Source organism: Saccopteryx bilineata, chromosome 4 (assembly GCF_036850765.1).
Source record: "Saccopteryx bilineata isolate mSacBil1 chromosome 4, mSacBil1_pri_phased_curated, whole genome shotgun sequence".
Lineage (NCBI taxonomy): Eukaryota > Metazoa > Chordata > Mammalia > Chiroptera > Emballonuridae > Saccopteryx > Saccopteryx bilineata.
Genome location: NC_089493.1, coordinates 195,819,750 through 196,106,904, shown reverse-complemented (window position 1 = coordinate 196,106,904; position 287,155 = coordinate 195,819,750). Strand labels below are relative to the sequence as shown.

Genomic DNA, 287,155 nt, shown 5'->3' with positions numbered 1-287,155 from the left:
GACAGTGAACTGGCCCCCTGTGTAAAAAGTTTGGGGACCCCTGGTTTAGAGCCTGGGAGACAAAGCTTGGGAGACAATAGATCCCAGACCGATCTCTGCACCTGCGGGGAATTCCCCGGATGCAAGCTCGGCGCGCCTGTCCCCACGCTGCTGCACGGCAGCCTCGCACACGGTTACACGGACAGGGCGCACGCTCCTGTCCACTTGTATAACGGGAAGCACGTGGCGCCCCGGGTTGCTGTTTGCACCTGGACATCTTTACCAATTTAAGTGCCCCATCCTGGCGTCTGCAGGTCCCGCTCGCATCTGCACCCTGACACATCCCCGCTGGGGCTGAGGCCTTGGCAGTGGCCATGGGGAGGACGCGCAGGCTACAGGTGCCCGTGGGCAGTGCCAGGCAGAAGGCACGGCTAGTGTAAAGCCCTGAGGCGAGAGCTTGCGTGACCACGAGGTTGGCGGGGGAGGGGGGTGAACGGCAGGGGACGAGGTGAAGTCTGGACTCGGTGGCCCACCAGGAGGCCGTTAGACAAGACAGTGGCCAGGTTTCCCAGGCGACCGCTGGACCGCCGTTAGAGAACTGAATGACACATTTCTTACTTTGGTTGCAGCTGCAGCGTCGGAAGTGACTCAGCGGAATTCCTGGGAACTAGGGCTGACGGGGAAGGATGCTCCAAATGGGCGGGGGAAGGGGGCGTCGCCCTGGCGAGGCCCCACCCACAAGTTTTGTGGCCTGCGGGACACACCCACTCTCCAGTATTCCTCACCCCCTCCAGGCTTCTGTAGACACCAGCCTGGGATTTGGGGGGTGGCGGTAGGGGTGGCGTTGGCGATGGGGGTGCAGCCTGAGGATTTAGGGAGGGAGGAAGGAAGGAAACTGGAAACATGGCGGGGTGGGATGTGGTGGCGGGGATTTCTCCCTATCCTCTTGGAACCTCCATCTCTGAGCCTGGCCTTGGGTGGGGGGAGGAATACTGGAAGAATCTGGGGTGGGGTGGGGTCTGGTTCTGCTTTGCATGCCGGGGTCCAGGCATTTGGCATGGGGTCCAGGTGGCTTGGCCAGCGGAGTTGGCCCCGTCTGGACTTCCTGAATGACTCAGTTGGTGGTTCCAGCCCTCTTTGGGTCTAATTCCCTTCCTGTAAATAAAGTGGATCTTTCAGTAAGCAGGCCTCAAGGATGTTCACACATTTCCCGGTGGCAGACTGGGCATTTTTTTGGGGGGAAGGTCAGGGGAGGAAAGCTTGCTGGGGCAGGTTTGAGTGAAGATCTGAGCTCTGGATCAGGGTCGCAGCGCCCATATTCTAGTAAGTGAGCCTCAGTTTTTCAGAGCATAAAATGGGTCTAACGATTCCAAGAATGAGGCTTGCTGGAGTTAGCGGCAGGCCCCAGGCTGGCTGTTCAGGTTAAGGCCACGCTCTGGCGCCTGCACTCGGGGGGGTGTCTGGGCTGAGAAGGCGAATTGATTTGTCCTGAGTGGCTCAGCTCCAACTTGCCTCCCTAGGGAAGCTATCCACCACTACTACCAAGACAAAAGAGGCGGCTTATTTCCTCCTAAGGGGCGGAGGCAGGGAGGACACCGCCCAGGCCGCCGCAGCCCTGGAAGAACCCTGCGCAAACCTCCGCCAACCACCTCCCGACCAGGCTGCGGGTCACCTGGCGGCCACCAGGTGGTGCTGGAGACGCGCCTGCCAAGCTGGGAGAGGCTGAACTCGTCCTGGAGAAGTGTCCTTCCAGAAGTCCCCAGATTGATTTTGTAGCTTATTGGATTGAAAAGGTAAGAAAAGAAAAAAGTACTGCGTTCAAAAGATGAGCCTGACCTGTGGTGGCGCAGTGGATAAAACGTAGACCTGGAAATGCTGAGGTCGCCGGTTCGAAACCCTGGGCTTGCCTGGTCAAGGCACACATGGGAGTTGATGCTTCCAGCTCCTCCCCCCTTCTCTCTCTCTCTGTCTCTCTCCCTCTCTCTGTCCTCTCTAAAAATGAATAAATAAATTAAAAAAAAAAAAAAAGATGAGCCTGACTAGGCGGTGGCGCAGTGGATAGAGCCTCGGACTGGGATGCAGAGGACCCAGGTTCGAGACCCCGAGGTTGCCAGCTTGAGCGGGGGCTCATCTGGTTTGAGCAAAAGCTCACCAGCTTGAACCCAAGGTCGCTGGCTCCAGCAAGGGGCTACTCGGTCTGCTGAAGGCTCGCGGTCAAGGCACATATGACAACTAAGGTGTCGCAAAGCGTAATGAAAAACTAATAATTGATGCTTCTCATCTCTCTCCATTCCTGTCTGTCTGTCCTTGTCTATCTCTCTCTCTCTGACTCACTCTCTGTCTCTGTAAAAAATAAAATAAAAAATAAAAAAATTAAAAAGATGAAAAATAAGGGCCCTGGCCAGATAGCGCAGTTGGTTAGAGAATCATCCAGATACTCCAATGTTGTGGGTTCTATTCCAGGTCCAGGCACAAAGAAAAGCCAACCAAAGAAAGCATAAATATGAAGAACAGCAAATTTTTATTTATTTATTTATTTTATTAATTTTTTTTTTACAGAGACAAGGAGAGAGTCAGAGAGAGGGACAGACAGACGGGAATGGAGAGAGATGAAAAGCATCAATCACCAGCCCTTTGTTGCGACACCCTAGTTGTTCATTGACTGCCCTCTCACATGTGCCCTGACCGCGGGCCTTCAGCAGACCAAGCACCCCCCGCTCAAGCCAGCGATCTTGGGTCCAAGCTGGTGAGCTTTTGCTCAACCAGATGAGCCTGCCCTCAAACTGGCAACTTCGGGGTCTCAAACCTGGGTCCTCCGCATCCCAGTCTAACGCTCCATCCACTGCACCACTGCCTGGTCAGGCGGTTTTTTTTGTTTTTTGTTTTAATATTTTTTTACAGAGACAGAGAGTCAGAGAGAGGGATAGATAGGGACAGACAGACAGGAACGGAGAGAGATGAGAAGCATCAATCATCAGTTTTTCGTTGCAACACCTTAGTTGTTCATTGATTGCTTTCTCATATGTGCCTTGACCGCGGGCCTTCAGCAGACCAAGTAACCCCTTGCTGGAGCCAGTGACCTTGGGTCCAAGCTGGTGAGCTTTGCTCGAACCAGATGAGCCTGCGCTCAGGTTGGCAACCTCAGGGTCTCGAACCTGGGTCCTCTGCATCCCAGTCCAAAGCTCTATCCACTGCGCCACTGCCTGGTCAGGCGGAACAGCAAATTGATGTCTCTTCCTCTCCCTCCCCCTCCATCTCTCTCTTAAATCAATAAGTAGGCCCTGGCCGGTTGGCTCAGCGTAGAGCGTCGGCCTGGCGTGCGGGGGACCCGGGTTCAATTCCTGGCCAGGGCACATAGGAGAAGCGCCCATTTGCTTCTCCATCCCCCCTCCTTCCTCTCTGTCTCTCTCTTCCCCTCCCACAGCCAAGGCTCCATTGGAGCAAAGATGGCCCGGGCACTGGGGATGGCTCCTTGGCCTCTGCCCCAGGCGCTAGAGTGGCTCTGGTTGCGGCAGAGCGACGCCCTGGAGGGGCAGAGCATCACCCCCTGGTGGGCGTGCCGGGTGGATCCCGGTCGGGCGCATGCGGGAGTCTGTCTAACTGTCTCTCCCCGTTTCCAGCTTCAGAAAAATACAAAAAAAGAAATTAAAAAAAAATTAAAAATTAAATCAATAAGTAAAAAATACTTTGCTCAACCTGTGCTGGTATAGTGGACAGAGGCCACTGGTTGTAGGCTCTGGGCTTGACAGGTCAAGGCACAGACAAGAAGTAATCAATGAACAACTAACATGAAGCAACTATGATCTTGTTCCCTCCCTATCTCTCTCCCTCTAAATAAAAACACTACTTCGAAAAGATACGTGCACCACTATATTCGCTGCAGTTTTGTTTTTTGGTTTTTTTTAGAGACAGAGAGTCAGAGAAAGGGACAGACGGGAACGGAGAGAGATGAGAAGCATCAATCATTAGTTTTTCGTTGCGACACCTTAGTTGTTCATTGATTGCTTTCTCATATGTGCCTTGACTGTGGGCCTTCAGCAGACCGAGTGACCCCTTGCTCGAGCCAGCAACCTTGGGTCCGAGCTGGTGAGCTTTGCTCAAAGCAGATGAGCCTGCCCTCAAGCTGGCAACCTCGGGGTCTCGAACCTGGGTCCTCTGCATCCCAGTCCGAAGCTCTATCCACTGCGCCATCACCTGGTCAGGCTCACTGCAGCATTATTTATGATAGCCAAGAAGACATGGAAGCAACCTAGGTGTCTATCAATAGATGGATTGTGCCTGACCAGTGGTGGCACAGTGGATAGAGTGTTGACCTGCGACACCGAGGTCCCAGGTTTGAAACCCTGAGGTCGCTGCCTTGAGCGCGGGCTCATCCGGCTCGAGTGCTGGCTAGTCAGCTTGAGTGTGGTATCATCGACATGATCCCAAGTTTGCTGGCTTGAATAAGGGGTCACTGGCTCAGCTGAAGCCCCTTGGGTAAGGCACATATGAGAAGCAATCAATGAATAACTAAAGTGACACAGCTACAAATTGATGCTTATTTCTCTCCTTTCCTCTCTCTCTCTCTCTTAAAAAAAAAAAAAGAAGAAGATGTGCCTGAGCCTGACCTGTGGGGGCGCAGTGGATAAAGCATCGACGGAATGCTGAGGTCATCGGTTCAGGACCCTAGGTTTGCCTGGTCAAGGCACGTACTGGAGTTGATGCTTCCTACTCCTCCCCCCTTCTCTCCTCTTTAAAATGAATATAAAAAAAAAAAAATTAAAAAAAAAAAATTAAAAAAAAAAAAAAAAAAGATGTGCCTGACCTGTGGTGGCACAGTGGCTAAAGCGTTGACCTGAAATGCTGAGGTCGCTGGTCCGAAACCCCGGACTTGCGAGGTCAAGGCACATATGGGAGTTGATGCTTCCTGCTCCTCCCCCCTTTCTCTCTCCTCTCTCTCTAAAAAATGAATAGAATCTAAAAAAATTTATAAAATGAGTAAGGTCTTAAAAAATGTTTTATATATAAAAGAAACCTGACCAGGCGGTGGTGCAGTGGATAGAGAGTCGGACTGGGATGCGGAGGACCCAGGTTCGAGACCCCGAGGTCGCCAGCTTGAGCGGGGGCTCATCTGGTTTGAGGAAAGCTCACCAGCTTGGACCCAAGGTTGCTGGCTTGAGCAAGGGGTTACTTGGTCTGCTGAAGGCCCACGGTCAAGGCATATATGAGAAAGCAATCAATGAACAACTAAGGTGTCCCAACGAAACACTGATGATTGATGCTTCTCATCTCTCTCCATTCCTGTCTGTCTGTCCCTATCTGCCCCTCTCTCTGACTCTTTCTCTGTCTCTGTAAAAAAAAAAAAAAAAAAAAAGTATATATAAGGTCTACCGGAAAGTTCTGTCCGTTTTTGGAATAAAACAAAATACAAATTTTTCTTGCCGTCAATAAACTTTATTAAACAATATAATTGCCATTATTATTAATGATTTCTTGCCAGCATGAGGGGAATTTGTATATCCCATTTTTGAAAACTGTTTTATCTGTTGATGTGAAAAATTGAACCACTGCTTGTTTAATATCTTCTACATTTTTGAATTTTTTTGCCCTTCAAAAAATTTTGTAAGGACAAAAACAAGTGATAGTCGGAGGGTGCTAAGTCTGGGGAATATGGTGGATGCTACAGAATTTCCCAGCCTAGTTCTGCAATTTTTTTTTTATAATGGAATGTAGACTTTTTTAAAAAATTTTATTTATTTATTTATTTATTTTACAGAGACAGAGAGTGAGTCAGAGAGAGGGATAGACAGGGACAGAAAGAGATGAGAAGCATCAATCATCAATTTTTCGTTGCAACACCTTAGTTGTTCATTGATTGCTTTCTCATATGTGCCTTGACTGTGGGCCTTCAGCAGACCGGGTAACCCCTTGCTCGAGCCAGCAACCTTGGGTTCAAGCTGGTGAGCTTTTGCTCAAACCAGATGAGCCCACACTGAAGCTGGCGACCTCGGGGTCTCGAACCTGGGTCCTCTGCATCCCAGTCCGACGCTCTATCCCAGGGGTCTCAAACTCAACTCAGCATGTGGGCCGCAGAGCAAGATCACAGCCGTTCGGTGGGCCGCACTAGGTCTACAAAAGGCAACTGTTACGCAACACTTTTCTCACTGCAGTTAAAAACAAAAAAAAAACCAGTACAAGCACAATTGTACATGCAGTTTACTCAGTGTCACAAAACGACCAGAAACTGTAGTTCGCATCACAACTGCTGTTAACTAAGCTAATATCTAGCTAGGATGCTAGAGAAATGAAAAATACAAGTAGGCCCCTAGGCTTACTTAATTTTATCCAAAATATTTTGAACTTCATGGATTAGTCTGCGGGCCGCACAAAATTGTTCGGCAGGCCGCGAGTTTGAGACCCCTGCTCTATCCACTGCGCCACTGCCTGGTCAGGCGATTTTTAAAAAAATTTATTCATTATAGAGAGGAGAGAGAGAGAGAGAGAGAGAGAGAGAGAGAGAGAGGGAGGGAGAGGGGGGGAAGGGGAGAGGAGCAGGAAGCATCAACTCCTATATGTGCCTTGACCAGGGAAGCCCAGGGTTTTGAACCGGCAACCTCAGTGTTTCCAGGTTGACGCTTTATCCACTGTGCCACCACAGGTCAGGCTAGTTCTGCAAATTTTTTTTTTTTTTTTTGTATTTTTCTGAAGCTGGAAACGGGGAGAGACAGTCAGACAGAGTCCCGCATGTGCCCGACCGGGATCCACCCGGCACGCCCACCAGGGGCTATGCTCTGCCCACCAGGGGGTGATGCTCTGCCCCTCCGGGGTGTTGCTCTGCCGCAACCAGAGCCACTCTAGCGCCTGGGGCAGAGGCCAAGGAGCCATCCCCAGCGCCCGGGCCATCTTTGCTCCAATGGAGCCTTGGCTGCGGGAGGGGAAGAGAGAGACAGAGAGGAAGGAGTGGGGGGATGGAGAAGCAAATGGGCGCTTCTCCTATGTGCCCTGGCCGGGAATCAAACCCAGGTCCCCCATACGCCAGGCCGACCCTCTACCGCTGAGCCAACTGGCCAGGGCCAGTTCTGCAATTTTTTGATGAGTCCCCAAAGCAGCATGTGGCCTGGCATTATCATGATGCAGTATGATGTTCTTCCTATTGAACATTGCCAGCCTCATTTCTAAACTTTGTTTTAGTTAATTTGCTACGTCAGTATGTATACATTAAGGATAAAAATAGAGAGGCACACATGCACCAAATAAACATGTGCTTACGTGTCCAAACTTGTTGTGATAGAAACGGACAGAACTTTCCGGTAGACCATATATATATATATATAAAAGAAGATGTATTACATATATACAATGGGATATCACTCAGCAATAAAAAGGACTGAAATCTTTTTTTGTGTGTGTGACAGAAACAGAGTCAGAGAGAGGGACAGATAGGGACAGACAGGAAGGGAGAGAGACAAGAAACATCAATTCTTTGTTGCAGCTCCTTAGTTGTTCATTGATTGCTTTCTCATATGTGCCTTGACGGGGGGGGGGGGGGACTACAGGCAGGACTGAAATTTTTTTTTTATTATTTTTTATTTTTTTATTTTTTCATTTTTTTTTAGAGAGGAGAGAGAGAGGAAGGGAGAGAAAGGAGAGAGAGACAAGGGGGAGGAGCTGGAAACATCAACTCCCATATGTGCCTTGACCAGGCAAGCCCAGGGTTTTGAACCGGCGACCTCAGAATTTCCAGGTCGATGCTTTATCCACTGCGCCACCACAGGTCAGGCTGAAATCTTATAATTTGCAACAGCACGGATGGACCTCCATGGATGGACCTAGAAGATACTATGCTATGAAGTAAGTCAGACAGAGAAAGACAAATACCTAATAATTTCACTCACATGTGGACTCTAAAAAAACCCAAAATAAATAAACAAACAAAACAGAAACAAACTCACAGATACAGAGACAAACTGATGGTTACCAGATGAGAGGTGTGTTGAGCAGCTGCCCAGCTCGGTCTAGGAAACACCCACCCAACGGCATCAAGAAAGCCCAGATTCTGGTCCTGGCTTTGCCCTCCTGGGCATGGACCCCTCACTGTAATCGACTCCACTCCCCAAGCCTGGCACCCCGACTCCCGCACACCCCTGGCAGGAGCCCCCCCTACTCTCGTCTGGTCCGGCCCCACGGCTCCCCCACCCTGCTGTGCCTGGCTGTCCGCTGCCTTCTCCGGTCCATGGCTTTAGGATTCAGTTGTTCCGGAAGGGAAAGGAAAGAATGGCTCAAGGAAGAGGCAGGAAGAGGTCTTCTCTGTTGCTTTGCTTTATCTGGAAAAGCCATGCTGCGTGTGCATTTCACTCAGTGATTTATGCACTTCCTTTCGCTGGAACACAACGAAACACTGCGTTTCTCCTACGCACTCATCTGCAGGTGGAACTGGGCCCCGGGAGGGGTGACTGCTGTTTCCAGAGCCCACGTGTCCTGGCCTAGAGGCAGAGGCAGACACTAGGCTGGAGCGGGTGTGGGGAGGGCAGGGGGTGTCCTGGGGTGGGCTGAGCAGGGGGCGGGGGCGGCCCTCGGAAAGAGGCCTCCGGTCCCCTCGCCTTCCCTTCCTTCCCCAGACAATGGGCCTCCGGCTGTGGCCTGGAGATAAGGGGCTCCGTCTGGGTGGAGTCACACCCCCGCCATGCAGGAGACCACCCTGCAGCCTTGGTCCGGCCCTCTGCCGAGCCCAGCCCCAGCCCCAATCCCAACTCCGGTCACCAAAGGCCCTGCGCCAGCTCCCGCACTCACTCAGTCACTCGCAAGGAAAATGTTCTTTTTTTATTTTATTTTATTTATTTATTTATTTATTTATTTATTTATTCATTTTAGAGAGGAGAGGGAGAGACAAAGAAAGAGAGGAGAGGGAAGGAGCTGGAAGCACCAACTCCCATATGTGCCCTGACCAGGCAAGCCCAGGGTTCTGAACCAGCGACCTCAGCATTTCCAGGTCGACGCTTCATCCACTGCGCCACCATAGGTCAGGCTTTTTTTTTTTTAAATACACGCTTAACACACCCAAAGTGCGCAGAGCTTCGGCACAACTCTGCGTGTGTTGAAATGTGTGTCCCGGCCAGGATGTCAGCCCGCGTGATGGGGACCCCTCCAGCTAGGGCTCCCGTAGTTTGGGGTGGGTGGGGGGAGAACCTAAAATTTTTCAATAATGTTTATATTGATTACATGTTGAAATGATGATATGTTAGGCATATTCATGGGTTAAATACAATGTATTATCAAAATAAATTTTATGGGCCCTGGCTAGTTGGCTCAGTGGTAGAGCATTGGCCCGGAGTCTGGAAGTCCTGGGTTTGATTCCCGGCCAGGGCACACAGGAGAAGTGCCCATCTGCTTCTCCACCCTTCCCCCTCTCCTTTCTCTATATCTCTCTCTTACCTTCCCACAGCCAAGGCTCCATTGGAGCAAAGTTGGCCCCGACGCTGAGGATGGCTCCATGGCCTCTGCCTCAGGTGCTAGAATGGCCCTGGCTGCAAGGGAGCAACACCCCAGATGAGCAGAGCATCGCCCCCTGGTGGGCATGCTGGGTTGATCCAGGTTGGGCACATGCGGGAGTCCGTCTGTCTGCCTCCCTGCTTCTCACTTTGGAAAAATACAAAAAAAGTTGTTTATTTTTACTTTTTTTTTTTTTTTACAGAGACAGGGAGAGAGTCAGAGAGAGGGATAGACAGGGACAGACAGACAGGAACGGAGAGATGAGAAGCATCAATCATCAGTTTTTCTTAGCGACACCTTAGTTGTTCACTGATTGCTTTCTCATATGTGCCTTGACCGCGGGCCTTCAGCAGACCGAGTAACCCCTTGCTCAAGCCAGCGACCTTGGGTCCAAGCTGGTGAGCTTTGCTGAAACCAGATGAGACCTCGCTCAAGCTGGTGATCTCGGGGTCTCGAACCTGGGTCCTCCGCATCCCAGTCTGACGCTCTATCCACTGCACCACCGCCTGGTCAGGCTATTTTTACTTTTTTTGATTGTGGCTTCTGAACATCTCCAGGCCTCAAATCCCCCACAAACCCCAATCAGCCAGGACCTCCCCAGAGGTCTCCAGGCTGCTGTCACCCCAAACTAACCTAACTATTCTTGAACTTCCGGTACGGGGAGTCACAGAGCGGGTGCTCCTGCCTGTCTGTGGAGTGTGGTCTCTGGTGTTCACATCATGGCACACTCATGGGGAATTGAACACGGAGGCCCTGGATGGGACATGGGGACACAGGCCACGGCGACTGCCTGGTCCTGGCCTTGGAAAGCTCACAAACTGTGGGAATGATGGCAGGGGGTCTGAGGGGCAGCAGAGGGAAAGGCCACCGGCGCTGTGCAAGGCCCACATGTGGACAGTGGCTCCCCCCAAATGCGTGTCCCTCAGGAACCTCAGAATGGGACCTCTTTAGAAACAAGGTCTTTGCAGATGCTCCACTGGACACAGACAGCCATAAGAAGGAAGGTCATCTGAAGACAGAGGTGGAAATAGGGTGATGTGACCACAGCCAGGGGTGCTGGGAGCCTTCAGAGTCTGGAGGGGGCAGGAAGCATCTTCTCCCAGGGCCACAGCAGGGGGAGGGGGGCACAGCCCCACCAACACCCTGATTTCTGTCTCTGGCCTCCAGACTGTGAGAAATAAATTGCTCCATTCATATGTGGAGCTGGGGGGGGGGACCCTGGAGTAACACTAACCCCGGAACAGAAGGGAAACCAAGGCACTGGTTTGGGGCCCTGGCTCCTCCACTCTGGTCTACCCTGACTCGCTGGGCATCCCTGAGCAGGTCACTGCACCTCTCTGAGCCCCACCGTCGTCCTCACAGAGAATGCTGCTCAGGGTGGGTGGAGACCCAGGGCTAGATGCCGCCGCAGATGGCCAGGAGCGAGCAGCCGTGCCCATGGACCCCAGACGTGCTCATAGCTGATGCTTGGAGAACGAAAAGGGGAAATCTGGGCCCTGGCTGAGTGGCTCAGTGGATAAAGCGCTGATCCAGTGCACTGAGGCCGAGATCGGTTCCATCCCGGGTCGGGGCAGAGAAGAAGCAACCAACGAATGAGCGCTCAACTAAAGGGAACAACTAAGGGCAACAAGTTGATGCTTTTCTCTCTCTCTCCCCACACACTCTTTCTCTCTCCCTTTCTCTCAAAGAAAAGAAAGAGGCAGACTCTCCATCACCAGAGGACGGTGCTGTCAGCGCCTGGAACCTGGGTCGAGGGTGCGCGACAGCTTCTGAGAGGCCATTCTGTGAGGATTTTGCTTTGCATTGGTCTTACCGGAAAACCCCGAATTGGGCCACAGACCAGGCCGGGGACCCTGTAGCCCTCTGGCCTCTCTACGACCCTGTGCTGAGGCTGGCCCAGCCGCTGAGGAAAAGTAGCCGCTGTGGGCATTCTGGGCCTTGTACTCCTTCCCTCCCACTGTCCGCCTGTTTCAGCATGGCCTCATAGGGTGGAAGTTGGGGGACAGTGGGAGGCAAAGGCACCGTGGGGTCCAGCCCCGTGTGTTCTTGATCTCAGCGGACTGTGGCTCCCAAGGGGTATCTTGCCCCTGGCTCCGGCTCCCCGCTGCCAGGGCCTCATAAGGTGTCAAAGTTCTTCCCCCAAAACAGAAACTGCTTTCCAGGCACACCCCCTGGGCCCTACGCTGCCCTTGTGACCCTCAGAATCTGGGGCTCCTCCGCCCCCCACCATGCTGACTCACCCTCCCGCAAGCTCCTCCTCAATCTCAGCCCCAGGCCTGCTCCGCCCCGCCCCCTTCCCTTCCTCCAGGAGGGAACTGCGCGTGTAGCCCCGCCCCCTGCTCGAACCTTCCAGACTCCTGGTGACCTCGGGATAAACCCCCCCGGATAAATCCCGAGCTCAGCTCCGCAGGGTCTGCCCTCTCCAACACATCTTCAACCTGTTCTCCCCTCCCCTGCACCCAGGTCTGAGTTCAGCTAGTCTGGGACTCCTCCTCCTCTGCTAGCTCCAGGGGACGCATCACACTTTTAGAAACATTTCTTAACAACCTTGTGAGGGTGGCAGTACTGTACCCATTCCACAGATGACAACATCAAGGTGAGAGAGAGAAAGGAAGTTAGAGGAACCCTCTCGCTGACTATTTTCTTGTCCATGTGCAGACCTGTTTCTTTGGCACTTTTGTTGAAAACTGACCGCATACCGTATTTCCTCATGTATAAGACTTTTCTTTTTTTTGGAAAAATTTGGAGTCTAAAAACTGGATGCGTCTTATACAGTGGTTGTGACATTTCAAATGCCATAGACGGAACGGAGGACCAGGCAATATATGAAGACAGTGATTCCTCATCAGACACAGATGAGGACAAGCTAATGGATGGGAGTTTTGACAGTGATGAGGAGTTGTATGAATTTTATGATGAATAAAACTTGAGTTCAATACTTTATGTAATGCTTTTTTTTTTCCCTTCAAATTTTGGGCCCCCAGGCCTGGCCTGTGGTTGCGCAGTGGATAAAGCGTTAACCTGGAATGCTGAGGTCGCAGGTTCGAAACCCTGGGCTTGCCTGGTCAAGGCACATATGGGAGTTGATGGTTCCTGCTCCTCCCCCTTCTCTCTCTCTCTCTCTCTCTCCTGCCATCTCTCTAAAATGAATAAATAAATAAATAAAAATTAAACCCACAAATTTTGAGCCCCAAAATTAAGGTGCGTTTTATACCTAGGAGCGTCTTATACATGGGGGAAATACGGTATGTCAATCTGAGCTCTCCGTTCCAGTGGTCTGTGTGTCGATTCCATTCCAGATCTTCACTGTCGCCAAAGCTGTGGTTTCTTCCTAAGTGACTTAGGCCGGCCAGTTCACCAACATTGTTCAGTTCACTCCCCTCCCCCAGTCCCTAGCACCCACCCCTCTTATCTTCTGTCTCTATGAGGTGACTCTTCTAGGGACCTCATATATATGGAATCGCGTAGCATTTGTCCTTTTGTGACTGGCCTATTTCACTTTGGGGAATGTCCTCAAGTTTCATTGACCCTGTAACATATGTCAGAATGTTCTTCCCTCTTAAGACTGAATAATATTCTATTGCATGCATATGTCACATTTTGCTTATCCACTTAGCCAGCGATGAACACCTGGAGCTGCTTCCACCTTTGGGCTATTGTGGTTACTCGGCTAGAAACACACACTGGCCTGCGAGTATCTGCTGGAATCGGTGCTTTGGGGTATAAATCCAGATGCAGAATTGCTGGATCTTTGTGGTCCTCCTAGGAGTCATGGCTTTAGAGAGGGGCAGGTTTCAAGCGAGGAAACGCATGCCGGATGGCTTTGGGAAAAGCCTCTTTGATTTACCAAAAGAGTCTTCCACAAAGAACTGCGGGAATCGGGAAGTCTGCCACCTGTGGACGCGGATGAGGAAACACTCACATCCTGCTTGTCCTTAGCCCCGGGATTCAGCATTTCCCTCCTTTATGAACAGGAACAACACCAGCAGGGGCTGTGGCTTAGTCACCAACGACATCGACATCGCGGATGACTTCAGGACATACTGCATTCATTGCAGCAATGCAGATTCAAATCACGGTAGTTCTTAAATCCAACACTATATTATATATATATATATATATATATATATACATATATATATAAATATAATATAGTGTTTTTCTTTTTAAGATTTTATTTATTCATATTAGAGAGGAGAGAGAGAGAGAGAGAGAGAGAAATGGGGAGGAACAGGAAACCTCAACTCCCATACATACCTTCACCAGGAAAGCCCAGGGTTTCGAACCGGCAACCTCAGCGTTCCAGGTCAATGCTCTATCCACTGTGCCATCACAGGTCAGGCCATATATGTATTTTTAGTTTTCTTTTTCTTTTTTTTTTTTCTACAGAGACAGAGTCAGAGAGAGGGATAGATAGGGACAGACAGACAGGAACAGAGAGAGAGATGAGAAGCATCAATCATCAGTTTTTCGTTGCGACACCTTAGTTGTTCATTGATTGCTTTCTCATATGTGCCTTGACCTGGGCCTTCAGCAGACCAAGTAACCCCTTGCTCGAGCCAGCGACCTTGGGTCCAAGCTGGTGGGCTTTGCTTAAACCAGATGAGCCCGCGCTCAAGCTGGAGACCTCGGGGTCTCGAACCTGGGTCTTCCTCATCCCAGTCCGACGCTCTATCCACTGTGCCACCGCCTGGTCAGGCTGTATTTTTAGTTTTTATTTTATTGATTGGAGAGAGCAAGGAGAGAGAGAGAGAAACACCAATCTGTTGTTCCATTCATGCACTCGTTGTTTGATTTCTGCATGTGCCATGACCAAGGATCCAACCCACAAACCTGGCACATTGGGACGAAGCTCTAACCAACTGAGCTACCGGGCTAGGGCTATTATTTAATGTATTAATAAGAAGCACTTCTCTATCAGGATGTCCCAATAAAACAATATGTTGACAATACCAACGTAATTGATTTCCTTTGCAATTTGTATAATATATGTTTTGTCTTATGCACTGAAAAACATGATACTGAGAAGTGGTTCATAAGTTGTCAAGTCTAGTTTAGATCAAGTTGGGAAGCTCTGATGTCCGGAGCCCTGGTAGCCACCTTGTAACTCTGAGGAGCTCAGTCTGAGGGCAAAGCTGACGCAATCAGGATAGCAGAGTAGAGAGTAGGGGGAGTTCCAGGGTCCTTTCCCAGCTGATATCAGAATTAACCAACCCTGGAAACCCCCCTCTTCAGGACTTATGTCTTGCTATAATTGATGCCCTTGTTTAACAAGTTGAGTCAAAGTTTTCTATTTTTTGCATTGAAGACATCATGACTGAAAGAGGGTGTTTCCAAAGGTCGTCTGGGAATGGCACAGGCCAAGCTGGGTGTGGAAAAAATCCTGCTGGCTTCTTCTGGGTGCATAAAAAGTACCTTGTCAGCCTGACCAAGCGGTGGCGCAGTGGATAGAGCATCAGACTGGGATGCGGAGGACCCAGGTTCGAGACCCCGAGGTTGCCAGCTTGAGCGCAGGCTCATCTGGTTTGAGCCAAAGCTCACCAGCTTGGACCCAAGGTCGCTGACTCGAGCAAGGGGTTACTTGGTCTGCTGAAGGCCCAGGTCAAGGTACATATGAGAAAGCAATCAATGAACAACTAAGGTGTCGCAATGAAAAACTGATGATTGATGCTTCTTATCTCTCTCTGATACTGTCTGTCTGTCTCTATCTATCCCTCTCTCTGACTCTCTGACTCTCTCTTTGTCTCTGTAAAAAAAGAGAAAAAAAAGTGCCTTGTCAGCCCTGGCTAGGTAGCTCAGTTGGTTAGAGTGTTGTCAACCAAGGAATGCATAAATAAGCAGAACAACAAACTGATATTGTGGTGGCACAGTGGATAAAGCGTCGACCTGGAAACACTGAGGTCGCTGGTTCGAAACCCTGAGCTCACCTGGTCAAGGCACATATGGGAGTTGATGCTTCCTGCTCCTCCCCTCCTTCTCTCTCCTCTCTAAAATGAATGAATAAAATAATAAGAACAAACTGATATTTCTCTTTCTCTAAAATCAACATGTAAAATTAAAAAAAAAATTTTTTTTTTTAAAGTGTCCTGGCTGGGGCTATGACTTCTGGCAAAAAAAAAAAAAAAAAAAGCCCCTTTTCCTCCAAGCCCCCACGCTCCCGTGGTTGTTTGGAGGAGGGGTTGAACTGCCCACCCCCCGCAGCCTTTGTGTAGGAGCCATTCTGTGCAACCCCGAGGCAGAGGCGAGTAGTGGGCTTCATGGAGGGGCACGAGATGAGAGCAGGGCTGCAGGAGGTGGTCCTCATACACCGCATGCTGGCCCCACTTGAGGGAGCCCCTCAAAGGGCCTGCACTCTCAGCCTGTCACTCTTGTTCCCCTGCTGGTGAGGACCTTACTTCCTCCGGGACCGCCCTGCAGGTGGGCCTCTTGTTCGTGCCCCCAAAATGTCCTCATCTCCCCCCCCAAAGGGTCCTGTCAGTGCTGCGGACCCTTACAGTGTCCTGGACACGCACTGGGTGGGGCTAGGGAGGGGCTGACTGTGCCAGCTTGGGACCCGAGAGCCAGGCAGATAGTAAGAGGTTCCCTCTCCCTGGTGTAAGAATTTCAAATCTCCTGACCTGCGTCCCCCTTCAGCTGGCAGGTCCCGGAATGCCATGCTTGGTGGGCAGACCCCAGCTGCAGGCTCTCTCAGGGAAGCAGAGTGCTGGTCTGGGAGCCATACACCCGCTCAGAGAACTGTCAGGGTCTGGAGTCCAGGAGGTCCGAGGACCAAGGAGGATCGAGCCAAGAGAGGGCCAGGAGGTGGTGGGGGAAAGAAGGTCTGGTCCCTTCCTGCCTCTCTGTGCCCCTCTGTCTCCGTGGGCCTGCCGGGGGCGGGGCGGGGTGGGGGCTGCAGCCCAGCACAGGGAAACACACAGCCGCGCCCACTGGTGCTGCAGGAAAGCAGAGGAAGAAAGTCACCAGAAGTTGCTGGGGTGCTGACATCTGTTATCACATCTGTAACCCATGGGCCATCCCTCCAGTCCCTAAACTCTGCTCCGGCCTCCTGAAAGCTGCCCAGGTGTGCCCAGACCTGTGCTGCCTAAGACAGTAGGCCCTAGTCACACGTGGGTTTTCCCATCTAAATTAATTCCAGTGAAGTAAAGTGGAAAGTTCAGCTCCTTAGTCACAGGGACCACATTTCACATGTTCAGTACCCACATGTGGGACTGGTAACTCTGATATTGGACAGGGCAGATTCTAGAACCTCCCAACATGGCAAAAAGTTCTACTGCCCAGCACTGGGCCAGGTACTTACCCTGACCCTGGGACACCTACTCCTGGGTCAAAAGTGCCAAAGCTCCCGTCTGTGGGCACTCAGGGAAGGAGCTAGGAGCCTCTCCACAGGAGGCAGGTGAGGTTCAAACTGAGTCTTTAGGATGAGCAGGGCGTTGACAACGGGAGAAGGGGGAAAGGTGTAGTAGGAACAGCATGTGCAAAGGCACTGAGGTTAGGAGCAGCTGCCCCATGAGGATGAGGTATAGTAGGAATAGCATGTGCAAAGGCACTGAGGTTAGGAGCAGCTGCCCCATGAGGATGGGGCGTGAGTGAAGGGGAGGTAGGACAGATGAGCAGAGGCCAGACCACAGGGGTGGGGATCCGTCCCTGAGGCTCTGGGCTTAGGGCACTGGGGGTTCACGGGAGCTGAGGGACAGTTTCAGCTGAAAGAGGCGGGATCTGGCTGGCCATTTAGGAAGCCGCCCTGGTTGCCTCAGGGCTGGATTGGAGGTGATGAGAGGGGAGGTCGAGGCAGCTGTACCAGTGAGAGCTGCTGCTTGTTCATCAGAACAGTTCAGAACTCTCCGAACTGGGGAAGAGCAGGCCCCGTTTCCTGCAGCTGCCCCTGGACCTGTGGCAGAGAGCGGTCCGTGCAGGCTCAGGCAGGAACGGGTGACCACGCCATCTGACAGGTGGACAGAGGCCAGAGGCAGGCCTGTTCTGCTGAGGTTTCGGGGGCAATGACGCAGGGGCTGGGGGAGCCCCGAGGGCAGGTGCCGGCGTCTGGAATAGGAGTGGGGTGGCAGCCAGAGCAGGGCCCTGAGGCTGGCACCAGCCAGCGGCCTCTCTGTGGCCAGGCGATCTGGCCCTGCTCCTGGCACGGACGTCTTGGCAGGAGCCAGGCTCTGCCCAGGGTGCTAATGTCCTCTTAATTAGCCAGGCACTTGCCAGGCAGCCGCCCCCACAGCCTCACTTTGCAAACCACGCTTGGGCCTTGGAGTGGGACCAGCATCTGCCACGCTGTGCGTGGGCTGGACAGCCATGTGGAGCCTCTGAGCCGCCCGCGGAGGCCAGTCCAGGCCTCTCCTCAGGGCATCACAATCCAGGAAGGTGACAGAAAGAGAAACAATTTCTAGGGACACATTTTCAGTAACAGACACAGGGGCAGGCAGGCCAGATATGATATCCTTATTCCAGTGGAGTCCCACCCTGCTGACCTCCTATTCCTCGAGCATAGGCATCACCTCCCGCTGGAGGCCCTCCTGGAGTTCGTGGTCAACTCTGCGGTCCCCCCCTCCCCCCGCACCTTGCCCAAGACCACAGCTCATCATGTGGGTCACACGGTGGGTACTCACAGGTTTGGTTTCTGCCTTTGAGGGTTTATACTTTAGAGGTGGGCAGGGGCTGGAGGGGGTCACACTCTCTTGGCAAATCTGATGAAAGTCATGAGCCTGGGCCCCTGAAAACTGCACGTCCCTCCTTAAAGCTTGGCCAAAGCCTGCTCTATCCATGCCTCAGTTTCCCTATCTGTAACCTGAAGGCTCTGAAGCTGGATATTGGCAGGGACGTTGGCAGAGACAAGGCGATGGGGTGGTGGCCCCAACCTGCCCTGTGGGGCTCTGACCTGACAGTGCTGGGGTGCAGCCTGTGACCCCCAGATGGCACAGATGTCCTGCGCCCCGTGCTCAGCAGCAATGCCAGGCTGGCCAGGAGTCCAGCCCTGGGGTCGCCTCTTTTTTTTTTTTTTTTTTTTTTTTTTTTTTTTTTTTAATTTATTCATTTTTAGAGAGGAGAGAGAGAGGGAGAGAGAAGAGAGAGAGAGGGAGAGAGAAGGGGGAAGGAGCTGGAAGCATCAACTCCCACACGTGCCTTGACCAGGCAAGCCCAGGGTTTTGAACCGGCAACCTCAGCATTTCCAGGTCGATGCTCCATCCACTGCGCCACCACAGGTCAGGCTGGGGTCGCCTCTTGCTCTCGGAGAGGCTGCTGCGAGGGGCACAGGCCGTACCAGGCTGTGTTGAGGGCACTGCCGAGGCGGCAAGGCCACAAAGAGGCCATTCACAGGATCTGGGCCTTGAGGCCAGTGATTTATGGTGGACTGAACCGTGGACACCCGTGTGTCTGTAACATGGACAGTGCTGCTGGCCTCTTATGCAGATCTGGGCCGCACTTCCCTCCTGAGAAAAGGAAAACTGAGGCTCAGAGGATGAGGACGCGCCCCTAAGTGATGCTGGCACGAAGCTACCAGGACAATGTCACACTCCTGTCCTTTCAAAGACAGGAGCTGTGATTTGCCCAGGGCCACCCGGGAGGTTACAAACCCGGGTGTCTGGACAACCCACCAAGAAAACCAGGCGTGGCCTGGCCAGATAGCTCAGTTGGTTAGAGCATTGTCCCGGTTGCCGGTTCGATCCCTGCTCAGGGCACATACAGGGACAGATTGATGTTCCTGTCTCTCTCTCTCTCTCTCCCTTCCTCTGTCACTAAAATCAATCAATAAAAATGAAGAAAAGAAAAGAAAAGAAATCCAGGCAGAGCCCTGGGCAGGTGCAAGGTGAAGTGTCCAGCATGTCTGTCACTGGGACGCGGAGAGACAGAGGGAACATGTCAGACTGCAGGGCTGGTGTGAGGGGGGAGCCCCGGGAAGGATCAGGGGATGGGGCCACCCCAGCTGGGAGGCTCAGGAAGGTACCCGCAGGGAGGGGGGGTTCGCGGTTAGAGGAGCTGCCTGGAGCTTGCCGCCTTTTGTTGGGTTGTGAGCGCACACTTGACAGCTGAAGGCCTGGGTTCAAGTCCTGCTTCTGTCACCGCCCTGCTGGGTAACTTTACTCTATCCTTTTTTTTTTTTTTCCTTTTTTTTTTTTTTGTATTTTTCTGAAGCTGGAAACGGGGAGAGACAGTCAGACAGACTCCCGCATACGCCCGACCGGGATCCACCCGGCACACCCACCAGGGGCAATGCTCTGCCACTCCGGGGCGTCCCTCTGCAGCGACCAGAGCCACTCTAGCGCCTGGGGCAGAGGCCAAGGAGCCATCCCCAGCGCCCGGGCCATCTTTGCTCCAATGGAGCCTTGGCTGCGGGAGGGGAAGAAAGAGACAGAGAGGAAGGGGGGGGGGTGGAGAAGCAAATGGGTGCTTCTCCTATGTGCCCTGGCCGGGAATCGAACCCAGGTCCCCTGCACGCCAGGCCGACACTCTACCGCTGAGCCAACCGGCCAGGGCCCACTCTATTCTTTTTGTCCCCCAAGGCTGACTGTTATTTCTTTATATTGAGATAAAATTCACATAGCAGAAAATGAACTATTTTAGCCCTGGCCAGGTGGCTCAGTGGATAAAGTGTCCACCCAGCACACCATAGTTTGGAGTTTCGCTACCAGTCAGAACACATACAAGAAGCAATCCACAAGTGCACAGCTAAGTGGAAAAACTGGGTGAAACAATGAGTTGACGTTTCTCTCCTTCTCTCTCACCCTTCCTCCCCCCTTCCATCCACTCTCTCTCTCTCTCTCTCTCTCTCAAGTCAATGAAAAAAAAAATTAAATTAACTATTTCATTTATTTTTATTATTTTATTTTTTAAAATGTTATTCAGTTATTTTAGAAAGTAGAGGAGACATAGAGAGAGAAGAGGGAGGAGCAGAAAGCACCAACTCCCATATGTGCCTTGATCAGGCAAGCCCAGGGTTTTCGAACCAGCGACTTCGAAGTGTTCCAAGGTCAATGCTTTATCCACTGCGCCACCACAGGTCAGGCCTAAATTAACTATTTTATTTTTTAAAATTTTTTTTTAAATTTATTTATTTTTTTAGAGAGGAGAGGAAGAGACAGAGAGAGAGAGAGAGAAGACACAGAGAGAGAGAGAAGGGGGGAGGAGCTGGAAGCATCAACTCCCATATGTACCTTGACCAGGCAAGCCCAGGGTTTTGAACCAGCGACCTCAGCATTTCCAGGTCGACGCTTTATCCACTGCGCCACCACAGGTCAGGCCTAAATTAACTATTTTAAAGTGTTCAATTCTGCCTGACCAGGTAGTGGTGCAGTGGATAAAGTGTCAGACTGGGATGTGGACGGACCCAGGTTCGAGACCCCAAGGTCGCCAGTTTGAACGAGGGCTCATCTGGTTTGAGCAAAGCTCACCAGCTTGGACCCAAGGTCGCTGCCTCGAGCGAGGGGTTACTTGGTCTGCTGAAGGCCCACGGTCAAGGCACATATGAGAAAGCAATCAATGAACAACTAAGGTGTCACAACGAAAAACTGATGATTGATGCTTCTCATCTCTCTCCATTCCTGTCTGTCTGTCCCTGTCTATCCCTCTCTCTGACTCTCTCTCTGTCTCTCTAAAAAAATAAAATTAAAATAAATAAATAAAGTGTTCAATTCTGTAGCATTTAGTACATGCACAATGTTGGGCAATCACATCTACCTAGTTCTAAAACACTTTCTTTCTTCTTTAAGTTTACCTACTGGTTTTATTTATTTATTTACTTTTGAGATGTTATTGATTTAACAGAAAGAGGAGAGGGAGAGAGAAAAGAATCAACTCGTAGTTGCTTCACTTCAGTTGTTCATTGATAATTATTTGTCGCAATTGATAATTATTTGTCGCATGTGCCTTGACCCGGCAAGCCTAGGGCTTTGAACTGGTGACCACAGCATTCCAAGTCGACGCTTTATCCACTGCATCACCACAGGTCAGGCTATTTATTGATTTGAGAGAGAGAGAGAGAGATCAATCTGTTCCTGCGTGTGCCCTGAGTGGGATCAAACCAGCAATCTCTGCATATTGGGACGAGGCTCTAACCCAGTGGTGGTCAACCTGGTCCCTACCGCCCCCTAGTGGGTGTTCCAGCTTTCATGGTGGGCAGTAGTGGAGCAACCAAAGTATAAATAAAAAGATAGATTGAACTAGAGTAAGTTGTTTTATAAAGATTTATTCTGGCCTGACCTGTGGTGGCGCAGTGGATAAAGCGTCAACTTGGAAACACTGAGGTTGCTGGTTCAAAACCCTGGCTTGCCTGGTCAAGGCACATATGGGAGTTGATGCTTCCTGCTCCTCCCCCTTCTCTCTCTCTCTCTTTCTCTCTCTCTCCCCCCTCTCTAAAATGAATAAATAAATAGATTTATTCTGCCAAATTTAGCGAAAATTCGACACAAAGTACTTGGTAAGTAATTATTATTATATGCTTTAACTTGCTGTAACTCTGCTTTATAAATTTTATAAAGTTACTTCCTTACTTGATAAATCACCATGACTGTGGAACTGGTGGGCTGTTAGAAAATTTTACTACTGCCTGACCTGTGGTGGCGCAGTGGATAAAGCGTCGACCTGGAAATGCTGGGGTCGCCGGTTCAAAACCCTGGGCTTGCCTGGTCAAGGCACATATGGGAGTTGATGCTTTCAGCTCCTCCCCCCTGTCTCTCTCTCTCTCCTCTCTCTCTCCCCCTCCCTCTCTTCTCTCTAAAATGAATAAATAAAATAAATAAATAAATAATTTAAAAAAAAAAAAAAAAAGAAAATTTTACTACTAACAGAGATACAAAAGTGGGTGGTAGGTATAAAAAGGTTGACTACCCTGCTCTAACCCACCCAGCTGTCCAGCCAGGGCTAAAACATTTTCATTCCCCTCAGAGAAATCCCTCCCATGAAGGAGCTGTTCCCCAATCTCTAACCCCCCCCCCCAAATCCTAGGGGACATCAGTGTGCTTTCTGTTTCTTCCCCTTTGTCTCCTTATCTGTGAAATGGTGATAACAAAGTCTTGTTGGAAGTTGAAGCAGATAACGTCCTGGAATTTTTACAATTGTTAGTGATTTTCTGCCTGCCTCCCCTACCAGACAGACTCAATGCTGAAGGCAGAGTCTAGCAGGAGGGACCCCAGACTGCTGGGAGCAGGGGTGCCCTTCTCCGGACCCCAGTTCTCTGAGGATGGGAGGGTGGGGTTGGGGAGATTCCTGCAAGGAACTTCCAGGGGGCAGAGACCCTGTACAGTGCTGCTTAGCCTCACCCAGGAGACAGGGCCTCGCTCTGGGGCAGGTACAGGCAAGGGCCCAGCTGGTCTAGGCAGTGCTCGCAGGGGATCAAGTCAAAAGCACAGTAGGAATCCAATGACTATTAACATGTCATGAGAATGCAGTGGGAGTAGCCATGGTGACAGGAAGACTCACTGGGATGAGTCGCCAAGGCACGGAGAATGTAGAACAAAAAAAAAAACCCCGAAAGCCAAAACCAAATAAACAAAACAAACATCCTTAGAAATAGAGCTATGCCTTTCTGTATCTAAAGATCTGCCTATATTGCCTATCTAGCCACCTGTTTATCAATCAGTGAAAAAAACACCCTCTGCCCAATATGCCAAGGTTTTGGATTCCATCCCTGGGTCAGGGCACCTACGAGAACCAACCAACGAATACATAAACAAGTGAAACAACAGATCAGTGTCTCTTTCTCTCTCTCTCTCCCTTCCTCTCTCTCCAAAACCAATACATTAAAAAACAAAACAAACCCAAACTTACTCCCTGCCCTGCACCACGCTGGGCTCCCTCCTCTGGCCTTCCCTGAGTCTTGGTTACACCAGGCACCTCTGTGTCCTGCGAGGTCACACAGTCCTGTCTGCAGGCCCCGCCCTGGCTCTCTCTGGGGAAGGACAGAACACGAACACTATGTCCTTGGGCCCCACGGGGAATCCAGGCGCCACCTGAGCAGCACTGCAATGAGGGCACGGTTGGGGCAAGCTGGCCACCGGGCGCCCTACTGCCTGATCTGTGGAGGAAAACGAGGCCACCGGGAAGGGCTGCACAGCCAGCCACCCCTGAACCCAGTTTCCTGAGCCTTGGAGACCAAGACACCCCCCCCCCCCGCCTTCTCCCCAGCCCAGCAGCCTAGGAGAATTCCCTGCACTCACCACTGATGGCTAGGAGCTCTCTGAGGGTGCACCCTAGCACAGAAGCCAAGGATCCAACATCAGAGGCAGGCGGCCTTGACACATACTTGCCATGGACGAAGACTAGCGATCTCTGCATTACCAAAGGCATTCAAGATAAAACTGGACAGCCTTAATTTTTCACGTGGTGTGTGGGCCATGACTGGGCAGAGAGAAGCACAAAAACAGCATTGGTTTGTGGTGGAGGCCTTCGCTGTGGGGAGGGGGTTTTGGCCAAAGTAGGGCATCAACAGCAGCAACAAAAATGTCTGTCCACATGGTAGCAGTCAAATAAGCCTGGTATATCCAGTCAAAGGAATATTATGCAGCTATGAAAAAGATTGACAACCTTCTTTTTTTTATTTATTAATTTTTAGAGAGGGAGAGAAGGGGGAGGAGCTGGAAGCACCAACTCCCATATGTGCCTTGACCAGGCAAGCCCAGGGTTTCGAACCGGCGACCTCAGCATTTCCAGGTCGAAGCTTTATCCCCTGTGCCACCACAGGTCAGGCACAGCTATGAAAAAGAAAAGCCACTTATGTGCTGATGCAGAAACTGTGCTAAAATATATCAGGTAATAAAAAGCAAGGTTGGAAATACTTCAAAATGAAGAGAAGAGTAGAAGTAAAAAAGAGACCCGTGTTTGCTTGTCTTTGTGTAAAAAAACAAAAACAAAAAAAAGAATCAAATCTAACAGCAGTTGCCAAGGTAGTGGAGTAGGAAGGGGGTGGGGAGGAGGAAGGCTGTTGGGCAGATAAAATGTATTATGCTCACTTTGTTAAAGATGGCGCTGCCCACGTGGAGGCTCATTGTCCAGGTGATATTAATGTGTGTCTCTGAGGGCTGTGGGCAGGCAGGATCCTTGTAGCCTGGGGCTTGCTTTTAGAACTAAGCCTTTCCCACCCTTTTTGATGTGGGGTGGTACAATCCCATCATGCCTCAGATAAGTGACTTTGTATTAGAGACTTCCCTATTTTGTATATTAGATTAAAGGTTTTGATTTCTACACTATAAAATGGGGGCAGAACAGGAGCTTGCTCTCTTGGTTCCTGAGATTAGCTTTAGAGAGGAGAGAGCAGAGAGGAGAGGAGAGAGCAGAGAGGAGAGGAGAGAAAGGCCACGTGGAGGAGGCCAGGAGAAGCAACCAAGATGGCGGAGTGTTGAGTGAGAAGCCAGTTTGTGCAGAGTTTGTGCAGGGAGAAGGAAGGAGATGGGGAACAGAGGTGAATAAGTCTGGTGAGCTAGAAACCTTTGATTCTAGGAAACTCAGATAAGTCAGTAGCTTTGTGAGCACTGAATGTGAGTGGGTTTTGGAGCCCAGTGTGTGTTTTTACTTGCCCGCCGGGTGCAAGCTAGGATTAAAGATGATGGCCCACCAGTTTTTGGCTCCGTTGTTTCTTTACCGACTGTCCGAATCCAATGCGAACCTGCATGGGCCAGGCTGCTGTGATGGTAGCCGTGGCTTCTGGCTTTACAAAGGCCTTTTCACATTCTTAGATTTTTGAACTATGTGCATATATTGTCTATTTGGGAACATGTGTTTCTCAGCGTACTCCAGCCATGCCTGCCGCCAACACCCAGCCTGGCATCCCACAGCCTTCCCTAAATGCCCGCCCTTGTCACTCAGCCCCCTTGCCTCTGAGTCTAGGTAGTTGGCCAGAAGTCTGGGGTCTCCCTAACTAGACACAGGTCTTCCTGGGTCCTGAGGGTGGTCAAAAACAGAGTCTGAGAGTATCCCCAGGGACTCTCTGATCACCCTGAGTGGGGGATTTGTTGCTCCTCTACAAAAGGTAAAACTGAGGCTCAGGGAGGTTACGTAACTTACTTAAGTCACCCAGCCAGTGAGACCCTGAGTTTCCAGCCTGAGTTAGATGACCTCAAAGTAAGAAACGTGATTCCCGAGCTTTCCAGTGAGTGTGCTTCCTGGGAGGGGATGCTATGGGCGTGCCTGCTGGGGCTTATGCCTTGCTAGCAAATCCATTTGCACGTTAAGGTGAGGAGGTCAGATCTTGTTTTCCTGGAAATCCCTAGAGGGGGGTTGTCTGTGCGGCAGTATAGGTTCAGACTAACCAGCTAGGAAGCTGGGGAGCTAGTTCAAGTGCCCTCTGCTTTGGCCTGGAGACCTCGTGGGCAGTCTGTGGTCATGCTGACATTCCAGGGGCCTGCCTGGCATGTGGGGAATGTCCCAGCAAAAGTCTTGGCCTTCAGAGAGGCGCAGAAAAGGGAAGTGCTCCTAGACAGGGGTGAGGTGGTGTCCGTAGGGAATGTCCCCTTCGGTGGAGGATGGAGAGCTGGGGTCATGGAGGATGAGGGTGACACTCCTCCAGTGTGCTGGCTCAGTGTTCTATGAAGTTGGGATCTGGGGCATTAAGTGGAAGGCACACTTGCTCTAGAGGCGGGACCTGGGCTCAGACCTTCAGGGCTGTACTGTCCAGAGTTGTAGCACCTCTCTGAACTGCCCAGTAAAAGGCACACTGCTCACCGTATTGGCTCCTACACTACGACCCGGCGGCGGCTTTTGCGTCCCAACAGCGGGAACGCTGGTCATTTGTTGCAGTAACTGCCACGGAGACCTATTCGGGCCAGCCAGGCCAGGTACTTGGGCTACTGCGAGGGATCTGGGACTGTAAGGCCTGGGCTGAGTGAGTTGGGGTCTGCAGACCCCTCCCCAGCTCCCGGCCTGCCCACCCCTCACCCTATCGACCTACAGGCTCTTCCTTGCAGGGTCTTCCCTTAGCCCCTTCAAGGCTCTGCTCTAAGGTCACCTCCTCCAGGCAGCCTCCAGGCAGCCTCCGGACCGCCTCCACCCAGTTACAACGTCTCTGTCACAACCTCAAACCTGGCTCGTGCTTCCTCCCTCCTAGGCTTGGGGTCAGGAGGCCTCAGAGGGGTTCGGGACTCTGGGTGAGACCTCGGTTGTGGCGCTGCGAGGGCGGAGCCTTGCAATGGGGGAGGGGTGGCGGCCGAGGCAGAGAGCTATAGATGCCTGCGGTGCAGAAGGACGGGACACTGGAACCGAGCCGCCACCCGCGCCCCTCTAGGCCCCACAGCTGCGACGCTGACTCCCTCCGGCTGCGAGCCCCCTCCCACGCCGAGCCCCGCGGCGAGGCGGGGGCGGGGCCTTGCGGTGCTGACGTCACCCAGCCTATAAAGGGGCTGGGGCGCCCCAGCCGGCTTTGTGGAGCGCTACGGCGGGTGCGCGCCGGGCTGTGGTCGCCGAACAAAGGATCTGGGAGCTGCCTCGGGGACCCGCCACCGACCTCCCGGGTCGCGCCTGGGCCCGCCGCCACCATGACCGCCAACGGCACGACCGAGGCGGTGCAGATCCAGTTCGGCCTCATCAACTGCGGCAACAAGTACCTGACGGCCGAAGCGTTCGGGTTCAAGGTGAACGCATCGGCCAGCAGCCTGAAGAAGAAGCAGATCTGGACGCTGGAGCAGCCGCCTGACGAAGCAGGCAGCGCAGCCGTGTGCCTGCGTAGCCACCTGGGCCGTTACCTGGCGGCAGATAAGGATGGCAATGTGACCTGCGAGCGCGAAGTGCCCAGCGCCGACTGCCGCTTTCTGATCGTGGCGCACGACGACGGCCGCTGGTCGCTGCAGTCGGAGGCTCATCGGCGCTACTTCGGCGGCACCGAGGACCGCCTGTCGTGCTTCGCGCAGACCGTGTCGCCGGCCGAGAAGTGGAGCGTGCACATCGCCATGCACCCGCAGGTCAACATCTACAGCCTGACCCGCAAGCGCTACGCGCACCTAAGCGCGCGGCCGGCGGACGAGATCGCGGTGGACCGCGACGTGCCCTGGGGCGTCGACTCGCTCATCACGTTGGCCTTCCAGGACCAGCGCTACAGCGTGCAGACCTCCGACCACCGCTTCCTGCGCCACGACGGGCGCCTGGTGGCACGCCCCGAGCCCGCCACCGGCTACACGCTCGAATTCCGCTCCGGCAAGGTGGCCTTCCGCGACTGCGAAGGCCGCTACCTGGCGCCGTCGGGCCCCAGCGGCACGCTCAAGGCAGGCAAGGCCACCAAGGTGGGCAAGGACGAGCTCTTTGCCCTAGAGCAGAGCTGCGCCCAGGTCGTGCTGCAGGCCGCCAACGAGAGGAACGTGTCCACGCGCCAGGGTGAGTAGGGACGCCGCCCCCTCCCCTCCGGGTCTGTGCACAAAGCGCACCCCACCCCCGACCTTCTAGCCTCCCGCCCTTTCTCGCCCGCGGCGCCGCTGCATTCGGAGCGATGCCCGGTGCGCCCCCGCTAGGCGCGCAGGCCACCCTGTCCCGCTGCAGGATCCGCGCTCGCGCCCGCTGGTGGGGGCGAGGGGTGGGGCTTTGCCCAGCGTTGGGCGCTGCTGCATAGCCCCACCCCTCCTTGGGTTTGAGGCTCCCAGACCCCGCATATGTGCCATTCTCCTACCCCCTGCTCCATCTGGGTTGGTTCTCCCCACGCAACACTGATCCTTCGGATCAGCGGGCTCAGCCTTGGGGAGGGGACATCCCTCGCTTGTTTCCTCGAACCCCTCCCCCCGTTAGCGGGCCTTTAGCTCAAAGGTGGAGGCGAGGGTCCTAACACGGCCTGGGCGTCCCCCCAACCCTTACAGACCGCCTTTCGAGGATGGGAGGGGAGGCTTTGATCTCTGCAGGGTGCGCTCCACCTCCCCGCCCTCCGTGTCTTTCTTCACCTCTTGCTGTCGGGTGGGGTCGGCCTCTGCTGGGGTAGGCCTCCCCCCCCCCCCCCCGTGCCTGCCCTTCCCCCCCAGCTCCTCCTCCCTTGTCAGCCCTCGTTGGAGGCCGCGGCCTTTGTGAATAGGGGGGCGGGTTTTTCTACAGGGCCCTCCCTCGCCCCCTTTGTCCTGCTCGGTCTCTGCAGATGGGAAAACCAGATGCGGCAGGGCGGGGAAGGGGAATCGGCTTTCTGTGGGTACCCCCTACTGAAGACTACCCCGTACGCCATCCCAGGACCCCGTGTCCCGTTCCGGAGCCTTCCCGGGAGGTGGCCTCCTTCCTCGCGCCCCGGACCTGGGACGGCGTGGCGTGGATGGCGGCCTGCCAGACACCCCGCCCTGCGCCCGCCGCGCGTCCCTAGGCTAGTGCGAACTGTCCCGCAGGCGTCAGAGGGCGGCCTCAGCGCGAGCCCGGATCCTTCCGGAAGCCCCCTACCCTCGAGTGAACCCTACCCCGAGGCTCCGGTCTGGAACAATTGTCAGCAACTCGTGGCATTTTCTCCCGGGGCCTCCCGCTGGTCTGGTCATTTCCTAGCCAGAAGCGAGCCCTCCCTTTTTCCTCCCAGAGTGTCCCCCAGGAGGCTTCTTTTCCTTCTGGCCTCCTTGCCCCGAAGAAAGCAGTTGATTCCTGGCAGCAGGCGGCCCCATGGGAGAGACCTGTGGGTCGTCTTGCTCCCCTGGATGGGAAGTTGGACTCCAGCCTCTGGAGGTAGCTGGATGGGAGCCCAGTGAGTGGCCCCTCTCCTGTGGGGGGAGGCCTTCCTCCTATCCTATGGCCACTCTCCTGACTGGGTTCCTGTTGCAGCAGAGGAAAAGGCAGTTTTGTGCCCGAGTTTGCTGATGGACATGGGAAAGTAGGTCTTCCATCCTCAGGATGGGTGGGTTTAGGCCCAGAGAGGTGAAGCCATGTGCTCAAGGTCACACAGCTAGGAAGCGGCGTGCAGAACTGGGTCTTTTTTTTTTTTTTTTTTTTTTTCCATTTTTCTGAAGCTGGAAACAGGGAGAGACAGTCAGACAGACTCCCGCATGCGCCCGACCGGGATCCACCCGGCACGCCCACCAGGGGCGACGCTCCGCCCACCAGGGGGCGATGCTCTGCCCATCCTGGGCGTCGCCATGTTGCGACCAGAGCCACTCTAGCGCCTGGGGCAGAGGCCACAGAGCCATCCCCAGCGCCCGGGCCATCTTTGCTCCAATGGAGCCTCGGCTGCGGGAGGGGACGAGAGAGACAGAGAGGAAAGCGCGGCGGAGGGGTGGAGAAGCAAATGGGCGCTTCTCCTGTGTGCCCTGGCCGGGAATCGAACCCGGGTCCTCCGCACGCTAGGCCGATGCTCTACCGCTGAGCCAACCGGCCAGGGCAGAACTGGGTCTTTTTGACTTTGTAGTGGGTGCTGATCCAAACCCCCTGAAGCCTCCCAGGCCTCACCTTTCTTTTTTTTTTTTTCTTGTGGGAGAGACAGAGAGAGTCAGAGAGAGGGACAGATAGGGAGAGAGATGAAAAACATCAATTCTTCGTTGTGGTTCTTTAGTTATTGATTGCTTTCTCATATGTGCCTTGACCGTGGGCCTTCAGCAGACCGATTGACCCCTTGCTCGAGTCAGCGACCTTGGGTCCAAGCTGGTGAGCTTTGCTCAAAACAGATGAGACTGCTTTCAAGCTGGGGACCTCGGGGTCTCGAACCTGGGTCCTCCACATCCCAGTCCGACACTCTATCCACTGCACCACCGCCTGGTCAGGCCCAGGGCTCACCTTTAAAAAAAATAAATTTATTATTTATTTATTAATTTTACAGAGGGGAAGAGAGAGAGGGAAGGAGGGAGGGGGGGGGAAGAGCAGGAAGCATCAACTCCCATATGTGCCTTGACCACAGAGTGCAGGGTTTCGAACCAGCGACCTCAGGCTCCACGTTGACGCTTTATCCACTACGCCACCACAGGTCAGGCGGCGTCACCTTTCTGTTCTCAACTAGTTCTGGCTGGGGCAGGTGTTGCCACTCCATCAGCAGACATTGAGCCCCTGTGGAGAGAGACATGCTGAGGCAGGAGTGGTGAACAGGTGGGCCTGTCCTGGACCTGGACCCTTCCCTGGTGGGGCTGATATTCTCCTTGAGACGTGATCAACATCCCAGCGTGTCAAGCAAAGGTCTGGGATCCAGGAAGTACATCAGTTCTAGATTAGATGGTGGGGAGGGGACCCTTTCTGAGGTGGACCTTGAGTTGACCTGAAGAATGAGTAAGTTTGTGGAAAGGTGTTGCTGCATGACTTATGCAAAGGCCCTGAGGCAGGAAGGAATAGACAGCTCAGAGTAAGCTTGAGGATCTTTTTGGCAGCCACTGGTGAGAATGGAGAGATGCCTGCCAGCTCCTCTTTAGTAAAGCTTGCTGGGGGGTGTTATGATGTGATTCAGGCTGACAGAGGAGCTGGAAATTGGGCCAAGAGAGGTATATTAACTCCTCTATGAGTTTAGTGGGAAGTGGAACTGGGGGAGGGGAGCCTTAATCTCGCTCTCACAGTAGCTGGCCTTAGGTCTTCCTGGTGGGACAGGAAGACCATCTGGACCCAGAGGACCCAGAGCTGGCATCTGGTGTGTGTTGGGGGGTGGGCGGGGGTGTTACATCTGCGGAGGCCATTTTGGACCGGCATGCGTGGCAAGGAGGCAGCTTCAGGGAGCAACTTCTGACACAGCTGGGAAACACCAGCCAGGAAGGAGGAGGATCCTGGGCTTGGTGGCTGGGAGGGCGGGTGTGTGTGTGTGTGTGTGAATCATACTGGCAGGCCCGCACCGGTGGCCTGGTGGGGGTGAGGAGCTTCCTGCTGAGGCTGCAGCCTTGTCTCCTGCCTCAGTTTTCCCAGGCTGCCCTGGGCACATTTTCAGCCAGGCTGTATTTCTGGGAGGGGTCAGCACAGCCACCATTAGAGGCAGTGGCGTCCTGGTGCCCGAGAGCTGATGTGAGAGGCAGATGGCATGTGTCCATCCCAGGCCCCAGGGAGCAGTGTGACTGTGACCACAGGTGAGGACATGGCTGGGGCAGAGGTGGAGGATGCCAGGGCACTGAATGGCAGTACCTCCTGCTCCTTGGGGACCTCACCTGCCCTAGGCTCCAGCCAGACCCTGGGCAAGTGCCTCAGCACACTTTCCAGCTGGTCTCACAGCCTCCTTGTGACTGTCTGGCTAGCTGCACCCTGGGGACTCCACGCTGAGGAAACGCTGGCCAAGTTGGGCTTTGTGGGATGAATAAGAGTTCTCATGAGGGAAGGGCGTTTCAGGCCCAGGGAATGGCTTGTGTGAGGGTGGAGAGGGGAGAGGGGAGGAGGCCCCCGGTGCTTCCAGACCCCTCCCCTAAACTGAATGGGGGTGGGAGAGAATGACCTAGTGACTGGGAATTTGGGAAATGGCTAAAGCTGAGGGGAGAGGGGGAGGAGGAGGGGAGGTTGTTAGACAAGGAAGGGGTGCGCCCTCTGAGCCACAGTGGAGAATGGCTCAGAGGATGGAGACAGAAAGTCACGATGGAAGGGGATAGGTGGGTGTCCCAGCAGTCTCTAGGGTGCTCTGGAAGAAGGGGGGAGCTGTGCCCATGGGCTCCGTTGAGCCCCTGCCTCTCTTGCTTCCCCAGGGTTCCTGTGGGCCCGTGAGTGACTCAGGTTTTCTGTGCTGCTGTTGATGAAAAGAAAAATCCCAAAGAAAACCCCGTTTCCATAGTAACCCAGCTCTAATTAGAGACTCCAAGGCCAAGAGGGGCCTTTCTTGTCTGGGCCTGGCCTTGGAGCCAGGAGGAGCCTTGCCGGATGGTAGGGGGGATAGCTCCCCTCACCCCACCCCTTCCTGTTGGTGTTGGAAGACCTGGTCTTACGTGGCACCGGGCCCCTAAATCCTCTGCACCTCCTGGCAGAATAGAGAGACTGGGCCCTTTTGACTGGCAGAGAGAAGGAGAGGCTGAGTGAGAGCAGGGTACCCGCCCAAGGGTGCCCGCCTGGCCCCCACTTTGGGGTCCCTCACGGGCTAGCCTGGGCCTTTTGGTCACGCTGGTTCCGGGACTGGACACAGCCAGGCTAAGTGAGCTGATGGTGGCGGTTGTGGCCCTGGGCATGTAACCGCCCAGGTGGGGCCTCCCTTTGTTCCTCTGAGGAAGGAGGGTGTTAGTGATGATTCCGTGGTTCCAAGCCCATGGACGCCCGCAGGTGGCACTGGGCTGTTCCTGGCCCCAGAACCGCAGATCCCATTGAGCTTCTGATGGACTTGGGAGGCTGACGGCTTGGGCAGGCTGGTGAGCGCCTTTACTTGTCAGGTGGGCCACACTGAGCCCTGTGAACCCCCCCAAGATGAGGCTCTTAGAGATTTGCCTTCTGTTTCAGGTCTTTTCCCTGCGCTCTCTGCTCCTCTTTTTGGGGAGCCTCCTCTGTCTTTTCTGCTGCTGGGGTGTCCTCAGAGGGACTTTTCTACCTGTCTGTTCCCTTCCCAGTGGCTAGCCCACCACGCACTGGGCAGGTTGTGTCATGCGGTGGATCTGCTGAGGCTCAGAGGGTGGGTTTCTATAGAGCAGGGGTGTGGCAACTGCAGCCCAGGGGGGTGGGGCAGGTTGGCTAGTTGGCTGGGTGAGGTCTGAGCAAGGAGGGGACCCCAGCCCCAAGCTGTGCTCCTAGGTGTGGCTTTAGGATGGTCGGTTCTTGCTGGTGGCTCAGTTCTCCGCAGGCCCAGCCCCTGCTGACACCCGTCCTGGGTCAGTGCTTCCCCGGGGGTGTGATCGTGGATCCTCAGGTTGTCAGTGGATCGACATTGGGGCCAGGGGTGCCCAGGGACCTGGAGGGCTGAGCCCATGCAGTTCCAAGAGGGTTTGGTTCAGGGGCCTGAAGAGTGCCCACCTTTCCTCCTGAGAGCTCTCAGGACCCCTCCCTTTCTCTCTGGGTGACCTTGGGCAAGGACACCACTTCTCTGCATCAGTCTCCCTCTTTGTGAAGTGGGGATGAAGGCCCCTACCCCTTGGTGCTGATGTGGGGACATGTCAGTGGGTTAAGGAAGGGGCTGACACCTTTCAGACTCTTGGAGTGGTGGTTAGAGAACTAAGGATGGGTCCTGGGGAGGGGCGCTCAGACCTGGGCTCTCCAGCTCATCGGAAGGGACATTTTTTTTTTTTTTTTACAGAGACAGAGAGAGAGTCAGAGAGAGGGATAGATAGGGACAGATAGACAGGAACGGAGAGAGATAAGAAGCATCAATCATTAGTTTTTCCTAGCGACACCTTAGTTTGTTCATTGATTGCTTTCTCATATGTGACTTGACCGTGGGCCTTCAGCAGATCGAGTATCCCCTTGCTCGAGCCAGCGGCCTTGGGTCCAGGCTGGTGAGCTTTACTCAAACCAGATGAGCCTGTGCTCAAGCTGGCGACCGCAGGGTCTCGAACCTGGGTCCTCCGCATCCCAGTCCGACGCTCTCTCCACTGCGCCACCGCCTGGTCAGGCCAGAAGGGACACGACACACCCACCATTATGGTCTCAACCTCATAAAGGCATCAAGGCCCCGATGGTGAGATGCTGGCAAGCCCTGAGCCCGGGGCAGACGTCCTGTGGTTGTGGGTTTTTAGAACCCAGGGCACATGGGGATGTGAATTAATTGGTCCTGTTGGACAACAGGCTTTCGCTGGAGGAGTCCACCCTGGTATGCAAAACGAGCAGATCATGTGTAAATGGAGATGTGTAGGGGCTGACGTGTCCGCCGAGGAAGGCCACCTGTCCTGTGCTGTGCTGTTCTGTCCTGGGTGTGTGGCTTCATGTTAATACTTTATGGGTTTCCTAAATTTCCTGAGAGACCGTGTGCGCTCTTGGGTCACTGTCACTCTTACAACTCTGCAGGAGCGAGAAGGATATTATGACCCCGATCCACCGACTCTCCCAGAAGCGATGCTCTGCCCAATTGTCCATCTGCCCCTGTCGCCATTGTTTTTGTATTTAAAGCAAATCCCTGCTATCAGGGCATATCCTCTCTAAAAAAATGAGGCTATTTTCTTACAGGATCACAACATGATTAAGAATAATTGATCCTTAATATCGTATCCTGGGCCATGTGAGGATTGGGTTCTCCTGATCGGCTCTAGTGTGTGTTTTTGCAGCTGGGTTTGTTGGAAGGTGTCAGTTCTGTTATCAGAGAAAGTGATGTGGACATGGATGCAGCCGGCCTTGCTCCTGGGGTTGGCCCTGCCAGGTCCTGGGGTCTGTCCCCTGCTCTGCAGGCCGTGGGGTCTTGGCAGCCCTGTGTGTGTGGGTGTGTGAGGAGGGCAGGGCCGTGGGTACCAGCTGGAGGCTCTCCCCCCAGGTATGGACCTGTCGGCTAATCAGGACGAAGAGACTGACCAGGAGACGTTCCAGCTAGAGATTGACCGTGACACCAAAAAGTGCGCCTTCCGTACCCACACAGGCAAGTACTGGACGCTGACGGCCACTGGGGGCGTGCAGTCCACCGCCTCCACCAAGTAAGTGTCCTGTGCCTGCCTGTCCCTGCCCTTCCTGTGGGACCAGGGCCTGGGTGGCTCCCTCCTGACCCTGTCCCTTCACACCCAGGAACGCCAGCTGCTACTTTGACATCGAGTGGCGTGATCGGCGGATCACACTGCGTGCGTCCAATGGCAAGTTTGTGACAGCCAAGAAGAACGGGCAGCTGGCCGCCTCGGTGGAGACAGCAGGTAGCCAGCCGCCTGTGAGCTCCCCACGAGACCCGCCCCGCAGGAGGGCTAACCGTGCTGTCACTCACCAGTGCCCTCTGAGGCTGGCCCTTTTGCTGGCTGTCCCTCCATCCAGGCTGTCATTGCCTGGTCTCACCCCAGGCTGGCATGCTGTGACCCCAGGCTCCTCTCTCTCTTTCTCTCTCTCTCTGAGCCATATCTGGGCATCCCAGTCATATCCTCATGAGGCTCATGGCCCCTCCTCTTTCTGGGGCAGGGGACACGGAGCTCTTCCTCATGAAGCTGATCAACCGGCCCATCATTGTGTTTCGCGGGGAGCACGGCTTCATCGGCTGCCGCAAGGTCACGGGCACCCTGGACGCCAACCGCTCCAGCTATGACGTCTTCCAGCTGGAGTTCAATGATGGCGCTTACAACATCAAAGGCAGGTTCTCCTGTGAGGGTGATGGGGGTGGGGTGGGAGTGGGCAAAGTGTCTGGACCAGGCCAGGGAAGTCCTGGCTTGGGGGCTCACTCTGGCCTGTGACTTGGCTTGAGCCATTCTAAGCCCCAGGCAGGGGGACAGATGTCCTAAGGCCACCAGAGGCTCTGGATTTGGGAACAGTCCCTGCACTTCTTGTCTGTGTCGGAGGGAGACTTCCCAGCCCACCCCAGACAGAGCTAGAGCAGAGAGGGGCCCAGGGTTCTGGAAGGGGGGTGGGTAGGGGAGGACAGGCACCCAAGTTACGGTATCAAAACCCTGGGGCAGGGGCATGGGCCATCTAGGATGGACAGATGGGTGGGTGGGCATAGTTGACCTCACCCCCGTTCTGGAAGCTGTGATTGCAAGGTGGGGCACAGGGCTTGACAGGGTCTTGCCCCTCCCCCCAGACTCTACAGGCAAGTACTGGACGTTGGGCAGTGACTCGTTGGTCACCAGCAGCAGTGACACCCCTGTCGACTTCTTTTTTGAGTTCTGTGACTACAACAAAGTGGCCATCAAGGTGGGCGGTCGCTATCTGAAGGGGGACCACGCGGGGGTCCTGAAGGCCTGCGCCGAGACCATCGACCCTGCCACGCTGTGGGAGTACTAGGCCCTGCCACCTGCATCCCTGTCCCTTCCCGTCCTGACCCCTCCCGCTAATTCTTCTCCAGGTGGCCGCCACCAAGGGTGGCGAGCCCCTTGCCTTTCAAACTGGAAACCCAGAGAAAATGGTGTCCCCACACCTCCTGCCTCCCTGGGCAAGTCCGCGGCCACAGCCTGTTTCTCGGAGGCATTGTGGACCCTCTGCCATTTTCTCTGCTGTGGGTGAGGCTGGCACCTCTTTCTTCTGACCTCAGACGACTCTGAGCCTTATTTCCCCAAAGTGGTTGAGGAGCAGTGTGGGCTGGGAGCCCCTGGGTGTGGTGGGGTCTACCTGGAATCTCTTGCCCACCTCAAGCCGAGATTTCCCCCTGCCACTCCCCAGAAGCTGGGCACTTGCCCCAGGCCCTCTGGTGGCCCCCTGGGTGCACCAGCCCTGCATCAGCTGGAAAGCTGTACGGGCCGGGGGCTGAAACTAGAGTGGCCAACACTTGTCCCCTCTGCATGGAGCAGGCCTGCCCCTTGCACATCCCTGTGGTCTGGGGGTTCTGCTCCTATTCCTTCACCCTGGCCCGACTGGAAGCAGAGAAATGACCAAATCAGTATTTTTTTTTTCTTTTTAAATGTTACTGTTGGAGATGGCTCAGGCAAGCCCAGTGATAGCCATGAGTGGTCCTCAAGAGGTATTGGGGGGTCTTGGGACAGCATCTCCAGGCCTCAGTGCCCTCTGCTCGCTAGTGGTGGGGCAGGTAGCGCACTTCTCTGAATCCAGAACCTGTCCCCACCTCCCCAGGGGCTCTCAATGGCCCCCTCCCACCTGCCTGCCCGCCCGGCCTGTGTCCCGACCTGGGGGTGCCGGGCCCCTCACTGCCTCAGCCAGAGCCTCCAGCCGGCACGATCGGTGCTCTTTGTCTGACCAGACCAGACTTTGGTTCTCGGGGTGGGATGAAGCTGGTGTCGCCCTCAGCTGGGAGCCTGTGCAGAGCCACCCGGCCTCTGACCCCTGGCTCTCAGCCCTGTCCCCGCCAGCTCCCCCCCACCATGGTTTGTCTCTGCCATGCATCTCACTCTGGGTGTCTTGGTCTTTTATTTTTTTTGTAAGTGTCATTTGTATAACTAAATGCCCATGATAGTAGCTTCAGACTGGAAAGAGCAAAATAAAATAACATGACCCCAACCCCGTGTGTGTCTCAGGGACAGAGATGGTGGGGGGCGGTGGGCCCAGGGCTCTGAGGGGAGGTCTCAGTGGCCAGGACACCTACAGGACGGAGGGCCTTGGAAGGGTGTGCACCCTGGTCGCGCCCCCCCCCCCCCCCGCGATGTCTGCCAGGGTCACTGGAGCTCCGTGGTGGGGAATTAGCTGATTGTGTGGCTCCCCAGTGTCTCCGGTGTTTGTGAGGGCTGGAGCGTGGGGGGGGGGCATTGGGGGGGCCTGCACCTGCATTTTTAGGAGGTGGAGATGGAGCTTCAGCAGACCAGGAGAGCACACCCTCTGGTGAGGCAGGTACTCCTTGTCTAGAACTGGGGGGTATGGGGCCCTGGGCAGCTGCCTTCCAAAGTGCAGGGGGCCCCCTCCAGTCGGAATGGTGGGTGAGCACAGGGCCTGGGCTGGATGGCTGAGCTTGCAGATCAGGGTAGGTCCCCACTTCAAAGCAGGATCCCTGGCCTAGCTCTGGGTGGGTGGGAAGGAGGGAGGCAGGGAGGCACTTTCCTATCTGCAAACAAGAAGTTGAGGAAGGCCTGACCTGTGCTGGCAAAGTGGATAGAGCATCAACCTGGAATGCTGAGGTCACCAGTCTGAAACCCTGAGCTTGTCCCGTCAAGGCACATAGAACAAGCAACCAATGAACAACTAACATGACACAACTACGAGTTGATGCTTTTCATCTCTCTCCCTCCTTGTCTCTCTCTCAAAAAGAACTATTAAAAAAAAAAAAGCTGGCCCTGGCCGGTTGGCTCAGCGGTGGAGCGTCGGCCTGGCGTGTGGGGGACCCGGGTTCGATTCCCGGCCAGGGCACATAGGAGAAGCGCCCATTTGCTTCTCCACCCCCCCTCCTTCCTCTCTGTCTCTTCCCCTCCCGCAGCCAAGGCTCCATGGGAGCAAAGATGGCCCGGGCGCTGGGGATGGCTCCTTGGCCTCTGCCCCAGGCGCTAGAGTGGCTCTGGTCGCAACAGAGCGATGCCCCCTGGTGGGCGTGCCGGGTGGATCCTGGTCAGGCGCATGCAGGAGTCTGACTGTCCCCGTTTCCAGCTTCAGGAAAAAAAGATTAAAAAAAATATTAAAGCCCTGGCCAGTTGGCTCAGCGGTAGAGCGTCGGCCTAGCGTGTGGAGGACCCGGGTTCGATTCCCGGCCAGGGCACACAGGAGAAGCGCCCATTTGCTTCTCCACCCCTCCGCCGCGCCTTCCTCTCTGTCTCTCTCTTCCCCTCTCTCAGCCAAGGCTCCATTGGAGCAAAGATGGCCCGGGCGCTGGGGATGGCTCTGTGGCCTCTGCCCCAGGCGCTAGAGTGGCTCTGGTCGCAACATGGCGACGCCCAGGATGGGCAGAGCATCGCCCCCTGGTGGGCAGAGCGTAGCCCCTGGTGGGCGTGCCGGGTGAATCCCGGTCGGGCGCATGTGGGAGTCTGTCTGACTGTCTCTCCCTGTTTCCAGCTTCAGAAAAATGCAAAAAAAAAAAAAAAAAAAAAAAAAAGATTAAAAGGAAGTTTCCAGCTTGGAGAAGGGACCTGGGTCCTGAGCCTGCAGTAGACCACCACGTACGTAGTCAGTGCCAAAGACTGCAAGCAGGCAGGTGGGATCTGGGCTGGTACTTCCGTGGTCCATCATCTAATCCAGGGCATCCCTGCATGGGGGGAGCTGGGTTCCCATCTTACAGAGGGTCAAAGCAGCAAGACAACTTTGCAGGTGGGACAGGGTGCCACATGTGAGTCCAATAAGGCAGTGGTTAAGGACGGTTAGGTGGGGTAGGGTAAGGCAGTGAAGTCAGTGGGAGCGCTGACTGGCTGCTGCTGATGGAAACAGGTGGCTGAGCTGTGATTGGTGGTCCCCAAGGGAGCCTTGAGATGGACAAGGGCAGATGGGGGCTACAAAGGGATGCTGGGCCTCCAGTGGCGTCCTGGCGGCCAACAACCCCCCCCCCCCCCCCCCCCCCCGTTACAGTGAGGCTGGAAGCCAGAAAAGGCTCAATGACGTGGAAGGAACAGCTGAACGTTTCAGAGTCAAACTCTCCCCAGACCCGGAGGTGGGGGACGCGCTGGAAGGGGTTCACTGGGGTGGAGTGTGGTAGTTCCCTGCAGGCCCGGGAGGGGGGACCAGGCTGCCCAGTCCTGCCACTGGGCAGGGATGACATACTCTGGGATACCCCCAGGGTACTTTCCTGCATCCTCTGGTCAGGCACTGATTCTGAATAACACTGATTCTGCAAAAATGGGTCCCTGCTGTAGGTTGGGGAGGCTGGTAGGGGAGGCATTTGCACCTACAAGAGGACCTAGCTCTGGACAGGGGACCGGAGGGGAGCCCTGGTGGAGAGAACCACACAAAGGCCAGGCACCGCACCTCCCACGGTCCAGCTCAGGCTTGTATTCCTCAGCAGCCCATGCACAGGTGTGTGGATGGATGTGTACTGTGTGTAGGGTGTGGGCATAGACTCGGTGCCCAAGATTCCTGTGGGGGTTGACGCAGCCTCAGATTCCCAGACAAGGCAGGGGTGATGCACACTTAGTCCTGCTGACCCATCCGCAGAGGGTGAGGGACAGAAGCCTGTGGGCGCACGAAGGCCGGAACCGGGGCCCCGGGAGATGACTTGAACCATCAGGGAGAAGGAAATCACACAACAGTCCTCCTTTACCCCATCCTCACTGACAGGCTATGGCCCAGCGCACAGCTGATGAAAAGATACTATGGTTCCCCCCACTTTACAGCTGGGATCGGCATGCCTGCAGAGCCCACAGGGAAGATTCTGAACACCACACCCCAGGACAGCCTCGGGGGGCCTCTCACCACCCCGCGTAGGGAAGAGGTGACCCTGATGACAGCCTCTGCTGCCTTCATGCCTCTCTATTGAGGGTTTTAAGTGGCATCTTCTACTACAAAACAGCGCACAGCCGGGGACCAGTTCTCTGGGCTGTCTATGCCGAAATGCACCGATGAAGGGAGAGGAATGGCTGGAGAGAATGGTTCTTTGACTTAGTCCTGAACAAGAGGGAGGACACAGACGGCCATTTCCCCATGGGTCATGACAACAGAGGGCCAGCAGGCAGGAGGGCAGGGGTAGCTTTTCACCAGCCTTGAGAAAAGTGATTCTGAGAAGTCCAAAGAGAAGGCTAACGGCCCGCAGCGAGAGGCTGTAACTGGGCCTAGGTAAATAACTCACAAGTGCATTGCTGAGGCTGGAGCAAGTGTGAAAACCTGCACACACCTGCTACCCGTTTTGTAGAACACGTTATAAAATCAAGAGGGAAAAAACCACACTGCAAGGAAAGGCATCAAAACATCAATTCCGCCTGACCAGGCGGTGGCACAGTGCATAGAGCGTCGGACTGGGATGCGAAGGATCCAGGTTCGAGACCCTGAGGTCGCCAGCTTGAGCGTGGGATCATCTGGCTTGAGCAAAAAGCTCACCAGCTTGGACCCAAGGTTGCTGGTTTGAACAAGGGGTTACTCGGTCTGCTGAAGGCCTGTGGTCAAGACACATATGAGAAAGCAATCAATGAATAATTAAGGTGTCACAATGTGCAACAAAAAACTAATGATTGATGCTTCTCATCTCTCCGTCCCTGTCTATCCCTCTCTCTGACTCTGTCTCTGTAAAAAAACAAAAAAACATTATCAATTGCTATCTTCGTGAAACAAAGCACTTCTTTTCCTTCATAGTTTCCTTTTTATTTTTTTGTGTGGCAGAGACAGAGTCAGAGAGAGGGACATAAAGGGACAGATAGGAAGGGAGAGAGATGAGAAACATCAGTTCTTCATTGCAGCTCCTTAGTTGTTCATTGACTGCTTTCTCATATGTGCCTTACCAGAGGGCTACAGCTGACCAAGTGACTCCTTGCTCAAGCCAACAACCTTGGGCTCAAGCTGGTGACCTCAGGGTCTCGAACCTAGGTCCTCCACATCCCAGTCCAACACTCTATCCACTGTGCCACCGCCTGGTCAGGCTAGTTTTCTGAGTTTTCAAGTTTTATTCTATTTTAAAACATTATTGGCCTGACCTGTGGTGGCGCAGTGGACAAAGCATTGATCTGGAACACGGAGGTCACTAGTTCAAAACCTTGAGCTTGCATGGTCAAGGCACATATGGGAGTTGATGCTTCTTGCTCCTCGCCCCTTCTCTCTCTCTCCCCTCTCTAAAATAAATAAATAAAATCTAAAAAAAGAAAAAGAAAAAAGCCTGACCAGGCGGTGGCGCAGTGGATAGAGCGTCAGACTGGGTTGCCGAGGACCCAGGTTCGAGACCCCGAGGTTGCCAGCTTGAGCGCAGGCTCATCTGGTTTGAGCAAAAGCTCACCAGCTTGGACCCAAGGTTGCTGGCTCGAGCAAGGGGTTACTCGGTCTGCGGAAGGCCCACAGTCAAGGCACATATGAGAAAGCAATCAATGAACAACTAGGGTGTTGCAATGCGCAACGAAAAACTAATGACTGATGCTTCTCATCTCTCCGTTCCTGTCTGTCTGTCCCTGTCTATCCCTCTCTGACTCTCTGTAAAAAAAAAAAAAAAGATAGTATTCAGTGTACTTCTGTTAAATTTTTTTATTATTATTCTTTTTAGAGAGGAGAGGGGGAGACTGAGAGAGAGGAGAGACAGAAGGGGGAGGAGCTGGAAGCATCAACTCCCATATGTGCCTTGACCAGGCAAGCCCAGGGTTGTGAACCGGCGACCTCAGCATTTCCAGGTCGACGCTTTATCCACTGCGCCACCACAGGTCAGGCCTTCTGTTAAATTTTAAAAAATATATAATTGGCAAATGTGTATATATAAAAAGAGATACTTTGAAGGCTGGAAAAGGAAAACTTTGGACATTACAATGACCAATGTTCCGGATCTGAAAGCAGCTCTATCTCAAGAATGGGGTATACCTTTGTGCAGAGGTACTCTAGTTGACAATGAGGTTTATCCGAGGTGCAATTATTGCTAAAAAAGAAAGAGAAAGGGGTGTCCGTCTAGGTCAGGGGTCCCCAAACTTTTTACACAGGGGGCCAGTTCACTGTCCCTCAGACCATTGGAGGGCCGGACTATAAAAAAAAACTATGAACAAATCCCTATGCACACTGCACACATCTTATTTTAAAGTAAAAATAAAAAAAAACAAAAAACAAAAACAGGAACAAATACAATATTTAAAATAAAGAACAAGTAAATTTAAATCAACAAACTGACCAGTATTTCAAAGGGAACAATGGACCTGCTTTTGGCTAATGAGATGGTCAATGTGCTCCTCTCACTGACCACCAATGAAAGAGGTGCCCCTTCGGGAAGTGCGGCGGGGGCCGGAAAAATGGCCTCAGGGGGCCGCAGGGGGCCTGCGGGCCGTATTTTGGGGACCCCTGGTCTAGGTGATACCTCCATGAGGTCAGATTCTGGAGGAAGAGCCTTACTTAGGACAGCAGACAGTCCAAGGGCAGAAGGGTGTGTCAGTGGGGGGGCAGAGCACAGCTCAGAGCTCTCACGGGGAGTGTGCATTCACACAGCTTCTGCAGAAGAGTCTGGCTGAGTCATAGAGACATCCCCTCCTTTGATTCCCAACCCCTCTACTGGAGATACACCTATTGTGACCCAGAAAGGGCATACGCTGAGGTGTGTGTGGTCACAACCTTCAGAAGTACCGAATTGCCCTGACCAGGGAATGGCTGAAGAACTTGGGACAAATCTCCATAATAAAGAAATCTCACTGAAGGCATAAAAAGGACAGATTAGGGGCTTTTACAGAGCCACACACCTGGGGAGCACTCCAGATTGTAAAGGAAGAGAGCAAGTTGCAGTGACAAGTATGAAATGGTTTTTAATTTTCAGCCAGCGGTCAGGTCGTCATATGGGATTTCTAGTTCGTTCTTTGGGACCCAATATACACCAGGCTCCGTCCAAAGGTTCTTCCGTTTAAAAATTCCAAAGATTTGAAGCCTAAGACAAGCAAGGTAGTTCCTCTGGGACGGCAGCTCTGGCTCCATTTGAGAGTGACTCTATTTGTGTTACTGTTGACCTTACTGAAACTGGAGGAAGTCTATGATATTGCTGCAGATGTGCAAAATATGCAACATGCAGAGCAGTGGTGGTCAATCTGGTCCCTACCACCCACTAGTGGGCATTCCAGCTTTCATGGTGGGCAGTAGCGGAGCAACCAAAGTATAAATAAAAAGATAGATTGGGCCTGACCTGTGGTGGCGCAGTGGATAAAGCGTCGACCTGTAAATGCTGAGGCCGCCGGTTCGAAACCCTGGGCTTGCCTGGTCAAGGCACATATGGGAGTTGATGCTTCCTGCTCCTCACCCTTCTCTCTCTCTGTTTCACTCTCTCTCTCCTCTCTAAAAATGAATAAATAAAAAATTAAAAAAAAAAAAAGATAGATTGGGCCCTGGCCGTTGGCTCAGTGGTAGAGCGTCGGCCTGGCGTGCAGAAGTCCCGGGTTCGATTCCCGGCCAGGGCACACAGGAGAAGCGCCCATCTGCTTCTCCACTCCTCCCCCTCTCCTTCCTCTCTTTCTCTCTACCCCTCCCGCAGCCAAGGCTCCATTGGAGCAAAGATGGCCCGGGCGCTGGGGATGGCTCCTTGGCCTCTGCCCCAGGCGCTAGAGTGGCTCTGGTTGCGACAGAGCGAGGCCCCGGAGGGGCAGAGCATCGCCCCCTGGTGGGCAGAGCATCGCCCCCTGGTGGGCGTGCCGGGTGGATCCTGGTCGGGTGCATGCGGGAGTCTGTCTATCTCTCCCTGTTTCCAGCTTCAGAAAAATACAAAAAAAAAAAAAAAAAGATAGATTGAACTAGAGTAAGTTGTTTTATAAAGATTTATTCTGCCAAACTTAGTGAAAATCTGACATAAAGTACTAGGTAAGTAATTATTATTATATGCTTTAACTTGCTGTAACTCTACTTTATAAAATTTATAAAGTAAAGTTACTTCCCTACTTTATAAATCACCATGACTGTGGAACCAGTGGGTGGTTAGAAAATTTTACTACTAACAGAGATACAAAAGTGGGCAGTAGGAATAAAAAGGTTGACTACCTCTGATGTAGAAGAACAAGGACGAGATGGCACAGGTAAATTAAAAACACACCTACCTGTTCAGAAGGTGGGAATGCAGGTCACTTTCGTCCTAGATTTATTTCGGCACATAGGTGACCCTCGGGTAACATGGGTTTGAACTGTGCGGGTCCACCCGTGAACGGATTTTGTTTTCAATTGACCGTCAGTTGGAACCTGCCTTGTTCCAGGTCAGCTGGTGGCTGGGAATGTGGGGTGACTAGAGTTATACTTGGATTTCCGACTGTGTGGGCAGTTGGTGCTCCCTTACCACGTGGTTGAAGGGTCAGCTGTGCTTTCTTCAGACACCCCCCCCCAAAAAAAATTCATTCAATAAAAAGTTGCCAATGGTAGGAGATGGTAACCCTGCGTTTCATGAAAATTTTGAGCTCAGTCTGAGCTGGCGTGTGCTGCGGTCCATGCATGCCCAGGATGCCTCCAGGGCTTAGGACCGATTCCTGCCGGTGGGAGCCTGGCACGCGGGGTCAGTGGGCACGGAAGAGGTTGTGCCTGAGGGACGAGGCCTTTCAGAGGTGGGGCAGGACCCTCCGCTGTGCTCCTCGGTCCAGGAGCTCTGTTCTCGGGCCTTTGTCTCCATGTCTCAGAGGGCGAAGTTCCTCCTGTTCGCACCCACTCTTGGGTAGGCAGGGCCGAGCTTCTGCAAGTTGCTCTCCAGGGCAAATATGCTGCAGGGCTGGAAGAGGGGCTGACCACAGTTTCTCAAAGGGGTATCTGTGCCAAAACAAAACATAAAAATTAAGCCATTTGTGCCCAATGTGGGCCTGCAAGCAGGGCTGGCATAATGGATCAGATCACCCATTTTCCTCCCTGGCAAGGGAGAGGTGGGAAAAACTTCCTTCCCCAGCAGGACTAATTGGCATCAAATCCCAACATGATCTCTCCATTGGATGTTTAGATCCAATCACTGTGAGAATCTGGGGACCCTGTCTGTGTAACCCAGTGGTAGTCAACCTGGTCCCCACCATCCACGAGTGGGTGTTCCAGCTTTCATGGTGGGCGGTAGCGGAGCAACCAAAGTATAAATAAAAAGATAGATTGAACTAGAATAAGTTATTTTATAAAGATTTATTCTGGCCTGACCTGTGGTGGCGCAGTGGATAAAGTGTCGACCTGGAAATGCTGAGGTCGCCGGTTTGAAACCCTGGGCTTGCCTGGTCAAGGCACATATGGGAGTTGATGCTTCCAGCTCCTCCCCACCTTCTCTCTCTCCTCTCTAAAATGAATAAAATTAAAAAAAAAGATTTATTCTGCCAAACTTAGCTAAAATCTGACATAAAGTACTTGGTAAGTAATTATTATTATATGCTTTAACTTGCTGTAACTCTGCTTTATAAATTTTATAAAGTAAAGTTACTTCCCTACATTATAAATCACCATTACTGTGGAACCGGTGGGCGGTTAGAAAATTTTACTAACAGAGATACAAAAGTGGGTGGTAGGTATAAAAAGGTTGACGACCCCTGGTGTAGCCCGTGATTTCGTGGAGGCAACAGGTGGGGACTGCCCGACTGCCGTGTGAAAAATGAAACCAGAGGGAGCAGAGTGCACAAACATTTATTTACAAAAAGTCCAAGGTACACATATGATACAGGCTTTTTACACACAGTAGTTAAGACAATTATTTTATGTATTTTTTACTACGAGAAAGAAAAAACAGTAATAATTTTTGCTGTTTTTATACAAAGTGGCAGGTCATGCATTTTAAAAATCTGTTGCTAAGTGCAAATACTAAATTCTTCTCTCCAGTTTTAAGGCAAATGGAACGGGACTGTCACTGGGCAGCCTCTCGCTCCAGGGAAGGTGCCAGGTGCCTCTGGGACTCCTGCTTTGTCCCTCAGACGGGCTGATCTCTGTAGGTTTCCTGTCATTTTCATCTTGCAGCCATTTGCTGGCTTGTCAGAGGATTATGCCCCATCTCTCCCAAACCCCACCACTAGTAATGACTTCCTGAAGAGCCTGGGACCCAGTCCTACCTCTGGGACACTGAACTCATGGCCGTGACTGTCCTGCCCCTCCAGCTGACTCCTCTTCCTGCACTCCCTTCCCTAGTCAGCAGTGCCCTTCCGCATCCTGCCAGGCTTCATGGAGCGTAACCTGTCCCATGTGGTAGCTGTGGCAGGTGGCATCAATGGAGCAGCTACCTTTGGCACGTTAGGAACCAGGTACCGACAGGAATGCTTCCTGAGCAGACTAGAAACAGCCAGAACTCTTCTCAAAGTACAGGTCCTCAGTTTGGCCTTGTGGGGGAACCATGATTCTGGTCCTTTGCATGCCAGCTCCTAGGGGACTTGCTGGGTAGATGGCAGGCAGTAACAGGGGCATGCCCTGGCCTGGGGTAGAGGTGGAATGAACCCACTCAGGCCTAGGAGACCAGGATGAGTGCTATCTCCAGTGGGGAGGACAGTGCCTACAGTCACCCTCTCTATCTGGTGGGACGTCTGTTGGTGGCTCACTGCCACTCAGGCTGGCAATGAGGTGCGGGCAGTTCCCCAGGGAGAAGCTTCCAGTAGTGGAGATTCAGCGCAGGTCTGTCCTTATGGACCCCGTCCCATGCCCAGATGACTGAATACCTGCAAAGCCCTCCACTGGAGGAAAGGCAGCAAGGGACAAGGTAGCAGACTTACTCCATTTTAGCTCTTGGAAAACATCTGAGAAACTGATGGCAGTGCAGGACCAAATGAAGCCATGCCCGGCTCTGGGTGGCACAGGCTGCTGGCTGCAGGACAGCAGGGTAGTGTCGGGAATGGGCCATCAGTCACCCTCCGCTCTCAGGTCTCTGGGTGCACTCTGAACTTCTGGGCACCCCACAGACGTCAGACACAGAGGCCAACACAGGGAGCCAGGCAGGCTTGGTCACAGCTGAGGCCTCAGCTCTGCACACAGATTGGGGTGTGACACACCACAAAGTAGGTGGCTAGTGCTGGACAGGAAAAGGGGGTGAGAACATGGCAGGGACCCCTTGCAGACCCAGAGCAAGACTCGCTTAACCTCAGAAAAGCGCATCTCTGAGTGGGTGCTGAGCAGTCTGGGTCATCTGTTCTCCTGGGGTCACCTACTGCTCCCACCAAACCTTAGGGGAGCTGTTGCCTCCCAGTAATTGGGCTGCCTGGCAGAGCTACCAGGCTGCTGACACAGCTCCCTCAAGAGGACCTTTTATTTGGCAAAAGTTTCAGGACCATTCCAACCGCATAGGCTGCCTGATTTGGGATAACATTTGACTTTACAGAGGCTGAGGAAGAAACAGAAAACTGGGTAAATGCAAAGTGAGTAAACAGCCAACATTTTAGATAAATTACAAAACAACCCACAACACAGAATGATCTCAACTGAGTGTGCCAAGGAGGAGGAGGACAGACCCCTCAACTGTCACCAAGGCGGCGCCCTGGGGTTCTGGATGTGAGGAGCATGGTTTGTAGCCTTCCCACCCTGAGTGGCACTCAGGCCTGTGGCCACTGTGCTGCCCTCTTCACTTGGGCCAGCTGGCTCGGAGCAGCAGGGCGCCTCATGCTGGGAGCCCCTCAGTGTGAGGGGGTGGCCTCAGGCCCCAGCCTTGGCAATTCGGCTCACACCTCTCAGCTGGCTCCAAATGGCACTATTTGTTTGCAGCTTTATTATGAATCAGACGGTGCTGTGATAAGGAAGGCCTATGTGGTTTTGAACTGAGACTTCTGTTGTCTAGTGGGGAGAGGAGTGGGAAACAAACATTCCCCTCGTCTTTCCGCAGGGATGTGGGTAACAGGAGAGATGACTACCTTGCAGCCAGTGCCAGTGCACTGGCTACTAGGATGGCAGAAGTCTTCAAAGGGGGCGTTGCTGCCCCCTTACTCTGGCCAGTGAGCACTAGCCTGCCGAGCACTCCTCGGTGAAGTGGTCCTTCCCAGGAAGGAGTGGGAAGACCAGCCTATCCGTTCAAGAGCCAAGCCCGTCATCCCTACCTAGAAAGCACAGCAGAGCCCCTGGACTGAGGGGCAAACGAGGGAATCCATCCAACCCCTGCCTGCACAGACTGCTCGGTGGGGCTCCTGGGCGGGGCGGGGTTCAGGTGTCAGAAGCGGTGGCGTGGCTGGGGACCAAAGTGCATGGGCAAGTTGTGCTCCAGGGGCAGGTGGACGGGGGCGAACTCATAGTTGACCCGGACGTTGGGCAGAGGCGGCACATACGGCGCCGGAATGGGCCCCATGTTGAGGGGGAAGTTGTTGAACACGGGCCGGACGGGCGGCAGGGGGAACGGCGGGTGCACAAAGGCGTAGGGGGGGATCGGCGGCTGGGGCAGGTTCTGCGGGACGGGTCTCGGCAGAGCTTCGATCCTTTGGACCTTCTCTGGAGGCTTCTCCAGGGGGGGCCCGATGCGTTTGAAGGTGCTCTCTGAAAGGAGACAGGGTTTAGTAGAGAAAGCAGTTCAAGGCTGGCTCGGGACTTGGCGCGCACATCCTGACCTGGGTCCCACCTGCCCCGGACTGGGGGTTGGAAGCCTTGAGGAGGAGGCAGGGCCAGGAACCTGTGATCCTCAGCACTCTTCCTACCTGGCCAGGCCACAAGGCGGCTGATTAAAAGTATAAAACGCAGCAGACACACAGCCCTCACACCCAGCTGTTACTAAGGACAAAAGCAGCCTTCCATCCGAGTGTTACACTCCACAGTGACCATACTGGACGGCGGTGCACTGATCCAGTTCAGAACAGGCTGTTTCTGAGACTCCCCTTCAGAGCCAGGGCCTGCATGGCCACTCAGAGAAATGCCACTTCATCCTTCTGTGACCTCAGGGTGGGCCTACTGACTTTTTCGTTGGTTTGGCTGCTACTTGCTTCCTAAGCTGAAACCTACCCTTTGGGACCTTGCCATCAAGGAGATGCTGACACTGCATCTGCTTGCACGGCCAGTTACCGCAGGGAGCAGGACGTGAAGCTGGAGTGTATTACAGCCACCTGAGGGACCACACTCCCTGGGTGGTCCCCGGCCGGCTGGAGTGTTGGAACCCCCAGGGAGGACCAGCAGCAGGGGCGCATGGGCCAGGCCTGTGCAGGGGGAGCACTTGCCTCCGTTTTTTCTTTTCTGTTCCTCTTCGGCCTCCTTCTGGATTTCCTCAATTAGCTTCTCGTCATCTTCCTAGAAGAACATAGAAGAACAACATGGTCAGCTGGTTCCCAACCAGCTGCATGCAGTGTTGAGGCCCCACAGGGACACCGGGGATGCCGGTGGGCTGCTGGTCAGCAGTGGCGTGAAACCAGAAATCTGCTGCTGACCAGCAGGGTCTTGGGCCAACATGCCACTCCTTCCAGGTTTCCTGAGAATCTCTCCTCCATTACTGGAGGGGGCTCCCAGGAGGAAGCCCCTCTGAAAGTCTGGGCCAGAGGAGTGGGCAGTGTGGGGGGGAGTCCATGCACGGCAGGTGGTCTTCTGGGGGTGGGCCAAGCCTGCTCTGTTCACTCAGTTGTAAGGTGAGCAGAGGGAGAACCTTTCGCACACAGCTCGGACAGGGAGACCAAGAACCCAAAGGTTTGGGAAGTGGGTGAGTCTAGGGTGGGCAGGGCCTGACAGACCTTGAGCTTAGAGACTGAACCCTACAGCCCATCTGTGCAGAGCCCAGCAGTCTTGCCGACTCCCTGAGGGGGGCTGGAGAAATGTCCACCCAGGCCCGTTGAGCCCTGCAGCTGGCCTTTAGCTCCTCAATGGCTGGTGGGCTGTTGGAGCATCACCCTGCCAGCAGAACAGTGGCCTGGCGCAAGTTTCGGGTATAGGATGAAGGGCACAGCAGTTTAAGAACAGACCTTTCCCTTCCCAAACTCAACATCTAGCAGGACTGCGCTATGCTAACTGGCTCTTCCAATCTGGATTAACCCAGCCTGAAGCCAGGAGTCAAAGAGGTCCCCCGGGCACCAGCAGATGTGTGAGGTACACCAGGGCAGCTCTAGGGGCCGTGCTGGGCAAGCAGAAAACCAGGTCTGTGCAGTTCCCACATCTCCCCCTGCCCTGGGCACCTTGGTGGAAGCAGTGGGCCGCTGGCTGGGATAGACCAATCCCAAGCATGCCTGCCTCATGTTATGTGCCAAGTTCACCTGTGCTCAGCAGCCTAGCAAAGAGGCTTTCTAGTTATCTGAAGCCTGAAAGGACGTGCCATGGACTGAAGAACCTAATGATGCGTGTCGCTGCTGGCCAATGGCCGGGCTGTTGCAGCACCAGTATGGATGTGGAGACCGTGGGAATAAGGTCTTACCCAGGCTCAGTGAAGAGCAGGGTAGGACACTGCAGCCAAAACCTGAATGCGCCTGACCTGTGGTGGCGCAGTGGATAAAGCATCAACCTGGAAATGCTGAGGTTGCTGGTTCGAAACCCTGGGCCTGCCCGGTCAAGGCACATATGGGAGTTGATGCTTCCAGCTCCTTCTCTCCTCTCTCTCTCTCTGTCTCTCCCTCTCCTCTCTAAAATAAATAAATAAATAAATAAATAAAATAAAAAAAAAAACAAACAAAAAAAAACCTGAATGCGTCAGCTGCCCTGATTCAAACTGAGTGACAGGCAGGCTCCCTCTGTTTTCTGGGGGTATTCCAGACGCTTCTCTAAGAGTTAAGAGCAGCCAAGCTAGAAGAAGTATGGGGAAGTGCAATGGTGCCCAACATGGGGGCAGGAGGGCACAAGCGAGTTTCAGTACTTGAAGAGCCTGCTGAAACCTGTTTCCCAGCCCAAGCCCAGAGCCTGCCTGCTACACGACTGGGTGTGTTCTGGGTAGAGCAGGATCAATGTTACGTCTGCCTGGTTATGACACCCACGGAACGTCTCAGATGTGAATGGAAGGACGGGGCGGGGGCACATGAGAGGAAAGGACCTCTGGAAATCCTCAGACTAGAGGAAAGTGGGCAACCCCATCGTGGAGCTGAGCAATGGACAGTTTGCGTATTCACTTAGAATGTTATTAATGTTACAGCCAGGAGAGAATTTGTGATTTCACCACACTTTTGAGCCCTCTATGATTCTGGACTTACGACTTCACTCAATCAGTTTGTGTCAGATACCTACTCTGACAGACACTGTTTTAAGTTAACTGGGTAAACTTCTGGTCAACAATGAAATTGATAACATCTATGTAGTATATTCCCTTTGTTTGGTAGATAAACATTTTAGGACAGAGTCCTTGGAGACCGGACTCTGTGGGCAACAGCGGGAGGCCCCATTCACTTTGCTTACATTCTCCGGGCCTCAGACGCCAAAGGGTGCTCTGGATTCAATGGTCTCAAGGGTTCATTCCAACTCTGACATTTGGGAATTCTTATCATATACCCAAGTCTTTTTCAGCCTCACCTGGCCAGGCATTCTGAGCAAGGCAAGGGAAGAGGAGAGGTGACAAAGGTTAAGATCCCATCATGTACTTCAGAAGCTGCCAAGTGCTTGCGCACATCAGAGAATCACATGTCCAGGAGGAATCCTGTGGGTATCATGCCCATCTCCCAGGTAAGGCATAAAAATGTAAAACAAAAAAACAAAAACAACAACAACCCCAACACACGGCCATCCACTATCTTTGCAAGCACTCCACACAGGAACTCAGGGTTTGGTGGACACGGTTGGAAGGTCTCCATGTGAAGGTAAGATAAATTCTACAAGTTATCTAGATTAGGACATGGTAAATCTCTTTATTTTGGTGCCAGCTGCCGGCCTAGGAGAAAAGATAAAACAAAACAAAACAAAACAAAAGGGAAAGTGATCAAGACAGAAAAGTGTCAGCGCAGGGACCAGAGCTCTCAACTAGACCCTGGGGCACGCTCCTGACCCTCTGAGCCTTAGCACCTCACCTGTCAAATATGGTGTTGTCAGGACCAACGAGCTTGTGTGTAAGGACTCAGCACACAGTAAGCACTCATTACAAAAGGTCGGAAAGTCTGACAACTGGCATAAGTGTTGAGAAAGATGAGAAGTTTCAAGAAGTGGTACAGATTGAGAGATGCCCCCAACATTTTTTTTCAGTGGCTTCTTTACATTCCAAGTGACGGGCTTCTTGACTGTGGTCACTTACTAATCATAACTACTAGTACATCATCACCTTCGCCATCACCATGACCTCGTCCCCATTTCTACCATGTCACCTAAATGTGCTTATGCTCATCAGGCCCCAGAGGGGGCTCAAGGCTTCTGGTGGCACAGAAGGTTTCTTGGAAATGATCCATTCCAACTTCCTTACAGCACAGACACTGAGGTCCCAGAGAAAGTAAGTTGTTCAAAATGATGACTAGTTCGTAGAGTACTAGGTACATGCTATATACCGTTCTCCAGTGTCACTCAAATGGCTTTGCTGGAGAGAATCCCCAGAGAAGTCTGTGAAGGTTTCCCTGCCCCCACGGTTGACTGGACTGGGAAATCTGGAGGGTGTAAGCATTCTTTCATTCCAGAGTCAGCCCTGAATGTCCAGGGCGCATCAGGCCCTATGCTGGGTGCACAGCAGAAACCAAGGCCAACCTGGTCCCTCCCCATCTGGAGCATCTATTTTTGTGCTGGGATCCTAGTTTTAGCTGGCATTCCACATACGTCTTTCAGGATAAATGAAGAATGAGGGATAAGAAAGGTTTCTGTTTGGGAGAAGATTTCAGTTCCCCTACTGTACTGTCGAGAGGGTGGCGAGCAGGGCACCTGCCTGTTGTTATCTACGCCAAGTTTGCTGCAGTAAACCCAAATGCTCCAGAGCATCGCCCCCTGGTAGGCAGAGTGTCGCCCCTGGTGGGCGTGCCGGGTGGATCCCGGTCGGGCGCATGCGGGAGTCTGTCTGACTGTCTCTCCCCGTTTCCAGCTTCAGAAAAATACAAAAAAAACAAACAAAAAAACCAACAAAAAAAAAACCCAAATGCTCCTGGCAGAAGTCCAGCACTGAACGAACGCAGTGTAAGAAGTCCCTTGGGTGGGCCCAATGCCCTGCAGAGCGAGTGTGAGCTGAGCTTCCTGAACGGACTCTGCCAGCTCCCGGAGGCCAGAGTGGCCAGGTGCGCCCGCTGGCAGAGGCAACGGGCACTCACTGGACCCTTCCCAGGGGTGGGAGAAGGAGCCTGCGCGCCTCAGCTCTGTTCTTCCCCTTTGAAGAGTCACCTGCAGCGTCTGCCCTTCCTTCCTTTGCTCTGTGCACTCCTGATCTGGAGAGTGGACTCAAGACCATTTGTCCTTCAGCCTTGTCCTTCCTGGGTAGGCAGTACCTTTAGAGTCTGAATTCAGTCTGTATTTCACCAGGAAATGTCAGCTTTCCATTATTTTGAGCAGTGAGTGTTACCATAAATAATGAGTAAATTGTCACTTACACCTAGAATATGGGTCAGCAGTTTTGGATACCAACTTTCTCCAACTGGCTGGAATCACAGGACACTGTTTAGAAACTAAGAACTAAAACACTGCCTAATACATTTTTTAAAATTACATTTTCAGCCAAATAGGCAAGACTCTAAAGGGAAGATTTCTTACCCCACCTGGGGTGCAAGTTTCTTCCACAAGCATTTAAAATTCCTCAAGTAGCCTGACCTGTGGTGGCGCAGTGGATAAAGCGTCGACCTGGAAATGCTGAGGTTGCTGGTTCGAAACCCTGGGCTTGCCCGGTCAAGGCACATATGGGACTTGATGCTTCCAGCTCCTTCTCTCCTCTCTCTTTCTCTCTCTGTCTCTCCCTCTCCTCTCTAAAATGAATAAATAAATTTAAAAAAATCCTTAAAAAAAAAAAAAATTCCTCAAGTAGCCCTGGCTGGATGGCTCGCTTGGCTGAAGCATTGTCCTGCGATGCAGAGGTGGCTGGTTCGGTCCTTGGCTGGGGCACATACAGAAACATGCTTCTGTCTCCCCCTTACCCCCCTTCCTCTCTCTGGATTCAATAAAAATAAAAGATTAAAAATTAGAAAATAAATAAATAAAATTCCTCAAGTAAAGAGTGGAAGCAGACTGACCTGTACACTTTAGATATGGCACACTTTATTATATATATATATTTACCACAATTTAAAAATTTATGTTAAAAGGAAAAGGCAAGTGTAGGGGTTGTTTTGAGATAAAGCATGAAGACTGACTCTGTACAAAACATTTCCTGGGTTTGGGGGTTTGGGGCCGAGTGACAGAATGAAGCCCTCCTGGAGGCAAGTTCCCCGGGGAAACATTTTGGGCACACGATTATCATCATCCACAGTGAATAAGGACACTTGTGAAAAAGGCTCGCCATTCTGCAGATCTGGGACACACCTAGGCTGCTAGCAATGGGGAACAATGGGAGGAAAGAGGAGGATGTGAGGGCCAGGTGCCGCTGAGCACAGAACTCACTGTCCTCCGGCTCTCCTGCCAGGGCTGCGACTCAGGAAATCCAGGTGTCCCGGAGGCCACGTGCCAGCTCTCCTCCTAAGCACCTCATACAGAAATCATCATCCTAACGACTCCACGAGTTAGGTATGGCATATGAATGAGTCCTCCTATCACAGACAAGGAAGTGAGGCACAGCGAAGCTTGAATTCAGGACGCCCGTCTCAAAGCCTGAGCTCACCATACAACCACAGGTCTCTGAATCGCAGCTTCCAGAGCAGTGAGGCTGGAGGGCAGGGGACCTTGCCTGCCTGGCCTGCCCTCATCACTGTCGGGGGTGACTATTTTTAGGCCCTGCTTTGTTCTAGAAAGAGTGTGTCTTACCTTCTTGAAATACAAGAGAGTTCTTCTCTCTGGGATGGGCAGAACTCTGAAATCTCCTTTCTCCGCTAAACACAGAATTAGGCAAAAACAAACCAAACACCTCCACTCAAGGACCTAAGTAGCCGGTACAGAAGAGAAGGGGCCATGCCCCTGGAAGGTTTGAAGGAACCCTTACTCCTCACCTAAAAGTACACGTGCCACCCTTAAAATGACCCATTTGGAAATGACTGGCCTCCTTGGCACGTGGCCTACCCTATGAAGCCAGAAGACTCCTCTGACCCAGTGGGCGCTGGGGGAGTCCGGAAAGCTCAGGTGCAGGCTGCGCTCCATCCCTGAGGCTGAAGGACTTGCTGGCTCACAGTAGGGTTCCCATTGGCCCTGACTGGGTGCTTGGCTCCCTCTGAGAGTGAAACGAACACTCCCAGATTTCCCTGCCTGACACGTTTGCTCATGAGGCCACCCAGTTACTGCCCAGTACTTGCATGCACACCATGATGTTCCATAAAACTTTCTCCTATCACAAAATACCCAGAGTTTGATTCTCTCACATTAAGCTCACCAGAGATCACTCTTGGGCATATTTTGACCTAATTCCCACTGGTTTTGTATTCACATCTCACTTTCAAAAAGCCTCCGAGGTCCCCTCCTGGATGGTTGTCCGGACACACATGTCCCCTTCCCTATGTGTGCCGTTCTGGGTCACACATGCCCACTCTCCAAATCCTCTCTGGGTCCCATGGGCCTGGGGGATACTCTGCCCGGGAGTAGCTGGCTCTAAGGAGGTAGTTACCTGCCGAAGGCCCCAGTGGTGAGGAGTGAGATCAGGGCCAGGGCAGGGCCTGTCACTCCTTTGGGCTTAAAGCCCCAGGGTGCCGGGCCAGTTCTGGGCTCTGGAGGCAGTCAGAGGTCACTAAGCCCGTGAGCTGTGTCAGTGAGCTGACAAGGCCCCTCCAACCACTCTGTCCTGAACTGGGTTGAAGGGTAAATCCAACCTGCTGGAGACCTGAGCTCCCCTTCACACCCTGCCTGCCCTGGTCAGTAGGAAACTGCAAAAGGGACAGCTCTGTCCCCACTCACTTCCTGGACACCCCAATAACCTAGCGAAAGGCCACCGAGGGTTAGACTCCCGCATCCTGCACCACTCTACCTGGCCTTCAGCGTGGGCTTTAAGAGACCCAACAGGTCTGCATGAGCCTATTCACTGCCCTCTTCCTGGCCCTTCCTAATCTCAGTGAGAACTTTGCAGCCGAACCACAGGATGTGCATACAAGCAAGGCTAGGCAGATGGGAAGGGGTGGATGCTGGTGAGCAGTCAGGTTGTCCCAAGATGTGTGGGTCTCAAAAGACTGAGTGTAACAAAACACCAGGTGGGGTAGAAGCGAGCCATCCATGCCACTCAGAGAATGCAAGAGCTGTGAGGGAGACAGGCGCAGCACCCACGGGGACCAGTACACAAAACAGAGAATTAAAGAAGAATGAGACACGGGTCTCATGGCCCAGCAGATCTGGAAGACACTTTAAATAAAGAACCAAGCAGACTGCAGCTTAACAGGGAGAAGGCTTTGTCTCCTTCCTTTCCTGATTTCCTGAGCTCAGCAGGATGCAGAAAGGGCAGGCCTGACAGGGAGACTGGCACATCCCTTCACGGGGAGGGGGGCACAAGGCTGGCGGAGCGTGAGGTGGACAGCAGGGCCTAGCCTTGCCAAACACCCGCTCAGTATGCGGGCGCCGGTAGGAAGTGAGGTGGAATTCACCAGAGGTTCTAATTAAGAAAAAACCGCCACAAAACCCAACTCAACTTGTCTCTCAACAAGGAAGCTTGCACTTCTGCCAGGGCAGTAAGGTCTGGACAGAACATGAAGGTAGAGAAATTGCAAGTGGTTCATGGGGGGAGAGAGAATGTTTCCCCCAGTTGGGAATTAACAATGACCACCAGTCACAGACTGGAGACATTTAGCACTTGGCACAGGGCTGTCTTGCCAAGGCCTTTAACAGTTCTTCTGAGCTGTTGTTTTCTTCAACATTTCGATCACCAGGACTGCCTGCCTGCCTACTTATTGTCCAGACTCCTGTGAGCAGGGAGGAAGGCTGGGTGACTTTTCTTCTTCATGTAACTATTTCTCCCCTTAAAAAGGTGACTGGGGATTGCAAGTCCACTGCTGCTTCCCTCCTGTGGCATGGGGGTGGGGTGGGGGTGGGATCCCGGTCATGTGTGGCCACAGCTGTTGTTAATAAACTTGCAATGATTTCATAAAAGGCTTCCAAAGAGCTGAGGATTTAGTTTCAAATTATTCCCAGATCGGCTGCAGATCGCGGAGCAACACCAGCCCCTACCCCCAGCCCCAGCTGTCCCCCTGCAACAGGAAATTGCGGGGAGGGGGAAGTGCAGCCCGGAGGGGCACATGCTGTGCAGCTGGTCAGGACAACACGCTGAGGGGAGCGGAGGACTGTAAGGCTCTTGCTGGCTTCTGCCGCTGTGCCTTCGGGGCGCAGAGGCCTGGCACCCGAACACCTGTCTGTCCGCAGCTCCCCACAGGGGCCTGCGGGGAGCCTGGAGTGCAGCCAGGCTTCGACGCTGGTAGGGTCAAGCGCTCAGTCCAGGGCCTATTGGCATTTGCTGAAGACACCACATCCTCACAGGCCGTGTTGACTGGCCTGAGCCATGCTGCCGCCCTCTTTGGTAAAGTCCTCTACTGACATCCAAACCTGACGAGGGACACTGTCGGTTTGGAGCTTCCAGGCCTCCTTTCCACTACCTGCAAGCTGCTCAATGAGGAAGGGGTTCCTTGAGCACTCCACCCCCGCAGGGGCCTGCTTGGTTCACTGGGCTCAGGGACCCTGCAGGCACCTGTAGGAGAGCATTTGTGTTTGGGACCTCTAGGGAGTGAACACTTTTAGAATGGAAGGAGGTGACACCTGGTCCAAGACTTGGACTTGCATCCTGGTTTTACTGAGGCCTGAATGTCATTTTTCTCATCTGCACAACAGGAAAGTGGCCCTGCCCCCATGTTGTAAAGGAAACAATGGTATTTGAAACAGTGACTATAAATAAAATGCTATGGCCAAGTGTTGGAGTTGGGGGGGGGCGGGTAAGGTAACATGGGGGCTCAATTATAATTTTTTTGTTTTAGAAGGTAAACTTAAACAGTTAAGGAAAAAAATGCTGAAGCCAAAAATTAGTTACCGACCTCAAGTCTAGACTATCTCTCCTCTGGGGTGGGTTTCCACCTTTTCCTCATCAGTCCTCCCTGAAAATTCCTCTTCCCTCTTCACTACTAGAACAGCTCCTTTCCCTGGCCTTCCCTGAAGCAACGGTCTCCAAGCTGCTCGGAGCCCTCCCCATGCGTGAGCACCAGGAAGACCTGCACACCCGTCTGGTCCCCAAGCGTGAGCACCAGGAAGACCTGCACACCCGTCTGGTCCCCACGCGGGAGCACCAGGAAGACCTGCACACCCGTCTGGTCCCCACGCGGGAGCACCAGGAAGACCTGCACACCCGTCTGGTCCCCACGCGGGAGCACCAGGAAGACCTGCACACCCGTCTGGTCCCCACGCGGGAGCACCAGGAAGACCTGCACACCCGTCTGGTCCCCACGCGGGAGCACCAGGAAGACCTGCACACCCGTCTGGTCCCCACGCGGGAGCACCAGGAAGACCTGCACACCCGTCTGGTCCCCACGCGTGAGCACCAGGAAGACCTGCACGCCCGTCTATTCCCCACACGTGAGCACCAGGAAGACCTGCACACCCGTCTGGTCTGGGTGGAGCTGGAGCCACTGAGGGGAGGAGGCAGGCAGCAGCCTTTTTAAGAAGCAGGGAACAAATGACCTGAAGGAAAGCCAGGCACCTGTGATTGGACCACAATCCTCAGCAAGTTTACTTGTTTGTAAAACTGGGATGACACAGGTAACTGTTACAGAATTAAATATACATACACATATGGCTGCCTGGTCTAATCTACTGCAGGCTTGGGAAATGGGTCTCCTCACCAATGGCCAGGAGATAATGGACCAAACTGTAAATTGGCTGTACGAACCTTGGGTTTTATTTGAACTTAACTTGCTTCAAACTCTTAATATTCAGCCCTGGCCGGTTGGCTCAGCGGTAGAGCGTCGGCCTAGCGTGCGGAGGACCCGGGTTCGATTCCCGGCCAGGGCACACAGGAGAAGTGCCTATTTGCTTCTCCACCCCTCCGCCGCGCTTTCCTCTCTGTTTCTCTCTTCCCCTCCCGCAGCCAAGGCTCCATTGGAGCAAAGATGGCCCGGGCGCTGGGGATGGCTCTGTGGCCTCTGCCTCAGGCGCTAGAGTGGCTCTGGTCGCAACATGGCGACGCCCAGGATGGGCAGAGCACCGCCCCCTGGTGGGCAGAGCATCGCCCCTGGTGGGCGTGCCGGGTGGATCCCGGTCGGGCGCATGCGGGAGTCTGTCTGACTGTCTCTCCCTGTTTCCAGCTTCAGAAAAATGAAAAAGAAAAAAAATAAATAAATAAAAAAAATAAAAAAAAAACAAAACAAAAAAAACCTCTTAATATTCCAAAAACAAAGTTACAGACATCAGTTCTGTGCAGTTTCTGGAAGGCAAAACCCATAATCAGTACCAAGTTTGTTTCTTACTTAAAAAATTTTGCCTCACTTGTAAAATCCAGGCTGCCAGGTAACTAACTGTTCTTCTGAACACAAATTCTAACAGTACGGTAGAAAGTGTGAGCCCCTATAGCTCCTGTGGCCACACATGGGCAAGAGTAGAGTCGGCATATTTGGATCTAGTTAAGTCCCAGGAGAACCCTTCCCCCACTGCAAAATGATGTTTGTTCATTTCTGTGTCATTTGGCTTTGCATTCTGCCCCTAAACCAGAAAACTGTGGTTTTCTATGACTGTTTGCTCCTCCGTTTTTTTCTTTCTAAAACATCTTGTTTTTGTAAGACTCTTGGTTGAATATTCTGGTTTACTTTTGATAACAGAAAAAGAAAAGTTACTATTCACCATTTTAGCTCTAACATGGAATCAGTTTTGGTTCCCAAGCAATCTCTTGTCATTAAGGATGAAATCTCCACTTCTCTCCAAACCATGAGGGGACAAGTCCCTGGCTGACAAGTGAGAGCTTCTTCCTGGCTCTGTTGGTTCATTAAGCGGAAAACAGGCTCTGTCGACAGGGCAGCCTTTGTTTCCCTGAACTTCTGAATGGCTTTGTGTTCTCAGAAGCCCCAACAGATGCTGGGTTGGAATTCAATTGGTCTCCTGGTGAGAATCAAGGAAACGGGGCTGATCCCAGTTTTGATGGGAACGGGACACATGGAACAAAATCTCTGGCTGCAGCTACCAGAGGAAATCGAAGGGGCTTGTGTTTGCCTGACCTTCCCATCCAGCTTTATTTTGAGCAAACCCAGAGTCTTTCCCAGGATGGAAGACAACTTAACATGAAAACAGGCAGCAGTTGCATGCTATAGCACCCAAACAAGGTGCCATAGGAGAAGCCTGTATAGTCAATTCCATGCGTGGGAAGAAAAGGAGAGGACAGGAGAGGAACAAGAACAGGGAGAACGGAGAAGAAAGGCCAGACTGCTAAGCATCCTCAAGTCAGGTGGCACCTCCCACTCTGCTATTTCTAGAGACGAAATGGAGCGGGTGGGAGGAATACTTCTGAGGAGCAGCAGCTGAAGAAGTTCCTAGAGATGCTCAGCCCCCAGGGAGCAGTCATGTTGTATTATGTAACATACCTGAGCACTCCTGACAGACTATTGACTAATTATTTTAATTTTTTATTTATTCATTTTAGAGAGGAGAGGGAGAGAGAGAGAGAGAGAGAGAGAGAGGAGAGACAGAGAGAGAGAAGGGGGGGAGGAGCTGGAAGCATCAACTCCCATATGTGCCTTGACCAGGCAAGCCCAGGGTTTCGAACCAGCGACCTCAGCATTTCCAGGTCGACGCTTTATCCACTGCGCCACCACAGCTCAGGCTATTTCAGGCTATTGACTAATTATTAATGGCAACTATTTACTGGTTGAAAATGGGAAGCAATAATATTCATCTGACCAGTTTTCTCTTAAAGCCATTTTCATGATGATGATGAGACTCAATTAGTTTTCATTTCAGTCACTCCTGATAAACCACAAAATTGAAGAAATAAAAATATCAGGAAAATATATCAGTTGGATGGGACAGAGGAGTGACTCAGCAGAAGTGCGATGTCCTGGGAAGGTCTGCCACAAGACCGTGGGGAGTACCTTGCTGAGCACCCCACTGCGGCCACGCTTCCTCCAACTCCATCAACAACAGAAGGGTGACTCATCTGTGTACCGAGTCTCCCCTTCCTTCCACGCTTTTCCCTCATGACTGGGGATGGAGTGCGTACTGAGGGCCTTACAGGGTCACAGAGCCGTGGGGCCTCAGTCCAGTTATGACCAGTGAGGAGGTTGTTCCTGATACGCAGACACCTGGTTTCCAGAGGACTCAGTGCTTTCAAAACTGGTGACTGAGGATTAGGGTTTGGCCACCAGGATGGCCGCTGCTCTCACGGGGGCCACCTGTTACTGTGACACCTTCTCCTGTTAGGAATGCTGAAGATGTTCTGCACCAGGGGAAAGACTGGTGCCTAACAAGACCTTTTCTCTGGATTATAAAATACTGGCTTGAACTGTGTTTTAAAGATACCTCAATTAATGACTGATCTTTAAAAATTGGGAGATTTCAAACTAAAATACACATTTCCAGCCTCTCTGGAAAACCTGAAGCCATGGTAACTGAATATTATTTCATTTGTCAACAACCTGTGGGAGCTGAGTAGCAGCCCCTTAGATGGGGTCCACACCTTTCCCTGTTTGCCGCAGACCCCACCACACTCTACTGTCTCCTAGACCTGGCCTACTTCATATTCATCAATCGTTTGTTATTACTTGCCCTGTGGTAACATGGGTGTGTGACCTAAGCTGCATGCTGTTTGTATTTTATGTATAAATTTTTCCTCTTTTTTTTTTTTTTTTTTACAGGGACAGAGAGAGTCAGAGAGAGGGATAGACAGGGACAGACAGACAAGAATGGAGAGGGATGAGAAGCATCAATCATCAGTTTTTTGTTGTGACACCTTAGTTGTTCATTGATTGCTTTCTCATATGTGCCTTGACCGCGGGCCTTCAGCAGACCGAGTAACCCCTTGCTCGAGCCAGCGACCTTGGGTCCAAGTTGGTGAGCTTTGCTCAAACCAGATGAGCCCGCGCCCAAGCTGGCAACCTCGGGGTCTCGAACCTGGGTCCTCCGCATCCCAGTCCAACGCTCTATCCACTGCACCATCGCCTGGTCAGGCAATTTTTCCATGTTTTTAAATATAGATACATAGGTACTGCTTTTTATAGCTGTGTACCATACAAATGTGGGCCATCGTACCCAGGCTGCCCATCACTATTACTAACACATGAGGGAGAGATAAACCTCTATCTTGTAGAAGGCACTGCTGTTTTTGGGCTTTCTGATATTCACAAACTGATCCTTATTAATATAGGAATTTTACTGATTTCTTGAGTCACATTACTCTTCACATATTTTTTTTTTTTTTTTTTCATTTTTCTGAAGCTGGAAACAGGGAGAGACAGTCAGACAGACTCCCGCATGCGCCCCACCGGGATCCACCCGGCACGCCCACCAGGGGCGGTGCTCTGCCCCCCAGGGGGCGATGCTCTGCCCATCCTGGGCGTCGCCATATTGCGACCAGAGCCACTCTAGCGCCTGAAGCAGAGGCCACAGAGCCATGCCCAGTGCCCGGGCCATCTTTGCTCCAATGGAGCCTTGGCTGCGGGAGGGGAAGAGAGAGACAGTGAGGAAAGCGCGGCGGAGGGGTGGAGAAGCAAATGGGCGCTTCTCCTATGTGCCCTGGCCGGGAATCGAACCCGGGTCCTCCGCAGGCTAGGCCGACGCTCTACCGCTGAGCCAACCGGCCAGGGCTACTCTTCACATATTAACAACACTTAGCTATGTGTTAACAACAATTTTCCTTTGTTTCTCAATCCACGTGGTAGCCAATGTGACCTTGAATCAGGCCAAGTCACTCTCCTATGTAAGCTCTGCAACAGTGCCCACTGCGCTCGGTGAGACCCACAGCCTGGTTCTGCGCCCACCTCTTATTTTCCTCCCCTAGCTCACCACTGGCAAGCCACGCTGGCCTCTTTTTGGTCTCCAAACAGGCTGAATTTGTTTTATTTCCTTGACTGGCCTTGTTGCTGCTGCTCTTATTATTTCTACAGAGCACCAGCTATGTGAAAAATTTTTGAATGAATCTATCATTTCTCTAGTGAACTGAAATGGTATTTTTTCCCCACACATTAAGTTCTTATGGGTCTGTTTCTGATCTCTATTTTAGTCCTTTGATTGGTCTATTTTTGTTTTAGTCTATATGGTTTTGATTAGTGTAGCTTCATAGTAAAAATTAGTCTCATTTTCAAAACCATAGTTAATTTTTCAAGGAAAAAAATCCTACTGAATTAAAATGGGTATTACAATAAACTTCTGAATTACTCTGGAGAGAACTAGTCTCTCTAAAATACCAAGTCTCGCCCTGGCTGGTTGGCTCAGTGGTAGAGCATCGGCCTGGCGTGCAGAAGTCCCGGGTTCGATTCCCGGCCAGGGCACACAGGAGAAGCACCCATCTGCTTCTCCACCCCTCCCCCTCTCCTTCCTCTCTGTCTCTCTCTTCTCTTCCCCTCCTGCAGCCGAGGCTCCAGTGGAGCAAAGATGGCCCGGGCGCTGGGGATGGCTCCTTGGTGGCTCTGGTCTCAACAGAGTGACGCCCTGGAGGGGCAGAGCATCACCCCCTGGTGGGCGTGCCGGGTGGACCCCAGTTGGGCGCACGCGGGAGTCTGTCTGACTGTCTCTCCCCGTTTCCAGCTTCAGAAAAAAAAAAAAGATAAAATACCAAGTCTCCCCTTTGAGGGACAAGATGCTTCTCCACTCTCCAGGTCCTCTACACCTCTCTCAAGCTGAGAAGGCACTGGCTGTCACTAGGCTCCCAGTAGGCTTCGGTGTACTTCCTCAAGGCCTGTCATTTGCTCCGTTAGCGAGGTACTCAATGTTAGGCTGAATCACTATTTTGTCTGTTCTCAGGTTTAACCTGGTGGATCTACTTTTCTTCTTCACATATCAAAGTGCTTAGAACAGCATCTGATACATGTGGTACCCAAGAAATACTAGCAATTATCTTTTTCAATGTCTGCACCTTCTATTTTATTCTGTTAGCTAATTGTATTGACTGTGTACCGAAATGGGACTGGCAGTTCCAGAAAAGTAACAGTGGTAATAGTCTTACACTTGACTTTTTGGGAATGCTTCTATGTATTTCACTATTAAATACATGCTAATAATGACTGTTTTTGAAATAGGACTTCAAAAATATATTAAGCCTGACCAGGCAGTAGTGCAGTGGATAGAGCGTCGGACTGGGATGCGGAGGACCCAGGTTCGAGACTCCGAGGTCGCCAGCTTGAGCGCAGGCTCATCTGATTTGAGCAAAAGCTCACCAGCTTGGACCCAAGGTGACTGGCTCGAGCAAGGGGTTACTCGGTTTGCTTAAGGCCCGCGGTCAAGGCACATATGTGAAAGCAATCAATGAACTAAGGTGTCGCAATGCACAACAAAAAACTAATGATTGATGCTTCTCATCTCTCTGTTCCTGTCTGTCTGTCCCTGTCTATCCCTCTCTTTGACTGTCTCTGAAAAAAATAAAGAATGGGTATCTGACTTTATGTTTAAATTGAATTTATTGTGGTGTGGGTATCTGATTTTTTTTTTTTTTTTTTTTTACAGAGACAGAGAGAGTGATAGATAGGGACAGACAGACAGGAACGGAGAGAGATAAGAAGCATCAATCATTAGTTTTTTGTTGTGACACCTTAGTTGTTCATTGATTGCTTTCTCATATGTGCCTTGACTGTGGGACTACAGCAGACCGAGTAACCCCTTGCTTGAGCCAGCGACCTTGGGCTCAAGCTGGTGAACTTTGCTCAAACTAGATGAGCCTGCGCTCAAGCTGGTGACCTCGGGGTCTCGAACCTGGGTCTTCTGCATCCCAGTCCGACACTCTATCCACTGCGCCACCGCCTGGTCAGGCTGAGGAGTAGCTTTTTGATTACTCTCAGTTTTTCCTCTGGCTATTGGCCTATGTATTTCCTATCTTGTCATGGGTCACAATGTGTTATGTATGCACAAAACCTCATTTCATTGTATTACCCTACTGATATTCCCCCCACAAAGCAACAGGCAGCCATGCATTCACTTACAGTGGGGTCAGTCCAGAGAGAACATCTTGAACACTCCTGGCAGGGGGCTCCTGGAGACCGAGGATGCTGGCAGAAGTGGTCGTACCCATTGATGGACACTCGACAGAGGTAGCACATTTGGGCCCCGCAGCGGCAAGACATGCGGTTGCAGCCTTCAGATTTGATGAGGCCGGTCCCACATTTGTGGCATTTTCTAATACGAGCAGCAGTCATTTTCTCTTCACTGAAAAAAGAACATATGATTGGAGACTGCAGGAAATATGAAGAAGAAAAATATATACAGCCATTAAGTATTTCTTTCCACAAATGACGGCCTAGCCCTTTCCGTGACATTCAAAGAGTAAAAAAAACCTGTTTCGGAGTCTGAGAACTGGGTTCAGTTTATCAGTTATTTCCTCAGGTAAATTACTCAACTGATTAGAGACTCAGTTTCCTCATTTTTAAAGTAGGAAAACCCAACTTTCTCATGGTGTTTTGAATATTACAGGTAAAATACAAAGTACCCTGGCATAGTGTCTAACATGTAGTACTTAGAAAAGGACTATTCCATTTGTTATAGGAGTCCTGTAGGTTTAAAATGGAGAGAAAAGTCAGGGTCTTTTGAAATAAAATGTTTTATATACGCAAAGCTGGATAATAAAGATCCAGTAAGCCTAAGTCTTAGATATATTCACAGCTTGCATTTTGAAATACAGTACTTGGCACTGAGGTGCAGTAGACATCGTTGGGGATAACCCAACAGTCAGTGGAACCCCACATTCATAGACTCCCTTGCAGGGAAGTGACGGGCACACATGATTCAATGGGAAGCTTGTAGGGAGGCTACTTGTTTCCAGAAGCACTTTAATTGATATAGAAGAGCAGATGACCAAGGTCAAAAGGACAGCTCTTGCCTGGCTGGTGGTGACACAGTGGGTAGAACATCGACCTGGGATGCCAAGGTCCCAAGTTTAAAATCTCGAGGTTGCCGGCTTGAGCACAAGCTCGCCAGCTTGAGTGTGGGGTCATTGACATGATCCCATGGTTGCTGGCTTGAGCAAGGGGTCACTGGCTTGGCTGGAGCCCCCTGGTCAAGGCATGCATGAGAAAGCAATCAATGAACAACTAAGATGCCATCACTACGAGTTAATGCTTCTCATCTCCCTTCCTGTCTCTCTCCCTAAAAAAAAAGGGGTTTTTGGCTCTGTGTCACTGCTGAACTAAGGTACTTCCATGGTGCTTTGTTCATAGCATTTGCTACCTGTAATTGTCTGTGTCTGTCTTCCTCTACTAAGTTGAGTTCCTTGAAGGTAGGGAGCAGAGGCTCTGATGGTATACACAGCTGACATGAAGAATGGTCTTTATTTTTCTTTTTAAAATAGATTCTTACATTTTTAACATTTACTTATGTATTTTTGTTTGTTTGTTGTCTTTTTTATAGGAATAGAGACAGAGTCAGAGAGAGGGATAGATAGGGACAGACATACAGGAAAGGAGAGATGAGAAGCATCAATCATCAGTTTTTCGTTGCCGTTGCAACACCATAGTTGTTCACTGATTGCTTTCTCGTATGTGCCTTGACCGTAGGCCTTCAGCAGATGGGAGTAACCCCTTGCTCAAGCCAGTGACCTTGAGTCCAAGCTGGTGAGCTTTTTGCTCAAGCCAGATGAGCCCGTGCTCAAGCTGGCGACCTCGGGGTCTCGAACCTGGGTCTTCCACATCCCAGTCCAACGCTCTATCCACTGCGCCACCGCCTGGTCAGGCCATTTATTTATTTTTTAAAAAGACTTTATTCTATTTTTAGAGAGGAGAGAGAGAGGCAGGGGGAGGGGAAGAGAAGGGGGGAGGAGCAGGAAATATCAACTTCCATATGTGCCTTGACCAGGCAAGCCCAGGGTTTCGAACTGGCATCCTTAGTGTTCCAGGTCGATACTTTATCCCATTGCGCCACCACAGGTCAGGCAGTATTTACTTATTGATTTTTAGAGAGAGGAGGGAGGGAGGAAGAGAAAGAGGGAGAAATAGAGAAAGAGAGAAGAGGGAAGCATCAACTCGTAGTAGTTGCTTCCTGTATGTTGCTTCCTTGACTGGGCAAGCCCAAGGTTTCGAACTGGCGACCTCTGTGTTGCAGGTCAACACTTTATTCACTGCACCACCACAGGCCAGGATGAAGAAATACGGTCTTGACAGGAAGGTGTCAAAGGTATGCCTACTGAGACTAGGGATAAAGATAAGCCCTGAAGTTGGGACTCATCCCCCTGCTTTAAGCACAGAAATGGCTGTACCAGTCTGGGGATGAGATCTGATCTGCAGATTCTCTCCTAAGGCTGAGGAAACACAGACTACTACCTCCCACTGCTCCAAGTTTTTCTGCTAAGGAAGAGTAGCCATGTAAGTAAGGGGCAGGCAAGTGTTTTTAATTACTTATATTTAGAAGACTGCTGTGGTAGTATGCTCCTTAGAAGCCAGACCATTCTTTAAAAATAGAAAAAAATGCATTAGGAAATTGGCTGCTATTCATTTAGGTCTGACTTTTAAATGACCCAAAGTGAAGGAAGACAGAACTCTGGCTTGAAAAGAATTTAAACCCAGTTCAAATTACATAGAAGAACAAATGAGTTCTAAGTTTTGCTGAATAGAAAACACTGTCAAGGAGACAAAGTTTAAATAAAGTGAATTTATTATTGTCAACTAAATAATATAATACACATGTTCATGATTTCCTTTACTCAACAACTGTGAAGATACTTGTCAATGCTCCATGTTCAGACTCACAAAGTTCTGATGAAAAAGTCTCCAATTTGAAAAGTTGTGACGAAAACACAATTGTAATTCTTTCTTTTCTTTTTCTTTCTTTCTTTTCTCTCTTTCTTTTTTAGCAAGAGAGAGAGATGAAAAGCATCAACTCATAGCTGCGGCCCCTTAGTTGTTCACTGATTACTTTCTTTTTTTTTTGCATTTTCTTTTGCATTTTTCTGAAGCTGGAAACAGGGAGAGACAGTCAGACAGACTCCCGCATGCGCCCGACCGGGATCCACCCGGCACGCCCACCAGGGGGCGACGCTCTGCCCACCAGGGGGCGATGCTCTGCCCATCCTGGGCGTCGCCATGTTGCGACCAGAGCCACTCTAGCGCCTGAGGCAGAGGCCACAGAGCCATCCCCAGCGCCCGGGCCATTTTTGCTCCAATGGAGCCTTGGCTGCGGGAGGGGGAGAGACAGAGAAGAAAGCGCGGCAGAGGGGTGGAGAAGCAAATGGGCGCTTCTCCTGTGTGCCCTGGCCGGGAATCGAACCCGCGTCCTCCGCATGCTAGGCCGACGCTCTACCGCTGAGCCAACCGGCCAGGGCCTGATTGCTTTCTTATATGTGCTTTGACCAAGGTAGGGGGAGTCCAGCCAAGCCAGTGACCCCTTGCTGTAGCCAGCAACCTTGGGCTTCAAGCCAGTGACCTTTGGGCTCAAGCCAGTGATATTTGGGGTCAAGTCAGCGACCATGGAGTCATGTCTATCAAGTCAGTGTCTGTGCTCAAGCTAGTGAGCCCTCGTTCAAGCCAGTGACCTCAGGGTTTTGAACCTGGGTCCTCAGTGTCACAGGTTGACACTCTATTCACTCTGTCGCCACCTGGTCAGGCTGCCATTTTCTATAGCACAAACTTTCTGTGTGTAAGAGCACCCTTGAGACTGAGGCATGGCTTTCATCCATCACACTTTGGTTGCCTGGGCAGCTTGTAGGCTATAAGTGTGGGAGAGAAGTAGCTGAAAAGAACCAAGGTTACATAGTCCTCCTGAAGGTTTGGAAAGAGGGTGCATTTGCTTGCTCTGTTCCACCACAATGTCAGTCACCAATGTGAAATAATAATGGGTGCGGTAAAGGAGAAAGGCACTCCTAGTTGGATGAGGAATATATACAGATTGCATGCAACTCAACATTGTATAATGTTCAAACATCTATTCAACACTGTGTGACTATCCATTCAAATCCTTTACTTTTGAAAAAGAACAGTACTAGGTAGGGCCAGAATGGTCTTGTACCAAAAAAGGACTGCTATTATGGAATGTGGTGACTACCCATCCAGTAATATAAAAATGCAAACTGGAATTGGGGGAAAAAAATCAGTTCTTTTGGGAGTAGGATGATTTGGCAACTAGAGTTTAAATTAGGCAGGAAACAGCCCCACAGGATGTGTTCCTGTTTAGAACAGGAAGAGAAGACTGAGCTGCAGCTGTGTCTGCTGACCTCATGTTCAAACAGGAAGGCTCACTGCCCTCTTTCACATAACCAATAGAGATCCTGTGATTCCATGATTATTTTTCTCACCACTACTGAAGTGTGTTGGGAACTCCACTTTGGGAGCTGTCTTCATTTTTTTTTTTTCTGCCTTCATTTCTTGTGGCATATACTATTAAAAATCTTAAATGGCTTTCCTTTGTCAGTGTGTGTACATATTTTTAAAAAGATTTTATTCATATTTTAGAGAGAAGAGAGGAGAAAGAGAGAGAGAGAGAGAGAGAGAGAGAGAGAGAGAGAGAGAGAGAGAGAAGAGAGAAAGAGAGAAGTGGGGAGGAGCAGGAAGATCATCCCCTATGTGCCTTGACCGGGCAAGCCTAGGGTTTTGAACCAGTGACCTCAGAGTTCCCTGTTGACACTTTATCCACTGCACCACCACAGGTTAGGTAAAATGTACATAAAATGTACTGTTTTAACCATTTTAAAGTGCACAATTCTGGAGCATTTAGTGTACTGCCAAAATTGTGTAGCCATCACCATTTAGTTCCAGAACATTTTCCTCATCTGAAAAGTAAACTCCAAACCTATTAAGCAGTCATTCCCCGTACCTCCTTTATCTGAAATGGCTAATCTGCTCTCTAATGGATCCATCTATCCAGTATGCAGGCAAGTACCCACATGCCTGCAGATATCTCATATAAACGGAATCATATCAGATGTGGCCATCAGTGACTGGCTTCCCTTACGCAGCACGTTTCCAGCTTCATCTGCGCTGCAGCATGTATCCTCATCTCCTTTCCTAACGGCCGAATAATACTCCATTCTAGGGATACAGGGCACTTTGTTTACGATTCATCAGCTGATGAACCCTTGGGTTATTTCTAGTTTGTTTGCTTTTTTTCAGAGAGAGACAGAAAGGGAGACAGAGGGTGGAGAGAGATGAGAAGCATTCACTCATTGCTGCTTCAGTTTAGTTGTTCACTGGATGCTTTTCATATGTGCCTTGACTGGGGGACTCAAGCCAAGTCAGTGACTCTTTGTTCAAGTCAGCAACCTTAGGGTCAAGCCAGTATCCTTTGGGCTCAAGCCCGTGACCCTGGGATCATGCTGTTGACCCTGTGCTCAAGCCAGTAACCCCATGCTCAAGCAGGCAAGCTGGCGACCTTGGGGTTTTGAATTGGGGACCTCAGCATTGCGGGTCAATGCTCTATCCACTGTGCCACTACCAGTCAGGCTGTCTGTACCTTTTGACTGTTTTAAGTAGTGCTGCTGTGATCATTCTTGGACAAGTTTTTGCTGGAACATCTGACTCATCTCATACTACTTACTATGTTGCATTTTATGACTCAGCAACAATAAACTGCTTATGATTTCCTGCGTGTACCCTGCTGTTTCTTCCTTTCAACACTTGGTAAATAGCAGGATTCCTTGACTCTCTGGTCCCAGGTGTAAGTGCTGTGGGGTGGGAACAGGACGTGGAACCCCATAAAGTATTCCCACCCTATAAAAAGTAATACCAGGTTCCAGTGGGCATCTTTGAGATTGGTACCATCACCAAGGCTTCAAAGATGCAGGGCTGCTGACTGCCATCACATCTTCTTTTACTCCCTGGCCTGTACAGAGAACGGGTCCTGGAGCCAGTGCATCCCTGGGAGCTTAATTAGGTGCTGACTCTAATTGTAGCTGCTGTTTCAAATGTCATTTCTCACCAGAGCAAGTAAACATAGCCTCTGGCAACTGGGATGCAGCTATTGATCTGGAAAAAGCTTTTATACTCTGTCCAGTAAGCAGAGAACACCAGAAGCAATTGGCAAGGACCTTTGTCATCTGTTGTTCAATAGGACAACAAACTGGTCTACTACTCAAGTGACATGTACACAGAACCTGATGAACAGGAAGTAGCAGGTACTCTAGGACAGTGGTTTCCAACCGCCAGTCCATGGACTGGTGCTGGTCCGCAAAAGAGTTAACCTGATGTAATATGAAGATTACAGACCCAATGATTATAGACTTCATACAACATCAGGGTGGTTAACACTTTCACAGACACAAATTTTATGGTGGACCAGCAGTTGAAAACCACTGCTCTAGGACACACCAATATGGTGCATACTTGCCAGACAGTGAGACATAAGTCCCTTGAAAATGCAGAGATCTGTGATATCTACGAAGTTGTGACGATCTGGGGGTTAGGTGTGCATATCAGGCTATTCCTTCCAAAGCTAAGCACATGTTGCTATCCTGTATCCCCTACCATAAGAAGAGAAGTCAGACACCTGGGCGGCCTTGCTGGATTTTAGAGTCAATCTGTATCACATTTGGATGTGCTACTCTGATCCATTTACCACTGATATAAAAGGCTGCCAAGTTTTAAGTAGGGCCCTGATCACAAGAGACCTTCCAGTTGCTACTTCCAAGGGTCTGCTGCAGACCAAGATACTGAGTGCAGCCAGTAGCAGGAACAGACAGGAGAACCAGAATGGAGGCTCTGCTTCAAAAAGTAATCAGCTCTTCTCCTTCTAAGAAACATCTCCTGGCCCATGACTGAGCCCTAAAGTAGCCCAGGTGCCTGGCCCTGGGGCATCAAGAACCCTTTAGGGCTGGGCAACCCTCCATCACAAACTCCAAGTAGAAACATGTGACCAGGCCCAAACAGGCCCCGATTTCAAGAAGTCATCTGTTTATGTGCCTGCGTCACATTTGTAAACCAAGGTCTTCTAATGGAAGCTTTAGCAAGTGGCAAAAACTGTTCCAGGCCGGCCTGACCAGTGGTGGTGCAGTAGATAAAGTGTCCACCTGGAACACTGACGTCGCTGGTTCAAAATCCCGGGCTTGTCTGGTCAAGGCACATAAGGGAAGCAATACAAATTGAGGCTCCCGCCCTTCTCTCTAAAATGAATAAATAGCCCTGGCCGGTTGGCTCAGCGGTAGAGCGTCGGCCTAGCGTGCGGAGGACCCGAGTTCGATTCCGGCCAGGGCACACAGGAGAAGCGCCCATTTGCTTCTCCACCCCTCCGCCGCGCTTTCCTCTCTGTCTCTCTCCTCCCCTCCCGCAGCCGAGGCTCCATTGGAGCAAAGATGGCCCGGGCGCTGGGGATGGCTCTGTGGCCTCTGCCTCAGGCGCTAGAGTGGCTCTGGTCGCAACATGGCGACGCCCAGGATGGGCAGAGCATCGCCCCCTGGTGGGCAGAGCGTCGCCCCTGGTGGGCGTGCTGGGTGGATCCCGGTCGGGCGCATGCGGGAGTCTGTCTGACTGTCTCTCCCTGTTTCCAGCTTCAGAAAAATGAAAAAAAAAAAAAAATAAATAAAAAAAAATAAAATGAATAAATAAAATCTTAAGAAAAAAACCATTCTGGGCACTTTAATGTTCATAGTAACTCTGCAAGTTGATATGTTTATGCTCTCTTCTTTATAAGTGAGAAAACTGAGGCACAGAAGAATTCGGACATCTGCTCAAGGTTCCTAACCATCACTATCTTATAGTGAGTACTCAGTAAACCTGTACTGACTACATGAATGAGCCATCCTTCTTTGGGGCAAAACTAAGGTCCAAACAGCAACAATATAACTCCTCCTTTCCTCCCAAATCAAACCAGAAATGACATGACCACAATAATGAGAATAGATTTTTTGGGAGTTGGATCATAAACTGGCTGAAAGACAAGTCCAAATGAGAAGCTTAAAGTGTCGTAGGTAATAGCATAACTGCTGAAATCAGCATATTGCACGACAAGATGACTATTTTGAAGAAAGAATAGTTTCTGACCTGTTATTCACTCCAAGGCCATGCCGCTGGTCAGGATAGTGGCCACTCTCAACTATAAAGGCTGGCTGACAGATGGGGTCAGCCTAGGTTTGAGGCAGCAACACTTGGCTTTTCTAGCTGGAGTGGTTTTGTGATTCTATGTATGTTGTATTACTTTTCTATTGTTGCCATAATTTAAATTTCCTCTGCAAAGTCCCTTTGCCACGGAAGGTAAAACTATTAAGAGGTGGTGGGAATTATGCCATGGACATTTCTGGAAGCCTTTCTTCTGTCTACCACAGCCTGTCCTCTAGCTTCTGGACATTCATGTCCATTCCACATGCAAATTAAGGTCACCTCATCTTAAGGATCATAAAGATCTCATCCATTACAGCATCAATTTCAAGTCCCAAATCTCATCTAAATCTGAGTAGTCCCAAATCTTAAGTGTAAACCGGGTAGATGAGACTCTGGATATGATCCACTTGGATACACTTCCTTTCCATTTGTGGGCCTGAGAAACTAAAGAAACACGTGATCACCTAAAATACAATGATGGGTCAGGCACAAGATAACAGTTACAGATATTCTGGTTCAAAATGGAAGAAAATGGAAGGAAAAAAAGTAACTGCTCCCAATCAATATGGAAATCCAGCCAGGCAACCTCCATATGTTTCAGACCTGAGAATAGTCGTATGTGCTTTGAGGCTCCGCCCTCTTGGCTCATGGCTCCACTTTTGAGTAATCCTCCTTTTTTCAAGAAAGGTAGCCTGTTTTCAGCTGAGCAGTTCCTATTCAGCCTGTTTCCTGCTTCTTCACTTTTGGGGGTCTGACAGACGTCTTTCATTTCATACTTCCTGTTCTTCCAGTTCAAGCTGGCAGTGTTTCTGCTGATATAGAATCCTCAAGAATCTTGTGGATCTTCCATTTATGTCACAGGGATGCATTCCATTAGACGTGAAGCTCATTCAGAGATGTCCTAGATACCCCACCTTTATTTCTGGCTCCTGCTGAAATGGCTGAGGAGTAATGGCCAAGTTTCCTAGAGGCTGCCCAGTTAGATTGCAAGAATCTGAGTCACTCCTCAATTTCTTCAAAGAGCCTTTGTATGACTGAATGCTCTTGACATTCTTAACATATCCTTTTTTTTTCTCTAGAGCATGCTTTTCCTGACAGAGAATCTATCAATTTTAGGGTCTTCTATCATCTGGATAGAATGAGAATTTCAGAAACAATCACATCCTGTTTCTTTCTGTTAATCGCTCTTCCCTCAGTTTATCTCTTGCGTTTTCTACTCTTCAATACTCTGCAGTATACAAATTAGCTAAGCTTTCTTCCCTTTCCTCCAGTTTTCAATAACGTTTCTATTTCCTTCTGAGTCCTCAATACAGCGGCTTTAATGTCCATATTTCTACTAACAGTCTATTGAGCCTGACCAGGTGGTGGCGCAGTGGATAGAGTGTTAGACTGCAATGCGGAGGACCCAGGTTTGAGACCCCGAGGTCGCCAGCTTGAGCACGGGCTCATCCGGTTTGAGTAAAGCTCACCAGCTTGGACCCAAGGTGACTGGCTCGAGCAAGGGGTTACTGGGACTGCTGAAGGCCCACAGTCAAGGCACATATGAGAAAGCAATCAATGAATAACTAAGGTGTCACAATGAAAAACTGATGATTGATGCTTCTCATCTCTCTCCGTTTCTGTCTGTCTATCCTTCTCTCTCTGTCTCTGTAAAAAACAAAAACAAAAACAGTCTATTGACGGTGATTTAAGTATTCTCTAAGCATTTTAGATTTTGCCCAGAATGTTCCTCATTTACTTCTGAGCCCTCAATTGTAGAGTTTCTAATACCCATATTTCTTTTTTTTTCTAATTTTTTAAAAAAAGATTTTATTTATTCATTATAGAGAGGGGAGAGAGAGAAGGGGGAAGAGCAAGAAGCATCAACTCCCATATGTGCCTTGACCAGGCAAGCCCAGGGTTTTGAACCGGCAACCTCAGTGTTTCCAGGTTGACGCTTTATCCACTGCGCCACCACAGGTCAGGCTAATACCCATATTTCTAATGGTCTGTTCAAGGCAATCTAGGTTTTTTCTTATCATGTTCCTCAAAATTCTTCAGGTTCTACCCACTGCTCAATTCCAAACCTACTTCTACATTTTCAGGTGTTTGTTAGAGCAGTGCTCCACTCCTGGTACCAAAATCCGTGTTAGTTTTCCATTGCTGCTGTAACACATTGCCATGAATTTATTAGCTTAAGATAATATAAAGTTATTATTTTATAGTTCTGTAGGCTAGAAGAAGTCCACCATGGGGCTCATCAGTCCAAAATCAAGGTGCTGGCAGGCTGCATTACCTGCTGGAGGCTCGAGAGAGAATCTGTTTGCTGCTCATTTGGCTGTCAGCAGAATTCAGTTCTTTGAAGTGTAGGACCAAGATCCTCGTTTTCCTGGTGGCTGGACACCGAGGGCTGTTCCCTGCTTCCAGAGGCTGATGCATCCCTTGGCCCATGGCCTTCTTCTGCTTTCTAAGTCAGTAATGAGAGGCTGAGTCCTTCCCATGTCTCTCTATCACTGAATCTCCATCTGACCAGAGAAAGGCCTTCTGTTTTTTTGGTTTAAATTTATTTATTTATTTATTTATTTATTTTTTCTTTCTTTCTTTTTTTTTTCTGAGACAGAGAGAGAGTCAGAGAGAGGGATAGACAGACAGGAATGGAGAGATGAGAAGCATCAATCACTAGTTTTTCGCTGCGCACTGCAACACCCTAGTTGTTCATTGACTGCTTTCTCACATGTGCCCTGACCGCGGGCCTTCAGCAGACCGAGTAACTCTTCACTTGAGCAAGGGACCTTCTCGCTTGAGCGTAGGACTTTGGGTCCAAGCTGGTGAGCTTTTTGCTCAAACCAGATGAGCCCAAGCTCAAGCTGGCGACCTCGGGGTCTCGAACCTGGGTCCTCGGCATCCCAGTCCGACGCTCTATCCACTGCGCCACTGCCTGGTCAGGCAATTTTTTTATTTATTGATTTTAGTGAGAAATGAAGGGGGGGAGAGAGAAAGAGAGAGACACAGGAACATCTATCTGTTCCTGTAGGTGCCCTGACCAGGTATGGAACCAGCAACCTCTAGCTTTGGGACAGTGCTCTAACCAAATGAGCTATAGGGCCATGGAAGGCCCTCTCCTTTTAAGGAGCAATGTGATTACAATGCGTTTACTTAGATAATAATGCAGAGTAATCTCCCCATCTCAGAGTTTATAACCTTTTTTTTGTGTATGTGTGGCAGAGACAGAGAGAGTCAGAGAGAGGGACAGACAGAAAGGGAGAGAGATGAGAAACATCAATTCTTCGTTGCGGCTCCTTAGTTGTTCATTGATTGATTTTTCATATGTGCCTTGACTGGGGGGCTACAGCAGACCGAGTGATCCCTTGCTCGAGCCAGTGACCTTGGGCGCAAGCTGGTGAGCCTTGCTCAAACCAGATAAGTCCGCGCTCAAGCTGGTGACATCATGGTCTCAAACCTGGGTCCTCCGTGTCCCAGTCCGATGCTCTATCCAGTGCACCACCGCCTGGTCAGGCTCAGAGTCCATAACCTTAATCACATCTGGAAAGTCTCTTGCCATAGAATAAGGTAACATATTCAGAGTTCACAGGTTCTGGAGATTAGGGCATGGACATTTTTGGAAGGTCATTTATTCTGTCTACCAAGCCTGTGCTAAAGAGCATAGTCAGGACACCATTTGCCTAGGTTTCAAATCCCCTACGTCACTTACTAACTGCGTGACCATGGGTAAGTAACCTGGGCTCTCTGTGTCTCAGCTGTGTCATTTGTGTAGATCTGGAGACTGTTAACTATCCCAAATAGGCATTTCTCACTTCATTTTCTCAGTAACAAAACCTGCTCCTAACCCTTAAAATTTAAGCTGGACATAAAATCACCCAGCTAGAGACAACATATAGTGTCTGCTTTGGAAGAAGTTGTGGCCATGTGACTCAGTCTAGACCAATAGGGTATAAGAGCATAAGTGATATATATATATATATATATACTTTCTGCATCACTTACAAAACAAAGAAAAGCAGCCTACCTAGCAACTTGCCTCTCTCTTTCTCCTTACCTATGAGTGACAGTGTAAATGTGGCTACAACCCAGTTCCAATCAGGCAGATGAGAACACCACCTTAGTTAATGATGAGCTAATGATATAAGGCAGCGAACCTGTGGGTCGCGACCCCGGCGGGGGTCGAACGACCAAAACACAGGGGTCTCCTAAAGTCATCGGAAATACATATTTTATTTAAAAATGTATTGTATAATAAATATGTATTTTCTGATGGCTTTAGGCGACCCACAGGTTGAGAACCGCTGATATAAGGGAACCTGTATTTCTGAATCACCTCATAGGACAGACCTGGCCCACCCATCTGGCAAGCCTAAACTATTATAAGAGAGAGAAATAGATTTAAGCATCATTTAAGTCAATGTATTTTTTTTTTTTTTGTATTTTTCTGAAGCTGGAAACGGGGAGAGACAGTCAGACAGACTCCCGCATGCGCCCGACTGGGATCCACCCGGCACGCCCACCAGGGCGATGCTCTGCCCACCAGGGGGTGATGCTCTGCTCCTCTGGGGCATTGCTCTGCCGCGACCAGAGCCACTCTAGCGCCTGGGGCAGAGGCCAAGGAGCCATCCCCAGCGCCCGGGCCATCTTTGCTCCAATGGAGCCTTGGCTGCGGGAGGGGAAGAGAGAGACAGAGAGGAAGGAGGGGTGGGTGGAGAAGCAAATGGGCGCTTCTCCTGTGTGCCCTGGCCGGAAATCGAACCCGGGTCCCCCGCACGCCAGGCCGACGCTCTACCGCTGAGCCAACCGGCCAGGGCCTAAGTCAATGTATTTAATAACTTAATATTTGGCCTGACCAGGCAGTGGCACAGTTGATAAGAGTGTTGGCCCAGAATGCTGAGGACCCAGGTTTGAAACCCCAAGGTTGCTGGCTTGAGTGCAGGCTTATCCAGTTTGAGTGCGGGCTCACTGGCTTGAGTGTGGGATCACAGACATGACCTCATGGTCACTGGCTTGAGCCCAAGGTCACTGGCTCAGCTGGAGCCCCTCTTCCCGGGTCAAAGCACATATGAGAAAGCAATCAATAAACAACTACGGTGCAGCAACTATGAGTTGATGCTTCTTATCTCTCTCCCTTCCTGTCTCCCTCTTTCTCTTACTAAAAAGAATAAATTAATTTTTGTAAAGTGTTCAACCACATAGGAAGTGCTATACAGTAATGACTGTTATTACTAATTGCATTAATTTGCCTTCTAGAGGCTCTGATTCTATTCAGGGTCTCAGGCCACCAGTACCCTATAGGAAATACTGATAAAAGAAACCTTAGTGCCAGTGCCACCTAACTTAATTAAAATGTGTTACTTGCTTATTTATTTTGATAAGAAGAGGAACCAACATATATTGAATTCATATATGCTAGGCATTTACTATGTTACATTTGATGCTGGGAATAGCTCTATGAGGCTGCAGAGGTGAGGAAACGAAAGCTCAGTGGTTACGTCACTTACTTGAGATCATTCTAGACTAGGGTAGCTTGAGAACTTATTCTCCCCACAATACTCAGTGCCCCCTCTGTCAAAGTGGCAGGTTAGTGTGTGTGTGTGTGTGTTGCAAATTAGTGAAGAAATCCCTCTGTGTTATGTTACTCACATAGACGTTCGGTACTTGATGTCATCTTTTTCAGCCAGCTCTTCACAGGTGAGTCCATTGTGTTCTTTCCAGAGTCCCTGACACTTCCGACAGGTTTCCTGGGGATAAAGCAGAGGCACACAGACAGTTCTTGGTTAGGAGAACCCATGCAAATATCTGTTCAACAACAGGGAATGCAAAATAAGCTTCACCTGGCCTGAGTCTTTTCAGCAGGCCTATTTCTACAGACATCTCAGTAGAACAGGATGAATGATTAGAAGAAAGCATGAGGAAATTTTCTCTCCTGAGATCTAAAGGATGCAATGCTTCCATCACCCAATATGTATAAGGCTTCCTAAAATGCCAGGAGCTACCTGGGAAAAAACTCACAAGACAAATTTATGAGATTTTGGGTTTTTAAAATAAAATACTGCGAGCTGCCTGAGGGCAGGGTCTGCTGGGGTCTTTTCAATTTCTACAATCTCTATGCTCAGTGTTCCAGTGTTGGTCTCGCCCTGAGCACTCTTGTTGGACTGAATTGAAGAATGGTCTAAATTAGGATTATTAGGGGTCCTGAAGGGAGGCATTCCCTCAGGCATTCCTCCTTCATAAACATGGAATCACTCTCCATAGCTTAACTTTATTTATCGATATAAACATAAACTTAAAAAGTTATTACTTTTTAGCCTGACCAGGCAGTGGTGCAGGGGACAGAGCATTGGCCTGGGATGCTGAGGACCCAGGTTTGAAACCCTGAGGTCATCAGCTTGAGCATAGGATCATAGACATGACCTCATGGTTGCTGGCTTGAGCAAGGGGTCACTGGCTCAGCTGGAGCCCCCCCCCCATCAAGGGATGAACGAGAAAGCAATCAATGAACAACTAAAGTGCTGTAACTATGAGTTGATGCTTCTCATCTCTCTCCCTTCCAGTCTGTCCCTGTGTGTCCTCTCCCCTCTGACTCTCACTTAAAAACAAAACAAAACAAAACAACATTATTACTTTTTAGCCCTGGCTGGTTGGCTTAGTGGACAGAGTGTGCACCTGACATACAGACGTTCTGGGTTCGGTCCCTGGTCAGGGCACACATGAGAAGCAGCCATCTGCTTCTCTTTTCTTCCCTCTCCCTCTTCTCTCTCTCTTCCCTTCTTGCAGCCAGTGGCTCGACTGGTTTGAGCGTCGGCTTCAGGCAATGAGGATAGCTTGGTTGCTTAGAGCACTGGCCCAAGACGGGGTTGCCGGGTGGATCCTGTTGGAGTGCATGCGGGAGTCTGTCTCTCTTCCTTTCACTTAAAAAAAAAAAGTTACTACTTTTATTTTAAGATCCCTTGTAATTTATAAACCATCTCACATCAAGAATTAAAAAAATAGCCTGACAAGGCGGTGGCACAGTGGATAGAGTGTCGGAGTGGGAGGCGGAGAACCCAGGTTCGAGACCCCATGGTCGCCAGCTTGAGCACAGGCTCATCTGGATCGAGCAAGGTGTCACTGGGTCTGCTGTAACCCCCCCCCCCCCCCCGGTCAAGGCACATATGAGAAAGCAATCAATGAACAACTAAGGTGCCACAAGGAAGAATTGATGCTTCTCATCTTTCTCCATTCCTGTCTGTCTGTCCCTATCTGTCTCTCTCTCTGACTCTCTCTGTCTCTGTCACAATAAAAATAAAAATAAAAAAATGAAAAAAAAGCAAAAAAAAAAAAGAATTAAAAAAATATTAATCGAATTTAATTTCTATAAGTGGAAATTACAACCCTAATAAGTACAGTAAAGGAGAAAATATTGCCAGCTTTAACTGGGGACCCAATCTAATCTGGGGGACAGTGAAGGCTTGAGGAAGTAGAGCCTGAGATCTGAAAGATGAGTCAAAGATAGCAAAAGGAGAACAGCCGTGCAGACAGAGAAGCAGTCAGGGAAGCTGGCAGGCGAAGCCAGGCAAACTTGGTTCCTGTGGCGGGACTGCAGACTGAAAGTAGGCCTGGTGAGGCCCTCAGGGGCCTTGTAGGGTGTGACGATCAGTTTGACTTTTATCCTAAGAGCTCTAGGAAGGCATCCAAAGGTATCAAGCATGGAAGTAACATGATCAGTTTTGAGATTTTACAAGATCATTCTTTGTGGAGAGCAGATTGGAAAGAGTGGAGGCATAAAAGACAGGAAGCTATTAAGGTCATCCAGGAGGCCCACCAGACTTAAGGAGATAGGTGAAGGCATAAAGGAAAATTGACTGATGCGAGAGAAATTTAGGAAGCAAACTGGCTGATGTGGTGGTGTCCCAGCTCTGGGAGGAAGGGAAGGTGTCAAGGATAACACCCTTGTTTCTAGTTTGTGCAACACAGATGGAGTTTGGGAACAGTGGGAAAGGCCTGTCTGGGAAGAGGGAGGGCAGGCTTTAAGATCTGGAATTTGTTGGCCCTGGCCAGTCGGCTCAGTGGTAGAGCGTTGGCCTGGCGTGCAGGAGCCCCGGGTTCGATTCCCGGCCAGGGCACACAGGAGAAGCGCCCATCTGCTTCTCCACCCCTCCCCCTCCCCTTCCTATCTGTCTCTCTCTTCCCCTCCCGCAGCCAAGGCTCCATTGGAGCAAAGTTGGCCCAGGTGCTGGGGATGGCTCTGTGGCTTCTGCCTCAGGCGCTAGAATGGCTCTGGTTGCGACAGAGCAACGCCCCAGATGGGCAGAGCATCGCCCCCTGGTGGGCATGCTGGGTAGATCCCAGTCGGGCGCATGCGGGAGTCTGTCTGCCTGCCTCCCCATTTCCAACTTCAGAAGAAAAAAAAAAAAAAAAAAAAAATATATATATATATGGTCTACCAGAAAGTTCTGTCTGTTTTTGGAATAAAACAAAATACAAATTTTTCTTACCATCAATTAACTTTATTAAATAATATATTTCCATACCAATCCTATCTTCCGAATATGGTCCGAAATGGTTTGCTGAGCTGAACTAAGCCTTTCTGCGATCTCCAATGTTGTCAGAAAAGGATTTTGCTCCAACATGGTTTTAACAACATCGTCATCGATCAAAGATGGTCACCCAGAACGTGGCTTATCAGAAAGGTCAAAATCACCTGTTTTAAATTTTTCGAACCATCTTCTGCATGTCCTATCAGAAACTGTACCTTCACCAAACACTTTTAATAAATTTCTACATGCTTCTGTAAAAAAAAAAAAAAAAAAAAAAAAAATCTGAAATTTGATCTGGGGGTGATGGCATAGGGTGCCTGTGGGACACCCAGCAGGGATGTCAGACAGGCAGCTGGGTATTTATGTTTAGCATCTGGGAGTGACTGGGCTAGAGATCACCAGGAGACTTACTAGATTATATTTTTACATCAATTCTAGAAACATCTGTTGTTGTATTCTCCACTTAGGCCTGACCTGTGGTGGCGCAGTGGATAAAGCGTCAACCTGGAAATGCTGAGGTCGTAGTATATATTAGAAAAACATTTTCTAATATATACTACGATGACTAACAAGGCAGAGAATAGCAATGTATAGAACAGATGTTACCATTTCTACATTAAAAAGGTGTTGAGGGGAGAAGATAGTGATATATAAAACCAACCTGAAAGGACCCAAGAAACTGGTAGTACTGACTGTCCTGAGTGGCTGGGAGGCAGGGGTGAGACTTCTTATCGTAGGCCTTTTGAATCTTACACTATATAAATATATGATCTAATTAAAGAATAAAATTTAAAGGGAAAAAAATGAAATGAGCTGCTCGGGGAGCTGGGACTTGAACAACCCTTTGGTGGATGTTGTAAAAAGGCTTAATCAATGGAATGAAGTGGGGTGGGGGTAGAGATGAGCTGATCAGAGGTTCTTCATTTAAAAAAAAATTTTTTTTTTTAAATTTATTTTAGAGAGGAGACAGAGAAAGACAGAGAGAGACAGAGAGAGACAGAGAGAGGAGAGAAAGACAGGGGGGAGGAGCAGGAAGCATCAACTCCTATATGTGCCTTGACCAGGCAAGCCCAGGGTTTCGAACCGGCGACCTCAGCATTTCCAGGTCGATGCTTTATCTACTGCGCCACCACAGGTCAGGCCTAAAAAAATTTTTTAAAAGACTTTATTCATTTTAGAGGAGAGAGAAAGAGAGAGAGAGAGAGAGAGAGAGAGAGAGAGAGAGAGAGAGAGAAGGGCTAGAGGAGCAGAAAGCATCAACTCCCACATGTGCCTTGAACGGCAAGCCCAAGGTCAGGCTGATCAGAGGTTCTATTTTAAATGCTGTTGCTTCCAAGGTGGACGATAGTCTCTGCTCTACTAACTACATCCCTGTCAGTAAACAGAGGCTAAATGAGTAGTGACTTAACTATTACACACTAAAACGTAAAGCAGCGTAAACCCCATTTTTAAAAGACCTTGTGCCTATTTCAGGAAACTGGAGGATAAACAACAGCTAGAGAATACATGAGCTGGTATCTGGATCCTAACCTTCAAAATAATACTAACCTAGCCACCCACCAGGAACAGCAGCTTGAAAACATCGCACAGCATTTAGATAGTGCTTTGTAGCATTCCTGGCAATCTAGTTATTAACTCATGGGACCGTCTTCATAACGAAGAACCCATTTTCCAGGTGAGGCACAGGTCCAGGACAGCAAGACGACCTAACCAAGCTTGGTCAGTAGTGAGGTGTCACTGGGAAGCTACCACTCACTTAAAATCACAGTGGTTCTCTTGTAGGCTCATGTGCGGCTTTTTGGCCATGGTACTTCTCACTGAAGTGCCGGGGGTCCCAGAGAATAAAATGGAAATGTCTTTTGAAGAGTCTAGCTAGCTAGACAGTGAAACCCACAATTAAAACAAGGCAAGCAAACAGCAGTCTGGGTAAATATAACATCTGGAGCTTTGTCTTTAAAAATATACCTTCGACCTGACCTGTGGTGGCGCAGTGGATAAAGCATCGACCTGGAACACTGAGGTCGCTGGTTCAAAACCCTGGGCTTGCCTGGTCAAGGCACATATGGGAGTTGATGCTTCCTGCTCCTCCCTTCTCTCTCTATCTCTCTCTGTTTCACTCTTTCTCTCTCCTCTCTAAAATGAATAAAGTCTTAAAAAATGTACCCTCTCTTCTAAACACAGTACAGTATATACTTTATTAAATTATAATTTTCTCCTCTCAAGCACAGTTAGGCTTTGTTCCTAGATTCAACAAATACTTAAATGGTATTAGACAAAAGAAATATTCTCAAACGTTTCTAACACAAAGAAATCACATTATTTGAAGTGAGGTTAATGAGAAAGTCCCAAGGGCCATTTTGGAAGGCAGAAAACACTTTAACAAATAACTTCAAGACACCAAGGCCATGCATATCCTGACTATCAAATCTAACCTATCAGAAATGGAAAGATCATACTTTCCATTGCCTGAGTGCATTTTCAGATCAAGAGGAAACAGGTGAATTTACCATCACCTCAAGTATAACAAAGAAGACAGCTCCTTCCTTCCAAATGAGGATAGTGTGTGCTCATTGATTAACCAGTTAATAGGCAACTATCAGTCCATGTTCTTAATGACACCAGAGAGATTTCTAGTTAAGTTTTTTTATTTCCTTAAACTGATTGATTGATTTTAGAGAGGAGTAAGAAAAAAGAGAGAGAAGCATTCATTTGCTGTTCCACTTATTTATGCATTCATCAGTTGCTTACCATACATGCCCTGACTGGAGATTGAACCTGCAACCTTGGTGTTTCAGGGATGATAATCTAATGGACTGAGCTAAGCAGCCAGAGCCTCTGGTTAAATTTTATGTTATCCTTTAGTTGTCAAGATGCATCAAGGTGTTTCGACTACTCATTATAACTTTGCAATATAAGGAAAACACTCCACAGCCTCCTTTCATCCACTTTCTGCTGCGTTTAAGTGTTTATGAGTAAGGCGGAACATTAAGTCTGGTTTCAGATGAGCCTAGCAGGGGGCTGACATTTTCTTCATAAGCAGGTTCCTCACAGACCAGCAGACACTATCCCAGTCATCACCTGTCTACACACAGCAGGGCTTCCTGCTGCTGGCAAAGAACTGAGAGATGAGACTAAGGGTCCAAGTCACTAAGGGAGAAAAGTTGCTGACCTAGATATGGGGCATGAGTCTGTGGCCAGTCCAAATTTAATCTTTGAAATTCCAGGCCCAAATGACATGCCAAGTCATTTGGGATGCAAGCTAAGTCCAGAAAAATACTAATTTTAAGACAGGAAAACAGACAATGATACAGATGCTGGAACTCTGGAAAATCAATAAAGCCCAGCAAAGAATAAGCTCAGACAAAATCAGTGTACTTCCTTCCTTTCTTTAAAAGTAGTCCATGATCTCCTGTCCTTTCCTTTGGGCAAGGATGCACACAGTCCTGAGGAAGACAGACACTGGAGCAAACCAAGCAGAGAACAGAGGAGTTCAATGGAACGGTATACAAACACACACACAAGAGAGACCGCAAAGAAGAGAGGGCGGGGCTAAGTCAGTAACTGTCTGACGGAGGAGCTGGCATCTTCATGGGGCTGAACAAAACAAGTCTCCTGAGTGGTAAGAACACCCAGGCCACTAGTGAAGTACTCCTCTCATTTGGGTTGCCAATTCTTTGTGAAGTACCTTTCCCAGCTACGACAGCCATTAAAGCCAAGTGTCTAAAATGTAAAACCAGACCTTCAATCAAACACTTCAACAAAAAAACATATTCAACATATTAGTATTTTAATGAGCATAAAAGGTTTCCATACCATTAATTATTATTATTATTATTATTATTTTTTACAGAGACAGAGAGAGAGTCAGAGAGAGGGATAAATAGGGACAGACAGACAGGAATGGAGAGAGATGAGAAGCATCAATCATCAGTTTTTCGTTGTGACACCTTAGTTGTTCATTGATTGATTTCTCATACGTGCCTTGACCGCGGGCCTTCAGCAAACCGAGTAACCCCTAGCTCGAGCCAGTGACCTTGGGTCCAAGCTGGTGAGTTTTTTTGTTTTTTTTTCTTAAGCTGGCAACCTCAGGGTTTCAAACCTGGGTCCTCCGCATCCCAGTCTGATGCTCTATCCACTGCACCACCGCCTGGTCAGACTAAATAAAATTATTTTATTTTTTTATTTATTTTATTTTATTTATTTATTTATTTATTTTTCCGAAGCTGGAAACGGGAAGAGACAGTCAGACAGACTCCTGCATGCGCCCGACCGGGATCCACCCGGCATGCCCACCAGGGGTGATGCTCTGCCCACCAGGGGGCGATGCTCTGCCCCTCCAGGGCGTCGCTCTGTTGGGACCAGCGCCTGGGGCAGAGGCCAAGGAGCCATCCCCAGCGCCCGGGCTATCTTTGCTCCAATGGAGCCTCGGCTGCGGGAGGGGAAGAGAGAGACAGAGAGGAAGGAGAGGGGGAGGGGCTGAGAAGCAGATGGGCGCTTCTCCTGTGTGCCCTGGCCGGGAATCGAACCCGGGACTTCTGCACGCCAGGCTGACGCTCTACCACTGAGCCAACCGGCCAGGGCTAAATAAAATTATTTTAAAGTAAGATTTATTTAAAATTTTCTAGCCTGACCTGTAGTGGCACAGTGGATAAAGCATTAGTCTGAAACGCGGAGATCACTGCTTCAAATCCCCGAGTTTGACAGGTCAAGGCACATACAAGAAGCAACTACTACAAGTTGATGCTTCCCACTCCTTCCCTTCCCCCTTTCTCTCTCTCTCTTTTCTCTCTAAAAATCAATGAATAAAATCTTTAAAAAATTTCCCTATATTTCTGTATATTTTGCAATGCACGTTACTACAGTAGTATATACACACAACTTACAAGTAAACATATATGCACAGCTTTTCGGATACAGTGAGCAAATGCAGCACAGAGCTGTGCATCTACTGCTCTCGACGTGGAAAGTCATGACAGGGCAGCACATCGGCCAGGCTTAGCTGGCAGTGCTTTGATGGACGGAAGAGGCTGAGACTAGAGGCAGGAAGACAGGCACAACTGGAAGAGTCTACGAAAGCAGAGAGGGAGAAGTCTAGAGGAACTCTGGGTTTCTAACTGGGGACAGCAGCTGGGCTGGTGGAAACATGAACCTGACTCAGTGATGCAGGAGGAAAGGCCGATCTGAGTGAGGAGGGGAGGACAGGTGAGAACACAAGTTTAATTTTAGACTAGTGTCTCTGCTCATCCTCGGTATTTGCTGAATTTCCATCCTTTGTCAGAGGCTGCACGAGATGTTGGGGATATGGCAATAAGCAAATTATGCTCAGTTTCTACCTTCTTGGAGTTTATGTTCTAGTGAGGAAAACAGATATTTAACAAAAAATATATATATAACTACAACATATATATATATAAAACAGGAACATTTTAGAGGAAAAGCATAAGGTGCTGTAAGTACAAAATAGCAGAGTTAAATTAGGGGTCAGAAAAGCTTTTTTGAGGATGTGACACTGAAGCTAAGCCCTGAAGAGTGACTAAGGTTGCCAGGTATGGGATAGGGTGACCTGGGCAGAGAGAAGAGAGGACGCATGCTGGCTCTAGTGAGGAAGAGGGCCTGTCTCATTCCAGGAGAGCAGAGGACATAGGAGTAGATGAAGTCCAAGGGACGGCAGGTGCGGGGGCATTCAGAGTGGACCATAGTCAATCCTGCATGCAGCAACTGAGGCTGGAGGGAGGAATTTGGAAAGCCAGGCCAAGTGGGTAAAGTGAAATGATCTAATTTACATTTTTTAATAAATTAAATTTAATGGGGTGACATTGATCAATAAGAATACATAGGTTTCAGGTAAATATTTCTATAACATTTGAACTGTTGTGTTGTGTGCCCATCACCCAAAGTCTAATCATTTTCTATCACTGTATATTTGTCCCTCTTTATTCCCCTCCCCGACTTCCTACAATTAAAAAAAATTATTTATCGATTTTGAGAGAAAAAGTGAGAGAGAGACAGATAGACAGGAACACTGATCTAGTCCTATATGTGCCCTGACTTGGGATTGAACCGGCAACCTCTGTGCTTTGGGACAATGCTCTAACCAACTGAGCTATCCGACCAGGGCTACCTGATTTCCATTTTCAAAAGATCACTGGCAGCTGCAGGCAGAGGGATGCTAGCTAGTCTGCAGGACCTTGCAGCAGCCCCCTCACTAAACTAGGGCCAAGCAGATAACTGCTAGGGGAACAAGCCCCAGAGTCTGGATTCTATTCTTGGTCAGACTTCCTCCACAGCCCTCACTAACTCCTACCTGAAACAGGCTGTGCCAACACTGAGCCCGCCGGGCAGGGCTGAGACTGACCTGGGACTGGGGAAACAGCAGCATGCCTAGCTTTTCTTGCTAGGAATAAGAGGACCTCTTTACCTATATGGTTTCAGAAAGGGACTGTCTTATTAATTTTTTTAAAATTTATTGATTTTAGAGAGAGATGAAGAGAAAAACATCAATTTGTTGTTCCACTTATTTACACCTTCATTGGCTGACTCTTGCATGTGTCTTGACTGGGGATCAGACCCACAACCATAGTGTATCAGGACCACACACTAACCAACTGAGCTACCTCCGGCCGGGCCCAGTTCATTATTATTTTAAAGAGATTGTTTTTCAATTTTGGCTCTGGGCACATCTTTAACAAGCACCGTGAAACTCTCACATCTCTCCCACTACCCCATGGTACTGGATCCAGGTTCTAAACCCAAACAACTTCTGGTACGGGGTGCTTTACACGCCCATCTCCTTTCAATCTTCACAGCAACCCCACAAGCAAAATACCGGAACATTAGCCCCATTTTGTTTTTTTAAAGTAAATGAGAAAAGGAAGGCTCAGAGAAATATATTAACTTGTTTAGGGTTATAGGGCTATGGACTCAAGTTTACATGATCCCAAATCCACTTGAACAGGTGGCAAAAACAGGTTTGCCAGCAAGAACAGGTCACTGTTTACTGGAGAACCCGAGGACACGAGGGTATGAGACAAGTCCTGAGGTTACAATGGGCATCTTGTGTTAGGAGCCCGCAGGGGAAAGATCAGCAAGGCCATGCAGTAAAGGCGTGGACAGTTGGCCACAGCTGTGCAGGACACTGGCCTCCCCATGCTTCCTAGACGGCTGGGAATGACCCATTAAGATGCAGGGTGGACTAGGATTTCTTAATGACAGTAAGAGGAACCTTCTAATTACCGAGCAGTCTTAGACTGGGCACTTGAGGAAGGAGCTGTTCCTGCCACCTTCTGCCAGCTGCATGTCTGCAAGGCATAGGAGGAAGCATGTTTTTAGATTCCCACTAGATGAAGAGACAACAACCAGCTCGATGTGAGTGTTCCACATCTGAACCAAGTACAGGGGGTCCTCGGGTTACGACAGTCTTGACATATGACGTTTCGAGTTTACGATGCTCACTCCCATAAAAACTTTAAACAATTGAGACGTGTTTTGGCTTACACTATTAGCATCATACTTACGGACTGCGTGGGTGAACTACTTCGGTTGCGCGCGGCGGGAGAATATGTAGTATTCTTTTTCTGTGGCTTAGTTGTGTTTTTATGTTCTAGATTATGATTTTACAACTGTGATAGGTAAGTGACTTAGGCTAGGGTGTGTTTCGACTTACACCAAAGTTCGAGTTACGTCACTGTTGTAGGAACAGAGCTGTGTCGTAACCTGAGGACCCCCTGTATCAATTACTTGGTCCTCCCCTCAACCAGCCCCTGAGCCTTTACTTGTAAATACTTGCCACTCACTTCTCTAAAGGTAGCCAGAACTATGATATATGAAGACTTGTTAGTGACAAAGCTTGAGATGATTGCCATCACCAACACTTGTCTGGGTCAAAGCTCTGTTCCGAGTGATACTGGTAATGGAGACGATTTCAGCACTTCAAGGAATAACAACAATCTCACCCCTTCAGCTCCTGTGAGCCGTCCTCAGTGACCAGGCTCTATTCTCAGCAGAGGATCAGTGAACAAGTCAGGTCCCTGCCCTCACAGAGTCTACATTTTGGGAGGCGGTAGGTGGGCGGGCCGACAGTCAGATGAACTTGATTGAACTCTGTAGGAGCGGCATGGGGTGGGAGTGAAGGCAGAGAGGCTGCCGTTTTACACTGATGTGAAGAACACCTTGTGTGGAGGTGGCGCTTAAGCTCCAACCTGAAGGGCATTTGGTGAGGAGAGGAAGCGGGACAGGAAGTAAAAAGAGAGGGACTCAGAGAGTCAGCACTCCCAGCAGGCCTCATGGCTTGTCCAGGCCCAGCACGGCTGGCCTACTGTCAGTGCCACATGCTCTATACCCTCAACCATGAGTGCTCTGCCTTGATGTCCTTTCTCCTCTGGCAACATGTACGTAGCAGGTCTTATTTAAAATACCAGGGGCTCCAGGAAACCCAAATGACCTGGGCAAAGTTGGTGCTCTTTTCCTAGACTCCTAGAACATGTAGCTCCACCCTATTACAGCACTTTTAATAGGGTCTGTAATTATCTGATTATATCGCATCTCCAGTGAGCCAAGCCCTCCTTGCAGGCAAAGACTATGCTTTGCTGATCACTGCGGACAGGCTTGGAACGGAGGGTTCGATTGATCTGGGTAAAAAAAGAAAAATGTTATCTTTTATGCCGATAGGGTTGCGCTAGAAAATGAGCTGCAAATTCCTGCCGGCAAGGAGCTTACTCAGGACCCAGCACATTATGCCTCAGTTACTTTGAATTTCTAGGGTTTCACACTAGGCCTGACCCACACAAGGGACTAAATATATGAAAAACTGCAGAGATGAAGGTGGCAGGGCAAAGCATACTCCTCTCCATGCAAAGGCCCCACCACCACTCCAGGGACTTTGCACTCAGGGGGGAAAAAGGGCTCAACAGACTTCTTGGTAAACTGACCCCTGCCCCAAAGAACATTATTTCCTCCTTATTAGGTCTTCATATTTATAATTATGCAAAGTATAATGATGACTTTATGAGAAAATCAAGTTATGTGTAAGACACTTTCAGGTTAATACACTAGGATTTATGTCTTATGGATACAGATTATGTATGTGTATTTCATCGTGGTTCCTTTCTTTGCTCCCTAATTCCCTTCTCCCAATTGAATGTACAACACTGGAAAGGTCAGTTGTTACCACGACGTTAATGGCCAAATGTCTTGCAGATGGTTCTTGAGAAAGTACTGCATATATTTCAATTAAGGTGTTATTTGTTGATTTTCTCCTATAGCTCCAATATGTGGAAATTGATCTCTTCATTTTCGTGAACGGAGCTTCATAAATGGTAGCGTCTGCGAACCTGTGCCTGGAACCTCTAATTTAGAGGGGTCAAGACTGAAAAATCAGAGTCAGCCTGGCTTTCACCTCCCACTCCCCCAGGGACTTTAAGGTCAGTTACCACCTAAGGTCAGACCACAGGTTCCTCCCACCCCCACCAACCAGAACAAAATATCCAATCTGCCTGGGTCTACTTTTCTTACAGAACAAAATTCAAACATTAATTCTTTTAATGCCATCTGGTAATTATCTGAGTGCACCATTTCTTTCCAGAAGCCACACTCTCCTTGCAGGGGATTTCTTTCTTTTCCTCAAAGTAAATAATCTCTCAGAGGCAGGAGAACCTAGATTTCTAAATGCAGAAATTCAAATCTGGGCATGGCCAGGTGACAGCTTTGGGCAACATTCCTGAGGAAAAGATTACTTTGGGAAAGATTTCATACTGTTGATTTTAATGGTCATACACTAACTTACAGGGATTTAACAAAATGTGTGCACTGGAAGTGTACTCTACCGTTTCCATGTACAGAAGCAGAGTTTGAAAAAAGAAATCTCTAAGTCTTACTCTTACAGATTAGAAAGACACTAAGCACTATGGATCCACCATAAGTAGGTGACAAATTGGAACAGGTGGCCTCCAACTTTGGTTTCTGTGCTAGTTAGTGCTGCCCCCTAATGGACAAAAAGTTATAAAGGCACCAGGACCTACTAAGGTTTACACTGCCTGGGAGAGGGCAATGCTCAAGAAACGGACGGGGAAGGCCACAGCTGCCTGCTTTTAACTCTCATGGGGACCAGGACATTTTTTTTTTTTTTTTACAGGTACAGAGAGAGAGTCAGAGAGAGGGATAGATAGGGACAGACAGACAGGAACGGAGAGAGATGAGAAGCATCAATCATTAGTTTTTCGTTGCGACACCTTAGTTGTTCATTGATTGCTTTCTCATATGTGCCTTGACCGTGAGCCTTCAGCAGACTGAGTAACCCCTTGCTTGAGCCAGCGACCTTGGGTCCAAGCTGGTGAGCTTTTTTTTTTTTTTTGCTCAAACCAGATGAGCCCGTGCTCAAGCTGGTGACCTCAGGGTCTCGAACCTGGGTCCTCCACATCCCAGTCCGACGCTCTATTCACTGCGCCACCACCTGGTCAGGCAGGACCAGGACTTTTTTTTTTTCTTTCTATTTTTCTGAAGTTGGAAAACAGGGAGGCAGTCAGACAGACTCCCGCATAGGCCTGACTGGGATCCACCCGGAACGTCCATTAGGGGGCGATGCTCTGCCCACCTGGGGCATTGCTCTGTCACAACCAGAGCCATTCTAGCGCCTGAGGCAGAGGCCACAGAGCCATCCTCAGCGCCCGGGCCAACTATGCTCCAATGGAGCCTTGGCTGTGGGAGGGGAAGAGAGAGACAGAGAGGAAGGAGAGGGGGAGGGGTGGAGAAGCAGATGGGCGCTTCTCCTGTGTGCCCTGGCTGGGAATCGAACTTGGGACTCCTGCACACCAGGCCGACGCTCTACCACTGAGCCAACCGGCCAGGGCTAGGCGGGACCAGGACTTTTAAGATAAAGTGGGAGGTCAGTGCTTACTGGAATATATACAAGATCTATTTTACCTTAATTGAAATAACACAAAAATACCAATTTCTTTTCTTTTTTTTTCTTCTTTTCCAAATGAGAGGAAGGGAGATAGAGAAACAGACTCCTGCATGCACCCCAACCGGGATCCACCCAGCAACCCCCATCTGGGGCCGATGCTCTGCCCATCTGGAGCCATGCTCACAACTGAGCTATTTTTAGCACCTGAGGTAGAGGCTCTATGGAGCCATCCTCAGCACCTAGGGCTGATGTACTTGAACCAATCAAGCCATGGCTGGGATGGGGAGAGAAAAAGGGGGAAGGTGAGGTGGAGAAGCAGATGGTCGCTTCTATGTGCCCTGACCTGGAATCAAACTTGGGACATCCACACACCAGGCAACCACTGAGCCAACTGGCCAGGACCAAAAATACCAATTTGTTTATAGCACTTATTCAAATACTGAAGACTGTTTCTTTCAAATGCCTATTTATGTAATAGAATCACTGGGGTGGCCTGACCTGTGGTTGATAAAGCGTCAACCTGGAAACGCTGAGGTTGCTGGTTCAAAACCCTGGGCTTGCCTGGTCAAGGCACATATGGGAGTTGATGCTTCCTGCTCCTCCCCCCTTCTCTCTCTCTCCTCTCTATAATGAATAAATAAAATCTTAAAATAGAGAATCACTGGGGTGATGTTGGCAACAACCAGGGCAATAATAGGAGATGGACATTTATGTACTAAAAAGAAAAATATCGGAAGGAAGTATGTTAGTGCCGAGGTTCAGAGAGGGGAACTGTTCACAATTATAAAGTTGCGTGGCTGGGGAAGGCCTTTCTGAGAAGGTGTGTTTAAGCAAAGGCTTAATAAAGGCGAAGAAGTGGGCCTTGTGTTGTCAGGGGAAAAAGGATTCCCGGCTGAGTAAGAAGTAGCAAGAAGGCAGAAGGCCAGCGAGAGCTGAATGGAAGGCAGGTGTCTGGGCCTGAGAGGTCATGATAAGGACTTTGTCATGTACCCAGAGCAAGCAGAGGTTAAAGAGGATTTTCTCACCTGACCAGGTGGTGGTGCAGTGAATAGAGCATTGGACTGGGATGCAGACGACCCGGGTTCAAGACCCCGAAGTCGCCAGCTTGAGCATGGGCTCATCTGGTTTGAGCAATAAGCCCACCGACTTGAACCCAAGGTCGCTGGCTCCAGTAGGGGGTTACTCGGTCTGCTGAAGGCCCGCGGTCAAGGCACATATGAGAAAAGCAATCAATGAACAACTAAGGTGTTGCAATGTGCAATGAAAAACTAACGATTGATGCTTCTCATCTCTCTCCGTTCCTGTCTGTCTGTCCCTGTCTATCCCTCTCTCTGACTCTGTAAAAAATTAATAAATAAAATTTAAAAAAAAGAAAGAAAAAAAAAAAAGAGGATTTTCTCTACAAGGACCGCAGTGAGGCTGCTCCAAAGAGCTGCTCTTTGCTGGTACCACTTTTCATGTAGGGTTCTAGAACCTTTGTGCTTCATTCATGGCTTCAAAGGGTGGAAGGGAAGAAGCTGTGACTGTGACTAAACCCTATCCAGCCTGACCAGGCAGTGGCGCAGTGATAGAGTATCAGACTGGGATGCAGAGGACCCAGGTTCGAGACCCCAAGGTCACCAGCTTGAGCGCGGGCTCATCTGGTTTGAGCAAAGCTCACCAGCTTAGACCCAAGGTCACTGGCTTGAGCAAGGGGTTATACAATCTGCTATAGTGCCACAGTCAAGGCACATACGAGAAAGCAATCAATGAACAACTAAGGTGTCGCAACGAAAAACTGATGATTGATGCTTCTCATCTCTCTCCATTCCTGTCTGTCTGTCCCTATCTCTGACTCTCTGTCTTGGAAAAACAAAAACAAAGACAAAAACAAAAACCCTATCCAAAGGGTTTACTGTCTAGTAAATACAACAATACAAGTTTGTGGAAGCAAAGTTATTTACAGCTATGACTTAAAAAAAAAAAATATATATATATATATATATTTTTTGTATTTTTTTCTGAAGCTGGAAACAGGGAGGCAGTCAGACAGACTCCCGCATGCACCTGACCAGGATCCACCCGGCACGCCCACCAGGGGGTGATGCTCTGCCCATCCGGGGCGTTCCTCTGTTGCGACCAGAGCCACTTTAGCGCCCGAGGTAGAGGCCACGGAGCCACCCCCAGCGCCCGGGCCATCTTTGCTCCAATGGAGCCTTGGCTGCAGGAGGGGAAGAGAGAGACAGAGAGGAAGGAGGGGGGGAGGGGTGGAGAAGCAGATGGGCGCTTCTCTTGTGTGCCCTGGCCGGGAATCGAACCCGGGACTTCTGCACGCCAGGCCGATGCTCTACCACTGAGCCAACTGGCCAGGGCCTAAAATATTTTTTAAATTGATTTTAGAGAGAGGAAGGCAGAGAGAGAGAGAAAGAGAAACATCGATCTGTTTCTTTATCTTCCCAGACTGGAGATTGAATCAGCAACTTCTGTGTATACTCTAACCAACCAAGCCATCCAGCCAGGGCCTTACAGTTATGAGTTTTAAACTATGAATTGCAACCCTTTAGTGGGTTGTGAAATAATTTTAATAGATAATGACCAGTTTGTTTTTTAAACTATAACACAAGGGAAGATACTAAAGTGCATTCCACATGTCAGATATTTGTTTTTTAAAACTATTGTTGTGATTATACATACATGTATTTATGTACATTTATGTACGCACAAGTTTATGATAAAATATATTCTTACATTAGGTCACAAAACAGTTTGAAAAGCCATTAACTTAAAATTCATTAATTCATTCAAAAACCTAGTTTCTTTAAAGGATCAGGGAGGCTCTTTCTCATGACAAGAATTCTCAGGGACCACTATGGGGAACTGAAAAATGACCCCATCTTTGGTTTTCCCTGGAAGAAATGCTCTTAGCAAAAATGCATCCTCAAAAATGAGAATCAGGCAGTAAGCAGCACTGAGGACAGCTCAGTAGCAAAGAAATGTATTAGGAAGTGGTAGCTCTAAAAATAGACTATTTCAAACTATCAAAAATAAACACAGCTAGAACTTGGGCAGAAACAAGCTCACACAGACCTGCAAGTGCTACGCCTGCACTTCCTGGACTCTGGGCCTGGCAGGAGTGGCCAGCAAAGCCAGCTCTTCCCTGCTCGACTCCACTGTTACCACGCCCTGGAAGAGAGGCTCCAGACTTCAGGCAAACCAAAGGCTGCCCCTCTCACTCTGGACAGCATCTATATTCTCATGGTGGTAGCTAACAGGGCAGGGGTGCTGGGGGAGGCAGACGCTAAGGGCATGTCACAGTGGAGAACTTGGTGAGAAGGTTCTTCACTGCAGTGTTAACAGGAGAAATGCCATATATTTCTTGGGAGAGATAGACAAGTAGCAGAAGAGGCAATGCAAACCAAATGGAAAGCATTACAGCCAGTGCACATTTCAAATGCTCTGAGGAACAGAGAGAGGTTACCCCAGTTAGCTGAGGTTAGGACAAGAAGAAATCAATAATCTGTCAGCTCCACTCCACACACGCTAAGGAAGAACTGTACTGGCCAGCTCAGTAGCTGTGGCCTAATCACAGCGACCATCCTGCAGTGCTAACAACTGGCCACGAGATGACTGGACCTCTCTCTCTGCGGTGGGCTCCCTTCTCAGATGTGCATCTGGGGACTGACAGCATGTGCTGAAAGGCTGACCTAAGTATCTGTGTGGCAGCTATATCTGTGACTAAAACTAGCAATCTGACTCCTGGCTCAATCTCGTGTAGATCTATCTGGTTTGGGCCAGTGTGAGAACACCCAGGTTCTGGACCAGTACTGTTAAACAGACCCTTGGCCCTGACATTCATTTTCTGTGTGCAGAGAAATCACTGGGGCTGCTACCAGCAGAGGCAGATACTAATACAGTGGCCCTGGGTGGGCCTAGAACCAGCTACTGGGGACACCTTTACAGCTAGTGTACACATCATTTTTGAGAAAACCGAATCAAAGCACTGCCTCCCCGAAAGGAGGCCTTGCCTTGGTGGCTTTCCTCTCGGACAGACATGACTACTCCCTTGGTGATTTGGTTTTCCCTCAAGGGAAGAAAAAACAAATGCTAATTAATGTCTGTCACCCAATAGGCTGCCCAGTGTTCTTCTATGGATTCCTGAGTGTCGAGCACAAACACTTTAGCCACTCCTCTGCCAAACTTAGAAAGAAAGGCCTTCTTTCTGCCCACTTTATCTTAGCCTAGGTCTGACGACACTGAGCCAGTGTCATGTAGGCACAAGAAGCAGGGATACAGGCAATCTCATTGGCACTCCTCCCCACGCCCAGATGGGCAACAAGCTGGGGATTTTCTCAGCTGGGCTTTAAAGTAGGCTGACCAGGTGGGGAGGGAGGCCCTTCAGGTCTGAGGACAGGTGGAAATAGGAAGGAGTCAGGTCATTGGGTGGCAGTGCCGGTTCCAAGGCACAAGTGCAGTTTTGGAGGCACTCTCGACAGCTGGCAGTGGCACCATGCACTCAGACCAGAAGGACGGAGTATTTATAATACCTCTTGGTGGACATCAGATAGAACAGTGGTTTTCAACCTCTTTACACCTTGGGGACTGGCAAAAATAGAATTATTTTGGCTACTGCTAAGGCAGAAATCACCCTGGGAGCCTAAGTGAATCTGACTAAGATCACTGGGTCTGTAATCTTCATACAATATCAGGGTGGTTAACTATTTTGCAGACCGGCATGAACCTTGGCCCTGCAGCTGAAAAACACTGAGATAGAGCAGCTGACAAAGGTTTATGGCCCAGGCTTTTTACCTTATAAGAAGTTTCCAGAGGCAAATGCCTGTAGGCCAGTCGTAGTGGTCTGTTTCTCAGGAGGCAGACTGGTACTCCCTGAGCCTGCACTGCTACCCCTCCCTCACAGACAGTTCACACCCTAGAGCCCAAGAGGTAGGAAATTATAATAAAATGAGAAACCATTTCAAAAGAGGTTTGGACTAGAAGCTGTGTTACACAGGTGAGTAGTCTCTCCAGGGCAGGGTCAGTATGACTAGTAATCATGCTTCCCCAAGTGTTAACCTAACAGAAAAAATGTGGGCATGTGTCTTTAAGTTCTTTGATTAGAAAAGGATTTCTTAAACAAGTCTCCAAAAGCATACATTACAAAGGCAAAACAACTGAACTAAGTTTTATTCTAAGAAGGGCACCAGAGACAAAGGTAACAGATGTGTGACTAACAGGGGTCTCAAACTCGCGGCCCGCCGAACAATTTTGTGCAGCCCGCAGACTAATCCACGGGCTTACTTAATTTGTTCGGCGGGCCGCGAGTTTGAGACCCCTGGACTAGAAGATACTTGGAATACTTAAAACTAAAACAAGCTTGCCTGACCAGGTGGTGGCGCAGTGGATAGAGCGTCGGACTGGGATGTGGAAGGACCCAGGTTCGAGACCCCGAGCTCGCCAGCTTGAGCACGGGCTCATCTGGTTTGAGCAAAAAGCTCACCAGCTTGGACCCAAGGTCGCTGGCTCCAGCAAGGGGTTACTTGGTCTGCTGAAGGCCCACGGTCAAGGCACATATGAGAAAGCAATCAATGAACAACTAAGAAGTCACAACGAAAAAGTAATGATTTTTTTTTCCCTAAATTTTTTGAAAATTTTATTTCTTCATTTTAGAGGGGAAAGAGAGAGACAGAGAGGGAGAGAGAGAGACAGAGAGAGACAGACAGAGGAGATGTGGAGGAGCTGGAAGCATCAACTCCCATATGTGCCTTGACCAGGCAAGCCCAGGGTTTCGAACCGGCGACCTCAGCATTTCCAGGTCGACGCTTTATCCACTGCGCCACCACAGGTCAGGCTAAAAACTAATGATTGATGCTTCTCATCTCTCTCTGTCCCTGTCTATCTCTGCCTCTGTAAAAAAAAGTAATAAATTAAATTATAAATAAATAAATAAATAAATAAAAATTAAAACTAAAATAAGATTACCATCTTGAATGTACAAGGAACTGGTAAAAATCAGGAATTAAAAAAAGTAATAAATCTGATAGAAAAATGGGTTAAAGATATGAGTAGGCAAGTCACAAAGGGAGATGTGCAGCTTCCAAAGTGCCCAGAGAAATGCACATGAAAACACTCTGCACTCCGCAGACTGGCAAAAATCAGGAAGTCGGTGAATGTCAAAGCCTGGTGAGGCTGTGTGTCAAAGGGAACATTTGTGCCCAGCCACCCCTCCCAGGGTCACTTCCCCGGGAAAACAAAACACAGGCCCATGGGGAGGTACTGGGAGTGTACGGCAGCAGAGAGGGCGCACTGGTACACAGGAACGGACGCTGAGATGGAGAGCAGGTCAGAACATTCACACAAAGCAATAGAGCAGTATTTTTCAACCAGTCCACAGACCGGTGACTGAGAGCCACTGCAACACAGACAGACTTCCAAAAGGGCTCAAGTAAGACGGGTCTTGACTCCCATGGCATGCCCTGAAATGGAGAGCACGACTGACTGATTTGCAGACTTGGGTTCCAGCCTTCACCAAGACTAAACACACTGCCTGTACACCAGGAGCTCCAACTGCTATCACTGCCCCACCCTCCCCAAGATAAATAGGTGTGGGACAACTAGATTAACCTTTATGTTTGTAAATCAAAATACAAAGTACTGCCACCAGGGCAGAAGCGGGTGTATTCGGGGGAGTCTTTTTCATCAATGTTTCTATTTTGGTTAGGGTGCCGACAGAACGGGGCTGCCCGTGATTCATTTCACAAGGAAATGTGCGTTGGGGATTCATTTCATTGACTTGGTCTAAAAATGACTCAAGTATTAGACTACTTCAAAGAAACTCTGGATAGTTAAAAATCAAGATAGTAAGGATTAGCACATACTCAGAGCAATGGGTTCTGATGACTATAAGAGGACCTGTGGAATCTGTGGTAGTGGGGTACATTTGGCTCCGTAATTTCTTGGACAGCTTTACAGATATTAGGACTTCTAATTTCTTTTTTTTTTTTTTTTTTGTATTTTTCTGAAGCTAGAAATGGGGAGAGACAGTCAGACAGACTCCCGCATGCGCCCGACCAGGTTCCACCCGGCACACCCACCAGGGGGCGATGCTCTGCCCCTCCGGGGCGTTGCTCTGTTGCGACCAGAGCCACCTAGCGCCTGGGGCAGAGGCCAAGGAGCCATCCCCAGCACCCAGGCCATCTTTGCTCCAATGGAGCCTCGGCTGCGGGAGGAGAAGAGAGAGACAGAGAGGAAGGAGAGGGGGAGGGGTGGAGAAGCAGATGGGCGCTTCTCCTGTGTGCCCTGGCCGGGAATCGAACCCGGGACTTCTGCACGCCAGACCGACGCTCTACCACTGAGCCAACCGGCCAGAGCCTAGGACTTCTAATTTCTTAACTGTCTGGGATAAAATTCTTAGAGTGGAGGGAGCATAATTCATTCTTTTCCTGATGTCTCAGTTCTGGTCTTATTCAGCACCCTGAGCTATAACCAGGAAAGCCACTGGAGACTTACCAAGATATGTGGCCAATCAGTCCCTACCCCAAATGTCTCCAGGCCACTGGGCCCCAGGAGTCCTCATGTTTGTTTTGGACAGGATGCTTCTTCCCTGCTTCTAGGTGACTCCTTTTTGCTGCTGTTTCTGTGCTTGCCCAATGTACTCCCTCTTTTTTCCCCACCTATCTTTGAAGAAGCTGAAGAACAAACTGATCTGAAGGCAAATTGCTAGGGGTCACTATTGCAGCGGGGGACCAGCTACATTACGAGTCTGGTCTGAAGCCCAGGTGTCGTTAGACTCACCCTAATTTTTTAGCGACCATGGTTTATAAGAAGTTGTCAGTGTGTTTTTACGGAGCCCCTTGTCAAGAAAGCAAAGCTGAAAAAGAAGACATTATGGAGTAGTATCTGGACTGTACCAGCAACGCACATTTCCTTATGAAATGAATCATGTGCAGCCCGTTCTGTCGGCACCCTCTCACGTAAGGAGGAGGGCCTTGCCCACCCACAAGAAAGCTGAAACGGTCCACAAACGACCCCAGATCATTAGAAACTGCAGTTTAACATGATTCTACTCAAATAATCTCATTATCTCACCTCTTCAAAACAGGGACATTTTTGTAGTAACGTTTGTTTTCTCCTCAGGACTCAAGAAGAATGAAGTTTCCTGAAGCAAACAAGGTAGGTTTAGCCTGACCTGTGGTGGCACAGTGGATAAAGCATCGACCTGGAAGTGCTGAGGTTGCCGGTTCGAAACCCTGGGCTTGCCTGGTCAAGGCACATATGGGAGTTGATGCTTCCTGCTCCTCCCCCCTTCTCAATCTCTGTCTCTCTCTCTCTTCTCTCTCTCTCTCTCTCCTTTCTAAAATGAATAAATAAAATAAAAATAAAATCCAAGTCTTAAACTCTTAAAAAAACCCAAAAAAACAAGGTAGGTTTAGATTTCATGTGGTAGGTTTGGGAGATGTGGCTTGAGCCTGGCAGAAAGGCAAGGAGCACAGTGAGAGGTGAGCTAGACACCAGATGCGGAAAGCTGTGGCATGTAGCTGGCATTTAAAGAAAGGCCCGGAGGAGATCACTTGAAGTGAGTGGGGACAGATGTGCAGGGGCATAGTCAGAGCCCAAGGGCGCTCCAGGAGTGGTGTGCAGGGCAGACAGGAGGAGGAAGCATCTGAGTGGTCAGGTTCTTTAAGGTACTAGGGTGGGTTTCTAAAATGGAAAGATGACAAATGAAAGAGAGTGCAGGGAAAACTGATATGCAACTTCTGTGTTTTGGGCTAGTTAATAACACAATACCTATCTCTCTGCCTGGAGACTGAGACACATTCTACTTGCACTTCTCTCTGGTTAAGTCTTGTAAAATTTGAGATAGAATTTCTGCCATTTTGAGTTCCCAGAGTGATAGGAACCCAAAGTCCTGCTAGTGCAGGGCTTCCTGGAACCGAGAGAGATATAAGTTACTGGCTTAACTTTGAGCCCCATTCAACCACTAGGTAACACTCAGGTAATTCTTGGCTCAAATTTTGTTAATTACTGATGGGTCAGAACTGCAACATTTATATAAGGTAAGATCACAAGTTAACAGCAGCTTCCTGGAGCCACAAACTTTGGCTATACCTTACAAAATGGAACCTGTAGGTGGGTGTCCAGTTGCAGTGCAATACTACCTGTCCAGTATTGCTGGTTTTACACAGGTTATCTATATAGTGTGTGTGTGTGTGGAAAGAACACAGCCTCCATATAATCGTTAAAATTAGTTGTTACAGTTCATGACTATTTTTGATATTGAGATTTGATAACAACTTCTAGAAAACTTGGGAGCAGGGGAACAGGTTCTTGAAGGAGGGGTGGGAGTGGAAAACAGCCTAGGAGAGCATTCAAGTAGGCCAGGGAGAAAAACAATTCTTCACATCATTTTTCTACAGGGGCTGTTTTTCAACAGGCCCTGTATGGTGGCATTTTTTATCATCTTGATAGCCTCCCTGCCAACCCTGCTTGGCCTGCTCTTTCTCCAATGACATTTTTTCCCCCTTCCAGAACTGCACTTTCTGGGGAGGTAGAGGCCACATGAAGGGCTTTCCCTTGCTGGGTCTGCTGTCCTTTCCCTTGAATGTGGCCCCCACTCACTCTATGTTGGACCTCTGGGACAATGCAATCTAATTTCCTTCTGCTTCCTGTTCTTGAGACAGACACACACATTCTATTGGGAGGCTTTTATGGCTCATCACACAGGTTACACACATTGAAGAAAAAAATGACATATAGGAAGTTAAGTTTTCAGAAACTCAATAGTAATGGTTTCAGGGCTGGTGAGTGGAAAATCCCACTGGATTTCCTTCTACTTTTATTATTTTTAATGTTTATTTATTGATTTTAGTGAGAGGAAGAGAGAGAGACAGAGAGCCAGGAACATTGATCTGTTCCTGTATGTGCCCTGATAGGGGATCGAACTGGCAATCTCTGTTTTGGGAAGATGCTCTAACCAGTCAATCTATCTGGCCAGGGCTATCAAAAACATCTGATTACAGAGAAATTAACCAATGTAGTATATACTACTATATAGTACCTACCACTGACCCCAAAACATGTGTAATCCCCATCCCAAACTTTTCATTAGTACCTTCATGTTCAAAAACTCAAAGGTGTGCTTGCTTCGGCAGCACATATACTAAAATTGGAACGATACAGAGAAGATTAGCATGGCCGCTGCGCAAGGATGACACGCAAATTCGTGAAGCGTTCCAAAAAAAAAAAAAACAACACCAAAAAAACCCAAAAAACCTCAAAGGTAATTTTGGAAGCAGAAGTCAACTAAGGTGTTGTAAATGGGTCTGTAACACAGAATGTTGCAAATGTGACTTTCCTCTCACCTTTTTCAAGCTGTCTCTCAGCTTTAATCTGCAGGTCCAATTCTCAGTTTCAGTTACGTGGCCTACTGGGGAAATGGTGTATGCTGGCCATATAAAGAACCCAGCTATAGCCTTTCCTGAGGGCAAGAGTCCTGCCAGAAAGGGAGAGCTGAATGTCTACCCAACAGGAGCTACTTGTGCCTCCTTTCCATGCCTACATGACTATAAGGCTTACAGTGATTTCTGTGAATACCTGGCACTTGGAGAACTGCCAGCGGGTGTCCTGCTCTGGTGTGTTGCTGGTATCTTTGTTTTCATTTTTAATTATTTCTTTAGAGCAATGGCTCAAAATAATAGCAGACGGACAACAGGCTAAAGCTTTACAAGAAGCCATTTGCCTCTGCCAGCCTCCCCAAGCTCCGCTCTACTCCACTCAGGCTGAGCAGGGTGCTCTGTTTGCTCCCCGGTGAAGGCTGGATAACCTGGAAACACACAGAGGACACAGGTGCTAATACTCAAACAGATTTGGTTTTGGCTCCACTGTAAGCCCAATTACAACCGTTCTTGCTTTATACTATTTTCCAACTGAATCAGACATGCTAAAAAAGACATATTACTTGGCACAGTCTTCACAAAACAAAAGATTTCTGGACCAACTGACTACAGGCACTGTGCCTCCACAAGGAAAAGGGAGATATCAGGGAATCAGCTCTTCACCAGCATCACGTATCCGTAACTATTATTACTCTTTGTATTATCTGTATTGCTTTGAGTTGCTGGTTTGATTTTTTTTTAAAAAGTGAAAAAAAAGTGCCTCGCTATAAGAAAAAGAGTCTTTTAAGTTAGGTGACTAAAATTATTATGTAAAATGTATACTAATAGAAAAGGGCTTGGGCAGAGGCTATCAGTTTCTGCACTAGATGGCATTTTAGTCATCTAATATCATGTTTGCTTTAATATATCCTGCTTCTCTTACTATATGCCAGAAACAGGTCCCAGCAAGGTACACACTATATCATATTTAGTACTTAGTAAAGTAGGTGATATTTATCATTGGCTCCATCTTATACAGAGAGATAAAGAAGCTGAGTAACCTGCCCAAGGATCCAGTCTAAATCGGTGAGGCGTTATTTGAAAGCAGGCCATATGACTCCAGAGTCCCAGCCTTAGATATTTATTGTATTATTTTCTCAACTCTAAGATTCCATGAATCTTTGATTTAAAAAAAACTTCACTTGTTATTTTTTGGAGATTACAACAGGATGTAGTTTAGATATATATGGATAATTAAAACAATTTTTTGAAATGCATAATCTGGAAAAAAAATAAAGTCAAATACTCCATATGAATGAAGAGCCTATGGAACGGCAGAAGATACAGATGACGTCTAAAAACACTTTATCCAACACCCTCCATCACCCACATTAGAAGAGACCTGAACACAGAGAGACACATGGACGGGCGCTCACAGAGGAAAGGCTGTGAGGTGCCATGAGAAAGCAGCCATCGGCTCCTTTGATGTGTTGTAGAACTGTATACCTGAAACCTGTACAATTTTGTTAACCAGTGTTATCCTAATAAATTAAAAACAAAAAAACACCCAAGCATGGTGACTGACAGTTGCTAAGCAAAAGTGAGAATTCAGTTCGCCCAAGGTTTTAAATAGAAGAAACCAGAAACCTGGAATTTTACATAAAAATCTAGTTTTATATACTGGTAACTAAAATAGTTTTTAATGTTGGTGAGGACTAAACACACGTGGCTCTGAGCTGGACATGGTGTGTGTGTGACCACTGTAGAGCTTCTGGACTCGCACTTTATGGACCGGGTCCAGGACTGGATACAGCTAGGGGTTGTTCACTGGAACCAAGGAAACATCCAGAACCTTGGCTCTTTAGTTTAGGTCTGTTTGCACATACATCCACTGAACTGCTACACTCACCGGATGGTCCTCTTTGTCCTCCCCCGCCCCCCTTTTGAAGAGGTATCTAGGTAGTTTTGCTTAGCCACCAAGAGAATATTCCTCTTTTACTTTCCTCCCCCTTCACACCCCTACCCTACCCCCACCCAAAGACAAGTACAAGAGTCCTGGTTACTATGGCTCGGAAAAGACCCCTTTGAAAAGGGCTGTCTTCTTATGAGCAGACGTCGTTGGGGAGCAGTGGCATCTACTCCTCATGACTAACTCACTTGTTCATTCAAACAAATGCTATGCCAGGTCCTTAGCAGGTGCCAGTTAAAAAGAGACGGACACTACAGTGGGGGACAAGGAAGAAGGTGGTTCAGGGGTTCTAGGTGCTCAGGGGAGGGTTAGGATGGGGCCTGGGAAGGCTGCACAGAAGAGAGAGACAGTCTGGCTGAGGCTCTAAGGTTGAGGAAGTGTTGCCCAGAAGAGCGTGGAGGGTGTAGCAAATACAAACGTGGAGATGGGATAGAGCCTGGCTAGCACAGAAACTCAAGGAGTGTGTGGCTGGAACAGGATGCTGGGAGAAGGAACGCATGGCAGGGAGGAGCCTGAAAAGGCCAACCAGAGCCCGAGCCAGACATGTAGGGCCTCCTACGAGCATCCTGAGAGCCAGAGGCAGCTACTGGAGGGCTTTACACAGAAGATAATACAGCAGAGTTTGTTCTTTAGGAAGACCGCTTCAGAAGCAGGAATCCAATTAGGAAGCTGTTGTGAAAACCCAGGCAAGAGTGCAGGATGGAAGATGGGATGTGAGAGAGGAGAGGCGGAAGAATGGAGATGAGGCTATGGGGAGAAGGGAGGGTGGGGGTCTAGGATGGCAGTTGAGAAGCCAAGGCCCTTCAGGACATGTGGAGCATGTGTCTTTGCTTGGACACGCTAAGGTGCTGTTCTGGCCAGAGGTGCTTGAGTTTATCTCTCTGTATTCTATCGCTTGACCTTTGGTCAGAAAATCTACAGAAGTGTTGAAATACCATGGGCCTTAGCCTAAAAAGCTACAGTTGCCTGACCTGTGGTGGTGCAGTGGGCAGATCATTCAACCTGGAATGCTGAGGTCACCAGTTTGAAACCCTGGGCTTGCCTAGTCAAGGCTCATATGGGAAGCCATATGAACTGGATATGGTGTATCTGTGTGTGTGAACACAAAACAAAGCCAACAGTACAAGTGTTGACAGCAGGTGCAAGAGGTACTGCTCTGAAACAAGGTAAGCCCCACTTGCAGCAGAGCCAGTGAGCCCACTCCCTGTAGCCCTGTCCACACTGCACACATGGCGCAGTCAGCTCCAGACACACTGCCTCAGTCCTGTCTGCCCAGCTCTGTGGCTACCTTAGCTTCAGTGGCACTCTTGGAACACAAATGGCACCCTGGACACCCTGAGAGGCACAGGAGGTAGACAGGCGTACAACTGGGAAGAGTAGCTTTGAGCCAGAAAAAGCCAGTCCAATATAAGCCCTGATTCTCTTGGAAGAATGGCACTTCAGGCCTAACAACTGGGAAAGAAATACGGGACTCAAACAGTATGGGATGAGAACTGTGACATACAGAAGACTACCGGCCTTCTTTGGGTCTCAGGTTCATAGTGCTTCCCCTCCAGCCATTGTCCCATGCTACTATTTCAAGCTGACCTTGGGCCTATGACCAGGTGTGTGTTCAGCTGGGGTGCTCCAAAAGAGGACCAGTCAATGCTGGATATAATCTCATCCCAGGCCCATATTTCTGGTGGTTAGGGGTTGTTTGTGTTTTTTGTTTTTTTTTTTGTTTTTTTTACAGAGACAGAGAGTGTGTCAGAGAGAGGAATAGACAGGGATAGACAGGAATGGAGACAGATGAGAAGCATCAATCATTAGTTTTTCATTGCACGTTGCAACACCTTAGGTGTTCATTGATTGCTTTCTCATATGTACCTTGACCGTGGGCCTTCAGCAGACCGAGTAACCCCTTGCTGGAGCCAGTGACCTTGGGTTCAAGCTGGTGGGCTTTTTTGCTTAAACCAGATGAGCCCGCGCTCAAGCTGGTGACCTTGGGGTCTTGAACCTGGGTCTTCCACATCCCAGTCTGACACTCTATCCACTGCGCCACTGCCTGGTCAGGCGGGTTATTGTTTCTTTCTTTTTTTATTTTTTTGTATTTTTCTGAAGCTGGAAATGGGGAGAGACAGTCAGACAGACTCCCGCATGCACCCGACTGGGATCCACCCGGCACGCCCACCAGGGGGCGACACTCTGCCCACCAGGGGGCGATGCTCTGCCCCTCCGGGGCATCACTCTGTAGAGACCAGAGCCACTCTAGCGCCCGGGGCAGAGGCCAAGGAGCCATCCCCAGCGCCCGGGCCATCCTTGCTCCAATGGAGCCTTGCTGCGGGAGGGGAAGAGAGAGACAGAGGAAGGAGAGGGGGAGGGGTGGAGAAGCAGATGGGCGCTTCTCCTGTGTGCCCTGGTTGGGAATTGAACTCAGGACCCCTGCACGCCAGGCCGACGCTCTACCACTGAGCCAACCGGCCAGGGCTGGGTTATTGTTTCTTAAAAACAAAACAAAACCAAAACAAACCAAACCGTATTAAATGACTGTCTTAAATCTAATTAGTGGCCTAATTTAAATAAAACACCACTGCAGAAAACACATGTGCACGCATACATGGACTTCCCACCCACTTTTAGGGCATGTCAACATAGCTTATATAGTGTGGAAATTATATTATTTTGTACTGCATTATTTCTAAACTGTCAAGGTGTTCATTTCAGAGCAAAGATGTGTTACTTAGAGACTGCTGAAAACACTGCCACGCGTCAATCAAGGGGTCACTAATTATCCTGTTTCCCCTTGCCTCTGAACACTAAGGCAAGGCAGAGCCCCCTACATTCACTAAAGGTGAGCTAAGTATTACCCACTGCAGGATGTGATTGCTAATGACATATTTGCATTCTTTTACATTCTTGAGATTCCTCTAAGCTTTCTACTATAAAGGAGGGGGAAAAAAAAGGGAAATCTCTTTATAAATATAACAAAAGAGAATGAAATATAAGGTCCAGCCCATGATTCAAAGGCCCATTCTAGTTTTGGTAGATTGTAGTAATAGCAAGCACTCATACAGACATTGTTCTAAGCTAGCAATCAATCAATCATAGCTATACTTAGGATACTCAATTTAGAAAGAAATTACTAAGAATCAAGCCTGCTGACCTGTGGTGGCGCAGTGGATAAAAGCGTCGACCTGGAAATGCTGAGGTCGCCGGTTCGAAACCCTGGGCTTGCCTGGTCAAGGCACATATGGGAGTTGATGCTTCCAGCTCCTCCCCCTTCTCTCTCTGTCTCTCTCTCCTCTCTCTCTCTCTGTCACTCTCTAGCCCTCTCTCTCTCCTCTCTAAAAATGAATAATAATAATAATAAAAAAAAGAATCAAGTCTGGAATCTGGCCATTCAATTGTTAATACTAGGGGTTCTGAGCCAAACAGCTTAATACTGTTCCGGCATTTAATGCCCCCAGTCCTGGGAGTGCTGCTCAGGATCTCCCAGGACTCTGCCCAGGGGGTAGGCCTGGTCATACATGCAGAGATCATTAAGGTTACTGAATCAGGACCCAGTAAAAACCAGGGCAAGAGGATACTGGAATGTGAAAGAGTTGGGTAAACGATTTCTTGTTCCTTTCACAGTTTCTATAGGGGCCAGTGGGTTCCTCTTTTTCATACAAAGGCACACAGCCCCATGCCCCACCCTTAATGCAAGATCACTTATGACTATCAGTCATCAGATTCTGCAACTGTTTTTCTATACACAACTGTGATTTCTACCTTCCACACAACTCCTGTCCTGATCTCGGGGTTGCTGGAGTTTCCTCTCAGTTCAGCGATGAACACTCCAGGGTGGGCTTGCTTGGGAACTGGCAAGCACGCCAGTAAAAGCAGGATTCTACTCTTATTTGTGAGGCTCTGGGGCCCTCTGCTGGCTGCCTGCTGCAACTGTTACCTTCTCACTCTAGACCAGTGGTAGTCAACCTGGTCCCTACCGCCCACTAGTGGGCGTTCCAGCTTTCATGGTGGGCAGTAGCAGAGCAACCAAAGTATAAATAAAAAGAGAGATTTAACTATAGGAAGTTGTTTTATAAAGATTTATTCTGCAAAACTTAGCAAAAATCCGACATAAAGTACTTGGTAAGTAATTATTATATGCTTTAACTTGCTGTAACTCTGCTTTATAAATTTGTCACCTTTAGTCACTTTTGTAGCATTCTTTAGAAGATTCTTGGGTCCACCACCCTTTGAAGCTACACAAATCCTATCTCAGGTCTGAACTTGCTTTTGAGCTTGGTCTTTTCAGTTTCTGTTCTGTATCTGTTTTCCACTGGTAGAATCAGGATTGAGGAGTGGCGTTTGAGATACAAAAGTGGGTGGTAGGTATAAAAAGGTTGACTACCCCTGCTCTAGACCCACGAGAAAACTGCACTTTCCTTGTTGTAAAATCTGTATTGTACCTGAGTTGTGTGCTGTTATTCAGATGCACTGATGAGCCAGCTCTGCCATTACCTGCACTCAAGTGTTTCTTGTTACCACACCTAATGTCAGGAAATCTATTATTATTTGGGACCAGAATCTAAATTCTAATCCTGTTTTATTTTCCATCATTTATGTAGAGCAGGGGTAGTCACCTTTTTATACCTACCACCCACTTTTGTTTGTTTGTTTGTTTGTTTTGCATTTTTCTGAAGCTGGAAACAGGGAGAGACAGTCAGACAGACTCCCGCATGCGCCCGACCGGGATCCACCCGGCACGCCCACCAGGGGGCGACGCTCTACCCACCAGGGGGCGATGCTCTGCCCATCCTGGGCGTCGCCATGTTGCGACCCTCCTGGGTGTCGCCATGTTGCGACCAGAGCCACTCTAGCGCCTGGGGCAGAGGCCACAGAGCCATCCCCAGCGCCCGGGCCATCTTTTGCTCCAATGGAGCCTTGGCTGCGGGAGGGGAAGAGAGAGACAGAGAGGAAGGCGCGGCGGAGGGGTGGAGAAGCAAATGGGCGCTTCTCCTATGTGCCCTGGCCGGGAATCGAACCCGGGTCCTCCACACGCTAGGCCGACGCTCTACCGCTGAGCCAACCGGCCAGGGCTCCTACCACCCACTTTTGTATCTCTGTTAGTAGTAAAATTTTCTAACCGCCCACCAGTTCCACAGTAATGGTGATTTATAAAGTAGGGAAGTAACTTTACTTTATAAAATCTATAAAGCAGAGTTATAGCAAGTTAAAGCATATAATAATAATTACTTACCAAGTATTTTATGTCAGATTTTCACTAAGTTTGGCAGAATAAATCTTTATAAAACAACTTACTCTAGTTCAATCTATCTTTTTATTTATACTTTGGTTGCTCTGCTACCGCCCACCATGAAAGCTAGAACGCCCACTAGTGGGCAGTAGGACCAGGTTGACTACCACTGATGTAGAGTTTTTTTTTTTGTATATTTCTGAAGTTAGAAACAGGGAGGCAGTCAGACAGACTCCCGTATGCACCCGACCGGGATCCACCCGGCATGCCCACCAGGGAGTGATGCTCTGCCCATCTGGGGCGTTGCTCTATTGCAACCAGAGCCATTCTAGCGCCTGAGGCAGAGGCCATAGAGCCATCCCCAGCACCCGGGCCAAATTTGCTCCAATGGAGCCTTGGCTGCGGGAGGGGAAGAGAGAGACAGAGAGGAAGGAGAGGGGGAAGGGTGGAGAAGCAGATGGGCGCTTCTGTGTGCCCTGGCCGGGAATCGAACCCGGGAATCCTGCACGCCAGGCCGACGTTCTACCACTGAGCCAATTGGCCAGGGCCGATGTAGAGTATTTTTAAGGGGTGTGTGTATGTGAATAAACACCTACCATTAGCTTTTTTACTGGCGGAAAAACCCATCCTTGGCTTCAAACAAGTGTCACATTGTATAGCTATAGAGAAATGACTGGATTACCATCTCTCCAATAGCTTCTCAACTTCTGGGAAGAAAATCACTAGCCCTGTTCTGGCACACATCACTCTCTAGCTAATTCCAAGGGTTGTCTCAAAGCTCGAGGGTCAGGCAGGACTGTAAGCACCAAGGACAGGTGTACTCCTCCCTCCTTTAGCTACTGATTGACCACGTCAGAACCTTTCTCTGTCCTTCTCACTTAGAAGTGTCAATGACAAATCCTGCACCTCAACTTGGGACAATTTTCTGTCTGGCACACTGGCCTATGCCTCACTGGTCATAGCTTACCTAAGACATAGACAGCACTGGTCAACTCTGACACTTAGGTCACAGAGTCCAATCAAACGCCACTCCTCAATCCTGATTTTACCAGTGGAAAACAGATACAGAATAGGAGCAGAAAAGACCAAGCTCAAAAGCAAGTTCAGACCTGAGATAGGATTTGTGTAGCCTCAAAGGGTGGTAGACCCAAGAATCTTCTAAATAATGTTACAAAAGTTACCAAAGGTGACAAACTCTGAGGCAACAGCAACCTAAATGCCTTGATGGAACATATACTTGCACACTCATGATGATGATGGCTTCACAGGCACATCTGTCAGCTCTGGTTCTTCTCATGCTGTTTCTTCACCTCAGCAGCTGCTCTCCTCATGGCAGAGCTAATCAAGAAATGCCTGCACTTGAAATACCAGCAAATGTCCATGTGGAGAAGGCCAACTGAGACCACAGTGGGTGCCATGCTGCCAGGACAAACTGTGTTTGTGTATTTTTCCCCTTTCTTAAATTGCAAAGCAGTCAGATTCTGTACCTATGTGCTGATCCACATTTGATTCTGCTCAAATCTGAACTGTAAAAACTCCTATTTTTTTTTATTCCTTTGGAATCATCACAAATGAGCCCTTCACAGGAGCCAGTGTCCCTCTAGAAGGGCAGCTGGCCATGCAGCATGTGTTACTGTTCAACCTGGGGCTAAAGAACAGGCAGCATTTTTCCTTTTAAAGTAATCAGCATGTACCGGAGGAAAAATAACCATGTGAAACCCTTTGGAAGGAAATTTGGAATTGTTTGGAGATTCTTTGAAAAATGTGATTATCTTGGACCCTGGAGTCCTACTCTAGGGATCCATCCTCAGGAATAACTCTACAAAAGAAAAGGCTTTATGTAGAAAAGCTGTGCACTATATTATTTGCAGCAGCAAAAAAGGAAAACACCCTACATTTCCAACTCAGGGGTGTATGTCATTTTATCTGTTTGATAAATGACAGTCATGTATGACAGAGGTTTACAAACTGTTTAAGAATGCAGAAGGCACTTGCATCATGCTGAGAAAACTAACCAACCAACCACCCAACCCACCCACCCATCCAACCAACCAACCAACCAACCAAAAACAGGGCACAACATTGTCCACATGGAATTACAATCATATGGCAAAAACCAAATGCCAGACCACAAGCTAAAGCTGCAGCATCACATGGAGGTAGAAGGAGCAGGGGACAGGGGACCAGAGGAATCTGTGTGACTCTAGGTAAACCATGCCCTCTGCTCCCTCATCAATAAAAATGGGGAAAACAAGAACCTGATAGGATTTCTGTAACAATAAATGGGAAATGTATGTGCTCAATAAATGACAGCAGTGACTGAGAGATGGGCAGTGCTGCCACAATCCGCACTATACCTAAGGTAGGTGCCAGAGGCACATGGGCATCGTGATCTTAACCATTTCACTAGAACTTACCAGACACGCTGGCCTCAATTCTGGCCCTGCAATTCTTAGGTGTGTAAACAAGTACATAAACCTGACTCCCAGTGCTTCCGTCTGGTAAAATGGGGATAATGCCACTGCCTCTTTTAGGATCACTGTACTCTAGGACAGGGAATAGTTTTTAAAGGGCTTGGCACAACAGCAGATAATCAACGAGTCATGCAACTACTATGGGGGGTGAGGCAGCAGTTAGATCAATGTCTTGGGATAAAATTGTAAAAAGCTCATGATGAACTGAGCAGACTTCACAGCCTGGTTACTCTGTCCATTGTCAGGGATAAAAGACAAGATTTTTCAGCTTCATTCTAGATGACAATAGGGGTAGCATTTGTTTAAAGAAATACTGTTAACATTATGTACGATGATAGGACAAGGTATATATTGTAAGGAGGCTGGCCATGGCTGACTTATAAGGCCTAGATCAAGTAGATGGTGATGTGTAAAGAACAAGGGGCAGAAAAGCAATTCCATCTTGTCAGTAGCTGGCACTGATCCGTGATGGCTGAACATGAGTTTACATTAGCTGGGCTTTCTAAGCTGAGCCCCTGCATTAAAAAAGAAAAAAAGAAAAAAAAGAAAAAAAAATCCTGTCGTATGCGCCCAAATTACTGCCAGGTTTTGTTATCTCTGACCTTCTCCACAGAGCACCAGCCACCACTCCCACTGTATGATGCCTGGGGCTTCTGGGGAATGCAAGTCCAGAAGCCTGACTATGTCCATGGCACTGAAAATTACCCCGAGTGGTCCTGTGAGTTCCTAGTTCCACTCAGGGCCAAGTGCCTGTGCCCTAGCTGCTGAGCAGCAGGGGACAAAGAGGACTCATACAGTAACAGCGCTTTCAGTGGGCACCTCACAAACAGGAAGTAAAAGAAAATCTTTACTTCTATAGGGCACCTTCCCCCAGCAAATAAAGTAACATGCCTCCCTTTTTATTATTTATTTATTTATTTGAGGGGAGAGAGAGAGTGTGTGAGACAGAGAGAGAGAGAAAGAGAGAGAGAAGGTGGGGAGAAACAGGAAGCATCAACTCCCATATGTGCCTTGACCAGGCAAGCCCTGGGTTTTGAACTGGTGACCTCAGCATTCCAGGTCCACACTTTATCCACTGTGCCACCATGGGTCAGGCCTCCCTTTTTTTTTTTTTTGAGGTGGCTAAAGGAGAGGTCAAGAAAACACCAGACTTATTTCCCCACAAGGCCTGGGGACTGCTGGTGATGAGCTGTATACCGTGGGAAGCCAGCCTCTGCTGGCCAGGCCTCTGCTTCCCCTCGATCCTGCCACCTTTGCCACTGGCTGTGCATTCCACTCTTACAAGGAGCCAGATCCCTGCAGAAAGAGGGGTGAGCAACTAGCTGCCAGGCTCTGGCTGTAGGAACCTGGTGAGTTTCGCATGATCACCCACAGCAGATGTGTGGGCCCAGCGGTGGCTTTGCTGGTGGTGGCAGCCCAGATGGAAAGGAACACAGAAAACTTGAAGTCACTTCCTACTATTTGCCCCACAGGCTTCCTGACCTCCACCTGCAGAACTAAGTAGATAAACGTGATTAATGTTAGGACTGATGGACTCCCACATGCCTCTGTCTGAACTCCAAGCTCTTTTGAGGCCCTGTATCTCTTCCTCTGCTCTACACAGGACACCAGAGTTGAAGGACTCAGGATGCAAGAGAGGATTTTCAGGTCTCTGGAGAGCCGGGCTGTAGAAATTGTTCCGTCACCTTATTTTCTCAGGTGCTAAGGGATGCACACTAACTGCTACGACTTTGAAAACACAGCAAGCTACAAGATGAACTCCACAGGACAAATTCGATTACCTTTCCGCTTTCCTCCCCAAACGGAAAGGACAAAGTGATGAGCTGAAAATAGGAAGGGAGGGGGTATGGCAGGGAGGGAAGTAGAACCAAAAGCTGAACCTGACAGAAGTCATGGTTTAACCCCTCTCCTTTCACAGTCACATCCAAATGGCAAGTCACCAAGGCTGCAAACATCTACCTCAGGAGTAATTAAATCAGATTAATCTCAGGAAAAGAGCTTTAATATTCAAAGCCCCATTAATCCTCATGCTTTGTAATTAAATATGTATGTTAAGAAGGCTTAGACTAAAGCAAAACATTTTCAAAATGTGAATTCTTTACATTTATAGCAGTATAATATATTCTAGGTACTAATCTTATAGAAAACTATGCAAAAAATTCAGTGAAGCACACACTGTAAAAACAGAGCAGGAAGAATGTAGATACAATCTCAGTCCACACTGAGCTTCAGAAAAATGTGCCTTGATAAACATCTTCCCTTTCAGGCTCCTCGTTATTTACCCATGATAGTCTCCGCTTAGTCTGACTCTCCCCCATCTTCACCCTTGCGGGTCCTCCCATGGCCTCTTGGAAAGTCCTTTGTTACTACTGTCCTGGGTTAGCTTTGTGTCACCTTCTGGGGATAATCTCTTTAATAATCAACCATTACAGACTAGTCACCTCAACATACTGTGCGTCTCAGAGGCCCCACCTTGCAAAACCCCGAAAGGGAGCTGGAACAGGAATCAGCATGTCCATTTTTCTGACAAGGAAGTCTGGTGAAGGTCACAAAGCAAGCAGATTAGAGTCTATTGTTATCAACTCTCTGATTAAGTGCTATTGGTTCCAACTATCAGTACATTCAAGATAGGCTGTCAGAACGCAGGCCAGATCACCTACAAAATGGGCTCTCATGATTTGTCTAAATTGCTTGGCACTGTTAGAACTACTTTTTAAAGAACTATTTCTTTAAAAATAATGGTTGGTGTTATGAATCAAATGTTTGTGTCTCCCCCAAATTTCTATGTTGAAATGCACTAATGTGATGGCACTAGGAGGTAAGGAATTCATGAATGAGACTCATTGTAAGAAGTTCTCTCTGCTCACGGCCATGTGAGGAGACAGAGGGAAGGTGGCTACCTGCAAACCAGTAGAGTGGCCCTCAACAGAAATGAATCTGCTCACACCTTGATTTTGGACTTCTCAGCCTCCAGACTGTCAGAAATAAATGTTTGTTGTTCAAGCCAGCCAGTCTATGGTAATTTGTTATAGAAGCCTGAGCTAAGAAAGACTACAGGGTTTGGGAAACTTGTCAACAAAGCTTTCTAAGGAATTTTACCTATAGAAGATCTTAAAAGATAAAAGCAGAAGCCCTGATTATTCCAACTGGATTCATTACCATGTGAGGAATACCAGATTCAAAAACCAAACCTAGAAAGTAAGGGACAGGTGGAGTTTTTAGAAACCAGAGTCTACTCATATCTAATTTCTGGACAAAGGATTCTCATATTGATGCCTGTGGATCTAAACAGCATCTTGTTTCTTTTAGGTCCAAAAGTCTGTGATGTTCCTCTTCCCCTCGAAAGATCTGAGGTAAGTAGATCTCATTCCAGAGGAGAAAACCAAAGTAGAGAAATTAAAAGCCCCCAAATGAGGAGAAATCAAGAATAATAAAAACATTCAACTTTTTTTTTTTTTTTTTTTTTTTACAGAGGCAGAGATAGACAGGGACAGACAGACAGGAACAGAGAGAGATGAGAAGCATCAATCATCAGTTTCTCGTTGCGCATTGCGACTTCTTAGTTTGTTCATTGATTGCTTTCTCACATGTGCCTTGACCGTGTGCCTTCAGCAGACCAAGTAACCCCTTGCTGGAGCCAGCGACCTTGGGTCCAAGCTGGCGAGCTCTTTGCTCAAGCCAGATGAGCCCGCGCGCGACCTCGGAGTCGCGAACCTGGGTACTTCCGCATCCCAGTCCGACGCTCTATCCACTGCGCCACCGCCTGGTCAGGCAAAAAACATTCAACTTTTGTTTACTCCCCAAGTCCTAGGGGAGAGAGAATATAAATGAAACCATCCACATTTTCAAGGGCCTTTTGTTTCCTTCAATCTTCAGATAACTCAGGTATGGAGGTATCTTTATACCCATTTCACAGATGATGAAACCAAGTTATTAAGAAACTGAATGACTTGATTAGATCACACAGGTTTTACCCAAAATTCTTATCGTACCACAGTGAAGATCCTATCACAGTGTTTTGCAACCACAAGTCCATAACCACCAGAAATTTCTTGCTGGTCTCTGAAAGAGTTAACCACCCTGCCTGACCTGTGGTGGAGCACTGGAATGCTGAGGTCTCCGGTTCGAAATGCTGGGCTTGCCTGGTCAAGGCACATACAGGAAGCAACTACTATGAGTTGATACTTCCCACTTCTCCCCATCCCACCCTGTAAAAATCAATAAATAACATCTAAAAAAAAAGTTAACCACCCTGATGCTGGATAAAGGTTATAGACTCAAATGATCTTAGTCAAATTTGCTTATGCTCAGGGTGACTGCCACTTATCAGCCTGTATCATCCATGAAAATACTACTGAGGTTGTCTCAGATATCTGGAAATTGTAGGCTTGTGCAAACAATCTTTTGCACTGTGCAGAGCATTTACAAATCACGCACAATCGACAGAAAGTATTCAGACAAACTTATGTCGTATTCAATGCATCCTACATGTAGAGTTCGGAAATCAACCACCAGCTTGTACCGTGTGGCACTGTTATGCGCAGTAAGATAAAACTTTATTTGTTGCATGTTACTGTTTCTGGCCAGCTAGGTCACTGGTCCCCAAGTGTAAAAAGGTTGAAAACCACTGTCTTATCATACTTTTTCCTCTGTATTCTATCAGGAAAAAATCCCCAGCTGTTCTGACAATTTTACTTATATCTGATGTTAAATTTTGGGGCTTTTGGAAATGAAACTAAAGATGTGATTAAACCAATAAAAAAATCACAAGAATTAGTTCAATGAACAAAGTCTTTGAGTTCTGTGTACTGACTATTTCCTAATTGAGAAAAACACTTATTTTAATATGAAAGTTTCTTCCTAATGACTTTCACTTACTTCTACACAATTATAAATAGATGCTAACACAATGAGGTTTTTTGTTTCTTTGTTTTTAACACTACTCTAGGTTTTACAGATGGAGGGTACACTTCAGTTCAAATGAATAAAATGGAATTTTACTATCTAAAAAACTGTGAAGCTCTATCAACCTTTCTGGAACAGTCACAAGAATATTATATGCTTCAAGCCTGAACTCCTATCACTGGTCAACAAGGACACCAGGCTTCATTTTGCTGTTAATAGCACAAAATTGTGGCCTGACCAGGTGGTGGCGCAGTGGATAGAGTATCAGACTGGGATGCGGAGGACCCAGGTTAGAGACCCCGAGGTTGCCAGCTTGAGTGTGGGCTCATCTGGTTTGAGCAAAAGCTCACCAGCTTGGACCCAAGGTCGCTGGCTCGAGCAAGGGGTTACTAGGTCTATTGTGTCGCCCCCCCCCCCCCCCCCCCCCCCCGTCAAGGCACATATGAGAAAGCAATCAATGAACAACTAAGGTGCCTCAACGAAAAATTGATGTTCCTCATCTCTCTCCATTCCTGTCTGTCTATCCCTATCTATCCCTCTCTCTCTGTCAAAAAAAATCACAGAATTGTGTAAAATTAAAAAGTATTTCTAGCAATGGCTAGTCTTTTTCCAATTAATTTTGACCTACTCCGACCTGGGCGATTCACCCTTCCTTAGGTAACCTGGTGGTTCCCTGCCTCCAGGAGGCCACCATGTTGATGCCAAACTTAGTGCAGACACCCAATCAGCATAGCATACTACAGCCTAGAACTCCTGGGCTCACTTGAGACTATTGGTGTAAACCTCCATGCCTGCCTTCTTTCAATTATTTTTAAATTAAGAGAGAAAGTAGAGTAAAAAGCTATAAAAAATATATAAGCAGACAGTAAATGAATTAATGCTAAAACCTGGATTCCCATCCTGGAGTTGTTAGTTTTTTGCTGTTGTTTCTCATCTCTGTAGATATTAGTGAAAGAAAAAAAATATATGTACATACTAAGAAAGGCAAACAGGTATAAAGAAAGCTCCCTTCGCCTGACCTGTGGTGGCGCAGTGGATAAAGTGTCGACTTGGAATTCTGAGGTCGCCGGTTCAAAACCCTGGTTTCCCTAGTCAAGGCACATATGGGAGTTGATGCTTCCTGCTCCTCCCCCCTTTCTCTCTCTCTCTCTCTCCTCTCTAAAATGAATAATAAAAAAAAAGTCTAAAAGAAAAAAGAAAGCTCCCTTCTCCTTTTGAGACTTCCTTTTGCAGTTTGTTTCATTCCAGAAAACTATACATATTTAACAGAGAAATTTTTTACATTTATATTCAAGGAGCCAAAAGCTCACACTGTACCCACTATACCTCACTTTTACTCGACAGTGCATTTCTGACAGAGTTCTTGATCAGTAACTACAGGTCTGTCTTTCTTTTTTGGAATGGGTTATGTGAAATTTTCTAGGTGACTTTCTGGCACTGGGCAATTCTCAATTTATATATTTTGCTTTTTTATTAATAAAAGCATTGCTTTCAATAAAATATGACACAAGCTCTTAATAACAGTTAACATTATGCAGATCACTGTGCTTTTATTTATTTATTTGGGGGGGACAGAGAGACAGACAGAAAGGGAGAGAGATGAGAAGTATCAACACATTGTTGCAGGACCTTAGTTGTTCATCGACTGCTCTCTCATATGTGCCTTGACTGGGGGCGGTGGGGGGGAGGGCTCCAGCTGAGCCAGTGACCCCTTGCTCAAGCCAGCAACCCTGGGCTCAGGCCAGCAACCTTGGGCTTCAAGCCAGTGACACACACTCAAGCCTGTGAACCAGCGCTCAAACTGGTGACTTCGGGATTTTTAATCTGGGTCCTCAGTGTCCCAAGCTGATGCTCTATCCACTGAGACACTGTCTTTTTTAAAGTAAAATTCAAGAGATCCTGAACTCAAATATTAAAAGTGAAAAGGAAAAAAAAAAAAAAAAAAAGCACCTGCCCTTCCCACACAGCAGCCTTCAGCATCATGCTGGTGTCTGAGACTTAGGGAAAGTGACAGATTTACTTTCAGTTTTGAAAACCATGACTCACCCCGACACCCTCTCTTCTCTCTACTATGGATACATTAATAGTATGAAAAAAGAAAAAAGAAAGCAAAAGAAAAGTAGAACATCTCAAGACCAGGAGGCAGGGCACCTAGAAACGCATATCCTCTGGGTTCTGTTGTCAAGCAATCAATAATCTGTCACTTTCACAAAGCTGTTTTCTTTTTAAATTTTATTTGACTGATTTTAGAGAGAGAGGAAGGTGGGGGGGGGGGAGAGAAAGAAATATCGATTTGTTGTTCCACTCATTTATGCATTCACTGGTTCTCATGTCTTACTGGGATCAAACCTGTAGCCTTGGCATATCAGGACACTAACCAACTGAGCTTCTGGGCCAGGGCACAAAGAAAATGCTAAGCTTTCTGTGCACTTAAACAGTCTTTCTTGCTTTTCAACAATTAAAAAAATATTAAAGTAGTTTTCCTTTTCTCCCAGACTTTCCACAAGTAAAGTCCTAAAGCAAAAGAAATCTAGTTTCAGGGTTGTAATTCCAAGATAGTAGACATAAATAAAATAATTTAGATATTCAGAGTTCAAGAAAAGGGTGCAGAGTTCAGCTATGTTTTTTTTTTTTACTCAATTCTTGCTGTGGAAAGAAGTGCCCTAACCTCTCACAGGAACCATCACACCACCAGCTCACATTGGCATGTCAACCTGTGTCTTTCACATACGTACATGGTTGACATGGAGTTGGGACTTGGGGGTGTGAGAAGACTTAGCTAACAGATGAGCAGATTCAGACCTGGAGGTGAAGGGCCAATCCAAGCCCACAGCTGAGTGCAGACCCCTGCCCTTTCCCTGCAGTTTCCTTTCGGCTCACACGGCCAGTACAAAGAACCTGTTTCAAAGGGCTTGTTTTTCCAGAACAGGAATTCCGAATGTCCGTAAGTTCTGATAGAAACAAATCCCCTTCTCTGACCTGTGCACAGACTTGAGCCTGAGGTGACCAATGGGAAACAGAACCCCCCTCACACTAGCAGGGGCTCTACTGGGTGTCTCTCTGGTGAAGGCCCACCACCACCCTGAACAAAAAAAGCACAGACACCAAGCAATTTTGCCCAACAGCAGTATTTTATTGTTATGACACTGTCTCGTGACCCACTTTACTCCCCTCTCCTCACTTCTCGGTTATAAGCAGTAATTAGTAATGTCAGTGTTCAGGCTAGATTGCTCCAGGCCCATTAATAATTCAAGAGCAGGAACAGGATGAATGCATAAGTGTACAACAGAGGTTTCAAGGTTAAAAGCAGCAGTGGAGAGAGCTATTGTGTGTGTGTGTGTGTGTGTGTGTGTGTGAGAGAGAGAGAGAGAGAGAGAGAGAGGAAAGAGAGTTTTAAATCTGCTTTTTAAACTGGCCAGTTTTCCTTAGGGGCAATATGTATGGCAAAACACAACTTCTTAGTGTCCTTGATCAAGCTAAGGGCAGTTTCTTCTCTCTTCTGGAGTGGACACGTGTCTCTGGCCACCTGGCAGGGAATGTGTCAGCGCTAAGACTCCTGGAGAGTTCCTAGTGTATAAAATTGAGGTCAGAGGAAATTATACCGGTATCTTTCAAACATATTTTCGATGTTTTAAATGACTTCTCTTATAAAAGGCAATGCCTGCTTGTTCAGCAGAACTGGTACCTTCCCACTTACTGCTTTTACAGGAAGGTCAAGACAAGTGATGCAGAACAGGCCCTGGGTTTGGCAACCAGGCACTCCTTTAGTGGAGGAGCAGAAGACTGTTGTTTTAATTGCTTCCACATCTCTGCAAATTCCCACACCAGCGTATTTCCAAGAGGGGATTCCAAAAGATACACTATCTGACATTTGTGCACAGAACTTTGTACAATGACAGCAGATAAACCTACAAAGCATGCCTAGAAAAGGATCAGTATGGCTAATAGAAACATGGTTTGGGAGATGGGGAAGGAGGCTATAAAGCACAGCCGACGGCCATCCATGACTCAAGTTGGTCATATCCACGCCACCTTCTAAACAGAGAGAAGAGTTCGCTACTAAACCTTTCACTTGTCCCTCACCTAACAAACATAGACTGTTTTACATACTAGGAAAGTAATAACTTTATCTGCTGGTTTCACAACCCAAAGCAGACATTTTTAAAACCAGTCATTGCAATGCTTGGGTGAGCCAAAACCTATCCTTACTTGTCAGAAATAGTCTCTATGGAAAAAGGAAGCAGTTGGAAGCAGTCCTGAATCACAATTACTGAAAGCTGTGTTTATTCCCATGGGGCTCTGACTTCTGAGCCAAGATTTTCTCACTGGCTGCATAGCCTCCAGCAGCTCCAGAGCATGTGCCATGGGCGGGGCCCCTGCAAAAGGCCAATGGGAGAAAGGAGGGCTTCTGAGTTCCACTCTTTCTGTTCTTTTTTTTTTTTTTTTACAGAGACAGAGAGTGAGTCAGAGGGAGGGATAGACAGGGACAGACAGGAACGGAGAGAGATGAGAAGCATCAATCGTTAGTTTTTCATTGCACATTGCAACACCTTAGTTGTTCATTGATTGCTTTCTCATATGTGCCTTGACCGCGGGTCTTCAGCAGACCGAGTAACCCCTTGCTGGAGCCAGTGACCTTGGGTTCAAGCTGGTGGGCTTTTGCTCAAACCAGATGAGCCCTCGCTCAAGCTGGCGACCTCGGGGTCTTGAACCTGGGTCCTCTGCATCCCAGTCCAACGCTCTATCCACTGCGCCACCGCCTGGTCAGGCTGAGTTCCACTCTTTCTAACTGCCACAAAATACCATCATCACCTTACCTACCACCTGAGGCAAGGCATTCCCTTCGGAGGGCGGTAAAGTCAGCCCCCACAGAGATCCGGGAGAAATGGCTACTGGCTTGAAAACACACAAGCATATTTTAAAATCCACATTTTATATTTTCTTAAATACAAAATAAAATCCTTTTGCTCTAAAAGTAGATGACTGAGCTGATGAAAATGGGTGCAATTTTTTTAATTGAAAAAACATCCCCCCCCCCCCAAGTGGGCCACCCTCACAGCTTCCCTGTGGCCAATTGCCTCACAGATTTTATGTATAAGTCAGCACACATCTTTTCCTTACTCCTCCTCTCATTTGAGACCCAAATAGAAACACACTTTACCCACCATTCTGCCCGTTGATTTTTTCACTTAATACATCTTAGAAACAGCTCCTTTCTAGCACAATCAGACCCATGTCATTTTTTTTTTTTAATTGAGAGGAGGGGAGGCAGAGAGACAGACTCCCACATGTGCCCAGACTGGGATTCACCTGGCAAGCCCCCATTGGGGCAATGCTCTATCCATCTGGGGCCCACTGCTTTGCTGCTCTGCAATCGAGCTACTTTTAGCACCTGAGGTGGAGGCCACCCAGCTATCCTCAGTGCCTGGGGCCAACTCACTCAAAACAATTAAGCTATGAAAGGGGGGGGAGATAGACAGAGATAGAGGGGAGGAGGAGGGGTGGAGAAGCGGATGGGCACTTCTCCTGTGTGCCCTGGCCGGGAATCGAACCCGGGACTTCTGCATGCCAGGCCAACGCTCTACCACTGAGCCAACCGGCCAGGGCCCATGTTATTCTTCTTAATGCCATGATTTATGCCAAGGGTTGGCAAACTAGAGCTCATGGATTAAATCTGGCCAGCTGCCTATTTTTGCTTCATATTCATTTTGAAATATCCCCTAATTTTTGTGAGCAGTATATCTTAATGGGTCATAGCATGTTCACTTGTTCATTCATGTATTATCTACAGTTATTAGTGAGCCACAAAGGTTCCTCCTGAGTAGCTGTAGCAGAGACTATTATATGGTCTGAAAAGCCTAAAATATGTATTTACTATCTTACCCTTTATAGGAACTGTTTGCTGACCCTGGTGCATGCCAGTGTATGAATGTACCAAAATAAAATGTATTTAATTTACTGGTTCCCTGTTGATGAACATTTATTTCTTAAAATTCCTTAAGAGTAAATTCTAAATATTGAGAGTCATTAAGAAGGATGAGGAAAGAAAGAACAGGGAGTAAGCCAGGAAGGGGCTGGCAGGAAGAAGCAGGCTAAAAGAGGGAACTCAGGGTGATTGAGCTCTAACCTCCCAAAGTGTTACTTCCTCTGAAAAGAGGAAGTAAAACGGGAACTGTAGGTCCTTTGATAAGAGGAAATTCCCCTTTGCTATATCAAAGTTACTCCCTGTATTTGTGTTTTTCTAAGTTAGGCAAGGCTGCCTGAAGCATACTCTGACCAAATTAGGAAGCAGGCAAACTGATGTCTCAGCTGGTCACCACATGGCCACAACGCCCAAGCATGCGCAGACAGTGACAGATGAGGAAGGAGAGACTCAGTCCAAGAAGGAAATGCTATTTGCTCGAAAAATTAGTCTCATAAAAATTACACTGAACAAGAATTAATGATTGTTCTATAAGACAAAATTCATTTGCTGCTGATGATAAAAAAGTTTCCAAGGTTTTCACAAGGAAAGAATGTGTGAGGTACACAGTGGAGACAAAGTCTTTGGGCACTGTTCTGTTTATTCCAAGGGCAGTGAAGGTCTTGAAAAGTACCAGAGAAAAATACATCAATTAGCTCTTTGATAGATAAATAAACTATTCAGGTTTACACTATTGAGAAAAAATTTTTTTTAAGTTATGCTGAAAAGGAACTGTGTATACCTTCCATTTGACAAGTGCCTACTCAATTGTTTTATTTGTTGGAACGGTAAGGTTTTAAACTAGTCTTACAGTTTCCAACAAGGTCTAGGAATGTAATACTGAATCATTCATTCTGAGGGGGTTTCTGCACATTGCTACTCAAGTGATATCCTCTTTCAGGAATGATTTCTGAGTTAACTTTTGATTCTGAGCCAATGAGCTCAGAATCTATTCTGACCACCAGCACTATCTGGGTAATAAAATTTAACCTTGAAAAATCCTTGCTTTCCTACCAAATTTCCAGACCAGCAAGATTCTTGGACACGGTTTTTATTCCCCTAGGAATGTGCTTGGTTGAGTTCCAGCATCCACTATCAGATCAGACATGCAGTTACAATCAAGGTGATTTTTTTTTTTTTGGAATAGTAAAAGGCTTTATTGCAATCAAGGTGATTTTAAACAACAAATCTCCGTTCTTTATAGGAAAAGCTTTAAGAGAGCCAGGCGAAGAGAGGTGGGCACTGTTCTTGGCTGAATCTGTGATGCTGCTCTCCTCAGGCAGTAGTAGGTCCTGGAAGGCAAAGGCAGAGGTCCAGAGCAGAAATCTACATAGGTGGCCACAGGGCTCCTGTTGAAATGACATTCTCTGTGCTGCCACTCAGTCTGTGTTGTGCTGGGATTCCGGTTTCTTCACCAGGTTGCATGGGTCAAGAGTTTTGCAGCCACTGTCTCCAAAGTGCTCTAAGTGTTGTCAAAAATAGCTAAATGTTTGCTTTCTACTTGCTTCTGTATTGACTTTGTGTTTATTTACAATCACCTAAAGGAATCAAGAATTTTTTTTTTTTTTTTAATTTCTGAAGCTGGAAACGGGGAGAGACAGTCAGACAGACTCCCGCATGCACCCGACCAGGATCCACCCGGCACGCCCACCAGGGGGGACGCTCTGCCCACCAGGGGGCGATGCTCTGCCCCTCCCAGGCGTCGCTCTGCCACGACCAGAGCCACTCTAGCGCCTGGGGCAGAGGCCAAGGAACCATCCCCAGCGCCCGGGCCATCTTTGCTCCAAAGGAGCCTTGGCTGTGGGAGGGGAAGAGAGAGACAGAGAGGAAGGAGGGGGGGGGGTGGAGAAGCAGATGGGCGCTTCTCCTATGTGCCCTGGCCGGGAATCGAACCCGGGTCCCCCGCACACCAGGCCGACGCTCTACCGCTGAGCCAACCGGCCAGGGTCATGAATTTTATGGTTTTTTTTTTTCATTTTTCTGAAGCTGGAAACAGGGAGAGACAGTCAGACAGACTCCTGCATGCTCCCGACCGGGATCCACCCGGCACGCCCACCATGGGGCGACACTCTGCCCACCAGGGGGCGATGCTCTGCCCCTCCGGGGCATCGCCATGTTGTGACCAGAGCCACTCTAGCACCTGAGGCAGAGGCCACAGAGCCATCCCCAGCGCCCGGGCCATCTTTGCTCCAATGGAGCCTTAGCTGCGGGAGGGGAAGAGAGAGACAGAGAGGAAAGCGCGGTGGAGGGGTGGAGAAGCAAATGGGCGCTTCTCCTGTGTGCCCTGGCCGGGAATCGAACCCGGGTCCTCCGCACGCTAGGCCGACGCTCTACCGCTGAGCCAACCCGGCCAGGGCCAGGGCCATGAATTTATATGTAACACTACAAAGAATACTCGGGTGGGCAAAAGTAGGTTTATAGTTGTGAGTATGCAAAAGTTTATTCTTGTATTATTTATTATTGTATTGTTTATTATTATTACCTACTTTTGCCCACCACTGTAGATACATTCTGAAAGACCCTGATAGACTGACACACAAATCCACCAATTAAAAACTGTATTTCTATTGTAAAGGTTTCTATGACTCACCATTAACTGAGTCAAACTATACTACTGGACCACCAAGGAAACAGGTTAGAGAGCTAGCTACACCTGAACCCAAAGTTTGGAAGACGAAGTTTGAGGTTTCTTCAAGCTGTCTGACCCTGGCACTGAGCCTCTTTCTTCATCTGCCCAGTGGTGGTATGTGGGCTATGTGATCTCTAGGACTGCTTATAAACCCAGCACCTGCAATTACAAGTGGAGAGAACCAAATGCCCACAATCTAGAATGACTGGCAGATTTCATGCAGTTCCTTACAACAGGGTTTGAACAACACACTCATGTGCCGCAGGTAGGTGTGAGGTGTCAATGCCTCCGCAGCCTGCTGTGCCCACTCTCTGCCGCCCGCCCACAGCCGGGCCTACACAGCGCCATGGGCCCAGTGAGAGAGGGCGCTGCTGTTCTCGCTGCACTGTCCTTGGCCCTCTCTTCTGCTTTCTCCCTGCAGTGGAGGCACCGCGGCTCTGCACGAGCTCCATTGCCCTTTTATGGTAGAAAAATGAATTGCATGCCCAGCAGTGGAGCCGAGAGATGACAGAACGGAAAGCTGTCATTTGTTGTGGTTTTGGCGGTGAGAGAACAGTGTTCTCCCCTCATCCACTCCTGGATGGACAGTGCACGCCAGGCCTCAGCGAGGGAAAGCAAAACCCCGCCAAACTGCTCCCAGATGCAGTCCTCTCCTGTCTTGCCTGCAAAGGGATATGTTTAGTTATGAGCATCAAGCCTTATTTTTGTGGAAGTGTATGTTTTACAAAACAAGGTATAAAACGGCCGTTCGTGTTCTGCTGATCTAAGCCAGAGCTGCTCCAGAAAACAGGGTTCCAGTCAGATTGCATCCAAAAAACAGACTTCACTTCCTTATACAAGGAGGTCACAGGACTGCAGCTGTGTAGGAGGAGAGCTCACTCTGAGGGGCAGTGTCTTCTGCTGTGGCCCAGCCCAGTCTTGATCCCTACCTCCCGGTCCAGTTCACAGGGACAGGAGAGTGGCCCTGAACTCTAGCAAATTACACTCCCGAGGAAAGCACACTAACATCCAAGCCCTTTTGGTAACAAACAGCAGTTGATATCACAGTGCCTTACACTGTTTGTATTTTTGTCAGGAAGCCCACAGGAAAAAAAAAGCAGGCCTCTCAGCAGCTGGAAAAACATGTTGCAAAAGGAGAATTAGGCAATTATCTGTAGGCACGTCAGAGTTAGTGAAATTAAGTTTATCTGAGAGAGAAATTAAGCTTATCTGAGAGAGAAATTAAGCTTATCCAACATGCTTTCGGCTGGAAAGCAAGTCTTTTTAAATGGGTGGGGTAAAGAACTTGTAATGGTTGCATGATTTCTCCCATATTTAAGGCACTCAAGGACTAAAACCCCGGCCAGCCATGGAACTGTGGCGAAGCAGCAGCTGTGGAGAGGCCAGGTCTCCTGTTCCTCCACGGCAGCCACGTGGCTCCCTCCAACACCCCACTCACTCTGCCCGCAGGCTGCGCTCCAGGGACAGCCACCACAGGAGGGAGGCAGCAATGCGAGGCAGCTTCCTGGACGCACGCCCACTCTGTGCCCACTGTCAGCCGTGGGCGGGTTGCCCCGCCCCACCACCATTGCTGACTGTTGCTGCGTCTCCCCTGCTGCCCCAGCCAGCCCAGGAGACCAGAGCCTCTGGAGAAGGGAGAAGAACCCCAGCAAACACCTGCGCCACCGCACGAATGAGCTCTGGCACTGGGGTCTGGTAACCGAGGACTATGGGAGCATGCGTGTTCCCAGGTCTTAGATCACTAGGTTACAAGAAATGACCCATTATAACCAACCTTACAAGAGATGCTTGTTCCCCTAACATTCTGAATCTAATCTCTCCCCAACTCCCACTCCTTCCTTCGTGGCCCTACAAGGTCCACCCTCCCCAGATAGCACTCTGATCAAACTGTCCCTACGTTAGGCCTGCAACAGCTCCCTAGAGTGTCCGGGATCAGATTCACTATTCTTGCTCTGCTCTGCAAAGCCTTCTTCTCTCTGGGGTCCATTTATCTCCTAGTTCCATTTCCGCCTGCTCTGTCACACTTGTCTACTGGCTGACCCTTCACACATCTTTGCTTGAGTCACTCTCTGGCCCTGGAGTACTTTCTCTATATCTCCACCCATTAGGTCCGATCAGGCCCCAGTCAAGCCAAGACCCAGTTCAGTTCTTTCATGAAGTATTTCCCAATTGTGCCAAATCACAGTGACTGTCTCCTCCTCGGACTGCCTATAGCTGTCACCATCCCTATCTCACCACTTAACTGTCTGCATCTAAGCTGGCCTCCCTGCCCAGAGGTTAGGGCTGTGGCCACCCCTTTCATAGTTCTTCAGGCACAGTACTTAATAAATACCTCTGAGCAAATGACCAAATTCCAACCAAAACAGTGATATCCCCTCTGTCTCAGTACAAGCCTGTGCTGAGGGGGTGTCTACTGAATGTGTTCACAAAGAGGTAAGAAATGTGAGGGAGCCTGAGGGGCAAGACCATCATCAGTTTCTTCTGTACGATGGTCGGGCAAAGGTTTTTAGGGAAAAGTGAGTCCAGAGAAAAGAAAAGAGGGGATGAGAAGGAAGGACCTGCACAGCAGGCAGGGCATGGTGGTAAGGGGACGCCTACCTACAGAAAAGGTCCAAGCTGAGAGAGGTGGAGTTAGGTCAGAGTGGGTGCTGGCCGGAGGTGGGGTGGGGGTGGGGTTAAGGGAAGCAAGAGGGCCTTGAGCTAAAACAACTTTGATAACACAAGACACAGCCATAGGAGATGCTTTTAGCTGCAAAATCTGACAGAAGAGAGGAGAGAAAGGCAAAAGGACAAACTGTAGTAAAAGACAAGAGAAGAAAAAAATTGTAATCTATCTCACTCTCTTTGGACTAGAATCTGGATCAGCTTCTCAGACACAGGGAGCTTTTGAAACTTAAATGCTTTTCATATGAACTTCTAATGGGAAATAAAACTGAAAAGTGCTTTTATGAGGCTATAGGGATTTGATCTGAGAAATTCCCTTAGCTTATTTCTCTTTGAAAACCAAATGCCAATGCCAGTTTGAAAACCCTCAGTATTCTCAAGTCATAGGCTCAGGACTAGAAAGACTAGAAAGGTCACCTGGTCTCTCCACCTGGCCTTGAGGCAGGACCTCATTCTGGAAGTCATGCTAGAGCAAGGGGCCTGTGGCAGGCTGTCTGGGAGCCTCCAGACAGTGCTCTGTGCCGGGACCCACAACCCTGGAGCCTGCTTCACTGCTTATATCTTGGATTCCTTATGAGGAGGTGAAGTCTGTTTTCTCAGAGAAGTTGGAAAACACCAACCAGGTCACCACCACATCTTTGGAAGAACCTTGTACAAGTAGAGAAACTACCCATGAAGCCTCCAAGCCCTTTAATCTTCTCACAAATAGCTGCTGACATTTTTCTGTTGTTACACATTTTTCTCATATCTTAAAAACGTAACATGTCACAAAATATGTAAAACACTTGAGTAAGGGTCTTTCCAGTTCCTAAGAGTGAGGTACCTTGAAACGGCAAAGCAACATAGGTAAAAGCGCATATATAGAATGTCAAACAAACTGAGATTTCTTTAGTTGGTGTGCTTTATAATTAACATTTTATGTCAAGGCACATATGAGAAAGCAATCAATGAATAAGCTGCCACAACTATGAGTTCCCTGTCTGTCTGTACCTGTCGGTTGTCCCTCCCTCTCTCTTTAAAACAAATAAATAAAAATTAACTTTTTATTATGAAATAATTTAAACATATTTAAAAGTAGGTAATATAGCCTGGCCTGTGGTGGCGCAGTGGATGAACCTTCAGCCTGGAATGCCAAGGTTGCCGGTTCGAAACCCCGGGCTTCCCTGGTCAAGGCACATACTGCAAGCAAGCAATGAACAACTAGCCTGAAACAACTATGAGTTGTTACTTCCCATTCCATGCTCCCCTTTCTCTGTCTCTGTAAAATCAATAAAGTATTTAAAAAAAAAAAGTAGGTAATATAATGAACCCCACGTACCTATCACTTACATTCTTTTAAAAAAGATTTTATTTACTGATTTTTGGAGAGAAGAGAGAGAGAGAGAAAGGAGGAGCAGGAAGCATCAACTCATAGTAGTTGGTTGTCACATGTGCCTTGACCAGGCAAGCCCAGGCTTTAAACCAGCGACCTCAGTGTTTCAGGTCCACAGGTCAGGCCACTTATATACAATGTGTCCGTAAAGTCATGCTGTACTTTTGACCGGTCACAGGAAAGCAACAAAAGATGACAGAAATGTGAAATCTGCACCAAATAAAAGGAAAATCCTCCCAGTTTCCTTTTTTTAATTTTTAATTTATTCATTTTAGAGGGGGGGGGGGGAGAGAGAGAGAGAGAGAGAGAGAGAGAGAGAGAAAGGGGAGGAGCAGGAAGCATCAACTCCCATATGTGCCTTGACCAGACAAGCCAGGGTTTTGAACCGGCAACCTCAGTGTTTCCAGGTTGATGCTTTATCCACTGCACCATCACAGGTCAGGCCAAGCCTCCCGGTTTCTGTAGGATGATGTGGCAGCATGTGCGCATGCACAGATGATGACGTAACACCGTGTATACAGTGGAGCAGCCCATGGCCATGCCAGTCAAGATGTGGACAGTACAGAGGAAAGTTCAGTGTGTTCTGTGGCTTGCTAAATTCGAATCCATGACCAAAGTGCAACATGAATATCGGCACGTTTATAACGAAGTGCCACCACATAGGAATAACATTACTCGGTGGGATAAGCAGTTGAAGGAAACCGGCAGTTTGGTGGAGAAACCCCGTACTGGTAGGCCATCAGTCAGTGACAAGTCTGTAGAGGCTATACGGGACAGCTACCTAAGGAGCCCTAAAAAATCTGTGTGTGAGCCCACATCGAACTGCACTGAATAGGTATGAAACTGGGAGAGTTTTCCTTTTATTTGATGCAGATTTCACATTTCTATCGTCTTTTGTTGCTTTCCTGTGACTGGTCAAAAGTGCACCATGACTTTACGAACAAACTGTATATATATTTTAAAGTATTGCTTAAAGCCAGACATTTTTATTTATTTATTAGATTTTTAAAGTTTTACTTATTCATTTTAGAGAGAGAGAGAGAGAGAGAGAGAAAGAGAGAGAGAGAGAAGGGGGGAGGAGCAGGAAGCATCAATTCTCATTATGTCCCTTCATAGGGCAACCCTGGGTTTCAAACCAGCGACCTCAGCATTCTAGGTCAACGCTTTATCTACTCGTGCCACCACAGGTCAGGCTCATTTAGATTTAATAATTATCAACCCATGGCCTATCTTAGCTTATCTAGACCCTATCCACCCTCCTATCTTCTTTCCCGCTAGTATAATTTTGAAGCAAATCCCAGATCATACTTTATTTCATTTGTAAATATTGCAGGTTATAGCTCCACAAAATAAGGACTCTTAGAATCGACCCATCATACCAAAGTCACGACTGAAAACACACAAATAACAGTAAGTAAGAAAGCCCTGGATTTGACTCCTGATATCACCTGCTAGCTGTGTGACTTAAATTGATAAAAAAAAATAAAGTCTTAAACCTGCTGAATTCTATTGGCAGGTACCCTGACTTCCATTTGTGGTTTTTATGTTTTGTTTTGTTTTTGTGACAGAGACAGAGAGACAGAGAGAGGGACAGATAGAACAGACAGGAAGGGAGAGAGATGAGACATATCAATTCTTCATTGAGGTTCCTTAGTTGCCCATTGATTGATTTCTCTTATGTGCCTTGACCGAGAAGCTATAGCGGACCGAGTGACCCCTTGCTCAAGCCAGCGACCTTGGGCTCAAGCTGGAGACCTTGGGGTCTTGAACCTGTGTCCTCCACGTCTCAGTCCAATGCTCTATCCACTGCGCTACCGCCTGGTCAGGCACAGCTCCTTAGTTTTTCCTTGATTGCTTTCTCATATGTGCCTGACTGGGTGGCTACAGCACAGCGAGTGACCCCTTGCTCAAGCCAGCGACCTTGGGCTTCAAGCCAGCGACCTTTGGGTTCAAGCCAGCGACCATGGAGTCATATCTATGATCCCACTCTCAAGCCAGTGACATTGGGGTTTCAAACCTGGGTCCTCTGCATTCTAGTTCGATGCTCTATCCACTGAGCAACCCCCTGGTCAGGCTCCATTTGTTTTAACTACAATGTGAAACACTCACTTCAAGGAATCCTGACTGCATTTGCTCTTTTTGGTAGAATGGCACACTAGCTTTGGGTTGTGTTCTTCATCCCAACCTCAGAGGACTGGACTTAGTTCCTCAGCATGGCTCTTCTGAACTACGAAGGTGATTCCGAGTCTATATTCTCCAGGGACATTAACACATAATGCAGACAGAGAGCACACAGATGTCATTTAGTTTGAAAGAGAATGCAGGGTCTGACCAGGCGGTGGCGCAGTGGATAGAATGTTGGATTGGGATGCGGAGGACCTAGGTTTGAGACCCTGAGGTCACCAGCTTGAGCGCGGGCTCATCTGGTTTGAGCAAAGCTCACCAGCTTGGGCCCAAGGTTGCTGGCTCGAGCAACGGGTTACTCGGTCTTGCTGTACTAAATAAAATGCCACAACAAAAAATTGATGATCGATGTGTCATCTTTCTCTGTTCCTGTCTGTCCCTATCTATCCCTCTCTCTGACTCTCTCTCTCTCTCTCTGGAAAAAAAAAGAAAAGAAAAAAGAATGCAGGGCTGGTTCCTGAACTGGTTACAGAAAGAATAGTGGGTTTGGGTGGTCAATCCCACTTGGAACAGTAGTACACTGACCACAGATACACGCTTTTTTATCTGTGGTCTGGGAGAAGGTTATGTGACTTCTGGGGACTAGACAGGTGACAGGCCCTTCTCATTCTCTGTCCGCTTGTGGGGAAGACACAGAGGAATAAAAGCTATTTACATTTCTCAGCCACCACAGAACAATCAGAAAATGACCTTGAATTCAACAGTAAACATAAGAAATTCCCCCCAGGGGCAGCATTAGCCTAGGCTTCACTCTGATTCTGCTGACTGTTCTCTGAACACTCCTCTTCACTATAGCTTCCTTCACACACATTCCTTCTCCCTGACATAGGCACCCATGGGGATACAGGGTGTTTTCATGCTTGTGTTATCAGCATAGCAACAATTTCTCTTCCACCTGGAAGGCGGGAAGCCCTGCAGTGCTCTGTGCTGAGAATGCAAAGAGGGGATACTATTGCTCTGCACTCCACACACATGTGTGCGCACACTCCTTTCTCAAGGACACCACAATGAGAATCACTAAAACAAATTAAGATGCTGACACCTGGTAATACATAATTAGAAGAAAGACAAAAAGAAGGCAAATGACTCTATAAAAAGATATTTTGTAGATATCAATTCTTGAGGGATTTTTGATGTGAGATTTCTAAAGAGTTTGAATCAAAATGTACCTCTCCTTTGATGAGGCCACAGGCACAGAAAATGCCATTAAGTTATTTTAGCAAAAACATATAAAGGCACTAACAAATAATTTGTGGTTTCCAGAAGCAGAGGCATTCAAAGCTTATGACCCTGTATGGTTTGTAAATGGGGACAGGCTGTGATGAGACTGATAAATGGTGGTCACAAAAACCATGGAACAGGGTCAGACTTCTACTTTAATAAAGTGCCCATACAAACCTATTTTCTTTAAGTACTACAGACAGCACATTTCAGTAGAGACCAAAACAAGAGAGAGACAAGGATGTATGTCCTTTCCCTATAAGGACAGTAAAAGGTGACAGCCCCCACCTCCAGGCTTGCCTGCTGCACTGGAGGTGGGTGGGGTGGTGAGGATTCAAAAGGTCAGTCGGTGCCCACCCAGGAAGACAAAAAACATTACCAGTGAGTTACTGAAACAAATCACGGGTTTTTATCTTCATTTTGCAACTAATTCTGAGTTCTCCTGCAAAATGTACTATCATTTTTGTTTCTAGGCCCTTCCTACATTCACCTGTTTGAACATCATTCTTGAGATACTAATCTTTTTGAATAGGGATAAAGAAAAAAATCAATGAGAACCCTAAGAGGAGGGGACACAGAGGTGCTATACACTGGGCAACTGAGACTCTGGAGGGCAAACCCATAGGCAGCCTTCTTCAGGACACAGCTTTCCACAGGGTAGCACAGGGTCCTTCTCTGAACTGTAGTATGCACTAAAGTGAGAGTGATTCTTTCTTTCTTTTTTTGTGTGTGTGGCAGAGACAGAGAGAGTCAGAGAGAGGGACAGATAGGGACAGACAGACAGGAAGGGAGAGAGATGAGAAACATCAATTCTTCGTTGCGGCTCCTTAGTTGTTCATTGATTGATTTCTCACATGTGCCTTGACCTTGGGGCTACAGCAGGCCGAGTAACCCCTTGCTTGAGCTAGTGACCTTGGGTCCAAGCTGGTGAGCCTTGCTCAAACCAGATGAGCTCACGCTCAAGCTGGCGACCTCAGAGTCTCAAACCTGGGTCCTCCACATCCCAGTCCGACGCTCTATCCACTGCACCACCACCTGATCAGGCGAGAGCGATTATTTCTTTTTTTTTTTTTTTCTTTTCATTTTTCTGAAGCTGGAAATAGGGAGAGACAGTCAGACAGACTCCCGCATGCGCCCGACCGGGATCCACCCGGCACGCCCACCAGGGGCGAAGCTCTGCCCACCAGGGGGCGATGCTCTGCCCATCCTGGGCGTCGCCATGTTGCAACCAGAGCTACTCTAGCGCCTGGGGCAGAGGCCACAGAGCCATCCCCAGCGCCCGGGCCATCTTTGCTCCTATGGAGCCTTGGCTGCGGGAGGGGACGAGAGAGACAGAGAGGAAAGCGTGGCGGAGGGGTGGAGAAGCAAATGGGCGCTTCTCCTGTGTGCCCTGGCCGGGAATCGAACCCGGGTCCTCCGCACGCTAGGCCGACGCTCTACCGCTGAGCCAACCGGCCAGGGCAAGAGCGATTATTTCTTAAAGAACAAATTGGTTAGAAAGAAAATTTAGTTTCAAAAGTCTATCCACTTTACATTTTAGCATGCTAGTAAGAAATGAGTTTTTTGAGTATAGTCACACACTACATAACAATCTGGTCACCAACCAAATATATGGTGGTGGTCTCCTAAAACTGTAATGGAGCTGAAAAATTCCTATCATCTAGTTGATGTTACAGGCATCAGGCACAGGGCAATGCAATACTGACATGTTTCTGGCGATGCTGGTATAAACAGACCTGATGTACTGCCAGTTGTATGAAAGTGTGGCACATACAGTCACGTGCAGTACATACTTGATAATAAACGACTGTGTTACTGGTTTATGTGTTTACTATTCTATACTTCTAATCATTATTTTAGAGTGCACTTTCTAGTTATATGTATTAAAAGTCTGCTGTAAAACAGTATGCCATGGTATAAGAGCAGTAGTCTCCTCACATATCCTATGCTTACCGTGTCTCTTGATCGTATCATTTTCTTGCCCTTGATTTAATCTCATGACATTTTGTACAGTAACCTGCACAAATTTGTAGCCTGGGAGCAGTAGGTCCAGCACAGAGACGAGGTGTGAGGTGGGCTGTACCATTCAGGTGTGTGTAAGTACATGCTATGATGCTTGCATGACAAAATCACCTGGAGACACATTCCACAGAACGTGTCCCTGTCCTTAAGCAGCCCACGACTGTACCTGGTTTGAAAAACTAAGGTAATTGAGGAGTCATCTTCTGGTCCCCCATCTGCCCACTTCAGGGCAGCTCCATGCTCTTATGTTAGCAGACTGGACAAACCTGGGACAAGTTCCTCCTCTCTAGGACTTCCTTTCCCCACCTGGGCTGGCACTGCACCTGCACATATGTCAGGACCGGTCTCTGCCTTCCTTGTCTCCTGACTGAGGAAGTACTGGGTAGTGGAGTAAGCACTTTACCTACCTCATGCCTTCAACCCCCCCCCCCCCCACACACACACACCCAGCTTCACTGAGATACAACTGACATTCCATTTACTTTGCCCCAAAGCCCTACGATGGAGGTACAACGTTCTCATTTTACAGACAGAAAATGTGGCTCGGAGAGACGATGTATTTACCCTAAGCCACAAAGCCAAGAAGTGGAAAAGCTAGAATTAAAGCATGAACAGGGTAGAGGGTATGCGTGTGAACATACAAAGTGGTGCACAGAGATGGGTTATAGAAATGGGCACTTGAAACATGAATCATTATGTTAACCAGTGTCACCCCCCCCAAAAAAAAAAAAAAAAAGCACGAGCAGGTTCAGTGTCAAAATCCTTGCCTTAACCACTGGGAAAGACTGTCTCTTTAGCTGCAGTGTAAGTGAGAGCTATGATTTCTCTAATATTCCAGCACACTGCTGGACCCAGAGTAGCGCATCAATAAATACTTCAAACATACTGTCTTCAAAAGAGCTCACAAAACAGAGAACTCACTAATCAAGACAAACAAAAAGATTTTTCCCAAGCAATGCCGACAGAGAAGAAACTCGGAGCCTCTTCATTCTGAACTGAATAGGAAATTCTGTGATTTGTCTCTGGGGAAGGTGGCAACATTCTTTTATTTATTTATAAAATGTTTATTGTATTGACTTTAGAAAAAGAAAGGTAGAGAAGGAGAGGGAGAAAGGACTATCGATCTGCTCCTACATGTGCCCTAACTGGGGATGGATGGAACTGGCAACCTCTGTGCCTCAGGAAGATGCTCTAACCAACTGAGCTATTCAGCCAGGGCAAGGTGGCAACATTTTAACCAACTTTTCTTCACTGGGTGAAAAAAGCAGCATCGGAATGTTCTTTGGGGGGCAAAGCATCAGAAAGAGGAGCCCACACTGACAGCTCAGACTGCCAGACCGCTTGGCTTAGAGGTGCACTCCACCACCTGCAGAGGTCATCAGTCAATCTCTGGAAATTTCAAGGGGAAGAATCTGAGGGCTGCACCACCTCTTGGGGGGGGGCACCATAGCAGTGCCACCCGTGCCAAGGCACCAGTCCGCTAGCCTCTTCTAAGGCAGGTCATGAAGGAGAGGCAGTTATTTTCACCATTCAATGCCCAAATCAAGGGATAAAGAAAATTAAATATAGAAATAAAAAGTATAGCCCTGGCCAGTTGGCTTAGCAGTAGAGCGTCAGCCCGGGTGTGTGGAAGTCCTAGGGTCGACTCCCCGGCCAGAGCTCACAGGAGAAGCACCCATATGCTTCCCCCTCTCCTTCTTATCTGTCTCTCTCTTTCCCTCCTGCAGCCAAGGCTCCACTGGAGCAAAGTTAGCCCTGGGTGCTGAGGATGGCTTCACGGCCTCCACCTCAGGCGCCAGAATGGCTCTGATTGCTGCAAAGTAATGGCCCAGATGGGCAGAGCATCACCCCCTGGTGGGCGTGCCGGGTGGATCTGGGTAGGGCGCATGTGGGAGCCTGTGTTTTGGGTAGATATTTATCTCCTTTTTAAATAAGCACTGCAAATAATAGTAGATAGGGTATTTATTTGACTTTTATTGGGAAGGTAGAGTAGGAATAGAGGAAGCAGTATTTGTCTTTGTTGTTATTATTCTTCATAGAAACACACACACTCTCTCTCTGAAAGATTCAGGTTCTCTAATCACAGTGCTTGATATGTGAACATGTCAAGTAAGAAAGTGTGTATAATTATCAGCCCAGATCTCTCAAGGACCTAGACGGCATATGATGAACAGATTCATTATGCTGTTTCTTATGGGGAATTTTAAATAGTGGAAACTGACAAAAAATTAAGACAAAATAAGAGTTAAATCCTGAAACCTCATTGCTACAACACCAGCTCCACTCAGTGCTTGATGAAAGGGTGGCTCATGGGGACAGCATTTGGGGGTAGGGAGGCCTCCCTTTGGGTTCTTAACTCCATAATTTACCATCATCTGACTTCACCCTCCTATGTCCACTTCACAGGGAGGCTGTGGGGACCAATGGGAGTGAGGGCTCTGGCATATCATCACTGCAGCCTGAGGTCCTCAACTTGAGACAGGGTCAGGCCCAATCTCAGAAAAAGAACCACCCCCCTTCTTTTGTGGACTTGCACTTTGCAGCATGGACTTCCACACCAGTAAATGAGCCTTTGTTTGGGGGCTTTAAAACTCCTTCTGTTACCTAGACATTTAGTTCTCATCAATGTTACCTCCTGAATAAAGGTCCTCCCTGCTAGTGGAAACAAGAGGATCAAGCTTCATTCATATTTAGATAAATGTAAAGGCCTGTGCTCAGCACAGGACTCAGCTGACTGGCTGGGGCTCAAACTATAGTACTGCTAATAAGTGCCAACCATCTACTGTCACAGCTGGAGGCGCCCTGGCACTGACAGCTGGTTCAGACTCATTTACATTCTCTTCACACAGCCATTCAGCTACTGTAGGCGCTGCAGATGCCTGTTTTTTTTAAAGCAACAAATTGGTTCATTGCAGATGTTAATAATTATCTGGTTATATTTCGCTTTTGTAGAGTCAATAACACTGAATGCTAGAAGGATAGGAAGGAGCCTGAGCCTGGAAAGGGTGGAAAAGATGAGTAGGGAAGAGAATTAGTGGGTGAGAAAGATACATTAAAAACAAATACAGCCTGACCAGGCGGTGGCGCAGTGGATGGAGTGTCGGACTGAGATGCAGAGGACCCAGGTTTGAGACCCCGAGGTCGCCAGCTTGAGCGCGGGCTCATCTGGTTTGAGCAAAAATCCCATCAGCTTGGACCCAAGGTCACTGGCTCCAGCAAGGGGTTACTCGGTCTGCTGAAGGCCCGCAGTCAAGGCACATATGAGAACGCAATCAATGAACAACTAAGGTGTTCCAACGCGCAATGAAAAACTAATGATTGATGTTTCTCATCTCTCTCCGTTCCTGTCTGTCTGTCCCTGTCTATCCCTCTCTCTGTCTCTGTAAAAAAATAAATAAATACAAGTGAAATCCAGAAAGAGGTGAGTAATTACACACTCACATTCTCAGGCTCCCGAAAAAGACAACAAGCACAGTGCTCTTCAGTTACTCTCACTACAGTCTCAGCACTTGGTGGCCCCTCTTCTTTAGGACGTGCTTTGTGAATACTCAGACTTCCACCTGTTAGGTCCTGGCTACCCTTCCGGAAAGCTCTACTTTATGGAGCAAAGTAATGATTCTGGAAGAGAAAAGGCTCAACAGGGAATCTTTTTACCCTAAGAATAAATATTCCAGAAACACTGCTTTCAAATTTCCTTTTCTCCAACACTAAAGTCTCCCAAACCTATCACATCCAATTAATTCCTAAGAGCAACACGTGAAAACAAACTGAAGAATCCTTTATCTGAGAATACAAGAGTGGGGTGAACACTGATTGCTTTGACAAAGCATTTTAAAGCATCAACGAAACAAAGACTCTTTCCTCATTTCATCAGAGATATAGTGTCTTATTCTTCAGGGTTTCAGGGAAATGATTGTAGGCATTCAAGCCTTAACATAAATGCCTTGTCTCAGAGTGACAAGTTCCTGGAGTTCAGATTACTGGCAAAGCCACTACATTGAGGAAGCTGATGCCCTTAGACTCACAAAGGCCAAAATTAGCTTGTGGTTCATTTCTTAAACCTTATGAATCCTCCAGGATTAATGGATGGTTCAGCCACCTTGCTGAAGAGAAGGATGTCATAAGGAGAATTTATACAAGTAAAAAAGGCAAAAGCATATGCCGAAACTTGCCTGACCTGTGGTGGTGCAGTTGTAAAGCGTCAACCTGGAGTGAGGTCCCCGGTTCAAATCCCTGGGCTTGCTAGATCAAAGCACATACGAGAAGAAAATATAAACTAATGCTTCCCACTCTCCACCCCTCCACCCCTGCCTTTCTCTCTTTCTTCTCTTTAAAATCAATAAATAAAATCATTAAAAAAAAGCATATGCCCAGACACTGACATATTTGACATTACATTCTGAATGCTCATAGTGGTTTGCTTTGGTACTAAGCCTAAAAGAATTCTGTCAATTCTGCTTACAAGACAATGTTTTGACACATACTTTAAAAATGCTCAAGAGAAAAACCTTTCTCATGGAGCATCAGTGCCACCTAGTGGCAACTTTTTCCATAGCTCGTAATAAAGATGAACCTTGGCTGAAATTTTATTAAGCTCTTCCCATTCAAAAGATACAGTGGACCTCCACACTCAAATACTCCATACCAGGAGGTGGCACAGTGGACACGGCGTCGGACTGGAATGCGGAGGACCCAGGTTCGAGACCCCGAGGTCGCCAGCTTGAGCACGGGCTCATGTGGTTTGAGCAAGACTTGACAGTTTGAGACCAAGGTCGCTGGCTTGAGCAAGGGCTCACTCAGTCTGCTGTAGCCCCACCCTTGTCAAGGCACATATGAGAAAGCAATCAATGAACAACTAAGGTGCCACAATGAAGAACTGATGGCTTCTCATCTCTCTCCCTTCCTGTCTGTTTCTCTCTCTGACTCTCTCTGTCTCTGTCACAAAAAAGAGTGGAAACTTCTCTGAAATTTGCTGTCACTGACTCAGGTTCCCATGAGACACAGTTTTCACTTTATTTCTCATGATGGGCCAAACATCAGAAGACCTTTCCCTAACAGTAGAAAGCAAGACTAGAATGGTATTTTATCCATCGGTGGTGTCAAATTCTGAAGCATACTATAATGGACGACACCTTATGATGTAAAACATTATTGAGGATCATAGAAATCTTTGCATAAACAAAAAGATATACTTTGAACTTAGCAGGATTCAACATTTCTTAAGGTAATAATTTCCCTAAACTCATCTATTTAATTTGATTAGATTCTAACTGAAATGCTAGCAGCTTTTCTCTAACTCTTCGCTGGCCCCCGCTCCAGCCCCACTGTCTTCCCCACAACCTGTTGCTTCTGTCCTCTACCTGTTCCCAGGGCTCTTCAATGCTTCTTAGTCCGGACTGCAAAATCTACCTCCAGCCTTTATCCTTCCTTCCGTGTTCCTGATCCTAGTCACTTACCAAATGATTATTAAACACCTACTATGTGCCAGCCACTAGAAAGTAGTTGCATTTTCTAATGCAACTCCACACTCAAAACTCAGTACAAGGGGTCCTAGGGTTCCTACAACAGACACATGACATAACCCGCTTTTTTTTTTCTTTTTTTTTTACAGAGGCAGAGATAGACAGGGACAGACAGACAGGAACAGAGAGAGATGAGAAGCATCAATCATTAGTTTCTCGTTGCGCATTGCGACTTCTTATTTGTTCATTGATTGCTTTCTCATATGTGCCTTGACCGTGGGCCTTCAGCAGACCGAGTAACCCCTTGCTGGAGCCAGTGACCTTGGGTCCAAGCTGGTGAGCTTTTTGCTCAAACCAGATGAGCCCACGCTCAAGCTGGCGACCTTGGGGTCTCGAACCTGGATCCTTCCTCATCCCAGTTCAATGCTCTATCTACTGCGCCACCGCCTGGGCAGGCATAACCCGATTTTTGATGTAAGTCGAAACACACCCTTATCCTAACACAAATGGAACACTTGTGTTTTTAACAGTCCAAAATGACGTAGGTAAGCGTACTGGGGGATGCCAACTCCCTCACTCATACACCATGTTACTGTGTATTCTTCTGCTGCACACAACCCACGTAGTCAGTAAGTACGATACTAACAGTGTAAGCTGAAACACTCACATCTCAATACTTTTAAGTTTTTATGGGAGCAAGCGCCATAAACTTGAAATGTCATATGTTGAGATTGTTGTAACCTGAGGATCCCCTGTGTGTCCAAAACAGAACTAATCTTCTCCTCAAGAATCTTTATTTCTACTGTATTTCCAATTTTGAGTGAATAGCACTATCACTGACTTAGTGGCCCAAATCAGAGCAGGAAATCATCTGGACTTCTCCCTACCCTCAGTCAGAGTATTTCCTTCTAACCCTGTCTCCCTCTTATTTTTCAAATCTGTTCCTTTTCTCTACCCCACAGTCAGTGTTGTTTCTCATAATCTCCATCACTCAGGATGTGCCAGGTTGTGCTTTTGGAAACACATTCAAACTTCAGTATCTCAAAACAAAGACATTACTACAAGTCCGTCCTGGCAGAAGGAAAAGAGACAGTGAACCATATGCTCTTTGTTATTTTTAATTATGGTAAAAAATACATAACATGAAATCCATCCTATTTACATATTCTTAAGTGCACAGCTGAGTATTGTTAACTAACTATATGTGCATAGTTACAGAGCAGATCTTTACAACTTTTGCATCTTGCGTGAAATTTCATACCCACCGCATGACAATTCCCTATTTCCCCTCTCCCAGTCCCTGGCAACCACTAGCTACTTTCTGCTTCTGTGAGTGACTTCTTTAGATATATCCTGTAAGTGGAATCATACAGAATTTATCTTTTTCTGACTAGCTTATCTCAGCATAATGTATTTAAGGTTCATCTATCTTGCTGCTTATCTCAGAATTTCTTTCCTTTTTAAAATGCTGAATAATAATACACTAGTATATGGATAGACTGTTATTTAAAAAAAATTTATTTATTGATTTTACAGAGAGAGGAGTTGAGGGGGGGGAGAGAGAAGTATCAACTCATAGTTGCTTCACTTTAGTTTTTCATTGGTTGCTTGTCATATGTGCCTTGACCAGGCAAGCCCATGGTTTTGAACTGGTGCCTTCAGCATTTCAGGTTGATGCTTTATCCACTGTGCCACCACAGGCCAGGCTAGATTTTATTCATTCATCCATTGATGGGCATTTAGACTGTTTCCATGCCTTGGTTATTGTGAATATAAATGCAATTAACGTGAGAGTCCAAATATCTCTTCAGGATCAGGATCTGTTTTTAATTCTTTTAGATAAATATCCAGAAGTGGTGCATCATGTGGTAGATTTATTTTTGAGAACACTCCATACTATTTTCCATAGCACCCGTACCATTTTGCATTCCCACCAAAAATGCACAAGGGTTTCAATTTCTCCACATCCTTGCTGACACTTACTTTGTTTTGTTTGTTCATTTTATTTTTTACAGTGGCTATCCTAATAGATGTGAGGTAATTCCTTACTGTGGTTTTATTTTATTTTATTTCTTTTTTACAGAGACAGAGTGAGAGTCAGAGAGAGAGAGATAGGGACAGACAGACAGGAATGGAGAGAGATGAGAAGCATCAATTATTAGTTTTTCATTGGGATACCTTAGTTGTTCATTGATTGCTTTCTCATATGTGCCTTGACCGTGGGCCTTCAGCAGACTGAGTGACCCCTTGCTTAAGCCAGCAACCTTGGGTCCAAGCTGGTGAGCTCTGCTCAAACCAGATGAGCCCGTGTGTCTTGAACCTGGGTCCTTCCGCATCCCAGTCTGACGCTCTATCCATTGCGCCTCCGCCTGGTCAGGCTTACTGTGGTTTTAATTTGTGTTTCCTGATGATTAGTGATGATGAACACCTTTATATATATACCAGTTGGCTATTTGCATGTCTTCTTTTTTTAAAAAAAAGATTTTATTTATTGATTTTACAGAGAGAGGAGAGAGAGAGGCAGGGGAATGAGAAGTATCAACTCATAGCTGCTTCACTTTCTCATAGCTGTTTCATTTTCGTTGTTCAGATTGTTTGTTGTATGTGCTTTGACTGGGCAAAGCCCAGGGCTTCAAACCAGTGACCTCCACATTCCAAGTTGATACTCTATCCACTGCATCACCACAGGCCAGGCACAAATCACATCTTTTAATATTGTGTATTCATTAATATATTTTATAGTTATATACTTTTGTCTTTTAAATCCTATACCAGAATTGGCCTGACCAGGCAGTAGTGCAGTGGATAGAGCGTCGGACTGGGATGCCGAGGACCCAGGTTCAAGACCCCGAGGTCGCCTGCTTGAGCGCAGGCTCATCTGGTTTGAGCAAAAAGCTCACCAGCTTGAACCCAAGGTCGCTGGCTCGAGCAAGGGGTTACTCAGTTTGCTGAAGGCCCGCAGTCAAGGCACATATGAGAAAGCAATCAATGAACAACTAAGGTGTCACAATGCGCAACGAAAAACTAATGATTGATGCTTCTCATCTCTCCGTTCCTGTCTATCCCTCTCTCTTTCTTGCTGTCTCTGTAAAAAAAAAAAAAAAAAAAAAAAAAATCCTATACCAGAATTGAAAGTGATTACATCCACATTACTGTACTCGGGGTTTGTCTATATATAGTATTTATCTGTGAGCTTTTTTTTTTTTTTTTTTTAAATTTATTTATTCATTTTTAGAGAGGAGAGAGAGAGAGGGAGAGAGAGAAACAGAGAGAGAAGGGGGGAGGAGCTGGAAGCATCAACTCCCATATGTGCCTTGACCAGGCAAGCCCAGGGTTTCGAACCGACAACCTCAGCATTTCCAGGTCAACGCTTTATCCACTGCGCCACCACAGGTCAGGCCTATCTGTGAGCTTTTTTATACCTTTATGTGTTTTTCTGTTGGCTATCCATCATCCTTTCATTTTAACTTGAAGGAGTCCCTTTATAGCAATTCTTGTAAGGCAGGTCTAGTGGTGATAAACTATCTCAGCTTTGGGAATGAGGAAAAGTTATGCTGAATACTGTATTCCTGACTGGCAGAATTTTTTTTTAATTCTTTCAGCACTCTCAATATGTCATTACTTTCTTCTGTCCTGCAAGGTTTCTGCTGAAAAATTCACTGAGAATTTTATGGGAGCTCCATTGTATATGACAAGTTGCTTTTCTCTTGTAGTTTTAAACTCTTTGTCTTTGACTTTTGACAATTTGATTGTAAGGTATCTCAGTCCATCCTAATTGGAAAGCATTTGGCTTTTTGAATTTGGATGTCTACTTCCTTCCCCAGACTTTGAAAGTTTTGGCCATTATTTTTTCAAGTAAGATTTCTGACTCTTTCTCTCCTCCGGGGAGTCTAAAAATGCTTATATTGACCTGCTTGATGGTGTCCCATACATTCCATCTCTAAGCTTCCCTTAGGCTTCTTTATTTTTCTTTTTGCTTCTCTGCTTAATTTCAAATGATCAGTCTTTGAGTTTGTGGATTCTTTCTTCTCCTTGATCAAGTCTGCTATTAAGCACTTCTAGATAAATGTTCAATAATTTATTGCACCAATTTTCAACTGGTGTGCCACAAGAGGCATACTGATGTGTCGCAAAAAATTTTTAAACATGCAATACCTGATTATTTAGTCAGGGACACTACTGACCTCTTTTCCTTTTAACTGCCAAATAAAAAAATGACAACAGCCAACACAACAATAGCTCTCTGTTGTGTATGAATCAAAATTATACTTATCTTCTTTGTCATGTTGGCACAAAATACATATTTTTATGTGTCAAAGCATTTTAGTAATTAGTTCATGTGTATCATAAGATGAAGGTTAGAAATCCCTGATTTACTGCACTCTTCAGCTCCAAATTTGTTTGGTTCTTTTAAAGTATCTCTTCTTTGTTGATATTTTTTTTTCTTTTTTTTTGTATTTTTCTGAAGCTGGAAACGGGGAGAGACAGTCAGACTCCCGCATGCGCCCGACCGGGATCCACCCGGCACGTCCACCAGGGGTGACGCTCTGCCCACCAGGGGGCGATACTCTGCCCCTCCGGGGCATTGCTCTGTTGCGACCAGAGCCACTCTAGTGCCTGGGGCAGAGGCCAAGGAGCCATCCCCAGCGCCCGGGCCATCTTTGCTCCAATGGAGCCTTGGCTGCGGGAGGGGAAGAGAGAGACAGAGAGGAAGGAGAGGGGGAGGGGTGGAGAAGCAGATGGGCGCTTCTCCTGTGTGCCCTGGCCGGGAATTGAACCCGGGACCTCTGCACGCCAGGCCAACGCTCTACCACTGAGCAAACCGGCCAGGGCCGATATCTTCATTCTTATCATTTCATGACGTTTCTGAGCTCACAGAGTCTCTTCATGATAATTATTTTGAATTCTTCATCAGGTAATTAATACACCTCAATTTCTTCAAGGTCAGTTTCTAAAGATTTATTTTGTTCTTTTGTTGGACCATGTTTCTTCTTGTGCCTGGTAACTTTGTGTTGGAATCCACACATTTGAGAAAAGTCACCTCTCCTAGTCTTTACAGATAAGCTTTGTTCAGGGAAAGATCTTCACTAATCAGCCTGGCTATAGATTCTGTGACCCTCTAAAACCTTTTCTGTGGATGTCTTATTTGGATTTATGTGTCTAAATTCCCAGTTGGAGAAGTTTTGCTGGTTTCTTTTTCAGAAGCTTGTAATCTGTTGCTCCCTCTGGTGTCAGTCTACAAAGCTGCAGGCTTTCTTCCTCTAAGATGCTTAGTTCTTTTTTGTTCTCAGAGGCCTGTCAGTGCTCTGAGTCAGGCAAGATAGAAACCAGCCCCTTGCATAGTCTTCCAACAGCCAGAATGTTGGACATATGCTCCAATGCTTTCCCTCCTTAGGGAGAAGCCAGGAGTTAGGAGATTTCTCTAACATTAAGCAGAGAGGAATGGCAATGACAAGGTAAATATATGCTAGCTCAAACCACTGCCTTTGTTCTCAATTGTCACTACCTGGTGCCCTTTCCTGTTTAGATTCAGGACAGATAGAGAATCCAGCGCCTTGGGCAGTCCTCTGAGAAGTCTGGAAGTTAGATGTATTCTCTGTCTTCTCATTCCCTCCCCAGGGAGAAGTTAGGAGTTTCCTCCCAACTGATCTGGTTGGAGGGCTCTGGTGAGTGAGTTCCATGAGTTTTCCTACAGGCTTCACTGCAGCTGGTTTTTGCACTGTTTGGAGCACAAGAGCCTCTTTACTAATTTCCAGATTTCTCATGAAGAGAACTGTTCTGTGTATTGATGAATCAGTATTACTGTGGGAAAAGAAGGGTCTGAGGCTGCCCATTCTGCCATCTTATGACTATAAACTATATGTTTTTACCACTCTTTAAGTAAGTAACCTATTTCATGTACATTCACATTTCACTGGCCAAAGAAGCTACATTATTATCTCCAAGTTCAACAGGACATGTACATTTCTCCCACAGAGAGAAAACAGAGTATTTGGTGTGTTTGCCTAGGATCTTACGAGCCTCCCGAGGCTTTCATGACATCCCAGGTCGGATGTTCCTGACACTCATGGGATGCCATTTCAGATCCGTGCGCATCTTCATGCCTGCTTGTAATGGGCCTTGAAAATAATGGCCTTCCTTTCTCTTTGGCCCTCCAAACTGTGTATCAGCACTCTTATTATAGAGTCTAATTGGGCATCATACCAGAAAATGTAGTTCCTAGTTCCATCTGGGTGATCCATGGAGACTCCAGACGAGGTGGTGCTGATAGGCATCTCTCAAGGGCCAAACAAATTTCCCTGGTATTTTATTCCCCTCACCCCTCTGCATCAGAATGGTGTCAAGACTGCACGGCTCTAGCCCCACCTAGCTCATAAACCTTTCACACTCCCAGGACCAGTCAGTTGTCCAGGATGCTCCTGCTCCTTGGGCCCAGAACATCTCAACATCTTTATTTTCATTTCACTCCCACCTTTTCCCTGCCTTGGCTACTGCCTCCTTGCTCTCTGTATCTTAGGGCAGTCAGTTACTCCACTTTTCTTTCTTTTTTTTTTTTTTTTAAATTTTATTTATTTTATTTTTTTTATTATTTTTTTTATTTATTCATTTTAGACAGGAGAGGGAGAGACAGAGAGAGAGGAGAGACAGAGAGAGAGAAGGGGGGAGGAGCTGGAAGCAACAACTCCCATATGTGCCTTGACCAGGCAAGCCCAGGGTTTCGAACCGGCAACCTCAGCATTTCCAGGTCGACGCTTTACCCACTGCGCCACCACAGGTCAGGCACTCCACTTTTCTATTTGCAAGATGCCAGAGACTCAGAACAGACTGAGGTGGTGACAAATTAAACACAGTTTTAGTCCATTTATTTGATTTCTTCCTTCCTTTTCCAATATATTCTTTCATTTCAAGGCAGAGATATATTATTCCATTCTGATCATGCTATTTTAGAAAAATGACTTAAAAGATTACTTGTCTAGCCTGACCAGGTTGTGGCGCAGTGGATAGAACGTCAGACCAGGATGCAGAAGGACTCAGGTTCAAGACCCCAAGGTCGCCAGCTTGAGTGCGGGCTCATCTGGCTTGAGCAAAAAGCTCGCCAGCTGGGACCCAAGGTCGCTGGCTTGAGCAAGGGGTTACTCGGTCAGGGCACATATGAGAAAGCAATCAATGAACAACTAAGGTGTCATAACGAAAAACTGATGATTGATGCTTCTCATCTGTCTCCATTCCTGTCTGTCTGTCCCTATCTATCCCTCTCTCTGTCCTTGTAAAAATAAATAATTAAAAAAAAGATTACTTGTCTAAGTGCAGTGGTTTCCAACTGACACTATTAGCTTTTTTTTTTTTTTTTTTAATTTACTGATTTTAGCTAAAGAGGAAGGGAGGAGGAAAGAGAGAGAGAGAGAGAGAGAGATGGGAACATCAATCTGTTCCCATATGTACCCTGGCCAGGGCTTGAACTGGAAACCTCTGCATTTCGGGATGATGCTCTACCAACCGAGCTATCTGCCCAGGGTCCACTATTATCTTCACACAACATCAGGGTGGCTCTTTCGTGAATCAGCACTAAATTTCTGGCGGATTAGCCTGACCAGACCGGTGGCGCAGTGGATAGTGTCAAACTGGGACGCGGAGGACCCAGGTTCAAGACCCTGAGGTCGCCAGCTTGAGCGTGGGCTCATCGGGTTTGAGCAAGGCTCACCAGCTTGAGCCCAAGGTCACTGGTTCGAGCAAGGGGTCACTCAGTCTGCTGTAGCTCCCCCTCTCCCCAGTCATGGCACATATGAGAAATCAATCAATGAACAACTAAGGAACCTCAACAAAGAACTGATGTTTCTCATCTCTCTCCCTTCCTGTCTGTCTGTTTCTATCTGCCCCTCTCTCTGACTTTCTCTGCCTCTGCCACACACACACACACACACAAAAAAAAATTTCTGTCAGACTAGCAACAGTCTGTAGACTGATGGTTGAAAACACTAAGTGGATGCTAATGTTCATTAAAAACTCTAAGTGGCTGCCCTACCCAGTTAGCTCAATTAAAGCGTCATCCCAAAAAGCCAAGGTTGTGGGTTTGATCAATGGTCAGGGCACATACAAAAATTAATCAATGAATGTATAAATAAGTGGAACAACAAATCAATGTTTCTCTTTCTCTCCTCCCCCTTCCTCTGTCTCAAATCAATTTAAAAAAAACACCTCTCAGTGGCATGTAAATGGTTGACAAAGTTTAAGACATTCTTAATTCAAAGAACAGGAGTCTAGTTAAAGAGAAGAAATATTTTCAACAGTGAGGTTACTGGATAGCTTGGATCTCACCTGACACAGTTAGTTCTTATGGGAATAGCTGAGTGAATATTCTACCAGACATGACAGAGATACCAACATGATGCCCAGTTCTTTAATCAAAGAAGTGAGGCTAGGCCCTGGCCGGTTGGCTCAGTGGTAGAGCATTGGCCTGGTGTGCAGGAGTCCCGGGTTCGATTCCCGGCCAGGGCACACAGGAGAAGCGCCCATCTGCTTCTCCATCCCCCCTCCTTCCTCTCTGTCTCTCTCTTCCCCTCCCGTAGCCGAGGCTCCATTGGAGCAAAAAGATGGCCTGGGCGCTGGGGATGGCTCCTTGGCCTCTGCCCCAGGCGCTGGAGTGGCTCTAGTTGCGACAGAGCGATACCCCGGATGGACAGAGCATCACCCCCTGGTGGGTGTGCTGGGTGGATCCCGGTCGGGCGTATGCGGGAGTCTGTCTGACTGCCTCCCTGTTTCCAGCTTCGGAAAAAGTAAAAAAGAAGAAGTGAGGCTAAAACTTAGAAAATGGCAGGGTGTGAAATTATTTGAGCACAACAGGGTGGTAAAAAGAGAAACCAAGAATAATGTTGACATTGTGGAAGAAACAGAACTCTTCACACTTCACATTTCAATACCGGCCTTTATAGAAAGATGGTACAAAACAGAGATCCTGAGCTTTGTGACTACAATTCCACCAGTGGCCCTGTCTGTAACCATGTCAACCACCATTCATAAAGTACTGATCTTCATTTGCTTTCACGAAAAGTAGAGCACTCAAACCCTTCTCATGGGTCAGCACACAGAGAACCAGTAGATATTTGTGTCATTAAGGTAACTCATAATACCATCATTCAAATGTAAACATAGAAAAGAGTCTTCCTTCCTACCTTTCGGCAGCGAGGGTTGGGACAACTGAACCTCTTCACATCACTGTCCAGCAGGGCAGGAAAGCTGCAGGAGGGGCACCTACAGCCAGAACAGAAGGCATGTTACTTCAAATATAAAGCCTGTTGTAGTTCCATGGGACTGTTCATACTATGATAAAGTTTTCAGCTGGACGGCCACACCTCTGTTTACTCCTTACTCTTTATTAAAACACAGACTGAGGCTCTCCTTTATTCATGCTCCATCAGGAAATGTAGGTGCCATTCTGGGTCCTGCCTCAGTACAAACCATTCAACAAATAGTGCCTTTCAAAAAAAAAAATAATAATGCCTTTCTGAGAACTCCTCGTACATGTTACCCTGACTCCAACCCAATGTACAACATTTATACCTACAAGCTTGGTCATTAAGAGATGCCTAGGAATGTAGGCAAAAATTGGAACTTCAGATTTTTCCATTAATAAAATTATTCTTTTAGCCTGACTGGTGGTGGTATAATGGATAGAGCATCGACCTGGGATGCTGAGGTCTCAGGTTCAAAACCCCAAGGTCGCTTGGCTTGAGCAGGAGCTCATCTGGCTTGAGTGCGGGGTCGCCAGCTTGTGAGATAATCAACATGATCTCATGGTCATTGGCTTGAAGCCCAAGGTCACACTGGCTTGAGTATGGGGTTACTGGCTCAGCGGGAGCCCCCACCCAGGGGCCAAGGCACATATAAGAAATAATAAATTAACTAAAATACCACAGTTACAAGTTGATGCTTCTCATCTTTCTCGCTTCCTGTATCTCTCTCCAAAAAAAAAAAAAAAAAAAAAAATTCTTTTATTGCTCAGCAAGAAATGCCAGAAGACCTGGGAGATATAGCTCTGTTACAGAATTTTTATCACCTGATGCAAGTACTCAGGTAGTGTGCCTAATGAGGAATGAGTTGACAGATGACACTCTCCGACTCTGAAAACTCACCTGACAAGTTCATCAGCATAGGCTGCAGCGACTTCTTCTTCAGCTTTCCGCTCGTAGTATTTATACAGGATGGTTTGGGGTAGCACCTTTTCCAGTTCGCTGGTTGGGAACGAACATGTGCAGCTGCCTTCCATGCAGCTGAGCTCTGACTAGAATGATGCAGGCAAAGAGAAAAGAAAGAAAATTCAATCATGGTTTCAGAAAAATGAAAAGCCTCAGTGGTTAATGCATTTTTTTTAAACAAAGTATCTGTTTTCTCTCTCTTTTTGTTTTTTTTACAGAGACAGAGAGAGAGAGAGTCAAGGAGAGGGATAGATAGGGACAGACAGACAGGAACAGAGATGAGAAGCATCAATCATCAGTTTTTCATTGCGACACCTTAGTTGTTCATTGATTGCTTTCTCATATGTGCCTTGACCATGGGCCTTCAGCAGACTGAGTAACCCCTTGCTCGAGCCAGTGACCTTGGATCCAAGCTGGTGAGCTCTGCTCAAACCAGATGAGCCCACGCTCAAACTGGCAACCTCAGGGTCCCAAACCTGGGTCCTCAGCATCCCAGTCCGACGCTCTATCCACTGCACCACTGCCTGGTCAGGCAGTAGTTAATGCATTTAAAGCAAATAAATCGTGGTTAAGAACACAAGTTCTGAGATGATAAAAATCTGACCTCTCTTCTCTAAGAAAACCACTCAGAACAAGGAAAGCATGAAACAAAAACACAAAGTTCATCTTTGATACCCCCAAAGAACCTCTACCAGGCCAAACCACAGCACATGATGACAGAAAGTGGGCGAGGAAGGGTAAAAGCCTTGGCAGACTGGAGGGAAAGATCACAGCTCAGTGTCTGAAAAGAAAATATTTATGAGTGGCAAGCTGCTTTCCTCTACAGCCCATGGAAAGGCTGGAGGTCTAAACATCTTGGAAGGCAGAGGTGAGTGATAGGGTGGGAATTGACAGAAAAATAAACTAAAAACCAAAGTATTATTTGAAAAGCCTCCAGTTCCTAATCCCTTCACCTGGAATCAGGTGACTAAAACTCTTCCAAGAGAAAGGAGGACAGTCTCTGGAACAGCTGGATCAGAGGGCTCTGGACTTCATCTTCAAAGTCACTTATAGCAGGCTGAGTCCTCACACCACAGCACTCTGACCTCTGCTGCTTTTGGCCATTTTAAAAGACCCTTGTAATGATAGCTGGCCCACCTGGATAATCCAGAACAATCTCCCTATGTTAAGGTGATCTGATTAGCAACCTTCATTCCCCTTTGCCATGTAAGGTAGCATATTCACAGGTTCTGAGAATAAGAAAGTGGACATCTTTAGGGGTGGGGCATTATTCTGCCAATCATAACCACTCTGCTCATAATAGTTACTCAGTCCTGGACTAAACAACAACTGACTTTAGAATAACTGATGTAGCCTGACCTGTGGTGGCGCAGTGGATAAGAGCACTGATCTGGAATGCTGAGGTTGCCAGGTCAAAACCCTGGACTTGGCCAGTCAAGGCACATACAAGCAAGCAATGAAAAACTAAACTGAAGCAACTATGAGTTGATACCTCTCATTCCCCTACTCTGTAAAATCAATAAATAAAATCTTAAAAAAAAGAATAATTGATGTAGAGTGATTTGATTATTGCTTGAGTGTTTACAAAAGCAATTTTGGTTTTTAATTGTTCATTAAAAACAGAATAAAGCTTTCAATATTATGTTATGCAGGTGTCAAGAGAAACTGACTTTGAAAGGAGAAACAATAATCTTGCATAAAAGTTACTGATTTTAGCCCTAGCTGGTTGGCTCAGTGGTAGAACATTGGCCAAGGCTCCACTGGAGCAAAGTTGGCCCGGGCGCTGAGGATGGCTCTGTGGCCTCTGCCTCAGGCGCTAGAGTGGCTCTGGTTGCAACAGAGCGACGCCCCAGATAGGCAGAGCACCACCCCCGGTGGGTGTGCCGGGTGGATCCCGGTTGGGCAGATCCCGGTCGGGCGCATGCGGGAGTCTGTCTGCCTCCCCGTTTCCAACCTCGAAAAAAAAATACAAAAAAAAAGTTATTGATTTTAACATAACTATAAAATCTTTAAAAAGTCTGTTTTTGTTTTTTTGTATTTTTCTGAAATTGGAAATGGGGAGGCAGTCAGACAGACTCCCACATGCGCCCGACCGGGATCCACCTGGCACGCCCACCACGGGTGGTGCTCTGCCTATCTGGGGCGTCGCTCTGTTGCAACCAGAGCCACTCTAGCGCCTGAGGCAGAGGCCACAGAGCCATCTTCAGCGCCCGGGCCAACTTTGCTCCAGTGGAGCCTTGGCTGCAGGAAGGGAAGAGAGAGACAGAGAGGAAGGAGAGGGGGAGGGGTGGAGAAGCAGTTGGGTACTTCTCCTGTGTGCCCTGGCTGGGAATCGAACCCAGGACTCCTGCACGCCAGGCCGACGCTCTACCACTGAGCCAACCAGCCAGGGCTTAAAGTCTGTTAAAAATACTAATTTGCACCCCAATTAAAACAGGCTACAAAAGTCTCTCTTTTGGAGTTTGCCCTTCATTTTTCTTACAAATAGGAAAATGAGAGAAGCAGCAGGTGGTCCTGCAGCAGGGAAGGACGGGAGTGTGGAAGAATACAGTTCTTGACAAGAAACCTGCTGTGTTAGGAACCAGCACAATCACACAAATCACAGACTGTCTAGGAATCACACACATTAATATGTCTTAGCAGAGTTCTACCTAGCTCCAAAAAAGGCACTCCCAGGAGGCATTCATGCTTGTCTATAAATGTGGTTGCCTCAGACTCTGTGAACGCTTCCTACCTGTGGGTGTATTCCCCAGTTCTTACCTTTCCAGATCCAAAGACTGCCTCCTGGGCATATCTGATGAGACACTCTTTGCAGAACAAGTGAGCGTCTGCACACTGTGTCAACTCCTCGAATGGAAACTCCCCGTAGCAGCAGCGGCACTCAATCAGCTGGCCGTCCTGTAGGCGGCCACAAACACACGTGAACTCCCCCCCACACTCGAGGAGACAGCGAGCAGGTTTCATGCCCTCCTCCCCCAACAGCAACCTGAGGTAAAGAGCAACCCCTGGAAGCCATAAAACAATGCTGAGCTGTTTTCTTCTATGTAAAATGTAGCTTGAAATCCAGTACAAATATTAATACATAAGGAAAATGAGACTTTCACTTTCTCTGGGGTATTTTTTTGGTGTCATCCTTTGTTTTTTTAAATTTTATTTATTCATTTTTAGAGAGGAGAGAGAGAGAGAAGGGGGGAGGAGCTGGAAGCATCAACTCCCATATGTGCCTTGACCGGGCAAGCCCAGGGTTTCGAACCAGCGACCTCAGCATTTCCAGGTCGATGCTTTATCCACTGCACCACCACAGGTCAGGCTCATCCTTTGTTTAATGTTACCATATGCATGGATTCCACAGTGCCAGCAGAACTATATACCATCTGCAATCAGACTATATTGCTAACATGACTATAAGAGTAAGAAACAAGTGGCATGATGGATGTTATCTGAAAAGCTTCAAAGTTGGATTTTTCTCTTCTTGTTATAAGACAGTAGTATGAAATCATGTTGCAACCCAAGCTTTACCTTCAGGGACCACTGAAGCTAACTAACTACAGCAGTAACCACACTAATATTCCACCCATGGAAGAAAAGGCAGCTATGTGAGGAGCAGAGAGACAACAGAACCCAGCTGGCCCTGAGATTATAGAGATTGCTTTCTCTCTCTCAATGATATCTGGGTTCTAAATTTTCCCCTAAGAGTTATGCAATGGATTCTAGGCAGTGTTACTTAACAGGAACACAACTCTCATCATCTCCCCTTCAATTCTCATCCAGTCTGGTATTAAGAATGACAATAATGGTCCAAGTATCTGACTGTAATGTGGTTACAAACTCAGCAGATCAACAGGAGTTTACCCAGGAACCAAGGTGCTAATAAAATGCTGAGAAAATGTGATAAGAAAAACAGCTCACAAAAAATACTAGAATAAATGATTTAGGTTAATTTGCAAAATACCTTTTGATATTGTTCTTCATTCATCTGCAGAGCAAGCAAAAAGTCTTCATGCTGAGGAACAAAAAAATCAGACATGCAGATACAAATTTAGTAAAGATGCTACAAACCATTTAGAATTTATTTCCACAGACATAAAAGAACAATTAATAGTCATCTCTTCAGTTACATGGTTTAGTAGTTTAAAATTTACTTTATCAAATTTGACCCTCAAAAACATCTTTTCAATACTCTGAAAAAAATGGGAAAAATGTGCAAAGTGCTTTTGCTACACCCTGGGCATGACGATCATCTGAAGGAGAAGCCCTTGAACCACTGGTTTGCAAGCTGCTGAATTAGGCACTACTTTTTTTTTTAACAGAATACCATTTTTACATAAAAAAATGACAGGAAAACTGTGATTATTCAAGATTAGGTATTTGGCAGACATTTTCTCAAAACTGAGTAACGTGATTATTTGTGGCCAATGATAAAATTCTAGCTCTCAAGCAGAAACTAGAATTCTGGAGGAGTTACCTTGATTCATCTGTCACAGACTTACCTGACCACCTGTTATTTTTACCACATTAAGGTCACACTGCCTTTTTTTTTTTAACTTTTTCCATTAACTTGAGGGACAGGAAGAAGTGACAGGGAGTAGCATCAACTCATTATTACAATTAATTATTCCATTTAGTTGTGCACTTATTGATTGCTCCTCGTATGTGTCTTGACTGGGGATCAACCCCGCAACCTTGGAGTGCTGGGACAACGCTCTATCCACTGAGCCACCTAGCTAGGGCCAGACATTACCGTTTTTGAATGCATGGTGATAAAGAAAATGATTACTGGTACAATTTGGTACCACTGATTCAACTCATGCTAAAGCACTGTTGCTTTTGTTCTGTCAGTACAAATTCAACACAGTGAAAGGTAAATCACATTTATCATTATTACAAGAGATCTGAGCCTGACCAGGCAGTAGCACAGTGGATAGAGCATTGACCTGGAACGCCAAGGACCCAGGTTCAAAAGCCAGAGGTCGTTGGCTTTAGTGCAGGCTTACCTGCTTGAGCGTGGGATCGTAGAGCCCATGGTCACTGGTGTGAGCAAAGGGCCACTGGCTCAGCTAAAGCCATTCAGTCATGGCACGTACAAGAAAGCAATCAATGAATTAAGGTGATGCAACTATGAGTTGATGCTTCTCATCTCGCTCCCTTCTCTCTTGCTCTCTCATTTGTTTAAAAAAAAAATCTGACCTTACAGAATGCCTAAAGAATCTTGGGGAAGTCAGGAGTCTATGGGTCATACTTTCAGAGCTGCTGGTCAGAAAATATATATTAAACCACAAACATACATATTCTGGTTGACTGGCATCTGATGGTATATTTGGAAGAATTAAAGAGCTCAGTGGAATCTCTCTCTAGTTTTTCTCCATTAAAGGCTGAGGAAGGTCAAATAGTAATGTGTGCTAAGCTCCAACTAAAATTCTCTACCAACACTCTGATTTATGAAACTGTGAACTTTAGTCAGTATCATTAAAAATCCAGCTTTTAGTTTCTTTTCCTTTTAAAAACTGTATGATTTATTCAAATTAATCACACAAAAGAAAGGGCAAATCTTAAAAGATAGTTTTATCCTAAGCTCTAAAAGCAAAAAGTAAACCATAATCCCAGGAATTCACTGCACGCACATCTTCCTACCTCTGCCATCTCTTTGATTTTCTGTTCATAGAACTCCTGCTCTTGCTGCACAGCGGGAAGAAGGGCACGCTGGTCATAAGACCTACAGTGTCGCCGCTTATTTTCCAGAAAGAACATCCTCTTTTCTATTTTTATGTCACCTAGAAAATATGACAATGCAAAATCATGCAGACAAGTGTTTGTTAAGAAGGCAGGCCAGCCGTTCCAGTCTTCAGTGGCTTGAGCACCCATGTTTCTAGCAGCACATTTCATTCCTCTCCTATTGGATTTACCCTTTGGGAAAATTGGGCTCTATCCTATTCCTTAACCTACATGCACGTTTTGACTTTCAGGTCTTTTCCCCCCTTGTTACACTCCAATTGGAACATCTCTCCTATCGTGACAGTATTGTGCATGTGAATATACCAGTTTATTAGCCAGTCTCCTACTGAGGACAGACAGGTGGGTTTACAGCTTGGAGCTAGCACACACTGGGCTACTGAACATACATCTACAATTCAGTGGTGCACACAGGAAGGAATGGAATTGCTGCTCAATCAGCATTAGAAAACAATACCGATTTTCCAACGTGGTTCTTCTGATTTACTTTCCTTCCGACAGTGTATGTGAGCCCCAGTCATTCCACATCTGTGTCAACATGTGGTATCGCCAGTTTTCAATCTTAGCCATTCTGGTGGGTGTACTTGTGTCTTATGTATGTTTTTAAACTCTTTATTTTGAGGATTTCAAATAGAAAAGCTAAAAGAATAATACCTAGATTCACAATAAATTAACACTTTTAATAAGATACCAGAATGATAAATATTACATCATGTAAAACTGATCAGGTTTTCTATTTCTTTTGTTAATTTGGTAATTTACATTTTCTAGAAAATTGTCTTCTCCATCCAGATTTTCTATTTACTCACAAAAGCCTGTTCTTTGTATATCTTTTGATTTTTACCAATATTTACTATATCAGGCTCCTGACACACTTTCTTTTCTTATTCATTCTCACTAGATTTAAAAAATAAAAAAATTCTTTTCTTGTTTAGAAAACCAGTTTTTTTGTTCTCTACTCTTTTTCATAGTACTATGTGTACACCGTTCTGCCAACATTGTCTGGTCTTTTTTTTTTTAATTTATTGATTTGAGTGAGACAGAGACACAGAGAAAGAGGCAGGGGGTTTGAACTGTTGCTCCACCATTTATGAATTTATTGGTTGATTCTGGCATGTGCCCTGACCAAGGATCAAACCCGGCGGCTCGGCATATTGGGACAACACTCTAACCAGGTGCTACCTGGCCAAGGCCAATACCACCTGGTCTTAATCACTATAGCTATGTAATAAGTCTTGAAATCAGGTAGACCGATTTCTCCTACTTTAAAAAATATATAAGGTCTATCGGAAAGTTCTGTCTGTTTTTGGAATAAAACAAAATACAAATTTTTCTTACTGTCAATAAACTTTATTAAATAATATAATTACCATTATTATTAATGATTTCTTGCCAGCGTGAGGGCAATTTGTATATCTCATTTTTAAAAAATGTTTTATCTTTTGATGTGAAAAAATGAACCAGTGCTTGTTTGATATCTTCTTTATTTTTGAATTTTTTGCCCTTCAAAAAATTTTGTAAGAACAAAAACAAGTGATAGTCGGAGGGTGCTAAGTCCCGGGAATATGGTAGATGCGACAGACATGCTTCTGTAGCATTTCTTCCTTGTTGAAATTCGTAAAAATTACAGTGGCGTAAATGAACTTTATCAGTAGCCATGGATACAATATCGCTTCACACATAAGACTAACGTGAATCAACTTTGTTTTAGTTAACTTGCTATGTCAGTATGTATACATTAAGTGACAAAAATAGAGAGGCACACATGCGCCAAATAAACATGTGCTTACGTGTCGAAACTTGTTGTGATAGAAATGTACAGAGCTTTCCGGTAGACCTTATATATTTTAGCTGTTCTAGTATCTTGGCTTTCCATATCAGGATAAGCTTACCTATATCTACCAAAAGAATCTTACTGGGATTTTGACAGGAACTGTATTAAACCTGAACATGCTTACCTCAAAGATACTGCTGGTTTAATTCCAGATCACCGCAATAAAGTGAATACCATAATAAAGTCACAGAAACCTTTCGGCTTCCCAGTGCATATAAAAATTATATCTATGCCATACTATGTTGGGGACTGAAAGCCAACAGGGTCTTTGCAGTTTAGATTTTTTGGGTGACAGAAGTGTGGGGAAGTGGCAGTAAACTGACAGTCTGCTCAATCCCCCACCTCACTTGTTCTGTGAAGTTGCTAAAGGCTATTTTTTTTCCATACCTTCACTTTAGCTGTGGTGCTGGATTGTTTATACTCATCCTATCCCCCATGTCCCTCAGAAAGACTTGAGGCAATTTTCTTCTTATCCTTTGTTTTGTGAAGTTAAGATGTTATGTCTGGTGGGGGTTTTCTGCACTTGGTAGAATTCTTGAAATACCTTGGAAATGTGACTTTGTTTTAATAATCTCTGATTTACTAATGCTCTCACTTTGCCCTATAAATAGAGCAGGGTGAGGGGTGGAGAGCGTACTCTGTTCTCACTACCAGCTGCAGAGGCCTCCTGATCCCATCTTATTTATCTTTAAGTCTATTTTCTTTTTTTTTTTTAAAGATTTTATTTATTCATTTTAAAGAGTGAGAGAGAGAGAGAGAAGGGGGGAGGAGCAGGAAGCATCAACTCCCACATGTGCCTTGACCAGGCAAGCTCAGGGCTTCGAACCAGTAACCTCAGTGTTCCAGGCTGATGCTTTATCCCTTGCACCACCACAGGTTAGGCTAAGTCTATTTTCTTAATTCCGCGCCATTCCCACTTAGGACCTAGAATTACTAGCCGCGCTGGTTCACAGCAATACTATAGTTAAGTTTAGTAGCATTATATCTGTTGTAGTAATATAATGTTATAGTAGTTATAGATATGTAAAAAACAAAAATATGGAAGATATATAAAAGTAATTAAAATAATATTAAAAATTATTAAAATTAGATAAAGTTATGCCACTTGGATAGGAATTAATATAGTGGGTGCAGATGTGATAAACAGACTCTGATTTTTAAGCAGGGCCGCCCAGTTAGTATGTGTGTGAAGTTATACCTAGATAAGAAGTGGCTTGCCTGGCCGGTTGGCTCAGCGGTAGAGCATCGGCCTAGCATGCGGGGGACCTGGGTTCAATTCCCGGCCAGGGCACATAGGAGAAGCGCCCATTTGCTTCTCCACCCCCCACCCCCTCCTTCTTCTCTGTCTCTCTCTTCCCCTCCCGCAGCCAAGGCTCTATTGGAGCAAAGATGGCCTGGGCGCTGGGGATGGCTCCTTGGCCTCTGCCCCAGGCGCTAGAGTGGCTCTGGTCGTAGCAAAGCGACGCCCCGGAGGGGCAGAGCATCGCCCCCTGGTGGGCAGAGCGTCGCCCCTGGTGGGCGTGCCAGGTAGATCCCAGTCGGGCGCATGCGGGAGTCTGTCTGACTGTCTCTCCCCGTTTCCAGCTTCAGAAAAATACAAAAAAATAAAAAAATAAAATAAATAAATAAATAAAAAATAAAAAAAAGAAGTGGCTTGGATAAGAACATCTTAAAAAGTGGTTTGATGTAAACATTGCAGTAGATTAACATAAAAGAGGATTCCCTGCAAGAACTCCCAAAAAGGTGGTTTGAGGTGATAATCCTATAGATTGACACCTGTTAGAAGGTTCTGGCCAGAAAAGGTACTAAAGCTGAGGGCCCCCTGCTGCAGTAGTCACCCAGACTCCAACGTGAACGTGAACTGTCTCCACACCACTCTGAGCTCTGACCAAAGACAGCCGAGAGGAGCACGCCGACGGGGCCCCCTTAAGCTGTACCCAGGCACGCCAAAAGGATTTGTGAGTAATAAAATGCTTGTGTGATTATTGCAACTAACTCTGTGTGTTGGCTGTGCTTTTCCTCTGGTGGCAGTTAGTGTCGGCACTGATAAGTAGAATCCTCATAGCCGCCTCAAGAGTAGTCTTGAAGATGCTGCCAGCCCTGCTGATAAGCAGGAGTGTCCCACTGCACAGGGAAGTCGAATCATGGACGCCTGATTGACATAGAGCTTGGGCTCTATTGGGACAATATCTAAAAAAATGTACATACGTTATTTAAAAAATACTTTATTGCTAAAAAAAAAAATAGTAGCTATTACCTGAGAATTCAGTAAGTTATCTTTCTGCTGGTGGAGGGTCTGGCCTCGATGTTGAAAATGCAGAATACAATAAAATGAAATGCAATAAAAAAAGGTGGCCCTGGCTGGTTGGCTCAGTGGTAGAGAGTCAGCCTGGTGTGCGGGAGTCCCGGGTTCAATTCCCGGCCAGGGCACACAGGAGAAGCGCCCATCTGCTTCCCCACCCCTCCCCTTCTCCTTCCTCTCTGTCTCTCTCTTCCCCTCCCGCAGCCAAGGCTCCACTGGAGCAAAGTTGGCCCGGGTGCTGAGGATGGCTCTGTGGCCTCTGCCTCAGACGCTAGAACGGCTCTGGTTGCAACAGAGCGACGCCCCAGATGGGCAGAGCATCGCCCCCTGGTGGGCATGACGGGTGGATCCCAGTCTGGTGCATGCGGGAGTCTATCTGACTGCCTCCCCATTTCCAACTTCAGAAAAATACAAAAAAAAAAAAAAAAGGTCTGCCTTTATAGAATTTAGGAAGAGTTCATATCTTTACTATGTTGAACCTTCCAATCTATGAACACAGTATGTGTCTCCATTTTTTTTTATTAAGTGAGAAGCGGGGAGGAAACGACAGACTCTTACATGTGTTCTGATGGGGATCTGCCCCCTACTGTGTGATGCTCTGCCCATCTGGGGCTGCTGCTCCACTGCTTGGCAACTGAGTTATTTTAGCACCTGAGGTGAGGTCAGGGAGTGATCCTCAGCACCTGGGGCCAACTTGCTCAAACCATTTGAGCCATGGTTGTGGGAGAAGAGGAAGAGAAAAAGAGAGAGAGAGAGAGGGAGAGAGAGAGAAGGGAAGAGAAAGAGAGAGAGAAGGGGGAGGGGTGGAAAAACAGATGGTTGCTTCTCCTGTGTGCCCTGACCAGGAATCAAACCCAGGATTTCCACATGCCGGGCCGATGCTCTACCACTGAGCCAGCCGGCCAGGGCCAGTTTTGTAGTCTTCATCATGTAAGTCCTGTACATGTTTTGTTAGAATTACACCTAAGTATTTAATTTTGAGAGAAGCAATTATAAATGGTATTATGGTATTTTAACTTTGGTCCCACATGCTCATTGATAGTATATAGAAATACAATTAGGGTTGTTTAGTTGTTTTTTTTTCCCAAAGTGAGAAAGGGGGTTGGGGGGCAGGTAGACAGACTCCTGCATGCGCCCAACTGGGATCCACCTGGCATGCCCACCAGGAGGTAATGCTCTGATCATGTGGGGTGTTGTCTGTTGCGGCCGGAGCCATTCTAGTGCCTGAGGTGGAGGCCATAGAGCCATCCTCAGCGCCTGGGCCAACTTTTGCTCCAATGGAGCCTTGGCTGCAGGAGGGGAAGAGAGAGAGAGAGAGAAAGGAGAGGGGGAAGGGTGGAAAAACAGATGGGTGCTTCTGTGTGTCCTGGCCGGAAATCAAACTCAGGACTTCCACACGCTGCGCCAACAACTGGTTTTTGTAGGTTGATCTTATATCCTGCAACCTTACTGAACTCATTAATAGTCCTAAGAGTTAGTGGTAGATTCTCTAGTTTTCTATGCAGACTATCCAGTCATTTACTTATAGAGATGGTTTCATTTCTTCCTTTCTAGTCTGTACCTTTTATTTTCTTTATTGCCTACGCTAGAACTTCCAGGACTATGTTCAATAGCAGTGAACAGAAAACATCCTTTCCTTGCTCCTGATCTTGGGAATTGGGGGTAGGGGTAGGAAAGGAGTCACCATTATGACATTAGAAATATGTTTGTTTTTTTTTTGGTTTTTTTTACTGACTTTTAGAGTGGGGTGAGGTAAAGCTGGAAGCATCAATTTGTAGTAGTTGCTTCCTGTATGTGCCTTGACCGGGCAAGCTCAGGGTTTTGAACTGATGACTTTGTGTTCCAGGTTGATGCTTTATCTACTGTGCCACCGCAAGTCAGGCTAGAAATATGTAGACTTTTATTGTATTCATTACCAACTAAGAAAACTGCTCTCAATTCCTAACTTTCTGAGAGTTTTAAACACAGATAGGTGCTAAATATTGTTAAATACCTTTTCTGCATCAATTGACATAGCCAGATGATTTTTCTTCTTCAGTCTATTAATATGGTGGTTGTACTGGTTGATTTTTGAATACTTAACCAGCCTTGCATCCCTGGAATATACCTCATTTGGTCCTGGTACATATTTTTAAAATATTTTTATTTATATAAATATACCACATATATTTAAATATATATATGTGTAAGTTCCACTTCTTAATATTTTACTACAAGATTTTTGCACTTATATTTATGAGGAATAATTGGCCTGCAGTTTTATTTTTTTATATTGTCTTTCTCTGGTTTAATATCAGAGTAATACTAGCTCCATAAAATAAATTAGGAAGTTTTTCCTACTCTTCTATTTTCCAAAAGGGATTATGTAGAATTGGTGTTGATTCTTTTAAAAATGGTAGTGCCTGGCCAGGCAGTGGTGCAGTGGATAGAGCGTCGGACTGGGATGCCAAGGACCCAGGTTTGAGACCCCAAGGTCACCAGCTTGAGCGCAGGCCCATCTGGTTTGAGCAAAAGCTCACCAGCTTGGACCCAAGGTCGCTGGCTCAAGCAAGGGGTTACTCAGTCTGCTGAAGGCCCACGGTCAAGGCACATATGAGAAAGCAATCAATGAACAACTAAGGCAGTGGTTCTCAACCTGTGGGTCACGACCCCTGTGTTTTGGTCGTTCAAACCCCGCCAGGGTCGCGACCCACAGACTGAGAACCGCTGAACTAAGGTGTTGCAATGCGCAACGAAAAACTAATGATTGATACTTCTCATCTCTCCATTTCTGTCTGTCTCTCTCTCTCTGTCTCTGTAAAAAAAAAAAAAATGTCTGGGAGTATTTTCCAATGAAACCAACTGGGGCTGGATATTTCTTTTTTGGGATATTTAAAATTACAAATTCAATTTTCTTAATAGCTAAAGGGCTATGCAAATTATTTTATATGGGTAAGTTTTGGTAGTTTGTATTTTTTGATTAATCAGTTCATTTCATCTCAGTTATCATATTTACGTGTGAAAGTTCTTTACAGTATTTCTCTTTGGATATCTATAGGGTCTGGATTGATACCCCTTAAAAGAACGATCCTGATACTGGTAATTTGTGTATCCTTTCTTTTCTTGGCTTGCCTTGGTAGAGGTAATATGTTGTATTTTTATTGATACTCATCCAGTATCTAATCAGACTCTTCATGGGAGGCTATATAGTGTGGTCAGCTCATTAGGACCATAAAGAGTGCGGTTGAGGGAAAATCCCGTCTCTCTCTTTGAGCTAAGCAATGTATAGCACAAATAGCAGTGACAGAAGGTAAAGAATGGGATTCCTAGATCAGACGAAGGATTCTCAGTCTATGTGCTTATTAACTGTTGTCAAGAAAAGTTAAGTGTATTCATAAGTCATAAATATCAGACAACTAATATAAATCAAGTGTATTTTCTTATTTTTGAGAAAGAGAGGAAGGAATGGAGATGAGGAGCATCAACTTGTAGTAGCATCACTTTAGTTGTTTATTGATTGCTTTTCACACATGCCTTGACGGGGGTGGAGGTGGCTCAGGCTGAGCAAGTGACCCCTTGCTCCAACCAGTGACCTTGAGCATCAAGCCAGCAATCTTTGGGATCAAGGCAGAGACTGGGCATCATGTTGATGATCCTGCGCTCAAACTGGCAACCTGGGAGTTTGAACCTGGGACCTCAGCATCCCAGGTCAATGCTCTATCCACTGTACCACCTCCAGTCAGGCTCAAGTATATTTCCTATTTCTAACTTCCAGTGTCCTTAAAGATGTTCTAACAAGTGCAATATAAGAACTAGAATCTAAAATTAAAAGGGATCTACCTGAAAATAATAAGATGAAGTTAAGAGAGAAAAATGTCAGATGCATCAAAACTGAGAGAGGTCAGTGACTTAAAAAGCAAGGTGGGTGAACAGACCAGAGCTTAAAGTGGGATGTGTTTTGATTTTACAACATTCTTAGGCTGGAGAGACTTAAGTACAGAATCTAAATCACAGCTGTTGTCTTTATGCAGCAGATCTTTGGAGTACTTTGTCTGTCTTGGTACACCAAAACAGACACCTACTGAAATGCTAGCAAAGGGCACACAAGGAAGGAGAATGAGATGGCAACAGATAGATTCTAAGTCTTTTCAGACCATGGCAGGAACTTTCAGGAAGGTGCCCTTTGTCTTGATAAAAAAAAAAGAAAGTTTTCTAAAAGACAAAGCTGACCAACAAGGGAGTGTATCATCTTACAACATGGTACATTCCTTTCTTTACCACTGGGAGTCAGAGCGAATATGTAATGACTATGCATTAGGGATGCCTAAAGTGTGAACACATTTAGCTGAATGAAAAATCATTTACACACTGTTTTTACTTTCTCATTCTGCCACCACTTACCTGTGAGAATGTCATGTCAGGAGAGCACTGCTCCACATACTAGCTTGGGGACCTGACCTTAGAAGTCAGTGTCTAGAAGATTTTCTTTCAGGTCCCGAAGAATGCAGAAATACAAATACTTTGCAGTTCTACAGCTATCTCAGAAATTTTCCATTTAGTGACACATGAAATTAGGTTATGTAATTAAGCACAAATACAACAGAAAGGGAAATGTTCCCTTTTTTTATGATACAACAATCTACAGGAAAAGTTATAGTGGATTCTTTTACTGAACACAAGCAACTCAGATAAATTTGTTATAAAATTCAAAAAGTTAACCTTTGGGGGGGGGATCAGACCTGATGTAACCTCTTTGGAAGAGCTTTCAGCAGTTATTTTATCAATAACAGAAATTTAAATAAAGTGGCTACTTCAGAGGTGTTTGTTTTGTTCTGTGAGAAGCCCCTCTCAGGTGTGTAAATGACCCCTCTACTGTAAGCAATCCATCTCTGGTCTAGATTAGTGTTTTTCAAATGCTGGTCCACCAAAAATTTTGTATAGAATCTATAATCATTTGGTCTATAATCTTTACATAACATCAGGGTGGTTAACTCTTTCTCAGACTGCCATGAAATTTCTGGTGGACTCACACTGGTTCATAGACTGGTGGTTGAAAACCACTGGTCTAGACAGTCTTTACTAGTGATAAAGCTAATTCTTGTCAAACATCCAGGATCAGTTTCTCCCCAAGCTTAAGAGTGCCCCATGCAGTGGGATAAAGCGTCAACCTGGAATGCTGAGGTTGCCAGTTCAAAACCCTAGCCTTGCCAGGTCAAGGCACATATAGGAGTTGAAGCTTCCTGCTCCTCCCCCCCTCTTCTCTCACTCTCTCTCTCTCTCTCTCTCCCCTCTAAAATGAATAAATAAAAATAATTAAAAAAAAAAGGAGAGTGCCCCAAACACTTTCCCATGCGTGAATTCTCTACCACTGCACTACATTTTCCTGTCATAGTGTCTCCTAAGCAGAAAGAAGGAAGACGACACCTGTGGCCACTGTTAAAAATGCTAATGTGCTGTCTAAGCAGTCCACGTCAGGGTCACTACTTGGACTGGTCTGGAGGACAGTCCGTAAGCAGCTGTACCACGGTGTCCCTTCCAAGTGCATGGGAAGGGGATGGTTCTGCACACAGCTTCACACACAGTTTGCCATTACCTTGTTCAAACTTGAAATCTATGTAAGAATACTGATTCATTTCTTTTCTCTTTTTTCTTTTTCCACTGGTTTCTGGCGATAACTCCTGCCATTTTTTAATGGCATCAGAAAAGGCCTAAAATTGAAAAAGGGAAAGGTTACCTACCACTGTAGATGGGACACAGGAATACGTGAAAATACAGGCACTCCCTAAATCTCATTTTGACTCAGTTTCAGCTATTTCCCCTCCATGGCTTACAGAAATAGGTAGTGGCAAAACAAACAGGTAGCATTTCATTATTTTGTTTTCTCTGACTTTCATAAATTGCTATAATGCAGAACCAAAATGCCTGCTGACAAATTCAAGGGCAACATAAGAAAACAGAAACTGCCCCAATGGTCCTTGAATAAGTACAGGTTAAGTTACATAACAAGTGACTAGTGAGCTGTACCTCACAGGCATATCTTTACATGGTATTTCTCCAGTCAACACTCTCTGTTCTACTTCCTCCACATTCCTCGTTGCTCTCACCTTTGTACTGGAGCACAAAGTTCTTATGGCTGTGATAGTCCCTTTTTTCCATACCTTTTGCTTCTCCCTTTTTTAGATCTTTCCAATAAGCATTTAAATGTGCTCAAGTCGTTGCCATCTTAAAAAAGAAAACTGTCCTTCCCCTGGCCTCCCTCCCCTTTTAGCTACCAGTCCCTCTTTTCTTTTCTTCCTCTTTGTAGCCAAACTTATCAAAGAAGCCGTCTGTACACTGTTTTATCACCTCACCTCCCATGAGCTTTTCAACTTCTAAACCAGCATCGAACCCCACCTTCCCACTTAATACTCATAACATGAGGCTAACGTGAACACCTGGTGTTTAGTCGTCTTGACTATTCAGAGCTATTCATAATGTTGACTGCTCTCCTCTCCTGACTTCCTCCCTGCCTGCTCCTCCTCCACCAGCCTCCTCTCCTCGGGCTTTACAGGAAGTCCTCAAGGCAGTTTTGTCTCTTCTCACCTGACAGTCTCTCTAGCTATCTCATCCAGGCTGGGGAGGTTATATTCCATATGCACTTAACTATCAAAATTCCATCTCTAGTCCTTTCTTCCCATCTTTTGTGTTCATTCAAAACACCCAATGAATTATTGTTACTTGCTGGTCATTCAGTATTTTCCAGGTTGAATTCATGATCTTTCCCCTCCAAATGAGCTCTCCTACAGTTTGCCTCATCCTACACCCTCTTTACTGAACTCCTACTTATAACACTTAGGTTTGTGATTAAATGTCACTTGCTCAGAGAGGCCCACCTGGAGCCTCTTACTCTGGTTACACTCTTTCTAGGCACCTTGTATTTTTTTTTTTCAAAATACTTAGCCAGTTGTAATTATACACTCATTTGCTTGATGCTTGTTTCATGTTTTCTCCTCCACTGGACTGTGAGCCTCTAGAGCTCAGGGTATATCCTTAGCTGCTTGCATAGTCTGTATTTAATACTTATTTGCAGAAAAAAAGGTAGTAGGGATGTGTAGGTGTTACAGGGATATTGCTAATAAATAACATTTTAGAGACAGCTGTGTATTCCGTGGTAGAAGGACAAGAGAAAAAGTATTTCCAGAAGAGGGAAAGATCACTTTTCATCTTAATCCACCTCCTACCACTTCCTTTCCAAGCTCCTAGGTTTGGGAATCAGAATTAAATTACCATTTGCTACATATACCTCTTGGGAACTTAGCACTACCCGTGGACCTCTCTACTCCCTATCTCACTGGATTCTCACAATGACCCCCTGAGGGAGGGGTTCTTCATTTCACAGCAGAGGGAAGCAAGGCTGAGAGCGCAAACTCGCTCCCAGTCAAACCTTCAGTGAAGCTAGCACCTGAACTCAGCCAGCTCAGACCTAAAGCTCACCCTTTGACATCCTCATCTGTTCACAGAGTCAGTGAAACCCCACCAAGAGCTGGCCAACAGCAACATGCACCTTGCTGCCTCTCTACCTCCACCAACATTCTCTAGGGCTGCACTACCTCCTTTCTTGCTTCATTTCTTCTTCCTAGTACCCCAGAGGTACCCTACAAACCCTTAGGCCACGGTTCTCAACCTGTGGGTCCCGACCCTCAGGTTGAGAACCGCTGCCTTAGGCACTAATCTCAAAGCCACCTGTTTGTACTCAGCTGTAAGACTACTATTTTCTAATAGGTTTTGCTTAAAGGGCTATTTGTGAAGAAAACTCAGGAAAGGAGGCAGGAGAGGTATTGTAATTTGCATTTTATAAATGAGGCAGATGTATTTTTATCAGCAACTAATCAAACGAATCTACCAGTTTTCAACCACACCACAAACCTAGAGGCTCCTGACTGGAAGTGAACTGTGATCATTACCTTTGTCCCATTTAAATGTTTCTAATTAGAAGGAAAAAAATCCATATACATGAACATAGTTACTTGTCAGCAAACTGTATCTTAAAATAAAATTTATACAAACTAAAGGAGCCTCCAATATCTCACCTTAATAGTTAAATTAACAATCACCACTTATCTTAACAGTGAATGAAGATCTAGTTAGACCAGATAGAGTTAGATTATCAGAATTCCTTCCTTTTGAGACCTGCTAGTTATAACCCACACCTGCGCACCCCAAAGGCACCACGGTTCCTTTTTCTTGCCTCGTAACCTTTGCTACATTCCTATAGTGAAAACATCGAGCCTTCCAGAGTCTGTTCAAACACCACCTTCTTCATTTCTTTCCTAGTACTATCATGTTCCTATCTCTTTATAACACCAGCACACTGTTTTAATCTTTTTTTCATCTCCTCAGACTGAAAGCTCTTTGGAAGGCAGCTAATTTGTGTGCTAGAATGCCAGTGTCCTCAGTGGATAGCTGGTAACCACCACAAACTAAGTGCTCAAAAAACCTATCAGGAGGAACAAGGGAACAACAGATGTTGAAATATAACTTCCTTTTACTATTATCTGGCATTTCTCCCTCTAGTTTGCTCATGTTCACAAATCAAATACTCACTTGCGGTATTAGTTCTAAAAATCAAGGACACAGTCTAGTAATATTTGTAGGATATCTGTGAAAATGGCTGAAGTTCCTGTAAGGGATGACCTGAAAACACTATAATGGGCAGTTGATGACATAAAAGCTGAGGAATGGACAAAGATTTGAGCCTAGGGGAGGGGAGAGTAAGACAGATTAAAAGAGATTTAAGTTACGTATCAATGAACTAAAAGAAACAGATTTCACTTGGAATCCAGTAGGACCAAATAAGCGGTCTTGACACATTCAGAGAAATGTGAAAACTGATTGGATGTCTAATGATGTTAATTTTTAAGGTATAATAATGGTATTTTGATTATGGTTTTCAAAAGAGATTCTTTTATCTTTTAAAGGTAAACACTGAGAAACTTATGGATTTAAGGAAAATGAAATGATTCTTGGAATTTGCTTTGAAAGTGTGGGAAGAAGAGGGTGGAAATGAAACAAGACTGGGCAGTAGCTGATAATTATCAAGCTGACTGATGGGTAAGCGTGGGCTTATTACTACACCATCTTTTCAAAAAGTGTTTGATGTTTATAATAAAAAGCGGGAAAGAACTCCAGAAAAATGTGAATGTCTGCAAAGTGAACACACTTTCCCTAAGCTGTCATGGCTAAGGAGAGCACGCACAGGGGGATGTGCTACTGCGGTAACTACAAACTGTCTCTGGGTGTGCTTTCTACATCCCTGTTCTTGTGAACTGTTCAATTTGTACAGGGAAGAACTCTTGTGCACCATCTGCACACTGCAGGGGAAAGTCTCAGTTGTAATTGAGCGCACTAGATTTTAGCTTCTGCTCATCAATACTGACCCTTATACACTCCACTTTCATTCAAATAGCCTGTAAAATTTCAAACTACCCACCAAACCAAGCAGATACCATAAAAAACATAAAGAGCCAGAAAGATGGAAAGAGATAAGATAAAAAATGAGGGAAACTGAGTCACAGAATTCTGCAACCTCCCGCCCACATAACAAGTGGGATAATTAAACCTTTATCAGGGACACCACCACCCCACCCCCCCACCCCCAGACCACAGGAGCTGTTCCCTGCTGTGCTGCCTTTCGCTTCTCCTCTGGGCTCCCTGGGAGCTCAGAAAGGTGGAAGGCACCACTGCAGCAGTAGAGCAACAGGTAGGGCCTCAAGAGAAAGAGTCCTGGCTTTCTTGCAGTTACTATTTTTGGGTTACCATTCACTTTTTAATGATAGTACAGGTATTCCCTATTTACCTAACCCGGGGAATGAGATTCAGAAATAGAAATCACTAACTCTGATTTTACCTAAACTTAACTTAAAATCAGGAGTTTGTTGGCAGTTGCCTAGATCTTCTTGACAACCTTAAAGGTAGAAGGATTCTAGACTTGGCATCTGGTCACATTCACCTAGGGTTCACCTTCTTTCAGGTTAAGACAGAATGAGTGCTTTAACCATTAAAATAACTCCAAGTTTGTTTGTCCTTTGGATAAGAATATAATTCACTAGGAATCACAAGAGCTTCAGCAGGAGAAATGGAGTTCACGGCAGTACAAGAAAGAGAAACAAGCCAAAGGCCTACTGATGCTTCTGTCCTGTCTGACCGCCATGAAAAAAGTGCTATGCAGTGGACTTCACTTTGAGGCATGTCTGTGCTACCCATTCGAACCTGCACTTTTCTAAGCCTTAGAAACAGGAAGCCCTAAAGTGGAATCTTATTTAGGCGACTGGGGGAAAAAACAGTGGGAACTTTCAGCAGCTGTCCACTCTCTCCTGAGGCAAACCATCACTCACTAGGCAGTGCTGTGTTCCTGGGCCCTTGAGAGCCCCTGCCTCATGAGTCACCTGGGGCAGGATTGCATGGCCTGTCCTAAGCCAGAGAGCACATCAGGGAGGAGCAGCACCAGACCATATTTTTCATACTCTAGTCACCCTGCATTCCACGATAATATTCATTACCCTCCATGTCGTTATGGTCAAGCCAGAACTTCCCTTCTAATATATTATTTATTTTCATCCAGTTCTTCTTGATCACCAAATACTTTTGTCTATTTACCTTCACCCTGACAAACTCCTTAGCTCTTTGCCATCATAAGCCATCTCAATTTCCGCAAGCTGAATTCCTCATCCTGTTATCACAGGTGCCACCACCCGCCCCCCGGAAGATGAAGTATAGCACCTTTCGGGTGATTGCATAGTGTCCTTTGAGCTCGTGCAGGGCCCACTTGATGTCCTGACTGCTGAGCATTTTGAAGTCAGCCATCAGGAGGTCAGCAGCTTGAATGAAGCAGCGCTGGTCAAGAGGAGCCAATTTAGAATAGTCAAAAAAGTCTATCTTAGGCAACTGAAATGAGAATGGAACACAACATTAGAAGCCAGAAGGTGCATTTCCCACAAGGGAAATCATTTAAAAGACTGCTTACTCAAGAATAAAATAATCTGGCCCTGGCCGGTTGGCTCAGTGGTAGAGCATCGGCCTGGCGTGCTGAAGTCCCGGGTTCGATTCCCGACCAGGGCACACAAGAGAAGCGCCCATCTGCTTCTCCACCCCTCCCCCTCTCCTTCCTCTCTGTCTCTCTCTTCCCCTCCCACAGCCAAGGCTCCACTGGAGCAAAGATGGCCCGGGTGCTGGGGATGGCTCCGTGGCCTCTGCCTCAGGCGCTAAAGTGGCTCTGGTCGCAACAGAGCAACGCCCCGGAGGGGCAGAGCATCGCCCCCTGGTAGGCATGCCGGGTGGATTCCGGTCGAGCGGATGCGGGAGTCTGTCTGTATCCCCGTTTCCAGCTTCAGAAAAATACAAAAAAAAAAAAGAATAAAATCATCTCACTCATAATTACGCATGAGGAGGATACCAGCCTGAGCAGAGATGAGGAAATGATGATTCAGAGAGGTTAAAGCGCTGTCTGGAGTCTGGAGACTAGTTTTACTACTTAGAACCAGTAAAAAAGTATAACTGGAGATGTGAACCCAGTCTCTCAGCATTCTTCTTCACACAAAATTTTTAGAAAAATTAAATTTCCCTGCCACAAAATATGTAAAAATCCAGAGAATTTGTGGGGAACAGAAGGATGAAGCAACAGATCCCAATGAAGCAGGGTTTTTTCCTTTTGTTTTTTTTTGTTTTTTTTGAGGCAGTTCTGAACTATATTTTCCTTCACCTCTTACACTACATGCTAGTTTACACCACAAAAGACAATCATTAAAATAAAAAATAAATAAAACTGTTTATATCTTGATATAGAATTTGGTTACAGAGGTGTATGCACTACATAAATCTTATGTCAAAACTATACACAGATACTGAACTCTAGGCAATGATCCACATGCTGAAGTATGTTTGGGGCAGTGTATCAGTACTTTTGCTATTTACTCTTAAATGCATTACAATGAAATAAAATACAAGACAGAGGAGCTGATGGACAGAGGGCTGGATATGTGACAAGTGGATACAGTAAAATGTTAACTTTTAACAGAACTGCTGCTGGGTATATAGGTGATCAATGTAAAATCTTCCTATATAACTATTAAAATTTTTTTCACATGTTTCAATTTTCAGTATTAAAAAAAGCTGAGATGATATAAAGACTCCCAGCCAATTCTTGTTTCATTTTAGAAACTTACTTTGTAGGATTAATGATATGGTGGATTTGTTAATTTTTTGTGAAAAGGGAAGAGAGAGTTACAATGAAAAAGAATTCAAAGTGGCTCACATTGGGAAATCCCACTAAAGTAGAAATATATTCTGAAATCCTATTTTCCTGGCTAGTCTTTAAAAATGTGTCCTGATAAAGCATTTTCTGAAGAGACTGCAAAACAAGAGTATGACACTTGCCTTTGTCTCATCTTGGCTAGCAAGCAGGCTGCTACTGGGGTTGATAATGACTCGATCTTCTCTCTTTGGATAATCTGGATTTTCCAGAAGAAAATTACAAAGTCTGCAAAAATAAATGATGCTACATTCATACTGCTTCCAAATCCCACACCTGACTCAAATCAATGTTTGAAAAATGAAGTCCCTAGTTACATATTAAAATTGACCTATAAAGGAATTAAAATGTTTGCAGATTAGAACAACAAAATAGATAGGCAAATAAAAGACAATGACATTGAATTTCTATTGTTTTTTTAGTTTAAAAAGCAATAAACATACTTACTAATGCAAAGCCCGCTGGTTTCTCTATTAGTTGGGTGTCAATGTAAAAAAAGTCACTAAAATTCTTATTGGCTGAACTATATACAACTGGAGAATTTATATGAAAAATATTTGTCAAAAAAGTGTATAACAGGCCCTGGCCGGTTGGCTCAGCGGTAGAGCGTCGGCCTAGCGTGCGGAGGACCCGGGTTCGATTCCCGGCCAGGGCACACAGGAGAAGCGCCCATTTGCTTCTCCACCCCTCCGCCGCGCTTTCCTCTCTGTCTCTCTCTTCCCCTCCCGCAGCCAAGGCTCCATTGGAGCAGAGATGGCCCCGGGCGCTGGGGATGGCTCTGTGGCCTCTGCCTCAGGCGCTAGAGTGGCTCTGGTCGCAATATGGCGACGCCCAGGATGGGCAGAGCATCGCCCCCTGGTGGGCAGAGCGTCGCCCCTGGTGGGCGTGCCGGGTGGATCCCGGTCGGGCACATGCGGGAGTCTGTCTGACTGTCTCTCCCCGTTTCCAGCTTCAGAAAAAAATGGAAAAAAAAAAAAAAAAAAGTGTATAACAAATAAAGGGGTAGAAAAATATAAGTAAATGGAATATGAAAGTCCTCCTGTTAATCATTAATACTTGTATAACCCTACGGTTACATCAATCCCTATAAGCAAAGTGAGTGACAGTTTATTTTAGCCAACTGCCAGGCTGAAAGAACAGATCATGTTTGCTCTTCTCACCAAACCCATAGTTGTGTCTCTTTATTGTTACTACAAAATACTGCACCAATAAGGATATAGATATGTCACCATTCAGGTACCACACAATGTTAACTAGTAAGGCTCTTCAGGCTGAAACAACCAAATCAGGCAACAAACTGTGCCCCTGGGAGGGTTCCACAGTTCGAAGTCAGCTTGGGTAATGTGCAGCTGAGTCACTTTAGTACAGAGAAAGCTTCTCTGCTCACAGAGCAAGTGGGGCTCCCCACCCACATCCTTCGTTCCTTCCCCAATCCTGCAGATTCTTTTCTTTCTTTTTATTTTTGTTTCTGAGAGAGGCAGGGAGAGAGAGACAGGAACATTGAGTTGCTCCTGTATGTGCCGACTGGGGAACTGAATTGGTAATTTCCATACACCTGGGTGACGCTCCAACCAACTGAGTCATCCAGCCAGTGATTAATTTCATTTTTTTAGAGACAGAGAAAGGAAGGGAGAGGGAAGGGAGGAGAAAGGGGGAAGGGAAGCATTCATTTGTTATCCCACGCAACTGTGCATTCATTGGTTGCTTCCCCTGTGCACCCTGACTGGGAATCGAACCTGCAACCTTGTCATTTCAGGACAATGCTCTTTACCACTGAACTAAATGGCTAAGGCCATCCTGCAGATTCTTAGGATGACTCCACCTGCTCATACGTATACCATCTGATTCTTACCTGCCTCCCTTTTTCCCAGGTCCCTTCCATCCAGTGTCCACAGTGGAGCCTCTAATAGTAAGACAGGTACACCAGGAAGAAAACCGAGGAAAAGTATTCACCTACTGCTCCTGTCCTCATCCAAGTGTTTGGGGGCCAAAAATTGGGAGGCACTCCCCTGAGGACCCTCAGCACTAACCCGACTGCACAGGCCCCTCATCATCCTACTCCAGAACTGGCCAGCACACCTGAACACCATTTTCTTCACCATCAATTCCAAGAGCCCCAAATAGCTCTTCTAAGCTTTCTTCCTCCTTGTTGCAATGCCCCGTCTGCGACACAAAACCAGAGGCCAAGTGAGGAGAAAAGACACCCCCCTCCCATTTTATAGTTGTAGCCAAGGAGTGACATCCCTAGTCAAGAATTCCGAGCACATCTACCTTTAAAACCATTGTTATTGACTGTAATTCTTTGTTCCAAGAGAAAATGATGAACACTGTACGTTATATAGGTATTGGAAGGCTGACCTGATAATTAGCCACCATTAAGAATCCATAATCTGCGGGGATAGGCCTAGAGTTACACATAATTCCTTTCGTGCACACACCTGGATGTACTACAGACCAGATGTGGAAAAGCTCCTCCATTTCAAACTTGCCTGTTGGTAATGTTCTGGTAAGTATGGCTACCAGAGACCAAAAAACTGCCAGATACCAGAGGTCTAGGAAAAGATAAAAAGGTCAAATAACGAAGAATCTGTTAGAATGCCAACCATGAGTGAAGCCAGTGGTTTCCAAATGGCATGCATGGAAGATAATCTACTAGGGTGCTGGAAGTCTAGTTCCTCTTTGTTTAATTAAAATAACTGGCATTAATCAGTGGAAAACTGATTAATTTCAATACTCAACTGTCCTCTACAAATTTATAATTGTTTCACCCCCACAGATTAAAAGGAGGAGAAAGAGTATTAGAGGAAGGAGATTTTTCATTTTGTATTCCTTAGGACACTTTTATTAAACAGGTGAACTGGTTGCAGCACATTGCACAAATATACACCCAGTACAAATACAGGGGTGGAAATCTCTTTTAACATACTGTTCAAAACATAGGCTGTATCAATGCTCAGAATTAAGGTCATGGCCCAGTATTGCTCAGTGGTTAGAGCATTGTTCCAACATGCCAAGATTGTGTGCTTGATCCCTGGTCGGGGCACATACAAGAATCAGCCAATAAATGCATATATAAGTAGAATAACAAATTGATGTTTCTCTGTCTCTCAAAATTAACTTTAAAAATGCTCAGGCCTGACCAGGCGGTGGCTCAATGGATAAAGTGTTGGACTGGGATGCGGAGGACCCAGGTTAGAGACCCCAAGGTCACCAGCTTGAGCGCAGGCTCATCTGGTTTGAGCAGAGCTCACCAGCTTGGACCCAAGGTCGCTGGCTCGAGCAAGGGGTTACTCGGTCTACTGAAGGCCTGTGGTCAAGGCACATATGAGAAAGCAATCAATGAACAAAGGTGTCACAATGAAAAACTGATGATTGATGATTCCCATCTCTCTCCATTCCTGTTTGTCCCTATCTATCCATCTCTAACTCTCTCTCTGTTGCTATAAAAAAAAAAAATGCTCAGAATTGGCCCTAGATGGTCGGCCCAGCGTGTAGAAGTCCCATGTTCGATTCCCAGCCAGGGCACATATCTGCTTCTCCACCCCTCCCCCTCTCCTTCCTCTCTGTCTCTCTCTTCCCCTCCTGCAGCCAAGGCTCCACTGGAACAAGAGTTGGCCTGGGGACTGAGGATGGCTCCATGGCCTCTGCCTCAGGCACTAGAATGGCTCTGGTTGCAACAGAGCAATGGCCCCAGATGGGCAGAGCATCGCCCCCTGATGGGTATGCCGAGTGAATTCCAGTCAGGGGCATGCAGGAGTCTGTCTGTCTGCCTCCCTACTTCACACTTTGGAAAAATACACACACACACACACATACACACACACACAAATGCTCAGAATTAACCAAACATGCAGGATTCTATAGGAATAAAAAATAAATTAAAAATAGGCTGTATCTTATTAAAATTAAACTCTCGGCCCTGACTGGCTGGCTCAGTGGTAGAGCACTGACCTGGTGTGTGGATGTCCTGGGTTTGATTCCTAGTCAGGGCACAAAGAAGTGTGCATTTACTTCTCCACTGCTCTCCCTGTCTCTTCTCTCTCTTTCTATTCCTGCAGCCATAGCTCGATTGAAGCGAGTTGGCCCTGGTGCTGGGTGCTGAGGATGGTTCCATGGCCTCCACCTCAAGCACTAAGAGCTTGCTGCTGAGCGACAAAGCAATGCCCAGATGGGCAGAGCATCAACCTCTAGTGGGCTTGCCAGGTGGAACCTGGTCGCATGCACAGTCTGTTTCTGCCTCCCCTCCTCTCACTGAATTAAAAAAACAAACAAACCAAAAAACCTCTCTAACAAGATCATTAAAAAAGACAGTGTCGGCCCTGGCCGGTTGGCTCAGCGGTAGAACGTTGGCCGGGCGTGCGGGGGACCCGGGTTTGATTCCCGGCCAGGGCACACAGGAGAAGTGCCCATCTGCTTCTCCACCCCTCCCCCTCTCCTTCCTCTCTGTCTCTCTCTTCCCCTCCCACAGTCAAGGCTCCATTGGAGCAAAGATGGCCCCAGCACTGGAGATGGTTCCTTGGCCTCTGCCCCAGGGGCTAGAGTGGCTCTGGTCGCGACAGAGCGACGCCCCCGAGGGGCAGAGCGTCACCCCTGGTGGGCATCTCTCCCCGTTTCCAGCTTCAGAAAAATACAAAAAAAAAAAAAAAAAAGACACTGTCAAGTGAAACAAACCAGTCACAAAAGGACATACTGTGTGGGATTCCACTTATATGAGGTTCCTAGAGCAGTCAAATCCAGAGACAGTAGAAGATTGAGTGGCAGGGTGAGGGAGTGGGGGATAAGGAATAAGTGTTTAATAAGGACACAGTTTCAGTTTGAGAAGATGAGAAAGTTCTAGAGATGTTGATGATTTTGTAAAAATGTGAATATGCTTAAGGCAACTGTACATTTAAAACTGGTTAGATTATAAATGTTTATGTTTTGTATATTTTACTACAATAAAAAAGAAAGGCATGGTGGTGTACTTACACATTCAAATCATAATAATTCTTCAAATGAATTATTTCCTCGATATATCCAGTTGCTACATCTGGAAATCTTGCTTCCTGGAAACGAATACAAATATTTATATTTCATCCACCATTCAAACTACAATAAAACCAGATGTCAAAAAGTATAGATGATTACAAACTAGGAAAGGGCTAAAAAGCAGATTGGTGTCTGGCTTAAAACTCCACATGAGGTAGGTGCCCAGATTTGTCTACCTAAACCAGGGGTAGTCAACCTTTTTATATGTACCGCCCACTTTTGTATCTCTGTTAGTAGTAAAATTTTCTAACCACCCACAGGTTCCACAGTAATGGTGATTTATAAAGTAGAGAAGTAACTTTACAAAATTTTTTTTTGTTTGTTTTTACAGAGAGAGAGTCAGAGAGGGACAGAGAGGGACAGACAGGAACGGAGAGAGATAAGAAGCATCAATCATTAGTTTTTCATTGTGACACCTTAGTTGTTCATTGATTGCCTTCTCATATGTGCCTTGACCGTGGGCCTTCAGCAGACCAAGTAATCTCTTGCTCAGGCCAGCAACCTTGGGTCCAAGCTGGTGAGCTTTGCTCAAACCAGATGAGCCCGTGCTCAACCTGGCGACCTTGGGGGTCTCAAACCTGGGTCCTCCGCATCCCAGTCTGATGCTCTATCCACTGCGCCACTGCCTGGTCAGGCTTACTTTATAAAATTTATAAAGCAGAATGACAGCAAGTTAAAGCATATATTACTTACCAAGTACTTTATGTTGGATTTTCACTAAGTTTGGCAGAATAAATCTTTATAAAACAACTTACTATAGTTAAATCTATTTTTTAATTTATACTTTGGTTGCTCCACTACTGCCCACCATGAAAGCTAGAACGCCCACTACTGGGTGGTAGGGACCAGGTTGACTACCACTGACCTAGACTATGGAATGTATTAATGGTCCCCAGAGATCATCTAGCCCTCTGCCCACATTTTGCATGCCCTTCATTCTTTCTATAAATATCACACGTTTCTGCCCAGGCAAAGGAGTCCAAAGCACCTCGTGCTTACCCTCAGGACCTAGTGCGCAAAATGAGAAACCTGGGAAGGGTGAGGAGACTACTCAAAGGCAAAGGGCAGCAGAGCCAGCACAACTTTCTAGATCAGTGCTATCTGACAGAACTTCGTACAGAGGTGGAAATGTCCTCCTCTGTGCTTTCCACAGCTGTTCAGCCCCATGGCGCTGTCAAGCAATGAAAATGTGACTGATGGCAAGAAAATAAAACTTTACATTTTATTAACTGTAAGATATTTAAACTTAAAACAGCCGCAGGAGGCTACTGCACTGAATAGTGCAGCTCTAGGTAACTTGATAAACCTGATTTAAAGGTTTGACTTTGGAGTTAACGCCAGGTCTTTTTTAAAAACTGGGGCATTGCTTTTTTTTTTTTTTCCCTGTATTTTTCTGAAGCCGGAAACGGGGAGAGACAGTCAGACAGACTCCCGCATGTGCCCGACCGGGATCCACACGGCACGCCCACCAGGGGGCGATGCTCTGCCCCTCCGGGGCGTCGCTCTGCTGCGACCAGAGCCACTCTAGCGCCTGGGGCAGAGGCCAAGGAGCCATCCCCAGCGCCCGAGCCATCTTTGCTCCAGTGGAACCTCGGCTGCAGGAGGGGAAGAGAGAGACAGAGAGGAAGGAGAGGGGGAGGGGTGGGGAAGCAGATGGGCGCTTCTCCTGTGTGCCCTGGCCGAGAATCGAACCCGGGACTTCTGCACACCAGGCTGACACTCTACCACTGAGCCAACCGGCCAGGGCCGGGGCATTGCTCTTATGACAGCACCAGGTTATCCATAATCTCAGCTAGAATCCCAAAGTGCTTGCTGAGGGGTTAAAAACAGATTAGAGAATCTTGATTTAATTCTCACATTTTCAGAGTTTCTCTCTTCTATTTTATAAATGTAGCTATATTCCCCTGAGAAGAATAAAGTCCACACCTACAGTGTTTTTGCAATAAAAGAAAACTCAGTATAGTGTCTATAATTATTTACTTAATAAAACTTACTGTTTCTTTCACTAATAGTGCAACAACTTCTTGATCTACTTCAGTTGCTTCTTGCCTCCAAAAGTTTTCCAAACTGGGCTCCTGAGATCCTTGTAGTGGAAAGGCTGGGCCTGGCTCTTCCTCTTCATCATCTATTGATAACTGTTGGTCGTCAAGCTCTCCTAAAGGATGCGCAGGCTGAGGAGAAGAGGGGCCTGGAATCCCATCCTGCTGGGGTTCTGGTCTTGGAAAAGCTGGCCTTGGAAAAGCCAGCCCTAGGGTCTCATGCTGGAAGAACGACGGGCCCAGTTCTGATTCAGGATGCCGCTCCTGAGGAACAACCTGATTTGTTATCTCACGGGGCTGCTGGTTTAGAGGCTGAAAGTAAGGATGGTCTAACCAGCAGTCTTCTTCGATGGTCTGATCATCTAGGATAGCAGGTGATTCTCTGAGGTTTGATAAAAGCTCTGTTTCTGAGTCTTCAGATGACTGGTTCTGAGTGTCCAAAGGATCGCTATCTGGAATAAGAAGGCTACCTTTTCCCCAGATAAAGATTTCTGGCCCTGATCCTGCATCATTTGCTGCTTGGTTGTGACTTGGTCCAGGCTTGGGTTCTCTTTCTGTTTGGCCACCTGGCTTAATGAATTCAGAAACTCCAGGAGGCTCAAGATCCAGAAATTCACCGTAGTCATCCTCAGAATCATCCTGTTCCCCAGAATCAAACAATGAACTGTTACACACTGAAAAATAGTTGTTCTTATTTGAGTCAAAGGCTGCTCTAGATTTTTTAGGCCTTTCTTCTCCCAAACTTTTGAAATCTTGCCACTGGGAAGCTGGTTTGATGAGATTGGGTCGTGATGTCTGAGGTTTACTTGTCTAAGAAAAAAATGAAATTTTAATAATAATTCAATTTCTTTCCTATGTCTATGCCTCCTTATGTACTTACATTCAGCTTCGGAGACAGGACAAAAAACAAACAAAAACCCCTGTCCATAAAACCTGCTCTTCACACTTATAACAACACTGAAATTTGATCATACTACACTCACTATAAGAATAAAAGTAGTGCCTGACCAGTGGCGGCACAGCAGATAGAGCATTGACCTGGGATACTGAGGTCCCAAGTTTGAAACCCCACGGTTGTTGGTTTGAGTGTGGGGTTGCTGGCTTGAGCATGGGATCACAGACATGACCCCATGATCGCTGGCTTGAACCCAAAGGTTGCTGGCTTCAAACCCAAGGTCACTGGCTTGAGCAAAGGGTCACAAGCTCGGCTGGAGCCCCCAGTCAAGGCACATATGAGAAAGCAATCAATGAACAACTAAGGTGCCTCAGTGAAGAACTGATGCTTCTCATCTCTCTCCCCTCTTGTCTGTCCCTATCTGCCCCTGTCTCGCTAAAAAAATGTTACTACCATACTTAGTGAAGAAACATTAAAGTATTCCCATTTATGTCAGTGGTTATCTTATTTCCATTACTACTATTACTTAAAATTTTTGAGGAGGTATCATTTAATATAATTAGATAAGGAAGGAACAAGATCATTATTTGCAGATAAATAAACTGTTATCCCTTGAGAAATTATGAAAGCCAGCTGAAAAAAATAACTATAGACAATAAAATAAGGTGACTAAGTATGGAATTAATATAAAAACCAACAGATTTTTATATGGACAAAACTTGATCTTAGTTAAAAAGGATCAATATAATAATTGTTCCATAAGTATAATAACAGGATTTGTTGTGAAGCTATCTACCTACCTGCCTACCTACATACCTATCTAAATTAGAAAAGTTTATCTTAAAATTTATATACAAATATAAGCAGGAAAATATCCAGAATGATTATGAAAAATGTAGGCAGTAAAGGGAGATGAGCGCTACCTGATATTAGGATACATTATAAGGTTGTAGTAATTACAGTAGTGTTGTCTAGTCATGAACAGAAATAGCAATATGCTGAGATGATAAGTCCAGAAACATATGGCTTCTAAAGACAGGGTGGAAGGAGGCTGTCAGAAACACAGCACAAGTGTAAACAGAGTGCTACGTGTGTAGCACAAGCAGTGCTCTCAACTGTCCTACAAGGCCCAACTACCCACTGCTGAGAGGCCGAACAGACAGATAACACTTGGAAAAATGCCTCATCACGGTAAGTTTAAGAAAACTCACCTCTGTTAGAATGACGTCATCATCCAGGTCCTCTTCGTCATGTTGCTGAGGAGCTGGGGTGACCAACATTGGATCCCCTTCCTCATCAGAGTCATCAGATATTGTAATGGGTCCATCTCTGAGACTGATCCAGTCTAAAAGTAGGCAGAGAACAGTCTTACCAGGAGGTGGGCACAATCACATTCAGCCCTTTAATTCAGCTATGGCACACAAAGGGTTAAGTCTAAAGTCAAGTTCATGGCTGTAAGCGACACATACACCTAAGCATTAAGAGCCAGGTTTCCATGCTGATCTTTGCCAGTAACACATTTTGGGAATCACTTGAGAAAATGGCTCCTCTGCAGAGCAATGGAGCAACAGCCCCAGATGGGCAGAGCATCACCCCTAGTGGGCTTGCCAGGTGGATCCCCGTCAGGGCGCATGCGGGAGTCTAACTCTGCTTCCCCTCCTCTTAAAAAAAAAAAAGAAAGAAAGAAAGAAAAAGTCCTTAGCAGCAGCCTCCATACTTTTAGATCATACAGATCTGGAGGAGAATTCCTTGTAGTCACCATTCCTTCAAAAACAGAACTGCCACTGTTCTCATTATCTAACCTCTTAAGATCCAAGGACAGTACATTCACAGCTCTTTTTAGCCTGCTAATTCATAGCTTATTAATTTACTTGTGATGGAAGATACTTAAACTTCAGCCATGCTAGCAGTTATCACCATCTGATACAAAATTCTAGTCTGATGAGTCCATTTGTACCTGAAGCTCTGAAGCCTAATAATGAAATACTTCTGGGTTCTGTCTTGTGCAAAACAGGTTCATTTTAGAGAAGACATTACTGTAGTGCTAAGGGAAAAAGCAACACTGAAAGGGAGAAAGAGAGAACTCACACTTACCCTGTCCCTGGTGGCAGTGAAAGTTGTTCAAGTGAATTACCTCTTCATTGTTATTTCCTTCTGCCATTTTCAAACGTGGACATAAACATATGTGCTTACTAATATCTAAACATGGTGACTATTTGTTCCAAAGGGTCTGAAAATGAAGACAAAAATAACATTAAGAATGAAAAACACATCAAAACTCTTCCCACATATTTGGTCAAGGTAGTAGCATTCTAAGCTTATGGTGAAAACACCACTTAAAACACAAACAAAGGGCCCTGGCCGGTTGGCTCAGCGGTAGAGCGTCAGCCTGGCATGCGGGGGACCCGGGTTCGATTCCCGGCCAGGGCACATAGGAGAAGCACCCATTTGCTTCTCCACCCCCCTCCTTCCTCTCTGTCTCTCTCTTCCCCTCCCGCAGCCGAGGCTCCATTGGAGCAAAGATGGCCCGGGCGCTGGGGATGGCTCCTTGGCCTCTGCCCCAGGCGCTAGAGTGGCTCTGGTCCGGAGGGGCAGAGCATCGCCCCCTGGTGGGCAGAGCGTGGCCGGCCCCTGGTGGGCGTGCCGGGTGGATCCCGGTTGGGCGCATGCGGGAGTCTGACTGTCTCTCCCCGTTTCCAGCTTCAGAAAAATACAAAAAATAAAAATAACACAAACAAAGAAGCCCTGGCCAGATAGCTCAGTTGGTTAGAGCAGTGGTACCCAACTCCCGGGTTGTAGACCAGTACCGGTCCCTGGGCCATTTGGTAGCGGTCCACAGAGAAAGAATAACTAACTTACATTATTTCCGCTTTATTTACATTTAAGTCTGAACAATGTTTTATTTTTAAAAAAATGACTAGATTCCCTCTGTTATATCTGTCTAAGACTTACTCTTGACGCTTGTCTCGGTCAGGTAATACATTTATCTGTCCCACCCTAAAGGCCAGTCTGTGAAAATATTTTCTGACATTAAACCGGTCCGTGGCCCAAAAAAGGTTTGGGACCACTGGGTTAGAACATAGCCCCTAAGTGCAGAGGTTGCTGGTTCAATCCCTGGTCAAAGCATATACAGGAACAGATGTTCCTGTCCCTCTCCTTCTCTCTCCCTTTTTCTCTCTAAAATAAAAAAACAAAAAACATTAAAACACAAACAAACACTAAGTGAATGTGTAACTAAAAAGCTAAAAAGAACCCTGGCCAGTTGGCTCAGCGGGAGCGCATCGACCCAGTGTGTGCTAGTCCTGGGTTCGATTAATGGCCAGGACACACAGGAGAAGTGCCCATCTGCTTCTCCACCCTTCCCCTTCTCCTTCCTCTCTCTCTCTTCCCTTCCCGCAGCCAAGGCTCCATTGGAGCAAAGTTGGCCTGGGCGCTGAGGACGGTTCCATGGCCTCCACCTCAGGCGCTAAAATGACTCCAATGGCAACGGAGCAACACCACAGATGGGCAGAGCATCGCCTCTTGGTGGGCATGCCGGGTAGATACTGGTCGGGTGTATGCACGACTCTGTCTGCCTCCCTGCTTCCAACTTTGGAAAAATACAAAAAATAAATAAAAAAAAAAAATATATATATATAAAAAGCTAAAGAGAAGAAAAAATGGGATAATAAAAAAACCCAATTACTGTGAAAGACCATATATAAGAGAAATAAAAGATCAAAGAACAGATGGGACATATAAAAAACAAAAAGTACACTTAAAAACTCAATTATGGCAACCTGTGGAATGGGAGGAAATATTTGCAAATCAATATTTGATAAGGGGTTAAATTCCAAAATACATAAAGAACTCATAGAACTCAATACCAAAAATACAAATACTAATTTAAAAATGGGCAAAGATCTAAATCCTTTTTTCCAAGTAAGGTATTTAAATTGCTAACAGATACACTAAAAGGGACTCAACATCATGGATCATCAGGGAAATGCAAACCAAAATCACAATGAAGCCTGGCCAAGTAGCTGAGTTGGTTAGAGCGTCATCCTGGTACACCAAGATTGTGGGTTCGATTTCTGCCCAGGGCACATATAAGAATCAATCAATGAATGCATAAATCAAGTGGATCTTCAATCAAGGTTTCTCTTTCAATCTTTTTTTTTAACTCTTTAAAAAAAATTTTTAAGACTTGATTCATTTTAGAGAGGGGGGGGTTAGGAGCAGGAACCATCAACTCCCCTATGTGCCTTGACCAGGCAAGCCCAGGATTTTGAACCGGCCACCTCAGCATTCCAGGTTGACGCTTTATCCACTGCACCATCACAGGTCAGGCCTCTCTTTCTCTTTCAAATAAAAACTTTTTTGGAAAAAAACCACAATGAGGTATCACCTCACTCTTGTCACAATGGCTATTATAAAAAAAGACAACACTTAACATGTATGGGTGAGGATGTGGAGAAAAGGGAACCCTTGTGCACTGTTGATGGAAATCTAACTTGGTAATAAAACTGCGCAAAAATACTTGATATTTTATTATAGTGGAAGTTATATATTCCCTAACAACCCAACAATCCACTGCTAGAAATCTATATTCTAGATTCGTATGCCTATATGCACCAGGTCTATGCACAAGGATGTTCACAGCAGCATTAATTCTAAAAGCTGAAAACTGAAAGGACACAAACAGTATCCTGTGTTCATACAATTAAAACCTAGACAGCAGGTCCTGCCTGGGTGGTTGGCTCAGTGGTAGAGCATCAGCCTGGTGGGTGGATATCCCAGGTTTGATTCCCGGTCAGGGCACACAGCAGAAGTGCCCATCTGCTTCTCCACTCCTCCCTCTCGCTACTCTCTCTTTTTCTCTCTCTCTTCCCCTCCTGCTGCCGTGGCTTGATTAGAGTGAGTTGGCCCCTGGTACTGAGGATGGCTCCGTGGCCTCTGCCTCAGGCGCTAAAAAGGCTCTGGTTGCAATGGAGCAAAGGCCCCAGATGGGCAGAGCATCACCCCCTAGTGGACTTGTTGGGTGGATCCTGGTCAGGGTACTTGCAGGTGACCATCTCTGCCTCCCCTCCTCTCACTAAAAATTAAAAAACAAACTGTGTAGCAAAAACAAACAAAAAAGCCCGAAGCCATTACAGTCACATATCATACAATGCGGATACATATTAAAACATAATGACTGAGTGAAGGAATCCAGACATAAAAGTATATATTGAATGACTCCATTTAAATAAAGTTTAGGCCTAATTTAGTTGTTTGAGGTGGAACTTCTTTGTGTGTTGTATTTCATAATGGAAAAGTTAGGGGAAACAAATCTACTGTAAAAAGGGGGAAAAATGGTTACCTTGGTGAAACAGTAATAGGGGATCAGGAAAAGAATTATTGCTTTTAATTCTTTCTGTAGTTTGATTTTGAACCATTTCCTGCTTTACTTTGAGAAAAATTAGAATAAAAATCGATAAATAGGAACTAAAAAATAAAAGGGTACAATTTTAACTGCGATGGGGCCTCTTCAGTTCTAAGATCCTGTTTGTAACTTACTCATTAAACTCTTGTCTTCTAGAGAGACAGACAGGGACAGGCAGGAAAGGAGAGAGATGGGAAGTATCAACTTGTTTTGGCACTTTAGATGTTCATCAATAGCTTTCTCAAAAGTGCCTTGACAGTGGGGGGGGGGGGGGCTCCAGCTGAGCCACTGACCCCTTGCTCAAGCCAGCGACCTTGGGGTTTTGAACATGGGTACTCAGTGTCCCAGGTTGATGTTCCATCCACTGTGCCAATGCCTGGTTAGGCCATTTGTCTTCATCTTAAGAAAATCTCTATTTTCTTTGTCTTCCTAGAAGATATCACGTGCTTTAGAGGAGGTAAGCTCCAGACCCTAGTTTCTAATTAAATGTCTACAAACAGTTAATAATCAAATAATATCAGAATTTTTTCAACTCAGAGAATATGAAGTTGTATATTAAGACTGTATTACAACAGAACTTTCTGCTATCTATAACTGGACAAAGGAATCTCAAATATTAAAAATTACAAATCCAGGCCTAAGTCTGGGTCTCTCAATTGAAATAACAGTAATATTACTTATAAAGGAAAAAACTCTGGTCTCAAACTTGAATTGCATCTATTCAAGTATTTTACTCTTCTTTCAAACATAATTTTTAAAAAGTATTTAGGCCCTGGCCGGTTGGCTCAGCGGTAGAGCGTCGGCCTAGCGTGCGGAGGACCCGGGTTCGATTCCCGGCCAGGGCACACAGGAGAAGCGCCTATTTGCTTCTCCACCCCTCCGCCACGCCTTCCTCTCTGTCTCTTTCTTCCCCTCCCGCAGCAGAGGTTCCATTGGAGCAAAGATGGCCCGGGCGCTGGGGATGGCTCTGTGGCCTCTGCCTCAGGCGCTAGAGTGGCTCTGGTCGCAACATGGCGACGCCCTGCCCCCTGGTGGGCAGAGCGTCGCCCCATGGTGGGCGTGCCGGGTGGATCCAGGTGGGGCGCATGCGGGAGTCTGTCTGACTGTCTCTCCCTGTTTCCAGCTTCAGAAAAAATAAAAAAATAAAAAAAGTATTTAAACATTTAATTACAATAGCCAAGTTTATTTCTTCTTTTACCACAACTAGGTTACTTCAATTTTACAATGGAAATCAAAAGGAAATACCATTTATTTTATATCTAATTTAGTTAGAATGTCAAGCTTTAGTTAAGCAGATCACTAATGGTGCTTTAAAAGCAAACTTCCTCATGAATGGCACACACACTGGCCCAAAGCTGAAGAAAAGGAATCTGATAAAGGAATTTCTACTTCTATTTCTTTGTAAAGGTTACTCACCCCGGACATTCAGTCCTCTCATCTGAGTTTCAGATCAGACTGCTTGGTATAAACTTGGGTTCACCATTTAGTGAATCAGTAACTGTAAATTGCTTAATCTCTTGGGCCTAGTTCCTCCATTTGTAAAATGAGAATACCTTTATTTTAAAATATAATTTAGTTAAATATATACAAAGTGTTTAGTATGGTGCCTGGGACATACCAAGTGTTACATTATGACTATTATTATCTATAAAGTGAAAATAGTTATTCTTATCTTATAAGGCTGTGTTGAAGATTAAATAAAATATAAGAACAGGGGTCCCCAAACTTTTTACACACGGGGCCAGTTCACTGTCCCTCAGACTGTTGGAGGGCCAGACTATAAAAAAAAAATGAACAAATTCCTGTGCACATTGCACATATCTTATTTTAAAGTAAAAAACAAAATGGGAACAAATACAATATTTAAAATAAAGAACGAGTAAATTTAAATCAACAAACTGACTAGTATTTCAGTGGGAACTATGCTCCTCTCACTGACCACCAATGAAAGAAGTGCCCCTTCTGGAAGTGCGGTGGGGCCGGATAAATGGCCTCAGGGGGCCGCATGCGGCCCGCGGGCCGTAGTTTGGGGACCCCTGTATAAGAAGGTACTTTGTATATGGTAAAAGACATCAAAACATAAGCTTTATCACAACTACACAGTAAATGCAGTGTTTTCTTTTGTTTTGTGACAGAGACAGAGAAAGTCAGAGAGAGGGACAGATCAGGACAGACAGACAGGAAGGGAGAGAGATGAGAAGCATCAACTCTTCATTGCGGCACCTAAGTTGTTCAGTGATTGCTTTCTCATATGTGCCTTGATGGGGGGGGGGGGCTACAGCAGACCAAGTGACCCTTTGCTCAAGCCAGTGACTTTGGGCCCAAGCTGGTGAGCCTTGCTCAAACCAAATGAGCCTGCACTCAAGCTGGTGAGCTCGGGGTCTCGAACCTGGGTCCTCCCTGTCTCAGTCCAACACTCTATCCACTGCGCCACCGCCTAGTCGGGGATGTAGTGTTTAATAATAAGAGTTGTATGGCCCTGACCAGGTAGCTTAGTTGGTTAGAGAACTGTCACGATATGCCAAGGTCACAGGTTCTACACCTCTGGTCAAGGCATATACAAGAATCAACCTATGAATGCACATAAATAAGTGAACAACAAATTGATGTTTCTCTCTACCTTCCTTTCTCTCTAAAAAAATCAATCCATTAATCAATCAATAATAAATATAATAATAATGAGTTGATAATACAGCCAAACAAGGGGGTGGGAGCTGTATTTTCCTCTTACAAGTTACTTTTCACTAGTATTGCACTGCTCACAAAAATGAGGGGATATTTTATAGCTTCACATTCATTTTGAAATGTCCCCTCATTTTTGTGAGCAGTACAGAATTATTCATAGTAAAACGTTTACTTCCTTCTATTTTAAAAAAACTTCATTTGCCTGACTTGTGATGGCGCAGGGGATAAAGCATCAACCTGGAACACTGAGGTCTTTGGTTTAAAATCCTGGGCTTGCCCAGTCAAGGCACAAACAGGAGTTGATGCTTCCTGCTTCTCCCTCCCTTCTCTCTCTCTCTCTCTTCCCCCTCTCGCACTCTAAAATGAATAAATCAAATCTTTAAAAATAAAAAACAGCCTGACCAGGTGGTGGCGCAGTGGATAGAGCGTCAGACTGAGATGTGGAAGGACCCAGGTTCGAGACCCCGAGGTCGCCAGCTTGAGCGCGGGCTCATCTGGCTTAAGCAAAGAGCTTACCAGCTTGGACCTAAGGTCGCTGGCTCCAGCAGGGGGTTACTCGGTCTGCTGAAGGCCCACGGTCAAGGCACATGTGAGAAAGCAATCAATGAACAACTAAGAAGTCGCAACACGCAACGAGAAACTGATGATTGATGCTTCTCATCTCTCTCCGTTCCTGTCTGTCTGTCCCTGTCTATCTCTGCCTCTGTAAAAAACTAAATAAAATAAAATAAAAAAACTTCATTTTCCCTCTGGAAATAGCAAGAAGCTCTTTATGTCTTTTTGTTTCTTGATCAGACAACTGAAGAAATGAGTTAAACAAAAATGAAGTCCAGAAACTGGAAATGCCACCCAAGAAAGATTATTTCAGTTCTTCCCTTTATTATAAAAATTATATGTATGTTTATGATTATAGAGTCAAATATTATTTAATGCTTCCAAAATAAAAAAGCAAAAATTAGCTCATATTTTATACTTCAAAACTGGAGAATTTCTGGTAATACTCCTATACTGTGAACATTTAAGAAAATTAGATGACAGTTCAACCATGTTCTTTCCATTCCTGCAATTGTCCTTCTTTTATGGATGAAATCAACTTATGAGAAAGAGTTCACATTTTCTTTTCTCCTTATGTCCTTGATTACGCCTTACTCATAGCTGTATTTCCAGTGTCTCACGGTTGATTTATATGAGTGGCTCCAAAGACATTTTTCTCTGTCAGACACTGGAGCTGGGAATCACAGCCATATGTAACCCGAGTCAGGTAAAATGGCGTAAGTGACAACTATCAGGTTATCAGGATTTTCATCAGTTATAAAGTATGGCCTATTACAGAAAATTTGGAAAACAAAGTCAGAAAAAAAATGGGAATTGCCCATGGTTCTCTCACACAATCTTCTAGTTTTCAGAATTGTTATTTTTGCTTCTTTGTGACCAGAGACAGACGGGTCTGTCTCTAACAGTCACCTTCTCACTCTGCTATTTGAGTTCCTTCTCCATTTTTCCTTCTACGTGCTTCTAACACTTGCATGGTCCTGGGGTTTGGTTGTGTTCCTGGTTCCTAGTGTAATCTCCATAAACATGCCTGTCACTTCTGCTAACACTGATTTTGGGGTAATAAAAGATGTTTCAAATTTAATGAGTTATCTCTGAACATTCTAGGGAAAGGTGGGCAAAGCAGAGTCAAGCAAGAATGGGAAACGCTGACAATGCCCATCATACCTCCACAATGCCTCTTCCTAGCATATTTTTCAAGTGTCTATAAATGACTTTTGCTCTCATTCAAATTTTAGTTTCTCATCAAAACCAGTATTTGGATATCTATTCTTTGTAAGCCTGTACTAATATTTAATCAATATCAAATCAACACAACAACAAGGTAATAATGGCTATTTCTAAGTAATAAATTTAAGGTAGTTTGTATTTTTTGCTTCCTTCTATTTTCTGATTTTTCTAAACTAAATTGGTATTATTTACATTAACACTTAAAATTCATTAAAATAATTCAACAAATATTTATTGTGGGATTGCCATAGGGTGTAAATAATGTGTTGTACATCATGGTGAATAACTACAAAGAAAGTCACACACATGGATCTTGCCTCAAAGAACTTGGGAGTCCTATCAATGAGAGAAAATATGCATATAATTAAGTATACTAAAAAGTATAAAGTCATTAGTGCAATAAAATGACTATTCCAATAACAAGGGCAGGCAGGCAGGAAATGCTTGACAGAGATAGCATTATTTTTTTTTTTTACTTATTTACTTTTTTAGATTTTATTTATTCATTTTTATTAGAGAGAGAGGGGAGAGAGAGAGAGAGAGAGAGAGAGGACAGGGGGAGGAGCTGGAAGCATCAACTCCCATATGTGCCTTGACCAGGCAAGCCCAGGGTTTCGAACCGGCGACCTCAGCATTTCCAGGTCGACGCTTTATCCACTGTGCCACCACAGGTCAGGCAGAGAGATAGCATTATTTAAGCTCAAAGGCTTAGCCTTTCCGAGAGGCAGCAGCTTCCTGCTCAGGCTCTTGAAGCTCAGTTACCAAGTAAGAAATCTAACTACCATGCTGGAGAGACCACATGGAAAGCCCTGACACACTGCTCGGGGAGGGAAAGGCCTGCTGAGCCCAGCCTTCCAGCAGTCTCTGACAAGGCACAGCAGTGAAGAAGCCATTTTGGAAGTGGGTCCTCCAGCCCAAGCCACCTACTATGACAGCATGTGGATCAGAAAAAAATGGCCCAAGTGAGCCCTTCCCAATCTCCCAACTAACAAAACTGTCAACAAATAAAAGAGCTGTATTAAGTCACTAAATTTGGGGGTGGTTTGCTATGTGTCAACAGCTAACTGAAGCAGAGCTCAAATTTTACTTTCTGTCCAATGGGAAGCAACACAATTGTGCTTTAGGAAAATCAACCCAGTTACAATATATCAAACAAATTGTGGAAGACATTGGTGGCAGGAAACCCAGAAATAAGAAGTAGTAAAGTCTGAACTAGACTAACAGTAAGCAGGGGAGCAAAATGATACTGACTACAAAATTAGATTCAACAGGATTTTTGTATGTAATTAGCCATCAGGGCAGGTGAAAAGAGTTAAAGGTGACCTAAATGTTGAGATCAGGTGACTCAAGGATGGTGATACTGTTAAGAAAGAACAAGGTAGGTGGGGAGTTTAGAATAAGAAAATGGCCCTGGCCGGTTGGCTCAGCGGTAGAGCGTCGGCCAGGCGTGTGGGGGACCCGGGTTCGATTCCCGGCCAGGGCACATAGGAGAAGCGCCCATTTGCTTCTCCACCCCCTCCTTCTTCTCTGTCTCTCTCTTCCCCTCCCACAGCCAAGGCTCCATTGGAGCAAAGATGGCCCGGGAGCTGGGGATGGCTCCTTGGCCTCTGCCCCAGGCGCTAGAGTGGCTCTGGGCGACCCCCCCCAGGGGCAGAACATCGCCCCCTGGTGGGCAGAGCGTCGCCCCTGGTGGGCGTGCCGGGTGGATCCTGGTCAGGCGCATGCGGGAGTCTGTCTGACTGTCTCTCCCCCTTTTCAGCTTCAGAAAAATACAAAAAAAAAAAAAAGGAAAATGGAATGCGTATTAATTTTAATGCATAGACAAAAATGAAAGAACTAAGATAAAGTACTATCCATAATTAGAGATATAATTATGCAAATAATTTGTCTTGAGTTTAAGCAGAGTTTAAAAGAACTCTAGTAATCCTGTAATCAGTTCTTTCTACAATAGAAGACGTTTTAATTCAAGAATTAAATTTCAAGGCCCCGGTTGGGTGGTTTAGTGGTTATAGTGTCATCATGATGTACAAAGCAATCCTCAATCAGGGCACATACAGGAAGCAATTAATGAGCATACAACTAAATGGAACAACTAAGTGGAACAGCAGGTTAATGCTTTTCTTATTTTCTTCCCTTCCCCCCTTCTGTCTCTTTTTCAAATCAATGAAAACTTTTAAAAAAAATTAAATTCAAAATCTTCATTGGGGGAGCTAAAGAGTTTGGCCCTGGCCGGTTGGCTCAGTGGTAGAGCGTCGGCCTGGCGTGCAGAAGTCCTGGGTTCGATCCCCCGCCAGGGCACATAGGAGAAGCGCCCATCTGCTTCTCCACCCCTCCCCCTCTCCTTCCTCTCTCTCTCTTCCCCTCCTGCAGCCAAGGCTCCATTGGAGCAAAGATGGCCCGGACGCTGGGGATGGCTCCTTGGCCTCTGCCCCAGGCACTAGAGTGGCTCTGGTCGCTACAGAGCATCGCCCCCTGGTGGGCGTGCCGGGTGGATCCCGGTTGGGCGCATGCGGGAGTCTGTCTGACGGTCTCTCCCCGTTTCCAGCTTCAGAAAAATACAAAAAAAAAAAAAAGTTTAACATAAAATATTAAGATTTCCCTTAACTGTCAACTGAATATTGGTTCAGAAACCAGGATAGTTAATCATATCCTTATCCACAGGGAAGGGACAAAATGAATGTTTTCAATTACCTTTTTTTTCTTTTTCTTTGAGAGAGAGAAAGAGACAGAAGGCGAGAGAAATTATAAGCATCCACTCATTGTGGGACTTCAGTTGTTCACTGATTGCTTCTCATACATGCCTTGGGGAGGGGGTGTTCCAGCTGAACCACTGACCCCTTGCTTAAGCTAGTGAACTTGGAGTTTCGAACCTGGGACCTCAGCGTCCCAGGCTGACACTCTATCCACTGCGCTGCCACCATCAGTCAGACTTCAATGACCTTTTTATAGTTGAATCCTCTGTGAACTCATTACACGCTATGCCTTCTATCCCAATACTGCCCACAAGTTCTACCCTGACACATTTTAATATAGCAGAGTTGTTTTCTTTTAACCACAAATCTCATCATGGTAGCACCAAAGTCCTTACCACGGTATGAGAAATTGTCTCATATGACCCTTGCTGACCTGCTAGCCTCACCTCATACCACATCCCCCCATTCATCATTTGACAGTGGTAATGGCTCAGTTTCTTGAATGTGCCCTGCTCCTTCCTTCCACTTCTGGCTTTTTTCTCTGTATTACTCTTCACTGCCTGTCTTTGACCAAATGAACTTTATTATCCTTCACTTCTTTATTTTAAATGTCATTTCCTCGAAGCAAATCCTTTTCTGACCATCCCCTGTATTCCTTCACACATCTCTCACTCCTTCAAAGGACTTGGCACAATAATAATCTCAAAATGTTTAGGAAGCTGTGTTCAATATCCATCTCCTCTGCAAAAATAAGTTCCACAAAGGTGGGGCCCTGCACCTTATTTGTTCCCATAGTCCCAGGACATAGCATACTGCCTGGCACAAAGTAAATACTACTCCATAAGAGCTTTCTGAATATTCACAGATAGAGCAAGATGATTAGGAGTATGAACTCTAGAAACAAAATGAACTCAAGTTCCAGCTGTGACCCTCCTCGTAAGCTGAGTGATTAGGTAAACTATTCTTCAGCACCTTATTTTCTTCCTTTAAAAATAACAACAATCTCATCACTGAGGATTAAGAGTTACCATATGGACCCTGGCTGGATATCTCAGTTGGTTTAGAGCAGTGGTTCTCAACCTTTCTAATGCCGTGCCCCCGCAATACAGTTCCTCATGTTGCGGTGACCCCAAACCAAAAAATAATTTTGGTGGCTACTTCATAACTGTAATTTTGCTACAGTTATGATTCGGAATGTAAATACCTGATATGCATTACGTATTTTCGGATGGCTTTAGGCGACCCCGCTGGGGTCGTGACCCACAGGTTAAGAACCGCTGGTTTAGAGCATAGTCCAGATACACCAGGGTTTCAGGTACGATCCCTGGTCAGAACACATAGAAGCATAAAGCAACGAACGCATAAATGAGTGGAATGAGAAATCAATGTTTCTCTCTCTCTCGCTCTCTCTCTCCTTCCTCTCTCTAAAAATCAATCTTTTTTTTTTCAGTTACTATACAGAAAATGCTCAGAACAATTTCTGGCACGCAGCATCATGTTTCGTCCCCTGACGATGAACAGTGACGATATAGTAACATGGTTTGGTGAGAAATTGGTTACACTGTCTGTGGACCTTTCAACAGCCGTGAAACGGTCACTACTCAATAAGCAGCAGCCACCCGAGTTAGCAAACACGGATCCTGCTTCACCAAGGTGCGGCCTCCCCGCTCACAGCTCAGCCTCCTCGAGGAGAGGTCACTCCAGGAGACTGTCAGGCTTCTCCGGCATGAGCTGCGGATAAAGTCTGAAGCCTCGGTTTAGGCTGTCCACAGAGGTGGGGGGGGGGGGTCCCCAGTCCGGCCCCGGGCTCTCCAGCTCTTTCCTCCGTGGCTCGTGGCTCGGCACCCCCAACCACGCACGGTGCATCCCAGAGCCAGGGCCAGTGCTGAGCGGTCTTCCTCCAGATGAGCGTCAAGGTGAGTCCGTCCTAAAGTCCCCCGTCCCCTCCCAGCGGCGCCACCCGCTCCTCCTTCCGTTAGCAAAACACCCGGGACAGCCCTCCACCCGGAAAGCCCTGCCCCACCCAGGGCAGCACCCCCGGAAGGGCCCCCCCGGACAGCCCTCCCCCAGGCAGCACCCCCAGAAGAGCCCCCCCCGGGCAGCACCCCCGGAAGAGCCCCCCACCTGGGAGAGCCCCCCACTCAGAAAGCCCTCCCCCACCGGGAGCAGCACCCCCGGAAGGGCCCCCCTGGGACCGCCCCTCCCCCCCTCGGCAGCACCCCCAGAAGAGCCCCCCCACCCGGGACAGCCCCCTACTCAGAAAGCCCTCCCCCCCCCGGGCAGCACCCCCGGAGAAGCCCCTCCACCCGGGACAGCCCCCTACTCAGAAAGCCCTCCCCCACCCGGGCAGCACCCCCGGAAGAGCCCCCCCCGGGACAGCCCCCTACTCAGAAAGCCCTCCCCCACCCGGGCAGCACCCCCGGAAGAGCCCCCCCACCCGGGACAGCCCCCTACTCAGAAAGCCCTCCCCCCCCCGGGGCAGCACCCCCGGAAGGGCCCCCCCCGGGACAGCCCCCTACTCAGAAAGCCCTCCCCCCCCCCGGGCAGCACCCCCGGAAGAGCCCCTCCACCCGGGACAGCCCCCTACTCAGAAAGCCCTCCCCCACCCGGGCAGCACCCCCGGAAGAGCCCCCCCACCCGGGACAGCCCCCTACTCAGAAAGCCCTCCCCTGCCCGGGCAGCACCCCCGGAAGAGCCCCTCCACCCGGGACAGCCCCCTACTCAGAAAGCCCTCCCCCCCCCGGGCAGCACCCCCGGAAGAGCCCCTCCACCCGGGACAGCCCCCTACTCAGAAAGCCCTCCCCCACCCGGGCAGCACCCCCGGAAGAGCCCCCCACCCGGGACAGCCCCCTACTCAGAAAGCCCTCCCCCCCCCGGGGCAGCACCCCCGGAAGGGCCCCCCCCGGGACAGCCCCCTACTCAGAAAGCCCTCCCCCCCCCGGGCAGCACCCCCGGAAGAGCCCCTCCACCCGGGACAGCCCCCTACTCAGAAAGCCCTCCCCCCCCCCGGGCAGCACCCCCGGAAGAGCCCCCCCACCCGGGACAGCCCCCTACTCAGAAAGCCCTCCCCTACCCGGGCAGCACCCCCGGAAGAGCCCCTCCACCCGGGACAGCCCCCTACTCAGAAAGCCCTCCCCCCCCCCGGGCAGCACCCCCGGAAGAGCCCCTCCACCCGGGACAGCCCCCTACTCAGAAAGCCCTCCCCCACCCGGGGCAGCACCCCCGGAAGAGCCCCCCCACCCGGGACAGCCCCCTACTCAGAAAGCCCTCCCCCCCCCGGGGCAGCACCCCCGGAAGGGCCCCCCCCGGGACAGCCCCCTACTCAGAAAGCCCTCCCCCCCCCGGGGCAGCACCCCCGGAAGAGCCCCCCCACCCGGGACAGCCCCCTACTCAGAAAGCCCTCCCCCCCCGGGGCAGCACCCCCGGAAGAGCCCCCCCCCGGGACAGCCCTCCCAACCCGGGACAGCCCTCCCACATCCAGGGCACTTAACAAAACTCACTCGCGTTTTGCACGGGCCCACTGGACGGTTCCCATGGGAACCGGCCCCACACAGGTCACCAGGACCCGCAGGTTCGTTACAAGAGCCAAGTGGTCCGAAGTTCAGCCCCGCCGCTGCCCAGGGTCCCGGCCGCGGCCCCGCAGGGCGGAGGCTCGGACGCGCCGGGCCGCCCTCGCCGGGAACACACCCCTCCGCCGCCCGTCCGGACGCGCGGGGCCGCGGCCTGTCAGCGCCCGCGCCGGGGCCGCCGGAGCTCCGGGTCACCGCGCCTCGCCCCCCGCGTCCCAGGCCGCCGCCCGGGAGGGTCGCCCGGGAAACGCGGTCCCGGGGCGCTCTCGCCCTCGCTCAGCAGGCCGACGGGCCGGCCCTGGAAACTTCCCGAAGTGCGGGGAGCGGGGGGCGGCCCGCCGGCCGCGCGCGCCCCTTTGTCGCTCGCTCCCCCTCACGGCCGGCCCGCAGCTCCGGCCGCCCCACGCCCCCGCCGCCCCTCGCCGCCGAGGCCCCTACCCCGACCCCGGCCCCCGGCAGAGACGCCACTCTCCTCCCAGGGGCTGCTGAGGAGCTGGGCGCGCCCCGCGGCCGCCACTTACTCGCCACTCAACTCGCCGGCTCGCGAAGAGGGCTTGGCAGTCTCTGTCACCCGGGCTTTTAGTCACCAGAATCCGCAACCGACAGCTCCGTCGTCGCCGAGGAGGCCACAGCCGCGCTCCTTCCGGCCCTGCCGCGGCGTCACCGCGCGCCTGCGCACAGCGCCCCCTCCCGACTAATGACAGGAAGAACCATAGAGGCCGGCCGGGTGCAAGGGAGGAGGGGCCTGGGGAGTAAGACCATAGAGAGTTCTGCTTGTCCGCGGCTCGGTCCGGCTCACTGCCCACTGGGTCTTGACTTCCCCTCCAAGCGGGAGGACAAAAGGAACTGAGACTCCCTCAACCCCGTGAGGCGTTCTTCTTGGAGCCCTCAAGTTGAGAAGGGTGAGGGGGCAGGTGGGCATGGAAATCTACTGGATATACACCTACTGGCACACATTGCCTTTGATAAGTCGTTTCATTCAATCAGCACATATTTTTGGAGGGCTCCTGGGTGCCAGGCTCTGTTCTAGGCATACAAAGCTATAGAAGCCCTTGTTGTAATGAAGCTTATGTTTTGGCAGGCAAGTCAATAACTAGTGAATTAACTAGCAAACTAACCAAAATACTGGCTCAGGCAGGAAGTATACAAGAAAAAAAAATACAGAAAATATAAAGCAGAGAAAGGAACAGAGAGTGATGGAGAAAATGGGGTGGCTAGGGAAAGCATCTTCTGAGGATGGGACATTGCGCAGAAAACTGAATGAAGTTAGGGGGTGAGCTACGGTGACCACCCAGAGGGAGAACACTTCAAGCAGACAGTATAGAAAAGGCAAAGGCTCCGAGATGGGAATAGGCTTGGTGTCGGAGAAAACAATATGGCTGCAGGGCCATGGGAGAGATGGGTGGTGGTAGCGAATGGTGTTGGCAAGGTGGTAGGGGCCCAAATCATAGAAAAATCTTAATAAGGAATTTTGATTTTATCCTAAGTGTGATGGTAGCTACTAGAGAATTGGGAGCAGTGGCATGAGTTTATCTGCTTATGTTTTGCAAATATCACTTTGGTGGCCATTTAGAGGATAGACTATGAAGAGGTAAGATCAGAAGCAGAAAAAAAAAAAAACGGAAGCTATTGCAGGTGTCTAAATAAGAAGCAATGATGATTTGGACTAGTATAGTTGAGGAGGAGGTGGTGAGAAATAACCAGATCAGGATTTTTTTTTTTTTTTTTTTTTTTTTTTTTTTACAGAGACAGAGAGAGAGTCAGAGAGAGGGATATATAGGGATAGACAGACAGGAATGGAGAGAGATGAAAAACATCAATCATCAGTTTTTCGTTGCGACACCTTAGTTGTTCATTGATTGCTTTCTCATATGTGCCTTGACCGTGGGGCTACAGCAGACCGAATAACCCCTTGCGTAAGCCAGCGACCTTGGGTCCAACCTGGTGAGCTTTGCTCAAACCAGATAAGCCCGCGCTCAAGCTGGTGACCTCGGGGTCTCGAATCTGGGTTCTCCGCATCCCAGTCCGACGCTCTATCCACTGTGCCACCGCCTGGTCAGGCCAGATCAGGATTTTTTTTAAAGAAAAGGCTGACCAGAGAGATTCACAGATGGGTTGGATGTGAGGTGGGAGAGAGAGGAAGGAGCCAAGGATAAACTACAAGGTCTTTGGCTTGTGCAACTGGGTAAATGGTGGTTTCATTCACAAATATGGCGAGAAATCAGGAGGAACAGATTTTGGTCAGAGTTGGGAGAAATGAACATGTTTCAGACAAGTAATTGCCAACAAAACTTAAGTAGTGGTGCCAGGAGGCAATTACAGTCATGCATCACATAAGTGGGCAGAATGTTTTGAGAAATACATCTTTAGGCAATGAACAACCTAGAGTTACACAAACCTAGGTGATACAGCCTTTTCCGTATTAAGCTACGTGATATATAGCCTAGGCTATAAGCCTGTGCAGCATGTTGCTGTACTGAATACTGTAGGCAATTGTAAAAAAAAAAAAAAAAAAAAAAAAAAAAAAAAAAAAAAAAAAAAAAAAAAAAAGGTATCTACATAACTAAACATATATAAACATAGAGAAGGTACAGTAAAAATACAATACAAAAGATTATGAAATGGCTCACCTGTCTAGGGCACAGCTGACCATCCATCTTGATCCATCTTATCAAGATGCCACAGATGAGCCCACACCCACCTGCTCACTGAGTACAAAGCGGCGGAGTTGAAAAGGGAACAGTCCTTCCCAGGCTTCAGACATTTGAGTAGTCACACCACAATATTTGCCTAATGCACTTATTGCCCATTTGTCATATTTTTCTTTTGGCTGATTCATTTTTGGTTAAAATATATTTATTTTAAAAGAAAATGTTTCAAAAAAAAAAAAGAAAATGTTTCATTTCACTATATAAAATAGAATACAAGTCTCACTTTCCATAAACAGAAAGTAACCATAAAAACATATTCCATGAAATAAAACAATGTTATTGGATTTTAAAAAATGTATCATTAAGCAAACAAATGAGCTATAAATAAAAATTAAATCGGGAGAATTAAATCAAATCAAGGTGTGAAATGTAGAACTGAAAATAAGTTTTGTTACGGGAAGAATGCAATCATTTGTCATCAGAGGTAAAGGGATAGTTGGTCCTTGTTTTCAGTTTCAAGGAAAAATAAAGTTCTATGTCACAAGAGCAGTCACTTTTTTTTTTTTTGCTTTTCATGTTAACCAGCATCAAGAATCAAAAAGGGCAAAAGATATCCCTCTGCAGATAAAGCTATTGTCAACAAGTGATGGTTTGCTATTTTCCTGGGAAGAAGCATGGAGATTCCATCTGCAGAATTCCAAATCATCCGACCTGGTTCTCCATCCATGCAATCATGGCAGAGACGTGAAACACAAGCACTCCGAGCCCACCCGATGAGTCGTCACAGCACTACTGCTTCCTTTCTTTCATTGTCTGGTTACAATTAGTATAACGTGCCTATCACCTGTAAAATCATTCATAATGGTAGAGGACTGCTGTTTTCACAATTTGTGCATCGTTCCTTTGTTGCCAAGAGCTTACCTAAGGTATTCCATCAGCTTTATCTAGATGAAGCTGTGCTAGTCTGGCCATGGAGGAAATTATTCCTGAACTCTGTCTGCTTTCAGAAGTAGTAATTTCCTGCCATTCTGTCCATTGCTTTTTTTTTTTAAGTCAATGTTATTGTAGTATAATTTCTATGCAATACAAAGCACCCAATTTAAGTGTACATTTTTATGAGTTTGGGAAGATTTATATGTCCATGCACCACCACAACAATCAAGATAGAGATCATTTCCATCACCCCAAAATATTCCCTTGTGCTCTTTCCTAGTTTATCCACCCCCTCATCCCTGGTGCTAGGCAACCAATTATCTGTTTTCTGTCAGTTTAGATTAGAATTGCTTTTTCTGCAGTTTCAGATAAATGAAATTATACAGCATGTACTCTTTTTTTTTTTTTTTTTTTTTGTATTTTTCTGAAGCTGGAAACGGGGAGAGACAGTCAGACAGACTCCCACATGCGCCCGACCGGGATCCACCCGGCACGCCCACCAGGGGCCACGCTCTGCCCACCAGGGGGCGATGCTCTGCCCCTCCTGGGCGTCGCTCTGCCGACACCAGAGCCACTCTAGTGCCTGGGGCAGAGGCCAAGGAGCCATCCCCAGTGCCCGGGACATCCTTGCTCCAATGGAGCCTTGGATGCGGGAGGGGAAGAGAGAGACAGAGAGGAAGGAGGGGGGGGGGGGTGGAGAAGCAAATGGGTGCTTCTCCTATGTGCCCTGGCCGGGAATCGAACCCGGGTTCCCCCCCACACCAGGCCGACGCTCTACCGCTGAGCCAACCAGCCAGGGCCCAGCATGTACTCTTGTGTCTGGTTTCTTTTGCTCAACAAATGTTTACTTTTTTTCAGGTACTTTTATTGTGGCAAAATACACATAAAATTTATCATCTTAACCATTTTTAAGTACATTAAAAGAAACATTCATAATGTTTTGCAAGCATCATCCATTTCCATACTTTTATTCGTTTTGCAAAACTGAAATTGCATACCCACTAAATAACTCTCCTTTCCCCTCAATCCCTGGTACCTACTGTTGTACTTTCTGTTTCTGTGAATTTTTAAATAAAATCATACAGTATGTGTCCTTTTGTAACTGTTGCATTTCACTTAGTATAACGTCTTCTAGGTTCATCTAGTTGCAGTATGTGTCAGAATCATCTTCCTTTTTAAGGCAGGATAACGCTCCCAGAAAAGGATGGACCCATTTTGCTGCTCTGTCCATCTGCTGATGGACCCCTGGGTTGCTTCTGTGTTTGGTATTGTAAATAATGTGGCTGTGAACATGGGTGTACAAATATCTCTTAGAGCCCCTGCTTTCAACTCCTTTGGGTATACACCTGGACGTGGAATTGCTGAATCATATGGGAATTCTATTTTTAATTTTTGAGGAACTATTATATTGTTTTCTACCATTTGACATTTCCACCAACTGCCCACAAGTGTTCCAATTTCACAACATCTTTGACAATTATTGTTACATTCTGGGCTTTTTGTTTTTTCATAGTAGCCATCAAAATGGGTGTGAGGCGGTATCTCACTGTACGTTTGAGTTACATTTTTCTAATGATCAATAATCCTCAGCCTCTTTTCATGTGTTAATTGGCAATTTGTATATTTTCTTTAAAGAAATGTTTATTTAATCTCTTGGCCATTTTTGAGTGGAGTTGTATGTTTCTTTGTTGTTTGGTTTTAGGAGTTCTTCATATTTTGCTATTAATCCCTCATCAGATGTATGATTTCCAAATATTTTCCCCCATTGTGTGCATTGTATATATTTTTATTCTGTTGATATATATTTTTTAATGTTTATTAGAGTTTATTTGAGCCAAACTGACAACATATGCCAGGGGGCAAGATCTGTTGATGTGAGTTTTTGATACACAATTTAAAATTTTTTTCATGAAGTCCAATTCATCTATTTTTCATTGTTGTTATTTTTGCCTGTGCCTTTGATATTATAGCCAAGGTATCATTGCTAAATCCAATGTCATAAAGGTCTTGTTCTATATTTTCTTCTAAGCGTTTTATAGTTTCAGATCTTACATTTAGGGTATCCATTTTCCCCAGCACCATTTGTTGAAAGGTTGTCCTTTAGCCCATTGAATGGCACTCTTGTCAAAAATTATTTGACCATATCCAAGGTTTATTTATAGACTTTATTCTATTTCATTAGTCTATATTTCTGTCTTTATGCCAGTACCATGCTCTTTTGATTAACAAGGCATTGTAGTAAATTTTAAAATCAGGAAGTGGGACTCCTTTTGAAAAGCTTTGTTTTTCTTTCTAGGATTGCTTTGACTATTTGGGGTCCCTTGAGATTCCATGTGAATTTTATGGGTTTTTCTATTTATGTTAAAAAAATTGGGATTTTGATAGGGATTGAATTGAATCTGTAGGTTTCTTTCTGGTAGTACTGACATCTCAACAATATTAAGTCTTTCCAATCCGTGAACATGAGATGTGTTTTCATTTATTTGCCTTTTTTCAGCAGTGTTTTATGGTTTTCATTGTACAAGTCTTTCTCAGCACATTTTTCACATTCTCCTATGTTGTTTCTGTGTATCAACAGTTTATTCCTTATTATTTTTGAAAAATATAACACCAACTTGCATTGTTTGGTGATCTCCATGGGTAAATTCTCCCATCATGGTTGATTTAAACCATCAACTTGATGTTGACTGCCTTGCAAAACTCCTTAAAATGTGAAAGCCGTCTTTTGCCAGATGGCATGAGCTGGATCCAGCACCTCACTGCCAAGACAGAAGGTGATGTTGGATCTGCTATTCCACTTGAGTCTTAAATCAGTCCTGCTGTTACAGGTCTTGTTTCTGATACACTGGGGTAATCCCTGGTTACCCCTGTGAACTTCCTCCTCCATCCTCAACCTTTCCACCCAATCCGCAGCTGGCCCTCAATTCTAGGGTACTGGCTTGGTGTCCTTAACCAACTTCCAAGGCTTTCTGGAGTTATGAGGCTGCCACTGCCTGAATTGCGTATCTGCTAATTGAATGCATCCAGCCCCGAGAAAAGCCTGGACTGTCCTGCTCCTCCCGTGGGCTGCAGAGAAACTTCCCACGACAGTGTGGGCTGGGACTGCTGCTACTCACAGTCTCTCACTCTGCAAAACTCTTAGGGTCACTCTTCAAGACCTCTTTTGTCCTTAGCTCTCTTTCCCATTTGCCACATCAACTCCTCCAGCCCTCTGTCCGTATCTCTTCATGCCTTCCCATCATTTGACCTTACTTACCATTACATTGAGGACAATTAGAGATTACCTAACTCAATGGAAAGGCTGTATTTACCAGTGTCACCCCAATAAATAAAAAAGAAAGGCTATATTGGCATATCCTGCCTAGACACCCTCAAATTCCCATCTCCCAGCCTACCCACTGGTTTCTAGAGAGTTCCACTATCTTTCCCTACCCTCTGATTGGAGGAGAAGGTGCCTCTTCTACTCGAGACTGACTCCTCTAGCCCCCTCTGCTTTCTATCTCCTCTCTTTCCTGTGGGGCCCTTCTTGCATCACCTAATCCCCTCTCTCCTAAATATTCAAAATTTCCCTCTCAGCTGGGTGCTTCCCTCAACATAGTTATACCTTGAAGTATTTCCCTTTTTTTTTTTTTTTTTTGTATTTTTCTGAAGCTGGAAATGGGGAGAGACAGTCAGACAGACTCCCGCATGCACCCGACTGGGATCCACCCGGCACGCCCACCAGGGGCGATGCTCTGCCCACCAGGGGGCGATGCTCTGCCCCTCCGGGGGCGTCGCTCTGCGGCAACCAAAGCCATCCCCAGCGCCCGGGCCATCTTTGCTCCAATGGAGCCTTGGCTGCGGGAGGGGAAGAGAGAGACAGAGAGGAAGGAGGAGGGGGGGTGGAGAAGCAAACGGGCGTCTCTCCTATGTGCCCTGACCGGGAATCGAACCCGGGTCCCCCGCACGCCAGGCCGATGCTCTACCGCTGAGCCAACCAGCCAGGGCCATATTTCCCTTTTTTGCGCACACACGCATGCACGTGCTGACATCTCACATCCTTCCTCAGTTCTGGACCCCACGCGAGCTGTTACTCTATGTCCCCACACTCCCTTTGCAGTACATCTTCACAAAAACAGAGTCCCTGCTTGTTGCTTTCACTTCCCCATTCTCCATTTGCTTCTTAACCCCAGAACTCTGGCCTGCCCTCTGCAGTGAATCCCCAAGCTAGGGGTGTGTTGGAACAGGTAGAGCACACTAGGTGCAGTTCTTCCCAACTCCGTGTTCAACAAGGTCACACTGGTAGCCTGAAGCAGGTCATGGTGGGAGCATTCACACCATAGAAATCAACAAAGGCTGCACACCTGAGCTCTCCTCCCGCCCAGAGAGCCAGTAAACTTTGACAAGCACCCCGTTAAATCAGGCGGCGTACATCACAAGGCAGTGATGGACCCAATCATTTCTCCGACTTCCAGATTTTTCTTCCCCTTGCCACTTGATAATGTCTGATCCATTTTCCTGCTCTGTGTGAAGTTTTCCATTCCAGCTTCAGGTCAGGATTGCTCTATCTAAAACCTTACCATTATCTTCCTGGTCATCATCATTAGTCAAGTCAAGTTTCTGGGGCTGAGACAATTAAAACAGTCTCCAGTCCTGGATTTGATATTAAAGAATTATGATGCATGTGAACAACTGCAACTAGGTAAAGTTTTCAATTGCATTTGATGATAAGCATTGTGAGAAATGTGTTGTTGATAAAGCACTGAAGTATGAGGCCCTGAAAGCTATATGTTGACCAAAATTAAGTATGACTTCTGCTAATGTATTATATTTGTGGCAATAATTTACTGAAGCCATTTCCAAATACTTTTGCTGCTCTAAGTTTCATCTGTGTTTAACTTCACCAGTTTCAGTTGACACTGGAGAATTTAGTCTCTTTAAATAAACATTTATTTAAAATTACCAAGGTCTATAATGTCACCCGTAAGATGAAAATCTAGTGACTATTTCCATAGAAATAGTCTATGGGGATTGGAACTAATAAGCTTTGAGATTGTAGAAGCGACCTCAAGCACAAAAACACTATTTCTCATGACTCTGTGGGTTGATTGGGCTCAGCTGGGAAGCTCCGGCCCTCATGATGTCACCTGGGACTGCATCTTGCGGAGCCTAATGGCCAAGATGCTTACTTGCTTGGCTCACAGTTGCCCTGGCTGTCGGCTGGATGCTCAGCTGGAGCTGTGGCCCAGAGAGCCTTGGTTCTTTTCCTTATGGCCCCTTCCATCTGGGCTGTGATTCTTTTTTTTTTTTTTAAAGACTGGATTCCATGAGGTAAACATCCCAAGAGCAAGTATTCTAAGAGAGAAGGAGCAGAAGAACATCACTTCTACTGCATTCTATGGGGGAAGTGGAGGGAGAGTGTTCTAAAGTCCCAACATCGTCCCAGGAACAGATGAAACTAGAAAGGCATAGTAGGCTCTAATAATTCAATGACGTATGCTGTAACCTCAAGGGTAACAACTACAGAATAATGAAATTATACATAACAAGTTAATAGAGTAGAACTAGAATAATTAACGTACTCAGTCCAAGCCTGACCAGGCAGTGGCCCAGTGGATAGACCGTTGGACTGGGATGCAGAAGGACCCAGGTTCGAGACCCCAAGGTCGCCAGCTTGAGCGCAGGCTCATCTGGTTTGAGCAAAAGCTCACCAGTTTGAGCCCAAGGTCGCTGGCTCCAGCAAGGGGTTACTCAGTCTGCTGAAGGCCCACGGTCAAGGCACATATGAGAAAGCAATCAATGAACAACTAAGGTGTTGCAACGCGCAACGAAAAACTAATGATTGATGCTTCTCATCTCTCCATTCCTGTCTGTTTGTCTGTCCCTGTCTATCCCTCTCTCTGACTCTCTCTCTGTCTCTGTAAAAAATAAAATAAAATAAATAAAGTACTCAGTCCAAGCTTAAAGCAATACTATTTGAAATTAATAATAAGAGCAGGCTGAAAAACTCCACATTTGAAAATGAAACAGCATATTACTAAACAACTCTACTTAAATGGAAACTACAAAAGAAAGCAAGCAGATCTAGAACAGGATGATGTGAAAACCACTTCACGCAGATGCACCACAACGGAATTACATATTGACAATTGTTTAGTTTCAACACATTTATTAAGGGGAAAAAAAGCTTAAATATTGAATTCAAGAGGCAAACCCAAAGCAACAAAAAGCAAATAATGAAGATAAGGTCAACCCAGGAACCAATCAGATCGATGTTAGGGGAAAAAAAGAGAAGATTCTTTTATTTCTTTTTATTTTTTATTTTTAGAGAGAGAGGAATGGAGAGAGACAGGGGTAGAGAGAATCATTGATTTTGTTGTTCCACTCCTTCATGCTGTCATTGGTTGACTTTTACATGTGACCTGACTCGGGATCGAACCCCCAACTTTGGCATGTCTAGATGATGCTCTAACCAACTGAGCTACCCAGCTAGGGACTAGTCTTTAATTTCTTGAAAACAATTAAAGAGATGCATACACCTCTGATAAAGAAAATATTAAGGTTTAAATAAACTGCAGACCCAACAAAAGTCACATATATGTCATGTATATACATATATATGTAGTCTTTTTGTGTGTGTGTGACAGCAACAGAGAGAGGGACAGATAGGGACAGACAGACAGGAAGGGAGAGAGATGAGAAGCATCAATTCTTCATTGGGGCATCTTAGTTGTTCGTTGATTGTTTTCTCATATGTGCCTTGACTGGGGGGCTCCAGCAGAGTGAGTGACCCCCTTGCTCGAGCCAGCGACCTTGGGCTCAAGCCAGCGATCTTGGGTTTCAAGCTAGTGACCATGGGGTCATGTCTATGATCCCATGCTCAAGCCAACAACCCTGTGCTCAAGCTGGTGAGCCCCCAAACAAGCCGGATGAGCCTATGCTCAAGCTGGCAACTTTGGTGCTTCAAACCTGGGTCCTCCACATCCCAGTATGATGCTCTATCCACTGCACCACCACCTAGTCAGGCAATATATATATATTCTTTCTTTTAATCTTTTTTTTTTTTTGGTATTCATTTTAAAGAGGAGAAAGACAGAGACAGAAAGAGAGAAGGAGGGTAGGAGCAGGAAGCATCAACTCCCATATGTGCCCTGACCAGGCCAGCCCAGGGTTTTGAACCAGCGACCTCAGCATTCCAGGTCAATACTTGATCCACTGCGCCACCACAGGTCTATATATTCTTAGATACAAGAATAAACTTGAAAATTGATAGGACATGGTATCTTGGTTTGCATTCTTCCCAAAGACCCCAAGACTAGGGCTGAAGTGAAGGTGGTATTTGGGGGACATGACCTTAAGTGATAGGCAGTGGGGAGCGGGGAAGTGAGAAGGGAGGCAGGGAAGGCAGCTAATAAAGTGTGTTATCTGACCAGTTTCCTTTGAAGCTTAATCCCATCGAGTACTTTCGGAGACATGCAGAACACATATCAGAGTTAGCCCACCCAGGAGATGAGGGTGCTCAGGTTTTTATTCACTAACTCACCATCTGCCTTTGAGGGCTGTTTCCAGGGGCATCTCCCCTCTAGTACCTCTGGCTGGCGCCATGCACGGTCCAAGTAGCCCCAGCAGTCAGCAAAAAAACCAAACAAAACTCTGAGGCCTGGAGTTCCGGGTGTTCACAGTAACCTGCCTGTGGACTGTAACTGAATGCCAAGGTGTCACCGGGGAGGTGCAACAGCGTCTCCTCCAGGTCACACACGATTTCCCGTCATCTATGTGTGCCCCATTCATTCTGTCTCGCTACTGATTCTTCAAAGTGGTGGCTGGTCATGATTTCAGGGGGGAAAATAAAAAAAGACTTATTAAAGCAGGATTACTGGGATAAGCCACGGTGCCCCTTACTGCAACTGGGCATGTGTGGCCCTCTCTCTTCTTCCACCCAAACCCTCGTCTTCATCCAGCACTTCCGTTGATCTAAACTGATTGTTGGGTAGGGTGACATTCCTCTCTTTGAGGTTTGGACCCTGGTTACCAAATGCCCTTGTCAGGCCTTTGTCCACGTCCTTTTCTGATCAGCACTAGGCATGGGAAACCCTACGACAGACACAACTCAGTGAGTCTCGGGAGTTCCAGACATGCTCTTTCCTACTCCCCACATATATCAGCACCATGGCTCCTTACCAGGGTCCATTGTCCCTACCACCAGTGGAGTAACTTCTTTCTTTGCCTGCTGGTCTGTGGGTCTAAGGAGGCCAGGCTGCAGTTGTAGCTTTTGGCTAAGTGGAATCCCTACTGTGTGCCCTGGTATAAACACCTCCACGCCCCATCTCCCCGGAACATTCTGGCAGGCTTGCTCTGCCTCCATCAGTCAAATAATCCTCTTTTATCCCTAACAGTACTGGACAAAGCTTCAAATTCGAAGTCAGCCCAGGAATCAGCAGCCAGAATGGTCATTCCCGGGCTTATCCTATTTGAATCAGCATCCATTATAAACAAAGAACACAAAGACCATCTAAAAAGATAGGAAGGCTATCTGAGCAGCACGTGATTTTTTTTGTGTGTGTGGGTTTTGTTTTTGTTTCTGCTTCAGTCTAAGGGGTTGGAATAAGTGAGTGCTCTTGCCACTGGGATCCGAGTGATGATTCTGTGATTCTGCGTTGCTATGGGGACAGGACTAGATGACCTCAGTGTGCAGCATGCGCTGTTGCTAAGGCAATTACAGGCATCTTCCCTCTCCCTAGCAGGGCCTGCTTTGTCACAGATATTATGGAACAAAATGAGCTTGGCATGTCAAGTGCCAAGAGAGAGAAGAGAGAAAATCAGCATTGTGGAAGGTTCTGGAGGGAGTGAGAAATTCTGCTTTCTGGTTGACCTGGGTGGCCTCATGGTGACAGCCAGCAGAGTGGATGGGGTGGCACCTGAAAGTTAGTTTCAGGCCAGAATCATGGCTGGCTGATTTGCTAGGAGCCACTGGCGAATGGAAAGACCCAGAGGCTTGAGGGCTGCAGAAGGTGTCAGAACTTTCTAGGTGGTTCCAGGAGGGGGTGGAGACTCAGTAAAAGGGGCACAAGGGAAGTTTCTGGGGGTGATGGACAACTGCATATCCCGACTGGGTATGCACTTGTCGAAATTCAGCTAGTTGCACACTTACATTCTGCGCATTCATATAAGACATAAGTTTTATTTCAATAAAAGCAATACTTCAGACTAGACAGGGAGAAGGCTGCCAGGGAGAACCACAGAACAGCCCTCGAATAGCCCTAAAATTTCTTTTCCGTGGTGTAGAGATGGGTTGACCTGTGCTACAGCATGCGCTGCCGGCTTTTTGGAGGCAGGGGTCCTTGTTTGGGTCCTTGACTCACGTGCATATTGTCACCCCTGCCTCTGAGGGTGACCATGTCAGTCTCACTCTCCTTCTCCCTCATCCCCTGGGTATCTTGTCATACTTTGCTGCCCCTCACTCCCTTCCAGGACAGGGAAAGGTGTCAGGCGGGGGGGGGATCAGGTAGGGGGAGGGAGGACATAGGCGTCAGGGAAGCAGGACTCTTAGTCCCCATCTGGTCTCTAACCCACTGAGCACTAGCTAAACACTCAGGGGTGCAGCTTCCCCGGGAGCTGAACCTCAGGGCCACTACAAGGACACAAAGCATATGGGAGGTATGCTGTGTACGAAGGAGGAGACCAGAGGTGGCTGGATGGTGTGGAACCCCGGCATAAGGGCGAAAATGTTGCACTTGGGCCTCCTTGGCTTTTATTTTGGGGGCAATCAAGAAACAAATCATAGAGAAAAAATTAGGCCCTGGCCGGTTGGCTCGGCGGTAGAGCGTCGGCCTGGCGTGCAGGAGTCTTGGGTTCGATTCCCGGCCAGGGCACACAGGAGAAGCACCCATCTGCTTCTCCACCTCTCCCCTTCTCCTTCCTCTCTCTCTCTCTCTTCCCCTCCCGCCACCGAGGCTACATTGGAGCAAAGATGGCCCGGGCGCTGAAGATGGCTCTGTGGCCTCTGCCTCAGGCGCTAGAATGGCTCTGGATACAACAGAGCGACGCCCCAGAGGGGCAGAGCATCGCCCCTAGTGGGCATGCCGGGTGGATCCCGGGCGGGCGCATGCGGGAGTCTGTCTGACTGCCTCCCCGTTTCCAGCTTCGGAAAAATGAAAAATAAATAAATAAATAAATAAATAAATAAATAAGAAACAAATCATGTGGGGGCATCTCATAACAAGGTGACCAAGTCAAATTCCAGCTGTGCCTCTTCTTGGAGCCTCAGTTTACACATCTGTAAAATGAGTGAAATGGTCATGAAAACCCAGACGGAGAGGGGAGGGCAGTGGAGAAGCAGTGTAAGTGTTGAAGATACTGCAGAATTTCCCACAGTCTGGATTAATTGTCTCATTGTGGTATATTATTTGACATAGTTTTCTGCAGCCTCCTGTTTTTTTTATTTTTTTACAGGGACAGAGAGAGAGTCAGAGAGAGGGATAGATAGGGACAGACAGACAGGAACGGAGAGAGATGAGAAGCATCAATCATCAGTTTTTTGTTGCTACACCTTAGTTGTTCATTGATTGCTTTCTCATATATGCCTTGACCGTGGGCCTTCAGCAGACTGAGTAATGCCTTGCTCAAGCCAGTGACCTTGGGTCCAAGCTGGTGGGCTTTGCTCAAACCACATAGAGCCCACGTTCAAGCTGGCAACCTCGGGGTCTCGAACCTGGGTCCTCCACATCCCAGTCCGACGCTCTATCCACTGCGCCACCGCCTGGCCAGGCACAGCCTCCTGTTTTCCTACAAGTTGGTACTTAGATCCAGAGGCTTGGTCAGACTCAGGAGGTGGTGGTTGTTTTTCTGAAGGTTACTCGCAGAGGATGCTGTGCACAACCATATAGCTGAATGGAATGTCTGGCTTTCTTATTGGAGGCAGCCATTGGATTCATTAGGGATTGCCCAATGATAAATGTTATAATTCTATTCATTCTTAATGGATTGATTTTCCCTTATTATTTGGTTACCCTATATCAGTTATTTGGTTACCCAAAGGTATTATTCAGGTAAGAAAGATAACTGTTTTATTTCCCCCCCTATATCTACCTGCTTTCAAAATAATGACTTGATCTCCTAGTATCTTCCAAAGGCAATTAATAAATATTTTTAGTGCGTTGTCAAATATGTATATTTAGATTTTTGCCAATCTGATAGGTGAGACATGGTCTCTCCTTTTATGTTTCTGGTAATGAACGAGATTGAGAAACTTTTCATATATTTTTTTTTAATTTTTTTTTTTTTTTACTTTTATTTTTTCACTTTAGAGAGGAGAGAGAGACAGAGAGAGAGAGAGAGGAGAGAGAGAGAGACAGGGGGAGGAGCTGGAAGCATCAACTTCCATATATGCCTTGACCAGGCAAGCCCAGGGTTTCGAACCGGCGACCTCAGCATTTCCAGGTCGACGCTTTATCCACTGCGCCACCACAGGTCAGGCCCACTTTTCATATATTTAAAAGAATTTACCTCGCTTTTTCTGTGAACTGTCAGTTCATATCTAGTGTGCATCTTTATATAGGGTTTTTATCTTTCTCTAATTTTAGGAGCATTCTCTATATTTCAAACAGTAACCCTTTGTTTCTGACATACATCACTAATATTTCCCACAGTAAGTCATTTGTCTTTTTACTCTGGTCATGGGTTTTTACGCTATATTAATGTTTTCCTTTTTTTGTTGTTTTTTGTTTTGTTTTGTTTTTTGGCAGAGACAGAGAGAGTCAGAAAGAAGGACAAACAGACCGGAAGGGAGAGAGATGAGAAACATCAATTCTTCATTGCAGCTCCTTAGTTGTTCATTGATTGATTTCTCATATATGCCTTGACTGGGGGGTTACAGCAGACCAAGTGACCCCTTGCTCGAGCCAGCGACCTTGGGTCCTAGCTGGTGAGCTTTGTTCAAACCAGTTGAGCCCGCACTCAAGCTGGTGAGCTTGGGGTCTCGAACCTGGGTCCTCCGCATCCCAGTCTGACACTCTATCCACTGCGCCACCACCTGGTCAAGCTAATGTTTTCCACTTTTATTCAGTCAAATTTATTAACCTTCCGCACTATCATGTATAGATTTTTTTTTTTTCAGAAGCTGGAAACGGGGAGAGACAGTCAGACAGACTCCCGCATGCGCCCGACCGGGATCCACCTGGCACGCCAACCGGGGGCGACGCTCTGCCCCTCCAGGGCGTTGCTCTGCCGCGACCAGAGCCACTCTAGCGCCTGGGGCAGAGGCCAAGGAGCCATCCCCAGTGCCCGGGCCATTTTTGCTCCAATGGAGCCTTGGCTGCGGGAGGGGAAAAGAGAAACAGAGAGGAAGGAGGGAGGGGTGGAGAAGCAAATGGGCACTTCTCCTATGTGCCCTGGCGGGGAATCGAACCCGGGTCCCCCCCGCAAGCCAGGCCGACGCTCTACCGCTGAGCCAACCGGCCAGGGCCTCATGTACAGATTTTTAAGTCACAGGAAAGTTTTCACCATTCCCAGTTATAGAGGAATTTCCCCAGGTTCTCTTCTACTACTTGTGTGGTTACATTTTTTATTTTACATTTAAATCTCTGATTCATTTGAAATTACTGCATAAATGGTATGAGGAATCAATTTAATTTTATGTTTCCATACGGCCAATCGGTTATCTCAGCATCACATATTAAAAAGTCCTTTATCCCTCTCACTGGTTTGAGATGCTGTCTTTACTATGTATTTATATTTACTGTTTTGCACCTGCAGTTGGTTCTGTTTCTGGATTTTCTCCCCTCTGCCTGTGAATGACCCAGTGTCTTGAATTCATGATGGATGCTGCATATATTTCAAATATATTGGAATCTGGCTATCTTTCAAGCATTATCTAGCTATTCCTTTTTTAAAAATTGCTTTTAAAGAGGCAGAGAGAGGAAGGGAGAAGGAGAAAGACAGACAGACAGACATTCATTTGTTGTTCCACTTAGTTGTGCACTCATTGGTTGCTTCCTGTATGTGCCCTGACCCAGAACCAAATCTGCAACCTTGGTGTTTTGGGATGACATTCTTAACTGACTGAGCTAACTAGCCATGGCTTATCTAGTTATTCTTATTTGTTCTTTTCTGAATTATAATCAATTTATTTTTAATTCCAGGGGAAGAAAACACACAGCATTTCTCTTGAGATCATTTTAATTGTATAGATTAACTTAGGGGGATGGACATTTGCATGAAATTAAGTCTTTCTACCCAAGAGTGTGGCGTGTCTTTGTCATTTTTCAGGTCTCCCTTTTTGTTTTTCAAAAGTGTCTTTACAGGTTTTTTTTAATATGGATTTTAGGCACTTTAAGATTATGCTTAAGTATTTTAATTTTTATCATAAATTGGGTCACCTCGCCTGACCTGTGGTGGCGCAGTGGATAAAGCATCGACCTGGACATGCTGAGGTCGCCGGTTCGAAACCCTGGGCTTGCCTGGTCAAGGCACATATGGGAGCTGATGCTTCCCCCTTCTCTCTCTCTGTCTCTCCTCTCTCTAAACAAAAAAAAATAATAATAAAATAAAAAATAAATAAATTGGGTCACCTCTTTCACAACACCTTTTTGCTTCCATTATATCTTTTAAATGGCTTTTGTTTATATAGATTTTTGCCTGTTGATTTATTACCTGCTTCTTTTACAAAATTCTATTACTTTGTGGTTAGTTTTTCCATTGATTCTTTTGCATATCATAAAAATATAGATGGTGGCTGAAATTACATAGTTCTAGGTCTTTCTTTGCTCTAATTTGCTTTCTTTTATTTTTCATTGAAGTGGGATAACTCCAACACAGTGTTAAAGAGTGATGGACAAAGTGGCCTTCAATGGTAAAGCTTCTAGTATTTTTTCACTAAGATTGATCCTAATTTTTTGGGAAAGTGTGTGTGTGGTGTGTGTCTGTGTGTGTTATCATGTTAAGAAAATATCCACTAATTTCTATTTTATATAACATTTTAAAAAATCACAAATGGGTGTTCATTTCATTCTGCTTATCCTGCTTCTATGAAAATGGTTATACAGTTTTTCTCCTTAGTCCCATTAATGTGAAATATTAATGATTTTCCTGGCCTTGACCCAAGCTTACAGTCCCGATTGAAACTCCACTTGATTACAATGTTTTACTTTAAAAATAGGATCCTACTCGCTAATATTTTATTTAAGATTTTTGCAATAATATTTCATAAGCAAAGCTGGTCTGAAGATTTCTTTTTGGTGTGTAATCTTTGTCATTATATTTGATATATACTTAAATATGCCTAATATATTTAAATAGCCAAGCCTGTCTTAGAGCCTTTACTGCCATCACCATAACTGAGGCTACCAGGATTCATCCAGGGGTCAGCGCACTACTGCCTGCAGGCCAAAGTATTTGTTCATATCATTTGCACATTTAATATGGGTTATCGTTTGTTTATTGATTGGTAGGCAGTAGTCATATATTCTGATTCTAATCATTTGATTAGTTCTCTTTTTCAGTCTTTTTTTTCCCCTCTTTCTCAGTTTTGGAGGATTTTATTTATTTTGGGGGGGACAGAGAGAGACAGAGAGAGAGAGAGACAGAGTCAGGGACAGATAGGGAGAGACAGACAAGAAGCCACCTCAAACCAGTGACTCTGTGCTCAAGCTAAATGAGCCCGTGCTCAAGCCAGCGACCTCGGGGTTTCCAACCTGGGTCCTCTGCGCTCTATGCACTGTGCCACGACCTGCTCAGGCAGTTTTGGGGTTTTTTATTAAGATAGTATCAAGCTCAGGGATTCTTTTTTTGTTAACTGAATTTATTAGGGTGACATTGGTTAATGAAATTATATAGGTTATAGGTGTACAAGTCTATGATACATCATCTGTATACTGCATTTTGTGTTTACCACTCCAAGTTCAGGGATTCCTTCTTCAGCTGTGTTCCGTCTACTGAGTCATCAAAGGCATTCTTTGTGTTACAATGTTTTTGATGTCTAGTGTTTCTTCTTGATTCGTTCTAAGAATTTTCCATCTGTTCTTGCATTTTGTCTGGTTTTCCCATGAAAGCCCTCAGCATACGAAGCATAGTTTTTTAAAATTCCTGGTCTGCTAGCCCTGGCCGGCTGGCTCAGTGGTAGAGCATCAGCCTGGCGTGTGGGAATCCCGAATTCAATTCCTGGCCAGGGCACACAGGAGAGTGCCCATCTGCTTCTTCACCCCCCCCCTCTCCTTCCTCTCTGTCTCTCTCTTCCCCTCCCACAGCCAAGGCTCCATTGGAGCAAAGTTGGCCTGGGCTCTGAGAATGGCTCTATGGCCTCTGCCTCAAGCACTAGAACGGCTCTGGTTGCAACAGAGCAACACACCAGATGGGCAGAGCATCGCCCCCTGGTGGGCATGCCGGGTGGATCCCGGTCAGGCGCATGCAGGAGTCTGTCTGACTGCCTCCCCATTTCCAGCTTCAGGAAAGAAAAAATAAATAAATAAATAAATAAATAAATAAATAAATAAATTTCTGGTCTGCTAATTCCAACATTCCTGCTATATCTGACTCTCGTTGTGACGCTTGTTCAGTTTCGTCAAAGTGTGCTTTTTCCTTTTAGTATGCCTGGTAGTTTTTTGTTGAAAGGTGGATGGGATATACACTAAGTATTCACTTAATGTAGTCAATAGATTCTTCGACTATAAGCAAGATGACTATAGTGAAACCAATTTTACTTGAGGACCTGCTTATACTGGGGGTAAAAAAAACTGCTGTAAATGGACCTTTAGTAATGTAGCGGTCAAGTGTGAGGTAAGGGAAAGCACTTACAGTCCAGGGATGAGGTCTCAGTCTTTTAGTGAGCCTATGCCTCTGGACTGTGAGCCCACAAAAGTTTCTCAGTCCTCACCCCGCCCCCACTTCAGTGGGATAGTCTAGTTAGAGTGGGCTGGAGTTGGGTGTTTCCCTTCTCCCACGTGGAAGGCTACAGCCAGCTGGAGTGGGAGATCTCCCTTCCCCAGGTCAGTTAGGCTCTGATAAAACCCCAGCAGGTTAGGTAGACTCTAGTTAACCAGTTTCTCCTGAGGGCATACCTTGTTAAGAACACAATGTTCTGGTGTATTTCAAATGTAAGTAGGAGGGGACTTTTCTCTCCTGGTTGAGCTCCCAGAGGTAAAACTCACAAAAGTGTGGGGATCTTCCTGGAGATTTTGAGTCTCAAACTTGTCCACACTGACGCTCCAACAATTCATCAGTCACAGTCCAGGGACTGGTCCACGTGACAGTTTCTGCTCTAGTAAGTTGTCATTCTCTGAATCTGCCTGTTTGTCTCGCCAATTTTGGGAGGACAGGCTTCCCCTGTGACCTCACCTCTCTGAAGGATCTGAGTTGTTGATTTTTCAGTTTGTTCAGCCTTTAGCTTGCCAGCCTGTTGTGTGGATAGAGTGCTGACTTTTAAGCTCCTTACATCTGCTGTGTATTTTAGATATATATATAGTTGACTAGCTGGGATTTTGGAAGTGAAAACACAATAGCCTTGATGGGAATTAATCCACCTCTGAAAATGCTTAAGGATGCATTAGTTTTAATGGAAGACAGTGCAGACTTCAGAAGAAAGCATATTCTTTTTTTTTTTTTTTTTTTTTTTCTTTTCATTTTTCTGAAGCTGGAAATAGGGAGACAGTCAGACAGACTCCCGCATGCGCCCGACCGGGATCCACCCGGCACGCCCACCAGGGGCGAAGCTCTGCCCACCAGGGGGCGATGCTCTGCCCATCCTGGGCGTCGCCACGTTGCGACCAGAGCCACTCTAGCGCCTGGGGCAGAGGCCACAGAGCCATCCCCAGCGCCCGGGCCATCTTTGCTCCTATGGAGCCTTGGCTGCGGGAGGGGACGAGAGAGACAGAGAGGAAAGCGCGGCGGAGGGGTGAAGAAGCAAATGGGCGCTTCTCCCGTGTGCCCTGGCCGGGAATCGAACCCGGGTCCTCCGCACGCTAGGCCGACGCTCTACCGCTGAGCCAACCGGCCAGGGCGAAAGCATATTCTTTAAAAAAAAAATTTATTCCCAGGCAGGGCACATACAGGAACAGATTGATGTTCCTGTATTTCTCTCTCTCTCTCTCTCTCTCTCTCTCTCTCTCTCTCGTCCTCTCTCTCTAAAACCAATCAATAAATTTTAAAAATTATTTTATTTACTGATTTTAGAGAGAGAGGGAGGGAGAGACAGAAATATTAATCTGTTCCTGTGTCCTGCCCCAGATCAACCCACAACCTCAGCATGTTGGGATCATGCTCTAACCCAGTGGTCCCCAACCTTTTTTGGGCCACGGACCGGTTTAATGTCAGAAAATATTTTCACGGACCGGTGGGACAGATAAATGTATCACATGACCAAGACAAGCGTCAAGAGTGAGTCTTAGACGGATGTAACAGAGGGAATCTGGTCATTTTTTAAAAATAAAACATCGTTCAGACTTAAATATAAATAAAACAAAAATAATGTAAGTTATTTATTCTTTCTCTGCGGACCAGTACCAAATGGCGCACAGACCGGGGGTTGGGGACCACTGCTCTAACCAACGGAGCTATCTGGCCAGGGCAGAAAAAGGCATACTCTATTCAGGCATCTGAAATCCACATAGTGGGGCTGTGTAGAATTTTTAAAGTAAGGAGTAAGAGATTTTGTTATGTAATTTTTTTTCTCTAAGAGATTTCATTATGGGACATTGATTCCCTAGTTGAAGCTCAATGATACCAGGGATTCACATTATTGAAATACAGGGCTTTTATAGTATTTGGATTGTGATATTTTTTTAAAATTTTTTTATTTTATTTATTCATTTTAGAGAGGAGAGAGAGAGGGGGAGAGAGAGACAGACAGAGAGAGAGAGAGGAGAGAGAGACAGGGGGGAGGAGCAGGAAGCATCAACTTCCATATGTGCCTTGACCAGGCAAGCCCAGGGTTTCGAACCAGCGACCTCAGCATTTCCAGGTCGACGCTTTATCCACTGCGCCACCACAGGTCAGGCAGGATTGTGATATTTTTTAACTGTGCTGTCATTGGCTACTTGTTAAATTGTTACTGTCTCCAGAAAGTATGGGCCTACCTTACCTTCTGGGTAAGGTTCCATATTTGGGAAGAGATTTGAGGCTGAATGCTTGTGTCCCCCTAAAATTCATGTGTTGAAACCTAACCCCCATGTGATGATATTGGGAGGTGGGGCCTTTGGGAAGTCATGAGGGTGGAGCCCTCATGAGTGGGATTAGTGCCATATAAAAGAGACCCCAGAGATTCCCCCTCCCTACTTCTACCATGTTAGGAAACAGTGAAAAGACCTGTGTCTTATGAAGCAGGAAGCAGGCTCTTATTGGGCAGTTGCTCTGCTGGTGCCTTGATCCTGGACTTCAGCCTCTAGAACTGTGAGAAATTTCTGTTGTTTATAAGCCCACCAGTCTATGAAATTTTGTTACAGCAGCTGAAAAGGCCTGAGAAAGGAATCATGAAAAACACTCAACTAATCCAAAAGAAGTCAGGAAAAGATGAAAAGGACAACAAAAAGAAACAGAAAAACAAGTAGCATGATCAGAGGTTTAGACCCAACCATATTAAATAATCATGTTAAGTGTGAATCATGTTAAATGTGAATGGTCTTTGTATGATTTCGCATGATACATAGAGGCAGGAGAATTCTATGAAAGAACAGATACTAGGCTATTTGTATTTGTTACTTTGGAATATGGGGGCAAGGGGTTAGCTTTCCCTGTATACTGGTATTCTTTGATTTGTTACACCACACACGTATTATGTTCTTCAAATAAATTGAAAGACATGAAAATCTATAATCAGAACAATTAGATTCCCTTATCTCCAGCTCTATCCAGCATATCCAGGGTACCTATTACTGCTTATCATTTCCACTCCCATCCCTAGAAGATTAAATTTTGCCCTCTGGTGAAATGGAGAGAAAAAATAAAATTCAGTGCTATCTCTACTCTAACTCAATGAGGCGGGGGGAGGTTCATGGTCGCTATCACGGTCTACGTCACTTGTTTGCCTGGCATTCTCTGGGACTTCTGGCATTTTCTCTTATCACCTACAGCAGAGACTGCGAGCTATCTCCCAATATCTGTTCTCCGCTTCTAAAGTAATAGAATCCCCAAGTTTTTAACTGGAAACAGTGCCCTCCCAGAAAGACTTCATTTCCCAGTCTTCTCTGCTGATAATAGTGGTCGTATGACTGAGACCAGTCCAGTAGCATATGACCAGAAGTGACTGTACCTCTTCTGGATTGTGTCCTTCAAAGAAACGTCATTCTGGCCCTGGCCGGTTGGCTCAGTGGTAGAGCGTCGGCCTGGCGTGCGGGGGACCCGGGTTCGATTCCCGGCCAGGGCACATAGGAGAAGCGCCCATTTGCTTCTCCACCCCCCTCCTTCCTCTCTGTCTCTCTCTTCCCCTCCCACAGCCAAGGCTCCATTGGAGCAAAGATGGCCCGGGCTCCTTGGCCTCTGCCCCAGGCGCTAGAGTGGCTCTGGTCGCGGCAAAGCGACGCCCCGGAGGGGCAGAGCATCGCCCCCTGGTGGGCAGAGCTTCGCCCCTGGTGAGCATGCCGGATGGATCCCGGTCGGGCGTATGCGAGAGTCTGACTGTCTCTCCCCATTTCCAGCTTCAGAAAAATACAAAAAAAAAAAAAAAAAAATTAAAAAAAAGAAAGGTCATTCTGACCCGACCCGATAGCTCGGTTGGCTAGAGCATTATGCTGAAGCACAGAGGTTGTCAGTTCGATCCCCAGTCAGGGCACATACAGGAACAGATCGATGTTCCTGTCATCTCTGTCTGTCTGTCTCTCTCCTTTCCTCTCTCTCTAAAATCAATAAAATAAACATTAAAAAACATTTAAAAAAAAAAGGGCATTCTGCCCTGGCCAGATAGCTTGGTTGGTTAGAGCATCGTCCCAAAGCACAGAGGTTGCCAGTTCAATCCAGGAATATCAGATCGATGTTCTTATCTCTCTCTCTTCTCTCCTTCTCTCCCTCCTTTCTTCTCTCACTCAAATCAATAAATAAAAATTTAAAAGAAAATAAAATAAAAAGGATGGACATCCTATGCATTTCCTTTTCCCTTGTCACTGCTGGTTGAAGCGCAGATGTAGGGTTGGCCATCTTTTTTGGGGGGGGGGGTTGGCCATCTTGAACCATACAGATGGGGGGAACACCCAAGGGATGGTAGAGTAGTCACTTAGGAGGAGTGTAGTTTCCTAACTCCCTTGAGGCTGCCCAGATGGGTTTATGAGAAATAACCATCTGTGATTTTTCAGGCACTGTTGTTTCGGTGTCTCCATTACAAAGCAGTTTTACTCCATCCTAAGTAACATAGTTCATTCTATTCTCAGTTCTCCTTCTGTAATCAGAGAGGGAAGTTCCCCTTCCCCATTTATTTATTTATTTTAATTAATTAATTTATTGTTTTGTGTGTGTTTTTTACAGAGACAGATAGGGACAGACAGGCAGGAACAAAGAGAAATGAGAAGCATCAATCATCAGTTTTTCATTGTGACACCTTAGCTGTTCATTGATTGCTTTCTCATATGTGCCTTGACCGTGGGCCTTCAGCAGACGGAGTAACCCCTTGCTCAAGCCAGTGACCTTGGGTCCAAGCTGGTGAGCTTTGCTCAAACCAGATGAGCCCGTGCTTAAACTGGTAACCTCGGGGTCTCGAACCTGGGTCCTCCACATACATCCCAGTCCAATGCTCTGTCCACTGCGCCACCACCCGGTCAAGCCTTCCCCATTTATTTTAAAGAAGTTCCCGTGTAATCTGGTATTAGGAGATGATAACTGTGAGAGTTTAGTTTTATTTCTCATTATAGAAGAAAAGCAACAATTGAATTAATAAACAATCTAGAGCATTTGGGGAAAAATAAACAAGTGAGAAACAAATCTTTGGTTGTACTAATCAATACAAAACAGAAACCAATTCTTGGAAAGCTCTCTAAAAATAGAGCTGGAAATTTTAAATAAATAGGTATACCAAATAACTTAGTAAAAAACTTGAGAATACTGAATTAAAGGACTACTTGGAAGAAATAATATATTACCAAAATTGGTTACACAGGAAGAAATAAAAGGAAAAAAACCCCAAAGAATTATCCAATAAATGGTTCTACACTCAGAACATTCACAAATGAATCTTTTGAAAGTCTCTTTTTTAAAAGAGATACTTTCTGTTTATAATTCTCTCTAGAACAAAACAAAAGATAGAAAGCTATGCAACTGAACTTCAAAGGACACAAATTCCAGTTGTCCAAATCTGATACAGGAAGTAGAAACGAAAGGAAAAGCAATTCCACCTTACAAAAAATATTACCTTTTCCACCAAAAACGTATGAGCTGAATCTAATGGTGTATTTTAAAAGTTGGAATGGGCTGTCTCCAATACTAAGGCAAAGTGCTGATATGTGACTTGATATCTGAACATATTAGTAACTAAAATGATTTTTTTGTGTGACAGAGAGAGAGAGAGAGAGAGAGAGACAGATAGGGACAGACATAAAATTATTGTTTGTTTGTTTGTTTGTTTTTAATTAAAAAAAAATTTTTTTTTTTACAGAGACAGAGTCAGAGAGAGGGTTAGACAGGGACAGACAGACAGGAACGAAGAGAGATGAAAAGCATCAATCATCAGTTTTTCGTTGTGACACCTTAGTTGTTTATTGATTGCTTTCTCATATGTGCCTTGACTGTTTGGCCTTCAGCAGACCAAGTAACCCCTTGCTGGAGCCAGCGACTCTGGGCTCAAGCTGGTGAGCTTTGCTCAAACCAGATGAGCCCGCGCTCAAGCTGGTGACCTCGGGGTCTCGAACCTGGGTCCTTCCTCATCCCAGTCCGACGCTCTATCCACTGCACCACCGCCTGGTCAGGCAAAATTATTGTTTTAATAGATGTTTTTAAATCAGATGCTCTTCATTACCCCTAACCCTTTCTCTTTCTTGCATACCATACATGTCATAAAAAATATCTATTTTAGACCAATAACATACTTGGTTATTCAAACTCTACAGGCAATTCCAGCAACGCTATAAAATAAAAGGTCCAATTTATTAACACTATTATGTAATATAGGATACCCAAAAGTTTAGATTTTAATAATTTTAACAGCATAAATACTAAAAGCATATAAAAAGCATCACTTTAAATGTTTTTTACCTTCACGTTCTTTGTGAATTTTGAATAATAAACTTTTGACGGCAAATGAGGGGGAAACCACACAAAAGAGTAGCTAGCCAAAACAAACAGAATCTACAGAAAAATACTGACAATTAATTATACCTTTGAAAAGAAACCAAGACCAACCAAATGAGAACAGGCAAAAGCTCTTCAGAGCTTGCTATTGCAAAAGAGTCAATCACTATTACTCACATTTCGGCAGAGACTCAAAAGCAGGCAGAGGAAAAGAGAACACCTTACAGTGGACAGAAGGCAAGGCTTCCTTCCGGTCGGCTCTTACTGGAGGCTGTTGGCTTGGAGAAGCTGGAGGTGGCTCACTAGGAGTGGGGCGCCCTATATGGTTGGTTTATGGTTGGTTAGTGTTCGAGAGAGCAATCTGGCTTCCTGCGGCTGTTTATTGTAGATAAGGGGTTGGTTTCCCAGTAGATACAGCTGGGGTAGGTTAGAGTCCCGTTTCTCTATACTGTCTGGCCATCATCTGTGTGTATATTCAGTATCTCAGAGGTATAACTTCATGATCGCCTTGTTCTATATCATGAGGGTAAACATCATATTTAGGCAGGGGTTCCCTAAGACTTATTTCAAGGATTCCTTCAGAGTGAAAATATGGAGAAAGGCTGACTCTGGTTCTTCAACTAGGAAATGGGGATAACGATACCTATTTTGGGGACTATCACGAGGGCCAAAGGGCAGGCTTTTTTTTTTTTTTTTAATTAAAGCTCCCTCAGGCAATAGACCTTTGGGGATGAGGTCTACACTACAGCTAGTCCCAGGTTGGACTTACAACAAGGCTGGGGCAGCCATAAACCTCCCTCTACATGTCACAGGTCTGGGGACAGGACAGGTCAGATCTGGTGGGAAGCTGCCAGGGTGACTGCTGCCCAGTAACCGCGTATGGTGCGTTCACGGCCAGCCGGCTGGTCCACCAGGGCTGCCACCGTACCCACCTGCATCCAGGACAATCCACTGCGCCACACCAGCCTCCACCGTGGCCGGAAGTGCCTCACCAATTGCCGGAAGCGCCTCGCCGTGGAGGCTCCCGGGAGTTGTAGTTCCACCGAAGTCCAGGGGCATCTACGCAGTATTGGGAGGTCCCCGAGTACTATCTGCGCACTTCCGGACCCCAGGCTGGTTTCGGGTGGCCGGTACCTGGGATCTGGTGGGTTCTGAGGCGCCCATTGCACTTCGGACTGGTGGTTCCATCTGCGCCAGGCTGTAGAGCGGACACGTGTGGCGTACTTCACGCCGGTAAGGGTGCTCCATACGGTGTCTGGTGGGCGACTGCACCTGACATCTAATGCAAAGGGTCGGGGTTCCTGGCTAGTTTGGGGCGGGGGCCACAGGCAAGCCAGGTTTCACTGCTTCTCTGTCCTCCCACAGCTCGGCCACATCGGAGATCACCATCTGCAGGGGACCCAGTGACAGTCTTGACCTGGTGATCTGAGGGCCAACTCTCCCCGAAATGGTCTCCCCTCTTTCCCGATGGTGGATTTGTTTTCATCCCTTGACCCCGATTTTCTCTGGCTATCCAGGTCCCTGAACTCTGCTCAGGTGGCCAGGACCCTTTTGGGCAGGGGCAATTGCTGAGAAAAGGCCCCCTTCACTTCAACCCTCCCTCACTGGTGTGGACCCCACATCGCTGCCAACGGTAGGCTCTGAGCTATGAGGGCAGTGAAGGAAGTCTGTGAAATAATTGTTGTTTCTGGGATCTATAAGTGTCTGCCTTCATTTATCAAACCTTGATTGAGTGTCTGGGTCAGAGAGCTGGGGAAGCTTTGAGTCCCGTTCTGGGCCGAGGTCCTATAGCGGTGTGGGTCACGTGAACAGAAAAGGGCTTCCAAGTGTGGGTGCCCTCGTAGTTATCTTTACTGGATGAGTGGACACAGGGAGGGAAGGAGGTCCCTGCCGAGGAAGACGTGACCAAAGATCAGACTTAAAGAAAACCAGGGTCTGTGTAGGTGAAAGGGAGCAAAAGGGTGTTCCAGGAGGAGGGAACAGCATTCGCAAAAGTAAAAGGCACAAAACGAGCGGTACCGCTAGACCTGGCGCCATGGAGGAGCTGCATGGGTTGTGAGGCTGCAGGTGGCTGGGGGAGCAGACTAAAGTAGATTAGGGGATGCGCACTGGGTCCTGCTGGTGCCTGAAGTGTTGTAAGCAAGGCAGTGGCGCAGTTACATGTATCTCTGGGTCAGCATATACCAGCAATGCGTTGAGTTGATGTCAGTGGAACTAACGTGGCGAGAAGAGTTAGTAGGGGGCTGCTTCTCCGATTTCTGAAGATGCGGTAGCCCTGCTTGGGTGAGCGCGTCGGTTTGCAGATGGGCGAGGGGAGGCTGCGGGCACAATTGTGCGTAGACCGTACTGTTATGGCAACGGTGAGAGTGGGTGGGACGTGATGCAGAGATGATGGATGGATTTGAAGGTCTTTCATGCTTTCTTGTCCACGATGGGATGGACTTGAGCTGGGGAGGAAAATGAAACTGGTAATATCATTTTAAAACTTGACAAGACCAAACGTATTCCGTTATGACTTGAGCTTGGGTTCTATTACCGGTTTTTCCTACTATAAGCCATAATTCTTTTTAAAAAAAGTTTTTTACTTAGTAATAGTAGAAAATATCTCAGATGCATAGCAAAGTAAGGAAAGAAAACATTTGTAGTCGTTATCCGGATTGAGCAAATGTTAAGTATTTATTTGCTTCAGATTTTCTAAGGAGCTAAAACCCTGTAAATGTGGGTGGAGCCCACACACATCCGCCCCAGTCCATCTTTCTTCCTGTCACAATGAGGTCACAGTCTGGAAATTATTATGTCGCTTTCCTTGTTTTTATTTACTAACTAGGTATGAATATAGCTGTAAATAATATATATGGTTGTTTTGTGTGATCATTACCTTTCCTTTTATTTTGGGGGGATTGTCTTATTTATTTTTAGTATTTTTTTCATATATTCTAGAAACAAATCCATTTTGGCTATGTACAGTACTTTGATAAAACCTGAATAGGATTTGATGATGTTTCTTTGATAGGTCTATTTTTTAGTATGGACCCCTTTCATTTCCTGTTTGGTGGTTTATTCTGTTTTCTGTTGCTTTGTCAATTTTAGTCATTTATATATTTTCTAGAAAATTCTCCAGGTTCAACTCAGATTTCTGACATTAAATTATTCATAGTTGTCTAGTAATTTAAAAATACCTGTACTGAAATTATCCCGTTTCTTGTCTGAATATTATATATGTTTGCCTTCTCTTGTTTTTTTGGTAACTCATGCCTGAAGTGAGTTTATTTTATTAGTTTTAAATAGAAACCAATTATTTAATTGTTTTTAATAATCTCTAAGAATTGATTTTAACAGTTTTAACATTTTTTACTTATTGATTTTTAGAGAGGGAGGAGAGGAGAGAGAGAAACGTAGTTTCACTTATTTATGCATTCATTGGTTGATTCTTGCATGATCCCGAACCAGGGATTGAATCTGTAACCTTGGTGTATCAGGATGATGCTCTAACCAACCGATCTACCTGGCTGAAACCTAAGAGTTGATTTTAGTTTTTTTAATTTTTTTTTTTAATCAGGGCACAATTTCAGACTTAAAGAAAAGTTGCAATGGTAGAACAGTACAAAGAATTCCTGAATACAGTACCTTGCATCTAAATTTCCCCAAATATTAACATTTTACCACATTTGTATGGGGGAGTTCGAGGGATTTCAGGGCTGATTAAGGAAAAGACATAACCATGAGTTGACAGGAGCACATTCAAGCTTTATTTAGGAATGCTTATGAGGGGGTTGTCCCTGGAAGTTAGAGATCCCACAGAGGCTGGAGCCCAGGGGCCACTTCCCAGAGGGAGGAGGACAAGGGAACCCCCCAGGCATCCCTGGGTCAGAGCCTCTGGGGTCTTTATGGCCGCACGGTGTATTTTACCTACAGCTACCAGATATTGGGTGCAGTTTCACGAGGTGGGCAAAGCAGGCAGGTTCTAAATGACTATAAATCCGCTTCTCTCTGAACTGTGTTTAAAACACGCGTCAACATTTCAACTTGGTGCTGCTGGTCTTTTGAGCTATGGTCTCAGTCAGCTTGGAATAAACAACCTAGAGTCCCTGTACAGAGCCATCTTTAGCTCGTTTATGCAACAGCTTGCTTTATCTTTCTTTCTCACCTTCCACACACATATGTGTGTGTATATAAAGCCTTCGATGTGCATTTCCCTAAAACAAGGACATTCTGTCACACTACCATAGTACCACGATGCCCAAAATCAGAAATGAGCATCTGTGCAATACGGCGTCTGACCCATGGATCTTAGGCAGACTTCATGAGTCATCTCAGTAATCCCCTCCCTAGCTAAAGAAATCTCAGATATTGCGTCGCAGTGTTTTCCAAGTCGCTTTAGTCTCCTTCACTCTGGAGCAGTTCCTCAGTCTTCCATTGTCTTGAATAACACTGACATTGTTGAGGAGTACAGGCCAGTTATTATAGACAGACCCTCAGGTTTCCTCATGAGTACGTTCAGGTAATACATTTGTGGCAGAGTATTTATTTTTACGTGCTATATTATTTCTTTGATTTCTTTTTCCTTTTTTTTATAATTAAAAGAATTACTGATTGATTTTTAGAGATAGAGGGAGGGAGACACAGAGGTAGCAGCATTCATTTGTTGTTCACCTTGGTTGTGCATTCACTGGTCCCTATGACCCCTGGCCTGAATGCCCCGCAGTCTTGGTGTTTTGGAACAAAGCTCTAACCGGTTGAGCTCACCGGCTCAGTTATTTTATTTATTTATATTTTGATTTCTTCCATTTTTACCTCTGCTCCTACTTGTTTCTTTTCTTTTACATTTTCTGGGTCTACTCTTTGTGTGCTCACCTCCGGAGTCATTAATGTCATAAATGTTGTTTTATTTAACGCCTATCTTAGGGCTGTAATTTTCCTTTCGGTGTGTTTGTAATTACCCACCGATTTTGATATGTCGTATTTTTGCAGCCATTACACTTTTGCATTCTTTTATTTTCCAGTTTTGTTGCTTTTGGTTCAAGGTGTGGCCTCTGCGCAATATTGTTTTTTTTTTACCATGTGTGCTGAGGTGTATTTTTTAACTTGTCAATTTTTATTTTTTTATTTTTTTTTGTCAATTTTGATAACTCCCCCAGTGTGCTTAAAAAGAATGTCTCTGTTTTCTCATCTTCGAGTACATTCTTCTGTCTGACTCAATAGATCAAGCGTCTAAGTTATTCAATGGTAATGGTTATGCACCCTTCCCATTTTTCTTTTGTATCCTTGCCTAGATTGTCATTTCTAAAAATGTACACAGAATCTTTTTTACTGTGGCTGAGGGTTTGTCCGTTTCTCCTCGCCACGTGTTTGTTTTACGGGCGTTTGAGCTGCATACCCGTCGTGGCCATTTACAGAGACGGAGACCTAAGATCAGGTTGGCCTCTGGTCCCTGTTTTGTCTCTTTGCAGTGGGTTGTCCTTTCTTGCTTTTTGGATGTCTTTTTTTTTTCTTTTTTCTTTTAAACAAATTCCGGACACTGTGTGCAGACAAGGAGAGACTTCTGTTTGCTCGGCTGTCTGTGTGTGTGGATCCGGGAGGGCAGAAGGGTGGTTGCGATGAGACTGGTCAGGAGTTGAGCAGGCTGGCATTTGTTGTTGCTATAGTTACCACCAGGCCGCTGCTTTCTCCACATCTCTCTGGCACTGCTCTGTGCATAGAGTGGGCTCCTGTTGTCCCCTCCACTCTGGGCCTCTCCCTTTTGACTCTCCAACTGCAGCTGCCCCCCCTACCACCCGCCCTCACTTCTCAGTGCTGGTGATGGAGGGGCAGGGTGCTCTTTCTTCCTCAAAAGCTTTCCCCACTCACATCCCCCTACCCCCGTGGTAAGAGGCTCTTATCTTTTTTTTATTCACTGGGAGGAGGGGAAGCAGAGAGCCAGACTCCCTCATGCACTGGGAGGGGATCCACCAGGCAAGCCCATTAGAGGGCAATGCTCTGCCCTTTTGGGCATTGCTCGGTTGCTAAGCAACAGAGCTCTTCTTAGTGCCTGAAGTGGAGGCTATGGAGCCATCCTCAGCGCCCTGGGTCAACTCACTTCAATCCAGCCATGGCTGCAGGAGGGGGAGAGAGAGAGAGGGGGAGAGGGAGAGAGAACAAGAGAAAGAGAGAAGAAGGGGAGGGGTGGAGAAACAGATGGGCTCTTCTCCTGTGCGCCCTGACCAGGAATCGAACCTGGGACATCCACACGCTGGGCCGATGCTCTACCGCTGAGCCAACCAGCCAGGGCTGGTGGGAAACTCTAAAAGTGTGAGCCTAGGACACATGCCAGCCGCTGTTCTTTCCCTGCCAGATGCAGTGGGTCTTGCCTGAGCTCTGGGAGCAACAGGGTTGGCTGCTTTTCCCTAGCTGCACTGGGCTTTTGTTCCTCAGGAGAGAAACTTCTGGAAGGATGGGGCATCATGTGTTTCCCACAATGGCAGCTGCTCTCTGCCTTCAGACCCTCCCTCCCCAGGGAGTCCGTCTCCAGTCTGCTCCCCACCCTTAGCTTCCTCCTCGGCACTCAGCAGAGGTCTGTTCGTTTCCTGTGGCCCCGTAAGAAAGTGCCACAAATTTAGTGCATTAGGACACCACCTGTCTCTTAGCTCACAGGCAGAAGTCTGGGGGGCCAGGGACCATGGCTAGGCTCTCTGCTCAGGCCTCCCAAGGCCAGAATCAAGGCAGACAGGCCTGTCTCTCACCTGGGACTCTGGGGAACAGTCTGCTTTAGGCTCGTTCAAGGACTGACTGAGTGGAGTCGGCTCCTGGCCCCCGAGTCCTCACTCACTCGCTGTCAGCTGAGGCCCTCTCCCAGCTCCTCACAGGGTGTGTCCACTTTCAAAGCCAGAAATGGGAGGGAGGGGGTCTGCTTGCATTTCCCCTCTGACTTTCCCTTCTGCCCCCACTTGGTTTCCGACTCAGAGATAGAGTCCTACTGATGTCTTCACATACATCTCACCACCTTGTCTGTTTTCCAGGTATTCTTAGTGTCTTTGCAAAGGCCTAGAATCAGATTGTAGCTGAGGGGCTCAGTCCTGTCGGCATATTCACTCCCAGAGAGCCTGGAGCTGAGCCTGCAGCTGACGGGAAGTTCTCAGCAGGACAGCAGAGCTTGGGCAATTCTGGCCGCAGTCTGCCAGCCCCGGGAGCCCCGGGAATAGATCCTTCTCTCGTGAAGACAGTGACCCAGGGAGCAGCAGTGTGTTTTGGAAGGAAGGCTTCCTCTCTGCGGCCTTTCTGTAGCTCAGGGCTGAAGTTGGAGGCCACCATATGGGGCAGCCTCCAGAGACATGTCCCTAAAACAGCTCCAGACCCCACTTGCTGACAGAGTGAATTTGGGTGATGTCATCACATCGAAATCATCTAGGATTTGGGGTGGGGAAGGCACACCAGGAGGAGCAGGGTATAGAAGATAAACTAGGAGGGAAGGGATCCCCATGACACAGGACGATCTCACCCCCCAATACCACTCCACTGCTGTGTGCTCTCCTCTGCTGTCCTGTAGCCCTGTCTCTAGCTTATCCCATCCCACGGTCACCCCCACGCTCCTGGTTCAATGGTCCTCCCATCTCAGGGTCGCATTCCTCACCCAGCAGGCAGCGTGCATAGTCAGCGACCTTGCAATCAGGTTCAAGCCCGCTCAGCTTCCCCGCTGTCCCTTGGAACTATTGCCTCCTTGTTCCAGTAGATGCAGACAGTGCAGGTGGCTCTCCTGCCCTCTCTCCTCACCTGGCCACCGTGGGTGGCCTTAGCCAGCCTCTTACTTCCAAGTTCTTCAGCTGTGAAGCTCTCATGTTTCCCTCTGGTGAATGACCATGCACTTAAGTTTCTGCAGCTGGACACACATCTGGCTGGGGGGTGCGAGGTTAGTTCCCTACGTTCTGCAGCTTCGTCCAGTTTCCATGAACAGTTCCTTTGGAGCCCCCTCTCTTGGCTTGGGAGGGAGGACAATCTCACCTGCTACTCCTTCAATAGACAGCTCTCCTCCAATAGACGGCTCTTCAACTACTTCCCTCTCACAGGGAGGGGTCTGTTAGGGTGTGTCCAGCAGCTGCTTCTTAGGATTCGGGGTGTTTTGGGGTTTGGCTAAAACTCCCAGGCACCTGGGAAAATCCCACCCACCTCCTGTTCCTCATCTTTGAATCTTGTACTCATGCACCAGCTTTTTTCAGGGTCTGGTGTTGCTGGAAGATCTTTCCATGTCAGAGATTTCATCTATAATATTTTCAGCGGATTCCTAACTTGGCATGCTTTAATCGTATCATAATTTATTAACCAGTCTTTTATTTTTAAGCACTTAGATAGTCTCTAATTTTTAAAAAACAGCCTCAGGACTTTTTCTAAAATTGCTGTAATTCTTTTTTTTAATATATAATAGTTTTTTTTAAGACTTTGTTTATTCATTTGAGGGGGGGGGGAGGATCAGGAAGCATCAACTCCCATATGTGCCTTGACCAGGCAAGCCCAGGGTTTCAAACTGGCGACCTCAGCATTCCAGGTTGACGCTTTATCCACTGCGCCCCCACAGGTCAGGCAGTTTCTGTAATTCTAGAGGTTTAGTGTCTCTGCAGACTTCCTGGATCAAACTCCAGTGGGAACAGACTGCAGACCCACCCCGTGTCTGTTCAGGGGAGAGAGAGGTGTGGGGTCCAGCGGATGCTCCCAGCCACAGTGAGTCAACTCGCTCCTGGACCTTTGTATTCCTGTTTCCTGAAAAATGAGGACTGGAGGAGGAGGACTCAGGAGATGTCATCAGATCGTGCCCCATATTTGGTAAGTGGCAGAGCCAGTCCAAGACCGCTTCCTGGGCAGAGATCCGTTTATCTGGGACGGTCCTTAATAAAAGTTACTGTTGACAGACTGCCCCATGAGAGAAGAGACAAACAAAACTAATCAGGATCCACGGACAGAGTTGAGAGCCAGTGTAATAAACCTGCACTAAATGGACTTTACAAACCCATTTTATATTTTCCTGTGAATTTCCTCCACACCAGGGCAGGACTGGTGACAGAGCTTTGGGTTAGAAGATTTGTAGGCTACAGATATTTTATTTTTATTTATTATTTTTTTTATTTATTCATTTTTTTAGAGAGGAGAGAGAGAGGGAGAGAGAGAGACAGAGAGAGAGAGCAAGGAGAGAGAGACAGAGAGAGAGAAGGGGGGAGGAGCTGGAAGCATCAACTCCCATATGTGCCTTGACCAGGCAAGTCCAGGGTTTCAAACCGGCAACCTCAGCATTTCCAGGTCGATGCTTTATCCACTGCGCCACCACAGGTCAGGCGCTACAGATATTTTAAAAAGGACTTTTCAGAAATGATCATCCTACTCAATACTCATTTGTCATAGAAAAGCTTAGAAAATTCATCCTAAGTACAAAGAAAATAATTTTTCATTGGTCATCATCCGACTACCCAAAGCTAACTACTGCTAGCCTTTTGTCCCATCAGTTTAGGGATTATCCTGTCCATGTACATGTGAGTGTGTGTGTGTGCATGTGAGTGTGTGTGTATGCATGTGTGTGTGCATGTGTGCACGTGTGTGTGTGCATGTCTTGAATCAAATAGTGTTCACTACATTTTTCAATGATCAGTATGCTATTAATAAATAGTGCTTGCTCTCTGATTTCATTTTTTGCTGCAAAATGTTTATTTTCTTTGGATGCAATATAGTCACTTCACCAGCCTTCTATAGTGGCTAGTTACTTCTGTTTTTTTCAGTTTTACCATATTTGTAATAAATATCTTGGCCACTAACTCTGTGCCCAAACTCATGACTGTTTCTTCAGAACAATTTTCTATCAAATTTTTGGGTAATGGTGGGCAGAGGGTAGTAAATTCTACATTCATTACTGAGACACAGAGATATATATTCATTAACTAGAAAAACCCAAGTTCAAGTCTCCTGGGCAGATTCCAAGGTGAGGTGTCCTTGGGACCAGCCTGCCTGTGCCCTGTGCCTGGGCGGGACAGCAGTGGATTCAGAGGCTGGAAGAAGCCTGGCCTCACACCCTGTCCTCCCTCCCCCTTCTGCCCTGCAGGTGCCTGCTTTTCCCAGACCCGCAGGGAAGCACTGTGTGCCAGGTGAGTGTGCCCTTTCTTTCTTTCTTTTTGTATTTTTCTAAAGTGAGAAGCGGGGAGGTAGAGAGACAAACTCCTGCATGTGCCAGACCGGGATCCACCCGCCATGCCCACCAGGGGGCGATGCTCTGCCCATCTGGGGCATCGTTCTGTTGCAATGGGAGCCATCCTAGCACCTGAGGTAGAGGCCATGGAGCCATCCTCAGTGCCCGGGCCAACATTGCTCCAATGGAGTCTTGGTGGCAGGAGGGGAAGAGAGAGATAGAAAGAAGGGAGAGGAGAAAGCGTGGAGAAGCAGATGGGCGCTTCTCCTGTGTGCCCTGGCTGGGAATTGAACCTGGGACTTCTACATGCTGGGCCAACACTCTACTGCTGAGCCAACCGGCCAGGGCTGAGTGTGGCCTTTCTTTATACTGCGCTTTGTTTAACCATGGATTTCAGGTTGCTTTTGAGAACGCAGCCAATAAAACAGTGCAGACACAAATCAGGATCAGTGAAGCTACAGAGAGAACGGAAGGCCAAGGTCAGGGAGGGGCGGGCGGGTGCCGTACAGAGGCTGCTGGCGTGAGCTGCCCTGTAAAGTCAGGTCAGGCATTCCTGACCCTTAAACAAAACAGGTTCCATCCAACATCTGACTTGTGTGGTCTCTCTGGGACAAGCATGCTACCATCTCAGGGGAAATCAAACTTTTGGGGGCATTTAGGATTTTTTTTTTTTTCTGAAGTTGGAAACGGGGAGGCAGTCAAACAGACTCCCGCATGCGCCTGACCGGGCTCCACCCGGCATGCCCACCAGGGGGCGAAGTTCTGCCCATCTGGGGCGTCGCTCTGCCACAATCAGAGCCATTCTAGCGCCTTTGGCAGAGGCCATAGAGCCATCCTCAGCGCCCAGGTCAACTTTGCTCCAGTGGAGCCTTGGCTGCGGGAGGGGAAGAGAGAGACAGAGAGGAAGGAGAGGGGGAGGAGTGGAGAAGCAGATGGGCCCCTCTCCTGTGTGCCCTGGCCGGGAATCGAACCCGGGACTCCCGCCCACCAGGCCGACGCTTTGCCACTGAGCCAACTGGCCAGGGCTGGCGTTTAGGAATTTATGTGATGGGTCTTCATCCGTGAGCTCGATAACAACATTGAAATGAACTCCACAGCCAGTCTCCTGTGACTTTTAACTTTCAACGGAAATGGCGGGTCATATGCCTACGCGGAAGCCTGTGGCCACAGCGGGCGAGAGGATCAAATACTCAGGTCGACATAAACAGCCTCGGTCGGTTCAGACCAACCCGGAGAAAACACGGCATTGTCTGGAGGAATGGACGAATAGCCTGCTCTTCAGATTATTTTCCCAATAATTTTTGACAGACGGAGAACAGCTTACAGTTTCCATCCTTAGCAGGGGCGTGAGGGAGGGAGGATGGCCCAGGCGGTCCCAGCCTTTTCTCCCGAGTCTGGGGAGGCAGCCTCCCTCCCTCTCTCTCTCCAGGACTTAGACCCCGCCCCCCCCCCCCCCCCCCCCGGAGCCCTTTCTCACTTGGGCATCCTTATCTCTCTTCAGATGTCAGTGGCACTGTGTCCCATCAGCCTGTCTGCGGTCTCACGTTTCTGTCCTCCTAAAGGGCCTCTCTCTCCTCCAGGCTCTAGGGATGCATGAATGTCAAGGGCACTGCTCAGAATCCTTGATGTTATGAACCAGAAACCCAGCTAGACCCAGGTTAGGACAAAGACACCATCTGGGCAGCACCCCCTTCGCTGTGGGAAGTGCAGCTATGCAGCTGGGACTCAGAGACAGTGACATCCAGGAACCTGGATATTGCCAGGAGTCTCTCTTGTGCCTTGTCCTTGTTCTTGTTCTTGTGACTTCCTTCTGTCAGACCTCATCTGCGTGGCCTGATCTAGGATGTCCAGTAGCTCCCACACCTCCCCTGTGAAAACCTTGCTACAGGAAAGGTCCAAGTCTCCTTTCACAGAGCCTGTTTGCAAGGTCTTTGGGAAAGATCTGGATGGGTCCTGCTTAGTTCAGGTTAGGGCTGAGGGGCGGGGTCCGTGGTGGGTGCTCCCAGGAGCACCACCGCGTGCTGGGCGGGGGGGGGGGGGCTTGGGCGGGAGACAGTCCCTCCCCAAGGAAGATGGGGCCTCATGGACAAACTTTATAGCTGTCCCCTCCAAGAAGGAACACAGTCAGTGTCTTTGTTTCTAGCTCGGGACCTGTCCTGAGGTGAATGTCTGTGCTGAATAAAGCTGGGATTATCTGGAAGTTGGCTACCAGAAACGTGGTGACAGGGCCAGCGTGAGAAGGTGACAACGAGGTGATAACGCCACAGCCTTCTCAGCAGAGAGCTGGCTGGGACACAAGGCTGTCAGTCCTGCATGTGAAGCCAGAGGTTTCATCTGGTGTCTTTTTCAGGAAGCTATTACTTTGTAGGAAACCAGGTCATGTTGGGAACCTCCCTCTGTTAGGGCTCTTTGCAATAAAGATACTGACAACAGAAGTTCTAAAACGCTCATCTGTTGAGCCCTTACATACCAGAATGTGTTCTTTATATATCAGTTCATGAACAATCCCGTGAGATAGATACTGACCCTTTCACCATTTATAGATGAACACCATTTATAGAAGCAGAGGCTAGGGAGATTAAGCACTGAGACCTCGCAGAGAGGTGATGGGTTGGGCTCTGAAGGCAGGCAGACAGACAGACAGACATAAACGGGGCCCTTAGTGGTTGAACTGAAGTGTAGTTTTATCGACGAAGACCACATCCTCAGCAAAAGAATCCATCCACATGTGAACCCCAAAGGCTGCTCTGCCTGCCTGTGGCCCAGCAGCCCGGCCCACCTGCAGACCCCAGCACCAGGCCCACCTGCCGGCCTACCCCGGACCACGGCGGTAGGCCTGCCCCCAGATCCCACCAACCAACCGTCCCAGAATCTCTCATCAGGATGACTGGTGAGGGTCCTGCTATGCCAAAGCCAGCGGGTAAGGACTGGAAGGGTGGTGTCTTCCTCGCACGCAGGTGCCGAGGCAGGGCTGTAAGGATCATGGAAAGTCAGGTCAGCAGGACAGCGCCAAGGACACCGAGTGAAGGTCCGGTCGCTGAGGTCCAGGAACTGCCTCTTGATAGGAAGAGCCTCCCGGCATCGTGATTTATCATGACCGCTCAAACGCGACCTCCAGGGAAGCTTGGCTTGACATCAGCACATTGAACGTGGCTGCTCTCTTCTTCGTGTCTGTTGTGTACTTCAGGATCCGGCACAGCCTTCGGTGGATCCTTTCTGCACAGAGGTCTTTTCCGCCCTTCTCGTTCCACCAGGCTATAAACCGCTTTAGGACAGGAGCGGTGTGGCAGTCAGCCTTTGAGCCGAGGCAGCAGGCAGAATGCCAGTAGCACACCAAGTCTTCTTCAGCAGATGCTTGTTCAGTGAAGGAATGTATGAATGAAAGAATGAATGAATGAATGAATGAATGAAGATCCAGAAGTGAACTCTTCTCATTTCTTTTCTCTCCCACAAAATAGACAGAGTTAGGGGCAGGCGCAGTTCCTATATAACCTGACACTGGGGAAACCCTGACCCGGAAGGTGGGGGCGCTCCCCTCCTCTGCACCTTCGCCTGGCGCTCCGTGCGGAGCACGCCAGGTTCAGCAGGAATGTGCTGTTCCAGGGGTCGCTGTCATTCAGAGATGTGGCTGTGGGCTTCACCCGTAACGAATGGCAGCAGCTGGACCCTCTGCAGAGGACCCTGTACCGGGACGTGATGCTGGAGAACTACAGCCACCTGGTCTCCGTGGGTGAGGAAGCCCCCGTCCGTGTCCCCCTCTTGTGTCCGAGCTCCTCTTCTCTGTTATGTAAAACCTCTCCTGTACTAATAGTGTTTGGCCATGGGTTTCAGTTGTCGGAGAGTCTTGCTCTCATCTCACCTATATTTTTTTTTTGTGAATTTGCCTCCCAAGTGAAATACCTATTCTTTGGACAAGATGTAAATGTCCATGGTGTGGCCTGAACTTTCTGTGTCCTTAGATGGCGCAGGTAGACTCAGCATAAATCTCGTGACTGTTTTTTACGGACAGGGTGTCAAGTCACCAAACCAGCTGTGATCTCCAGGTTGGAGCTAGGGCAAGAAGCATGGATGGAGGAGGAAGAGATCCTTGGGTGGAGCATTCCAGGTGAGAGAGGACCAGCTCGCAGGGGACCGTGAACATGAGGCGCCAGGAGCTCCCAAGGGCTTTCTCATTTAAGGCAGCTCTTCTGAAAAGCCGGGGTCTTAGTAAGCAGCCGTGGGCGGCTGGCCCGGGAACTTGGGGTGCCCAAGTGACCCCTGCTACCTGCACACATCACACACCCTGCCTGGTCATGGTCACTCTCCTTTCCCTGGACGTTAGAGAAAGACACACTCTATTTTTTATTTATCCTTTTAGCTGTCCTGTCATCCCCACTTAATACATTACTTGCTCAGTTTTTCTTTAGGAATCTTCAGTCTTACTCTCCTTCCTTTAGTTATGAAATAGGCTTTCTCATGCATTCAGGGATCCATATTTTAACTTTTTTAAATGAGTATTTAAAAATTTATTGACTTGGGAGGGGGGACACACATTGATTTGTTGTTCCACTTACTTATGCATTCATGGGTTGATTTCTGTACGTGATCCGACCAGGGATTGAACCTGCAACCTTGGTGTAGCAGGACGATGCTCTAACCAGCTGAGCTAACTGGCCAGGGCTAAAATAACTCTTACCTTGCGCCAGTCATTTTTATTTTAGTTGTCTTGAAACGCCTCAAAAACTAAACTGCTGCCTTGTATATGACTGTAAATTCTTCTTATTTTCAAAACCGTGGGATTATATGTGAAGCCGTTCCTCCCATCCCAGTATAACGCCGTGGGGAGAGGCGCCTGCATTTTGTTTGTCCTTATTTCTGGGGGACTCACGTGGTGGACACTGGCTCACTCCCACTTCCTTTAAGGATAAGGATGCTTTACTTGTTCAGGGCAGTTGTTACAAACCAGGTGTACAGACCAGAATCCCCCAGGGCCCTTTACAAAATACCCACCGGCTGGGTTCCAACCGGCAGGAACGTTCCGTAGGCACGATTTTCTCTCTCAGGCAATCAGCAGGGGGGCTCAGGGAGCAGAAACTTGTCTAAACAAAGGAGCTCCATGGTGGCCTCGGGCCTGGGTACCCGCACTGAAGCAGCAGGTGCAGTCTGTGGTTTAAGATGTAAACAAAGAAAAAAAGCAAATGAGAACTCAAGCACCAGGTGAGGAATCCAACATTTGAGAGTCTCAAAGTCGAGGCCACAGGCAGCGTGGACACCAGCACGCCCGGGGACCTCTAATACGGTTTAGTGGGAGTTTGGGGTGGGGCTGGTCTGCAGCCGAGCCCATCAGACATGGGAGGGGGACATACAAGGATTTGGTTGGCGACCAGTTTTGGTATTGGGGAACCATGGCTGGAGAAAATGGTCAGCGAGCCATCAGAATACAACAGGGAATCTCCCTGGGGCTAGGACCGTGCGTCTGGGCCCTCACACTGGGCATGATACAGATCTTGTAGGTACACGTGAGGGTAAGTCACTGCGCGTGGGCCGCTGGTTAAGATAACTGCTCTGACAGTGAAGGACTTGATGCTGTGAGGAAGTTAACTTGCTGTACAGAAGGAAGGACCCAGGAAGTGCAGATCCGTGACCAGGAATCCAGGGAGTACAACTCAGACTTGGTTTTCCTTCTTCCAGCCCGAGTCCTTTGTGCACATCTCCTAAAGCCTCCTCTCCCGATTCCTCCGGAAGGGGGACTCTTTCTCTAGTCCCTGCCAGCAGTTCCTTCAATATCCTTCTCTCCTGACCAGACCTCCTGATTAAGTCTCCCCTTATCTAGAGTTGCCAGAGCTAGTATGGGCCTGCGGCAGCCAGTCGCACCTGAATCTTCCCAGATCTGCAGTCAGTGACATCGTGGGGGCAGCTTGACATTGACCGTGAGGGGGTGTTGTCACCATGGAAACGTCAGCGCTGCAGACCAGGGCTGGCTCATTGATGGGTACATCCGTGCCGGCACCCGGCCCTCCCGGCATCTCTTACTCACGCTCACTTGCATGTGTCTTCACCTTTCCAACGTGCTTGTTAGTAGGAAGTCTACTTTTATTCGCGGACAGTGTTTTCTCCGTTTCCAGGACCTCATTTTTGTTTGTTTGTTTGTTTCAGAAGTCAAGGATCTAGGAGGTTAGGATTAGTATGATTTAATCTGGGCAACTAGATTTGAAACCACAACATTGATCCTCCTTCCAAACATCTCTGAAATAATTTAGTTCTGTGATATGATCTTGGAAAGATGAACAAGTTTGTATCTTTTTTTTTTTTCTCCCTAGAAGAAGTTTTGCAACTTGATACCCGCGTCCATGAACAACAACAGGAACATGGAGACCGGCCCCTGAAGCAAGGGGCGTCCCTAGACGAGAAAAACTCAACCGGAAAGGAGCACCGTGACTGTAAGGCAACTGAGAAAGAAACCTGTCAGAACACAGACCCTGCTCCTTCCAGGCAGCAGGTCCGTAAATGGGTCTCCTGTGGAGTGACTCTGCCGTGTGACGTAGACGCCAGGCCTAACGCGTACCTCGCCAGGAGAAGGTTTAAGTGCGACGGACAGGGGAACATATTTCTCTATTCTAAGCTGGAAACTCCACACTCTGGAGCAGAACCACGTGACTGTAACCCGGGTAAGAGAGCTCTAAGCAGTGACCAAGCTCTTCATGCTGATCAGGGGACCCACAACGACAGTGGGGAGAAGCCCTGCAAATATGCCAGGCGTGAGGAAGATTTTCCCCACCAGTCAGAACCCATGACTTATCAGAGCGTCCGGAGAGGCGAGAAATCCCATGGCTGCACCAAACAGGGGGCTGGCTCCAAGGAGGTTTGCCTCACCAAACATCAGGAAGATCACACAATGGCGAAACCTGGTGAAAACAGCAACTGGGCTAAAACGCTCCCCCAGAAGACAAACCCCTCCGCGCCTGAGACAGGTCTCGGTGGAGACAAGCCTTATAAGTGTTCAGAATGTGAGAAAACCTTCTCCCACAAGTCACGTCTCACCGAACACCAGAGATCTCATACGGGAGAGAGACCTTATAGCTGCAAAGAATGTGGGAAATCCTTCTCCAGGAAGTCATGCCTCATCATCCATCACAGAACGCACACCGGAGAGAAGCCCTACGGGTGCAGTGAGTGCGGGAAAGCCTTCTTCCAGAAGTCACACCTCATCCTGCACCAGAGAACGCACACCGGAGAGAAGCCCTACGGGTGCGGCGAGTGCGGGAAGGCGTTCTCCCAGAATTCTTGCCTAATCATACACAAGAGAACTCATATGGGAAAGAAGCCCTACGAGTGCTCTGACTGTGGGAAAACCTTCTCCCAGAAGGCAAACCTCATTAGACATCACAGAATCCACACTCGGGAGAAACTATACAGATGAAGTGAGGAGGTTTTTATCAAGAAGTCTTGGTCCTGGCCCGTTGGCACAGTGGTAGAGCATTGGCCCGACATGTGCAAGTCCTGGGTTTCATTCCTGGTCAGGACACACAGGAGAAGTGCCCATCTGCTTCTCCACCTCTCCCCCGTTTCTCTCCCTCTCTTCCTCTTCTGCAGCCATGGCTCGATTGGAGCAAGTTGGCCCCAGATGCTAAGGATGGCTTCATGGCCTCTGCCTCAGGCACTAAGAAGAGCTAGGTTGCTGAACAACAGAACAATGCCCCAGATGGCCAGAGCATCACTCCCTAGTGCCCTTTCTGGGTGGATCCCAGTCAGGGAGCATGCAGGAGTCAGTCTCTGCCTCCCCTGAATAAAGAAGAAGAAGAAAAAGAAGAAGTTTCAATACATCCAGGAATGAAAAGTTGTGGACATTCTAGATATAGAAATTCTTCAGCAAGAAGTCCAGTGTAGGGCCCTGGCCGGTTGGCTCAGCGGTAGAGCGTCAGCCTAGCGTGCGGAGGACCCGGTTTCGATTCCCGGCCAGGGCACACAGGAGAAGCGCCCATTTGCTTCTCCACCCCTCCACCGCGCCTTCCTCTCTGTCTCTCTCTTCCCCTCCCGCAGCCAAGGCTCCATTGGAGCAAAGATGGCCCGGGCGCTGGGGATGGCTCTGTGGCCTCTGCCTCAGGCGCTAGAGTGGCTCTGGTCGCAACATGGCGACGCCCAGGATGGGCAAAGCATCGCCCCCTGGTGGGCAGAGCATCAATCACCCCATGGTGGGCGTGCCGGGTGGATCCCGGTCGGGCGCATGTGGGAGTCTGTCTGACTGTCTCTCCCTGTTTCCAGCTTCAGAAAAATGCAAAAAAAAAAAAAAAAAAGAAGTCCAGTGTTGTTGTGCACAGAGATTCACCCCAAGGTGATATTCTACCAATTGAAAGAATTAAGAAAAGCTTATTCTCTTAAGACTGATGCTAGAATGGTAATGATGCTCTAGAGAGAGATATTTTTATAGAATATGCGTAATTATAAAGTGTATCTGTACCTGTGTTAACTGTGAATATTGAGCTTTGACGTATGTGAATAAATTAAACCATTAAATAACAGATATAATCAGCACTAGGACAACCTCATAGCTATATAGGGGTTATGTTCCTGAGGAGCTACATAAAAATAATATTATTTATTTTTGAACTGCACGGGTAATTGGACATCATTGAGAACTTGTAGCAAATATACCATAATATAACAAATGACATCTATCAAGTCTTTCCACACTAAATTAAACCCTTTTGTCTCTGTAATATACATTATAACTGGAAGAACATGAATTTATTATTAAACTAGATGTCCACAAACCGTATCACGTGTCATTTGATGTTCTCTGTTTGTTTGTTTACTGGTAAGTATTACAGAACCCCCTAGACCTGGAAACCAACAATTTTGTGACATCTTCTGATAGCTCTCAATCAACTAGTTTATAAATTATGTTTGTGTTAAATGTGTGAGCTTAGGACTCCCTTTTCTGGGACTATGGTGGATTGCCTAAATAAAGTGAAGACCATTTTTCACTGTAGATGACTAGAAATGCTGAACAACAGAGCATTCTTTTCCATGCCTAATTCAGCTTGTGAGAAAACAAGTGATGTTCCCGGTGCCAGTCAGGGGGAAGGAACTAGAAACCAGAAATAAAGTTTGTGAGTCGATGCTAGAGCTGCCCTGTGGGTTCACTTTTGTTTACCCAAAAACCGGGGTGCTAAAGACTATAGGAGGAGGAGAAAAAAGGTCCTGGGGCCACACAAGGCAGAGAGTTGGTACAGACATAACTCAAATTCAGACATTTCAAAAATCTGTGCCTATGGGGAGAGGGTAGATCAGAGAAAATTCTGCTCATTGGCATGGGAAGCTTGTCTGTCTATCTCTTCCTGGGCTCTGGGAGGGGAAGAGTTACCCTGACGATTCGTCAGCCTTGACCTGCACCTCACGTGAGTCAGAATCTTAAATTTGCCTATTCATGTCCCCATTGAAAAACTGAACAAGTGACATAGGAATTTGTCCTGGCCTCTGAAACAGCTTACAGAAGCAAAGCAGCCTATTTTTGGAGGAAGACACACTCGACCCGTGCTTGTCAGGATTCGGACATACAAACCCAAAACGAGTTCATAATGCAACACTACAAAACATGAAAAGTACCACTCACCATGAAAGTCAACAGGCATTTGCACAAAATTAGAACCCCAAGTATTTCAAGTAACAGAAAAGCTGGAAATTCTATTAAAGTAACCATCTTTAAAAAGGATTAAAAACTTAAAAGCCAATATGAGAGCAAGGCACAAAGAATGAGAACTGGTTTATTTGGGAAAGGACCACCTAGAGCAGTGGTGGTCAACCTGGTTCCTATCGCCCACTAGTGGGCGTTCCAGCTTTCATGGTGGGCGGTAGCAGAGCAACCAAATTATAAATAAAAAGATAGCTTTAACTATAGTAAGTTGTTTTGTAAAGATTTATTCTGCCAAACTTAGCAAAAATCCGACATAAAGTACTTGATAAGTAATTATTATATGCTTCAACTTGCTGTAACTCTGCTTTATAAATTTTTTTTTTGTATTTTTCTTTTTCTTTTTTTATATTTTATTTATTGATTTTTTTAGAGAGAGAGGAGTGAGAGAGAGAGACAGAGAGAGAGAGAGAGAAGGGGGATGAGCAGGAAGCATCAACTCCCATATGTGCCTTGACCAGGCAAGCCCAAGGTTTGGAACCGGTGACCTCAGTGTTCCAGGTTGACGCTTTATCCCACTGCGCCACCACAGGTCAGGCCTTGTATTTTTCTGAAGTTGGAAACGGGGAGGCAGTCAGACAGACTCCCGCATGCGCCCAACAGGGATCCCCCCGGCATGGCCACCAGGGGGCAATGCTTCACCCATCTAGGACGTCGCTCTGTTGCGACCAGAGCCATTCTAGCACCTGAGGCAGAGGCCACGGAGCCGTCCTCAGCCTACAGGCCAACTTTGCTCCAATGGAGCCTTGGCTGCGGGAGAGGAAGAGAGAGACAGAGAGGAAGGAGAGGGGGAGGGGTGGAAAAGCAGATGGGCGCTTCTCCTGTGTGCCCTGGCCGGGAATTGAACCCAGGACTTCCACACGCCTGGCCGACACTCTACCACTGAGCCAACCGGCCAGGGCCTGCTTTATAAATTTTATAAAGTTACTTCCCTACTTTATAAATCACCATTACTGTGGAACCGGTGGGCAGTTAGAAAATGTTACTACTGGCCCTGGCCGGTTGGCTCAGTGGTAGAGCATCGGCCTGGCTTGCAGCAGTCCTGGGTTCGATTCCCGGCCAGGGCACACAGGAGAAGTGCCCATCTGCTTTTCCACCCCTCCCCCTCTCCTTCCTCTCTGTCTCTCTCTTCCCCTCCCGCAGCGAGGCTCCATTGGAGCAAAGATGGCCCGGGCACTGGGGATGGCTCCTTGGCCTCTGCCCCAGGCGCTAGAGTGGCTCTGGTCGCAACAGAGCGACGCCCCGGAGGGGCAGAGCATCGCCCCCTGGTGGGCAGAGCGTCGCCCCCTGGTGGGCGTGCTGGGTGAATCCCGGTCGGGCGCATGTGGGAGTCTGTCTGACTGTCTATCCCCGTTGCCAGCTTCAGAAAAAAAAGAAAAAAAAAGAAAGAAAATGTTACTACTAACAGAGATACAAAAGTGGGTGGTAGGTATAAAAAGGTTGACTACCCCTGACCTAGAGCATAGAGAAATGAAAAACATCGTCCCTGAAACTTAAAACTCAGCGTGAAAATAACTCGATGAACGTGTCAAACAGTCGATTGTACTCAGCTGAAGAGCAAGCAAACAGGAAGATAGAGCGAAGCAACTCCATAGCAAGAGGTGGAAAAGGGAACAAATGGGCAAAGACAGACTGAAAGGACAGAGCAAACAGGAGTTCCTGACAGACGAAACAGAGAACACGGAAGAAAAGGAAATATTCAAAGGGATAATGGCTCAGCTGACAAAAGACAGGCGTTAACAGATCTGGGCAGCGCAATAGGTGCCTCGCCGGATAAATATAAGTAAATTGACATCTCAGTGTACGTACGTCTGTCTGTTCATAGTTTAGCTAAGTGGTATCACTGCCTCGGATCCGTTGTCTGGCCCTGCAGTCTGCAGGTACCTTAGACACCAGTCCCCTCATGCAAGTTGCATGACCTGGAGGGCAGCAGTCACAAGAATGGCGGTCCCTGATACGGCTCCTCAACAGCCCTTGTGACCAACAGTCTCCCCTGGCTCCGGTGCCTGTCAGCCTCGTGCGCCCCTTAGCCGAGACCCTCCAGGGACACTAGGAGAGGCTCGTGCCCCCGGCACCTACCTCTGTCCGTCTGCACTCTGCCTTGATGACCTCCCCGTGTGGCCCCTCCAAGCAGGCTGTGTATCTCCTGCAGCCTGTGAATGAAAAACTTCTTTATCTCAGTTTCTCTGGTGACCTGTTGTGGATGGAACCAGCTCCCCATCCGCCACCACCCGTGTTAATTTAACAAAGTCGTAACAACTGACCTCACTGACAGGGTGGGAGGGCTCTGCTTGCCATTGGCCGCAGGGAAAGCCAGTTAGCTGCACAAGGCTGGCGCCCCCAGGTGGGCAGGGCTATGTTGGGGTACCACCCCTTGCTGGACGCCTAGCCACACCACAAAGTGCCAGTTCCCAAAGAAGCACCCGAGTCCTGGACCTCGGAGCGCTGCTACTCCCAGAGGGAGAATCACCCTAGCCGATGTCAGACTTTGGGGTGTTTCCCAGGTGCAAGCGCAGACCCAGCTGCCGACTGTTAGGAGTATTGACCACGAGTTTTTGCAAGGTCCTGCCTGGGCCCTGTTGTGTTACTTTTTTTTTTTTTTTTTTTTTTTTTGTATTTTTCTGAAGCTGGAAACGGGGAGAGACAGTCAGACAGACTCCCACATGCGCCCGACCGGGATCCTGCTCTGCCCCTCCGGGGCGTCGCTCTGCCGCGACCAGAGCCTCTCTAGCGCCTGGGGCAGAGGCCAAGGAGCCATCCCCAGCGCCCGGGCCATCTTTGCTCCAATGGAGCCTTGGCTGCGGGAGGGGAAGAGAGAGACAGAGAGGAAGGAGGGGGGGGTGGAGAAGCAAATGGGCGCTTCTCCTATGTGCCCTGACCGGGAATGGAACCCGGGTCCCCCGCACGCCAGGCCGACGCTCTACCGCTGAGCCAACTGGCCAGGGCCCCTGTTGTGTTACTTAATGGCCGGGACACAAAAGTGACAACCCTGCCCAACGGTGGGCTACCTGGTGAAGGTGCCAGGCAGAGCCCTTAGAAGAAGGATAGGGAGAAGGGGGACGCTCTGCTTGCGGGCCACACAGCGACTCCAAATCCCAACCAGACGGTAGGGGGCGCCCTCTCCGGGAACGCAGGAGCCCAGCGCCGTTGTTCCTCTGCTGCCGCGCGCCTTGCTGCTGTCACACCTCGCCCCCTGAGCCTAGGGGACATTCTGGATCCCACTCCTGGCACACGGTGGCACAAGATTTAATTGGCCCGTTGCAAACAGCCTGAGTTCCTGGTGCCAGTGCCACTGTAAAGCACCCATGGAGCGGCCAGGGCGCTGCTCAGCGCCGGGTGCACCCATGCGCCAGAGCATTGGCCCTGTGCTGTCTCAGGGCCTGGGGCCACACCGGTGATCCCACCGCCATTGCGCAGCAGAGGCCGACCCTAATGCTAGAGAGGTCCATTGAGACACCCTGGAGAGGAAAGTGGCCACTTGCAAGTCCAGCCGCAGGGGAGGTCAGGACAGGTCTTTCCGGGAGCAATCCATAAGGTCAAATCAGTGGGGGATAATAAAGTTGGAAAATGAAACTTGAAACTGATAAATGAAATTTAAAATGTGAAACTTTTAAATATATATATATTTAAAAGGGGCTAAGAGAGGAGATTATTATTATTTTTTTACAGGGACAGAGAGAGTCAGAGAGAGGTATAGATAGGGACAGACAGGAATGGAGAGAGATGAGAAGCATCAATCATCAGTTTTATGTTGCGACACCTTAGTTGTTCATTGATTGCTTTCTCATATGTGCTTTGACTGCGGTCCTTCAGCAGACCGAGTAACCCCTTGCTCGAGCCAGTGACCTTGGGTCCAAGCTGGTGAGCCTTTTGCTCAAGCCAATGAGCCCGCACTCAAGCTGGTGACTTTGGAGTCTCAAACTTGGGTCCTTCCGCATCCCAGTCTGACACTCTATCCACTGCGTCACTGCCTGGTCAGGCTAAGAGAGGAGATTTTAAAAGTTCCCATCACAAGAAAGCAAACTTGTAACTATGTGAGGTGACAAGATAACTAGACTTATTGTGGTGATCACTTTCCAATATATACAAGTTTGGAATCTTTATATTGTACACCTGAAACTAATATAATGTTATATCTCAACAAATAAAGAAACTGAAATAGAAACTTTATGCATATCAAGATTAAAATTATTGGAAAAGACTTTGTACATAACAAAAAAATATAGAAAAAAATAAAAAGAAAAACAACAAAATAGAAGAAGGAAAAGAAAACAAAAAACACTAAAAAAGAAAACCAGGACTTTGTACAGCAGGAGGGAAGAAAAAGGGACCAAATGGCTGTTGAGAAGGTTTAATGCTCACTCTGAGCCACAGAAATGCAGCCTCTAGTGCTATTTCTAAAGCAGTGATTTTCAACCTTTTTGAGCCGTGGCACATTTTTTACATTTACAAAATCCTGGGCATACCACCTACCAAAATGACACAAAATGACACTCTAACACAGTACATATTATACACATAGTTAATAATATAGTTTCTAAATGTATTTATACTCACTTAGTGTGAAACCTGGGCCTGTTTCGATGAACACAAAAGGAATATCCTGGCAGGAATGGTAGAAAGACACACACGAAGCTCTTCCTCAACAGTTCTCAGTCTCTCTCTGTTTTTAGTTTTTATCGCAGTCAAGCTTGAGAAGCTCAGCTCACATAGATATGTGGTTGAAAACGGGAACAATGTCAAAATAGCTTTGTTGGCCAGAATGGGGAACTCCTTGGCAACAGATAACCAAAAACTGTCCAAAGGAAGATCAGCAAACTTTAGCTTTAAACCACGATCTTGTTTCAGTTCAATGAGTTCCTCTTGCTCCTTTAAAGTCATGTCCTTTCCAGCAACAGATACTCAGCTGTATGGGTCCCTAACCCAGTCAAGGCATTCTGTGAAGGCTGAAGAGAAATAAAATGACAAAGTCTTCTCAAGAGTTTTCAAATGTCTGCCAATCACCTCGCACATTGCAGCAGTGTTGCCATCATGCTGTTTCTCGGTGGGCAGGAACATCTCAAGGTTGCCACGCTGCACATGTTGTTGCCAGAGCCGCACCTTTAAATGGAATCCGTTCATTTTATCCAGGGGTCCCCAAACTTTTTACACAGGGGGCCAGTTCACTGTCCCTCAGACCGTTGGAGGGCCGGACTATAAAAAAAACTATGAACAAATTCCTATGCACACTGCACATATCTTATTTTAAAGTAAAAAAAACGGGAACAAATACAATATTTAAAATAAAGAACAAGTAAATTTAAATCAACAAACTGACCAATATTTCAATGGGAACTATGCTCCTCTCACTGACCACCAATGAAAGAGGTACCCTTCCAGAAGTGCAGCGGGGGCCGGATAAATGGCCTCAGGGGGCCACATGTGGCCCGCGGGCCATAGTTTGGGGACCCCTGATTTTATCAGTGCTTGTAAGCAGGTTTTCATTTTGGCCTTGCATTCGTGTGTTCAGTTCATTCAGATAATGAAATATATCAGCCAGGTATGCCAGCTTTGCACACCACTCATCACTTGCAAGCAGCTTTGAGTAATCGGATCTCTCGTTTGTCAGAAATACTTTAAGTTCCTCTCGCAACTCATACACACGGGACAGCACTTTGCCGCATGACAGCTACTGGACCTCTGTGTGGAGCAATAAGATTTTATGTTCCGCTCCCATTTCTTTACACAAAGATGCAAATAAGCGACATCTCAAAGGTCGCGTCTTCACAAAGTTCGCTATGCTCACAACATTATCCAACACAGGAGCCCGTTTCTCATTGTTTGAACGTAAGCGGGCCGTAGTTTGGGGACCCATGTTTAATTTCCCCACGGCACACCTGACCATGTCTCACGGCACACTGGTTGAAAAACACGGTTCTGGCCTGACCTGTGGTGGCGCAGTGGGATAAAGCGTCGACCTGGAACACTGAGGTCGCCGGTTCGAAACCTTGGGCTTGCCTGGTCAAGGCACATATGGGAGTTGATGCTTCCTGCTCCTCCCCCTTCTCTCTCTCTCTCTCACTCCTCTCTCTCTAAAAAAAATCAATAAATAAAATAAATAAATAAATAAATAAAAAGAAAAACACGGTTCTAAAGACCCAAAATAGGCCCTAGCCGGTTGGCTCAGTGGTGGAGCGTTGGCCTGGCGTGCAGAAGTCCCGGATTCGATTCCCGGCCAGGGCACACAGGAGAGGCGCCCATCTGCCTCTCCACCCCTCCCCCTCTCCTTCCTTTCTGTCTCTCTCTTCCCCTCCCACAGCGAGCCTCCATTGGAACAAAGATGGCCCGGGCGCTGGGGATGGCTCCTTGGCCTCTGCCCCAGGCGCTAGAGTGGCTCTGGTCGTGGCAGAGCAACGCCCTGGAGGGGCAGAGCATCGCCCCCTGGTGGGCCGAGCGTCGCCCCCTGGTGGGCGTGCCGGGTGGATCCCGGTCGGGCGCATGCGGGAGTCTGTCTGACTGTCTCTCCCTGTTTCCAGCTTCAGAAAAATACAAAAAAAAAAAAAAAAAGAAAAAAAGAAAAAAAGAAAAAAAAAAGACCCAAAATATATAAACCTTTTAAAAGTATCCCAGGACCTGGGGGCAGGGAGCTGGGCTCCTAATCCACTTTACATGGAAAGATAAACAACTTCTTAACCCAAAACAACCACACCTGCCTTTGGTCAATATCCAGGCTGCTCACGCCAAGAAGGCCCCCTGCCAGCTAGTCAACGTGGTCTCCCGGGTTGTGGCTGTTGGTCTTAGGTACTCAGCCGGGATGCTATTTTGCTAGCGGATCCCTCAAGCCTGTCTCAGGACATGCCCTGGAACAAATCAGCCACCTGCACGACTGCACCGCAGATAGTCCAGCATCCCTAAGTCTCTCCTGAGGAGGTTTGGGGGTGTCTAGCGCTTGGTAGCAAGAACCTCCCATGTGCATCAGGTTCCTGAGCACCAGCGTCAGGGAGAAGCAGAAGTTGAGGATGGAGGTGGCCTGGACAGATGGACAGAGGCTGCCCTTCATGAGATTTCTGGGGCAGTTCATTCTTGGCATTCCATGTTGCCTGCACAGATATATAATACTTCTTCCCGGGCTCCAAATCACCCTTCATAAGCATGCCGTTTCTCCCTCTAAGAGGTTAGGTATGCAGGATTTACCAGCACTGCCTCTGCCTCTGGGACTAAGTTCCTGAATGGACCCTTCAGGGGATATTTCTAGGAAAAGTTCCTTCCCATGGAATCTGGAACTTTGGCCTGGCCAATCAGGGCTCTCCTGTTTTCTGAATGCGGTTGTTATGCCAACCTTCTGTTGCTTCTGAGGCTCAGTGCCTTGGCCAGGTGGGTCCCTGGGTTCTCACAGCTGGCTCCAACACCAGGGGAGATTCAGGGGAGAATTCGGTCTAGATCCTGGCCTTTGGTAGGACTCCAGAGCTGTGTCCCCAACCCTGGACCTGCCAGACCACCCAGAGCTTGTCCATGGTGGATTTTTCCATCAGCTATTTAGTAAGAACTGCCAAGGTCACTGATCTTGAAATACAAGAACAGGTTTGAAGACCTGGCTTCAAAACCTCTCTTCAGAGAGTTCACAGTCTGTGTGTGTGTGTGTGTGTGTTTGGGGGGTAGTGTAGTTGAGTGGGAAGTCAGTTATATTTTAGATGTTAAAATTATATTTTATTTATTTATTTATTTATTTTTATTTTTATTTTTTTCATTTTTCTGAAGCTGGAAACAGGGAGAGACAGTCAGACAGACTCCCGCATGCGCCCGACCGGGATCCACCCGGCACGCCCACCATGGGGCGATGCTCTGCCCATCCTGGGCGTCGCCATGTTGCGACCAGAGCCACTCTAGCGCCTGGGGCAGAGGCCACAGAGCCATCCCCAGTGCCCGGGCCATCTTTGCTCCAATGGAGCCTTGGCTGCGGGAGGGGAAGAGACAGACAGAGAGGAAAGCGCGGCAGAGGGGTGGAGAAGCAAATGGACGCTTCTCCTGTGTGCCCTGGCCGGGAATCGAACCCGGGTCCTCCGCACGCTAGGCCGACGCTCTACCGCTGAGCCAACCAGCCAGGGCAAAATTATATTTTAGAATGATAATTATGACTGAGAGGAGGAAGGAAAGGGTCCTTCCTGCCTTAGTGTGTTCAGGCTGCCAAATCAAAACACCAACTGAGTGGCTTAGAAAGGACAGAAATTCATTTCTCACAGTTCTGGAGACGGGAAGTCCAAGACCAAGGCGCCAGCAGGTCAGTGTCTGCCGAGCACCTACTTTCTGACTCCCGGGTGGCTGTCTTCTCCCTGTGTTCTCACATGGCTGGAGAGCGAGGGAGCTCTCTGGGGTCTCATTTATAAGGCCACTAATCCCGTCAGTGAGAGTCCCACCCTTGTGCGTGGCCTAATCACTTCCCAAAGGCTTCCCCTCCGAATATCATAACATCTGGGGTTAGAATTCAATGTCTGAATTTTGAGGGGAGCACAAACCTTCGGTCTCTAGCAGGTGGAGTACTTAGGCCGATCCCTGAAGAGTAGCAGGCATTTTCGCAGGTGGAGAGAAGGGGCACATCAGGGGTGTAAAGCCAGCAGCCAAGGTCAGGGCCACTATCACAGCAGCCCGGCCCATGCAGGTTCGCATTGGATTCGGACAGTCGGTAAAGAAACAACGGAGCCAAAAACTGGTGGGCCATAGTCTTTAATTCTAGCTTGCACCGGGCGGGCAAGTAAAAAACACACACTGGGCTCCAAAACCCACTCACATTCAGTGCTCACAAAGCCACTGACTTATCCGAGTTTCCTAGAATCAAAGGTTTCTAGCTCACCAGCCTTATTCTCCTCAGTTCCCCATCTCCTTCCTTATCCCAGATACAAACTCTGCACAAACTGGCTTCTCACTCCACACTCTGCCATCTTGGCTGCTTTCCCTGGCCTACTCCACGTGGCCTTTCTCTGCTCTCCTCTGCTCTCTCATGCTAATCTCAGGAACCAAGAGGGCAAGTTCCCGTTCTACCCCTATTTTATAGTGTAGCTTCACAACCTCTAATCCAATATACAAAATAGGGAAGTCTCTATACAAAGTTACTTATCTGAGACATGATTGGATTGCACCACCCCACATCAAAAAGGGTAGGAAAGGCTTAATCCCAAAACCAAGCTCCAGGCTACAACCATCCTGCCTGCCCCCAACATACATTAATATCACCTGGGTACCTCCACATGGGCAGTATTATCTTTTACAAAGTGAGCATAATATATTTTATCTGCCCAACAAGGGGCATAAAGCAGCATAAGCAAAGGCGTGGTCATTAGGAGGGCTTGCCTCACTTGTGGGCAGCTCGAGTCAGCTGTAGTTTGTTTTACATACGGCAAAGCACACAAATCTTAAGTGTGTATCTTGATGAAGTTTTGCACACTATAAACCCAGGTAATCACCACTGAAATCAAGATGCAGAACATTTCCAGTGTCCAAGAAGTCTCCCTCGGCCATCCAGGTCCTTGCCCAGTGTTGGGCAGAGAAAATGTATTATGCTCACTTTGTTAAAGATAACAGGAGGAGGCCGTCGCCCAGGTGATATTATTTATTTATTTATTTATTTTTTTAATTTATTCATTATAGAGAGGAGAGGGAGAGACAAAGAGAGGGACAGAGAGAGAGAGAGGAGAGACAGAAGGGGGAGGAGCTGGAAGCATCAACTCCCATATGTGCCTTGACCAGGCAAGCCCAGGGTTTCGAACCGGTGACCTCAGCATTTCCAGGTTGATGCTTTATCCACTGCGCCACCACAGGTCAGGCGCCCAGGTGATATTAATGTGTGTTGGGGTGGGCTAAAGGCAGGCAGAATCCTTTAGCCTGGGGCTTGGTTTTGGGATTAAGCCTTTCCTACCCTTTTTGATGTAGGGCGGTACAATCCTATCATGCCTCAGAGGGTGACTTTGTATTAGAGACTTCCCTGTTTTGTATATTGGATTAAGGGTTTGGATTTCTACACTATAAAATGGGGACGGAATGAGAGTTTGGCCTCTTGGTTCCTGGGATGATTAGCATGAGAGAGTAGAGCCAGCAGCGGAAGGAGGCCATGTGGAGGAGGCCAGGAGAAGCAGCTAAGATGGCAGAGTGTTGAGTGAGATGCCAGTTTGTGTAGAGTTTGTATCTGGGATAAGGAAGGAGATGGGGAACAGAGGAGAATAAGTCTGGTGAGCTAGAAACCTTTGATTCTAGGAAACTCAGATAAGTCAGTAGCTTTGTGAGCACTGGATGTGACTGGGTTTTGGAGCCCAGTGTGTATTTTTTACTTGCCCGCCGGGTGCAAGCTAGAATTAAAGACTATGGCCCACCAGTTTTTGGCTCCATTGTTTCTTTACCGACTGTCCGAATCCAATGCGAACCTGCATGGGCCGGGCTGCTGTGATAGTGGCCGTGGCCATGCCTTCTGGCTTTACACCCAGGTAATGGTTATCGTGACATCAAGTCCCATAGATTAGTTTATTGTTGGCCTTTATGTAAATGGGAGCATACCGCATGTCCTCTTTATGTCTTACTTCATATACTCAGTAATGTGTCTCTGTTGTGCTTTTTTTTTTTTTTTTTGCTGCTAACAGCAGCTCATTCTTTTACATTCCTGTGCAACATTCCATTGCATGCCTATGCCACGCGTTGTTTGTATCTATCAGGTTCATGAACATTTGGCTTGTTTTCAGGTTTTGTTTATTATAAACAATGCTGCCAGAAACTCCTTGTGCATTAGTACTCACTTCTCTTCAAAAGACACTTTGTGGCTAGATTTAGGGCACTGGTTCTTAACCAGCATTGTCATCCGGGGATGACCAGCAAGGGACATTTGGCAATGTGTGACATTTTTTGATGATCACAGCTCCGGGTTGGTGTGTGCTACTGCCATCTAGTGGGTAGAGATAGGCATGCGGCTAAACGTTCTACATTGCGCAGGAAAAGCCCACAGTGTGGAACCACGCAGCTCAAAATGTTAGCAGGAGCTGGAGTCCGATTTTGGAGTCCTTCCTTGTAATCCCTATGGAGGTTCTGTCCAGGTAGCCTTGGGGACACACAGGTGGCTCTGGAATGGCGAGGTTTCTATCAGTGAGGGAGATTCAGGACAGACACCATCTGTCATCCAGCGTTAAGGGACATCAGCCTGGTGGGCGGTCCCTGGCATCCGATGGCTGACTGCCCGCCGCAGTGCGCCCCGCACGTCCCGGTTCCGCAGCATGTAGATGGTGGGGTAGAGCAGTGGTGTCAGGTTGATGCAGATGAGGACCACCAGCTTGTCCTCCTTGAGGGAGCGGCTGCGCAGGGCTCTGGCGTACACGGCCGTCGCACAGCAAAAGTGGAGCACAGCCACGGCGAAGTGTGAAGCCACCGTGTGGAAAGCCTTGTGGCCGTCGGTGGCCCCGCCGACCCCCAGAATGACCACCGACACCATGGTGTAGGAGAGCAGGGTCAGAGCCAGTGGCAGCACGAGCAGCAGCAGGCGAGCCGCCAGCAGGACGTGGTCCTGACGGTGCTGGTTCCCGCAGGCCAGTGCCAACACCACCGTCAGGTCACAGAACACGTGGTCCCTCCGCCACACCCCCGCGGCAGAAGGGCAGCTGGAATATGGCGGTGGTGCGCCCACAGGCTGGGAGGGAGCCCCCAACACAGCAGCAGGTAAGAAGGCCCCAGCAGACCCCAGTGGTCATGAGCTGAGGGTAGTAGAGGGGGCGGCAGATGGCCAGGCAGTGGTCCGGGACCATGGCATCCAGGAACAGGCACTCAGAGCCACCCAGCGCCACAAAGCGGCCCATCCGGGCAGCACAGGTGGAGGGGGCCACCGCCTGGCCACCAGGGGGCAGGAGGAAGCCAGCAAGCATGAGCCGGGGTGGGGGGGCGGGGCTCAGCGCCAGGGTGTTGGCTGCCTCCACGGCAGACAGGGCCCGCAGGAAGAAGTATAAGGGCGTGTGCAGGGTGGGGTCCACCACGGCCAGAGCCAGGATCAGCAGGTTCTTGCCAGCGTGGTCAGATAGAGTGGCAGGAGGAGGGCAAAGAGCAGCGCCTTGAGCCACTAGGACCACCCGGAAATGCCCCGATCACAAACTCCTGGGGGGTGGTCCAGTTTGACCAAGGGCTCGTGTTAGGGCCTGGGAGAGGACAGGTGTGCAGACTGGAGAGGATAGTCAAACTGACACACCCTCCGAGAAAATACCTATTCTTTGCCTCTCCTGAGGTCAGAACCCTCCGCGCGGCCAGCCAGGGACACCCCTTGCTTCTCACACCCCCACTCTCCCCACCCCCAGGCACTCAGGGTCTTCTCCGCAATCCAGTACTTTCTGCCCTCATCTCCCACACCCCAGCGGCCTCCAGGGTTCTATGTGCAGAGCTGCTGTCCACTCTCCCTCTGGCCTCGTGTGCCCCGTGCCCCTCCTGGGGCCCAGGTGCCTTCTTCACACCATCCAGATCCTATCGGTTCCCTCCAGCGTTCTAAGCCCCGCCTTATCCATACCTACGGGAGCCAGGCACCGGCGTCCCAGCCCACAGCTAACAGGGAAGTCTGGGGGCTGAGTTGGGAGGATTGGTTTCCAGTCCTGCCTGTGATGTTGCCCAACTCACTTCTTTCTCTGGGTCTCAGATTCTTCATCTATCCCCTTGATGTGGGACTGGGGCTCTGGAGCCCCCGATGTCCCCAGATCTAATTGTCCAGTGTCTCATGGAGTGAAGATGGCACAGGGGGGGCACAGACAGGCTTCGGCCCGCACACACCTAGCCTGTCATCTCAGCTCTTTCCCCGACCAGGGGCGAGAATGTGGGGGGAGTCTGTAACCTGAAGCACCAGCCACCTCCTCAGCCTCACGCCACTGTTGTGGTGATGGATTGAAATTATGAATGGAAGTGGCCCGGTACTTCAGGGTCTGTGCATAGAAAGTTCCACTGAATGAAAAACACCAAATATCAAGACATGCTCTGTCCTCTCATACGCTCTCTGCTCCCGGGGTGGTCGTTACCTTCCACCCAGGCTGGCCATCTCCGGATGGAAGTTACCTGGGGAGACTAGCTAGCCAGCAGGAGAGGACCTGGAGGCCAAGACCTGCAGTAGACCAGGGCTGCCTTTCCAGCTGCTCGGACTTGGGGACCTGCTGTGCCTTCAAGTTTCCAGCCTTTGTTTCCCCTCCAAAACCCCACCCCCACCCCACCAGCTCTTCCCCCATGGTCTCCTGCCTCCACCCTATTCTTCATGGACAGTCCCCTCACATGCCCTCTAAATGGCCATGTGAGTGAGAGAACAGAATCCAAAGCGCAGCTGCCTCTGCTGTTACTACTACTGCCATTTGCGGAGCCTTGATGGTGTGCGGGTGCGTTCTCAGCACCCACCTGCGCCCCGTTATTTCACCTTTGCAAGGCCACTCTGAAGTAGTGGGTGTTGTTATTACTCTACAGACAAGGAAGCCGAGACTTAGAGAGATCAGCCTGTAAAAGGGGCCACCCAGCATCTCCCTCAGTTGGGATTTGTCCCCCTAACTGATTTCCAAATCTGTGCTCTTATGTAGGGGGGCCTGCTCATCTATCTCTCTTCTCTGTCGGTCTTGCCCCAGCCAAACAAGGGGAAAAAGAGCAGGACTGAAGGAAAGAGAATGAAACAGACTTAGAGGCAAAGAGGTGTAGACGCAGAACGAGGTGTTAGACCAGAAACGGGCAGAGGCACCTGCCTGCCGAGGGCAGTGGAAGACAGGTTAGAAGTGATGACATGCGCCATGTGGCAGAGTGTCCCAGACCCAGGAGGTTCGTGAGGCTCTGGGCTAATGAGAAAGAGAGAGAGAAAGAGAGAGAGAGAGAGAGAGAGAGAGAGAGAGAGGCAGAGAGAGATAAACAGATAGACACACAAAGAGCCAGAGACAGAATCTCCCATGTCTCCTGGACCTAAACCTCCCAGAATTTCCTTACTATGGCTTTCAGCTGGTGAATTTCAGCAGGGGCTCTGTACTCAGTACCCGGCACCCCTGCCCCTTAGGAGCCATTCCCCATGACATCCCTGGAAGAAAAAGACCAGAATAGGAAAATTCACTAAAGGAGACAGCCAGACTCAGGGCCACCTGAATTCTGGCTTGACTGGAATCCTCAGCTCCTGGGTTGACCAGGCCCATTGCCTTCTGTTCTCACAATGGCTCCCAAGAGAGGGAGAGACTGACCGGTATAGTTGATGAGGGTAGAAATCTTCATTATCATCATTATCACCACCACCACCACCATCACCACCACCATCACCACCACCACTATCACCACCACCCCATCTCCATCACCACCCTACCACCATCACTATCACTACCCCTACCCCCACCCCCACCCCCACCACCATCACCACCATCATTACTACCCCCACCACCATCATCACCACCATCATCATCACCATTATCATCACCACCATCATCACCACCTCCACCACCATTATCACCACCATCATCACCACCCCCATTACCATCACCATCACCACTCCTACCACCACCACCACCACCATCATTGCCATCACCACCACCACCATCATCACCACCATCACCATCACTATCACCACCAACACTAACACCACCATCACCATCACCACCTCCACCATCAGCATCACCATCACCACCATCGCCATCACCACCAACACCACCACCATCACCATCACCACCAACACCAACACCACCATCACCACCACCATCACCACCACCACCACTGCCATCACCACCATCACTACCATCGCCATCACCACCACCATCATAACCATCACTACCACCATCCCCACCACCGTCATCACCACCACCACCATTATCACCACCATCATCACCACCCACCACCATTATTACCACCATCATCACCACCCCCATTACCATCACCAGCACCACCACCACTACCATCACCACTCCTACCACCGCCACCATCACCATCATCATCACCACCACCATCACCACCGCCACCATCACTATCACCATCACCATCACCACCCTCACCATCAACACCACCACCATCACCATCACCACCACCACCATCGCCATCATCACCGCCATCACTACCATCATTACCACCATCACCATCACTATCACTACCAACACCAACACCACCATCACCACACCACCACTACCACCACCATCACCACCATCACCACCACCACCATCACCATCACCATCACCACCCTCACCATCACCACCATCACCACCACCACCATCGCCATCATCACCGCCATCACTACCATCATTACCACCATCACCATCACCATACTATCACCAACACCACCATCACCACCACCACCACCATCACCACCATCACCATCATCACCACCATCACCACCATCACCACCATCATCACCACCACCATCATCACCACCATCGCCATCACCACCACCATCACTACCATCACCATCACCACCACCACCATCACTACCACCGCCACCATCACCATCACTACCATCATCATCATCACTACCACCACCACCATCACCATCGCCATCACCACCACTACCACCACCATCACCATCACCACCATCACCACCACCACCATCACCACCATCATCACATCACCACTACCACCACCATCATCACCACCATCATTACCATCACCACCACCATCAGCATCACCCCTACCACCATTACCATCCTTGGAAAATACTCCAAAGTGCTAAACAACAAAACCCAACAATAAACTTTTTGTGTTCTCATTGCACATTTGAAGAGAAAATGATACCATTGCAGAATATGTAGTTTTATATCCTGCTATTCCCATTTATTATTGAATTATACATATTTTCTATGTGCTACATATCCTCTCTTTAACTGTCTATTTCAAGTACATATTTTTTAAAAATATGAAATACCTGCTTCTAGCTTCAAAGTATGATAGAATAGTACAGCCTGTCCCACAGACTTGGCCTCCACACTCACCCAGAGTCAATGGCTTTTCTCAGGCTCCTGTTTCTCCTTAAAGATATTCTAGGAATATACAGAATAGGATGCGTGTGTATGTGTTATTTACTATCTTTAGTGGACAAAATATTAGCAGCATCCTCAAATTATTATTATAAGTCCTTTTTCACTTAGTAGTATGTCTTGGAAATCATTCTATATTGGTTTATTTTAGTTATTTAATAAACACTGTGTCTACTGTTTATCAGACACTGTTCTTTGGTGATAAAAAATATCAATCCCTTCAATCTTCACGATAACCCTTCTGTGTAGATACTATTGTCACCATGGAGGAGAAAGATGTGGCATGACTTGCGTATGGTCAAACAGCTGCTAAAGGGGTCGCGTGTCCACGCTTTCAAACACTCCATGGTGCAGTCCCTACCTATCCTGTACTGCCTCAGTACAATGATGGGTGTCCCCATTCCTTAGCACATTGCATCACATGCCACTGTCTGCAGGTGCCCTCATTTATTTAACAAGTTCCTGTTGAAGGACATTGAGATGGTCTCTGATCATTGACTCTCATAATCAATATTGCGATAAATATCCTCATCCATGTTATTTGGTATGTGTGCCATTAATATATCAAAGGGTCTGCATATTTTTAATTATTACTACTGACGTGTTTGTTAATCTCCACAGTTATTACAGCACTGTGTGTCTCCATCCAGAATGTATGAATGTAACTGCTTCTCCACACTGCCACCAGCACAGTAAGAAGACATTGTTTTGTCACTGATAATTCGATAGAAATGCAGTAGCTCAGGATAATTTTAATTTGAACTTCTCTATGAGTAACGTTGACCTTTTTATATTTTAAAAAATATATTTATATTTTTGGCACTGATTATTCTTTTCTTTTTTTTTCTTTTTGTATTTTTCTGAAGCTAGAAACGGGTAGAGACAGTCAGACAGACTCCCGCATGCGCCCGACCGGGATCCACCTGGCATGCCCACCAGGGGGCAATGCTCCGCCCATCTGGGGCGTCGCTCTGTTGCTACGAGAGCCACTTTAGCGCCTGGGGCAGAGACCAAAGAGCCATACCCAGCGCCTGGGCCATCTTTGCTCCAATGGAGCCTTGGCTGCGGGAGGGGAAGAGAGAGACAGAGAGGAAGGAGAGGGGGAGGAGTGGAGAAGCAGATGGGCGCTTCTCCTATGTGCCCTGGCCGGGAATCGAACCCGGGATTTCTGCACGGCAGGCCGACGCTCTACCACTGAGCCAACCGGCCAGGGCCGGCACTGATTATTCTTATTCTGTCTTTTTTTTTTTCTTGTTTACCTTTGGCTCTTTTTCCTATTGGTTATAACTTGTTTTTAATTTCCTGGTTTGATATTTCTCTTCTGATATTGTTTACAGTGGATTTTGCCATGGAGAAATATTTTTCTTTTTTCAGTGTAGTCAGTTATATTTTCTTTTGTTGCTTCTGGTTTGTATATCATACTTGGAAGACTATCCATATTCTAAATAAAAAAATATATTTGCCTATGATTTCTTCTTACTTATATTTTGATTTTTTTTTTTTTTTTTTTTACCCATTAAATGTTTAATCCATATGCAATTTATCCTGTAAGATGTGGATAGGAATCCAATTTTGTTTTTGCATTAGTCATCACTGAAAAAATAAACATTAAAAACGACATAGAATAGACTCACAGAGCCCTGGCCGGTTGGTTCAGCGGTAGAGCGTCGGCCTAGCGTGCGGAAGACCCGGGTTCGATTCCCGGCCAGGGCACACAGGAGAAGCGCCCATTTGCTTCTCCACCCCTCCGCCGCGCTTTCCTCTCTGTCTCTCTCTTCCCCTCCCGCAGCCAAGGCTCCATTGGAGCAAAGATGGCCCAGGTGCTGGGGATGGCTCTGTGGCCTCTGCCCCAGGCGCTAGAGTGGCTCTGGTCGCAATATGGTGACGCCCAGGATGGGCAGAGCATCGCCCCCTGGTGGGCAGAGCGTCGCCCCTGGTGGGCGTGCCGGGAGGATCCCGGTCGGGCGCATGCGGGAGTCTGTCTGACTGTCTCTCCCTGTTTCCAGCTTCAGAAAAATGAAAAAAAAAAAAAAAGAATAGACTCACAGAAAAGTGCACAAAATAATGGCAGAGTTGGATGAAATTTCACAAAGTGGAAAAAATAGAACATTACCAGGATTCCAGAAATCCTCTTCATCCCCTCACCATGGACCTCCTTCTTCCCTAAAGGCAAACTCTGCTTGTTAGCGCCTTACATTAGTTTTGTTTTTGTGTCTGGTGTCAACGGATGTAACAACTCCTCTCTGGAAATGTGAGGCCTGGGAGAAAAGTGCTGCCCTCAGCGTGAAATTGTTTCCAGATCCCAACACCCCCCCCCCCCCCACCTCAGTCCCCCCACCCCCCGTGGTGAAAAACACGTTGGGAATGAAAATTGAATTCCTGGCGTCTCCTTCTCAGATGAGTGGGCATTAATCACCCCAAATATGGTCGATGCAAACAGATGGATAGCAAACAGTGGCACTTCAGTGAAGAGAAGCGTGGAGGCAGCCGATGCCACAATGACCTGGGAAAGAGCCACGTGCCAGTGACCTAACAGTCGCTGACTGCGCCTGCGGGCTCTGCGGGGGCACCGGAGCAGACGGGTTCTGAAGAGCTCTGTTTATTCCCTTGTGTAACTTAGCCCCTAAAAGAGGGCGTCTCCGCAGGAATATCTGTGAGGCGAGGGAAACCCCACTACGCTGTGGGTCCAAGAGCAAAGCGTCCTCCCCATTCCAAGTGATTTACTCAGGGACAGAGCCAGAACCTACAAGGGGATCATTTCCTGAAGTTTTGACAACAAGCTTCGGGAGACTACTAGATCGGCTGGCCTGGGTTTCTCCTGGACAGGAAGCTTTGAGCCGATGACCTTCAGCATGACCTCTTGCGGTTGCTGCTCCGAAGTCAAGTGAGGCCGCAGCATCAAGGGAGGGTGTCCGTCCAGACAGCGCGCAGTGGGCTCAGCTATGTGCATGTCTAGTTCTTTTTTTTTTTTTTTTTTTTTTTTTTTTTTTTTTTTTATTTATTTTAGAGAGGAGGGGGGAGATAGTGAGAGAGAGATAGAGAAAGAGAGAAGAGGGAGGAGCAGGAAGCATCAACTCCCATATGTGCCTTGACCAGGCTAGCCAGGGTTTTGAACTGGCAACCTCAGTGTTTCCAGGTTGACGCTTTATCCACTGCGCCACCACAGGTCAGGCGCATGTCTAGTTCTTGACAGCAAACACTGTTTGAGAACTAAATGTGAGCACACTCTGGTCGGCATGGTGCAGCACTTCCTGGCCTTGGGAGCTGGTTGAAAGGATTAGGTAAAGGGAAAGAACTCGTTTTCTAGTTGGGGGTGAGCTCGGAAGGAAACAGCACAGCTACCTGTAAGAACAAACTTTATTTCTAAATGGAGCTGGAGGTGGGGCCTGCTGAGGGTACAGGCCTATCCCCTATCACTGCTCTAATGTCCACACTCAGCCACTGCGGCTGATGCTGAGGCCAGGAGGGGCCGAGGAGCGGGTTTTGGGGGTGGGTCATGTGGTGGGCCCTCTTGAGGAGCCCTGATGCCTCTCACGCAGCCTCAGGCCCCACTCCTGGGCCTCTGGGCTGCACTTCCACGCAGCAGTCTCATGACCTGGAAGGACAGCCAGAGGGCGGGGGTCAGGTTTTCTGCCGGGCGTCTGTTTCCTCTAGCTTGGGCACCTGGTGAAGAACAAGCTGGGACCCTGCGCGTTGGCTCAGTGGTAGAGCGTCAGCCTGGCGTGCACAAGTCCCGGGTTCGATTCCCGGCCAGGGCACACAGGAGAAGCACCCATCTGCTTCTCCACCCCTTCGGGCGCTGGGGATGACTCCTTGGCCTCTGCCCCAGGCGCTAGAGTGGCTCTGGTAGCAATAGAGCGACGCCCCGGAGGGGCAGAGCATCGCCCCCTGGTGGGCAGAGCGTCGCCCCCTGGTGGGCGTGCTGGGTGGATCCCGGTCGGGCGCATGCGGGAGTCTGTCTCTCCCCATTTCCAGCTTCAGAAAAATACAAAAAAAAAAAAAAAAAAAAAAAAAGAACAAGCTGGGCTCCAGGAGAGCTTCCTGGTGTGAGCTAGAAAGGGCGCTGCCCCCTCCCCAGCCCGTGCCCCTGGTCCTCTGTGTGTTCCTGGAAAGGCTCTGAAGTCCACGCGTCAGGAGGCAGCAGTCCCTGCTCCGCAGCAGGCCCGCAGGAGGCTTGCAGGCAGCGGTCTGAGCGTTGGATGGCTCTTCCTGCAGATCCTGTGTCCCTTCCCTTTCCTTCTCCACCCTCGGACCCTCTGGGCCAAAACGGCCCGCTCCCCTTGTCTTCTTCCTGTTCCTCTGCCTGGCCTCTGTCTGTCACACTGGCTCCTGTTCCTGCCCCTCTCTGCCCTGCTTGCCCCCACTCTGTATTCTGTCTCAATCTCTCCCTCCCTGGGTCCCTCTGACTTTCTCTCCTGCTGTCTGCTCCCCACGCCGACCCCCGACCCCCAGCAAGAAGCGGATGCAACCTTGGAGCAGGCCCAGCTGAACGTCCTGGGCTTTGGCATTCCGGATGGGAAGGGCAGTGGCGATGGGGACGCGGGTGACAGAGAGCAGAAGCAGCGATAGGACCAGTGGGCACCACATGGCTAGGCAGGCAGAGCTGCAGGGAGGGGTGAGGAGGTGAAGGGTGGGCGGGCAGAGGCCCCGCCCGTTATCCGGACGCCTCCGCCCACCCTGTCCAACCCCTTTACTCCCCTCTCCGATCCCCCTTTTCCCCTTCTGTGTGGTAGGCTCACCGCCCCAGAGGTCCGGCCCTCACGCACAGGCCTGTCATCCCTCACCTGCCCACAGCCTGGTCACCGGCCTCGGGCTTCCCAAGAACAGTTAGATCCAGAAAGTTGCCTGAGCGGCCCCTGGAGCTCTGGCTGCAGCTAGAACCCAAGCCACGCCCCCAACACTGACCACGCCCTCCAAGGCCACGCCCGCCCCCTGTTACACACACCCTGTCCCGCCTTACAATGGTCACGACACAGCCACACCCTCATTCCTTAACTACACCCCTGGAATCACGACAAGTCTCCACTCACCGTATTACACGTCCCTGTAAGCCAGATTCCTAGCCAAAGTCACCATTCTATTTGTTGAGCAAGACCCTGGAGACGCACCATCTTGTCCCTGTTCCCATAAGTGAATCCCAACCCTCAGTTGAGGCATGGCCGTCCCAGAAGCCCTGGGCTTGGGGGTTCTCACGTGTCATGGTCTCAAAGCTCTACGCAGCTCTCTCTTGTTCAGCACTCCGTCCGGAGCATACCAGCTCCCTGTCTTCCTGAATTCTCAACTCTGGAGCCTCAACTTAGGGAGACCCCCAAGGAAGACCACCTAACTGCTTGGGGTGCCCTTCCCCGCTCTGTGGCCTACAAAGTCTCTCCAGGAACTATGGAAACAATCGTAGGGATCACTTTGTTTTTCTTCTCTCACGGGTCACTGTCCCACACCTGATGTCCAATGTTTGAATGCCATGATTTCATCCATTGTATCCATTTTTTAAGTTATTTAAGCCGGAAGGTAAATCTGGTTTCTGTTACTCTGAAATAGCTAAAAATAGAAGATGGGAAATTATCTTTTGAGTGATGGCCTCTTTATAGAAACTTTCAAAACTTTATCTTTAATATCCTTCTATTTAACTTTAATGAGGTATGGATATTTCCGTATCATTCTTGTTTGGAGCATCAACCTTTCTTTTGAGGTCATTCTGGGTTTTTTCCATATACAAAATTAAGTCACATCCCCTCTAAGTAGCTCCTCCCCTTTGTGGGGTTTTCCCTCACTTCAGAGATTCCTGGTATCCTGTTGAAATCTCTACTTCTACCTTCTCTCTCTTTTTTTCTTCCAGAGAGAGAGAGAGACAGAGAGAGGGATAGATAGGGACAGACAGGAACGGAGAGAGATGAGAAGCATCAATCATCAGTTTCTCGTTGCGCGTTGCGACTTCTTAGTTGTTCATTGATTGCTTTCTCATATGTGCCTTGACTGTGGGCCTGCAGCAGACCGAGTAACCCCTTGCTCGAGCCAGCAACCTTGGGTCCAAGCTGGTGAGCTTTGCTCAAACCAGATGAGCCTGCACTCAAGCTGGCGACCTCGGGGTCTCGAACTGGGTCCTCTGCATCCCAGTCCGATGCTCTATCTACTGCGCCACCGCCTGGTCAGGCACTACTTCTACCTTCTTTACGTCACATGTTCTTTATTCTTATTGAAGCCTCTTGCAAAACCTCTCCCCACACAGTATCTTTAACCATTGGCTCACCTAATTTATTGAATCTTTATTTTTTTTCTCTTGTCTGATTTCACCTCACAATATTAGGCAGAAAAAAATTGCTACCTTGGAAGCTGAGTGACAAAGGACATGAATCTTTGTCTATACTAAATACACGCCCTCTTTGGAACTGCTTATTTCTACATCACCAGACACTCTTGTGTCTCTGAGAATGTTTACTTAGCACAGACCGCTTTCCCTGTGTCCTTTCTCAGTGGCTGGGTCCCCAGAGGTCTTTCTGCCAGAATGTGTTTTCTCCTGGGAGCTCCTGTGATCTCCGCCGGAGGAAAGGCCGGCCGTACGGCCCCTTCTCAGTGTGGGTTCATGAAGGACACAGACGCCCCAGAACCCAATTGTAGCAAACTGGGATTGACGGCCTACGTTTGTGCACCTCTTCCAATCACCGTGCTACAAAGATTCCCCCTCCTTAAAAAAAAAAAAAAAATCCTTGCTAAGACGTCAAACTTCTGCTGTTGTGAAAGCTTGGTGGGGGGAGGCGTGGAGGAGCACTGCAGCCGCACACCCGCCGCGTGGTCCACGGACCCCACTCTGCCCGCACACCAGCCGCATAGTCCACGGACCCCACTCCACCTGCACACCAGCCGCGTGGTCCACGGACCCCACTCCACCTGCACACCAGCCGCGTGGTCCATGGACCCCACTCCACCTGCACACCAGCCGCATAGTCCATGGACCCCACTCCGCCACGCCGCGTTCAGCCCTGAGCTGAGCTCTCCGGTCCGGCGCATCGTCAGGGCCCGCGAGGACTTGACGGGGGCTAAAGCGCGGGGAAAAAAGAATGCCTTTTCCAAGTTTTGCTCAGCGATGCCACGCTATTTGCACCGGGCTCTTCACTCTCACTTGCCGCAACTTCTCCAGAGACAACTGGCCTGTTTTCCCGCAGAGGATTTTTGACATTATTTCCACTCCACACCCTTGACGCACAAGCAATTCAATGGCAGTTCACCAATTTGACAGGAACTACAGGAGTTTAAGTTCTTTGACGTGAAGTGGATTTTTTTTTTTTTTTTGCCGTGATTACCACTGTGGATATTGGGGAGAATTCTGTATTTTGTTGCATTTCTTTGTGGTCATCCCCTAATTTAATTCGGGCAGTACTGTGACACTGGTGCCACGTGTCATACATTTCCCCTCTTTAAAGGGCCGGCTTGGATGGACAACCTATCTGGGCCTAATGTGGATGGAAAAGGAACAGTGGGTGAACTTCAGTCCTTAAGGTAGGTGGTCTTACATTGTCTTTTGATCTATTAAAGAGAGTTTAGAGAAAAGTTTGGAAAGGTACCTGACCCCAGGTTGAGCAGTAGTAAATATGGGGATGGCGGAAAGGACCTCATGATGACGGGAGCAGGCCATGTGGAAGGGGAGCCAGAGCCCCACTTCGTCACTCGCCTCCTGGCTAAGCCCAGTGGACTGAGAACAGGCAGCCGGCATGGGGGGGTCAGACCTCTGAGCGACACGCTCTCATTACCCGTCAGCAAGCAAGGCGCAGTTAACACGTCCACACTTCCCAGTCAAGCATGAGAAAGGGGAAATAGAGCCAAGTCAACACGGTCTGCTCCATGGAACGGTGCCACTCGTTCCTCTTACTCCATCAGCTGAACCCCGCCCCTCCCCAATCAAGAATTGTAATTTTTTTTATAATTACCTACAGACATCGTATCAACCCTGTTAGTTTTAAAAGACTTTATTCAATTTCTTTTTAGAGAGGAAAGAGAGAAAGAGGGAGAGAGGGAGAGAGGGAGAGAGAGAGAGAGAGAGAGAGAGAGAAAGGGGAGAGGAGCAGGAAGCATCAACTTCCATATGTGCCTTGACCAGGCAAGCCCAGGGTTTCAAACCAGCAACCTCAGTGTTCCAGGTTGACGCTTTATCCCACTGCACCAACACAGGTCAGGCAAGAGTTATAATTTTTTAGTGATGTCTTAGTTAACCATTTCCTTTATTCACACCTGTGCTTTAACTGTGTATCTGAAAGAATCACCTGAAAAATTTTAAATACAGGCCCTGGCCGGTTGGCTCAGCGGTAGAGCGTCGGCCTGGCGTGCGGGGGACCCGGGTTCGATTCCCAGCCAGGGCACATAGGAGAAGCGCCCATTTGCTTCTCCACTCCCACCCCCTCCTTCCTCTCTGTCTCTCTCTTCCCCTCCCGCAGCCAAGGCTCCATTGGAGCAAAGATGGCCTGGGCGCTGGGGATGGCTCCTTGGCCTCTGCCCCAGGCTCTAGAGTGGCTCTGGTCGTGGCAGAGCGACGCCCCGGAGGGGCAGAGCATCACCCCCTGGTGGGCAGAGCATCGCCCCTGGTGGGCATGCCGGGTGGATCCCGGTCGGGCGCATGCGGGAGTCTGTATGTCCTCGTTTCCAGCTTCAGAAAAATGCAAAAAAAAAAAAAAATTTAAATACACTTTTTCATCAAATCCAACTCACCACTGTATTTATGTTAAGGAAAGTTCTCCTCTGTGATTGGGTAACGATGCACCCCAAACAACAGACATGTGAACAACTGTTTGAGAAAGTATAAAATGTTAGCACACATTAGTTCTTTATTGAAGAGGCAGTACAGACCCATTTTTATATACAAAGGGTAGGATGACAAAATATGTAACAGCTCCGTCGCCTTTCAAATATTTTACTTAAAATATATATTATATTAACTAAACGTCATGGTCACAGTGTAGGAAATCTTAGTAGTTGCTATTAAAACTACTGTAAAGAGTATTTCCTGCACGGAATTATGCAAAAGCTACCATTTAATTTCTGTCCTGTAAGATATTCATATGCATCTAGAAAAATACGGCAAGAGTAAAAATGATAGACATTTGTGACTTAAAAACTTTTTCTGGAAGTAGAATACACATGCAGAAGAACACGTATCTTGAGTGCACAGAACACTCAAATATTCAGCACCCAGATTTGAAAACAGAATGTTACCCAGCACCAGGGAAATTCCTCTTTTCGGCCTTCGCCAAGGCTAACCTGTCCTGATTTCTAACTTCATAGCCAACCTTGCCTGTTCTTAGGCTGTATGTATATAGACAGAATCATACATGACGTTCACATCTCTGTCTGGACTCCTTCATTCGGCATTGCTTGTGAAACTGAGCTGTGTTCCTGTTCTTTCCTTCCCTTTGCTTTACAGCATTCTGAGCGGAAACAGCACTGAGGTCCACTCAATCTGCCTATATGCCTTCAGATAGTGCTGCTTTCTGCATTTTACACCACAAATATCCCAGTACATGTCTTTTGGTGGACATACACATGCACGGTGGACATACATCAGCATTTCTGCTAGTTTAGGTTAAAAGGGTATACACACATGTTCAGCTTGAAGTGCTGATTTTCCAAAATGGTTTTATCAATTGGCAACACCATCAGCAGCATAAACTTCCTACTGCTTACATTCTTGCCAAAACCTGATGCTTTTTCATCCTAATTTCAGTGGCTGGGTAGTTAGTACCACCTGGTATGTATAAATTTTGCATTTTCCTGATTACTAATAAAATACACATACCTTGTCATGTCTGGCTGTCCTCTTCTGTGAAATGGATGTCCAAGTCTTTCAACCATTTTCTAATGTTTTGTTGATTTGTAGGTGTTTTTATATCTTAGATCAGGGGGTCAGCAACTGTGGTCTGCAGGGCAAATCCAGACTGGCACCTGTTTGTGAACCAAGTTGTATTGGGACATCGCCGTGTTCGTTTGTTTATAAATTATATATGGTTTTCACCATACAGTAGCAAAAGTTGAATAGCTATGACTATCTAGCCCACAAAGCCCCAAAACACTTTCTGCTGGTCCTCTTACCAGAAACATTTCCCAGGCCCCTGCACTCAAGGATGCAGTCATGTGTGGATTGCAATTTCTTCTCCCCCACTTTAGTTTGCCTATTTGCTTTCTTAATGGTGTCTTTTTTGACACACAGAAGTTTTAAAACCTAATACAGCCAATTAACGCATTTTATTTTGACTTAGTGCTTTTAGAGTCTTAAGAAAAGTGTGTTTCCTATAAAGTTAGTCTCCCAAGTTTTCTTCTTATAGCTTTATTATTTTACCTTTTGTATTTAGATCTGCAATTTATCTCATTTAAGTTTTCTACTTGCTACTAAATCATGAAGTTTAATCGATAGAGCATGTATTGAAAAGAACATCTTTTTCCAAATTACACTGCGTGATCACCATCATTATGTGGTGATGTTATGTACAGAATATTGTTCCACAGGTCCAGTTATTTATCTCTGCACCAATACCACACCCCCATAACTTCTATGGCTTTATAACAAGTATTGATATTTATATCTGGCAATATAAGCCCTCTTGCTCTGTCTTGTCTAGAAGATAGCCTTGATTATTATCAGTCTTTTGGATTTTCACACAAATTTTTGAATTAGCTAAATTTCAGTTAAAGAACTTATTAGGATTTTAATACTGCATTAGCTACTTGACTTCAAAAGAAATTGACAGCTTTTTAAGGACTGTCCTGGGACCCATGAACTAGCTATGTCACTGTTTTGTAATTGTTGTTTATTTTTATCTTGAAAATATGGTTAGGTGAGCTTTTCCCTAGGCACTTAAAAGATTTTTGATGCTATTGTAAGTGGTATTGCCTCCAAACTTTTCATTCTCTATGTTCAATGCTGCTATTGTAAAACAATTTTTCATGATAAACTTGTATGCTGGGGCCTTGCTAAATTTACATATTAATTCTAATTATGTGTAGAATCCTCAAAATTTTCTGTGTACAAAATCACGTTATCTGCAAGTAAGTTTTACTTCATTCTAAACCTTCAGACTTGTGTGTTTCCTGCCTTACTTTCCTGGCTAGGTCCTTCTGCACAATACTGAAGAAAATCAGTGACAGGGATACCCTTGTCTATTTTTTTGTTTCTTAATCTTGGGAGAAAACTTTCAATATTTCACCACTAGGTATCCTGCTGATTGTAGTTTAAGATACTCTTTATCCAACAAAAGAAGCTTCTTTCTATCCATAGTTTGCTAAGAACATGAATGATTTTACCACATTAGCTTCCTCTGTACTAGATTCCTTTTCTTCATGTGGTGTGTTAGTCATTGACATTTTATTACTAAAACACCCTCACACTCTTGGAGGAAGACACATCTGACCGCTCTGCTTGCCTAGGACTGGGTCGTGTAGCCACTATAAAAGTTACTGGCGATCAGAATGGAATGATCACGATTGGTTCAGACTCATCAGGATATCCCCTCTGAGCTGTCTGAAGAAATGACAGACACCAAACTCATCCATAAAGGAAACAGGGAGAGAGGACATCAAGTTAATGGAAAATGTCTGCTAAAAACTTGTACTAATTTGTCCCCAAAACACTAGAAATAATGTACAAAATGACACTGTATTCATAGCAAATAAAAGTATAAATAACATTTGAATTACACAATACTGGCACACTGCACAATCAAACTTATGGGTTAAAAAATAAGAGTGGTATGAACGATGGGCACATTTTATGGAGGAAGAACAGTACAGTTGTCCTTTTTCATTGAAACAGACCTAATTTCAAATTATCTATACATAGTTTATAAAAATAGTTTTAAAATCTCTTTTGCTCAAATGTAGTTTAAAAATACAAAAATCACTATCAATGAGGCATTTATTGTATTAGAAACCCACTTATAAATGCCTCTAAAGAATAATTAGGCATTTAACTATTTTGTACCTGTCAAACATCTCAACATTTTGCCATCTTAATACTCAAATAATACTACTTTTTCACTAATTATTCAAATCCAAACTTGCATAGAATTGTTAGATTGCATTTTAAAAAATGATAGAAACTTCAATGTAGGTATTTAACACTACTGGCCTCACTATCTATTCCTGATGATTTGAAAACTTCACTTTATACAATAAATGTTTATTCAGAGGTGATAGTTTCTTATAAGCATGTGATTTTGTATCAGAAATATGGCTTTTGGTATAACAACTTCCAAAACAAAGTATTTTCCCACATTTATCACTTTGACAGACTTTGCCTTGGTATGATTCCCTGATATGTAAATATAATTTGAATCCAAAATAAATATTAAATAAAGTTTAATCCTATATAAATTATTTAGTGTCCAATGAGTTGTAGCATCTTGCTGGAATGAAGGCTTTGCTTCTGGTTACCTTCTTACGGATTCTCCTCTATATGAATCTAATGCCTAAGTGATTCCCCCCATTCAGAAACACGAACTCTCAGATCACGGTATCTGACTCCAAATCATTATATTCAGAGGGTTTTCTAGAATGCGATTTGACTTCACAGGAGATTTCCCACATCGAGTACATTCATATGCCCTCTCCTATGGATTCTCTGATGGCTATTGAAGGCTGATCTGTGGTGGAATTTTTTCCCACATTCATTACATTCGTAGGGTTTCTCTCCTGAATGAGTTCTGTAATGTACAGTGAGGTATGATTTCTGAGAAAAGACTTTTCCACATTCGTTACATTCATAGGGTTTCTCTCCCGAGTGGCTTCTGTAGTGTACAGTGAGATTGGACATCCGAGAGAAGACTTTTCCACATTTACTACACTCATAGGGTTTCTCTCCTGAATGAATTCTGTGATGTATGGTGAGATACGACTTCTGAGAAAAGAACTTTCCACATTCATAACACTCATAGGGCTTCTCTCCTGTGTGTACTCTCTGATGTCTAAAGAGGGATGAATTATGGGAGAAAGTTTTCCCACATTCGTTACATCCATAGGGTTTCTCTTCTGAATGACTTCTGTAATGTATGGTGTAATATGACAAATCAGAGAACAATTTTCCACATATATTGCATTCATAGGATTTCTCTCCTTTTGGAAGTGACTGGTGCCCATCAAAAGTTGAATTTTCAAAAAAGGTTTTCCCACATTCATTACATCCATAGGGTTTCTCTCCCAAGGGAGTTGTATGATGGTCAGTAAGATACGAGAACTGAGTGAACTTCCCACATTCACTACATTCATGGGGTTTCTCATCTGTGTGTACTTTCCGATGTCTAATGAAGGCTGAATTTAAATTGAAGGTTTTGCCACACTCATTACATTCATAGGGTTTCTCTTCCAAATGACTTCGATAGTGTATAGTGAGATACGACACCCGAGAAAAGAATTTTCCGCACTCACTACATTGATAGGGCTTCTCTCCTGTGTGTGTTCTCTGATGTGTAATAAGGGTAGATTTTCGGTAGTAGGACTTCCCACATTCGTTACATTTATAAAGTTTCTCCCCCGTGTGTGTCCTCTGATGGTCACTGAGGGCTGACTTGCGGGAGAAGGATTTCCCACATTCATTACAGGGATAGGGTCTCTCTCCTGAATGATTTCTCTGGTGTAGGGTGAGATGTGTCTTCTGGCAGAAGGTTTTGCCACATTCATTACATTCATAGGGCTTCTCTCCTGAGTGAGTTCTCAAATGCTGAGTGAGATGTAACTTCTGACAGAAGGTTTTCCCACACTCGGTGCATTTGTAGGGCTTCTCCTCCAAGTGTGATCTCCGATGCACAGTGAGGGTCCCCTTCTGGCTGAAGGACTTGCCACATACGTTACATTCATAAGGTTTCTCCCCTGTGTGGGCCCTCTGATGTATAATAAATTTTGACTTTTTACAGAAGGATTTTCCACATTCAGTGCATTCAAAGGGCTTCAATTCCATCTGTGATCTCTGGTACATATTAAAGTTTGACATCTGGAGGAAGTCTGATCCGGAATCGTTCCATTCATAGGGCTTCTCCCCCATATAAGCTCTCTTATGAGTAATGAAAACGGCTTCATTGTCTAAGGCTTCCATACATTCATTGTATTCAAAGGGCTTCTCTAAAATATTAATTTTCTGAAGAATACTTTCTTCATTTGGAGAAAAGCCTTCCCCATTTTGATTAGATTCATAGGGCTTCTCTCCATGGTGTGTGTTCCCACATTCACGACACTCATGGGGTTTCTTTCTTGCATAGCTTCCATCACTAATAATTAATTCTGAACTAGACTCTAAATCTTTCCCACATGAGACACAATTATGAGATATGCTTGAATGAATAAGGCTTGCTTCTGTATTGTAAGTTTTAGCAAATGCATTCTCTCTCTCTTCAATCAGGGTTTTGTTATTGATGTAAACAGCTGGCCTTGAACGTTCATCTTCATTTCCTTGGATTCTGTCTACCATGATATCAACTTTCGAGATTTCTTCTGAAAAGAAATAAAATTAAATAAACCTTGTGAATCTGAATCTGAATACACTTGCTATAGAACAGGAATGGTCCTCAAGTGTCCTATTGTGGAGTTGCCTCTGGCTTTTAGGTTAATCTCCACAAATAAAATAATTACAAGTGTATAGTCCTCTTTCCCCCTTGATTTGTCATACAGACAGACAGACACAGACACACACACACACAGGGGTGGGGTTAAGGGAGGCATGGGGAAGGGATGAGGTGAGAAAGGACTCAGCATTAGTGGGTAAAGAGAGAATAAATTCACTTTGAACACAAGTACCTTTGTTACTTTAAAAATATGTTCAGCCTGACCAGTCGGTGGCACAGTGGATAGAGTGACGAACTGGGATGCGGAGAACCCAGGTTTGAGACCCCAAGGTTACCAGCCTGAGCGCAGGCTTATCTGGCTTGAGCAAAAAGCTCACCAGCTTGTACCCAAGGTTGCTGGCTCGAGCAAGGGGTTACTAGGTCTGCTGAAGACCCTCACATATGAGAAAGCAATCAATGAACAACTAAGGTGTTGCAATGAAAAACTGATAATTGATGCTTCTCATCTCTCTCTGTTCCTGTCTGTCCCTATCTATCCCTCTCTCTGACTCTCTCTCTGTCTCTTAAAAAAAAAAAAAAGTTAAAAACTTTGATATAAAGGTAAAATAAACACTAGACATCATGAGCAGAGGACAAACTCATTGAAAGAGTGTTAGATCCAGGCAGAAATCAGAGCAAATGAGGTCAGTGTAAGAACAATTACTGAATGTATGTTCAAAGGAAACATTCAGGTAGGAATTACATTTGGGAGAGATAGATTATAATTTTTATTAAACTGTAAGATATTACTTCATAACAAGACTACCACGGTAACATCCTCACTAGCATAGATCCTTCCAAAATATTTGTCTTTCTATTCTGCACAGAAATCCAAATAAACATTCTAAAAGCTTCATTTTCCTCATGTATAAAGATAGTCCCATAAGCAAGGACCCAACTCCATGGTCCTGATCAGATTCACCAGAAAAAGGAGAAATCCTGGCACATAAATGCCCCAAAGACGTAAGAAAGGCCAGACAGCAAGAAGTCTTGCCAATAAGATCAGCTCTCTGAAGGGTTGACCATCTTATTTAACACTCACTGAACTTGTTTGAACAGAGCACAGTGGTGAGGAGCCCTGGATCCCCGATTCAAACACATCACAGGCTGGGGCGGATGTAGGCAAGTGGCTTACCCGTGACGCATTTTTCTGTCTCCTGAAATGCAGACAACAGTGCCTAGTCGCGGGGGTGGGGACAGACTAACTGAGCACATGTCATCTGCTCAGAATGGTTTGACACAAAACAAAATGCACATTAAGTTTCATGATTAATTTTCTTTCAATTTCCTGTCTTAAATTTCCTAAAACCAGACATGACCCTGATACCACACTGTAGCTTACTGTAACTTGATTCTGAATATGAACAAGAGTTCCCATACTCTTGGGTTTCATTTAGTGTAAAATTTTAAATACAAAAAAAAAAAAAATTTAAATACCAGGTTCCTAAAGTTGCCCCTAAAATATTAATTTTTATCTAGGTATATTACAGATTTTTGGAACCTCTAAACCAGGGATCGGGAATCTATGGCTCGCGAGCTAGATGTGGCTCTTTTGATGGCTACATCTGGCTTGCAGACAAATCTTTAATAAAAAAAATGTTAAAAATATAAAACATTCTCATGTATTACAACCTGTTCATTCCTACTGCTCATGTTCATGGTTGTGGGTGGCTGGAGCCAATCACAGCTGTCCTCTGGGACAACACCAAATTTTTATTGAATAATACGTAACGTAAACGGGTCATTGTATGGCTCTCAAGGCATTACATTTTAAAATATGTGGCGTTCATGGCTCTCTCAGCCAAAAAGGTTCCCGACCCCTGCTCTAAACTATTGTTAGCTGCTCTCAACCATAGTCAATGCAACACTGACAGCTCTGTGCTCCAAAATCTACAACATCCTGAGCCCAAAAGCCCCCAAAACCATCAGAAAAAACAGAGGTTATCATTCACGGGTAAGATAAGATTTTTTCATTACTTGGATCTACAATACACATTTAAAATTCAAACTAGCACTGCACTCGTCTTCCAAAAACACCTGCTCCAGGAAGTCTGTGCTCACGCTCTTGTTCAAACAACTTGCACATGAAATAAATAAACGGAGGTGGGAAAGATCACAGAACTAGCGATCTTGGAAAGCTCTTTCTGAGAAAGAAGGAAGTGGGCTGTCATCTGCCAGGTAAAATAATCCGCTAGACCACAGGCTAAAGGTATTATGTAGTAATTTGGATTAGCAGCATAAATACAAATAAAAAGTCCTAAAAGTTGAGACTAGATGAACCCTTTAAAGGGATTCAAAGAAAAGTCAAGTGGAAAGCTGTTCCCAGGGGCAGCACTCCCGAGGAAGGCGAGAGTGGGGCAGACCCACTGATGAGCTCCCACTTCCTGAACGTCTGCTGTGGATGGGGGCTGGCGGGCAGACGGGCACAGTGAGCACGTGGGCGAAGAGGAAGGCCCAGCCACGCCACGGCGCCAGGTCCGCAGAGGCCGCCTCTCAGGAGCAGCGGCTAGCACCCCCAAACTGCACGCCTACCCCTCGGTGAGGCGGTGACTGGCCTCGTGCCTTCGGGAGGGGACGGGGCTGGCATCCTAGTGCACAGAGAGAGGGAGAAACCGAGGGCGGAGAAGAAGTCTGAGATGCCACAGCACGGAAGAAAACAGAATGGAAGACAAAAAGAACAAACATGAGAGTCGCCAGTAAACTTTCTGTCAGACTTAGAGTGCCCAAGGACGAAGGAATTCTGTGGTAACGGGGAATAAGTTAGTTACTGGGAATGCAAGAGCCAGAGGGGTGCTGGGGCTTAGTCCTGGTGAGCACGGACGGTCCTGAACAGGGAAGTCACATGGGAACCACAGAGGAGCCTATGTACACGTGCTGGAGGAAGCATCTGTCCGGGTCCTGGGAGCTGTGACCTAGGGCATCTGAGGCCCAGAGACAACACCGGTCACTCCCAAGGGTCTGGGAGACTGTTCCAAAAATGTAGTGAACATTCTACTAACTTACCTGGACAACTCTGACAAGGAAAGTCACCTTCTGCCACCCATGGCTCTTCTCCCTGCTCCAACTTGACGATCACATTGGGCTTGGTGCTGTTGTACCCTGTGTGTGGGAAACAGAGACGGCTCAGACTGGCTGCTCGGCTTCCACACCTCCACGCAGAAGGGGCTGCATGACAGCCTGACCAGGCGGCGGCACAGAGAATGGAGCGTCAGCCTAAGACACTGAGGACCCAGGTTCAAAACGCCAAGGTCGACGGCTTGAGCGTGGGCTCATCTGGCTTGACTGTGGGATCATAGAAACGACCCCATGGTCGCTGGCATGAGCGTAAGGTCACTGGTTTCAGCAAGAGGTCACTGGCTCAGCTGGAGCCCCCTGGTCAAGGCACATATGAGAAAGCAATCAATGAACAACTAAGGGTGCCACAACAAAGAATTGAGGCTTGTCATCTCTCTCCCTTCCTGTGTGTCTGTCCCTGTCTCTCTCTCTCAGTCTAAGGTGGCCTATTTTGTACTTTATCAAAATAGAACTTGATGGAGGAGCAGAGATACAGACACTGCCTGGTGCCAAAAAGGAATAAATGGTTTTATCACTTATTTCTTCAAACTCGAGCCTGAAATCACTGCACTAGAAGCCCGCACACAGCGATCCAGAAAGCAGCTCTCCTCACCGACGGAGACGAGGTGGCTGTAGTTCTCCAGCATCACGTCCCTGTAGGTCGTCTTCTCAGCAGGGTCCAGCTGCTGCCACTCCTCTTGGGTGAAGTCCACGGCCACGTCCTTGAATGACACTGGCTCCTGGAAAAGCACCATGGTCGGAATTGAGTGATGTGGACAGGACATCAGGGGACATGAGCTTACCGAGCTCACGAGTCAAGTCAACTAGGAACGCTGTACACCCTTTTGGGTTACAGGTTGTGAAAGGAAAACAAACCATATTGGAAACACATGGCCCTTGGGCCCCTCCTTGTGTCAATCAATCAATAATCCCTTAAACCAAAGAGAAACTGTTTTCTGATTTTACAATCGCAGAACCTGAATTTTGGGGCCACAAACAATAAGCCAGATGGGATGGCAGCGATGGAGGTGTACTCCAAGACCGACTCAGGTAAACCAGGTCACAGGCAACTCGATCCACGCTGGACATGGGTGTTCTTCCTAGAGGCAACTCTCAGAAAACTACTGTTGACCTAAAGCGCCCTGAGCAATGTCACCTTGTCCAAACAACAAGTATTGGAGAAAGTGGAACCCTTGTGTGCTGTTGGTGGGAATGTAAAATTGTGCAGCTGCTGTGGACACGGTATGGTGGTTCCTCAAAAAATCAAAAAAGAATTATCGTATGACCTAGCCACTCTGCCTCTGGGTCTATACTCCAGAAACCTGAGAGCAGGGCTGGAAACGCTACTCCCACTGCCATAATGTGGAAGTCACCCAAGTGTCCATTATGAATGGATAAGCAAAAGGTGGTATATACACATAATGGAACATGATCTGGTCTTAAAAAAGGAGATTTTGACAGATGCTATCGCATGGATGAACGTCAAGGACATTATGTAACCCAGTTACAAAGAGACAAATACTGTATGATCCACTTAACACAGGTACTTAGCGGAATCAAGTTCACAGACAGGGAGAAGGCAGGTTGCTGGGGACTGGGAAGAAATGGGGAGTTAGTGTTTAACAGGGACAGTTTCAGTTTTGCAAGCTGAGAAGCTCTCGAGATGGTAGTGGTGACGGCTGCACAACAGTAGGAATGTACTTAATGCCACTGAACTATGGCATTTAAAGACGGTTAAGATAGCAAATTTTGTGTTAGCTGCAGTTTACCACAATGAAAAAGCTGGAGAGAGAAATGAATGACAGCGTTCTAATCACACACCCAGCCCCGCCCATCCTGGCCACAGCCACCCCCACAGAGGAGAGCAGAGCCGAGGGCGGCCCTCATTCAGTACATTCGCCTTAGCGCCAGTAATTATTCTCCCAAAAACCGAAAGTAAACAAGTCAGAAATCATCAGCTGAGAAAAACAACATAAATAGAAAAGATAAGCATTAAGATGAACAACTCAATAACAAAAGAACAAAATTCATGGAGGAAACAGCTTACATTATTTTGCATTGATTTATATTTTCAATACACTTAGCAGGATATTGCTTCCATAAAATGAGAACATTCTACTGAGAAATAGCCACCAGAGAATACTTAGACATTAAAGACTGAATTATTGAACTTTTTCAAAATCCTGAAATAAGAAGCTTGAATAACAAGTTAGTCACAGAATATATAATTGAGGAAGTCTCTCAGAAAATAAGAAACTTAAGTAATAAAATAAAATTTGAGATAAGAAAGCCAGATCCGATAGATTCTACATTTTCAGAAAGACAGACGTGGGGGAGGAACAGCAGGAAATATTACAGGTAGAACGGAAAATGATATCTGAGCTGAAGACTCCTGTTAGTCTCACATTATCAAAAAGGGTCATGTAATATGCAAAGAATAATGGGGAAAAGACACAGAGATCCAGCAGTTTCCTGATAAAAATATCCAAAGGAGAAGGAAAAAAAAAATCCAAAATAGCTACAGAAGAAAAATATTACACTAGATCCTTGGTAATTGGCATTGTTTCTCATGGAGAACTGTCCACAACTTTTAAAAGAAAAAGGAACTGACAGCAAGCCAAACTACCATATTACCTTAGTAACATTCAGGTTGCCAGTTTGGTTCCCCCACTGGGGCACATGCAGGAACAGCTCCATGTTCCTGTCTCTCTCTCTCAAAACAAAACCAAAAAACCCCACGAAAGCAAACTGTAATTTATCATCCTGGACTGGATCCACTACTAGAAATAAAAAAGGAAATTACTGGCAAACATAAATTGTGGATTGGATTAAAGTATTATATCAATGTTAAATTTCCTAAATTCAGTAACTGTGCCATGGATATGTAAGAGAATACTCTTGATCTCAGAAGGTTAAATCAGAAATATTAATTATAGGGTAAAGGGACATGACATATGACACCCACTCTCAAATGGCTCAGAAAAAAGTGAGTAGACACACGAGAGAAAACAATAAAGTGTAGAAAAATGTCAAAAGCTGGAGTGTCCTAGCAAAAAAACCCATGGGAGCTCTTGTACAATTCTTGTAACTGTTCTGTAATTTGTAGGTTTTTTTTTTTTTTTTTTTTTTTTTATTTTTTTTTTTTATTATTATAGAGAGGGGGAGAGAGAGAGAGAGAGAGAAGGGGGGAGGAGCAGAAAGCATCAACTCCCATATGTGCCTTGACCAGGCAAGCCCAGGGTTTTGAACCAGCAACCTCAGCGTTTCCAGGTTGATGCTTTATCCACTGCGCCACCACAGGTCAGGCTAGGTTTTTTTTTTTTAATTTAAATAAAATGTTGACTAAAAGAGAATGCTATTGACCCTGGCTGGTTGGCTCAGTGGTAGAGCATCAGCCCGGCGTGTGGAAGTCTCAGGTTCGATTCCCGGCCAGGGCACACAGGAGAAGCGCCCATCTGCTTCTCCACCCTCCCCTCTCCTTTCTCTCTCTCTCTCTCTTCCCCTCCGACAGCCAAGGCTCCATTGGAGCAAAGTTGACCCAGGAGCTAAGGACGGTTCCATGACCTCCTCAGGCACTAGAATGACTCTGGCTACAATGGAGCAACACCCCAGATGGGTAGAGCATCGCTCCCTCGTGGGCATGCCAGGTGGATCCTGGTCGGGCACATGCGGGAGTCTATCTGCCTCCGTGCTACTCACTTCAGAAAAATTAAAAAAAAAAAAGAGAATGCTATCAAATACATAGAGAATGTTTCAAAAGAACTCAGTAACTTATACATGAAGGGATTTGAAGATGGACCCACTTACACATCCAAAAGAGTGACAACATCAACATACCAAAATACTTAAATTCATTTAAACCTGTGAGCTGGTAACAACAACAAAATGAGACATACATAATAAAATCCTGTCACTCAGGAGCCTGTTCAGTATTTTGAAAATTGTTTTTCCCATATGAATCACTGAACCAAGTGAAGAGATGTTTTTCTTCACAAAAGTATTCCTGCTAGTGAATAAAGAAGAAACAGTAATGAAGTGTATCACCATTTGGTCTCCCCTAATGAATCAGCGGACCATGGCAAAGAACATCTATCAACAGAGCAGATGCTAGCTAACATCACAAAGCCGAGACAGGAAGATAATCCAGGCCTCCAAAAGAAAGAAGACAAATGTCATGGACAACAGTCTGGCCAAAGAAAGGAACCTAAATCAGGGTAAATGTCTAGATCTATCAGTTTCACAAGGTGTACAGGGAATTAAAACAAAACAAAACAAAAAGTAATGTTAAAACAGATGGCAATGCAATCAACACAATCCAGACTGTGGGAAACAGGATAAACAACAAATGCAAAGCAGTAACAGGAAACATAAAGGAAGAGTTACTATTAAAAGATTTAAAAGACCTATCCACCAACCAAAACATACAGAGCCTACTTGTATCCTGCATGAAAAAAATAAACCAAAAAAAAAAAAAATTAGATAACTGAAATTCAACATTGGTTGTGAGTTATCCCCACCCACCTTTTGAAAGACTCATCATTCAACGACACATACAGAAATACAAGTAAATTTTTTAAAAAGCCAAGTATAGGGAGAAAATATCAGTTTAGAAGTAACAGATGGAAAGGGAAATGAATGGTCACATGAGAAAAGGACTGGAAAACGTCCACTATAATTTGACTATAATTAGGTCACTGCTAATCTTTACCAACAGATGCAGGAAAGTGGTAAGGACAAAGCCAAGACACTGAGATTGAAGCGGGAATGACCAGCGAGGACATCTTTACTAGAGAATCCTTTTTGTGCTGTTTGCTGGGCAACCGAACAGACTACCAAAAATATCTGAAGGATGAGCAGATCATTGTCCCATGACTTCAGTTTCATCCCTGGATTAAACAGTAAAAATGGAAATTCATCTGTTCGGATTAGAATATTTAAGTGCCTGGACAAATCATAAGCACCAAATTCTTGGGCAGAAGGCCGACTACTCACAAAGCAAGTGTAATCCATCCACTGCAATGATTTCCCAGCTGTCATTACAAAAGCTATCTACATTATATCAACATTATTAAGGAAAACTTTCCAAGTCCTAGGAAATCTTTATAACCCACAAGTAAAAAAACGGTTTCTCCTCTTAAGGTCTACACAAACCATGTAATGGATGGTCAAGGCCATCGGTCACATTGGCAGCTCGACTTCAATCACACTATATGCATATGTGAATTTGACGAAGATTCTTGGTGCTGACCTCATAACTGCATTTTATATAACGTCTTTGATCTATTTCTATGTTCCCATTTTAAAGCACAGATCCTTATAAACTTCCTAAAATGTATTACAGAGCAATGTAGGAAAACTCACCTGGGATTCATGCATTTTTTGCTGCTCTTGGAAAAGGGCAGAGATTGTTAACAGTGGACCTATGGGAGAAGAAACAAGTAATTAAAGTCATGTGTAACCTGGACTGCATAGCCAGGAAGTTCTTGCATAAGAATCACCAAAGAAAGCTCAATAAATTGACACCCTGTGAACACTCAAAAGGGGTGAAAAGGGTGTTAGAGGAGAAACACACACCTGAACCATTGTAATACCAAAAGGATCAGAAGTAATTGGAGAGGTTACTTCCGTTGGCCAACATAAACATTGACTCCTTTTTCAAATACTTGGCTACCAATAAATAAAAGGTGGGGGTGGGAATCCCATTATATACTGTTAACATATTTTCTTAATGTTTCCTTCAATTGCGAAACATCAAAGAATCCACAGGAACCGGAATATAAATTCTTAAAAATGGCATGGTTTTGATTACCTGACTAAACTTGTTTAGTGCTGCACGTTAATCTTTTATTAAGAAAACTGTAATACAGTGGACACGCCGCTGGGACTGGGATTCCGAATCCTGTTAGCAATCCCGCCTACTGATCCAGACACCTGGGACAAGCCACCGCCTTCTCAGGCTCAATCTCGGTCACCGAGGCCACAGGACAGAACCTTGCAGCCTTATCCTGAGCTGCACTGTGACTGCACAGGGCAGAGCCGAGGGGAATAGGCACACACTTAGCTCAGAGAACAAAGGTCCTGACGGACATTTAGAGACACGTGTGGAACCTGGGGAGAGCGAGAGGCAGAGAAAGGGGTGCTGAGTGTGTCGGGAGGTGGGAACACGCACGTCCGCAGCCCAGGCTGTGACCACCCCCTCTCCCCGACTCTCCCCGGAGACCGAGAATGCACAAGTCCCAGGGAAACGTCCCCTCCGGGGCAGCCTGCCGCTGCCCGCCAGCCCAGACACGCGGACCTCGGGAAGCGGTCAACACCCCGTGCACTCGCTCGTGTCCTCGGTCGGGGCGAGTCCCCTAGTCCTGCTCACCGCAGGCGGGATGACCCAGAACGGCCCAGGGGCTGCACACGCACGACCTACCCCGGCGGGACTCGCTGATCTGCCCCGAGGCTCTCGAGGCTCTGGGGCCCGGCTGCTCCTCCGGCTCTTCCCTCCCGGGGTCCCCGCCGCTGCGCCTCCCAAGGCCGCGTCCCCGAGGGGCCGGCTCTGCACTACAGGGCAAACCCACGCAGGAGAACGTCCCTCCCGGGGCCTCCCCGTCTGCGCACCTCGGCCGGCTCGCCGCGATGCAGACGGGCCGGTTCCGGACCCCGCCGCCGCCGCCCAGCTCCTTGGGCTTGGCCCGCGGGCTCCGGGGTCGCCTCGGCGGTCCCCGCTCGAGATCCGCCCGCCCGCGCGAACCCTTGCCCGCACAGCCCCGCGCACGCTGGGTGGCGGCCACACCGGACAGCGTCCAGCCCCGTAGGCCCCGCGATCCTCGCCCAACGGAGGCCAAAGCCTGGGAAGCACGGCCAACGGTGACCTGGGCACGGACAGGAAGCGACAGCAGCGCGGCGGCACTGCGCCTGCGCCCACACGCACACAGGCCGAGGTGCACATGCGCTGGAGGCCGCCGGAAATCCGTTTGCCAGGACCCGCCCGGGATAACGGGACGAATACCAGGACTCTATTTCCCATGAGTCTACGTGCCGTCAAGTTAGGGAACGTCTTAATAGTCTCCACCTCTTCCAGCTGGTAACAGGCGCTGTGCAGAAGGAATTCGCCGTCCGGACCCCAATTTGCCCTTTGTCTTCGCTCCTGTTAGGGATCAAGGAAAGCTGTCGCCTGTGTGATTGTGTCCTTGAATCCAGGTCCTTTCCTTGCTCTGGGATCTTTCCGGTTAGAGATTCCCCAAAAACCAGGAGAGAGGAAAGGAGAGAGGTACGTAGTCCACTTAAATGAAACATTACAAGTTTAAAATACTAGGAATCAGTAAATGCCCAGTCATGACATAAAATATTATTACCCATGGGTGTATGTTTCCTTCAAGGAAGGAAAACAAAACAAAAATTGTAGATCGTCTACAATACTAATAAATAAAAACTGTAAAACATTAGAAAATACAACCTGAAAAAAGTGAGAGGATCTTGCTTCTCAAGGAGGATTGTTGGGTAAAGGTGTCACTTTTCAAAAATGGGATCATAAGAACAATGATTACCACCTCTTTGTGGTGAAATAATACAACCGTGATTTTGGCCAATTGTTTTTAAAAAGCTGGTGGGAAGGGGGGCGGGATTAAAAATAAAATCTCCTGCGATCCAAAATAAATCATTTCCACAAATGCAGAAATAAAATAAACAGTTTTGTTCGTTGTTTAATAACCATTGAATGGTAGAGAACCACTCTGTGGCACATGGTAGAGAACCACTAATGAGTTTGCAGAGAAAGAAATGGATCTCCTCTTTTCATATAGCTCAGTAGGTACAATCATTACAGATATTCTCTCAAGTTAAAACGGTAATTCGCCTCATGTGAAAGGGCAGCACCATTTCCTATACATTTATTCATAGTCCATTATAAATTCACCTAGTAAATTGGCCACATGTGCTAGTCAATTGCTTTATCCCAAGGAAAACAGAAACCTCTGAAAGCTCCATGACAAGTAGGTAGTTACAGCTCAGAGCAAGGTGCCTATCACCCAGCCTAAAGTCCTATGGTGACAGAGGTAGGGGTATTATCTTCCTTGAATGCGACTTGCAACATTAAACTAATCTTGCACAAAACCTGTACTTGTCCAGAGTTGCTCCTGGACATGGCTGCATAGCCAAGAACGGTCTTTTTCAGTTCTTGCTGGTATTCAGTGTGGCCTGTTCCTGAATTCTCACTTTTGGAAGGCTGGAATGGGAGTGACACTGACCACGTGTTATAATAATATAATGTTATAGTAGTTCAATATATAGAAATACTAAAAAATGGAAAATATATAAAAAGAATTAAAATATAATATTAAAATTAATTAAGGAAATTAAAGTTATGCCGTCTGGATAGGAATTAATATAGTGTGTGCAAATATAATAGACTCTGACTTTCAAACAAGGCCGTTAGTGTATGCATAAAATTATACATAAGTAAAAATGGCTTAATGTCATAACTCTGTAAGTTAACATAAACAAGAAGCTTCCCTAAAAACATCTTAAAAGTGGCTTAATGTACCTGGACCAGGTGGTGGCGCGGTGGATAGAGCGTCGGACTGGGATGCCGAGGACCCAGGTTCGAGACCCCAAGGTCGCCAGCTTGAGCGCGGGCTCATCTGGTTTGAGCAAAAGCTCACCAGCTTGGACCCAAGGTTGCTGGCTTGAGCAAGGGGTTACTCGGTCTGCTGAAAACCCGCGGTCAAGGCACATATGAGATAGCAATCAATGAACAACTAAGGTGTCGCAATGCGCAATGAAAACTAATGTTTGATGCTTCTCATCTCTCCGTTCCTGTCTGTCTGTCCCTGTCTATCCCTCTCTCTGACTCTCTCTCTGTCTCTGTAAAAAAAAAAAAAAAAAGTGGCTTAATGTGACATTTCAATAAATTAACATAAAAAGGGCTCCCTGCAAGGAACTCCCAAAAAAGTAATTTGAAATAATAATCCTATAAATTAACACCTGTTAAAAGACGTTGGCCAGAAAAAGTACTAATGCTGAGCCCCCCCCCCCCGCGGTAGTCGCCCAGACTCCAACGTGAACGTGGACTGTCTCCACGCCGCTCTGAGCTCTGACCAAAGACAGCCGAGAGGAGCATGCCGACAGGGCCCCCTTAAGCTATAACCAGGCACGCCAAAAAATTTTGTAAATAATAAATTGCCTATATAATTCTTGCAACTAACTTTGTGTGTCAATCTCGTGTCTTTCCTCCGGTGGCAATTAGTGTCGGCACTGACAAGTAGAATCCTCATAGCCGCCTCAAGAGTAGTCTTGAAAAGGCTGCCAGCCCTGCTGATAAGCAGGAGTGTCCCACTGCCTGCGGAAGTCGAATCAGGGACGCCTGATCGCCTGATCAACATAGGGCTTGGGCTCCGCTAAGACACCACATCTCTGGGGCTGAGCCAGGAAAACTGCAGGGCGCATTCCTCTATGTTCTTTTCCATTTTTTATCAAGTCAAGTATGGAAGCTGCGTCAAGCACCTTGGAAGTCTTGTGGTTACCATGGGCAGCAGGCCCATCGTCCTGGGTCCCTAATCTCCAGGTCTCATCTCCCCACGTGCACTGACTGGCGCTCAGCGGGAGGCCGGAGTGCCCTCTGTGCCTGGCGCCTCTCTGGCTCTCTGCTCCGTGAACCACAGCTGCCATGCCACCTCAGAGTTGGTTAGAAAGAAGGAAGAAAGCACCACAGGTACCTAGAGAATTGTCCGAAATTGAAAATAAAGGACGGGTGACTCAACAAAACAGGCTGTCCTGGAAATAGGCTGTTTACTGGAAAGAAGACCCGCAGGCACAAGAGAATATACAGCGTATTCCGTACTTTAATTCCAGTTTTACGTGGAGGAAGGAAAATCTAGAGACTGTATTGAAGTAGGAACCGTGGGGGTATTGGAGAAATTTCTGCGGCAAAAGAGAGAAGAGAGGAAGAGCTACCGTTGTTAAATGAAATGGACGTGACGAAGAAGGGCGTGAATACTGGATCGCGAAGGAAAGCATCCTGGGAGATGGGAACATCAGAAAGTAATGGAACGGTTCCAGATACCAAGCTTCCATATGCCCAGGTTCTGCCTCCTTCGCAGCACACAGATGTATTTCACCGACCAGAGAAGCTCACCTGAGCTTTGGTAACCTGGGTTTTTATTGGGGTTTCATTATGTAAACACGATCTCTTCAATCACCAGCCCCTCTCCATCCCGGAGATGGGGCTCTAATCCCTGATCTGAAATCACAAAATTGGTCTCTCAGGCCTGACTGGCCCGGACCCTGGGTCACCCATTAATTAGCATAAACCCAGGTGTGCTCCAAGGGGCCCCTTACAGTTAGCAGACATTCCTTTCACTAAGGAAATTACAAAGATGTAGGGGCTTCCTCCAAAGAACCAGAGACAAGGACCACCCCAGTATTCATTATACAACAAATTGAGCTCTGTGAGAACGCAGGTGGTCAGGGAAGGAAAACAGCTGTGGGTGCAGGCACATTTTAGGCCAGCGCTGTGGCAGG

The 287,155-nt window shown here is 47.2% G+C and overlaps 4 protein-coding genes, 2 non-coding genes and 1 pseudogene across 23 annotated transcripts; 3 read left to right on the top strand and 4 right to left on the bottom strand.

The window, feature by feature from the left end:
- The first annotated feature begins 26,792 nt into the window (after positions 1-26,792).
- On the top strand, positions 26,793-37,254 carry FSCN1 (fascin actin-bundling protein 1). The gene is made up of 5 exons (XM_066273439.1): positions 26,793-27,744; positions 34,649-34,805; positions 34,894-35,015; positions 35,272-35,439; positions 35,885-37,254. The coding sequence occupies exons 1-5, from the start codon at positions 26,913-26,915 to the stop codon at positions 36,085-36,087; spliced, it is 1,482 nt and encodes a 493-aa protein (XP_066129536.1). The 5' UTR covers positions 26,793-26,912; the 3' UTR covers positions 36,088-37,254.
- An 8,615-nt stretch (positions 37,255-45,869) lies between these two features.
- RNF216 (ring finger protein 216) lies at positions 45,870-224,260 on the bottom strand. 5 transcript variants are annotated; one of them, XM_066273435.1, is made up of 18 exons: positions 224,200-224,260; positions 223,445-223,585; positions 183,469-183,604; positions 182,586-182,719; positions 180,435-181,289; positions 178,381-178,457; positions 173,538-173,640; positions 171,885-172,049; positions 166,720-166,834; positions 156,913-157,052; positions 155,234-155,284; positions 154,042-154,179; positions 151,219-151,367; positions 150,259-150,337; positions 78,885-78,982; positions 65,229-65,451; positions 49,364-49,437; positions 45,870-48,692 (listed from the first exon to the last, which is right to left on the bottom strand). In XM_066273435.1, the coding sequence occupies exons 3-18, from the start codon at positions 183,533-183,535 to the stop codon at positions 48,377-48,379; spliced, it is 2,784 nt and encodes a 927-aa protein (XP_066129532.1). In that variant the 5' UTR covers positions 183,536-183,604; positions 223,445-223,585; positions 224,200-224,260; the 3' UTR covers positions 45,870-48,376. The 5 variants fall into 5 exon arrangements, with proteins under 5 accessions (XP_066129532.1, XP_066129530.1, XP_066129533.1 ...); XM_066273433.1 differs by lacking the exons at positions 223,445-223,585; positions 224,200-224,260 and adding an exon at positions 198,029-198,161; XM_066273436.1 differs by lacking the exons at positions 223,445-223,585; positions 224,200-224,260 and adding an exon at positions 198,029-198,161 and having other exon boundaries at positions 180,435-181,118.
- Positions 102,769-102,875, top strand: LOC136336941 (U6 spliceosomal RNA). Its single transcript, XR_010731675.1, has one exon. It is a non-coding gene; the product is annotated as a U6 spliceosomal RNA (small nuclear RNA).
- A 74-nt stretch (positions 224,261-224,334) lies between the features above and the next one.
- Positions 224,335-242,151, top strand: LOC136333785 (zinc finger protein 1 homolog). 11 transcript variants are annotated; one of them, XM_066273427.1, is made up of 8 exons: positions 224,335-224,500; positions 224,633-224,687; positions 224,785-224,900; positions 231,845-232,057; positions 233,322-233,364; positions 237,009-237,135; positions 237,415-237,510; positions 239,705-242,151. In XM_066273427.1, the coding sequence occupies exons 4-8, from the start codon at positions 232,002-232,004 to the stop codon at positions 240,802-240,804; spliced, it is 1,422 nt and encodes a 473-aa protein (XP_066129524.1). In that variant the 5' UTR covers positions 224,335-224,500; positions 224,633-224,687; positions 224,785-224,900; positions 231,845-232,001; the 3' UTR covers positions 240,805-242,151. The 11 variants fall into 11 exon arrangements, 10 of the variants coding, with proteins under 10 accessions (XP_066129524.1, XP_066129523.1, XP_066129521.1 ...); XM_066273426.1 differs by having other exon boundaries at positions 224,633-224,900; positions 231,914-232,057; XM_066273424.1 differs by having other exon boundaries at positions 224,633-224,900; positions 231,856-232,057.
- A 12,064-nt stretch (positions 242,152-254,215) lies between these two features.
- LOC136335624 (olfactory receptor 10AC1-like) lies at positions 254,216-258,402 on the bottom strand (annotated as a pseudogene).
- Positions 258,403-260,163: 1,761 nt separating this feature from the next.
- On the bottom strand, positions 260,164-260,239 carry TRNAG-GCC (transfer RNA glycine (anticodon GCC)). Its single transcript has one exon. It is a non-coding gene; the product is annotated as a tRNA-Gly (tRNA).
- A 7,568-nt stretch (positions 260,240-267,807) lies between these two features.
- RBAK (RB associated KRAB zinc finger) lies at positions 267,808-283,544 on the bottom strand. Of its 4 annotated transcripts, none has more exons than XM_066273418.1 (5): positions 283,068-283,544; positions 282,011-282,069; positions 277,263-277,389; positions 276,599-276,694; positions 267,808-273,485 (listed from the first exon to the last, which is right to left on the bottom strand). In XM_066273418.1, the coding sequence occupies exons 2-5, from the start codon at positions 282,023-282,025 to the stop codon at positions 271,570-271,572; spliced, it is 2,154 nt and encodes a 717-aa protein (XP_066129515.1). In that variant the 5' UTR covers positions 282,026-282,069; positions 283,068-283,544; the 3' UTR covers positions 267,808-271,569. The 4 variants fall into 4 exon arrangements, with proteins under 4 accessions (XP_066129515.1, XP_066129516.1, XP_066129514.1 ...); XM_066273419.1 differs by having other exon boundaries at positions 283,256-283,544; XM_066273417.1 differs by having other exon boundaries at positions 267,808-273,482; positions 283,068-283,190.
- Positions 283,545-287,155: the final 3,611 nt, after the last annotated feature.

Coding starts and splice junctions, on each gene's coding strand:
- FSCN1 (XM_066273439.1), top strand. CDS start 26,913: ATGACCGCCAACGGCACGACCGAGGCGGTGCAGATCCAGTTCGGCCTC. Junction 34,806..34,893: donor CAGTCCACCGCCTCCACCAA/GTAAGTGTCCTG, acceptor CTTCACACCCAG/GAACGCCAGCTGCTACTTTG. Junction 35,016..35,271: donor CGCCTCGGTGGAGACAGCAG/GTAGCCAGCCGC, acceptor TTTCTGGGGCAG/GGGACACGGAGCTCTTCCTC.
- RNF216 (XM_066273435.1), bottom strand. CDS start 183,535: ATGGCAGAAGGAAATAACAATGAAGAGGTAATTCACTTGAACAACTTT. Junction 173,641..178,380: donor AATTATTATGATTTGAATGT/GTAAGTACACCA, acceptor TTATTTTTGCAG/ACTTTGTAATTTTCTTCTGG. Junction 65,452..78,884: donor ATCAAGTACCGAACGTCTAT/GTGAGTAACATA, acceptor TTCTTTTTTCAG/TGAAGAGAAAATGACTGCTG.
- LOC136333785 (XM_066273429.1), top strand. CDS start 232,002: ATGAGGACTGGAGGAGGAGGACTCAGGAGATGTCATCAGATCGTGCCC. Junction 232,058..233,321: donor CAGATCGTGCCCCATATTTG/GTAAGTGGCAGA, acceptor TCTGCCCTGCAG/GTGCCTGCTTTTCCCAGACC. Junction 233,365..237,008: donor AGGGAAGCACTGTGTGCCAG/GTGAGTGTGCCC, acceptor GTGCTGTTCCAG/GGGTCGCTGTCATTCAGAGA.
- RBAK (XM_066273418.1), bottom strand. Junction 276,695..277,262: donor CAGCCACCTCGTCTCCGTCG/GTGAGGAGAGCT, acceptor TCCCACACACAG/GGTACAACAGCACCAAGCCC. Junction 273,486..276,598: donor TCCTTGTCAGAGTTGTCCAG/GTAAGTTAGTAG, acceptor ATTTCTTTTCAG/AAGAAATCTCGAAAGTTGAT.